This window comes from Oryx dammah, unplaced genomic scaffold (assembly GCF_014754425.2).
Source record: "Oryx dammah isolate SB20612 unplaced genomic scaffold, SCBI_Odam_1.1 HiC_scaffold_2, whole genome shotgun sequence".
Taxonomy (NCBI): Eukaryota; Metazoa; Chordata; class Mammalia; order Artiodactyla; family Bovidae; genus Oryx; species Oryx dammah.
In genome coordinates, this window is record NW_024070186.1 from 134,125,621 (window position 1) to 134,413,978 (window position 288,358).

Sequence of the window (288,358 nt, forward strand, 5' to 3'; positions counted from 1 at the left end):
GAAAATTTCTAGTCATAGTAACTGGTGATGCTGATAATGATGTCATCAATATAAATGTCTGCTGGATTACAAAAAAAGTTTTCTTGCTTGAAACAATGAGTGAGAAACTATAGTATTGTACAACAAATGTTCTCATCTTTAAAAATACATTTTGTTAAGATTCAAAAAAAATGAAGATTGAATTGTATTCACATTGTCTACCTTTAGAAATTTCAACCAATAAGTTCTGTGCTATAGTTCCATAATTCAAGCAACTTGAACTCCAAATGAATTATCAGGAAAATTTATAAGACCTAGGTTAAGTCCTAAGACATGTGTGCTCTAAATACCTAAACATGTAGGAAAGTTGAAAGCCTAACAGAATCACAAAGTGGGGATCGGAGGTTAAACTTTGAACCTGTTAAGTGTCTGCCCACAAACAGGTAGCACTGATGGATCTTGTCCCTGTGGTATAATGTGTGATGGTGGTCCTCCACATTAAGCAAGCTCCCTGATGAAATCCAGGGGCTGCAGCACCCACAGGAGGCTGAAAAATGAAAGGAGGAGACTGAAAAAATCTCCTTCCCAAAGCTGCTGAGGCTTTTGCTTCTTGGAAGTTATAGGCCAGAAAAGTAAAATTCAATGCAGCCAGCAAACTGGGATCAGAGACAAGCTGCCAGCTGATTCAGTGACTGGAGCAGTAATGAACCCGTACCCCCTGGGATGAGATACCTGGACCAGCAACGTAAACCTTGTTTCTAAACTGGGGTCTCGGAAAGACTGGAGAATTTTGCCTCACAGCTAGCTGGAGAAAGGTAAAGAGGCCAAGAAGGAGAGAAAAGAGAGCAAGGAGGATGGAGGTGAGAGGGAGAGGAGAGGGAAAGACAGAGACTGAGACACTCGGAGAGACTGAGAGAGAGATGAGGTTATGCTTCAACACCAGCCAAAGCACATGAAGGGAACAAAAGCTGAGAAAAAGTCAACTGAATTGACAATCTAAAGATAGAGCCATTTCCGCTTCCATTGCATGAATGTAAAATCATAAAACAGGTGAAAAATAATTTAAAGAGAACAATTATCATCTTCACATGAGCTAAATAAAAAAGGAATTTTACAATTAAACTAATTAACCTATGATGATACCAAAAGAGGCAGAAACAAAAAATTAAACAATTACGAAGTCTTGAAAATAATATAACCACAGACATTTGTATTAAGTAATCAAAAATTGGGATGAACTCTAGACCTCTCAAAAGAATTAGAAAATGCTGATGAGTTCACCCAGAGTGCATAAAAGAATAAACAGAAAACCCATGAATCATTCGGGTAAATATGTGGAGGACATATTGAGGCATTACAACATCAGATTATCAGGAATTCTAGCAAAATAAAGTGATAGATTTTTCTTGCCAATTAAGAAAACTAGGGACCAATTTTACTTATAGTTTTAAGAACTCCTAAATGTAATGTTAGCAAAATTAAATTTAATAATGTATTTAAAAATACACCATGGTCAATTACAGGAATACAAGGATATTTCAACATTTAAACATACTGTAACATGCTTAAAAAATTTTATCACTTCAATAAATATTTTAAGGCTTTAAACAATTTATTATTCATCCTTGATAAAATCTCAGCAAATTGGGAAAAGACAGGACTTCTTCAACCTCATGAGGGTTATTTATCAAAAAACTCAAGAAGACTCAATTAGAAGTAATTACATGAATGTTAGAAGCAAGACTAGGATGCCTGCCATATAGTATTTTTATTTGTCAATGTTATAGGAGAGAGAGAGAGAGAAGCAGAGAATGGTATAATTGCTACAGAAGAGGAAAATTTACAGATTATCTACATAAAAAGTACCAGAAAAAAACATAGATTATTAGAAGCAAGAAGACCAGGGTTCAATTCCTGGGTCGGGAAGATCCTCTGGAGAAGTAAATCGCAATCCATTCCAGTATTCTTGCCTGGAGAATCCATGGACAGAGGAGCTTGGCAGACTATAGTCCATTGGATTGCAAGAGTCAGACATGACTTAGCAACTAAACCACCACCACTTCCTTGCAATATCAAAATTTGAAAATCAATAACACATCTATAAATCAGCAAAAAAAAATTAGGGAAAAAATCAAAATAGCAACCAAAATTCTTTAGACCACTAGCAATAAAGTTAGCAAAGATGTACAAGAACTTTTTAGAGAAAATTATAAAACATCTTTAAAGGCCATGAAAGATTAGAATAAGAGGAGAGTTATACATGTTTGTGGATGGGAGAACTCAACCTCAGAATGAAGTCAATTTCCTCTAAAGGTGTAAAATTTAAATTTATTTTAATCAAAATCCCATAAAAAACTTTCACATAACTTGATAAGATGATTCTGTATATTTATAGAAGCAAAGAGATTTTGAAAGTCCACAGTTTGAAGATGAACAAGAAGAGGACATTCTTTGGAATAAGATATCTGCTGGGCATTAGAATTACCTTAATAGGTATGTAGAACAGTCAAAAAGAAAAGGATGGAGATATACTAATGGGATAAAATATATAAACCAAATAAAGATAGGGGCAGCATTTCAAATCACTGAAGAAATGGTGCAGGGGAAATTGATTTGTAACCTTACTGGATTACAAAGTCAAGCTAAACTCAATAACTCTATGATGAGCTCAACAAAAAAAATCATCCTGCTTCTAATGAGCAGATTTTCTAAAAGCCTTATCACCATGTAAAACTCTAAGAAAATTTCTGGATTCAGAGTGGCCCACATAAAAGGATATTCCTGCCTCCCTTTTGAAAAATAGACCCCATTTGGAGTTTATAGATCCAAAATAATAGCAATCACCTTTAATGGATTATTTATAGTATCCTTGGTTAAAAATGGATAGTTCATTAAGTTTGGCTTTATATTTCTCTTAAAAACTCCATTTACTAAAAGATTTACAATTTCCCCCTACACTTAAGAGAATGTTTAACTCATTCATTGACTTTCCTAATGCTAATCTTTATGTGATGCTTATTATTTAGTATCACCTATTTCTTAAAGATTTAAAGGTCAATATGTTTATTTACACTTCCATTTTTTAATTCTGCAATCTCTCCACTAGATCAGTAGTTTTTAATCTCTTCTTTAAAATGCTGTGCCACATGTGTTCACATTCCTATAGGCACAGATAAAATGTGTTTTGAATTACACACCAATTCCTGGCAAAAACTATGACCCCACCCCTTTTTCACAGCTCATAACAGCATGGTAGGGTGTCACAACACCCTGATTGGGAGCCCATATGCTAAATAATTTTATTTATTTATTCCCCAAGAAGGAATAAAAATATCTAAAATAGTTTTGATTTTTTTTTTTTAACCAAGTACCTTGTGGACATTTTCTTATTATAGCAATTACTTTTAACCACATATAAACTTCGGAATGCTTACCCACAATAAGTCAGTGTTAATGATGGTTCAACCTAAGCTAATACGTTTCTGAACAAGGCTAGCTTAAGGAGACGGAAAAGAGATGGCAGTCAAACTGAGTACATGAGGCATGGCTTTGAAGCAATACTTTTTGAGGGCGTGCCACCTTCCCTATATTACAGAGAAAGACAATCACACTCATTATATGGTTTTATGTCTTTACTAGCAGGATTACAAAGCATATGCCATGCTATGCTGAGCTCTGCTATGTTATAGAAACATTAGCATACGCTTATAGCACCATTCAGCGTGATTTCAGAACACGGTCGGCTCTGCCGCTACACTGCCTATTTCCATGGGAAGTATATTCCTGTAAACCACATATAGCTCTTTTAGAGCAACTAGAAGCAAATGCATAATACCACTTAAATCACCTGAAATGGGATTTCTCCAGTCAGATTTATATGGCACAAAGCAAAGTTGAACACTGGCGGTTATTTTGTAAATTAGGAGTATATAGGCAAGCTGAACTCGATGATTCAGCCTGCCACAACTCACAATTGCATTTTATTTTTCAAGATGCTCTAAGATTAAATCCCTTATCTTGGCTTAAAATGCCTCCTGTTTAGGTATTACAACTATGTCAGCACCATCTCTAGCACTTATGTTAATCTTATTTGCAATTTGGAAAGAAAACAAACATCAAAGTAAACCATTTTATTTCCTCAAATGACAGGGATCTCCCATCGACATCTTGAAAAACCAATGAATAGGCATAATACCCTGCTGTAAACACAGATAGAAATGAATAAAATTATTTTTGAAATCCATTTTTAGCATTGGCAGATGGTCACAACTGCAGGTTAGGGTTATAAAATATTTCCAGATCTATGACTACCTGCTAACTTCCACTGATCCACTTCAGGCTAAAAGGAAAAAAAAAGCAATAATGTAAAAAAGAATTTGAGAGGTGCCTACTCCCTTGAATGAGCGCATCTGCAGGACTGGATTAATCTATTGTACCTTGCATTTACAGGGCTGTGTAACTCAGAAAGCTGCCTCCATGGTGGTTTAACCAAACCAATATTGAACTGAATCCATTACTCAAACAATAAAGGAGGAATTTTGATTACTCAGAATGTCCCAAAGCAAAACCAGTAACCCCAATGCAGCATATTTTGCAAAATAAAAACTCTTGTGCTCAATAATGAAAAGAATAATATAGTTCCTCAAAAAGACTATCTACATCTCACACTTAGAAATTCAATATCAAATTGTTAAGTAATTAATCACTGTTACAGATAAATATATGCTATTTTTGTAAATTACTTGCCTCTGCACACAGTTGGCTTAAGTTCTTTAATGAAAATGTTTCCTTATTTTTCTGACGTAGACTTTCTTATGAAATCCTAGAATGTATCCTAAAATATCACCACTTAGGGGGTTTAGGGTAGACCCTAGTTCCAGACAATAAGATAAAAATGAGGATATAAATGGTACATGTATTAAAAATCTTACCAGCGAAAAGCAGAAAAGATTCATTTTGGTCAGTTTCCACTCCTTGTTGCAGTGCCCTCTCTTGGCTTCACAGCTGTTTGGACAGTGCTCCCAGGAGATTACTCCAGAGTAAAATCCTTGCCATAATCCCAGGGATTCACAGACCATTATCAAATGAAATAGGTCTTTGCTGAACAAACAATTTTCTAAATTAATGAGGAACCCTAACTAATAAAAGGAGAGAATGAGACTAACCATGATCTTTGTAAACAGATTTCAATGGTGACAATAATATTCCTAAAATCTGGAAGAAAAATGCAGTGGGAACAACCATAGGCCTGTTTGAGTTAAAAATATGAAGCACGCCTTGGAGAAAATGGCATTCTCCGACATGAAATAAGCCCCTTCCTTTGGCTGGTTCAAAGCTCAGTACCAGGTGCGTCCCATCACCCATGTCTCCATCCTCTTCCACTGATTAAAATAATGTTGGATACCTTATTCTTTTTATGATGGTAAATTATGCATCATTTAAAATTTCCCATTTTAACCATTTTTAAATGTACAGTTTTGTGGCATTGGGTATACTCTTGTTATTGTGCAAACATCATAGCCATCCATCTCCAGAACGTTTCCATCTTATAAAACTGAAATTCTGTACCCATTAAACACTAACTCTCCTCCATTCCTCCCTCCCCCCAGCCCCTGGTAACAACCATTCTACTTTCTGTTTCTGTGAATTTCACTATTATAGGTACCTCATTTCAGAGAAGGCAATGGCACCCCACTCCAGTCCTCTTGCCCAGAAAATCCCATGGGCGGGGGAGCCTGGTGGGCTGCAGTCCATGGGGTCTCTAGGAGTTGGACACGACTGAGCGACTTCCCTTTCACTTTTCACTTTCATGCATTGGAGAAGGAAATGACAACCCACTCCAATGTTCTTGCCTGGAGAATCCCAGGGACAGGGGAGCCTGGTGGGCTGCCATCTACGGGGTCACACAGAGTCAGACATGACTGAATTGACTTAGCAGCAGCAGCAGCAGCAGCAGCAGGTACTTCATTTAAGTGGAATCATGCACTATTTGCCTTTTGTAATTAGCTTCTTTCACCTAGCATAATGTCAAGGCTCACTCATGTTGTAGCATGTAAATAATATTGAGTTGAGTGTAAATAATATTCATTGCATGGATGTACCACATTTTTTCAACAGAAATGGGGATGGTTCATTCATTTATTCATTCATTCATTCATTTGTGTTTATCAGAGTATAGCTGGTTTACAAGGGCTTCCCTGGTAGCTCAGTTAGTAAAGAATCTGCCTGCAGTGCAGGAGACCCGGGTGCAATCCCTGGGGTGGGAAGATCCCCTGGAGAAGGAAATGGCAAACCACTCCAGTATTCTTGCCTGGAAAATCCCATGGAAAGAGGAGCCTGGTGTGCTACCGTTCATGGGTTGCAAAGAGCTGGGCACAACTGAGCAACTAACATTGCTGTCTTAGTTTCAGGCATGCAGAAGAGTGAATCAGTTATACATATACATATATCCACTTTTTTAGATTCTTTTCCCAGATAGGCCATTACGGAGTATTAAGTAGAGTTCCCTGTGGTATATAGTAGGTCTTTATTAGTTATCTATTTTATGTATGTGTGTATATGTCAATCCCATCTCCCAATTTATCCTCCCCCGCCCCGTCCCAGATGTATGTATCACAATTTGTTTATTCATTTATGTTGATGGACACTTTGGTTACTTTTACCTTATATCTATTGTAAACAATGCTGCTTTGAATATGAGCATACACGAATCTGTATGCACCCCTGATGTCAATTCTTTTGACTATTTACCCAAAAGTAGAATTCCTGCAAAGTTAAATTTAGATCTTGCAAATGTGCTTTTACTTCAGCTGGCCTTGGACTTATTTTTCCTTTAAATTATATTTATTTCTGGTTCCCCACTGGAAATGACATCCTTTAATTAGGAATACCTGGAGAGTTGCATGATAAACTTCTACTTTGTAGTGTTATTGTCTAAGAATACTTTGAGTTCCATGTAACAGACTACAGGACAGACTGCTTACTCATGACTAAGAAATATTCTTCTCATATAAGTGTTGGTCTCTTGATTCACAATTGTTGGCATTGATGCAGAGCATTGCCTTTGACTGTGTGGATCACCAGAAACTGTGGGAAATTCTTCAAGAGATGGGAACACCACCCACCTGATCTGACTTTTGAGAAACCTGTGTGCAAGTCAGGAAGCAACCGTTAGAACTGGTCATGGAACAACAGACTGGTTCCAAATAGGAAAAAGAGTATGTCACGGCTGTATATTGTCACCCTGCTTATTTAACTTATATGCAGAGTACACCATGAGAAATGCTGGGCTGGAAGAAGCACAAGCTGGAATCAAGATTGCCAGGAGAAATATCAATAACCTCAGATATGCAGAGGACACCACCCTTATGGCAGAAAGTGAAGAAGAACTAAAGAGCCTCTTGATGAAAGTGAAAGAGGAGAGTGAAAAAGTTGACTTAAAGCTCAACATTCAGAAAATGAAGATCATGGCATCCCATCACTTCATGGGAAATAGATGGGAAACAGTGGAAATAGTGGCTGACTTTATTTTTCTGCGCCCCAAAATCACTGCAGATGGTGATTGAAGCCATGAAATTAAAAGACAATTACTCCTTGGAAGGAAAGTTATGACCAACCTAGACAGCATATTAAAAAGCAGAGACATTACTTTGTCAACAAAGGTCTGTCTAGTCAAGGTTATGATTTTTCCAGTAGGCATATATGGATGTGAGAGTCGGACTATAAAGAAAGCTGAGCACTGAAGAATTGATGCTTTTGAACTGTGGTGTTGGAGAAGACTCTTGAGAGTCCCTTGGACTGCAAGGAGATCCAATCAGTCCATCCTAAAGGAGATCAGTCCTGGGTGTTCATTGGAAGGACTGATACTGAAGCTGAAATTCCCAATAATTTGGCCATTTGATGTGAAGAGCTGACTCATTAGAAAAGACCCTGATGCTGGGAAAGATTGAGGGCAGAAGGAGAAGGGGTCAACAGAGGATGAGATGGTTGGATGGCATCACCGACTCAGTGGACATGGGTTTGGGTAAACTCTGGGAGTTAGTGATGGACAGGGAGGCCTGGTGTGCTGCAGTTCATGGGGTCACAAAGAGTCGGACACGACTGAGCGACTGAAGTGAGCTGAACTGAACTGATGCAGAGAATCAGTGAGGTCAGAGTCATGGCCACAGGCCACAGTTCCCTTGCCCTTCCCTTCAAGGTCTGAATCTGGATGCAGAAGCTCAAAGCCTGAAGCTCTCACACTTTTAGATGAAGGCATCAGATGCCATAGGCGTGAGTGTCAAGTAGCCCTCTGTGTCTGGCTGCTTTTTTATGATCCTCCCTAGAGCCTTGGCATCCCTGTAAGTTATACTATTTCTGCATGCTTTCTCAAAAGTTAGTATTTTGGAGAAGTATTATTTAAGATATATTTTGAGAAAATGTAATATTAAAATCTAATCAAAACCAGATGAAACTAGAACTTTGAGTCTCTTCCTTAAGTTCTCTTTTGGAAGCTGTAACACTAATTCGTGTCAATATTTTCAAAATTTGATTATGAAATTTTCACACATCCTCAAAAGTAGAGTTCAATAATCCCTTCATATTTCCATCATCTATGTGCAAAACCCATCAAGATACCCTGTTTTATCCTTCTCATTTTTCTTTCCTGCCAAAGTATTTTAAACCCCAGACACAATGTCATTTCACTCCTACATACCTTCACTTTGTTTCTCTAAACGTTTTTTGACATTTTCTTAGATAATCTAAGGGCTATTGCTATACCTAAGAATTATTCCATGATAACTTCAGATACCTCCTTGTGTTACACCTGCCTTGGGAAGAGAGAGTCTCTTCTCCAATCTCTTGACTATGAGCTGAGGCTGGAACTTGATACATAGAACATGGCCGCGGCATCATTGCGCTAGATCTAAGCCTTGCCTTTAAGAGGCTGCCCACTCCCCCTTCCTTATTATTTGAACCCTGCTGCTTTATTGTGAGGCAGCTCAAGTAGCACATGAGAGACCTGCCTGAAGCACCACCGAAGGCTCCTGTGAAAGCCCCAACTGCTCTTCAAGCTAGCAGGCAGCACCGATATGCTCGCCCCGTGACCAAGGCTGTCTGGGGAGTAAGGCCCGAGTCCCTGGAGAGCCACTTTAACTATGCCAGATGGAGCAGAGAGCTGTCCCTCAAGAGAGCTGACCGAGTTACAAAATTGTAAGGAAATAAATTATTGGGTTTTTTTAAGCCACGAAGTTCCAGGGTAGTCTGTCATGTGACAAGATAGCCAAAGCACTTTCCATAATTAAACTCCCCAATAATCTTTAAAAAAAATAACAATAATTTTCATTTGCTACACTTGAGTCAAGATACAAACAAGGACCACATGTTACATTTGGGTGTCATGTCTGGCAAGTTTCTTTAATCTCCCTACTAATTCCTCTGACTCTCTCTGTCTCTTATCTTTTCCTATTTCTCTTTTTCTTCCTTGCCTTAACTTTTGCAAAAATTAGGTGCTGTAAAATATATCACATGCATATTTTCTCTTTGCTTTAAAATTTTTCTTTCTGTACTTTTTCCCTCAACTTGAAGTTCTCCTAACCTATATCTTCTAGAAGCAATCAAAACAATAAAATATCCTAATTTTTTTTTCTGAAAAAGTTCTCTGAGGTGTTTTATGTTACATGAAGACACTACCCAAAAGACATGGCTAATTCAAAGAACAGAATAGGTCCTGATGGGGACAGCAAATCCTTCTATTGCCTCCCCTCACATTCTTCTTTTCTCAGATGCCTAAAATAAACTGTCTTTTATCTATTTCCTCTGAAGATAGAATTTCTATACTCTGTAAGTTGATAATTACTTTTCATTCCAACAGGTAGTTATCACGATACTATGCAAAGGACATAAGTTTTAGAACCAGACAGACCTGAATTTGAATTCAGTATCTTATTATGAAAACTTTGACAAGTCAGTTAACTTCTCTGAATGTCAATTTGCACTTCTATTTTTAAAAAGTGGTGAAAGGATCTTTCTTAAAGTCTGTCTATTTAAACTGATGCATGTGTGATAAGTCACTTCAGTCGCGTCTGATTCTTTGCAACCCTGTGGACTGTAGTCCATCAGTCTTCTCCATCCACGGGATTCTCCAGGCAAGAATACTGGAGTGGGTTGTTATGCCCTCCTCCAAAGGGTCTTCCCAACCCAGAACTCAAACCCACATCTTCTATAGCTTCTGCATTGCAGGCAAATTCTTCACTGCTGTGCCTCCAGGGAAGCACACATCAATTGATACCAATGTATGTAAAGTGAATTGCACGAAGAATTCAGCAGATGCTATTGTGTATTAGTTCGGTCACCTGTTCCAATTGCAGTGTGTACCAAGAGCAGCCACTAAATTTCACCGTCTCACTAAAAGAGAAGGAAGGAGGGTTGTGTCATGGTCAAAACACATCACAGCAGAAGCCGCAAGATCTGGATTTTATACCTAGCTTTAGAAATAAGGAGCTCCCTGACGAAGTCTCTCAAACTTAAATGATTTTTTAGCTTCTTAATCTACAAACAAAACCCATAGACTAAGTCTTTCTCAACATTTTTCACATTAAAGAACACACACCGAAAAATGGATGTTTCCTTAAGTTTCCATTGATCACTTCAAGTTCCAAGGAGGTGTTATATTAACACATATGTAATCATTCTGAATGTATTAGCAGCTCACTACACAACAATTGGGAAACTCTGGTCTGAAAGATATCTAACACTCCTCTAGCTCATGACGCTCATGGTAGATATTTCAGAGCAGTAAAAATGGTAAACATAGAGTTAGGGAGAGGAAAAACCTTTCAAATTACATAGAGGTAAATCTAATACTTATATTCAAATTTACTGCATAAAACTATAGTACAGACAATTCTGAGACCCAACCTTATCCCCCAGGTGGTACTTCCCTAAGTTAAACTGAAATAATTATAAATTACCCACTCTTTTCATTGAAAAGGAATGTCTTCACTCAATAAATAATCATTTATTGTTTCAAGTCCATTTCTAAAATTTCATAAACAAAGGACAGGAATAAAGTCATGGATTTTGAAGAAGCATAATTAGAGTAGTAGAGCATAAAGTACATATCATTTTGGAAATTATCTGTAGACAGGATTACCATCATATCTATTAATTTATTCACCCAGATAACATTGTTCTCCCATTTTTAAGCCATCAAAGAAAAAGGGAGGAAAAGAGAAAGGGAAAGGAAGAGGGAAAAAGAGGGAAAGGGGGGTAGGGACTCTTACAGTATGTACATTCTTATGACAGACAATAAGTATCTTAACGTTCATGGACTGATTTTGAAGGACAGCTATAGTGTTCTTGCTCAAACATGTCTTTCTCTTTGCGACCTCATGGACTGTAGCCTGCCAGGTTCCTCTATCCATGGGATTCTCCAGGCAATAATACTGGAGTGGGTTGCCATTTCCTCCTCCAGGGGATCTTCCTAACACAGGGATTGAACCCAGGTCTCTGGCATTAAAGGCAATTTCTTTACCTTCTGAGCTACCGGGGAGCCCAACCTTGGGGTCTAAGTAAAAGTATACAGTAATGGTATGGATCAAAACTCCCTCGAAAGCTTATGATCTGACAAATGAAGTTCAGTTCAGTTGCTCAGTCTTGTCCGACTCTTTGCGACCCCATGAATCGCAGCACGCCAAGCCTCCCTGTCCATCACCAACTCTCGGAGTTCACTCAAACTCACGTCTATCAAGCGGTGATGCCATCCAGCCATCTCATCTTCTGTCGTCCCCTTCTCCTCCTGCCCCCAATCCCTCCCAGCATCAGAGTCTTTTCCAATGAGTCAACTCTTAGCATGAGGTGGCCAAAGTATTGGAGTTTCAGCTTCAGAATCATTCCCTCCAAAGAACACCCAGGACTAATCTCCCTTAGGAGGGACTGGTTGGATCTCCTTGCAGTCCAAGGAACTCTCAAGAGTCTTCTCCAACACCACAGTTCAAGAACATCAATTCTTCAGCGCTCAGCTTTCTTCACAGTCCAACTCTCACATCCATACATGACCACAGGAAAAACCATAGCCTTGACTAGACAGAACTTTGTTGGCAAAGTAATGTCTCTGCTTTTCATATGCTATCTAGGTTGGTCATAACTTTCCTTCCAAGGAGTAAGCATCTTTTAATTTCATGGATGCAATCACCACCTGTAATGATTTTGAAGCCCAAAAAAAAAAATCTGACACTGTTTCCACTGTTTCCACATCTATTTCCCATGAAGTGATGGGACCGGATGCCATGATCTTAGTTTTCTGAATGTTAACTTTAAGCCAACTTTTTCACTCTCCTCTTTCACTTTCATCAAGAGGCTCTTTAGTTCCTCTTCACTTTCTGCCATAAGGGTGGTGTCATCTGCATATCTGAGGTTATTGATATTTCTCCTGGAAATCTTGATTCCAGCTTGTGCTTCTTCCAGCCCAGCATTTCTCATGATGTACTCTGCATATAAGGTAAAGAAGCAGGGTGACAATATACAGCCGTGACATACTCTTTTTTCCTATTTGGAACCAGTCTGTTGTTCCATGTCCAGTTCCAACTGTTGCTTCCTGACCTGCATACAGATTTCTCAAGAGACAGGTCAGGTGGTCTGGTATTGCCATCTCTTTCAGAATTTTCCACAGTTTCTGGTGATCCACACCAGAAGGCAGATGTCAAAAGGCTTTGACATAGTCAAGAAAGTAGAAATAGATGTTTTTCTGGAACTCTCTTGCTTTTTCTATGATCCAGCAGTTGTTGGCAATTTGATCTCTGGTTCCTCTGCCTTTCCTGAAACCAGCTTGAACATCTGGAAGTTCACGGTTCAAGTATTGCTGAAGCCTGGTTTGGAGAATTTTGAGCATTACTTTACTAGCATGTGAGATGAGTGCAGTTGTGCGGTAGTTTGAGCATTCATTGTCATTGCCTTTCTTTGGGATTGGAATGAAAATTGACCTTTTCCAGTCCTGTGGCCACTGCTGAGTTGTCCAAATTTGCTGGCATATTGAGTGCAGCACTTTCACAGCATCATCTTTGAGGATTTGAAACAGCTCAACTGGAATTCCATCACCTCCACTAGCTTTGTTCATAGTGATGTTTCCTAAGACGCATTTGACTTCACATTCCAGGGATAGAAGAATCCGTAAATGATATCTCTGTCCTTCAATTTCATCAGTAGAGCATATGGCATAGAATTGAATAATCTCAAGTTTCTTGCATCTTTTTCCAAGCTCTTGTAGAAAACTACAATGAATGAAAGATAACTTTAAACTTTGTGAGCAAACTGGAATCGATTAGAGTTTTAAAATATCCAATAACACTATAATGAATGGGGAAAATGTATTTCTTTTAAAAGGATGCTCTTTGAATACAAATAAAATTGTCAGTTTTTTCCATTGATAATTCTTTTAAACACTTTAATAGCAAAGTTATAGTTTGGTAATAGCAAATATAACTAGTATCTTCTACCCAAGAGATTTCAAGAGAAGGTCTTGGTCACTAGCCCCAAAGAGCTCTCCGTGTGAACTGCATGATGCTGATGACTCTGGAATATGACCTTTCCCCCAACTAAACTGAAACTCTTTTCCTTCATAAGACTTCATGACTCTAGGAAGTATACTGTTACTTACTGTTAATCTCTTTGCTTTTGGAATGGTACAAATTTAGTATCAAGGAAAACATGTGCCACAAAAGCGCTGTCAGTGTGCTTGCTGAATTCCTCTTTTTGCTTATGTAGGCTTTATGTCCCATTATCCAGACAACCTCAGACTATATCTCCGTTTATGCCAATGCTTTGTTTAATGATTCAAAAACAGCATGTATTTTCATAGAGTTGACCAAACCAAAAATACTGATATGCCTCCCGGCCACCAGGCAGGGCCTCAAGGGACTTGCGATCCCAGACCTGTCCCCTCCAGCTATGTAGAGTGTCAGGAGTCATAAATATCAGCATTATCTGTGTGTGCCATAATGACACAAGGGTTGGGAGCTATGGTGGTGAGATGACAAGAGCAGATGCTTGAAGTACTTTATTAGCCTACGAGAAACGAGGCATATTTTTCTACATGATTTCTTAATGATAAATTATTTGTTTCAGGAAATAACATCATGTACAATTTTTAAAAATTGAGCTATAATTTAGCTTCTTAATTTTAGCTGTTCCGGAATATGTGTTTTAAATGTGGTTTTAATGACGTTGAACTCCTTTTCATGTTTCTTAGCCTTTCAACACTGAGAAATGTTTATTCAAATCTTACCATTCTTAACTGAGAATGGTAATTCAAATACTAATGTGTAATTCAAATACAAAAAAAAAAAAAAAAGTAGGTCTTCCTAGGTGGCCAGGTGGCTGGCCTTCCTAGGTCAGCTGGTGGTAAAGAATCCAGCTGTCAAATAGGAGACATGGGTTCGATACCTGTGTCAGGAAGATCCTCTGGAGAAGGAAATGGCAACCCACTCCAGTATTCTTACCTGGGAAATCCCATGGACAGAGAAGCCGGGCCATCTACAGTCCATGAGATTGGAAAGGAGTCGGACACAACTTAGCAACTAAACAACAACATATCAAGGGGTGTTTCCAAGTGGATATGTTTCTGGAATCCCATCTTATTCCATTGGTTGATCTTTGGGCCAATTTTGTGCTTTTTAAATTACTATAGCTTTAGAGCAAGTCTTGCTATCTGGTAGTAGATGCACTCCAGCTTTACTCTTGGTCTCTGATGTCATCTTGGCTATCTTAAGCCCTTCCATCTATTTTTAAGAGCATGAGATTGAAAACTGGAAAGAAGTTTGTTTCACCTTGGGCACTGTCTAGCTATGACCTTGTGAAAGACATTTAACCTCTCTCTCTATGTTCCTTATTTGTAAAATAGGCAGGTCCTGAATTTGACAAACCCAAAACCTCTTCTTGCATTTGTGATTTTCTAGCCCAATTCACACAGAAAAGGAAGGCAATTGATGTTCATAAATAAAACACAGGAAACATTCCTTGGAAGGATCATTGCTTAAATGCAGCCAGTTTGTTCCTCCACAAATATTATTTCATGTTTAAAATAATGCATCTGAAAGTGGATTTAGAGATCATGTTTAATACATTATCAAAGGATTTACAAATTCATTAAGTTTCTAATCTGATATTTTAACAACAACACAAGAAGCATGGGGGTTTTGGGGAAATAAAATTTGGACAATGTTGGAAAGATTGGATCACATATATTTCTCTGTTACTAGGGCAAGAATTGAAGCCTACAGTAACTGGCACCACAGTCTTACCCTGCAAGCCATTGTCTCCATTTCATCATGTCAGTGGCCCAATGTCACACTTTGTTTTGCTCTTAGGCATTTTCCTATGTAATTCTTCATAACTAAAACATTCTTTTGCCTTATTTTCATCGATTCATATCTCTTAATTTCTTACAAGTCACTACCTGCTTGTCTTCCTTGTGTAACCTTACTTCATACTTTGCACCTTTTCACTTTGTTCTCTACCTGCACTGCCTCCCATACTTTATCTATATACAGAAATTGTATGAAACATGTCATTCTCTACTCCTTCCATGTCTCTATGCCTCCTGCATTGGGGGGTGGGTTCTCTACCACTAGCACCACCTGGGAAGCCAAGTGAAAGTGTTAGTCTCTTAGTTGTGTGAATCTTTGTGACCCTGTGGTCTGTAGCCTGCCAGGCTCCTCTGTCCATGGACTTCTCCAGGTAGGAACACTGGAGTGCGTAGCCATGCCCTTCTCCAGGAGATCTTCCCAACCCAGGGACTGAACCCAGGTTTCCTGCACTGCAGGCAGATTCATTACCTTCTGAGCCAACAGAGGAGCCCAATTAGAGTCTAAGATACTTTTATTTTAAATTGTCAGCAGGATGGGGAGCATTGCATTTAGATTTGTACAGTTATATCCAGGTCTTTGGGAAGAACTCTTAGGTTGCACGTGCTTCTTCTGCACCAGCCATGTGTGTATCTCATTTCACAAGTTCTGGTGAGGCAGTTTGCAGCCAGTATCCTCTTATTTTATAAGTAAGGAAAGATTTATTACAATTAGGTAACATGCTCAGTGTGAGTGTCGGATTCTCTTCTTCCAAAAGGGGAGATGAGGATGGGAACAAATTGAATTAATGGTTATTTGACAAATAACCTGCCTATTTTTACAAATAAGGACAGAGAGAGGGAGGTTAAATTTCTTTCATAAGGTCCTAGCTAGATAGTGTCCAAGATGAAGCTTAAACTTCTTTCCAGGTTCTCAATCTCATGCTCTTAAAAATAGACTGAAGGACCTAAGATGGGAACAAACCGAATTAGCTGACTATTGGGGTTGAGCGGTGGTCCTAAAGCATGCAAACTAGAAACAGGATATTCTTCTTGCCAGAGACAAGAGACCCTGGGACTGGTGAAAGGATTAAGAAAAATCAATCAAATCTGGTCAAGGTCTAGGCTGAGAGATCCAAGAAGAATGCCATATCCTGAGGAGCAGAGTTTGAAATAGAGAGGTTATATGAAACAAGAACTGGTTTGAAACATAGGGATGGGGCTGAAAGAAGGAAGGCGTGCAGCAACACAAAGAGAGTGAGTGATTAGTAAGTATCTTCTGGGTGCATTAACTCATACGTAAGTGAATGCACTATAAGGTATAAATGAGAGAGAGGCATCAAAAACTTATTTTGAGATTTAAACCTGGACAATTGGCTAAATCTTAGTCTTTGTTGGACAGAAATAGAAGTCTAGAGAAAATGAAAACTTCAGTAGACAACCTGGAAATAGAGATTTTAGTTGTGGGACATCCAACCTAGAATGTCCAGTATGCAATGGAAAATGCATAGAGTTCAGAAGAGAAGTAGAGATTAGAGTTTGCAGTTTAAGAAATGCTTTACATGCTTCACCTTATCCTCAAAAAACAAATGAACAAAAACCTCTAAGTACACTGGAAATTTAAAATAAAGAAATTTATTAAGAGAAGTTAAGTGATTTGTTCTAAGTGACACATCTAATAGGTGGGTGGTCTAGAATCTGAACTCACATTTCTAATCATAAAATTCAACAGTAATTCTATTATGTCATACTTCCCCTTTCTCCCCCACTCCCCCATAAGAATGAGTGTGTTTGTGCATGCTAAGTCGCTTCAGTTGTGTTAGACTCTTTGTGACCCTATGGGCTGTAGCCCGCCAGGTTCTTCTGTCCATGGGATTCTCCAGGCAATTCTGCCATTCCCTCCTCCAGGGGATCTTCCTGACCCAGGGATCAAACCTGTGTCTCTTATGTCTCCTGCACTGGCTGGCAGTTCTTTACCACTGAGCCACCTGGGAAGCCCAAGAATGAGTACATCATCCAAAATAGATAGAGGCTTTCAGATAACATGATTCTATTCGGGCCTCAAACATGATAAAGTTTTATGCTAATACACATGGCTCCAGGTAACAAAGAACTGAAATTTATCAAACACAGAAAATTGACCTCCCCCTTGGTTAAAGTTTTTTTTTTTTTTTCAATTCATACTAAGACAGACTGGGAGCTGACTGTGGCTCAGATCATGAACTCCTTATTGCCAAATTCAGACTTAAATTGAAGAAAGTAGGGAAAACCGCTAGACCATTCAGGTATGACCTAAATCAAATCCCTTATGATTATACAGTGGAAGTGAGAAATAGATTTAAGGGCCTAGATCTGATAGATAGAGTGCCTGATGAACTATGGAATGAGGTTCATGACATTGTACAGGAGACAGGGATCAAGACCATCCCCATGGAAAAGGAATGCAAAAAGGCAAAATGGCTGTCTGGGGAGGTCTTACAAATAGCTGTGAAAAGAAGAGAAGTGAAAAGCAAAGGAGAAAAGGAAAGATATAAGCATCTGAATGCAGAGTTCCAAAGAATAGCAAGGAGAGATAAGAAAGCCTTCTTCAGCAGTCAATGCAAAAATAGAGGAAAACAACAGAATGGGAAAGACTAGATATTTCTTCAAGAAAATTAGAGATAGCAAGGGAACATTTCATGCAAAGATGGGCTTGATAAAGGACAGAAATGGTATGGACCTAAAAGAAGCAGAAGATATTAAGAAGAGGTAGCAAGAATACACAGAAGAACTGTACAAAAAAGATCTTCACGAGCAACATAATCACAATGGTGTGATCACTCACCTAGAGCCAGACATCCTGGAATGTGAAGTTTAGAAAGCATCACTACGAACAAAGCTAGTGGAGATGATAGAATTCCAGTTGAGCTATTTCAAATCCTGAAAGATGATGCTGTGAAAGTGCTGCACTCAATATGCCAGCAAATTTGGAAAACTCAGCAGTGGCCACAGGACTGGAAAAGTTCAGTTTTCATTCCAATCCCAAAGAAAGGCAATGCCAAAGAATGTTCAAACTACCACAAATTTGCACTCATCTCACATGCTAGTAAAGTAATGCTCAAAATTCTCCAAGCCAGGCTTCAGCAATATGTGTTCAAGCTGGTTTTAGGAAAGGCAGAGGAACCAGAGATCAAATTGCCAACAACTGCTGGATCATCGATAAAGCAAGAGTTCCAGAAAAACATCTATTTCTGCTTTATTGACTATGCCAAAACCTTTGACTGTGTGGATCACCAGAAACTGTGGAAAATTCTGAAAGAGATGGGAATACCAGACCACCTGACCTGCATCTTGAGAAACCTATATGCAAGTCAGGAAGCAACAGTTGGAACTGGACATAGAAGAACAGACTGGTTCCAAATAGGAAAAAGAGTATGTCACGGCTGTATATTGTCACCCTCCTTATTGACCTTATATGCCGAGTACATCATGAGAAATGCTGGGCTGGAAGAAGCACAAGCTGGACTCAAGTTTGCCAGGAGAAATATCAATCACCTCAGATATGCAGATGACACCACCCTTATGGCAGAAAGTGAAGAGGAGCTAAAAAGCCTCTTGATGAAAGTGAAAGAGGAGAGTGAAAAAGTTGGCTTAAAGCTCAACATTCAGAAAATGAAGATCATGGCATCTGGTCCCATCACTTCATGGGAAATAGATGTGGAAACAGTGGAAACAGCATCAGACTTTATTTTGGGGGGCTCCAAAATCACTGCAGATGGTGATTGTAGCCATGAAATTAAAAGATGCTTACTCCTTGGAAGAAAAGTTATGACCAACCTAGATAGCATATTCCAAAGCAGAGACATTACTTTGCCAAGAAAGGTCCGTCTAGTCAAGGCTATGGTTTTCCCAGTGGTCATGTATGGATGTGAGATTTGGACTGTGAAGAAGGCTGAGCACTGAAAAATTGGTGCTTTTGAACTGTGGTGTTGGAGAAGACTCTTGAGAGTCCCTTGGACTGCAAGGAATTCCGACCAGTCCATTCTGAAGGAGATCAGTCCTGGGTGTTCTTTGGAAGGAATGATGCTAAAGCTGAAACTCCAGTACTTTGGCCACCTCATGTGAAGAGTTGACTCATTGGGAAAGACTCTGATGCTGGGAAGAATTGGAAGCAGGAGGAGAAGGGGACGACCCAGCATGAGATGGCTGGATGGCATCACAGACTCGATGGACGTGAGTCTGAGTGAACTCTGGGAGTTGGTGAGGGACAGGGAGGCCTGGCGTGCTGCGATTCATGGGGTTGCAAAGAGTCAGACACGACTGAGTGACTGAACTGATCTGAAGAGTTACTCACTTGCTGCAATTTGCCTGCTACTATGGACATAGCTGACCGCATCAGCTGTCTGCCAAAAATAAATGTGCTGGAAGCTGTAAGTGGATTAAAACTTTGTGCCACAGCATAATGCCCAATAGAACCATCAAAAATTCCACCTTACCCAAAGATGTTCCTAAAAACTGAAAATCAGAGGAGAACACATTTAGAAAGCTTCATGAGACAGAAGATCTAAAAGAAATGGCATAATGTACAAGCAAAGAAATCAAATATTTGAAAAATTTTGAAGTACCTGGAAGTTTAAGTTGAGAAAAATATCTGACTACTGCTGATTTTCTAGAATACTTTGGGTATTTTTTTAAAGTAAAATAAAACAAACTATGTATTAGTTATCTATTGCAGCAGAATGGGCATCTTTATTTCTCCTGCTTTCCCTCAGCCAAAGGAAGTTACAATGCAAGCACAGATTCAATGTGTGGGCAAGTAGATGCCTCCTTTTAATAGAAGCAGCTGAGAAGTCACACGGCAATGGATGTGAATGCCAAGTGGCAAGAACAGTTACAACCATGTTGCAATTGGTCTGTGGTAACAAGCTGTTTGAGTTTAGTTAGTTCCCTTTGCCTCTCTTGGCCTCAGATTTCCTATCTCTAAGAGTCAGGACCAGAAGTTCCCTGGGATTTCTTACAGTTCTCTATTTCTAATGCAATGACTTTCAAAACTGCCTTCATGGCAAATCAGATGAGTTTTAGTTAACTTGAAGAAAAGTAATTTAAAAGCAAAGTGGCCTGTATGTGTTTGGTGAAAGTCATTTACTAAAGTGCAAAAGTACTATGTAGAATATAAAAGCAAACGAGAATGTCATAATTAAACACCGTTACAGAAGTGCAAGCTGGACATGACTGAAAATTACCAGCTTAGCCACTGGACAACACTAATATAAGTCATCCAGAGGGGTTCCAAATGCTTTTTGTTAGAAATTGAACTGTCTACTTTGTGTTCTAAATGACTCATCTCAGCACTGTTTCATCATCAATATGCTGCTTTATAGATTTGTCTCCATCAGTAGTTCAGCAGGTGAAAGTGTTGGATGTTAGAATTACTTAGATTGACTGTTAACGTGGTTTAGATTAAGTGTTTAATTTTTTAGTCTTCTATCTTACTTGGACCATTGGGATTTAACCAAGTTTAGGAAACCCAAACTTTAGCCAAGCAGATACTAAGAGAAAGAAGTCAGTCAGTCAAGGGCACTCTGGTTTTAGTTTGCGGGAAAGTAGCAATGGCAACCCACTCCAGTGTTCTTGCCTGGAAAATCCCATGGACGGAGGAGCCTGGCAGGTTGCAGTCCATGGGGTCGCGAAGAGTCGGACATGGCTGAGTGACTTAGCAGCAGCAGCAGCAGCTAAAAACCCTAACTTTAAGAGGAGACAAAATCCTTTCTTTTTTCACACTGATGAGGAAACAATGGCTAAAATAGAAAGTATTACTGCCTAGAAATAAAAACAAATCTTCTTTGAATGCTAACAAAAAGATTTTAATATTTTCCATTGCTTTAATATGCAAAATATCTGTACACTTTGTTTTCCTACAGAATACACAGTTAAAATGTCAAATGACTGGAATCTGGAGATGACTTTAATTAGATCTGGCCTGTTTTAAATTAAAGCAGGCTAAAGAAGTTAACCTTAACCACCCCCATCAGCAAGAAAGGATATGTCTGAATTTAGCGCTAATTGCAATTTATGAAACTCTACCATCAGGCAAGAATGAGGACATGCTCAGAGCTGAATAGAGCTGTTGCTGTAAGAAAACCATTTCCTGGATATCTGCGTGTTCATTGTCTTGGCTCTCAGGCCCCCAGACAGCTGTCTTGGACTTTAGGAAATTAGGCACCCAAAAATAAGATCTGAAAAACTAAAACCCACTAAGTCTGTACATGGCAGACAGAGGTCACGCAGAGCTATATTTAGGATATATATTGAGAGCTCTTTTCTTTTCTTTTTTTTTTGGTGGGAAGGAGTGGATGTTAAAAGTGCTCACATACACACTTAGAATTTAGAGAACTTAGTAAGTTGACGTAAAGTAGCAAGCTACACTATTAAAACTTAGAACATTCATTTACTTGTTTACTGCGAGGGTGACGAGTAATACTAAACCACACAACGGTGCAGTCTTTATACTTCCAAAATACAGAAATTTAGATGATGTTAGCAAGGAAAAATAAAAAAAATGCAATTTAGAAAAAATAAACTCATTTTCTTTTCATTCTTCTCTCCATTGCTTCCGAAAATGTTTGAAAATCACTAGCACCATAAACTTTACAGTTCCATTTGCCAAATTGACTCCTTTCTTCCCTCACTCTCAATCCTTGGTTATATTCACCTTCTGTTTCTGTAGCACACAGATGAAGACACAGGGTTGCATTGGCAACAAGAACTCTGACTTTCTTCATGAGCACGAGTTTTCAGGAATCCGTCAAAACAGTTAAAAGAGGAGATTTCACAATTGACATCCGTCTTAGACCAGCTTCCTGACTTCCTTCATTCCCTGAGGTATCTGGCATGTAAACAGTTTCTCTTTAACTTGGCAATGTGAGGTTAATCTCCTTCTATGTTCTTGATTTCATTCTCTCCCCATCATCTCTTCCAGAGCAAAGACCTTATATTGCTAACTGATATACTTTCAGCCCTTTCACCTGTGTTTGTTCTATCATTGCAGTTCATACATCAGGGTAAGCCGCCCAACCTTTAAAAACAGAGGGATGAATAAAGAAGATCTGCTATATATACCATGGAATATTACTCAGCCATAAGAAGGAATGAAAGTGTGCCATTTGCAGAGACAAGGATGGACCTTGAGATGGTCAGACAGAGTGAAGTCAGAAAGAGAAAAGCAAATATCAAATATTAAAGCATATGTGTGGAATCTAGAAAAACGGTACAGATGAACCAATTTGCAAAGAAGAAATAGAGACACAGACATAGAGAACAAACACCAAGGGAAGAAAAGTTTGTGAAGTCGCTCAGTCGTGTCCGACTCTTTGCGACCGCATGGACTGTAGCCTACCAGGCTCCTCCATCCATGGGATTTTCCAGGCAAGAGTACCAGAGTGGGTTGCCATTTCCTTCTCCAGGGTATCTTCCCGACCCAGGGATCGAACCTAGGTCTTCCGCATTCCAGGCAGATGCTTTAACCTCTGAAAGGGGGGGGGCGGGATAAATTGGGAGACTGGGATTGGCATATACACGCTGCTGCTGCTGCTGCTAGGTCCCTTCAGTCATGTCCAACTCTGTGCGACCCCATAGATGGCAGCCCACCAGGCTCCCCCGTCCCTGGGATTCTCCTGGCAAGAATACTGGAGTGGGTTGCCATTTCTTCTCCAATGCATGAAAGTGAAAAGTGAAAGTGAAGTCGCTCAGTCGTGTCCTACTCTTCGAGACCCCATGAACTGCAGCCCTTACTATGTATAAAACAGGTAACTAATGAGAAGCTACTCATTAGTAGGAGCATTGAGAACCTACTCATTAGTGGAGCACAGAGAACTCCACGTAATGCTATGTGGTGGCTTAAATAGGAAAGAAATCCAAAAAAGAGGGCATATATGTATATCTACAGCTGATTCCAAAGAATAGCAAGAAGAGATAAGAAACCCTTCTTCAGTGATCAATGCAAAGAAATAGAGGAAAAGAACAGAATGGGAAAGACTAGAGATCTCTTCAAGAAAATTAGAGATACCAAGCGAACATCTTATGCAAAGATGGGCTCGATAAAGGATAGAAATGGTATGGACCTAACAGAAGTAGAAGATATTAAGAAGAGGTGGCAAGAATACACGGAAGAACTGTACAAAAAAGATCTTCACGATCCAGATAATCATGATGATGTGATCACTCATCTAGAGCCAGACATCCTGGAATGTGAAGTCAAGTGGGCCTTAGAAAGCATCACTACAAACAAAGCTAGTGGAGGTGATAGAATTCCAGTTGAGCTGTTTCAAATCCTCAAAGATGATGCTGTGAAAGTGCTGCACTCAATATGCCAGCAAATTTGGAAAACTCAGCAGTGGCCACAGGACTAGAAAAGGTCAGTTTTCATTCCAATTCCAAAGAAAGGCAATGCCAAAGAATGTTCAAACTACTGCACAATTGCACTCATCTCACATGCTAGTAAAGTAATGCTCAAAATTCTCCAAGCCAGGCTTCAGCAATACATGAACCGTGAACTCCCTGATGTTCAGTCTGGTTTTAGAAAAGGCAGAGGAACCAGAGATCAAATTGCCAACATCCGCTGGATCATGGAAAAAGCAAGAGTGTTTCAGAAAAACATCTATTTCTGCTTTATTGACTATGCCAAAGCCTTTGACTGTGTGGATCACAATAAACTGTGGAAAATTCTGAAAGAGATGGGAATACCAGACCATCTAACCTGCCTCTTGATAAAATCTGTATGCAGGTCAGGAAGCAACAGTTAGAACTGGACATGGAACAACAGACTGGTTCCAAATAGGAAAAGGAGTACGTCAGGGCTGTATATTGTCACCCTGCTTATTTAACTTCTATGCAGAGTACATCATGAGAAATGCTGGACTGGAAGAAAACAAGCTGGAATCAAGATTGCCGGGAGAAATATCAATAACCTCAGATATGCAGAGGACACCACCCTTATGGCAGAAAGTGAAGAGGAACTAAAAAGCCTCTTGATGAAAGTGAAAGTGGAGAGTGAAAAAGTTGAATTAAAGCTCAGCATTCAGAAAATGAAGATCATGGCATCTGGTCCCATCACTTCATGGGAAATAGATGGGGAAACAGTGGAAACAGTGTCAGACTTTATGTTTGGGGGCTCCAAAATCACTGCAGATGGTGACTGCAGCCATGAAATTAAAAGACGCTTACTCCTTGGAAGAAAAGTTATGACCAACCTAGATAGTATATTCAAAAGCAGAGACATTACTTTGCCGACTAGGGTCCATCTAGTCAAGGCTATGGTTTTTCCTGTGGTCATGTATGGATGTGAGAGTTGGACTGTGAAGAAGGCTGAGCGCCGAAGAATTGATGCTTTTGAACTGTGGTGTTGGAGAAGACTCTTGAGAGTCCCGTGGACTGCAAAGAGATCCAACCAGTCCATTCTGAAGGAGATCAACCCTGGTGTTCTTTGGAAAGAATGATGCTAAAGCTGAAGCTCCAGTACTTTGTCTACCTCATATGAAGAGTTGACTCATTGGAAAAGACTCTGATGCTGGGAGGGATTGGGCGCAGGAGGAGAAGGGGACGACAGAGGATGAGATGGCTGGATGGCATTACAGACTCGATGGACGTGAGTCTGAGTGAACTCCGGGAGATGGTGTTGGACAGGGACGCCTGGCGTGCTGTGATCCATGGGGTCACGAACAGTCGGACACGACTGAGTGACTGAACTGAACTGAACTGAACAGTTGATTCACTTTGTTGTATAGCAAAAACTAGCACAACATTATAAAGCAACTATACCCCAATAAAAAATTTAAAAACACTCTCTCTGACCTTAAACCTCTTTTCATTAACCACCACTCTCTTTTTCCTTATTTTTATAGCCAAATTCTTCTAATGATTGGTTTATAATCACTTGGTCAGCTCCACTGTTCTTTAATCTGCTACAAACAGAATTCTGTCCTCATCATCCTATGAAAAGGGATTTGTGGAAGATCATTAATGATGCAAATTCCCAATCCAGTGGAACCACCTCAGTACCATCTCTCCATAGCTCCTGGCACAATTGGTTGCTTCTTCCCTCCTAGAATGGATAACCCTTTCTGCTAGCCTTCTGCTATTCCTCTGACCAATCTCTATCAGTCTCCACCAAGGCCTTGATTCTACTCTCTCCCCATCTACTGCCATAAGACCTGCCCAGTGCCTCCACATTGGTCTCCACCCTCCAACCCCTGGGTGCCCTAATTCTGTCTTTACAATCTTTCCTTAGACTCTAGCAATCTTTTCATCAAGAGTCTTGTTGCCTCTACTTTCTTCCAATTCTACCTCCTGTGACCGCTGGCTGTGAGTGTGATATCTCAACCATTCAGTTCAGTCGGTCAGTCATGTCTGACTCTTTGCGACCCCATGAATTGCAGCACGCCAGGCCTCCCTGTCCATCACCAACTCTCAGAATTCACTCAAACTCACGTCCATCGAGTCTGTGATGCCATCCAGCCATCTCATCCTCGGTTGTCCCCTTCTCCTCCTGCCCCCAATCCCTCCCAGCATCAGAGTCTTTTCCAATGAGTCAACTCTTCTCATGAGGTGGCCAAAGTACTGGAGTTTCAGCTTTAGCATCATTCCTTCCAAAGAACACCCAGGGTTGATCTCCTTCAGAATGGACTGGTTGGATCTCCTTGCAATCCAAGGGACTCTCAAGAGTCTTCTCCAACACCACAGTTCAAAAGCATCAATTCTTCAGTGCTCAGCCTTCTTCACAGTCCAACTCTCACATCCATACATGACCACAGGAAAAACCATAGCCTTGACTAGACGGAATTTTATTGGCAAAGTAATGTCTCTGCTTTTGAATATACTATCTAGGTTGGTCATAAGGTCATAACTTTTCTTCCAAGGAGTAAGCGTCTTTTAATTTCATGGCTGCAGTCACCATCTGCAGTGATTCTGGAGCCCCAAAAAATAAAGTCTGACATAGGAACCTGGAATGTTAGGTCCATGAATCAAGGCAAATTGGAAGTGGTCAAACAGGAAATGGCAAGAGGGAACGTCGACATTCTAGGAATCAGGGAACTAAAATGGACTGGAATGGGTGAATTTAACTCAGATGACCATTATATCTACTGCTGCAGGCAGGAATCCCTTAGAAGAAATGGAGTAGCCATCATGGTCAACAAAATGCAGTACTTGGATGCAGTCTCAAAAATGAGAGAATGATCTCTGTTCGTTTCCAAGGCAAACCATTCAATATCACACTAATCCAAGTCTATGCCCCAACCAGTAACGCTGAAGAAGCTGAAGTTGAACAGTTCTATGAAGACCTACAAGACCTTTTAGAACTAACACCCCCAAAAGATGTCCTTTTCATTATAGGGGATAGGGGACTGGAATGCAAAAGTAGGAAGTCAAGAAACACCTGGAGTAACAGGCAAATTTGGCCTTGGAATATGGAATGAAGCAGGGCAAAGGCTAATAGAGTTTTGCCAAGAGAATGCACTGGTCATAGCAAACACCCTCTTCCAATAACACAAGAGAAGACTCTACACATGGACATCACCAGATGGTCAACACCAAAATCAGATTGATTATATTCTTTGCAGCCAAAGATGAAGAAGCTCTATACAGTCAAAAACAAGACCCAGAGCTGACTGTGGCTCAGATCATGAACTCCTTATTGCCAAATTCAGACTTAAATTGAAGAAAGTAGGGAAAACCGCTAGACCATTCAGGTATGACCTAAATCAAATCCCTTATGACTATACAGTGGAAGTGAGAAATAGAAGGGACTAGATCTGAAAGACAGAGTGCCTGATGAACTATGGAATGAAGTTTGTGACATTGTACAGGAGACAGGGATCAAGACCATCTCAACATTGAAGTGAAGTGAAGTGAAGTCGCTCAGTCGTGTTCGACTCTTTGCGACCCCATGGACTATAGCCTACCAGGCTCCTCCATCCCTGGGATTTTCCAGCTAAGAGTACTGGATTGGGTTGCCATTTCCTTCTCCAGGGGATCTTCCCAACCCAGGGATCAAACCCAGGTCTCCCTCATTGTAGGCAGACGCTTTACCGTCTGAGCCACCAGGGAAGCCCAACATTACTTTTATCTAAAGCCACTGGACTCCTTTCCAGCACTTCTTATCATCATGTGCCTTGGCTGGAAATTCCCCAGCAGCAGAGCCTGACATAAGGGTTCACATGATGATAGCTGACTTGGGAATACAAGGAATACCAGTAAGAGAGTGGGGAACTCATGCAGGGACAGGAAGGCAGGGTGACTGGAGCTTAATCCTGTTGGAATACATGGGGCAATGCAGCAAAACTCATGTCTCAGAGTGATCCCACTGGAGGTGAGGTTTGTGGGGGTGGATGCACGTCACCACTAGTCAATCTGCTCCTTGAAGAGGGCCTTACTTTCCTTGGCACTTCTAGTCTGCTAGAGTGAGCAGAATGACCCTCTACAGAGGCAAACAGGCCTCAGTAACAGCTCAAAATCTGCACTAGAGCACAGTGAACCGATTGAGGTATAAAGGATGTGGGTGAGGCTCTGACAGCACCTGCCACAAGTGACTTGCAGATGCCTTTAGCTTCCTTCATAGCACATCTTCTTCCCTTATTGCCTGTGGCACCCTGCCTCACCTTCTTCTTGCACAAAGTGCTTGCACTCTCAGGGAGTGCAAAACTGAGAGAGAGAGAGAGAGAGACCAGACCACCTGAACTGCCTCTTGAGAAATCTGTATGCAAGTCAGGAAGCAACAGTTAGAACTGGACATGGAACAACAGACTGGTTCCAAATAGAGAAAGGAGTACGTCAAGGCTGTATATTGTCACCCTGCTTATTTAACTTATATGCAGAGTACATCATGAGAAACGCCGGGCTGGCTGAAACACAAGCTGGAATCAAGATTGCCAGGAGAAATATCAATCACCTCAGATATGCAGATGACACCACCCTTATGGCAGAAAGCGAAGAAGAACTAAAGAGCCTCTTGATGAAAGTGAAAGAGGAGAGTGAAAAAGTTGGCTTAAAGCTCAACATTCAGAAAACGAAGATCATGGCATCCGGTCCCATCACTTCCTGGCAAATAGATGGGGAAACAGTGACAGACTTTATTTTTGGGGCTCCAAAATCACTGCAGATGGTGATTGCAGCCATGAAATTAAAAGACACTTACTTCTTGTAAGAAAAGTTATGACCAACCTAGACAGCATATTAAGAAGCAGAGACGTCACCTTTCCAACAAAGATCATCTAGTCAGGGCTATGAAATTTCCAGTGGTCATGTATGGATGTGAGTTGGACTAAGAAGAAAGCTGAGCGGTGAAGAATTGATGCTTTTGAACTGTGGTGTTGCAGACGATTCTTGAGAGTCCCTTGGATGGCAAGGAGATCCAAGAAGTCCATCCTAAAGGAAATCAGTCCTTAATATTCACTGGAAGGACTGATGCTGAAGCTTAAACTCCAATATTTTGGCCCCCTGATGTGAAGAGCTGACTCACTGGAAAAGACCCTGATGCTGGGAGGGATTGGGGGCAGGAGGAGAAGGGGCCGACCGAGGATGAGATGGCTGGATGGCATCACTGACTCAATGGAAGTGAGTCTGAGTGAACTCCGGGAATTGGTGGTGGACAGGGAGGCCTGGCGTGCTGCGATTCATGGGGTCGCAGAGTCAGAAATGACTGAGTGACTGAACTGACTGACAGAGAGAGAGAGAGAGAGAGAGAGAGAGATAGAGGAAGGATTAGAGGGAGGGAGGGAGGGAAAGGAGGAGGGAAGGCAGAAAAGGTTTTCTTAATAAAATATTATTCTCAAGCTTTAGAACCAGATATGGTAATTTGTTTTTGTTCTCATAGTTGGGCACTGAGCTATAAATTAGTGGCAAAAATTTGGTTATTTTCTCATACTACTTGCACTTACTTATTATATAATCCAGCTCCTGGTTATCAACATTTTAAAAAACAAAACTATATGTTTTAAGTTGGAATAAAGAAATGATTGATTTTGTTGCCTTAGGAAACCAAGAACTACTAAGTCCATCACCACCTGTATCTCAGAGCATTCTTTGAGTCAATTTTATAATATACCTTTGGGATATTTTGTTGCTAGAAAATGAACCATCAGTGGTTTCTGTGTAGTGAGGCGTTGTAATGAATGTCTTCAGAATAAAGCCAAGAACCTTAGTATAGAGGGAAAGGCCCCTCATGACCCATTCCTGATGTCCTCTGCTCTCCCACTGTCCCCAGCTCTCCTGCACACTTCATGCCCTGCCACACCAACTTCTTTTGGGTTTCCTTAATGCACCAACTCTCTTGTCTTTGCATGTGCTGCTTTTCCTTTCAAGGTACCCTGCTCTTTCATCACTCATAATCTAATTTCATCTTCCTTTTGAAAACTTGATGTACATGTCACTTTTTCTCTGATGTCTTCTCTGTCTCACTTTGCTAGTATATGATTGTTATCTTCCTTGTAGGTTGCCATGGTACCTAGGCAAATCTCTATCATAGCGTTGATCAAATAAAATCATAGGTGTCTGTTTACACATCTGTCTCTTTGTAAAGGGTGAGCTTCCAGAGAACAGAGGTTGTCTTTTATTAATATTTGTGCTGGTAACCTCTATGCCCAACAGTGTGTGGTGTGAGTAGGTGTTCAGTCAAAGTTCCGTGAGTGAAAGAACATAAAGTCAGCTGAGTAAGAAGATGGAGAATTCAGGGAAGTAGAAAGCTTCCTGGTCCTGTTTCAATCAAGGGGAACAGTCCCTCAGGCAAGAAGTAATTAAGAGCCGGCATTTGGCAGAGCTTGACGCTGAGTGAACCCCTTTAGAAACATGAGGGACAGAACTTCTACTTAAAGTACACTCTGAACAATTATATAAGCAAAGGCAGAGAATTGTCTACTTGTAGCAAAAGGAACTTGAAGTATGGAAGAAACCTCCCAGGGCAAAATCTCCTGTTACCTAAGAATTTTGGCAGAATTTGAGCAATAGAAAAATGTAACCACTGAAATCAACCCTGAGCAGAATTCTTTTCTTACTTCTAATTAACTAAATAAATCTACTCACAAGGCAAGATTGGAAATTAATATTATACATACCTATTATTCAGTTTATTGCAAAAATTATGCTGAATTTTATTATATGTTAAGTTTTAGGTACAGTAGTTCCCAGTCCATTGGTATTCTTAATGAATCATTTCATTGTTTTATAAAATATCCTGTTTAAAGAAAACCTAAATTCATAGTCAAGATTGGAGGCACCAGAGTGAAATAAACCAGGTAAGAAGGAAATGATTATTAATGATTATTATTATGTAGTGATTATTTCTGTAATGAAATTTATCCCCACAACATGTTAAACTTTTACTCTTAGCCCATGTAAAAGGGATTTTCATTTTTTTTAATTTATTTATTCTTTATTTTTTGGAGGCTAATTACTTTATAATATTGTATTGGTTTTGCCATGCATTGACATGAGTCCACCACGGGAAAAGAGGCCAAGTGCAATGATTTAAAAATAAATAGAACAGCCAGCATCCTGAAGTTGCCAGTGGAACATGGTTCTGCTGAGCTGGGGAGAGTTTTGATAGTTCTAAATAGATCAGGGAAAATGTTCCTCGTGAGTTACTATTCCTATGAGACGTGTGATAAGAAGACGTGGGAAAGAGGATGTTTAAGAAATGTTGCAACTCTTATGGCAAGATTCAGCATGTCCTTGCCCACTGGTGTGCCTGTGAGGGAATGATGTGAAGATTTTAAAGGCTTTGTAAACATTCCCAATGCCAGAATAAAGGCTCTTCAAAAGAACGCCCCAGCAGTTGGATGTTTTTTAGGTTAACACATCATTTTAGATGTTCTGCTGTGCTATGATAATATCTGTTTGCTACACCAAATTTTGGGCTATCCTGGTGGTTCAGATGGTAAAGAATCCACCTGCAATGCAGGAGATCTGGGTTCAATCCCTGGGTTGGGAATATCCCCTGGAGGAGGGAATGGCTACCGATTCTAGTATTCTTGCCTGGAGGGAATGGCTACCGATTCTAGTATTCTTGCCTGGAGAATCCCGTGAATAGAGGAGCCTGGAGGGCTACAGTCCATGGGCTGTAAGAGTCAGACACAGTTGACAGGGGTGAGTCAGACATGCCTGAGAGACTAAGCACACACACCAAATTTATGCTGTCTTTACAAACGATATTGTTTGTTCCCACCCGCCCCCCTCATGTCTTATTCTCTGACCTTCCATGCAGGCTCTCAGAAAAAAGATTGAGAGCACAGGCTGTGCACCCAGACTGCCGCCTGGCTTGCTATCTGGGTGACCATGAGAGACAGGTTCTGTAACTTCGATTCCTTATGTGTATAATAGGATGGTAATAGTTCCTTGCAGGCTTATTATAAGGATTAAGAGTTACTATGAAAGTGAAGCTCTCCAATCAGTTCCTGGAACATCATGAGCCCTGAACGTGCTTGTTCGAGAAGGTAAAGTAAGGCAGTGAATAAGCCACATCTTCGTAGTCATAAAGAAACCTTATGGAATACCCACCCTGTGACTTAAACACGTCTGCTAATCCCCTGGGTAATAATGATACAGTGAGATCAGTTATCATAACTATTTCCACCCCTAAAATGAAGAAAATCAATCACAGAGAAGCCAGAAGATGTGTTACCGCCTCACACACCAAGACACAGTTAGAGCTGGGTACCCTCAAACAGATGCTCTGACTCCTCACAGGCTCTAAGGGGCCCCGCTGAGATCCCTGCTCCAACATCCATGAGCGACTCACACAAGACTCCTCCTTCTGTGGCTTCCCTTTCTGCCAAACGAAGACTTCAGTTCCCTTCTTGAAATGTGATGCATGGAGAACTTGATGAATCATAGAAGAGGGCCAGGCAGACTATTAGAGCTCTTAAAACTCTACCATTTATTTTTAAGATAAAGAAACTTAAAGAGTTAAGGAACTTGCTTTGCCCCCTGGATCTGCCAAAACATCCTAGAGTGGCTTAGACCAGTAACTTTTCCAAATGTTCTGATTGTAACAGCTGAAACATTTTAAGAACCTCTTACATATATGATTTAGATTATTTCAATTGATAAGAAAATTTGTTTCTGTTTAAAGTAGCTATAAGTAAGCTACTTAAATAGTCCTTAAATTTTGGGTAAACTCTATAGGAGCATATAACTGTCTTCACTTTCTTTGGAGTCATAATTTGCTTTCAGAAATTCTTGAAGTGATTTGGTTTATTGATTTTTTTATTTTAATATCTAATACAGCACATAGCACTCGATGACTATTTTTCTTTACTAAGATCCCCTGGAGAAGGGAAAGACTACCCAGTTCATTATTCTGGCCTGGAGAATAGACCATGGACTGTGTAGTTCATGGGCTCACAAAGAGTCAGACACGGCTGAGCAACTTTCACTTCACTTTTATGTATATATGGCCCTTAAACTTTCCTGAGCATGAGAATCATTTAGGATGTCTTGTTAAGAAGGTGGATTCCCTGAGTATCGTCCCCAGAGGAGGCTGCCCTACAGGCCTGTGGGCCATTTTTAATAGGCTCCTCCTGAGTCTGAGGGAAGCAGCTTTACATAATGTTCAAATTAGAAATACAAATAATAGCCTGGATCAATTTGCCATTTTTCTTCATTATTTTATCCAAACTTTCCATCCCCAGGAATACTTTCCAAGGCTCTCCTACAAGCAGTCTCACTCACATGACACAGAGATCTCAATAGTACTGTATAGCTTTCTTTTCCTGGCCAGAAAAGCAATAAAACTTCAGAGCAGTATTCTCATCATGCCTCCTTAACTCTCTCAACTATTCATTATTTTTTCATTTTTTATTTTGCTATTGAGACTTTTGATTGGAGAGAGTTGTTTAGAAAAGTGTTGAAGGGAAACATTTGACATCTTCAGCACAATGGAAAACGTGGGTCCTCCTGAAACCAGGATGTAGTCAATATGTCCTCAATTCTGTCTTTTTGCCAGTTTCCAAGTATTTTAAATTAGTACAATGATCTCAGAGTCAGTCTCACACCCTGAGAGCCTGAGTGATAGAAGAGCAATTAAATGACTAATACAAGTCCTGGAGGGCAGGCATCCACAAGAAATGTTGTTTGGGGTCAGTTTGAGACATCCTGAAAAGAAATGAATATTGCACATAAACACAAGCACATGTTTGGATCAAAATTCTTCATTTAAAGGTTTATGTGAACTTCACGCACTGTTCTCAGAGCTCTTTTACTACGTGGTCTGGCTCTCACAGCAAGTAACAAGGTCATGGCTGGGACTTAAGTGAGGCTTATGTAGAAGATGACATCTATGTGATGCATTTTCTCTCTTTATTTTTGGTTTGGAGATGTTTGTTAAAAATGTGTTTTTGGTTTAATTGTCATCAATAAGTAACCAAGAGACTGGGAACATAATACCATATTATAAATTAGACAATGTAATGTAATAGAAAAGTGATATTTCTGGAAACTTGCACTGTAAATATAATAATAGACACACCTGCTGCTGATGAGTATGTGAATAAGTAAGACTCTAATATTTTGGGCAAAAATGCAGAGTCAGGCAGCTGTTGGGTAAATGGGAGATGAGAGAATTGTGAATTTGCCTCTTATCTTACATTTTCTGTTTTCCAAGCATGCCCTGGTTACCTGAATCCATCCACAGTATGCTTTTGTTAAGACCTGAAACATGTTAAAACTTGAGATGGAAACCTGAAGAAATAGCAAATGTAAAACATTAATCTGAGTTCAAAGCGATATAGTCTGCCCAAGCTTGAGGGGACAGCCAAGGAGCACGGTAGGTGTAAATGGGACTGGTAGTCAATGACACTGATAAGTCCTGCACTATGATAATTAAAAAAAAAGAAAGAATATTGTGTTTCTATCCTTAAGGAAGTTACAAACTATTGGTGGAGAAGAGCACGACATAAATGTGAATTTTTTTAAAGTATCAGAAACATATATACACACAAGAGAAGACAGAATAAAGTTTTAAAAATTAAATTTGGACAGAAATAGGTGACCTGGTTTCATGGAAAGGGGTGGGGGTGATGTTTTGGGTGAGGACAATGGTAGATCTTCAAGAAATAAAATAATAAAGGAAGCAGGGTGGAAAATAGTTTATGTTCAGCTGCAGAGAAGAGGGGAGAGCAGTGTACAAAGCCAAATCAGAACAGTGAAGCACAGGATGGATGAAGAAAGCCAGACAGAACATTGTATTTTGATGCAAATGAAAACTAGGCATTCTTTTAAGTGACATAACCTAAAGGATGATTGCAGAAGATGGTTCCTACTACTTATAATTGGAGGAAGGAAAAAAAATTATTGAGGTCTGATGACTTTTAAAATTCATTCATTTGAAAGCCTCCATGGAGGAAAAATGTAGATTAAAAACTTGAAAAAACTTCACAACCTTCATCTCAGAGTTTTTGGCAGGAAAAGTGAGGACACCTCTGTACTAGACCATAACACCAGATTAAAACACACACACACACACACACACACACACACACACCCTTCTTCCATGGGAACAAATAATGTGTTCCACTTCTGCCAAGGTCATTCTGCTTATACAGATGGCTTAGGTGGCTCAGGGTAGCTAAGTCTTTTGGCAGAGGGAGACAGATTTCCATCAAATCCTTCCCCTGCTTGCCGATATCTGGCCCCCAGCCTCGCCTGATCTTGACACTTCAGGCAAACTGTGTTGCGTTGTCTGTTGCTGTTCTTATTTTTTGTTTTTTTCTAGCCACGATATCTACTGTTGCAATTATTAGTGATAACATAAAGGGGAAGCCAACTCAATATTAACCTCAGAGAGGGAAGCCATCTATCTCTGTCTCTACCGCCAAAGTGGTGTGGTTGGGGAGAGTCTGTTAACACAGCTCTCCTTGGCTAGGATTCACTTCAGTGTTCATAATTTCTCTGAAGACCCATTGAGCAACCTGGCCTGAGTTTGAATTTGTGCAAAAAAGCCTCTAACCAGGTGAGTCGCACATTGCTTCCGGCTCATTAGAGAGGTTTTGGACAACTTCTTTAATGAGGTTTGACATCTTACTACCACCGCATATGTGACTTTCTTCACCATGTCACCCTCCCCCCACTCTTCCTCTGCTTTGCCTCATTTTTTGTGAGTGAATCATCTGATCCTGTCCCTTCTATGACCATGCACTGGTTTGATTAATCTCCCTCATCAACCCTCCTTCCTGAATCCTCTGATTAAATCTGGTTTTCTCCCTTCCCCCCAACTCTAATGCATGAGACCTTTTAGCAGCGATTCATTATTTAAAAGAGCGGCTTCTTTGCTTTCATGCCAGTCATAGTTTTCTGTCCACCATGCAGCCTCTGTTGAAAATTATTAAACCTTATTAAGAAAAACTTTCCAACACCAAGTTCTAAAAGCTAGAAAAATACTCTTTTTTCTTTTACATTCACAAACTTGCTAAGCTGGAGGAGGAAATAGACACAATATGAGAAGAAAATCCATTTCTTCATCCAGTCCTAAATGGCATACGGTACTCACCAACAGATTGAGCAAATGTGATTTAAATCAAACTATCAGCAGGTGAGTGTTAAAGCCCTAGAGGTCATTCCCAAGGAGCTTTACTGTGGGTATTTCTGATCCTAGCAGCCAAAATTCTAGGAGCATTCCACCTATATTAGACCTTTAGACAATATTATTTTATTAAAAATTCAGCACACTTATTGAAAAATGACACAATAAATTAATCAGTTGCTTTGCTTCATTCAAAAAAGCTACACAATTGACTGGACTGATTTTTCACCCACTTGGCTAAATCAGTTGAATATTGGTCACAGTATAAAATCTGCCTGTCAGTGCAGGAGAGAGATGCAGTTTCAATCCCTGGTTTGGGAAGATCCCCTGGAGTAGGAAATGGCACCCCACTTCAGTGTTTTTGCCTGGGAAATCCCATGACCAGAGGAGCCTGGCAGACCACGGTCCATGCGTCCACAGAGTCAGACACGACTGAGCAACTAAGCAGCAGGTATAGATATGGTCTTTGGTGAATCTGTTCTCAAATTCATTTTCTGATGGCTATAAATTAGCCAAAACCAGTTATGATAAGACATGACTTTTATAAGCTGAAATAGCCTGTGGGTCTATAGGATAAAGTAATAGAGCACAGCTCATGTCAATTAGGTAAGGAAAAAGAAAATATCCAGAGAGAGCTGAGCTGACTGGTCTAAGTAAGAAAGGCATTTGAATTCAGAGATGACCCCACTGGAAACTTGGCATAATAACACAACACCATAAGTAAAAAAAAGCATCATTCTTAGCTGTATTACTAGGCAAATAGCTTGTCAGGAAGCATGCAGAAATCTTCATGAACAGTCACCATGCAGAGCTAATATTCAGCTACTAAGCACCAGAATGACATACAGTACAGGCAAGGGCAACCCATGTCAATTTGTCAAAGCCTTTCAGTGTTAATATTTAAGATTTTATAATACAGTGTTTATGAAGAAAGTTAGCATTGTAAGAGGATATTCTTCTGACAGTAATTAAAGGGAAATAATGATCACTTTAAAATTTATTAAAGACATGGATGTCAGTTTTGTCTCTATCCTCAATGAGAACCAAGTCCAAGTTATCCCTGTAGATCTTTATTCTAATACAGAGAGTCAGGCTAAATAATACTAATGGTCACTTCCAACCCTAAAATTCTGAGTCTGGGGAAACTTGTTTTAGGATTTCTCAAACTAAATAATTTTAGAATATGAGATAAAGTGTATGCCATTCATATAAGACTTACATCTGAAAAACTCCTGTGTTTTATATATTTAGTAATATTTAAGTTTTTACATTACTGCTGTGTGTACGTGGATGATCTGTATGCTTCTCCCTAACAATAAAAATGTAAATAGATAAAATAAAACCTTACTGTCACTCAGTAGCACACTGTTTGGGGGCACTAATGTGAACATATAATTTTACCTTTCTTTCTATTTTGAGTCAATATTTGTTTCTGTTTCATTGAAGAGATTGTGTGCTTGGGGGTGGGGAGGTCTGGATATACTGGTTTGGATGAAGAAAAGTCACCTGCAGTCAAACTTACAGAAAAAAGAATTCTCCTTATCCTTCCTACTGCTCAAATGATCATTCTATATAATCATTTAACCACATTTCATAAACCATAATATAGAAGAAGCATAATAATAGAACTGATACCAAATACAGATTTGGCCAGAAATTTTCCTGCAAATGCCAAGCTGCACGTTATTGTTAGTGTAGTTGAAAGCATAGAAAACATCTTTTAGGAGAAAAGGAAGCCGCTTCAGGGTGCCCCTCTAGTGTAGCTCATCTGTAGAAGTGAAAAGCCTCCTGGGTCTGAAACTTTCTTTCTTTTTTTTCTATTTTCAGTCACCATGCTTGGGGATCTTAGTTCCCTGACCAGCAACTGAACACCCACACAAGACAGAGAGAGTATGCAGTCCTTATCATTGAACTACCAGGGAATTCCCCTTCTTGGGCCTTTCAACATCCTAGTTAAGTACTTTCTCAAGCATTGTCCAAGTATTGCCTCAGAGGTGTACCAATTAAACAAGGCTTATTAGGCTGCTTTTTAAATACACATATACTTAGTTATAAGAAATGGAGAGAGGATCAATATAAAGGAAAATAGTTTTTATGGTAAACATTTAGCAAGCAAAGTGGATTTCCACACATACACACACTCATGTGTACGCACACACATGCATACACACACACACACACAATATGATGAGAAATATCAAATAGGAAGAAACAACATTAATTCTGGCTAGTAAAATTCAAATTTATTTGAGAGTCTTTTCTTCTTCAGAAGAGGTGAATGAGAGAGGGATAAGACATTTTCTCCTTAAGAACTAAGAATTACTGAACATGGAGGATTTATTTAATGCAAAAAAGTCACATTATTGAGATTAGACATCTCTTTTTCAAGGTGCTCCTGGGAGATAGTGGCTCCCATACCTATAATTCAGTGGAGGCATCAGTTTTGCCTGGTAAGAGAAAAATGGACCTGAGGACTAAAGTTAACACCTTCATCTCTGCATAGCACAATTTTAAGAATAACTCTAGAACATATTTGCTGTCTTACATCACTCTCATTTCTAAAATTTTCTTTTAAGGAGTAGACTCTGTGAGTATTTTTGCTAAAGATATGGCCAATTTTAAGACAAACAAAAAATAGAAAATATCTCACATTTTCTCTAATCCATGAAAGAATAACTTGTAACACTGTTGTATTAATAAGTACAATTAAGGTAGGAAAAAAATGAACCTTCAACATGAAATGGGCAAAAGAGTTGGAAAATAATTCTTCATTTATAAAATAGGTATGATGTAAAACCTTATTTTAAAACAAAAAAAATAAGAAGGCAAGTGATTTTATCATTTTTTTGATCACCCTAAACATGCTTACTCCAGGAAGAATGAGTACAAAGAAATGTCGATTCTCGGGAAGTATTGGGTTGGCTGAAAAGTTGGCTCACACTTTTCCATGTCCTGTACAAAGACACGAGCCAACTCTTTGACCAACTCAGTACGTGGTGTGCAAGCTCACCTCATCTACGAATAAGCTACGGTCTCATCAGCAAAGTTCCCAGCCTCTGCCTCCACCCTGTTCGTTTCCTCTAACAACTGAGTCCATTACAATCTTCTTTTTTATTTTCATTACACTATGGTTATAACCTAATTATAACTTCCTCAGTCTTATCTCTTCATGGTGAAGGACAGGACTCATTCTGCCCTTGACCCCAGCCTGGAAGCCTAATTGAGCCTGGAATCCTAATACAGTGTGGTTAAGTCACCTGTCCCAGGCACCCTGGCCCACCTTGCACAGTCCAATCTTAAGACTGTGAGTAGGTTTGGTCAACATCTACCCCTGTTTCAAGACTTAATTCTAATTCCATTTAACTCCAACATGATTCCCCAGGTTTCTCCAATCCAGAATGGCTGCCTCCCCTGAATTAACAGTGCTTAGATGCTGTGCATGTGGAAAATTACCCTACCTTTTGATACCTACCAGGTGATATTTTAAAGTGTTACTTGTGTTTGACATGTGAACTTTGCAATAAGACCAGTGATTGTCACAGTTGCCATTTTTGAGTCAATTATGTGAAAATTCTAGGGACAGAGGAACCTTGACAGCTACAGTCCATGGGGTTAGAAGAGTCAGACACAACTTAGTGACTAAACCACCATCAAGTGTTAAGGGTCATTTATTGAGCTTCCTTGGTGGTTCAGCTGGTAGAGAATCCACCTGCAATGCAGGAGACCTCCTGCAACACAGGAGACCTGGGTTCAATCCCTGGGCCTGCAAGTTCCCCTGGAGAAGAAAATGGCATGCCACTCCAGCGTCCTTGCCTGGAAAATTCCATGCACAAAGGAGCCTGCAGGGCTATAGTCCATGGGGTTACAAAGAGTCGGACACAACTTAGCAACTAAACCACATCAATGTATTTGAAAGTTTACATCAGACCTGCACAGTAGTTATTATCCTCATTTTACATAGGAGTAAATGAGACACAAGGGTTAACTCACTTGCGTGGGACTACATAAGTATTGTGTTCACACTTGGATTGGAATCTTACATATTTAGAAGACAGAGATAATTGTCAAAATTTTGGTAGATCTCCTTGGCCATTTTCATAGTGCTTTACCTATAGTAGCTACTAAAATATCATTTTCTGATTGATTAGTTTTAAGCACAGACTTAAAACTGTCCAGGCTATCACAACTAATGTTCTACAGTATCAGCCAAAATTAATATTTAATGCTCTCTAACCGGGCATGCAGTGGACTGGCACTAGACCAAAGCAATCAGTGATGATAAGAAAAATAATTCCTGAGGCGGAAGATAAATATTTGTATGGATGCATGATCAGGTATATGTACTTTAGAAATAAGCAATGATTTTGGCCAAGACAGTGTCTTTCTTTGAAATGCCAATGAGCTGGGGAGAAGAGACATTAAGAAAAGAAACATGCAAGAATATAAGAGAATTCTCTTCAGATATCAAGAGCCAGATCCAAGCACATATGAAGTATAGGAGTTAGACAAAATAGTTATGAGCATGGATAATGTGAAAATATTTTAAAAGGAGGAGAACATGGGCATGCACCAATCAGTACCGACAAAAGAAGCTTTAAAATGGAAAATAATGATTTACAACAACCACGGACAACTGGGCCAGCCATCCATATGCATGTTGCCTGAGCATCGGTCCTGGTTATGTGGTATGAACTGGCTAAAATGCTTTTTCAATACATGCCTTTCTCATCCTCAGAATGGTTCAACTCTAGTCTCCTGAGATTTTCAGATTTCTGGAATTATCATACTCTGCCACCAGGCTATGTAGACCATGGTGATTCATTCAGTAGACATTTATTGATCACCTACTCTGTGATGTGCATTGTACTGGGCACTAAATAGGGATAGACAAATTAGACATCGTCTTGCCAAGGAACGAACATTCTCACTGACTCTTTACCAAAAGCTGTCTCTGGTGAAATTCAAGAAACTGTTTTCCCATGAAAGGATGAAGATAACATGCTTTCCTATGAAGTCTGTGTCTCCTTTGGCTTCTCTCCAGGAGCAGATCCAAAGGTGAGGATTATGTACAAACTTGGCTTGCTTGATTCACAGGTACCTCTGTTGCTCAGTTGGTAAAGAATCTGTCTGCAATGCAGGAGACCTGGGTTCGATCCCTGGGTCGGGAAGATCCCCTGGAGAAGGAAATGGCAGCCCACTCCAGTATTCTTACCTGGAAAATCCCATGGACAGAGGAGCCTGGCGGGCTACAGTCAGTGGGGTCACGAAGAGTCGGACACGACTTAGCAACTAAACCACCACCCCCACTGGTTGGCAATGTGAGGAGTCAAAACTAGTGACCTATCAGACATGTTTGAGGAACATCATTTTTGTTCATAACTTTTCTCATACAGGGTTTCCCAGCTGGCACCAGTGGTAAAGACCCTGCCTGCCAATGCAGGAGACATAAGAAACACAGGTTTGATCCCTGGGTTGGGAAGATCCTCTGGAGGAGGAAATGGCAACCCACACTAATATTCTTGCCTGGAGAATCCCATGGACAGAGTAGCCTGGAAGGCTATGATCCATGGGGTCACAGAGTCAAACATGACTGAAATGACTTAGCATGCATCATGCACACATTCTTCATACAAGAGGGGGATGGAGAAGAGATAAAGGGAAGGCAGACAATGAAAGTGCATGATTAAGCCAGTAACCATATTGGATGACTAAAATTCAACACCCTGACAAACTTGGAATCACCCTGGCCAGGGATCCCTCCACGTTCATTAGTTATTAGTTAAGAGCTTCCTCTGCAACAAATTCCCAAGGGCAGACCTGCACCAAGATGCTAATCACGTTACTTAGGAATCATAGGCTGTCTTCCATTGAAATGTAAAGAGGATTCAAATAGGTGATACTAAAACAACATCTACTGCAGGATTTTATCTAAAAGTTATGGACCTCATGAAATTAGCACGATGACCAGTGTCAAAAAATAAATATCAGAGATTCATTTTTATTAAGACAACATGCTAGTAACTGAGAGACAAGAGATGGTGCAAAGTAGTAATTCTATTTCCTTATACTCTACTTTATTTAATGTTAGCCCTCAATATGACTTTTTTGTCCTCCAGAAATTTATTTCATGAGCATTTATTATATTGCATTATACAGTTTGTAATTTTTAATTTCAGGGAACAGAAATTAATTGCATTCTATTATATCCAGAAAGTAATAAAGGATTTATTGATTGTTTAGTAGTGTTAAATTTTGGCTTCCCAAAAGATCACCAGAAAAATGTGTTGATCAAGCAAAGCTAAGTTTATTAGACTACTGCACTAGAGAAGGTCAATATTTACAGGCTTTTTAAAAATTAACTTAATTTTAATTAACTTATCAAGATTCACTTCAAGACACTGCCCTTTTAAGTCCACCAAAGTTAAACTTTTATGTCATAAATGTTAGCAGAGACCAAACAGTTCCCCACCATGTATCACCTACCCTAAGACCCAGACTCCAAACCCTATAAATATCCTGTCCTAATATTTGGCTTCTTAAGACACTTCAAAGACCCAATAAGGTATTGTTCTCCCTTCGTCTGTGCTCTGCTTAGTCGCTCAGTCATGTCTGACTCTTTGTGTTCCCATGGACTATAGCCTGCCAGCCTCCTCTGTCCATTGGGATTCTCCAGGCAAAAATACTGGAGTGGGTTACCATGCCCTCTTCCAGGAGATCTTCCCAACCCAGGGATCAAATGCTGGTCTCCCACATTGCAGAAGGATTCTTTACTATCTGAGCCACCAGGGAAGACTTTAGTCTAGTAGGTTAATAAACTTAGCCTCATTTGTCAACATATTTGGTGGGGCTTTTTTGGTTTGTTTGTTTTAGAATTTATTACTTGATAATTGATTTAAGGACTACCACAAAACAACAGGGACACATTCATGAAACTGAGAACCCTTGGTTGAGAGCTGAGTTGTGACTTTCTCGTTCTTCAAAGACATATAATTTCAACAGATACTTTTTAAAGCAACATGACATTTTTGCACTTCTACAACACAAGAAAAAGAAGACCATCAGCCTTAATTACTGTGACTATCAAGCACACAAGTCCAGCTGATTCAAGAATCCAATCAGGCAGGGGTTTTCAGACCATGATGTATATAAGAATATCAGAGGGGCTTGTTTAAATGCTGATAAAAGCTCAATTCCCATGGCTTATTCAAAGGTCTTATTCAAAGGCTTATTCAGCTGGGATCAGACATCTCCATATCAACTGAGCTGGCAAGTGATTCGAAGTCAAGAAGATTTTTATCTAATTCTTAGGATCCACAGTAGTATCCAAAATCCAGTCACCTAAAATCATTGCTATCACTGGTCAGTTCCCTCAATGGATATTTCTTGTAAAATTCAACTTTCTTTTGGCTATTTTTGTATTTATCTGGTTTTCTTTTTGTTTCTCATCTTTTTAATACATTAAGGATTTCAAATACAGTGGAGGAAGGAAGGGCGGGAAAGACAGACAGAAACAAAAAGAGAGAACTAGAGGTGGAGAATGAATTCAGTCATTCAGTCGTGTCTGACTCTTTGCGACCCCATGGGCGCCAGGCTTTTCTGTCCATCACCAACTCCTGGAGCCTGCTCAAACTCATGTCCATTGAGTCGGTGATGGACTCCAACCATCTCATCCTCTATCGTCCCCTTCTCCTCCTGCCTTCAATCTTTCCCAGCATCAGGGTCTTTTCTAATGAGTCAGTTCTTTGCATCAGGTGGGGAAAGAATTGGAGCTTCAGGTTTAGCATCAGTCCTTCCAACAAATATTCCAGGTTGGTTTCCTTTAGGGTTCACTGGTTTGACCTCCTTGCAGTCCAAGGGACTCTCAAGAGTCTTCTCCAACACCATAGTTCAAAAGCATCAATTCTCGGCGGTCAGCTTTCTTTGTGGTCCAACTCTCACATCCATACATGACTACTGGAAAAACCATAGCTTTAACTATACGGACTTTTGTTGTCAAAGTAATGTCTCTGCTTTTTAATATGCTGTGTAGGTTTGTCACAGATTTCCTTCCAAGGAGCAAGTGTCTTAATTTCATGGCTGAAGTCACCATCTGCAGGGATTTTGGAGTCCAAGAAATTAAAGTCTGCCACTCTTTCCATTGTTTCCCCATCTATTTGCCATGAAGTGATGGGGCCAGATGCCATGATCTTCATTTTTTAAATGCTGAGTTTTAAGCCAGCTTTTTCATTCTTCTCTTTCACTTTCATCAAGAGACTCTTCAGTTTCTCTTTGTTTTCTGCCATTAAGATGGTATCATCTGCATGTCTGAGATTACTGATATTTCTCCCAGCAATCTTGATCCCAGCTTGTGCTTCATCCCCAGGCTAGCATTTTGCATGATGTAGTCTGGATATAAGTTAAATAAACAGGGTGACAATATACAGCCTTGACCTACTCCTTTCCCAACTTGGAACCAGTCCATTGCTCCTTGTCCAATTCTAACTGTTGTTTCTTGACCTGCATACAGATTTCTCAGGAGGCAGATCAGGTGGTCTGATATTCCTATCTCTTGAAGAATTTTTCACAGCTTGTTGTGATCCACACAGTCAAAGGCTTTGGCACAGTCAATAAAGCAGAAGTGATGTTTTTCTGGAACTCTCTTGCTTTTTTGGTGATCCAATGGATGTTGGCAATTTGATCTCTAGTTCCTCTGCCTTTTCTAAAACCAGCTTGAACATCTGGAGGTTAACGGTACACATACTCTTGAAGCTTTGCTTGAACAATTTTGAACATTAATTTGCTAGCATGTGAAATGAGTGCAGTTGTGTGGTAGTTTGAACATTCTTTGTTATTGCCTTTCTTTGGGATTGGAATGAAAGCTGGCTTTTTCCAGTCCTGTGACCAGTATTGAGTTTTCCATATTTGCTGGCACATTGAGTGCAGCACTTTAACAGCATTATCTTTTAGGACTTGAAATAGCTCAATTGGAATTCCATCACCTCCATTAGCTCTGTTCATAATGAGGCTTCCTAAGGCTCACTTGACTTCACATTCCAGGATGTCTGGCTCTAGGTGAATGATCACACCATCGTGGTTATCTGTGTCATGAATATCTTTTTGTATAGTTCTTCTGTGCATTTTTACCACCTTTTCTTAATATCTTCTGCTTCTGTTAGATCCACACTGTTTCTGTCCTTTATTGTGCCCACCTTGGCATGAAAATTTCCCTTGGTATCTCTAATTTTCTTGAAGAGGTCTCTAGTCTTTCCTATTCTATTGTTTTCCTCTATTTCTTTGCATCAATCACTGAGATTCATCTTACCTAATTTTATTTTTCTGTTATCACATGTTCTGTATTTTACAAATTATAGTCACTTATTTTCATCTTGTATATTGAACTTTTGTGTTTGTATTGAAAACATTTAAACCAGGCTTTGAAAAACACTTCCTTAAAATTACAGTTTTTTTAGCCATATAAATTACTAGCAATATAAAATTACTAATATTGTTCTTGAAAATAGTTGATGCTATGTTACGTATAACATTTCTAATAAAAGTTGTGTTATAAGCTGTAAAAATAAATAAATAAATAAATTTACTAGTAATACATAAAAAATGAATTATAATCAATTGTCCAGAAATGATAATCAATTATATTTGAAAAATGTAGTAAATTTATTAGGTATTTATTTGGTTTTAGGAAATGTATTCTATTAACTAGCTTATTATAAGGATGTCAGCAATCATTTCTCCTTTCACATCACAAAACTTCCGATTTTGTATAAGAAATAAAGAAAAATAGATTCCCTATCCTAGACATACACTGAGGGCTAAAAAGACAGTACAGAGGAGGGAAAACATGGAGAAGCACTGTAAGCTATTGAACAGGAATCCTTCCTTCTTGAATCTGCCTGAGGCCAACTCTGAAAGCCCTGTTTGAACTTGACTTTTCAAAGCAGTTCTTCTGGACAAACGATAAGAAATGGTGAAATAACGCCAGGAACATTGTAATCAATGTTTTATTTATATCTATATGACTAAAGCATCTGTTAACAACTTTTTTCTTGCAAAAGCCAATGCCTTATGTAGTTCATCCAGTGCAAAGAAGAAAAATGAAAATATTTACACATCAAAGATAGCACCTTTCTTGCAAAGCAATATGCTTCCCCACATTTTTTAACCCCTTTGGATGAGATTTTATTGTTAAATTTATTGGACACCGCTTTTCTGGGAGCATGCTCTATTTTATTCATTTAGCAGGAACTGTACTAAACTTGCAATGAAACTTTTTGCATTATGGTTGTATTAGGTGATTGGTTTAAAATATATATACTTTCTAGCTTTTATAATATGTAAGCCAGATAAACTGTTAATGCTTTAGAACTGTCTACGCTGTATAAATGATGGAGATTTCTGTGTTATCCCTGATAAAATTGAGGATACAAAAAACAGTTTTAATCCTTTTTATACCATGACTGACTGTCTGAAACAAGTTCAGAGAATGGCTATACAGCACGAACAGCCATGGGACTAATTTTCAAAGCCGGGTAATATTACTTGGTCACATACTTTGTATTCATTTAAAATGCAAAATAACTAAATAAGCTGATACAGATCAAGTGACTGTTGCACGACACAAAATCAAAAGGAGTATTTTTATAGGCTGAATTCAAGCCAGGTAAAATTTCCACTTGTTAGCGTTGTGGCTGTTCAAAGTGTCAACATTAAGGAAAATTCTAATCTTTCATTAAAAATAAACCAGTACTTTTTATGCTAGAAGTGACAATGATAAATATAGCCAGAGACAATCTTTTAATTGCACCTTTAAGTGTTCTGTCGCCTAGATCTAATGTCTTCACTTCAGCTTTATGCTTTGCATTATATTCACCAGATGCATTTCTTCTTCTAATTACAATCAGGATGTGTCTATATGAAGTGGAAAATGTGAGCAATTATTTAGACTGTCCAAAATATAAAAGCGAGTTCAGCTGAAGATATGCAGTAAGTGGTGTAGAATACTTGAGGTGAGGATTCTATTAAGTCACCCCCAGCTCTCTGTCTTACTTCCATAAATAGTTTCTCTCTATTTTTATTTTCTTCCAGTTTATGGATTTGTCAGTCTGGCTGCAGATCCTCTTTAAATCATCTTGAGGCATTTTTCTTATAAACTAATGATAGCAAGGTTATCTGTTTTCAGACCCTACCCTCAGAAAAGTGAAGACTTCTGTGAGTACTTGGTGGCAAGGATGCCCTGTATAACTTGTTAGCAATATTTATAGAAATAAAGCATCACTCAAAGGAACCAGCTTCTCTTTGCCATATGAAAATACTAGTCACTCGTCGTGTCTGACTCTGCAACCCCAAGGACTGTATATGGAATTCTCCAGGCAAGACTAGTGGAGTGGGTAGCCATTCCCTTCTCCAGGGATCTTCCCAACCCAGGGACCGAATCCAAGTCTCCCGCATTGCAGGAAGATTCTTTATGTCCGAACCACCAGAGAATATAAATGAGTGGTATTCAGAGATATTCTTTATGAGAAGACAGTATGAAGGCAAATAACTCTACCCACATCACCCTCACCACATTCCAGATTACACACCCTGGGTCTCATTCCTTCAGGGTTCTGGGAGGTAACTGATTTGTTAACTTCCAGTCATCTTTACTCCTCACTTCCTGGCGCATTGTTTTAAGCCAGTGTTTGCAACATGACATCACTGGGAGCTCTCAGAAAACACATCTCTTGTTGAGATAGATCCCATCTCAAACTTACTGAATCAGAGTCTGCATTTTAATAAGATTCTCAGATCTTTGAAAGGACACTAATATTTGAGAAAATCTGAGTTAGAGCTCATTAAGCCATAGTCTAACTCAGTTCACTTCAGTCACTCAGTCGTGTCCAACTCTTTGTGACCCCATGAACCGCAGCACGCCAGGCCTCCCTGTCCATCACCAACTCCTGGAGCCTACGCAAACCCATGTCTCTCGAGTCGGTGATGCCATCCAACCATCTCATTCTCTGTCATCCCCTTCTCCTCCTGCCCTCAATCTTTCCTAGCATCAGGGTCTTTTCAAATGAGTCAGCTCTTCGCATTAGGTGGCCAGCGTATTGGAGTCTCAGCTTTAACATGAGTCCTTCCAATGAACACTCAGGACTGATCTCCTTTAGAAGATGGACTGGTTGGAGCTCCTTGCAGTCCAAGGGACTCTCAAGCGTCTTCTCCAACACCACAGTTCAAAAGCATCAATTCTTCTGTGCTCAGCTTTCTTTATAGTCCAACTCTCACATCCATACATGACCACTGGAAAAACCATGGCCTTGACTAGACAGACCTTTGTTGGCAAAGTAATGTCTCTGCTTTTGAATATGCTGTCTAGGTTGGTCATAACTTTCCTTCCAAGGAGTAATTGTCTTTTAATTTCATGGCTTCAATCACCATCTGTAGTGATTTTGGAGCCCCCAAAAATAAAGTCAGTCACTGTTTCCAATGTTAACCCATCTATTTGCCATGAAGTGATGGGACCGGATGCCATGATCTTAGTTTTCTGAATGTTGAGCTTTAAGCCACTTTTTCACTCTCCTCTTTCACTTTCATCAAGAGGCTCTTTACTTCCTCTTCACTTTCTGCCGTATGGGTGGTGTCATCTGCATATCTGAGGTTATTGGTATTTCTCCTGGCAATCTTGATTCTAGCTTGTGCTTCCTCCAACCCAGCGTATCTCATGATGTACTCTACATATAAGTTAAATCAGCAGGATGACAATATACAGCCTTGACATTCTCCTTATCAGGTGGCCAAAATATTGGAGTGTCAGCTTCAACATCAGTCCTTCCAATGAACATCCAGGACTGATCTCCTTTAGGATGGGCTGGTTGGAGCTCCTTGCAGTCCAAGGGACTCTCAAGCATCTTCTCCAACACCACAGTTCAAAAGCATCAATTCTTCTGTGCTCAGCTTTCTTTATAGTCCAACTCTCACATCCATACATGACCACTGGAAAAACCATGGCCTTGACTAGACAGACCTTTTTTGGCAAAGTAATGTCTCTGCTTTTTAATATGCTGTCTAGGTTGGTCATAATTTTCCTTCCAATGAGTAAGCGTCTTTTAATTTCATGGCTGTAATCACCATCTGCAGTGATTTTGGAGCCCCAAAATATAAAGTCAGCCACTGTTTCCCCATCTATTTGCCATGAAGTGATGGGACTGGATGACATTTTCTTAGTTTTCTGAATGTTGAGCTTTAAGCCAACTTTTCCACTCTCCTCTTTCACTTTCATCAAGAGGCTCCTTAGTTCTTCTTCATTTTCTGCCATAAGTATGGTGTCATCTGCATATCTGAGGTTATTGATATTTCTCCTGGCAATCTTGATTTCAGCTTGTGTTTCATCCAGCCCAGCGTTTCTCATGATGTACTCTACTGTCCTCTATTTAAACCACAGTGTAACTGGAAATACAGAGAAAGGACCTCTGGTACTCAGGTACATTTCTGTAAATCCACATGAAATTTGTGTTCACGTTTCCTGATCCTATACTGTGTCTCAAGAGCATGGGAATATTTTAAGTGTTTTCTCCTGACATGGACAACTTCTAAGTCCAAATACCTGATTCTTCTACAATAATGAGAACTTGGGATGCAAGTAAGGAAACAGGCAGGCAAGTCTTTTGAAGTTGTTCCTTAAATCACATCATATAAGCAATAATGGAACCTACCCACATTTGAGGAAAATCTTGTTCATATTTGCATTTTTTGCAAAGGAAGTAAATCAATCATAACAGCCAATGTTCTACTATTGTGGACTGGTCTTGACAGTGTATGCCAAGATAATGTCTCTGCATAGATTTTCATAAAAAATACCCTCAGTTTAGTTAGTTCAGTCACTCAGTCCTGTCTGACTCTTTGCAACCCCATGAATTGCAGCACGCCAGGCCTCCCTGTCCATCTCCAACTCCCGGAGTTCACTCAGACTCATCTCCCTCGATTTGGTGATGTCATCCAGCCATCTCATTCTCTGTCATCCCCTTCTCCTTCTGCCCCCAATCCCTCCCAGCATCAGGGTCTTTTCCAATGAGTCAACTCTATGTCTCCCTATTTTTTGTTGATTCTTAAATTCTTGATATTATCCTTTGAGTTCCTAGACCACACATAGATTTGATCCTCAGAAGACCATTAGTTCTTTTTACTTTATGAAAATGATGAGGAATTACTCATTCCAGCATTGAAAATAATTCTGCCAAGAGCAATTCACTTTGACTTTGCCAAAGCTGAATAAATACAGGCAACTCTATAGTCCTCCTCACCATTATGCTGCCTGAGAGAAGTTCTTTTCCTTACCTCTCTCTCTTTTCATTGTCACAGTCCATGTTCATCTTTTTTAAAGTAGACTATTGCTATTTTCTCCTAATATGTTTCTGTAACTCTGATTGCAAGCCATCCCCTTCACTTCCCACACTTTCTAAAATATACATCTGATCATGTCACATTCTGTTCCAAAACTTTTCAGTGGCTCTCACATTGTCTGCTCAGTTATAATCAGACCTGATGGTAAGTCATGCAAGGGTTTGCTTGTCCAGGCCGTTGTCTTTCTGTGCAATCTTTTGTCCCTTCTCACCCTTTCTGCATAAACACCAGAAGTTTATCTTATAATTCTCTTACACCCGATCCTTTGTCTAGAAAGCTCTCAAACTTTTTAAAGTACTTACTCATCTGTCAAGTATCAATTCAAATACTGTTTCTGCAAAGCCATTCTTGGTATGTTCCAGAAATATTAGATTATCTTCCTATTACACTTTATGTATCTTTATACGACAGCATATTTCTGTAACTGCCCACAAACTAGACTATAAACACCTTGGAAGCAAGGAAAATCTATTTTCATTATTTAGTTCCAGTTTCTGGCAAAGGGAATAGTTGTAGAGCTTAATAAATATTACAGATTGACTGCATGGAGGCATTTATATGTAGTTAATAGCATATTCTGTGTATAGAGATAGCTCTATATTTGATGTTGTGCAGGCCACATAAACTTATTAAACATAAATTTATTTAGTGTATGTCATCATTGGTCTGGGCATTTAGGAAACAAATATAATCTGAGATACATATAATAATTTCTGGAGAGATACAATCCTTATCCTAAATTGCCTGCATTGTTTTGAAAATAAACTTTATTAAACCATATTCTGATTAATGTGCCCCAATTAATCTGAACCCAAATTAAGAACATATAGCACAGGGAATTTTACTCAATACTCTGTAATAATCTAAGATTCTGAAAATGAATATATTACTATGTGTATTTATGTATAGTTGAATCACTTTCTATACACTTGAAACTAATACAAACCTAGATGTCCATCAGCAGATGAATGGATAAGAAAGCTGTGGTACATATACACAATGGAGTATTACTCAGCCATTAAAAAGAATGCATTTGAATCAGTTCTAATGAGGTGGATGAAACTGGAGCCTATTATACAGAGTGAAGTAAGCCAGAAAGAAAAACACCAATACAGTATACTAACACATATATATGGAATTTAGGAAGATGGTAATGATAACTCTCTATGCGAGACAGTAAAAGAGACACAGATGTATAGAACAGACTTTTGGACTCTGTGGGAGAGGGAGAGGGTGGGATGATTTGGGAGAATGGCATTGAAACATGTATACTATCATGTAAGAAACTAATCGCCAGTCTATGTTCAATACAGGATACAGGATGCTTGGGGCTGGTGCATGGGGATGATCCAGAGAGATGATATGGGGTGGGAGGTGGGAGAGGGATTCAGGATTGGGAACTCATGTACATCCGTGGCTGATTCATGTCAATGTATGGCAAAACCAATACAGCATTGTAAAGCAAAATAAAGTAAAAATAAAAATTAAAAAAATAAATAAAAACTCAAAAGAAAATTAAATTAAAGAAGAATATAAAATAGAGTTCTTTCAATTCCTTTATCTTTTGGTAGTTTATCTGTGCTCACACCTCAAGTTGTATGAAGATTCTGATTAATTACATCTCAGTGCAACCTTAGATAGTGCTTTTGTAAGAGGCTTTCAAGTGATGCCCATACTACTGGTCTATGGACCACATTTTTAAAGTAAGGATTTAAGCTTTAAAGACAATCCTGAACCCTCTTAGGAAGAACCCTCCTCATATTACCAAAGCTCCAGAGTATTCTCATTGTGTTCTTCAGATCCATGGATCAGAATGCAGTAAAGACGGAACAAAGCTGACTGAGTGAGGTGCTGTGCTAAGGAGATGTAGAGACAGTGTTTTCAAAGAAGTTCTTTGGTCCATCCACCCCTGAGCAGGTGCAAGGAGGCAAAGAAGAAAGGGCAGCTGGATGATAATGAAAGTTGCTTCAGAAAGCTTCAGGAGCAGCATTTTAGAAATTAAAGCTGGTTCCAACTTAGTCTAAGCAACAGACAAAACAAGTACTTCTGGATAGCAATAAACTTATTTTAAATAGACATGCAATTGCCCACCTTCTGCAGGACAATATTTTACATATATTTTTCTGCATTCCTCTCAGCACTAAAGATAGTGTCCTCCCTAAAATAGAGGTTAAATATATTTTGGCCACCTGATGTGAAGAGCTGACTCTTTAGAAAAGACCCTGATGTTGGAAAAGATTCAGGTCAGGAAGAAAAGAGGGCAACAAAGGGTGAGATGGTTAGATAGCATCACAGACTCAAAGGACCTGAGTTTGAGCAAACTCTGGGAGACTGTGAAGGACAGGGAAGCCGGCCGTGCTGCAGTCCATGGGTTCGCAAAGAGTCGGACATGACTTAGCAAGTGAACAACAACAACAAATACGTGAAATGAATGAATGAATGAATTTTCTTTATTTTATAAGACAATTGGAAGCTTTCAGGGTTGAAGTGTTTTGATTGACTTATTAGCTGTGGAAGACAGTCTAGACATTATTCAAATGCTATTGATAAGCACTGTGTTATGCTGGCTTATAAGAAAATTCAAGAAAAGTACACATCATATAAACTGCCTTTTAACTGAGTGGGATGGCTGACATTTAAGCACTGTGGTTTTTATGTTCTGTTCGGCTTGTCTGCCACAGTCAAACTGAAGTTTAACACTTAATAATGTATGTGAATTGGGATAGAATTTGCATTTATATTTCATATGGTTTGTTACCCAAATAGAACTGAGTGGCTACATTTTTCCATTTTTGTTGTTGTTGCCTTATTTTGTTAATCATTCCAAACACATTTGTTCCATTCCATAAAAGTGAGCAGCTTACCTTCCACTTTTGTGAAATCACTGTTAATCATTCTGTAATGTCTGCATTATCCCATTTAAACTGTTCCCCTGTGGTTTTACAATTCCTTCTGCTCGCTAATCCAGCAGGAGGAAAGATGTGCAAACAAGCAAATATAGAAAAACAAATGGGTCTTCCTTGTGAATCATCATTATAAGCCTCGTCAGCAAGATTAGAGTTTCTTAAATCATTTTTTAAGAGTCAAATTATTGATACGCATCTGAGCCAATGGACTTGAAATTTGTCCAAGGGGTGATATAAACCTGATAGAAGATAGAAGATCATTTTATACTCATGATTCATACCCACTTCCTGCACCCAGCCATAATCTTGACTAATAAGATATTAATGTTAAAACTTGATCATGGTTAAAGAATAATTGCAAACATATCAGACATATAATGGAAAAAGAAAATGCATATAATTTTCTAAGGCCTATGTCCCTCTAACTACCCAAACTCATCTCAGATGACAAAGGATTGCACACATTTGTGTAACTGCTTCTTGAGCAAATACATCAATAAATATTGCCAAATATCTGCATGGAGTATAGAAACACATAATCAGTTAGCTGGATATTTCTGAAATGATGCATCTGGATGTTTGGCATCACATAAGCAAAATATATGGTTATTTAACTAGAATTTATGATTCCATATGAATGTTTCATATTTTGTTCACAAAAATCTGAATATGTATTTTAGATTGATCTGGTTTTTGGAATCATATAGCTGTAACATTATGTATCATGCCACTTTTATTTTATGAATAAATGTGACAATTTACTCAATTGGTAAATTAAAGATAAGAGCATTCAGGTCTACCCTAACATACAGATGCTAATCCAGTAATTCAGTTCAGTTCAGTTCAGTCACTCAGTCATGTCCGAATCTTTGCAACCCCATGGACCACAGCATGCCAGGCCTCCCTGTCCATTACCAACTCCTGGAGTTTACTCAAACTCATGTCCACTGAGTCAGTAATGCCATCCAACCATCTCATCCTCTGTTGTCCCCTTCTCTCGCCTTTAATCTTTCCCAGCATCAGGGTCTTTTCCAGTGAGTCAACTCTTCGCATGAGGTGGCCAAAGTATTGGAGTTGCAGCTTCAGCATCAGTCCTTCCAATGAACATTCAGGACTGATTTCCTTTAGGATGGACTGGTTGGATCTCCTTGAAGTCCAAGGGACTCTCAAGAATCTTCTCCAACACCAAAGTTCAAAAGCATCAATTCTTCGGTGTTCAGCTTTCTTTATAGTCCAACTCACATCCATACATGACCACTGGAAAAACCATAGCCTTGACTAGACCAGTAATATCTATAACAAGTCCCTGGGGCTAGGGAAGAAGGAAGAACAAGCACCCTAAATAGGGATATATCCCATTTGTTCAGTTTCTTTCTAATAATTATCTGATATATAAATATTAAAAAAAAGTATTCAAGGATAGTAATACCATAAGAAGCTGACTAAATGCCAAGAGTATCAATACTACACTTAAATTGTGAAATGAAATCCTTCTCCATCAGTTAAGGCAACTTTTTCATCTAAATAAAGCTTACTTTCTTTTTGCCTCAATTTCAAACTCTCCTTTTCTCTTTTATGTGACTATGGTCCTTACAGCGATGTCATGCTATAATTATCCTCAAGTGTGGGTGAGTATGAAGGGGAAATATTCCCCTACCTTTTTCTTCATGCTTTGTGGGAAGTCACAGGAGGATGTCAAAGATTATCATGTATATTATGCCATGCCTCTGTCATTGACAATCATAGGAGATATTGATCCAAATATGAAATATACCACTGTTAATTTTCACTGTCACTGTATATTGAATATGGAGATAGGATACACACGTAAACTGAAGTTCTCTCAATCTCTGATGGTATTCTGAATTCTCACATTCCTTTTCAGCCTACAGCACCACTGGCATACTCATACACCTGTTCTTATATCTGTTGAAGTCTTTTATAGACAACCCTTTTCTAGGATTTACACCTCATTATAAAAATCAAATTTCTTGACTGTCAGAAAGAAATGGAGTGTGGCAAGCTGGGAACTAGTTCTCTGACATAGTGAGATGGCAGATCAGCCTGGAGGTGGAACTCCCAAAACAGAAATTTGGAATTATAGATACCACCTACATTCATTCATAAATAGAAGAAATAATGACAGTACAGAACAGTGATTTTTCAAATCATGGTGCAAACGATCCTAAGTAGTATTTTAATTTTAAAAAATGATGTGTGATTAAAGATATCAAAATTCACTAGGATTCATTTCCCTCTTGAACCATAAATTAATTTCACATTTACCTTACTGGAAAAAAAAGAAATATTAATGATTTAATAAAATGAGATACATGGTTCAACTCTTCAGGAGAATCAGCCAAGTTTCTTTAAAGCTCTACTTCTAATTATGATAACCTCATTATTTTCATTATTTAAACTTTAATCTGCCCTTTTGGCTAGTTTGAAAAGATATGTAATGTAGGCATAGCTTATAACTGTGATTTTTAACTAACTATGAATTAAAGTTTCTACGTAAATTGGGATCAGTGAAAAGAACTACGCATTTGACTTACACCTTCATAAATCATGTCCTCTGCATTCATTATTTATTAAGGTGCTCATTTTTTAAAAGAATCAACGAATTCTATTGTTTTTCATCTCCTTCCACTCTTCGTTCTCTCATCATCAGCATTTAACATGCTGCTTTCTCATGAACAGTAAATGTATATAATGAATTTATGTGTCGATTAGAGTATGTGTGTGTGTTTCTTTCTCACTAATGAGAAAAGGTATGGAGTGTCCATTCCTGGAAAGCTTCAAGAAGAGAAAAAAATATATATATATATATGTTGTCTATGATGCATTATACCCCCAAGGATCCTGGGCCAGATGATCTCTTAAAGTCAGGTTTTGATCTATAACTAAATGATCAGTGAGCCAGCTTCAGGTCGCCCTATACTATTTAGTACATAAAGCCACTGCTCAAGAGTACTAAATGGTGTCCCTGGGCTCTGAACAAAAATTAATGTACAACTCTTAGGGTCCAAATTACTGCCAGGGAGTGATTTAGGTATGGGAAATAAATTCCATTAATATCTAGTTAGGTGGTTAATCAGTAAAATAATAATAATAAAAAGGAGTTAAATCTGTTTTCTCATTTTGTCCTCCATGAACATAAAATAATAACTGTTAGTTGTGCTCCTCATAAAAATCTTTAATAAATTTTAAAGTAGTGCTCAAGACTTCCCTTGAGTTCTTCATCTCTAAACTAAATATGCCCTATTCCTTTAATATTTACACATAAGATCTGTTTTCACATCTTTAATCACCTTTATTTCCCTTTTCAATTTCATTTTCAGTTTAACCACATGTTTACCAATGTGATTACCCATAATATTAATCCAATGAAGGATTAGAAGATGCTGTAAAAAGTGCTTGTTTTTGCTTATATCTTTAAATGTTACATTAATCTCAGGGCAAACACCAATGTTATAAAGGCAGATCTGTAGTTTTTGCAAAGATCTATTGCAATCATGAGTAGACCTTCCAACCAGTTATGATAGTACCTAAAATATCTCTGGTTTATGTGTCAAGCTTATGAACTAGCACTGTTTAAGATAATAGTTTTGGCAACAAAACATTTCACTAACCACAGGAAGGTAAGAAGATGTATGCAGTCATATTAGATGACCTACTGTAGTATGAATACATATAACACACATACACTCTTCCAAACCAATAGCAACTCTTGATGCCCAGATAAGCTCAAAGTCTTATGTCCCTATCTTACTATGTTCAGTCTTTTTCCAAATGAGAGAGTTAAAGTTGAATGTATCACTTGATACAGCTATTTTGAAAGATTGTTCACCAAAATATGGACTCTAGGAACTTTGTCATTGGTAAGAAGAGAGGGAAGGAAGAACAGTCAGTGAAGAACAAAAGCAGATGGCCCTGTCCTTCTTCCTAGTTCATGTCTCTTTACTACTGTGGTACATTGTCACCTATTCCTCAATGTAATTGTATCCTATTGAGACATCATACTTCCAATCACTTCAATAGTTCCTTTAGGTTTTGAAGTTACCATCATCCTCCAAGTAAGAAAGGATTTGAAGAAAGGTGGTCAGTGAGGAGAAAACATCAAATTATCAGGCCTACTTCCATAATTCTGTGCATGACACCAACAGCTTTATGCACCTGAGGACAGTTGATTCTTCTGAGCATACTAGTAGAGAACACTTTGGACTTCCATGATGGCTCAGTTGGTAAAGAATCTGCCTGCAATGCAGGAGATCCGGGTTCAATCCTTGGGTCAGGAAGATCTCCTGGAGAAGGAAATGGCAACCCACTTCAGTATTCTTGCCTGGGAAATCCCATGGACAGAAGAGCCTGGTATGTTACTGTCCATGGGGTCGCAAGAGTTGGACATGACTTAGCGACTAAATCACCATCAGAGAACACTTTGGAGAACATCTTATGTAAAAAAAGAGCAGATAAAATCAGTCTTAACCCCATGAAGAGGGTAACTCAGGTGATAGGTGAAAAAATCAGAGGGATTGACCTTCTTTCAGGGGCAAGAGTTGTGGTCAGTCCATTGTGGTTAGACGTCATTGAGGAAAGATTCAAATGTGCGTATGTAATTAGGTCAAATAGAATACAAGGTTAATATTTGAGAGACTTATTAAAGGAATTGGGACTATTGGTAACAGGCTTAATTTCCACAGTAAAATCAGTAAAGTCAACACAAGTATCATTGACAATATTAGACATACACACCAAGATATAGAATAATCAAATTGTTGAAAACCAAAGAGATTTTTGAAGCAACAAGAAATAAATCAATGTGTATAAGAGATCTTCATTAAATTACCAGCTAACTTCTTGTCAGAAGCCATTAAGGCCAGAAAGCCATGAATTGACATATTCAAAGTGCAAAAGAAAAATACTATCAACCAAGAATTCTATATTCAACAAAACTACCCTTTAAAAATAAGACATTACCACTTTCTGTATGATGCAGGGAGCTCAACCCAGTGCTCTGTAACAACCTGGAGGTGTGGGATGGAGTGAGGGGTGGGAGGGAGGCTCAAAAGAGAGGTGACATATGTATACCTATGACTGATCCATATTGATGTATGTATGGCATGTAAAGCAATCATCCTCCAGTTAGAAATAATTTCAAAAATAAAACATTCCCAGATAAGTAAAAACTGAGATAGTTTACTACTGCCAGAAGAAATACCACAGGGAATACTTCAGACTGAAATGAAAGCATACTAGACAGTAACTTTGATCCATGTAAAACAATAAAGAAAAAAAGCTCATAAAAGCTCATTTTTAAAACTCGTAAAAAGGGATAGGAAGGCTGTGGATTGAAGATCTTTATATATTCCTTTTTGTTAATAACCATAAAGAAATTAAACTGGATTAAAATGGCAAAATGTTCTTAGAACAATTCCCACAAATGCCAATTTTGATTCTCATGGCTTGTTACAATGCATAACAGGTTTCCCTGGTAGCTCAGCTGATACAAAAAATCTGCCTGCAATGCAGGAGACCACAGTTCAACTCCTGGGTTGGGAAGAGCCCCTGGAGAATGGATAGGCTGCCCACTCCAATATTCTTGAACTTCCCTGGTGGCTCAGACAGTAGAGAATCCACTTGCAATGCAGGAGACCTGGGTTCAATCCTTGGGTTGGGAAGATTCCCCAGAGGAGGGCAGTATTCTTGCCCGGAGAATCCTCATGGACAGAGGAGCCTGGTGGGCCACAGTCCATGGGGTTGCAAAGAGTCAGACACGACTGAGCAGCTAAGCATGCAGGCACAATGCACAACAACACAGCTGTCTACAAGAGACATACTTTAGGTTCAAAGACAAAAATAGATCAAAGTGAAAGGATGGAAACAGACGTATAAGGTGAACAGCAAGTAAAAGAAAGTCAGAGTAGCTATACTAATATTAGACAAGATAGATTTTATTTTGAGACCATTCAAAGTAAAGGAGAAGAAGCATGAGATATGTTTCCTAAGTCATTGATTGTCTCACCCCAGGTAGTGGCTAAGAGAGTGAAGAGCATCTGTCACCAGTTTCTACCTCTTCATTATTGTCCCCTCTGTTTCTGTGGCTTTGGGAAGCAAGAATTTCATAAAAAACTAAAATTGATTGCAAATCCTACCTAACATATAAGTGTTTTATTTGGTTTTATCTTTACTAAAATTCTATTATATGTGAAAATATAGTCATACTTTTATCAAATAACATATACGAAAAAGAACACAATATTTAAATGTAAGCCGAATTGATTTTCACAAATGTAAGTACCCTTATATAACCAGAATCTGAATCAATAAAGGGAACATTAATAACATTTCAGAGCAACCACTTTTGTTTCCTCTCCTAGGTACTTTCTCCTGCAAAGGATCACTATCCAGACTTCTGACACTATAGACAAGTTTGATCTGTTTGCAAACATTACCGAATGTAACCAGAGAGTGTATATATTTTTGTGTATGGTTTCTTACACTTAATGCCATATTTATGCAGGACATCCATACTGTGGTTATAATTGTAGTTTACTCATTCTTTCTGTAGTATTGGATTCCACTATCTGATTAACTATAGTGTATTTATTAATTCTATAATTGATAGATATTTGGTTAGTTTCCAGTTTGAGGTTATTTGTGTAGAGCTGTAATAAAATTTTTTATATATCTTGCAGTGAATATACGTAAATTTTTTTCTTAAATATATAAATGAGATTAAAACTGTTGGGATAGGATATATCGATGTTCAACTTTAATAAGAATAGTCAAATATTTTCCAAACGTTGTATGAATGGACACTCCCTCCAGCAATATACGAGAGTTTATTAACTCTATATTCGCACCAATATTTGATACTGTGTGTTTTTTACTTTAGCTATTCTGGTGAGTGTGAAGTTGTATTAATTGTGATTTTAATTTGCATTTTTCTAAAAACTAAAAAAGCTTAATATTTTACCATACATTTATTGGTCATTTTGACATCCTCTTTCTGGATACCTGCTTATTTTTTTTGTTTGGGTTTTCTGTATTTTTCTTATTGATTCACAAGCATTTTCTCTCAATCTACAGATTGATATTCTCTAAATGGTATTGTTTGATGGACATTCTTAAGAGTTTAATAACTTTTCTTTTATGGTTATTGATTCTGAAGCCATATTTAGGAAATATTTCCTTATTTTAGGAAAATGAAGATGTTTTTCTATGCTTCTTCCAAAAGATTTATCATTTTCCCTTTTACATGCAGATCTGTAGTTCACCTAGAGTTGACTTTTATGTGTAGTGAGAGAAATGAGTTGAGATATATGCATTTTCCTATGGAAGGATAATCAATTGACCCAGCACCATTTATTAAAATAACCACCCTTTCCCATTGCTTTCTAGGACTTCTTTCATTGTGATTTTAGAGGTCTATTATCTTTTTGAACTGTTAATGAGAATTCTGATGATGTTATCCAGTACGTATTGATGCACAGGAAGCCATGAATCCAGTTCTTAGAAATAAAAAATATTGATACTATTATTTCTACTATTCTCTAGTGATTTATAGTCTAGCCATGCTCAATATATGTCTTTTTCTCATGCTTCTTTTTTCTTCTTTTGTCAATAACAGTTTCTTAATAAATAACATCATTCATAGATTTAGGAAAGTAGAAAATACAAAAAATAATAGAGAAGAAACTAAGAATGACCCATAATCCTATCAACAAAAAATCACTACACATTCTTGATGTTTTCTTCTTATTTTTTTCTAATAAATTTATTCTTCATGTTTAAAAAAGTTACTAAGTACATAAAGAGCCCTAGGTTCAAATGGTAAAGAATCTGCCTGCAGTGTGGGAGACCTGGGTTTGGTCCCTGGATCAGGAGTATCCCCCGGAGAAAAATTTGGCAACCCACTCCAGTGTTCTTGCCAGGAGAAATCCATGGATAGAGGAACTTGGTGGGCCCTAGTCCATGGGGTTTCAAAGAGTTGGACACGACTGAACAACACTCACACAAAAGTATATCAAAGCCCAGGGATTTATAATGACAACATAGAAGATTACATCTTACTTATCAAAATACATTTTCAAAAAACATTGTTTGTTGTTGTTGTCCCTAAGTCATGTCTGACTCTTGCAACCCCATGGACTGTAGCCCACTAGACTCCTATGTCTGTGGGATTTCTCAGGCAAGAATACTGGAGTGGGTTACCATTTCTTCCTCCAGGGAATCTTCCCAACCTGGGGATCAAGCCTGTGTCTCCTGCATTTTCTTGCATCTTCTTTACTGTTGAGCCCCCAGGGAAGTCCTGAAAATATATATTCACTTAAAAATGCAAAAGGGAAACAAGATGATGTAAGACATCATTTTCTTCCTCCCTTACTAAATATAGGTTAAAACTCTGAAAATAATCCAACAGGGAACCCTGAAAGGTAAAAAGAAGATAGACTAGCTAGAGACCCCAGAATGAATAGACAACACAGAGGCCTAGGATCTTCTCACATCCTCCTGCCTCTTACTGTTCCAGCAGAAGGTAAACTAGATCTAGCTTCTGCTGATCCCTAACCTAAGAGATGAATATGGTTCAGGTAAGTTGATTCCTTCTCCAGACTGAAAAAGTGTACCACCAAAAACAATTCACCTGGAGAATTGTTCTCTGCCCCTATGGCTAAGACTCTCCCCTACCCCCAAGCTCAAAGTCACAAGGCAGTCTTTTCAAGCAAGGAATGAGTGGGATTCCTGCCAACAATAGGAGACACATAGAACTTTCTCAATCCCATGAGCAAGAGTCTCCCTTCTCTCTCCTAAAGACTCTGGGTGGTTGATACAGTAGCTGGTATCAAAAAGAATCATGAAGATACCAAATGGCACTAAGCAAACCAAAGAGATTAAATAAACTAAAAACACTCAGAAAACTAAATTGGCAGTGCAACTATAGCCCACAAAATGTAGGTCTTGAGTTACATGATAAACCTGAGAATAAGATACAAGATAAAGAAAACCACAGACGACAGCAGACATGATAAGGATGACTGATAAAGCAGAAAACTTCATTAGGACCCAGAATATCCTAAAATAATAATGAAAATTTCCAGGGTACATTTGAAAATCATTTGCCATAACAAAAAACAGAAAAATCACAACTTGAGTGAGAAAAGACATCAGATGACAGCACTAAGATAAATAAGAGACTGGAATTATCTGACAAGGATTTTACCATAGTCATCATAAAAATGCTTCTATAAGCAATTGTGAATACCCTCGAAATAGCAGGAAAAAAGTAAAATTTCATCAAAAATTAAAAAGACCAAATGGAAACTGAGGAAATGAAAAATACAATAACAAATTAAAAATTCAGTGGAGGGGCTCAATAGCAGAATGAGTATGACAAAAGAAAAATTCAGTAAACTTGAAGATAGAATAAGCTAATCTGAACAACAGAGAAAACAGACCACACATACACACACATATAAATCCTCATAAATTTGTGGGACAATAATAAAAGATCAAATATTTATGTCATCAGAGTCCCAGAAGAAGAGGAGAAAGAGAATGGATCTGAAGAAATATTTAAAGAAATAATGGTTAAAATCTTCCTAAATTTGGTGGAAGAAATAGATTCAAGAAGCTGGGCAAATTTCAAATATTAAGAGAAGAAACTCAAAAAGCTCTATACCAAGATACATTAAAATTAAAGTTTTATTTATTTTTGATAAAACTTTGAAAGCAAGCACAGAAAAAGTAGCCAAACAACATATTATTTATGGGGAGACTACAGATATTTTTCTCATCTGAACCCATAGAGGCTAGGAAGAAGTTAAACGACATTTTGCAATCACTTAAAGAAAAGAACTGTTAACCTCAACTATGTCCTTTCAGTATGAAGAGAAAACAAAGTCATTTTCAGACAGAGGAGTTTTAAGAGAATTTATTAATTAGCAGAAGTACCTTTAAAGAATGGGTAAAGAGATTTCTAAATAGAATGAAAATGACAAGATGAGATTAGGAATTCCAGAAGAGAAAGATAAACAAAGCAAAGGGCAAAAATATGGTAAGACTATTTTCCTCAGCATAATTTTTAAAGATGTTTGATCACTGAAGCAAAGACCCTATATTCAATATACAGAGAGAAAATACTCAAGATACTTGTATTTTCAAAGTTGGAGGATTAAGAGACTGAAATGAAAACAATATTTCTATACCTCACTGGAAGTAGTAAAACATGAAGACTAGTACACTGTTGATAGCTTATATATGTATATTATAACATCTAGAACAACCACTAAGGAAACTATATAAAGACATATATTCAAAGTCATTAAAAATCAAAGTGGCATCTTAAAAAAATGGTCAAGTAAGTCACAGAAGGCAAAAAAAGAGAGAGAGATGGAAAACAGAGAGAAACAAAAACAGCAAACAAGTAATATGGAAGACTTAAGCCCTATCATATCAAAAATTACCTGTAATATAATTGATCTAAGTACAGCAATTAGAAGAAAGAGTTGGCGGAACAGAGAGAAAAGCATGACCCAAATATATCTTGTCTATAAGAAATTCACTTCTGAAACAACCTAGGCAGGTTGAAAGTAAAAGGATGGGAAGAGATATTCCAACAGACATGAGTTTAAAATAAAGATTTAGAGAGAGTTCTTTACGTGTTTATTAACATACTCAACAGTGCTCAAATAGTCTAATATATCGCGGGGCTCAGACTTTGTGTAACTGATTGATGATTACAGATTTGCAGTTTTTTAGTTCTTCCTGAACCAAATTACTCAAGTATTAAGTCCAGATCTTACCGATATTAAACAGAAGAGTAATAACTCTTAGTAGAAAGTCATCTAGATGAACATACTGATAAGAAATTGCTGGCAGGATGTTGCTGGTCCAAAGAGCAGCCAAAGCTAAAGGAAACACGTATGCAAGATCAGTTAGATAAATAAGAGCTCAGCTTCATATTTTGCATTTGAAAGAGAGCTTTGATGCGTTACAAAAATAGCAAGAGAGGAGAGACAAGCAGGAAGATAATTTTCATCCTCAGTTCTGCGGTGTGGCTTGTGGTTCTACTCTTTTCAATATCTGTTTGTTTCCATCAATATATGCCTGCATCAAAATTCAGGAAATTATCATTTGAAAGGCTATAAAATTGTCCACACAATGAAATTCACCTTCCCACTTGTAGTTTGACAGCTAGGTTGATAAGTTATATCCAAATAAAATTAGCCTTCTGTAAGATGCTTTCAGGCTTCCCAGGTGGCGCTAGTGGAAAAGAATCCGCCTGTCAATGCAGGAGACCTAAGAGACATGGGTTGGATCCCTGGGTTGGGAAGGCTCCCCTGGAGGAGGGCATGGCAACCCACTTCAGTGTTCTTGCCTGGAGAGGCCCATGGACAGAGGAGTCTGGCAGGGTACAGTCCATAGGTTGGCAAAGAGTTGGACAGGACTGAAGCAACTTAGCACCACACACACACATGCAAGGTGCTTTCACATTACTGTAATAAACTTCCTGGCACATAGGATGGGCTTCTCTGGGGGCTCAGACAGCAAACCATCTGCCTGCAGTGTGGGAGACCTGGGTTTGATCCCTGAGTCGGGAAGATCCCCTGGAGAAGGAAATGGTGACCCCACTCCACTACTCTTGCCTGGAAAATTCCACAGACAGAGGAGCCTGGCAGGCTATAGTTCATGGGGTTGCAAAGAGCTGGACATGACTGAGCAATTTCATTTCACATAAGATATCCTTTGAAGGACAAGAAGCTTCACCCAAATGGACCTGCAAAAACTGTTGGCTGAACTTTGCAGCATACAATCCACTGAAGTGCTGGAAATCTTGAAGAGAAAAATAAATGTGTCCCTTGCCTTCTTTTCTCCCCTAGACCATTGTAGAAAAATGAAGCTTTTCTCTAAGCATAAGTGGAAATAGTCTAGACTTTCTGTTTTAGTCCACTCTAGGATGCCCTATGGGATCTAGAACTGATGACAGATACATTGAACCTACAGAGAAGTCCAGGGATTGCCCCCAACTCATCAACTCCTATATGAAAACTGCCATAGATCTATAAAGGGATCAGGACTAAGCCTTCCGTAATTTTATAAGAGGAGGCACAAGAAAGCTTGACCCGACATTAAAGTGGAGGTATGACCCTCCCACAACCCTCCTATAATCTTTCATGACCAATCATCAATCTCATTAGAAACAACTAATTTAGACGTTTAGTCTGAGAGCAATCTTTTTTCTCTCAATTATATTCTCTCCCTAACCAGATGCAGTAAACAGACATGCGCTATGAACAGTATGATAAGCTAAACTGATTTTATATCTCTAACTCTGGATTATGCTATGAGCTTGTGGGGGGATGGGAGAGAGAGGATGATGGAGTTGGATCATCTTTCCCAGTACTTAAAATTTTCTTCTTTCAATTCAGTAAAGTTCAATTCAATTTTATAAACATTAATTGGGCATTTGACATGACAGATTCAGAGTCAATAAACCAGAAGAAGACAGAAGTAGGGGTCAGTCTCAAAGGAGGACATTGAAAACAACAGTATTGCAAGATATGTCCCTCTTTCCTCTTCCTTCCTTGTTTTCTTTTTTCTTCCTTTCCTTCATTCCTTCCTTCTTTCTTTTTTTCTGCACACCCCAGCTTTACTGAGATATGATTGACATATAACATTGTGTAAGTTTAAGGTATACTGTGTGATTTGATACTGGTAGCTCAGATGGTAAAGAATCTCCCTTCAATGCACAAGACCTGGGTTTGATCCCTTGGTCAGGAAGATCCCTTGGAGAAGGGATAGGCTACCCACTCCAGTATTCTTGCCTGGAGAATTACATGGACAGAGGAGCCTGGAGGGCTACAGTCTATGGGATCCCAAAGAGTCAGACACGACTGAGCGACTTAACACACACCCACACACACATGTATGTAAAAGAATTACCCCAATAGGGTTGGTAAATACATACACTATCTCTCAAAACTACCATTATGTGTGTGTAAGTTTGGTGAGAACATTTCTTCCTGGGGCATGGTCTTCTCAAAGACACATTAGCAAATTCAAGTAAATATTGATTTCCACCAATATAATTTCTCTAGCATCTTCTCTAGCCATCACCAACCGACACCAATGCCCTCTTACAACAGGCATCATAAAAGCAGTCACTCCCTTTGCAGAGATCTGGAGAGCACTGAGGACTTTTCTCAAGGTCACCTTGTACTTTACTGATGCACACAAAGCAAACACTAGCACCTCTGTTCTTGGGTAAAGGCATCTCTCATACTGCAGTTTTCTGTCACCAACTATAATGCACTACTGGTGATTTTCATCTACTTCTATATGAAAACATGATAGAATGCCCCTCTTCCCTGGGTTATTTTCATAGCTACTGTATTTATTATATTAATGTTTATCACTTGGATGTCATTTAATGAATGTCGGCAGAGGGGAGGGAGGAGATAGAATGTTCACTGAAAGAAACTGTGCCATTAATTCAAACGGATGGTAAAGACAAGCACACACATTCACGTGGCCATATGGGGGCTGTTTTAGAGCACTGAAGCAGTTAATTTTGCTTTAAAGACACAAGCTTAGATAAAATAGATCTTTTTGACTTTGTTGAGAATTGAAATTATAAAGCATGCAAGGCTTCAGATCAAAATGCTGTATTATTCTCCCTCCCCACTTTATCTGAGGAGTGTAATGCCCTTACAATGGGCCACTTCTTGAACTCTTTCCAATTTCAGATATTTCCTATCTCTTTTAATACCTCATTGCTTTTGCATCAATTACAGCCTGACCTAAAGCTGCACTGGAAGTGGAAGTGATATATAGTGGAATCCATTTAAATGAATTTCTGATGAAAGAATAAAACTGTTAAAAGAATAAATTTACTGCACACAAATTTATACAAATCCCATATATGCTGTGAAATCCTCTTAAATGAAAAACTGATGAAAGATTAAAACGTTAAATGAATTAAAATCCACCATACTGGTGAAATATAATGATGATTTGACCTACTAAATGAATGGTTGAAATGAAGATATAAATTTGAAGTGCTCCAATGTATGTCAATTTTAAATGTGTAGCAAGCCAGCATAAGACAAAAATATGGCTCTCACTATTAAAGGAACACAATCTTTGTTAAACTAAACATCATTTAGAAACACCTGTGTTGGTTCTTTGCATGATTATAAAAACAGGGTAAATATCCTATTTCTTGCAGAAGGTAACATTATATATTAAACTCCCTCTCTCTTTCCTAATATTTTATCACTTTATCTCAAGTTATATTTCAGCTTACATAAAGTATGTGGGGTCAATAAGAATTGGACCCTCCCATGGCCATTTCTACCATTCAGTATGGGCCCTTATAAAAACAGAACTTATATCTCACTCATAGAATAAACATTAGCCAAAAGCTAATAATAGGGTATAAATTTTCAGTGAGACACGGAGTTAGCCAAGCAGTTCCTACTAAGAATTACTACTCTACCCATCTAATTCCAAATTTAATATTAAAAAACTTTGTTGTAAAGTTCTTAGCAGTTAAAATAAGTTTGCAAACTCGTTTCTTACCTGGAAGAATTATAGGTCCCAACTCAGTTTAGGTCACAGGTGATATGTGTTTTGTTAGTAATAATCTTAAAGCTTACTCAAACCTTGATCACTCAAAAATCATATTCTCTAGTTAGGTACAATTGGAAAGTTTTGATCATTGCCAGGAAAAGAAATGAAAACTTCACCCAGAAATCTTTTGACCTAAGTTCAGATTATGTTACAGACACTTGCAATTAGAATCCATGGCCAGGAAGGGATCATTATCGCAACATAGTGCCCAAATTTCTGAGCATATAGCCAAATACATGTGACCATTATTTCAAAAGCAGCTCCTGACCATCAAATGATATATAACCTGTCTTAAAGGCTTAATGATGCTAAAGCTGAAACTCCAGTACTTTGGCCACCTCATGCGAAGAGTTGACTCATTGGAAAAGACTCTGATGCTGGGAGGGATTGGGGGCAGGAGGAGAAGGGGATGACAGAGGATGAGATGGCTGGATGGCATCACTGACTCGATGGACGCGAGTCTGAGTGAACTCCGGGAGTTGGTGATGGACAGGGAGGCCTGGCGTGCTGCGGTTCATGGGGTCGCAGAGTCGGACACGACTGAGCTACTGAACTGAACTGAACTGAAAGGCTTAAAAGGAATAGTGCTTGTATATCAATTAGGTCTGGCCAAACCTGAACCTGCATCTAGGGAGAATAGAAAGTTGCTTGTAGAAAAGTTCCGAATTTTTTCACCAACTCTAGATATTCCTGAGTAGGGAATTATCCCAGGCTTTGTGGTGGAATCCCTAAGGAGGAGAGAATTCTGGGTATGGTTGCAAATGATCTGGGATAGTCTGTGGTGACAGTTCAAATAGCCTTGAAGTAACTGTTGTGGCCACTGCGGCATCATTTAATTTACTGCACCTAAGAGGCCAGGTATTTTCCCTTAGTAGATAATCTTGATGTAATTTTCTGCTACATTAGTCACTACACCAGCTTGTAAAATACCTCAAGAGAGGGAGCAAGCCTTAGTTATCTTTGCAATTCTATGGAAACCCAAAACTCTCAATAAATGTTTTAAATAAATACATTTACTTAAATGGAGACAATACAGAGCAATTTTACTCTGGTTGAAGTCATAAGTAAACAAGACTCGGGGATTTAGCACCCCCTGGGGGATGCCATGGTTGACTCCCCTTTATATTTTCTCATTATTTCCTGAATATTTACGGACAGTCTCTTATGAGGTTGTCAATACTGTACTGGAAATGGAATACCTGTCCTCAGGGAGCTTTCTGTCAGAAATGCTGAAAGGCCCTGACTTACTGTTGTCCAAGGACTATTTATACAGCAGCAGTTACTACCACGGCCTGTAGGAGGCACATAGATAGAGCAGTCAGTTCAGTTCAGTCGTTCAGTTGTGTCTGCCACCCCATTGACTGCAGCACTCCAGGCTTCCCTGCCCATCACCAACTCCCGGAGTTTGCTCAAACTCATGCCCACCGAGATCCTCCCAACCCCAGGGATCAAAACTGTCTCCTGAATCTCCTGCACTGGTAGGGAGATTCTTTACCACTGAGCCACTTAGGAAGCACCTATAATGGGGTGTTTAAAATGAGTGACCTAATCTACCAACTTACTTTATTTTGTGGTTTCATATGTTCTAATATTTAGATTTTTTAGTTCATTAACAATCATTTTCATTTTTTCAGATAAATAATAATATTTAGCTTTACCAAGTGTTTGATACCTTTTGAAAGGCTGACACCTTTTGAATAGCTGAAGAATATCCATAACTTTGGGCTTCCCTGGAGGGCAGTGTAGAGAAGTGTTCTCCAGAAGTGAACCAGATATTTGTAACTGCTATCACTTCATTTCGTACCAAGTACAGAGTCCACCTGCCAAGCAGGAGGTGCAGGTTTGATCCCTGGGTCAGGAAGATCCCCTGGAGAAGGAAATGGCAACCCATTCCAACATTCTTGCCTGGGAAAATCCCATGGGCAGAGGACCCTGGAGTGCTACAGTCCCCAGAATTGTAAAAGTATCGGACACAAGTTAGTAACTAAACAATAACAATGCATAGCTTATGCTTGTGATTTCTTTTTGTCCATGTATCTACCAGATAGGTCAAGTGTTTCATACAAAAATTCAATACTTATTGATATTATTATTATCATAGTGTCATCTGAGGACTTAAAGACTTCAAGTACTTATTAGATTCAAAGTGAAAAAAAGTATTGACTTAACTAAGCTAAGTAAAGCATAGTGGAAGTGTATTAAATTACTAAAGGTAAAAAAATCTATATTATTCACACTATAAGTAAATATTTTTTAAAAACTATTGTTTTTTAGGTTTTCATTGAAATGAGTATTTTCACTCAATTTTAATTGAAAATCTAGAAGTGAATTAGAATTATAGACTTATAAAATAACATAAGTAATAGACATGAAAATCAACATGAAAGACAACTAGGAAAGTCATTTTTTATTATTTCAGAGACTTCCTTTTCTCAAGTCATTCTTTCTTTACTTCTAGTAAATATATTGGGAATTGGAAAATGATGCAAATCTTAATTCCACTTTACAGATCGCACTGTCAGACTTCCATTTGTGTACGCACTTCATCCTTTCTACACTGAGATTGGTATAAAGTGAAATGATAGAAGTTCCAAATATCTGGTTCACCTGATGGTGACTCAGATGTCTCCGTTTGTGTGAGCTATCTGCTGATCCATCTTGGAACCATCAACTGCGGAGTACCTAAAAGACAGAGTTTTCTAAGGAGTAAATCTTTGACCACTTTTGTCAGAATCACCTGGAGGGCTTCAGTTCAGTTCAGTTCAGTTGCTCAGTTGTGTCCAACTCTCTGCGACCCCGTGGACTGCAGCACGCCAGGCTTCCCTGTTCATCACTAACTCCCTGAGCCTGTTCGAACTCATGACCATCATGTCAGTGATGCCATCCAACCATCTCATCCTCTGTCATCCCCTTCTCCTCCTGCCTCCAATCTTTCCCAGCATCAGGGTCTTTTCCAATGAGTCCGTTCTTCACATCAGGTGGCCAAAGTATTAGAGTTTCAGCTTCAAAATCAGTCCTTCCAATGAATATTCAGGACTGATTTCCTTTAGGATGGACTGGTTGGATCTCCCAGCAGTCCAATGGACTCTCAAGAGTCTTCTCCAACACCACAGCTCAGGAGCATCGATTCTTCCACACTTAGCTTTCTTTATAGTCCAACTCTCACATCCATACATGACTACTTGGAAAATCCATAGCTTTGACTAGATGGACCTTTGCTGGTAAAGTAATGCCTCTGCTTTTTAATATGCTGTCTAGTTTGGTCATAGCTTTTCTTCCAAGGACCAAGCATCTTTTAATTTCATAGCAGCAGTCACCATCTGCAGTGATTTTGGAGCCCCCAAAAATAAAGTCTCTCACTGTTTCCATTGTTTCTCTATTTGCCATGAAATGATGGGACCAAATGTCATGATCTTACTTTTCTGAATGTTGAGTTTTAAGCCAACTTTTTCACTCTCCTCTTTCACTTTCATCAAGAAGCTCTTTAGTTCTTTTTCACTTTCTGCCATAAGGGTGGTGTCATCTGCATATCTGAGGTTATTGATATTTCTTCCAGCAGTCTTGATTCCAGCTTGTGCTTCTTCCAGCCCAGTGTTTCTCATGATGTACTCTGTATATAAGTTAAATAAACAGGGTGACAATATACAGCCTTGACCAACTTCTTTCCCGATTTGGAACAGGTCTGTTGTTTCATGTCCAGTTCTAACCATTGCTTCTTGACCTGCATACAGATTTCTCAGGAGGCAGGTCAGGTGGTCTGGTATTCCCATTTCTTTAAGAATTTTCCATAGTTTGTTGTGGTCCACAGTCAAAGACTTTGGCATAGTCAATATAGCAAAGGTGATGTTTTTCTGGAATTCTCTTGCTTTCTTGATGACCCAACCGATGTTGGCAATTTGATCTCTGGTTCCTCTGCCTTTTCTGAAACCAGCTTGAACATCTGGAAATTCACTGTTCACAAACTGTTGAAGCCTGGCTTGGAGAATTTTGAGCATTACTTTGCTAGTGTGTGAGATGAGTGCAATTGTGCGGTAGTTTGAGCATTCTTTGGCATTGCCTTTCTTTGGGATTGGAATGAAAAGTGACCTTTTCCAGTCCGTGGCCACTGCTGAGTTGTCCAAATTTGCTGGCATATTGAGTGCAGGCAGCACTTTCACAGCATCATCTTTGAGGATCTGAAATAGCTCAACTGGAATGCCATCACCTCCACTAGCTTTGTTCATAGTGATGCTTCCTAAGGCCCACTTGACTTCACATTTCAGGGTGTCTGGCTCTAGGTGAGTGATCACACCATCATGGTAGCTTTACAAAATGTGTCATCCTTGTCCCATGCCAGGTCTATTGGATCAGCATTGGGGAAATGCCTGGAAAACTGAGTCTTAACGGCAACAACAAAAATGTTACTTTTGTGTACACTTCAATTTTTAATGGTGAAACTTGATAGAAGGTAAATCTCCAAATCACAGAGCCTTGAAGAAGAGTCCAGAAATTCAATTCCCTGTTGGCCAGGAATGTGAGTGAGAATAATTGAAAAATTGAAAAGAAAAAAAATATAATATATATATAATTTATATAATTATAAATATATACAATATATAATATATTATTATATATTATATATAAATATAAACATATATATGATTAATTATATATATACATATACATATCCTTGGTAGCAAAGAAGCCTAGTGTGCTGCAGTCCTTGGGGTTGCAAAGAGTCAGGCATGACTTAGCAACTGAACCATGAAAACGACAATCCCTGGCAGCATCTAGAGAGATTGGAAGGGATTGTAATGGTGATCAGAAAGAAGAGAGATTCTTTCCCAACTAAGATGCAGCTGCATGCAGGAAGAATTACAGTTCTTTAAAATACAAGGCAGAGTCAACATTCTGTGAGAAATCATTAGCAGAAAATAGAAAAGGGACTGGAGTTCTGAAATTACACATTCCCTGGGTCAGACACAGTGTAGGAAGTGGAAGTGTTAACCTCTCAGTCATGTCTGACTCTTTGTGACCCCATGGACTGGAGCCTGTCAGGCTCCTCTGTCCATGGAATTCTCCAGGCAAGAATACTGGAATGGGTTGCCGTTTCCTTCTCCAGGGGATCTTCCCAACCCAGGGATCAAACCTAGGTCTCCCACATTGCAAGCAGATTCTTTACAGTCTGAAAAACCTAGGGGAAGCCCATGCAATGTAGGGTACAATGTAGGTCCTCAACAAATTTTTGTTGGATGGATGGATGGAAATTCTGTCTCCTTTTTAGTGTGTACTGGGAATGACAACTATAGAGATTCCAGGAAAATGGGACTTGATGTGCTTCCATCACAAAGATATCCTGTAAGTTGAATTGAAAATTCCTATTAGATTACAGTTATCAATATGACAACCACACTGACTCATAAGATGTTTTCCTAGATACCTATAGTAAACAGATAAAGTAATATGGGTGCTCTGTGCCGGGACCAATCTAAAGCAAGTTTTCCCAGTATAAATAGATAATTGTGATTAATTCCTGCTTTATTTGACAGTAAATATTGACAGAATTGATCAGATAGGCATCCTTTCACCTATGGCTTCATCCTGAACTTGATAAATAGGTCAAGAGTTTGGGGATTTAAAACAAGCAGCAGATAATTTCCCTGGCAAAGTGTTAAAGTGAAAAGCTCTTGGCCTATGATTCAGAGGACAAGATTATAGTACTAATTCTGCTATTAATTCACTGTGAGAACTTGAACAGATTATTGTATGCTGATTTGCAAAAAAAGAAAATTAGACTATTATTCCAAAGGCTTATGCCAGTCATAATTGGTAATACGGTGAAAAGTAGTTAACAACTGGATTTCTATGGGGGAAAAGGTCCTTATATTAGCATTTTCAAATTTATACGGAGTGAATACTCCCATTGTAACTGGTTTCAGGCTATCAATATGATGCCACAAAATGCAGAGTTGGAAATAGATGCGTGCACACAGTATTACAAGCTGAAAGGAGGCAATATTCTATGGAAACATCATAATGTTTTATGCAGTTATCCTTCAATCTGGACATTTACCTTTTTAAGCTTTTTTGCCCTTCTTCAAAAACTCCCAGAAGTGAAGTTTCAAAGGACTTGTGTGAACACTTTAAGGCTCTTGATTGCTGTTCAGTCCCTAAGTCATGTATCACTCTTTGCAACCCCATGGACTGCAGCACACCAGGCTTCCGTGTCCTTCACTATCTCCCAGAGTTTGTTCAACTCATGGGTTTGGTCCTGGAGTTTTCTCAAATTCATGACAATAATTATTAAGACTCTTGATAAATATTGCTGAATATATTTAGAAATATTGTTAACAATTTATATACCCACAAACAGTGAAGAATGAATATTTTGCCATATGACTGCCAACTTGTTTAGTCTCAAAGTCATGTCCAACTCTTTTTTGATCCCAAGGACCATAGCCCACTAGGCTCCTTTGTCCATGGCGTTTTTCAGGTGAGAGTACTGGAGTGGGTTGCCATTTCTCCAGGGGAATCTTCCTGACCAGGGATCAAATCTGCATCTTCTGCATTGGCAAGATAATTACTTTACCACTGAGCTACCTGAAAGTGAAAATGAAAGTGAAGTTGCTCAGTCGTGTCTGACTCTTTGAGACCCCAGGGACTGTAGCCCACCAGGCTCCTCCATCCATGGGATTCTCCAGGCAAGAAAACTGGAGTGGGTTGCCATTCCCTTCTCCAGGGGATCTTCTGGATCCAGGGATTGAACCCAGGTTGACCGCATTACATGCAGACTCTTTACCATCTGAGCCACCTGGGAAATCCCATATTACACATATTTGCTGTATTTCAATTGCTCAGTCATGTCTGACTCTTTGCAACTCCACGAACTACAGCACGCCAAGCTTCCCTATCCTTCACCATCTCCCAGAGCTTGTTCAAACTCATGTCCATTGAGTCGGTGATGCCATACAACCATCTCATCCTCTATATATTAATATATAGGTAGATATATCTGCCCTCTAAGTTGTGTCCAACTCTTTACAACCCCTACAGCACAGCAGGCCTCCCCATCCTTCACTGTCTCCTACAGTGTGCTCAAAATCATGTATATTGAGTCAGTGATGCTATATATATAAACTCCAATACTTTGGACACCTGATGCAAAGAGCCAGCTCATCAGAAAAGACCCTCATGCTGGGCCAGACTGAAGGCAAAAGTAGAAGTGGGTGGCAGAGGATGAGATGGTTAGATAGAATCACCAACTCAATGGACATGAATTTGGGTAGACTCCAGGAGATAGACAGAGGAGCCTGGCAAGCTGAAGTCCATGGGGTCACAAAGACTCAGACATGACTTAGTGGCTGAACAACAAACATACATACTACATCTTCTTTATCCATTGATCCATCAGTGGATACTTAGGTTATTTATATATCTTGGCTGTTATAAATAGTACTGCAGGCAGCACGGGGGTACGTATATCTTTTGACTTAATGTTTTTGTTTTCTTCAGATCAATAACCAGAGATATAATTGCTGGATCATATAGTAGTTCTTTAAAAAAAAAAAAATTGAGGAAACTACACAGTGTTTTCCATAATGGCTGCATCAATTTAAATTCTCACCAATAGTGTACAAGATTTGCCTTTTCCCCATGTCCTGGCTAAAATGTGTCATTTCTTGTTTTTTGATAAAACTGTAATTTGTATTATACTTTAAAAAATTTAATCTATGGACAATTTTCCCTTGTATTTGCCAACTTTTCTGGGTTTTATCTTACATTTAATTACTTAAACCACTTGAATTTACTTTGATACATAGTATATGAAAATGTACCCTCAAATTTTGCCAATTTCTACCTATCTCTTTTGAAATATCTCTCTCCTCCCAAACTAATTTATGATATCATCTTCAGCAAATGTTAAATTTTAATATATTTAAGCATCTATTTTTGTCCATATAAGCTTTTCTATTAAACTGTCTACTCTCACATCAGTACTTTCCTATTGTAATACATGCCATATTATAATCTATTTCAATATCTGTCAGGTAAGTTCTAGAGTTAAAAAGTCCATAGTTAAAAGGAGATTTCAAAGAACTAAACTTTTTAAGGAGTAATTGATCCTGAAATGTATTTACAAAACTCGTTTATTCCATTGGGGATGTGGTGGTACTGGTGTGGTAGTGGTGGTGATGGTGATGATGGTAGGGAATCAATTTTATTTTCTTTAGACAAATGTCTATATTCAACAGTCTTCTGCTTGGTAGCAGTTATCTGCAATTTACTGAGTTGTTAAAACACAATGAAACTCAATGAAACCTGAAAAAATGCTATAGAATCAGGTGACCTGAAAGAATGTGTTTAGGCAACACTTAGGTTTTAGCCCATTTCAGTCTTTCATACTTTTTCCTATAGTCTCTATGGTAGGCAGAGTAATGGCCCTTACTCCCCAGAGCTAATGAATATGTTACTTTGCATGGTAATAGAGATTATGCAGATATGACTATGATGTGGATCTTGAGATTGGGAGATAGTTCTGGATTATACTGATAGGTTCAATGCAAACACAAGGATCTTTATAATAAAAGAGAGAGGTAGGAGAATCTGAAACAGAGAAGGAGCTGTGATGATGGAAGCAGAGGTCCAATCGATGCAGCCGTTGGCTATAAAAATGATAGAAGGAGGCCACGAGCTAACAAATGAAAAAGGCCTCTGGTTGTTGTTTGGTTGCTTAGTCAAGCCTGACTTTTTGTGATCCCATGACCCCAAGGGAATCAGGCAAGAATACTGGAGTGTGTTGCCACTTCTTTCTCCAGGGGATCTTCCAGACCCAGGGATTTAACTCATGTCTCCTACATTACAGGCGGATACTTTACCTCTGAGCTACCAGGGAAAGTAGCTCTAGAGGCCCAAAGAAGGCCTCTAGAAGCTGGAAAAGGGAAAGAAACAGATTCTCCCCAGGACATCCAGTAGAAAGGCAGTCTGCTGATATCTTGCTTTTAGCCTTGTGAGACCCATTTCTGACTTTCAATCTTAGAACTATAGCTATAGGATAATAAATTTGTGTTGTTTTAAGCCACTAAATTTATAATAATATTTTTATAGAAGCAATAAGACATTAATACACGCTCCAATCATCTTCCACTTTAAGATCATAATAATCTCAAAGGATTATTCTTGATCACAAAAAAGACTGGTCCCACTATTTTTAACATGCTGATTTACGTAGGTCCTGCAAGAATGTTAATGAACCTCTGAGATTATTTTACAAATCTACAGCTGCACAGTATTAAACAACAGTACCTTATAAAGTTGAGTGAATTCTTCTATTCTGAGGGTCTCCAAATTTTTAAGACACCTGTATTGTAAGGAAGAGACCATCATATCACCTATAAGACCAGAATTTTGTAAGCCAATATTCCTGGGAGAGTTTTGTAGTCATGGGTTCTGTAGTAATATCAACTTCTGAAAACTGACCTGTCATACTTGATTAAACTACATTATTTTTTTAAATGACATTTCAGGCAAGGTATTTGTTACAAAGTTGGTTTATCTAATTGTAATCTGGTAAAATAAAGGGCTAAGTCTTATTGAACTTAGACATATAACTATATCACCATCAAAAGTGAAGATACTTCAGAGCTTTGGGATTCTAGAAAGTCAGTGAGAATCAACTATCATTTAAAAATTTGAGTTTCTAAAAAAAGCATTTACTAAATTGTTGTGGGTTACAAATAGCTTTAAAAAAAGAATGGACTTCTTCATCTACCCAGAAAATAGAAAAATAAAACAACAATATTCTAAAAAAAATTACTACAATAAAAATTCCATATTGGTTCACCTTGATATATTTAATTAATTCTGGATATACTGGATCTTGGGCTACCAGTTTCATGAAGCCATCTACTTTTCAACTAAAAATAGTCGTGAAAATCCACAGCAATCCTCTGGTAGATTCTGAGAGCAAACTTTTTCTGTAAGATCTCAGATAGTAAATATTTTAAGATTTTCAAGCCAGATGTTCTCTGTTGCAACTGTTCAGCTCCACAGTTATAGCATGAAATTGGCCAGAGGGAACACGTAAATAACTGGGCATGACTATGTTTCAATAAAATTTTATTTACAAAAGCAAGCAGTGGGTATTTCTGGTGAAAAGGTCATAGATCACTGAATCTTGCTATAAAAAATGTAAGATCATCCTTGATATGTGAACACTTTGAAGTACAGGCATTTTCCTTGAGGCTCTGAAACTCTCTTTTGTTGAAGACACAAGCTCTTCCTTGTTTTTTTTTATAGCAAAGCCCCCATGCATGCACCAGAATAAAATAAATACTACCTAAAGATGACAGAGAATTGATGGCTTTGGTTAATTTATTACTAATAATTTTCAAATGTGAAAATTTGATGAGGTTTCTGATATGAATAATGCAATTGAGAGGAGTAGATGATTGTTTCTGTGACATGAAAAATAAAGATAATAAAGCCATTCCAAAAAATACTTCCTGAGTAATGATTAAGTCTATTTTCAAAGATGTCTTTGAATGTTGTATCTGCTTTGTAAAAATGGAAGAGCAATTTTAAGAGAAGAAATCTTGAGATACAGTATGCAATAATTCTAAGAGATAATATACATGATATACCAAGAATATGGGCTTCCCTAGGGGCTCAGACAGTAAACAATCTGCCTGCCAATGCAGGAGACCCAGGATCGATCCCTGAGTCAGGAAGATCCCCTGGAGAAGGGAATGGCTACCCACTCCACTATTCTTGCCTGGAGAATTCCATGGACAGAGGAGCCTGGTGGGCTACAGTCCATGGAGTTGAAAAGAGTTGGATATGACTGAGTGACAAACACTTTCACTTTTCACCAAGAATATAGCAATACAAAGTAAAGGGATTCAGCAAGTCTGGAATAGGGCCTCAACATGTGCGATACCCCTTGGCCATGTCTTCTGTTCATCTACAGTTGAGAACAGCTGGCCTAGAAGATGCTAACTTTTGTTGGGTGTGGGATTTGATTTACAAGCTGCTGAGATATGCTGTAAATGCTTTAATGGATTCTGGCAGAAGACATGAGACTCCTTGGTCAGAGACACAGGACTTTATTACTCATGTCACAGAAAACATCATGAGCATAAAAAGTCACGTGAGTTTCCTTTGTCCCAGTGTCCAACAGAGGTGACAGAAAGAGCCCAGAGGGATGCTGTGCACGCAGAGGATTTGTGTCACAGCCAGAAGAACACTGGATTTGGGGAAATCCATTTGCTTCATAGCCAGTAGTAAGCAGGTGAATCTTGTCTCAGAGAAGAGGACCTCATTCCTCAACATTACTCATGAGCGCACAGCCCCAAGGAGGACCCAGGTGATGGAGCAGTCAAGGCCTTGAAATCTTTATGTTTACAGCAGCCCACATAAGAGCACAAGCAACCTATGTCTCTTTCAACAGATTCAAATGAAAAAAGGAAGGCTGTGGAGCAATAGCTGAAATTGTGACAGATGATGCTGTATTGTGGCTTAACATGATCACATAAAACCCTCTAAGACTCATAAATATATAACAGATCATTCCATAAGAATTTTGATCAGTGTTTCACCAGAGGTAAAAATATATTATGGTAATCTGACAAAACTCTACGGCTTTGATATAAAGCACACAATGTCTATAATATTTATATAAGCAACATTTACCTTTACAAAGTTAACCTAGTGTCTCTTCTAATCTGAAAACTTTCCCCATGCAACTCATAATAATAGCATATCAAACAAAACTAATTAGTTCTAGCATCTTTTTTTATAAGCTGAAGAACAAATCCGTGTGATTTTTCAGGAACCTGGGAAATTCCAAAGATGGTTTTAGAGCAAAAGAAATGCTGAAAATTTCATTTTGTTTTTTCCTATATTTAAGACCTGAATTTGGGAAGGTTAAAATCAAAACATTTTAAGAGGAGACTTGGGGCATGATTAAAATAAGATCATGAATGCCTGAGAAATAATACTTAGTTACCTATTTAAGTAAAGCAACAATAAAATATTTAAAAGTATGTGTGGAAAATAACATGACTGTAGAAACCTTAATTCTTTCATAGATGAGGAATCTTTGTTCTTTTTTTGTTTTGCATATAAGGAAATTGAGTCAACAAAAAGCAAATTATTCTGATAAAATATAGAATTTTTTCTATCAAGTGGATTACTGAGAGGAAGATCAATTGTATTTCCACTGGGAAAAATTCATTTGTATATCTGTGGACAAGAATCATTTACATTGCTATTAGTTATCTGTAACGAAAAGAATTGTAAATAGCTCAAAGACAACAAAAGGACAGAGAATTGGTGGAATCATAGAATAAGATAACCCAGGAGGATATGCTTATATACAATCTTCTTAGCCCATTGTAAAGTCTTTCATGATTTCTTCCTATATCCATAAGAGGAAGTTTTAAAATGATTATTCTAATTTTGTTGCATTTTAAAGGCCAAGATGATATGCTGCTAAGTCACTTCAGTCGTGTCCGACTCTGTGCGACCCCATAGACAGCAGCCCACCAGGCTCCCCTGTCCCTGGGATTCTCCAGGCAAGGACACCGGAGTGGGTTGCCATTTCCTTCTCCAATGCATGAAAGTGAAAAGTGAGAGTGAAGTCACTAGAAACTATAAAAAAATATTTACAAAAGAGTATCTGAATAAGAAACTATGACATTTCTGAGAAACAGAAATCAAAACTCTCAGTGAGTGACAAGGTCCCATTTGTGTAAATGAAATTCATCTTGTACTCTTCTTAAAATGCATTATACTTATGATTTGTTTCAATTTAGCTATAGGAAGAATAATTAAAGTTATATTACCTAAAGAAATCTAAAACTGTAGATCACACAAATAATCTAAATATATGAGTTTGAATGAAACATATTTGACTGTTATATCATGATAGAAATGCTAGCTGCTCTAATAAACACTCATATCTCAGTGTTAGTAAGTTTTATTTCCTGCTCAAAAAAATTTCTGTGCATTGGACAACTTTCCTGACAGTCTTCTTCAACTGATTACCCAGGCATCTGAGTGCCTTCCACTGTGTGATTCTGTCATTTGAGGTCTTTCACTTTCAGACACACACAGCAAGCAAATGAAGAATCTCACGGGGAATTTTAGGCACTAAACCTGGGGTTGACTCTGAACACTTTCACTCATATTGTCTGTGTCTGAACTAGGCACACAGCCCTAACTCAATGGCAGAGAATGCAGAAAAATGGATTCATACTGTGTGCATAGAAAAAGAAACAGGTTTCTGAGTAGCTATCAGTCACTTCCTCAGTCCCTATGACTGATTTAATTAATTTTCAGCTAAAAACAATTCCTTACAAACTACGGCAGTCCATTTGTCATTTTTGAATTCTTTTAATTTTTTATCTCTATTATTTTAGAGTCAATGGAAAATTGCCCAACTCCCTGACCCCCCTGTTACTCTGAAGACCCCATCTAGAAGACTATTAACAGAGCCAAAGTTACATGGCATTCAGAAGAGGACACTCAGGTGAAAATAAACAAGCAATGGAGCCTATAGGGGTATCAATGTGTTTTTCAGTGCTTCATGCATCATCAGCTATTTATGTCAATATTTTGTATGTCATCAGCACTTTGTCTGACAGCTCCATTTGTTCACTTTTCATACTTCTTTGGGGGTAAACAACACATGTAATAGTTCTGTTTTAGAACAGCACATTAATCTTCCCTTGTTAAGGGAAGAGTTGTCCTCGCACTTATCATCACACCTCTCCTGTGATGTGACATCATCTCCTCATTTGCTGAGATAAATTCCAAACAGCAAAAAAATCACACAGGCCTTTGAATTTCTACATTGGTCTACTTGATTTGCAGCACAACTTGGCAGTAGAGAGGGAGGGAAACTACTCATCGATTTTTTTCTTGGGACTTTTACATTTTCTACAGAGTCTGTACTCAATGTTGAGAGATGCTGAGAGACCTAAGCTAGTTTTGTGGATCACCCAAAAGGTTAAATCAAGCTGTGCAAGGAAAGCGAAACATGCACCTATCTACAACACGGTAGACTGATGGTAAGTTTTACTTTCCCATCAGCATCCATAGGGAGTCTGTCCTCTGGAGCACTGAGTAATAACAGCCATAAGCTGATGACTGCATTCAAAGCAAGTCTGGGAGTTTTCTTTACAGAAAACAAGTCATAAAAGTTGTGATTCATTTGTAAAATAACATGAGAAAAGTCTTGTCCAAAAGATAACGCAGAGAGACTGCACATTAATAGTGTTTGTGGTTCAGAAGGGGCATTCAGCAGCCATGTTTCTCTCTAAGTTAAGCACTATCATTAAGTTCCTACCAGATTCTATTTGGACCTTTAATTTGCTATGGTGACTCTGAAAATTTCAGCTCTATTCCACCTCTTACCCTTCCTGTTTGTGAGCTCAGCTTGGAATCTGACTACTCTAAAATGTAGGGGGAATTTGCTAGGTTTGGCATTGTAATGTATTACGATGAAAGATACTGCAACTGAAAAATATATAGTGAATTAAATGAAGTGATCTGGTTTCCAAATAAGATGGCAATATAATTGTGACATAAGATAGAATAAAAATCATCTATGTATTTACTGATTACCTTTTACCCATAAAACATTATGAAGTATAAAGATTTAGAAGAATAGAAAGTTTAAAAAAAAAACCTAAATGTCCATAAATAAATAAATTGCACTGTGCTCAAACTGTGAAATATTATATAATACAGAAAAGGAGTAAACTATAACCTATCAACATGAAGGATTCTCATAAATATAAATGTTGAGAGAAAAGACAAGTGAACAAAGAACACATTGGTATGAGATTATTTACATAAATTTGAAAAAGGTACAAAAGAGAATGTATATTGCCTAGGAGTACGTGTGGTAGACTTGAGAGTTTCTTGGACAGCAAAGAGATTAAACAAGTTAATCTAAAGGAAATCAATCCTGAATATTCATTGGAAGGACTGATGCTGAAACTGAAGCTCCAGTACTTTGGCCACCTGATGTGAAGAACAGAATCAATGGAAAAGACCCTGATGCTGGGAAAGATAGAAGGCCAAAAGGAGAAGGGGACAACAGAGCATGAGATGGTTGGATGGCATCACTAACTCAATGGACAGGAGTCTGAGCAAACTCCAGGAGATAGTGAAGGGCAGGGAAGCTTGGAGTGCTGCAGTCCATGGGGTTGCAAAGAGTTGGACACAACTTAGGGACTGAACAATATATGTTGGAAGCACACTGAAAGATAAACACCAGTGGTTCCCTCTAGAGTCAGGGAAGAAGTGAAACATGATCAGAGAAGAGGTCACGAGGACTGCCGATGCACAGGCAGCGTTGCATTTGTTAAGCTATGTGACCGGCAAATGTGCTGGTTTTATTTTCCTTTATACTTTTCTGTGTAGTAAAATTTGCAAAATAAAATTTAATAAAAAACATGTGAAGTGATCTTTCTCCTTAAAAATCTAGTGTGATAATAAGAAATATATGTTAGTCCCCAAGTTCTTGACACAGATTTTCTAAAACGCTTGGAATTTCCAGAGTGATAGAGATAATATGATCATATTTTGTTATTCACAAAGGCGTTTTTCAAGCATATGTGAGTTTGTGCTAATAAGGTGACTCTTGGATGGGGGCTAGTTGCCAGAGGGACCAACTATGGGATTAGAGGAATGGAATTTTCAATCCCATCACACCCTTCTCATCCATACAGGACATAAAGAGATTGGATTCAATCACCTATGGCCAGTGATTTAGTCTATCATGCCTAGATAATGGGACTTCCATAAGACTCTTAAATGATGGGTGTCAAAGAAACTTCAAGTGAGGTCCTAGGAGTGGGGCACACTCAGAGAGGTTATAGAGGTTCTGTTCCCCTCTTCTTGTCCTACACATCTCTCCCATTTGTTTCTTCCTGAGTTGTATCCTTTATAACAAACTGTTAATAGTAACTAGCTATTTTCCTGAGTTCTGTGAGGCTGCCAAATAAATTATTGAACTTGAGGAGGGAGTTGTGGGAACTCCCTGATCTTATAGCTGATTGATTGGTTGGTCAGAATTATAGATGGAAATCTCAGACTTAGTGGGACAGTCATGAGGGACTGAGCCCTTAACCAATGGGACCTGTGCTAACTCTGTGTAGTTAGTGTTAGAACTGAGCTGAATCCTGAGACACTCAGTTGTATTCAGGGAATTGGAGAATTGTTTTGGGGCTAAAAGAAAAACCCCCTCATATTTGGTGTCAGAAGTTTTGTGAGTAGAAATGGCATTACATCTAATATGCAGAATAAATTTGCACATAAAAAAGCAGATGATGATACAATATTACAAATGGTTCAAAATAGGAAAAGGCTGTATATTGTCACCCTGCTTATTTAACATATATGCACAGTACATCATGAAAAATGCTGGGCTGGATGAAACACAAGCTGGAATCAAGATTGCCGGGAGAAATACCAATAACCTCAGATATGCAGATATGCACCACCCTTATGGCAGAAAGTGAAGAGGAACTAAAAAGCCTCTTGATGAAAGTGAAAAAGGAGAGTGAAAAAGTTGGCTTAAAGCTCAACATTCAGAAAACGAAGATCATGGCATCTGGTCCCATCACTTCATGGGAAATAGATGGGGAAACAGTGGAAACAGTGCCAGACTCTATTTTGGGGATCCAACCAGTCCATGCTAAAGATCAGTCCTGGGTATTCATTGGAAGGACTGATGCTGAAGCTGAAACTCCAATTCTTTGGCCACCTCATGCGAACAGTTGACTCATTGGAAAAGACCCTGTTGCTGGGAGGGATTGGGGGCAGGAGGAGAAAGGGATGACAGAGGATGAGATGGCTGGATGGCATCACCGACTCGATGGACATGGGTTTGGGTAGGCTCCGGGAGTTGGTGATGGACAGGGAGGCCTGGCTTGCTGCGATTCATGGGGTTGCAAAGAGTCGGACATGACTGAGCAACTGAACTGATCTAATCCAAGTGAATCTTGGCTATAGTATTTCTGGATTCTTCAGGGAAATTTTCATGAAGAGGGTAGAAAGTCTTATTATCAAAGAGAAAGAATAAAGTCAGAAGAGGACTAAGAAGAATGTATATCCCCCAACTAGGATGCCATCCCCACGAGCATAGGGCCGTCTCTTGTATGAGGTGCTGAATGCCCAGTCCCAAATATACCCTATGTCATCTCCATATAGAATGGCTTTTATGGAAGGATGACTGGCCTTTCCTAACACACAGGACACTAGACAGACAGAACACACACACATATTGACCAGTTAGTTATGCACTTTATACAGTGGTCATCAACCCCTAGAACTCTTTCCTCCAGAGAAGTCATACAGTAGATATTTTGGGGTATAACATGTATAGCTGATTTATCAACAGTGCATTAGAAAAGACACTTAAGTATATATCTAAGAAAGCAAATATTTTCATCATTTAAAATCCCTGTATGTGAGACAGCAAAAGAGATACAGATGTATAGAACGGACTTTTGGACTCTGAGGGAGAGGGAGAGGGAGAGGGTGGGATGATTTGGGAGAATGGCATTGAAACGTGTACTATCATGTAAGAAACGAATCGCCAGTCTATGTTTGATGCAGGATATAGGATGCTTGGGGCTGGTGCACGGGGATGATCCAGAGAGATGATATGGAGTGGGAGGTGGGAGGGGGTTCATGTTTGGGAACTCATGTACACCCGTGGTGGATTCATGTCAATGTATGGCAAAACCAATACAGTATTGTAAAGTAAAATGAAGTAAAAATAAAAATTTAAAAAATAAATAAATAAAATAAAATAAAATAAAATGAACTTTGAGGGACTTCCTTGGCCTATTGGTAAAGAATCCACCTTTCCATGCGGGTTCGATCCCTGGTTGAGGAACTGAGATTTCATATGCTGAGGAACAACAAAGCCCGCATGTCACAACTAGAGAAACATGTGCACAGCAACCAAGAGCCTGCACACCACAACAAAGACCTAGAATAGCCAAAAGAAAAAAAAAAGAACTTTGACTGTAGGACACTCAACTGTGTCCAGGGAATCATAGAACTGGTTTTGGGGTAAAAGAAGAAACCACACATTTGGAGTCAAATTTTGCGAGTAGATACACTATCACATCTAGCTATAGAGAAAATACATTTAAACATAAAAAAAGTAGGTGACAATATAATATTATAAGTGTTTATGTTCCAAATGAGTCTCCTATAGGAAACAAAAATTAAATATTCAGAATAACAAAATAGACATAGCAAAATCTAGACCACTTCAACCATTAATGTCAAAAGTACTGAACTGAGAATTAGTGAGCCTAAAATAAGTATTTCTTTATAGTTTACATTTACTTTTTAATTTAAAATTTTTTATTTTATCTTTAAATAAATTCATTTTATTTTAAATAAATGACTGATTGTAAATTAAAATTATTTTTAATTTAAACTATTAAATGATTTAAATAAAATTTATTTTATTTTAAAATATTTATTTTACTTCCAGTATTATATTAGTTTCAGGTATACTGTTTACACATGTTCCTAGGGAAGAGTGGAGAGAGAACAGAAACAGAAAATATTGATATATTTTAAATATTTCTATGTAATGTAAAGAGAAACAAGCAAGCCTCAGAGTCATTTGAAGGCTCTACATCACAAAATGAAATAAAAGATAAAATGTCTAAAGTGATCTGGTCAAGATATATATAGGAGGCCTAAGAAACAAGAAGGTTTGGGTCATTAAATCAAAAACTGCAAATTCAATGAAACTTATTTGTGGACTGCCTTTTCCATCTCATCTAGCTATTACTCTGGCAATAAACAGACTTGAAACTACACACACATGAGAATTAAATGTATTAGAGTATCAAAGCACCTAGAACAGTCTACCATATACTAAGTTCTTAATAAATACCGATGACTGATAAAATAGTAAGTATACTAATACTTTCGGTTTTAGATATCTAAACGTTTTTATTGTATTCATGAAAGCTCCCTCAGTGTTATCACCTGTTCTAACCATGACTTCATATCCCCTATCATGAAATCCTACCACTTACCCAGTATCCCAGGAAAAGTTTCTTGTACCAGAATGCACTAATACCAAAGAATCTGAAGCCTGCACAATGAAGGCCATTTCTACAGTGATGAGTGAACAGTATTTATGCAATTTGGCCAACGCTCAGCTCGCCAGGGTATATTCTTTGGCCTCTGTTGGTCCACTATCTGCTGCTCTACTCCTGCTTAGATCATCTCCATCAAATGATAGATCGAGCAAGAGAGTTGGAGTTGGGATGGAGGATGGTGAAGGAAGAAACACAAATGTATGAAACCTTCAGCCTACCACTACGGCTTCACATTACCAGTCCGAGTAGTAGACTTGTGCTGTGTGCTTAGTTGCTTCAGTCATTGTATAGAAATACTCATAAAAGTATCAGGAGATCTAAGGCATAGTTCAAATTCTGCCACTTTCTGAATGACCTTAGGACTAGCTACTTAACTTCTGTGACTGCAATATGTTCTAAACAGAAAATCTTTCATATCTCTTCCAGTTCTAAATTCTCTGATTAATCCCATATTTCCCAAGGTACTCAAGAATAAGCTATAAATAGGAAGGGGCAGGTCTCCCCACCACCACTATCCCATTGCTATTTCCAACATGCACTATTGCCTTGAATTTTTTTTAATGAAATCTTCCTACAAAACCAGTGATTCCTCCATCTTCATGTCCCTACCCTCTAGAAATATTTGAATAAGCATATGGTATAACAACAAGAATTTGGTGCTGGAGAAGACTCTTGAGAGTCCCTTGGACTGCAAGGAGATCAAATCAGTCAGTCCTAAAGGAAATCAACCTTAAATGTACTTTGGCCAGCTGATACAAAAGGCTGACTCATTGGAAAATGAGTCTTACCCTGATGCTGGGAAAGACTGAGGACACTAGGAGAAGGGGCAGCAGAGGATGAAATGGTTAGATGGCATCACTGACTCAGTGGACATGAATTTGAGCCAACTCTAGGAGATGGTGAGGGACAGAGAAGCCTGGCATGCTGCAGTCCATAGGGTTGCAAAGAGTTGGACATGACTTAACAACCAAACAGCAGCATAACAACAAGTTTTCCTGGACCAGAAAGATCTGCATCCAACCTCTGATTTTACCACTTATTACCAGTTTTATTCTAAAAATAATAGCAGTTAAAGGATTGCAGTTATATTGGAGACTTTTGTCTTTGATTTCACAACTTTAGAGAACAAACACATCCTGAGAGATTAATGATGGGAATCTTGTGGATTTTTTTTTTTCAATACTTCAAAACCAATGGTTAAGAAAAAAATTTTAGTACCAAAAGATATTCTTTAAATAAAAGCCAACATGCAACTTCAATATATGATCAGATCACAATGACACCAGAACCTCAAGTATTACACTAGACCTCTCCATACCTTCCATCCTAGCCTCAAGGCTTACCAACTCAGTCTTAGAACTTGCAAAGACCCTCCTTAAAGTGGCCATCAGCATCCCTTGGGATCAGAGTCGAAGAGCAGAATCTCAGATCCCACCCCAGACTCACTGAATAGAGTCTACCACGTGATGTGTGTGGTATGTATGCATAACAATGTGATAAATACTGATCTAGAATAAAATTTAAAAAGCACTGAATTACCCCATGGTATCCCCCTAACTACAGTCTCTGGCTTAGCTTTCTTATTGCCTACCTCCTTGTTGAGACCCTGAGTGTGAACTCATTTTGAGAGTACACAGTTTGGAAACAGAAGGTACTCTCATTAGTTCAAATTCCTAGAAGTTTCTGCTACCTCCCTGTTTGTGTTCTAGCTAAAATCTCCTCAAAATTCCCATTGAAAAGAATAAGTTTACATGATAAACCTATACCCATACCTTAATTGATATTCCACAAGGAAAAAACCTTATTTGATTGAATTATAGAAGTGAAGTGAAAGTCGCTCAGTCGTGTCTAACTCTTTGCGACCCCATAGACTATAAGGCCTATGGAATTCTCTAGGCCAGAATACTGGAGTGCGTAGCCTTTCCTTTCTCCAGGGGATCTTCCCAACCCAAGAATGAAACCCAGGTGTCCCACATTGCAGGCAGATTCTTTATCAGCTGAGCCACAAGGGAAGCCCCAAAATACTGGAGTGGGTAGCCTATCCCTTCTGCAGCGGATCTTCCTGGCCCAGGAATTGAACCGGGGTCTCCATCTTCTGCTGACCTAAGCCACATTCATTGCTTGAAATATTTTGTTGCATACTGTTTTCACTGTATACCAGGTGGGCTGAATTTGATAAGTTAACAAGTACACTATCTAGTTAACGTACCTTAATTCCCTTTTCAATTAGTACGTCCTACCTCAAATATTTAAAGTCATGAAGTAAAACTATTTTTAAAAACTCAATATAGCTAAACAAAGGTCTTCCTTTGTGGCTCAGCTGGTAAAGAATCACCTGCAATGTGGGAGACCTGGGTTCGATCCCTGGGTTGTGAAGATCCCCTGGAGAAGGGAGAGGCTACCCACTCCAGTATTCTGGCCTAGAGAATTCCATGGACTGTATAAGTCCAAGGAGTCGCAAAAAGTTGGACACAATTGAGCGACTTTCTCTTCACTTCACTTTGGGCTTCCCTTGTGGCTCAGCTGGTAAAGAATCCACCTGAAATGTGGGAGACCTGGGTTTGATCCCTGGGTTGGGAAGATCTCCTGGAGAGAGGAAAGGCTACCCACTCCAGTATTCTGGCCTAGAGAAATCCATGGACTGTATAGTCCTTGGGGTCGCAAAGAGTCGGACACAACTGAGCGACTTTCACTTCACTTCACTTCACTTCATAGCTAAACAAAATATAGAAAAAGAGGTGGTTAATAACTGAGGAACACAAATAAATACATTGAACTATTGAATATAAAACTAAAGAAACAGACTGCAAATAGGTTGACCATATCCATTTCCTAATATCACTCTCTTATCCTCTTGTATTTAAATACTTGTTTTTATCTGTAAATTCACTTCAAAAAGACTACTCCTTAATGTTAGATTTTTCCAGCTGATAATGTGACATGCAGCAATATAGTTATTTTGATGTTTCCAAAAAGCTCAAAATCATGCAGTTAACTTGGTTTGCCACAAGGAGATTTGAGCCATTATGCTATTCTTGAATGTGTTTTCCCTAGTCAATGAATTTAAGGAGAGAACCCACTTATATAACTGAGCTATGAAACGGTTGAATGATCTTATGATTCCCGTTTCATTTTCTGATTTTTTTTTTAACTTTATGTAAGCGTCATCATTAGGATACTTAAAAACAAAGAGTATTAGAAGGTGGATGGCTTTCTGTCTCTTTTGCCTTCTCTCCCTCTTTTACTTTCTCTCTCAATAAAACTCTCCAGATATAAGCACCTACTGGGAGGAAAAGGAAGAGAGGCTTACATGATTTCCAATCAGTTACAGAACTAGATTATTACACTTACACATCCCATAGTCACACCCTGTTTTCTCTCAAACCTATTTTCATTTCCTTCCTCTTTTTTATATTATTATTATTATTAGTGAGCAGTTCAGCCTTTATTAAGGTTGGGCCCCCAGGTCACTTGGAGCTGGTGTACTTGGTCACAGCCTTGGTACCCTCGGACATTGCGTGCTTGGCCAGCTCCCCAGGCAGCCGCAGATGCACGGCCGTCTGGACCTCCCGGGATGTCACTGTGGTTCGGCCGAGAACTGGGCCAGCCAGGCACCCTCGCCTGCCAGCCGCTCAAACACATCGTTCACGAATGAGTTCATGACGCTCATGGCCTTGGAGGAGATGCTGATTTGGGGTGCACCTGCTTCAGCACCTTGTAGATGTACATCAAGTAGGTTTTTTTGCGCCAGCTGTGCCTTCTGGACTTCTTGTCCCCAGGACTCCTGCCCCGCGGGCCCCCTGCTACAGCTGTCCATACTCGGCGCTCACCCTCCTGCTCCTCCTGGTGGCCTATATTAGTAGCAGTAGTAGTATTGGCTTAAGGTTTATTCCTCTCTTTTTTACAGTACTCTAGAATTAAAAAAAGAAAAAAAACTACAGTAAAGTAGCATTAGTGTTTGTGAATTTGAAATGCTGGAGATGAGCAGAGACAAAGGTAAGTTTGTTCGAGCAATATTGTGTAGAATTAACTTTTAAAACCTTGTACTTATACATACACACTGTACAGAAGAAGCAAGGAATGAAATACTCACTTTTATATTGTCCTTAGAGAGCATTTTAAACAAAACTGTACAAAACTTGTTTCCTATGATTAAGAACCATGAAAAGAGAGTTTATTCTTAAACTCTTAAGTGCAATATATATTTTCTTCTTCCATAGATACTTTATCCAAATAATTAACCCAAATACCCAAATTTAATCCAAAATATCCAAGTAAGAGATATTTAGTCTACTATGTTAAATGGCTAACATCATCAGACTCAGAGGGAATAAGACCAAAAAGTAAATAAATAAAAGAAAACAGGCCTTCACAGGCATCCGTAATTTAAGTTCCTCTTGGCCTCTGGGTATCAGAATACTCTTCCAAGGAGATAACACTGGGTAACTCTGCTACCTATAGTCAGCACAGCTTGAAGAAGAAAATAATGCTGAAGTGCTCCATTCGCTTGAGTTTTAAAAATAGTTTTCATTGGAGATATTAAGGATCTATCTATCCTCCAGAACTTGAGAACATAGAGCAACTTGAGGCTGTTTGAAAGTAAACTAAGTGGTCTAATTGGACGAAAGCAAAATCAGCTCAAGGAAGCTCCTGAATTTGTCGTTAATAGTTTCCTAATCATATAAAGTACTCCTTCTCCTATTTGGAGCCAGTCTGTTGTTCCATGTCTAGTTCTGACTGTTGCTTCCTCACCTGCGTATAGGTTTCTCAAGAGGCAGGTCAGATTGTCTGGTATTCACATCTCTTTCAGAATTTTCCACAGTTTATTGTGATCCCCACAGTCAAAGGCTTTGGCATAGTCAATAAAGCAGAAATAGATGTTTTTCTGGAACTCTCTTGCTTTTTCCATGATCCAGCGGATGTTGACAATTGGACCTCTGGTTCCTCTGCCTTTTCTAAAACCAGCTTGAACATCTGGAAGTTCACAGTTCACGTATTGCCGAAGCCTGGTTTGGAGAAATTTGAGCATTACTTTACTAGTGTGTGAGATGAATGCAATTATGGCAGAAAGTGAAGAGGAACTAAAAAGCCTCTTGATGAAAGTGAAAGAGGAGAGTGAAAAAGTTGGCTTAAAGCTCAATATTCAGAAAACGAAGATCATGGCATCTGGCCCCATCACTTCATGGCAAATAGATGGGGAAACAGTGGAAACAGTGTCAGACTTTATTTTTCTGGGCCCCAAAATCACTGCAGATGGTGATTGCAGCCATGAAATTAAAAGACGCTTACTCCTTGGAAGGAAAGTTATGATCAACCTAGATAACATATACAAAAGCAGAGACATTTACTTTGCCAACAAAGGTCCGTCTAGTCAAGGCTATGGTTTTTCCAGTGGTCACGTATGGATGTGAGAGTTGGACTGTGAAGAAAGCTGAGTGCTGAAAAATTGATGCTTTTGAACTGTGGTTGGAAAAGACTCTTGAGAGTCCCTTGGACTGCAAGGAGATCCAACCAGTCCATCCTAAAAGAGATCAGTCCTGAGTGTTCATTGGAAGGACTGATGCTGAAATTCCAATAGTTTGGACACCTCATGTGAAGAGTTGACTTATTCGAAAAGACTATGATGCTGGGAGGGATTGGGGGCAGGAGGAGAAGGGGACAACAGAATATGAGAAGGCTGGATGGCATCACCGACTCGATGGACATGAGTCTAAGTAAACTCCGGCAGATGGTGATGGACAGGGAGGCCTGGCATGCTGCGATTCATGGGGTTGCAAAGAGTTGGACACGACTGAGTGACTGAACTGAACTGAACTGACTGAATATATAACTTGAAATTTTGAGCAAAAAAAATAGACATGTTACCTATGTTCAATGAGAAGTACAAAATGTTTATAAAGAAAAAAAATAAAAATCATCTATAATCCACCACCAGAGATAACCATATATTAATATGTTGGTATATTTCCATCATTCTTTTTACTATGCATCTATGTATGGATATATAGGTACATGTACATACTTATATGCATGGTATATGTGTGTTAGAATTAATATGCATAGGTACTAATGTAAGTACCTAATTTAAGAAAGTTGGGATGGTTCTATGCAAAATTGAAAACATCTCTCATATCATAAAATAGTCTCTAAAATTGGTCTTAATAGTTATATTATATCACTCTCTATATTTTTTTAATGGCTTAGGCAATTAAATATTTTTTTCCAAACTTTTTGATTACCTTTTAAGGATTTAATTTTAAATGTAAGATCAAATATTATATACATTCTTAGTTTAGAAGGGCATGGCTATCTTTTTAAAAACTTCATAAATCATCCAAAATTGATTTCTAAGAAGCATTAAATAATTATTGAAGAGAAAATATTCATGAAGTTAAGCAACTAAGTATATTAACAAATAGTCATTATATACATTCTTTAATTGAACTAGGAGTCAAGGCAAATTCATAAATCAGTGTAATAGTTGAGAATGGGCTTGAAGCCATCTTCGATGGGTTTAATTTCTCTCTGCTACTTGTAGTTGGACATTATATTAGATTGCATACCTGCTGTAACAGAATACCACAGGATATTCTGGGTGTTTTAAGCAACAGAAATTTATTTTCTCACAATTCTAGTGGCTGGAAGACCAGGATCATGCTGCCAGCAGGGCTGGTTTCTGGTGAGCTCTCTCTCCGTGGCTTGCTGATGGGCAGCTGCTTGCCGTGCTCTCAGATGATCTTTTTTCTGTGTGCATACATCCTCCGGGCTCTCTTCCTCATCTTATAAGGACATCAGTCCTATTGGATGAGGCACCCACCCTTGTGACCTCATCTAGCCTTATTCATCTCCTTAATGAAACTATCTCCAAACACAGTCATGTTGAGGTTAAGGCACCAACATGCGAATTTAGGGGGAACACAGTTCAGTCCATGACAGGTATGTGTGGCCAATTTACCTGGTGGTTGCATATATGGATTACCTCATTTGTAAAATAAAGATAATAACACTTTATTGCCTATAATCAAATTAAAAGAGTTATTAGAGATAAAACTAAGATCATGGCATCCAGTCCAATCCCCAAATAAATGGGGAAATAATGGAAACAGTGAGAGACTTTATTTTCCTGGGCTCCAAAATAACTGCAGATGGTGACTGCAGCCATGAAATTAAAAGACACTTGCTCCTTGAAAGAAAAGCTATGACCAACTTAGACAACATATTAAAAAACAGAGACATTACTTGGCTGACAAAGGTTCCTATAGTCAAAGCTATGGTTTTTCCAGTAGTCATATATGGATGCAAGAGCTGGACCATAAAGAAAGTTAAAAGCCAAAGAATTATGATTTTGAACTGTGGTGTTGGAGAAGACTCTTGAGAGTCCCTTGGATAGCAAGGGGATCCAACCAGTCCATCCTAAAGGAAATCAGTCCTGAATATTCATTGGAAGGACTGATGCTGAAGCTGAAGCTCCAGTGCTTTGGCCATCTGATGAGAAGTACTGACTTGTTAGAAAAGACCCTGATGCTGTGAAAGATTGAAGGCAGGAGGAGAAGGGGACGACAGAGGATGAGATGGTTGGATAGCATCACTGACTCAATGGATATGAGTTTGAGAAAGCTCCAGGAGTTGGTGATAAGCAGGGAAGCCTGGCATGCTGCAGTCCATGGGGTCGCAATTAGTCAGATATGACTGAGTGGCTGAACTGAACTGATAGATAAAAAATTCAAGGACAGTGCTTTGAAAACAATATTTAATAAATAAATAGTATCACATTAAAAATTGAGGGTTTACATACTCACTGTATACATTAATTAGTTCAGTCCCTTAGTCATGTCCGACTCTTTGCGACCCCATGAATCGCAGCACGCCAGGCCTCCCTGTCCATCACCAACTCCCAGAGTTCACTCAGACTCATGTCCATAGAGTCCATGATGCCATCCAGCCATCTCATCCTCTGTCGTCCCCTTCTCCTCCTGCCCCCAATCCCTCCCAGCATCAAAATCTTTTCCAATGAGTCAATACTTCGCATGAGGTGGCCAAAGTACTGGAGTTTCAGCTTTGGCATCATTCCTTCCAAAGAAATCCCAGGGCTGATCTCTCTTAGAATGGACTGGTTGGATCTCCTTTCAGTCCAAGGGACTCTCAAGAGTCTTCTCCAACACCACAGTTCAAAAACATCAATTCTTCGGTGCTCAGCCTCCTTCACAGTCCAACTCTCACATCCATACAGGACTACTGGAAAAACCATAGCCTTGACTAGACGGACCTTAGCCGGCAAAGTAATGTCTCTGCTTTTCAATATGTTATCTAAGTTGGTCATAACTTTTCTTCCAAGGAGTAAGCGTCTTTTAATTTCATGGCTGCAGTCACCATCTGCAGTGATTTTGGAGCCTCCCCCCAAAAAGTCTGGCACTGTTTCCACTGTTTCCCCATCTATTTCCCATGAAGTGATGGGACCAGATGCCATGATCTTAGTTTTCTGAATGTTGAGCTTTAAGCCAACTTTTTCACTCTCCTCTTTCACTTTCATCAAGAGGCTTTTTAGTTCCTCTTTACTTTCTGCCATAAATGTGGTGTCATCTGCATATCTGAGGTTATTGATATTTCTCCTGGCAATCTTGATTTTAGCTTGTGTTTCTTCCAGCCCAGTGTTTCTCATGATGTACTCTGCATATAAGGTAAATAAGCAGGGTGACAATATACAGACTTGACATACTCCTTTTTCTACTTGGAACCAGTTTGTTGTTCCATGTCCAGTTCTCACTGTTGCTTCCTGACCTGCATACAGATTTCTCAAGAGGCAGGTCAGGTGGTCTGGTATTCCCATCTCTCTCAGAATTTTCCACAGTTTATTGTGATCCACACAGTCAAAGGCTTTGGCATAGTCAATAACACAGAAATAGATGTTTTTCTGGAACTCTCTTGCTTTTTCCATGATCCAGCAGATGTTGGCAATTTGATCTCTGGTTCTTCTGCCTTTTCTAAAACCAGCTTGAACATCAGGAAGTTCACGGTTCACGTATTGCTGAAGCCTGGCTTGGAGAATTTTGAGCATTACTCTACTAGCTTGTGAGATGAGTGCAATTGTGCAGTAGTTTGAGCATTCTTTGGCATTGCCTTTCTTTGGGATTGGAATGAAAACTGACCTTTTCCAGTCCTGTGGACACTGCTGAGTTTTCCAAATTTGCTGGCATATTGAGTGCAGCACTTTCATAGCATCATCTATATACTATTAAAAATAGCTTCTATTACATAATTTCTAAGTTGGATGTCCTATTAGCCTTAATAATTATTAGGAGGAATTAGTAGTTAATAGAAAAGAAATACAAACATTAAGAAAGTTATCCAATATCAGGATTATGCAATGAATTGGTAGCATGATTAATAATAAAAATAAGTATTTCAAGAAAAGGCATATCCTGTTAATTCCTTTGAAATTAAGATAATTTTCAAAAAGAAGATTGTCATCTTTTTTATGAATATTTATTAACTATAGTTGGTGAAAACATAAACTTAGAAAAGAAACAAAATTTATATCATTTGAAAGATTTGATTTTATTCAAAATTTCTGAAACTGTCTTCCATAACAAAATAAATCTCCCAATACAACCATTCCCAAAATATTTAGTAAGCTGCTAAACTTACTAAATTTAGTAAAGAATTTAGAAAATTCTAAATTTTCTAAAGAATGGGGAAGAATTTTCTAAAGAATTAATAAAGAATGGGAAAAACTAATGCCACAAGAGTAACAGCATTCATCTTGCCTCTTTAAAGAGCTTACTTGAAAATTGAGCAACACGTTAAGTATTTACTGAGTCATGTTTCGTGATTAGTGGTAAGCCAGGTACCACTGAGAATTCAAAATAAATCATGACACATAAATAGAAAACTAAGACAATACAGATATGCACACAGTACCTTGGAGTCGAGCTGAAGGACATCTAGCTCAGCATGGCAGGAGGAGGCTGAACAGGAATGCCAGTGTTATAGTGATTATGCTAGAAGAAATGACATTAAACTGAAGATGAATAGCAGGTGGCTGTCCATGAAGGCAGATAAAAGGGGGAAGCCAGCCAGGGAAGGGAAGGGAAGTCTCCAGGTAAATAGACCACAGGACCAAAGACACAAACATGAGGAAAAAGTTATAGAAAATCACAAGTAATTTGGTTTTGCTGAACCAGAATTCCAGGAAGTGATTGTAAGCAATGAAGCTGGATAGGTAAGATCATGAATAGCTTGTATGTATTATCAAAGGAGTTTGAATTTTAGTCTGTAGATCATGAACAACAGCCTTATTTAGTGTTATTGACATCTTAAATAGAGTTTTGCATCAGTTCTTTAGAGGATGGGCTTGAAGGTGAAAAATTAGAAGCAGGAAAACGAGTAAGAAGATCATTTCAATCCTTGGGTTGGGAAGATCCTCTGGAGGAGGAAATGGCCATCGACTCCAGTATTCTTGCCTGGAGAATCCCATGGATAGAGGAGCCTGGCAGGCTACAGTCCATGGGATCACAAAGAGTCAGACATCACTGAGCAATTAACACTTACTGCTTTCTTTCCACTTTGATGGTCTAGTCAGAATTGAGGTAGTGGAGACAAAAGGAAGGAGCAGAAAATGGCAAGAAGTACTTAGGCATTAAAATGATCAGAACCTATCACTGTGTAGATACAGAACTGTGGAAGAGGATGTTAATTAAACAGGAAGTATAGAAAAAGGAGAAATTTTGAGAGAAGCTGACACATTCAGTTTCTGAAACAGTAGCATCAAGAAGCTGATGAGTGGTTGACAGAAAACTGGATATATGAATCTAGAGCATGAGGATTAAGGCTGGGGTGTATGGGTTGAAATAAGAGAGAGGACAAGATTTCCCACTAGGCATTTGAAATGGCAAATGATTCAGGGATAGAATCCTGAGAAACACTGACTTTAAAGGATGAGTCATATGGAAGAAGTCTATGGAAGAAGCAGGGAAGAGAGGAGAACCAGCAAAACACTGGGTTAGAGAAGACAAGTATCCAAAAAATCAGAACAGACTGGGACCCCTGATGAACGCCCATTGAATATGCCAAATAGAAAGTTATTTGTGATCTTAGAAAAGCTAGTGTATGTATTGTGCATGCATGGGTGTGTGCTAAGTTGCTTCAGTCATGTGAGACTCTTTGTGACCCTACGGACTGTAGCCCACCAGGATCCTCTGTCTATGGGATTCTCCAGGCCAGAATACCGGAGTGGGTTACCATGCCCTTCTCCAGGGGATCTTTCCAACCCAGGAATCGAACCTGTGTGTCTTATGTCTCCTGCATTGGCAAGTGAGTACTTTACCAATAGCGCCATCTGGAGGGACTGGAAAACCAGCTGATTGTAGTGAGTTCCTTTGAGTAAGTGACAGATCACAGAAAAGATGTTGGAATCTCTCTTGGGTTACACAGGCAGGAATTACTGTCCCAACACCTGAATGATATCCTCTGGGATGAAGTGAACACAAGACAGAAGTGTCTGAAGTAAGGAATGTGCAGAGAAGTCTGACCCAGATGTGAAATTATGGTTCAAGGGTAGGATTCTAATGTAGTGTCCTTATCAGAGAGAAAAAAGGATTTCAAGTCCAGAACCAGTGACTGGAAGAAGCATTATCATTACAGCTTGAAAACAAAGGAATCACAAGCAGAACCAGCAGTAGATAGCATCCATCTATCTCTATTATACAACAAGATTGTATAAGTAAGATTGACATTGAACATTGTGTCCTTCCCTGATGACTCAATTGGTAGAGACTGCCTGCAATGTGGGAGACTCAAGTTCAGTCCCTGGGTCAAGATGGCAGAGATATGCAAGAACATCATAACTAAATTGCAAGAATACATAAGTCAAGAAAGTAAATTATCCAGAAAAGTAAGAAATGGACAAACTAAGAAATATTAGCACTTCAGAAGTCAAAGAGAGGTGAGAACTTTCATCTCTAGCACACACAAATTACCCCATAAAGATCTGCTGAATTAAGAACTAAATGGATAAGCAAAACAAGGAGAAAAATTATTTTTTTTACTGTGGATATTGGCAGCAGTTTTATTTTGTTCTACTTTAAAATAAGATGGCTACATAATATCTATTTTTCATCTAAAATTTCCACTTTTTAAACTATACATGTATTATGCCACATTTCTCTAGACAAGAGTTATTTTATAAAAGTAATCACTTTTCCCTGGAAAAATTAAATAGAATCAGTGGATGCCATTGATCTAGAGCACTTGTAAGCACTAAAAATTAGTGTTTCTCTATGACTGCCCCATTTCTCAGTGTTCTCTGTTAGCAGGAAGAGTATTAATCTGTTCAGTTTTATCCTAGAACCATATTTTTACATTTAATTAAAGATACAACAGATGCACAAAACATACCCTCAATAAAGGGCATACCTTAATAGAAACAGTATAACATGCTTCTATAATTAGGCAAGGTCAAGAAAAATAAATTAAAGGGTAACTGAGTAACTGCTAGAAGAGTTAAGAGAGGAAAGAAGATCTTGTCTGGAGGACAAGACAATAGAAAAATAAGTATAAAATGATGAGGTCACAAGGTGATAATACAGAGAACTGGACTTTGAGTCAGGAATAAAAAGTTATAGTTCTGTGATTCACTTTGTAGTTTAGGATAAAGCATTTCAGTGTTCCCAGTTCTTGCTTCCTTTCTTTGCCCTTATCATTTGGTATGCAGCAGCCATAAGGATCTTCTTAAGATGCAAGTCAAACCATATCACTTTCCTGCCTAAAACTTTCCAATAGTTTCCTGTTACAGTTGAAATAAAACCTAACCCATTCCCCACTACCGTCATCAGCATATGTGAACGGAACTCTGCCTACCTCTCTGAGCTCATGTCCTTCTACTTTTCCCTCAGTAACTGTTCCTGGATTGTTTTATGTTCCTTACACCCCACAAAAGCTCACAGATGCTGTTTGTATAGAATACCGAGCCCCCGGTCCCACTGTGGTTGGGTGGTTTTTATCATTTAGACGTCAATTCAAATATCTCCTTAGAGCTATCTTATTTGACTTTCTGTAGGAAAATAATTATTCCAGTGTCATCCATCTATCTCTATTATACAACAACTTTTCTCTATAAAACTTACTACTATTAAAAACCAGATCTTTCATTATGGATGTGCTTTTATATGTGTGTCCCATCTATAAAACATTTCCTTGACTATCGTATTCATCATAGAAATTTCTGGGTCACAGTTGATGTTCAGTAAATGTTTGTAAATGAAGGAGAATAAGGAAGGAATAATGAAAGGAAGGAGGCAGAGAAACAATTGACAGCAAAATGAGGCAAAATTGTGGAAAAGAATATTGGAAATAACCACCCAGATATTATTTAGATATCATTCTATGCTTGAATATATTTAAATACCATACACTTGCTATGATTTAAAGGAATTCCATATACTATTGTTTTCATTCTCTTGACATTTCAGAGAGACCTAAACAATGCAAATATTTTTATACATATGTATGGGAGTGGGTATGGATATGTATACTAATTTTCATGCTTTATTTGGGTGAAACTAAGATATACAGAAACATAAGAGACACCCTCAGAACACACTCAAGATGTCATCATTCACAGATCCATGTGCTACCCCTCTAAATTACACTTCTCCAGCTGGTATGGTTAATTTCGCAGTGGATAAGCTAACAGTGCCATATCACACCCAAGTAGTACAAAACTGTGTAAAAACAAAATAAAACAGTGATAAACAATGGATTATTTCAATGGCATATGGCAGATACACCATCGGACCAGCCTCAAATACAACTCTTGGATTCTGTTTAAAAATCAGTGCTTGAATTATAGATTTAGCGTTCAAGGCACTCTTTGTAAGCAGCGAGCAATTATTCCAAAAAGAAGAAAGAGAGGGTCAGATAAAGGAGAAAAGGAAAACACACTGGTCATTGGAGAAGAAAGATAAACTAGAATTAGTGGGTAGTACATGCTTGACAATCTATAGGGAGTAACATAAAATGCATGAAGCATTCAATAGGAAGAGATGGCAACAAATAGACTGCAGTGGGTTGCCATGCCCTCTTCTAGGGGACCTTCCCAACTCAGAGATCGAACCCAGGTCTTCCACATTGCAGGTGGATTCTTTACCAGCTGAGCCACAGTATTATTGGGAAGCCCAATAATACTGGAGAGGGTAGCCTATCCCTTCTCCATTGGATCTTTCCAACCCAGGAATCAAACCGGGTGCTCCTGCATTGCAGGCGAATTCTTTACCGAAGAGTCACTTATATGACCATCTAAATTAGTCAAACTCATAGAAACAGAAGGAAGAATGGTGGTTGCCATGGGCTGGTGGCAGGGGAAAATGGGAATTGCTGTTCAATGGATTTAAAGACCCACTATATAATATCATGGGCTTCCCTGATAGCTCAGTTGGTAAGGAATCCACCCGCAATGCAGGAGTACCCGGTTCGATTCCTGGGTTGGAAAGATCTGATGGAGAAGAGATAGGCCACCCACTCCAGTAGGATTCCCTGTGGCTCAGCTGGTAAAGAATCTGCCTGCAATGCTGGAGACCTGTCTGCCTGCAATTCTGGAGACCTGGGTTCAATCCCTGGGTTTGGGAAAATCCCTGGAGAAGGGAAAGGCTACCCACTCCAGTATTCTGGCCTGGAGAATTCCATGGACGGTATGTCCATGAGGTCGCAAAGAGTCAGACACAACTGAGTGATTTTCACTTTCATATAATATCATGCTTATAGTTAAAATCTTGTATTATACACTTAAAAGTCTGTAAAAAGAATAGATCTCAAGTTCTGTGTTTTTATCACAATTTAAAAAAATAATTTGTAACATTTGCCAGAAAAGAATTTACTTACTTCATTTATAAATATGAAAGGACCTTTTAGTCTATGGCTTATTTTTATTTGTACACATAATTCAGTGACAAAAAGTAAATATTGTAAAATTAAATTATCTTGGCAAATATGGCTTCTTACAGTAGGAAATATTAACCATCACATGGTGACTGAAAAATAGAGATTCCCTCATCTCAACTCACTGCTCTATAATAATAAAATTATAAATTAAAACTTTCAGCTCCTATCTGAAGCATGAAATTCCAGAGCCACTTTATATCAAGGGGAAAAATAAGTGCTTAAAGCTAAGATTCATATATTATCTTCCTGAGGGAGCTTCTGCCCTTAAAAAGAGAACCCACCACAATATAAATCATAACAAAATGATAATGAAAGGGATTTCCACAGATAATGACCTTTATTGCATTACCTCTGAATTGCCCCAGCCTAATGGAGAGTAGCCCCAAAGTTTATGTATACTGCAGACCATTGTATTTAAAAAGTCAAATGTGAGGATTCCTTGGTGGTCCAGTGGTCAAGACTCCATGTTTCCATTACAGAAAGTATGGTTTGATCCCTGGTCCTGCAAGCCACACAGCATGGTCCAAAAAAAAGTCACACATATGATCATGAAAAAATGAGATAACACACAATTAACTGGTGAGCCCAATTCAGCAGGGACCCTTAACAAAATTATGAAGAGGGAGGAGTCTGTGATTCATGGAAAAAATTTGGGATGAGCTCATGGTAAAGCTAAAGAACATATTCATTTATTCATCTCTATGAAGTCAGGAAAAGTATGCCATCCTGGTCTTCACTATGTTCCCCATACTCTAAAAGTGTCCAATAAAAGTTCCTTGGAGGAATGAGGGAAGGCATGTCCAAGGTTATATCTGGAAAAGGATGATTAAGCAAAAGTAGATACCTTGACAGTATATTTAAAAACCAAGCAAACAGCTTGTATTGCCGTACAAGTCTTCTTTATGTTCAACATTATGAAATCTACATATTCAGAGTCTTTCAGTCTATAAAATCTACTCAAGTATTCACATACAATTTATTCACTTATGTTTTCTTCATAAAAATGCATTATTTAAGACTTGTTAGCTGATCCAGTGTTCTTGCCTGGAGAATCCCAGGGATGGGGGAGTCTGATGGGCTGCCACCCATGGGGTCACACAAAGTCGGTCATGACTGAAGCGACTTAGCAGCAGCAGCAGCAGCAACTGAATCAAAGAATTAAGGATAGGTTTTTTCCCCCATAATTTTATACAAATGATGAAGTACATTTTAAAAATACACAGTAGTGCTGTGTGTCAATAAAACGGGAAGGGAAAAAGGGTTCATGGAGAAAGACAGTTGTAATATCTGAAACTTTATAATTGCATAATTTTAGAGCAGATAGCCAATTTTGCCCTAAATAATCTGAGAACATATTCATATGCAGGTTTTAAGTTTAAATCTTAATCTTATTCAAATTGAATGTATCCAGTGGTTTATGTTTTGCAAATTTTTCTTTAAAATTCAAATGAATAAATTTATTCATTTATTGTTGTTGTTCAGTCATTAATTCGTGTCTGACTCTTTGTGACCCAAGGATTGCAGCACACTCTGTCCTCCACTATCTCCCAGAATTTGCTCAAATTGATGTCCACAGTGTTGATGATACTATCTAACCATCTCATCTTCTGCTGCCCCCTTCTCCTTTTTTTTCAATCTTTCCCAGCATCAGGATCTTTTCCAATGAGTTGGCTCTCATTAATCTCAAATGAATGAACTTATTCTCACAATTTGTGCATTGTTAGAATTATCCAGTAATCTCATCTTAAGCAAATAACTGTATTCATTTATACAGTAACTGTTACAAACCTTTTTCATTCTTCCTGAAATCACTTAGCTGGACTTGCCCACTCATTTTAAACAGATGGCCTAGCCTCCTACCTTACAGAGAAAATAGCTACCATCAGTCACACACTCTACCCCCTATATTATCTGCATGTTCTTCATCTTTCCCCTTTCTGATTCCATCCCAGAGGATGCCTTGACTAATTTCTTCCAAAGATAACACCGCTATCTGTATCCTTGATTTCATCTTTCCCTCCCTTCCCTTTTCCTCTCATCATGGGTTCCTTCAATAAATGTTTATTGAGTGTTTTCCAGTGCCAGAATATTCAAAGCCTGGGGTTATAGTGTTAACCAAACAGACGAAGCCCCTCTCCTCTTGGATTTTCCATTCTATTGTGTCCTCCAAGCCCTTTTTAACATTCACTTCCTTTTTTATCTTCAATATATCCTCCCTCAGTGGCTCTTCTCATTCACAAGCTTGTTTAACGCACCCTCTCACTGAAAATGCATCTGCTCATTCTGCTGACCTTGAAGGCATATGTCTCCTTCCTGTGCTGCTTCAATTCTAGAATAAGCTGCAGTTTCTGTTTCTACTTGCCCTACCTTTTATTTTACTCCTCACTGCACAGCATTTTTACTTTTGTTCTCTTACTCTAGTGAAACATTATTTATCTGCAGGCTTTGACACAGTCTTCCTTCTTTGAATTCTCATGAATTCTAGGACAGAGTGTACTTGATTCTCTTTTTGCTGCCACTTGTTCCTCTGCCTGCACGCTTACTGCTGGACTCTGCAAGATTCCTACTTTGGCTCTCTTTTCTCATTCTATCCATTTTTTCCTGAAGCATCCTACTCTGGTTTCAGCTTCTACCTATGTGCTAATGTCTCCAAAATCCTATATGTTCAGTTCAGTTCAGTTCACTCAGTCGTGTCCGACTCTGCGACCCCATGAATCGCAGCACGCCAGGCCTCCCTGTCCATCACCAACTCCCGGAGTTCACTCAAACTCATGCCCATCGAGTCGGTAATGCCATCCAACCATCTCATCCTCTGTCGTCCCCTTCTCCTCCTGCCCCCAACCCCTCCCAGCATCAGGGTCTTTTCCAATGAGTCAACTCTTTGCATGAGGTGGCCAAAGTACTAGAGTTTCAGCTTCAGCATCAGTCCTTCCAATGAAAACCCAGGATTGATCTCCTTTAGAATGGACTGGTTGGATCTCCTTGCAGTCCAAGGGACTCTCAAGAGTCTCCACCACAGTTCAAAAGCATCGATTCTTTGGTGCTCAGCTTTCTTCACAGTCAGACCCTCCTAAATTCCGTATCTACAATTTCATGTACCCAAAAGACATTGTCTCTTAAATGTCCACCAGCATCACATAATAAAGAGATGGTACTTACTATTACAAACTACCATAAAGAAGCCTGGAGTGCTGCAGTCCACAGAGTCTCAAACAGTTGGACATGACTTGGCCACTGGACAGCAACAACAAAGCATAAAGAAAGGGGGCTTCCCTGGTGGCTCAGAGGTAGAGAATCCACCTGCAATGTAGGAGAGGTGGGTTCAATCCCTGGGTCAAGAAGATCCCCTGGAGAAGGAAATGGCAACCCACTCCTGTATTCTTGCCTGGGAAATCCTATGGACAGAGGAGCCTGTCAGGCTACAGTTTATGAGATCGCAAAAGAGTCAGACACAACTTAGTGACTACACAACAGCAATGACAACAAGCATAAAGAAAAGTATTACCAACTATAGCAACCAAAAAGCTACAAAATATCAGTGATTTAGTGATTTAAAAGTATTTTTTCTTGCTTATGTAGTTGGTAGTGGTGATGGCAGGATGGTGTGGGGGTCAAGCTGGTCCCCGGACCTAAGTTCCTTGAGATTCTTTTTTAGTATGTGACTTCCAAGCTCATTCAGTAGGACTTTATCTGGCCAGCAGTTGGGGAAAGAGTTCATTGGATGGTGTGGAAAGTTTTTCTGCACCAGTTCTCGACATGGTATAGTTCACATTTACCTGTGTTCCATGGAACAGAATTCACTAACATGGTCCCATGTAGATGTAAAGGGCCTGGGAATGAGAGTCCAGAGCCAAGCAGCCACTTCTCAGCTGTACCAGCGGCATCAGTTTCAAGTAGATAGCCAGCATTCTCTGCCACAGAAGTCACGGGTGACCTTTACAGAGACAGACTTTTGTTTCCAGTCAGTTGAATAAGGACTGAGAAGTACAGAAATGGAGACTCTCTGGGTACTTTCTTTCTGAAGGCACAACGGTGATGTCAATGTGTTAATTTAATGCTTACAGAACTAAAACTTGGTTATTAAGGTAAGGAAGGGCTTGGAAAGCACTTGGCCTCTCTGCCTTTTACCTTTATTCCTTTCATCCAAACTGCACCATAATTCCCAAAATATCAGAGGCTTCTTTCCTAAGTTTTTCCTCTTTAAATTTATAGAATTAGATTTCTGATAATAATTTCTGGTAAATAATTAGAAATAATTAGAAATCTGGTAATAATTTCTGGTAAAAAATTATAACAGATTAATGTGTATAAACTCAGTTAATCTTTTCACTCTGTGTTAAAACATTTAACAATTCTCCCAATGATTCTAAGATAAAGTACGAATACATACTGTGTCATGAAAGCCTTACAAAAGGACACCAATCTCACCTGTCTCACTGAACTGACTTGTCTCCCATCAACTCAGCGCCATTCTGACCCTAAGGTCAGAAGAAACCAAGAACAAAGAGGATGCTGGGAATATCCTTCCCGTGATGTTCAGTTCTGAATTAGAATCAGCCATTGAGAGGCATCACACAAGATTTGGAAGGTAAAGAGAAAACAGGGTATTATTCCTCTTTGCAATATTTTCTTACATTGCAAGCAGGTGCTTTGAGTGGTTTTGAAATTTGAAGCACCTTCTGAGCAGGTTCTTGAGAATCATTCCTTAGAAATTCCACATCATGATAGCCCGTCTCCCCAAGGACTTCCAATGAGTGTAAGCTTCCTAATGCCCTGAATTAAACATTTCAGCCCTGCAATATAGAAAGTGCTGGTATTTTCCTGAACAAACATTGATAGATATACTCACCCAAGAGGAGCACACATATATACACAAACACACACCCTACGTACCGGCCAAATTAAAATTCCTGCCATTACTAAAATTCAATTTATTGTTTTCATATTTGCTGCCCTTTTGCACAGTATGAACATTCCCTGACTTTCTTCCTGAAAAATTCCCACTCATCTTTCAAATTCACACATCATCTTCTAATGGAAACATTCTCTGTTTCTCCCAATTATTGACTCTTTTTCCGTGGAAAGCCCATAACAGCTTGTTCATACCTCTCATAGTGTAGTTAAAACATTGTTTACATTTCCTCAACTTGTAGAGAGGAATCATGTTTTGTTATATCAATACTTAGTGGCCTCAGTTGCTAATGTAGACTGTCATAGAGTAGGCATTCAATAGCATGGGTTATAGATGCTATTAAAAAAAGATTCGATTTTGAAATAAGATGTCATTGATATAAACGAGGGCTTCTCAGGTGGCGCAGTGGTAAAGAATCCGCCTGCCAGTGCAGGAGATGCAGGTTTGATCCCTGGGTCAGGAAGATCCCCTGGAGTAGGAAAAGGCAACCCACTCCAGTATGCTTGCCTGGAGAATCCCATCGACCGACTGGTGGGCATGGGATGGCAAAGACTCAGATATGACTGAGAAACTGAGCGTGCACACACAATATAAATGAGAATTTTCTGCACAGCATACTCTCAACACTGAGAGAGTAAACCTGTATGTGAGGAATGAATCTAAGGCTCACGGGAACATCCCAGGAGTGGGTAAATGTGAACAGACAGATAAGCAAGTTAGCCTGCCCTGCTTGCCTGTCTCCTTTCAAATTATCACTCACAGATGTAGTTACTCCATCTACTGACATCCTAGAAAGCAAGCTTTATCCCAGTTCCTGACTCTGAGACCCTCATACATTTCACTTCCCCAAGACCTGTGGTGGAGGAAAGAGCTCCTCCATGTTGTTGCCTGAATGACACTGTGAGGCTGACCCTCCCACGGGATATGCCCTGGTTGCCCAGACAAGCGGCACCACCTGCTGTCTCAGCGGCAGCCCGGGTGCAGGGGACCATGCTCCAGACACACATGCAAGGCAGCAGGACAGCCAAGAGAGGAGCCCCAGCTGCAGTGTCGGTTTTCCCTCATTAACACTGGGTCAACATGACTGCTATTTCAAATGGCCCCTCTTTAATTAAATTGATGCCAGCTTCTGCGTCTTGCTCCATTCTAGGAATTTTCAGTCTGCTACCAAAGGCAAAGAAAGAGAGAAAAAATTAATCTGATGAACCCTTTTGCTTGGTTTTAACTTCCAAGGGAAGCTTTATTCAGATGAAACACTTCTAAACATTTTAAACAAAAGTTAAAATCATGCATTCAATTGATTCAGCAAATATGGAATTTATTGGGCCTTGGCCTGACCAAGGTTGTCTTAGGGGCTGGAGGAGACTAATAAAACAAGATGAACATGTTCCTTGTCCTCTTGGAGTTTATAGTCTGGGGTTTTATTGGGGGGTGGGGAAATAAATAAAAAATAAATGTGCAATATAAGAGTAAGCACTAGGGAGTCCAGCCTGGCACTCTGGGATGACCTAGAGGAATGCGATGGGGGGAGGGGAGGGAAGCTCAAGAAGAAAGGGATATATTAATGCATATAATTATGGCGGATTGGCATTGTCGTACAGCAGAAACTAGGGCTTCCCTGGTGGATTAGCGGTAAAGAAACCACGTGCCAATGCAGGAAACTTGGCTTTGATCCCTGGGTTGGGAGATCCTCTGGAGAAGGGAATAGCAACCCACTCCAGTATTCTTGCCTGGAGAATTTCATGGACAGAGGAGCCTGGCAGACTACAGTCCATGGGGTCCCAAAGTATTGGACACTACTAAGAGATTAGGCACGGCACAGCACGGCAGAAACTAACATAACATTCTAAAGCAATTAAAAGTAAACTTAGACACCAAAAGCTTATACTGGGGTTTATCTGATTAACAATGTTGTGATAGTTCCAGGTAAACAGTGAAGGGACTCAACTTTAAAAATGAAAGATGAATAAAATTTTTAAAAAGAATTTAAACTTGGGGAATTTAGTCTCAAAAAATAAATTTAGAAAAAAAAGACTAAGTGCTATGAAGAAAACTAGAGCAGAGGAAAAGCATAGAGAGAGCCCGTAGGGGTAGATGGAAGACGCTCTTTAAGCCAGCGTGGTCCAACTCCATTGTGATGAAAAGCCCTTTGTGTGAAGATCAAATAAAGCAAGGGAGTAAGCCAGGAAAGTATCTGTGAGCATTCCAGGCAATGAGAAGAGAAAGGCCTGCGGAAGTAGAGCCTGGAGTGTTCAAGGAACAGTGAGAGGGCCAATGTGGCTTCATCTGAGACGGAGGAGATGAACTGGAGAGGCGGGCAGGGGCCAGGTCATTTAGAGATTTGCAGCTGGAGTCAAGGCTTTATTTAGCGAGGGTCTAAATTACTATGACACTTGTGACAGGGCTTTAATTAGGGCCATGCTCAACATTCCTCACTTCTCTTGAGGCAAGAAAATAAATTAGCCAATCTAGAAGGAATAAAACCAAGAAAGTTATTCCTGGTGCCAATTGTTCTGTTATTTGTTATGCTATCTGTTTTTTAAAAGTAATTACCTTGTTAAAACAGCTCATTTATTTACACCCAAAGGACTTTGAATAAACTGAAGTTAAATGGGTGTGAGTGTTTTTACAAAGCTTGGGGGAAATTTCTTAGCCTGTGGTAGAAGAGATTTTGCCAATGCCCTTGTGAAATCCTTTTAATTTCCAGGGAATGCAGTCATGTTTTTAGATTTTTTGATTAAACCTTAGAAGATGATCTATTGTTTTACATGTGAGAACACTGTGACTTTTGCAAAAGTCATTCAGGTCATAGTGGCTGTTCCAATCAGATTTTGGCAACACTTCAGTACGTGTAATGGACCTGGGAGCCAGATATACCCAGACTGACAATCCAGTCATATTCCTTCTGCCACTCTGAGTCTCAGTTTCCCCAAATTGGTTGATACTAGAATCAAATGTCTAGTGCCTGGCATTCTGCATGCACTTTAATCTAGTATCTGCATTTCTTTAGTACCAATCATTCTACCTCATGAAGTTGGGCAAAGAAAACATGGCTGTACTTCTTGTCTGCAGAATATCCCCCAAGGCCACAGCACATTTTGTTTTTTCCATTAATTTTTTTGCTTTCTGGCACCATCCCTCTTAGAAGCCAAGTCAGTGTAGGAAAACCTCGCCTTTCTCCCTGAATATAACAACCTTCACACTGAATTAGGCCATTGATGTTACCAGGACCTCTACCACACCATGTATACAACAAACAAGTGGATCCCAAACCTATTTGGCAAGATTTTAACTTAAAATCTTGGGTCCTCCTATTCCATCCCACAAGGCAGCATGCTGCTACCTTTTGATTTGAAAGATGTTTGTACACATGTAAATTCACTCCTAGTGGATCAGCCACTTAATCTCAAACTATGTCGCATGAGTGCTCTCTGGTTCCAGGATCCATAGAAGCAATTTATAACTCGAAGAAAGAAAACAGTACCACCTAGCAGATATTTGTCTCTGGCTTTTTATGTGACAAAATCCTCTGGGATTTTTATTGTTGCTTCAAGTTTCTAAGCTCCCAAGGAAGCATCTTTGAACAGCCACAAACTTGCTGATGTAAGGAAGTATTCTTGAGGTTGTTCTTCCAGATTTCACGAATCATTAAAGATCTGAGATAAACCCAACAGACATTGTTATTCACTTGCTTCCAATTCATTGTTGCTATTATGTAAAAATGGCCCATCTTACAAAGGATTCAGAGCGATCTGCCTCTTTGGTCATGAGCTTCTCCAGACAACTAGAGCCTCAGCCCTGACCTGGGCTATAATATTACATTTTGGCAGCGCTCCTAGGTCTATTCTTGTCACAACTCATAAATCATTTTTAGTTTATTAAAATGCAAAACACTTATATAAAGAATTGAGTATAAAAATTTCATGAAGACACTAGAAATTTCTTAACAATGTCATTGTGTAAAACCCATCTGCTCTGTGGTGATTCCAAAGGATGGGATGGATGGGGTGGGAAGGAGGACCAAGAGGGAGGAGGTATATGTCTACATAATTTCTGATGCCTGGTGGCTCAGTGGTAAAGAATCTGCCTGCCAATGCAAGAGACATGAGTCTGATCCCTGGGTCATGAAGATCCCTTGGAGAAATTAATGGCCACCAACCCCAGCATTCTTGCCTAGGAAATCCCGTGAACAAGGGAGTGTGGCAGGTTACAGTCCATGGGGTCCCAAAAGAGTAGGACGTGACTTAGTGTTTAAACAACAGCAACAATGACTGATTCACTTTGTTGTGCCCCAGAAACCAGCACAACATTGTAAAGCATCTATGCCTCAATTTTTTAAAAATGTGACAAGTACAAAAACAAAAAAACAAAAAAGACCATTTGCTATCTCCCATGGCCTTTGGTGCTTTATTTCTAAGCAAGGTTGCTCAGAGGGAATTTCTTCAGAATCAGATTTTCTGGACTTCAAAAGACTCCATGTAGAATATCAGAGGTATTGAGGAATATATTTTCCTGCCTTCCCCAATAGGGTTCTAAGAAACTAGTAGACTGGCTACAGCTGTACTGAAGAAAACAGGTCAGAAAAAAGAGTTAGAAATTCACTGTGACATCGTCGAGAAAAAGGAAAGTAACCATTTTCATGACCATCTTTTTCCCTCTTCTTTGATTAGAATTCTTTTCATCCCTTCTGAAACTTCCACTTGCTTCTATGCTTTCAAAACTCATGTCTACTGTATCTTACATGTAACTTCACCACATTTCTCACTTTTACAGAACTGAACAGAGAATGTTTTTTCAATGTCTTCATTTACAGATTCAAGCTTTAACCTTTCTCTTTTATAGCAATCAGTTCGGTTCAGTTCAGTCACTCAGTCGTGTCCACCTCTTTGCGACCCCATGAATTGCAGCACGCCAGGCCTCCCTGTCCATCACCAACTCCCAGAGTTCACTCAAACTCACGTCCATCAAATCAGTGATGCCATCCAGCCATCTCATCCTCTGTCATCCCCTTCTCCTCCTGCCCCCAATCCCTCCCAGCATCAGAGTCTTTTCCAGTGACTCAACTCTTTGCATGAAGTGGCCAAAGTACTGGAGTTTCAGCTTTAGCATCATTCCTTCCAAAGAAATCCCAGGGCTGATCTCCTTTAGAATGGACTTGTTGGATCTCCTTGCAGTCCACGGGACTCTCAAGAGTCTTCTCCAACACCACAGTTCAAAAGCATCACTTCTTCGGCACTCAGCTTTGTTCACAGTCCAACTTTCACATCCATACATGACCACAGGAAAAACCATAGCCTTGACTAGACAGACCTTTGTTGGGAAAGTAATGTCTCTGCTTTTGAATATGCTATCTAGGTTGGTCATAACTTTCCTTCCAAGGAGTGTCTTTTAATTTCATGGCTGCAATCACCATCTGCAGTGATTTTGGAGCCCCCCAAAATAAAGTCTGACACTGTTTTCCACTGTTTCCCCATCTATTTCCCATGAAGTGATGGGATATCTGGTATTATAAACTAGATATTAATAGTAACCACTGTTATAATTCATCTATAAGAAACAATAGCCTACTTGGCTGAAAAATTTCCCACCTTCACAATGTAATATTTTATATTTCTCTTTCCCCATGAAAAGGAGATAGCAAATATTTTTGGATAGATATAGGCCTATTCAATGGGGACAATTACACCACTGACAAAAGTACTTGAATACATTTTGAGATAAAGTTTTAGCAAGTATTTCCTGTTTGGTTCAGTAGATTAAGCATGAGCATTTGGTACAGTAGATGAAGCATGAGATTTAAATCCGGATTAAAAAAAATTTCCCAAAACATTTTACTTGCAAAAGAAACATTTGAATATTAACAATTCACTTTCTTCTTTGGCTCTCCATTGTCACCAAACCCTCTTACTGTGTTATGCTTAATATTTATAGGGTCATATTTAGATAAAGCTAGAAAATAAGTGAGATTTAAAACAAACTTATCATTGCACAGTACACATAAGGAAATGTCCTAAATATCATTAATGACCAGTCTCCTTTCTTTCCATGCCACTTTTTTTCCCATCAGCTTTCTATTCCATGCTCATTATTTGATGGGGTAATTATAAAATAATTATAGTAATATGTATGTTACAGGTATCCCTAGAGACATGAAGCAGCAAATCTGTGATTTTTCATAAATGAAAAAAAATATATCTAAAGAACTGGTTTCCAAAGAACGGACCCTGAACTGGTAGTATTAACATTATTAGAAACTTATCAAAATGCAAACTATCAACCCTCCATTTCATAGAAACTAAATCAGAAACTCAAGAGTTGGCCCAGAAATTTATGTTTTATTGAGCTCTCCAGGTGATTCTGATGGAGCTGAAAATTTGAGAACCACTGACAAAGCTTATTTAACTTATACGCAGAGTACATCATGAGAAACACTGGGCTGGAAGAAGCACAAGCTGGAATCAAGATTGCCGGGAGAAATATCAATAACCTCAGATATGCAGATGACACCACCCTTATGGCAGAAAGTGAAGAAGAACTAAAAAGCCTCTTGATGAAAGTGAAAGAGGAGAGTGAAAAAGTTGGCTTAAAGCTCAACATTCAGAAAACGAAGATCATGGCATCTGGTCCCATCACTTCATGGCAAATAGATGGGGAAACAGTGGAAACAGTTTATTTTGGGGGGCTCCAAAATCACTGCAGATGGTGATTGCAGCCATGATATTAAAAGATGCTTACTCCTTGGAAGGAAAGTTATGACCAACCTAGATAGCATAGTAAAAAGCAGAGACATTACTTTGCCAACAAAGGTCCAACTAGTCAAGGCTATGGTTTTCCCAGTGGCCGTGTATGGATGTGAGAGTTGGACTGTGAAGAAAGCTGAGCACTGAAGAATTGATGCTTTTGAACTGTGGTGTTGGAGAAGACTCTTGAGAGTCCCTTGGACTGCAAGGAGGTCCAACCAGTCCATCCTAAAGGAAATCAGTCCTGGCTGTTCTTTGGAAGGACTGATGCTAAAGCTGAAACTCTAATACTTTGTCCACCTCATGTGAAGAGTTGACTCAATGGAAAAGTCAACTGATGCTGGGAGGGATTGGGGGCAGGAGGAGAAGGGGATGACAGAAGATGAGATGGCTGGATGGTATCACTGACTCGATCGACATGAGTCTGAATGAACTCCAGGAGTTGGTGATGGACAGGGAAGCCTGGTGTGCTGTGATTCATGGGGTCGCAAAGAGTTAGACACGACTGAGCAACTGAACTGAACTGAACTGAACTGAACAAAGCACTGTTTGTTTGTTTTTTCTTTCAATTAGAATTAGTGTATTTTTCCTTACCTTTATGCATACCTGAAAGTCTTTAAAAAGTCCTATTTCATGACTAAGACCAAAGTAATAGACTTGCTATGCAAGTGGTCCAAAGATAAGTATGGCAGTCGTCCATCAATATAAAATATTTCAGTTGAACCTGAGTTTGTAAGTCAGAGAGGAAAATGAAGATGTCATCATAAAAAAAAAGAAAAATGCAAAAACAAGTGAATTTGCAGAAGTCAAAATGCCATTATTTAGATACTACTTAAAAGACCAACCGGGCTTCCCCAGTGGTTCAGCAGTAAAGAATCTACCTGCCACTCAGGAGACACGGGTTCAGTCCCTGGGTCAGGAAGATCCCTGGAGGAGGAAACGACAACCCAGTCCAATATTTTTGCCAAGAAAATCCCGTGGACAGAGAAGCATGGTGGGCTATATAGTCCATCGGGTCACAAAGAGTCAGATAGGACTTAGCGGTTAAACAACAGCAACAAAGAGCCGGTTTGCTCAGTGGTTAGAGCTTGGAGGTACTAAATGCTACTTACATGTTCATAATTATTCCAAAATGAAACAAAAAATTCACTTAGGCAAATAAAGAGAATATCACTTAAAAGATGGGTGGTAAGCAGAATTCTGGCTCCTGTAATATTTGTTCATGACTCCTAGGCATAGATTAGATTATATAGTGAAAGGAACTTGGAAGAAGTAATTAAAATCATGAACCAGCTGACATGAAAATAGGGATATATCCAGGTGGATCTAACCTAATCATGCTGCTGCTGCTGCTAAGTCACTTCAGTTGTGTCTGACTCTGTGCAACCCCATAGACGGCAGCCCACCAGGCTCCACTGTCCCTGGGACTCTCCAGGCAAGAACACTGGAGCAGGTTGCCATTTCCTTCTCCAATGCATGAAAGTGAAAAGTGACAGTGAAGTCTCCCAGTCGTGTCTGACTCTTCACGACCCCATGGACTGTAGCCCACCAGGCTCCTCCGTCCATGGGATTTTCCAGGCAAGAGTACTGGAGTGGGGTCCCAATGTCTTCTCCAAACCTAATCATATGAGCCCTTAAAATTACAGATCTTTTTCCATCTGGTAGCGGAAGTCAGAGAGTCAACGCAGGAGAAAGATTTGACTTACTGCTGCTGCTGCTGCTAAGTTGCTTCAGTCGTGTCCGACTCTTCTCGATCCCATGGACTGCAGCCTACCAGGTTCCTCCATCCATGAGATTTTCCAGGCAAGAGTACTGGAGTGGGCTGCCATTGCCTTCTCCAGATCTGACCTACTACTGTTGGCTTAAAAACCAAGAGGGCTATAGAAATGTGCAGAATTGAGGGTAGGAGAAGAGGGTGTCAGAGGATGAGATGACTGAATAGATTGGATGGTATCACCGATGCAAATGGACATGAACTTGGGCAAACTTTGGGAGATAGCGAGTGACAGAAAGACCTGGTGTGCTGCAGTCCATGGGGTCATAAAGAGTCGGAAATGCCTGAGTTACTGAGAAACAATATAGAAACGGGGACCTCAGTCCTACAGCGGGATTCTGAAAACCACTGAGTGAACTTGGAAGCAGACCATTTCCCGCTAGAGCCTCCGGGTAAGAGCCTAGGCTGGCTGGCACTGTGATTTCAGCACTTAGAAGATACTGAGCTGAGAGAACCTAGCTAAGCCATGCTGCACCCAGATTCTGACTTCTTAGACTAGAAAATAATGAATGCATGTTGTTTTAAGCTGCTAAATTTGTGATAATTTGTTATGGCAGCAACAGCAAACAAATACTGCTGGTTAACTTAAAGTGCTGTTATAAGTCACCCACACTTTTCAGTGAACCTTCTTCCTCTTTTGTTGGCAAAAGAACCACTTGGCAATTTAGCATTCAGAACATGAGGTCTTCACTAGCGAGCTTTTGTGATATTCAGAATATCTGAACTATCCCTTTGGCTTCCTAAAGGCAGTCATACCTTCAGTACATTTGTCTTGAGGGCACACTGACTTCCCTTGTAGGCTAGACAGCAGCATCTAATATTCATACATCAATCTCTAGAAACTAGAAAGAGATGCCTCTCTTTTTTCTTTGCTCTCCTCCTTCAGAGGAATCTTTCTGTGTAAAGGAAACTTTGTTCATGGGTTCAGAGAACGGCTACAGCTAGCCCCATTGCCATTTCTTGATGGGCTTTAATCTGTGACATATTGTCAAGCCCTAGCATTTAAAGCAAAATAGAGGCTTTCAAATGTGTGTTCAGTTCAGGGTGACCCATGTAGCAAAGTCCCTAAGCCCTTGAAGAAGTCAGAGTAACAAGGAGAATTGGAACAAAAGTGACAAGTGGTGGATTGGTTGTTAGGACTGCTATATGGGACTTCCCAGGTGGCGCTAGTGGTAAAGAATCTGCCTGGCAATGCAGGAGACATAAGAGATGTAGGTTCAGTCCCCGGGTCGGGAAGATCCCCTGGAGGAAGGCACAACAACCCACTCCGGTGTTCTGACCTGGAGAATCCCATGGACAGAGGAGCCTGGCAGGCTTCAGTCCCTATGGTTGCACAGAGTCGGATATAGCTGAAGCGACTTGGCACACACACAGGCTGCTATAGCAAAGCACCACAGACTGCGTGGATTTAAGTATAGGAATTTATTTCCTCATGGTTCTGGATGCTAAAAGTCTAAATCAATTTTGCAGCAGGGTTAGTATTTTCTGAAGGTCTAGTAGGTGGCCATCTTTCCCCATATCTTCACGTGGTTTTCTTCTGTGTGCTAATCTCCTCTTCTTATAGAAACATCAGTCATGTAGGATTAGGGCTCACTCCAAAGATGTCATTTATTCTTCACTGTTTTCTTAAATACCCTGTCTCAAAATATAGTCACATTCCATGGTATTGGGAGCTAGGACTTCAATTCATGATTTGTGGGTAAGGTGGAGACGGGGACACAATTCATCCCGCAACAAGTGGCGGCATTCTGTTATCACTCCAGGAGTGTAGCCTCTTGTATTCATGGTTACCAATGATCCTTCCAGACACAGCATCAGAAACGTTCTCACTTTTGTTAAGGGGCTCCAGAAGAGGTTTGTCTTTTTTGTACAAAGAGGGTAATCGCCATATTTGCAAAAATTAGATAATAGGAAGTTATAGACCATGATAAACAAAGTCTACTACAAAGCCCAGTGACCTTTCTATTGTGTTGTATCATTAGTACTGTTTACCATGGAAGGCTTCTCAAGAAACCATTTGCACTCTGTTTATATCATAGTTGAGCTTCCCTGGTGGCTCAGACGGTAAAGCGTCTGCCTGCAATGCAGGAGACCCTGGTTTGATTCCTGGGTGGGGAAGATCCCCTGGAGAAGGAAATGGCAATCCACTCCAGCACTCTTGCCTGAAAAATCCCACGGACGGAGGAGCTACAGTCCATGCGGTTGCAAAGAATCGGACATGACTGAGCGACTTCACTTTATATCATAGTTGCTAAGACATTCATTAAATTAGAAAAACATTAGCATTTATCCATTTGACTGTTTCTCTCTCTTGTGTTCTGTTCTCTCCATGCTTCCTGAAGTATCCATACAATGGAGATGATCCAATTTTATTTACTTTCATGTATTTCACTGAACATAAAAGCTAATTAAATATTCCTTGACATCAATTGCTTTTGTGTGGCAGACATTGTAACTGAGTGGTTTGCATGAGTTATATCATTTAACTCACAGTAATCCTGTGAGCTAAATGCTATGGTTATCCCAGTGTCACAAATGAGTACTGAGGTTTAGTGATTCCAAATATTGCCAAAAGTCACACACCAGTATATAACAGAGCAGGTTCTATCAAGATATATCCAACTGCCTTTCTGATGGTTGGTTTCAAAATGCAACAGGCAAAACTTCTGTTATCACAGAACGAAGAAAAGTGGCATCATCATTCATAAGTTCCAATATATAATGAAAAAAATGCATGGGCAAGAGAGAACTCACAAATCGTATTGCTGTATAATATAAACTCTGGCCATCAACCTGTCCTTACAAAGTTTGAATGTTTCTGCATGTTAAACAGTTCATGGACTTTTAGAGCTCTTTCTATTTCATACCAAAGTATAAGACCCCCTAGAAATAAGGTATATATAACTATATAACTCATGTAACTCATATAGCTCATATAACTAAAATGAAATTAAGATTAGAACATAATTTTCAGACAAGTGTCAAACTACTCTGGTACTCAGGTCAACATCATTATTGTAATGGAATACCTACTTCTGTGTGCCCGTTCAACTCTTTGTGACCCCATGGACTGTAGGCCGCCAGGCTCCTCTGTCCACGGAATTCTCCAGGCAGGAATACTGGAGTGGGTTGCCATTTCCTCCTCCAGAGGATATTCCTGACCCAGGGACTGAACCCACATCTCCTGCGTTTCCTGCATTGCTGGCGGCTTCTTTACTGCTGAGCCAGTGGGGGAGCCCCTACCTACTTCTGAGAAAACATTAAAAAGGAACAGGTATTTTCAAGAAGAAAAACATGAACAAGCACTACCTTGAAGAAAACAAACAGACATACATTGAAGGCAAACCTAGACCAGTTCTTCCCCAGGAATGAAAGTTAATCTGTAACAGACACTTCCAAAGGAAAAACAAAAAATTCATATTTGAATGACCCTACAAATTTCTGTTGATCTATCCAAGTAAACTATTACCACTTCCTAGTAACATTTTTCATTTTCTAGCATACTGTTAAGAGCAGCTATTCTCTTTCTTGTCAAGCCTTGAATTGAAACAACCTCATCTACAACTTCCTGGTGGGCTGCCGTCTATGGGGTCCCAAAGAGTCGGACACGACTGAGGTGACTTAGCAGCAGTAGCAGCAGCATCTACAACTACAGTGCCATGAACAGGACTCCAGCTTCACTTCCGGACTGACTGTGGAGAGACACAGTGCCCTCTGCTGGTTAAAACCCAAAGTCACAGCATGAATACTCTGAAAAAAGTGAAATAGGGAATCCACTATCCTACATGCAGGGCAGCAAAGAGATGGAGGTAAAGAACAGATCTTTGGACTCAGTAGGAGAAGGAGAGGGTGGGATGATTTGAGAGAAAAGCATTGAAACATATACATTACTATATGCAAAATAGATAACAAGTGTGCATTTGATAGATGACACAAGGCACCCAAAGTCTGTGTACTGTAACAACCTGGAAGGCTAGGGTGGGGAGGGAGGTGAGAGGGGGGTTTAGGATGGAGGGGACACATGCATATCTCTAAGCCATTTATACTGATGTATAGCAAAAACTATCATAATACTGTAAAGTAATTAACCTGCAATTCAAATAGGTTAATTAACTTTTAAAAAAGAATCCAGATAAATATGTGCTTCACTAAAGGAATGTTAAAGGCAATTTTGAGAGCACAAAAAAATTACACCAGATTGAAACTTGACTCTATGAAAGAAGGAAGAACACTGAAAATGGTGAATGAGAATAAATATAAAAATGTCCTCATTTTAACTTGAAGACAGTCTTGAAGATAGATGACAGGCACATGAAAAGATGTTCAACATCAGTAGTCATCAGGGAAATGAAAATCAAAGCCACAATGAGACACCACCTCACACTCATCAGAATGGCTATGATCAAAAGAAGACAATGGAAACATCTACACTACCATATGTGAAATAGGTAGCCAGCAGGAACCTGCTGTATGGCCCAGGGAACTCAAACCAAGGCCCTGGAACCACCAGAAGCGGGACATGGAGTGGGAGCTGGGAGGGAGGTTCAAGAGGGAGGAGGCAAGTACACCTATGGCTGATTCATGTTGATGTATGGCAGAAACCAACACAATATTGTAAAGCAACTATGCTTCGATTAAAGATGAAGAAACAGCAACAACAAATTTTGGCAAAGATATGAAGAAAAGGGAACCCTCGTATACTGTTGGTAGGAATGTAAATTGGTGCAGCTACTGTGAAAAACAGTATGGAATTTTCTAAAAAAACTAAAAGTAGTAGAACTACCACAAAACATGGCAATTTCACTCCTGGGTATATATCCAAAGAGAGATGATATAGGGAGGGTGGTGGGAGGGGGGTTCAGGATTGGGAACTCATGTATACCCATGGTGGATTCATGTCAATGTACAGCAAAACCAATACAGTATTGTAAAGTAAAAAAATAAAATAAAATAAAAATTAAAAAAATAAAACAAAATAAAATGTAAAAAAAAACAAAACACTAATTTGAAAAGATACATGCATCCCAGTGTTCATAGCAGCATTATTTACAACTGTCATGGTATGGAAGCAATCTAAACGACCACTGACAGATAAATGGACAAAGATGTGGCATACACACACACACAAAATGGAATATGATCCAGTCATAAAAAGAATGAAATATAATGTAATAGGAGAAAAAGCACCTGAATAGGTGCAGAAACACTATTTGGCAAAATCCATCACACATGATAATAATAATAATAAACTCTTAGCAAACAAGGAATTTACTCAACCCAGTAAAAGGATTCTAAAAAGCTTATAGCAAACATCATATTAATGGAGAAAACTACGTGCTTTTCCCATGAGAACAGAAGGGAAGGATATTTTTAAAAGAACTTTATATTTTGTACCCTCTGACTACTTCAAAATTGTACTGTAAGTTCTAATAAGTACAAAAATGTAAGACATATAGCTGTCTATTTAAAAACAACATATTCATCTGTGCAGAAAGTCCCGAGGAGTCACCTAAAAACCTAATAAATAAATTTAATAAGGATTCAGGATAAAAGGACAATATATATAAACTGTATTTATGTAGCTAAAAATGAACAACTAGGAAAAAAAATTATACCAGTACACCATCCAAAAATATGAAATAATTAGGGGAAAATCTTCCAAAAGAAATATAAGACCTGCACACTGCAAACCATAAAACACTGCCAGAGAAATTAAAGGACACAGACATGAACTATAATCAAATGTTGATATATGTGGATATACTGACCGTTAAAAATAAAAACTTCTATTCAATAAAAGCTGTTAGGAAATGAAAAGAGATGCTACAAAATAAATACAAAGTTCTTAAAAATAGCAACACATCCACACAAAATTTACAATGTCCAAAAGGTTTGAAAAACACTTTACAAAAGAAGATAAATGGCCAATAAGCACACAAAAAAGATGTCTAATGTTGACTCACTTTACATAAACTGCTGCTGCTGCTGCTGCTAAGTCGATTCAGTCGTGTCTGACTCTGTGCGACCCCATAGATGGCAGCCCACCAGGCTCCTCTGTCCATTGACTTCTCCAGGCAAGAATACAGAAGGGGCTTGCCATTTCCTTCCCCAGGGGATCTCCCCAACCCAGGCATCGAACCTGGTTCTCCTGCATCGCAGACAGATTGTTTACTATCTGAGCCACCAGGGAAGCCCTAAAAGGCAATACCAAGTGATAAAGAAGATGAGAGCAACTGGAATTATGCACTGCTGGTAGGAACATAAAATGATACGAATAGTTTGGAAAACAGTTTGAGAATTTCTTAAAAAGTTAAAGATAGGCCTATTATGTGACCCAGAAATCCCACTCTGAGGTTTTTATCTAACAGAAATGAAAATATATGTCTGTAAGGACTTGTTCCTGAATGTTCATAAGCAGCTTTATTTTCAAAGTTTCCAAAAACTATAAATAACCAAGATTTCTAATCACAGGTAAATATACACACAGATGGTAGTATATCATGCAATAAAATATAAGTCTCTAGCAAAATAAAGAATCAGCTGTGAATGTAGCAAACATGTAGAAGAATTTCAAAAAATGCAGAGCAAAAGATAAGCACAAAAGATTATATATATTATAACTTCATTTATATGAATTCTAGAAAAGGCAAAGCCACTTTACGGCAAGAAATAAGTCATTGTTTGCCTGGGGCAAGGGATAAGAGAAATTGAATGAAAAGGATACATGGCTACTTTGAGAGGAGTGATGGAAGTATTCTTTGTCTTGATTTCAGTGGTGTATATGATTTATACATTTGTTCAAACTCATCGTACTGTACACTTAAAATGAGTGCATTTTATCATACGTAAACTACATTTCAATAAAATTTGAAGGGAGGAAATCAACAAACATGAAGGTCTTTCTCCAAACTTCCTTTCTCCAAACTCTGTGATCATCTCATACCCTTTACTCATCTCAATTCCCAGAAAACTCCTACTCTTATCTCATGTGTTCCTGGTATAATATTTGTCCTTAAACCTTATTCTCCTGAGAAGTCACTCCCGGTCTCTAACCTGGCATCTCCTTGTTACCATGACTCCTCTTGACCCTGGATCACTCTGGAAAGCAGGATATAGACTGCTCAACTTTGCCCTCTCGAAGTCTGAAATAGACTAAGGTACATTTTCTTATCTCGTTTTGACTAACCTTAACTCCAATTAAATGCTGGGTTCCAAAAAATAGCTATAAGAGACCAGAAGAACTTCTTCAATGAACAATGCTCAATAACAGAAGAAAACAAGAAAAGGGGGAAGACTGGAGATCACTTCAGGAGAACGAAACATCAAGGGAGCATTTTGCCCAAAGATGGGCACAATAAAGGATAAAGATGGTAGAGACCTAGTAGACACTGAAGAGATCAAGAGGAAATGGAAAGAATACATGGAAGAGCTGTATAAAAAAGACCTTAATGATCCGGATTACTATGAAGGTATGGTTAGTCACCCAGAGCCAGACATTCTGGAGCGTGAAATCAAGTGGGCCTTAAGAAGCACTGTTGTTAATAAAAGCTAGTGCATGTGATGAAATTCCAGCAGAAGTATTCAAATCCCTAAAGGATGATGCCACTGAGGTTTTCCATTCATTATGTCAGCAAATCTGAAAGGCCCAGAAGTGGCCACAGAACTAGAAAAGGTCAATCCTCATCCCAACCCCCAAGAACAGAAGGGTAGTACTAAAGAATGTGCTAATCATAGGACAGTTGAACCCACCTCCCATGCTAGTAAGGTCATACTTAAAATCTTGCATGCTGGGCTTCAACATTATGTGAACCAAGAACTTCCAGATGTCCAATCTGGGTTTATAAAAAGAAGAGGAACTAGAGATCGAATTGCCAACATTCACTGGATTATAGAGAAAGCAAGGGAATTTCAGAAAAACATCTATCTGAGTTTCATCAACTACACTAAAGCCTTTGACTGTGCAGATCACGACAAACTCTGGAAAGCTCTTAGAGAGATGGGAATGCCAGACCATCTTACCTCTCTTCTGAGAAACCTGTATGTGGGTCAAGAAGCACCAGTTAGAACCCGGTATGGAACAACTGATTGGTTCAAGACTGAGAAATGAGCTTGACAGGGCTGTCTGCTGTCACCCTGTTTGTTTAACCTATATGCTAAACACATGATAAGAAATGCTGGGCTGGGTGAGTTACAAGCTGGAAACAAGATAGGCAGGAAAAACACCAAAAACCTCAGATATGTGGATGATACCACTCTAATGGCAGAGAGTGAAGAGGAACTAAATAGCCTCTTGATGAGGGTGAAGCAGGAGAGTGAAAGAGCCAGCTTAAGACTAAATATTAAAAAAAAAAACTAAGATCATGGCATCTGGCCCCATTAATGTATGGCAAATAGAAGGGGAAAAGGTGGAAGTCATGACAATTTCCTCTTCTCGGGCTCCAAAATCACCGCAGAAGTTGACTGCAGCCCTGAAATCAGAAGACAATTGCTTCTTGGCGGGAAAGCGATGACAAACCTAGACAGTGTGTTGAAAAGCAGAATCATTGCTCTGCCAACAAAGGTCAAGGCTGTGGTCTTCCCAGTGGTCATGTACGGTTGTGAGAACTGTACCATAAAGAAGGCAGAACACCAAGGAATTGATGCCTTCGAACTGTGGTGCTGGAGAAGACTCCTGAAAGTCCTTTGGACAGCAAGGAGATCCAACCAGTCAATCTTAAGGGAGATCTACCCTGAATATTCACTGGAAGGACTGATGCTGAAGCTGCTGCTGCTGCTGCTGCTAAGTCGCTTCAGTCGTGTCCGACTCTGTGCGACCCCATAGATGGCAGCCCACCAGGCTCCCCCATCCCTGGGATTCTCCAGGCAAGAACACTGAAGTGGGTTACCATTTCCTTCTCCAATGCATGAAGGTGAAAAGAGAAAGTGAAGTCGCTCAGTCATGTCTGACTCTTAGTGACCCCATGGACTGCAGCCTACCAGGCTCCTCCGCCCATGGGATTTTCCAGGCAAGAGTACTGGAGTGGGGTGCCATTGCCTTCTCAGGATGCTGAAGCTAATGCTCCAGTATTCTGGTCATCTGATGCAAACAGACAACTCATTGGAAAAGTCTCTGATGCTGGGAAGATTGAGGGCAGAAGGAGAAGAGGGTGTCAGAGGATGAGATGGCCAGATGAATCACCAATGCAATGAACATGAACTTGGGCAAACTCCAGGAGATGATGAGGGACAGGGAGGGCTGGCATGCTGCAGTCCACAGGGCTGCAAAGAGTGGGACACAACTGGGTGACTGAATAGCAGCACATCTACAGGGCAAGAGAAAAGTAATGATAATAACCAAGAATGGAGAAAATTAGGTAGTTATCAAAATTTTCACATACTACTGGAATATCCATTCTGAGGTGATTCAAGTAAGCAGGATACTGCTTTTGAAATTAGCCTTTGATCTGCCTTTGAAATCAGCCTACAAAACTAAGAGTGCTCTAGATGTTAGAACTATTTAGATCAATATCCTGGAGTTTGCAGGATATCTGGCATGTTTTGCCAAGTATGGTAAACTCTTGTTCTCTCCAATATCAGGTAATAGTAAAGGCTGTAAATTACTATATAGTAAAGCATACCTGAAGTTAATGTCAGTTCTACCACTTATGTATATGACCTATAGGCAAGTAGCTTTGGATGTAAAATGACTGGGTTGCCTCCTTAAAAGACAGCAAGATTACCTTTTATGGCCACTAGAATTCAGATTCTCTCATGTTCTTCCTGTCACCTCCTACTCTTCTATTCATTGGAGACTTCCATGTCTTCACCCTGGAAGTCCTAACATAAATCTTGAAATCATGTTAGAGAAGCTGGCAGCTATGCAATAGATGTTGAATTGATGAACAGGAGGTAAGCAAAGACAGAGTTTCTAAACAGGTGAATGATGAAAGCAAAATTTGATAAGATTTCCTTGCCGGAAATCAGAACTCTCTGAGAAGCCCTCAATTTGATACAGTTCCTAAGTATTTCTTTTCACATTTTGTTATTTAGAAAGGGGGAAGATAGGAGAACAATAGATGAGTTTAATTTATTGCCACTATATCCATCTATCTATATGTATATCTGAGAAATAACAATAGTCATGGGACTTTGCTGGAGATACAGTGGTTAAGAATCTGTCTTCCACTGCAGGGGACACAGGTTTGATCCGTGTTGGAAACTAGGATCTTATATACCACAGGGGAACTGAGCCCGAGCACCGCTACAAGAGAAGCCTACCCATACTGCAACTAGAGAAAGCCTACACAGAGTAACTAAGACCTGTGTGCAGGCTAAGTCACTTCAGTCATGTCTGACTCTTTGCAGCTCTATGGATTGTAGCCTGAGGTCTCCTCTGTCCATGGGATTCTCCAGGAAAGAATACTGGGGTGAGTTGCCATGCCATCCTCCAGGGGATCTTCCTGACCAAGAAATCTAACCCGTGTCTCTCATGCCTCCTGCATTGGCAGGTGGATTTTTTTTTTATCACACCTTGGCACCTGGGAAGCCCCAACCAAGACCTAGTGCAGCCCAAAAAAAATAATAATAATAAAAGAAAAAAAGAAATAACAGTAGTCATATAATCCCTTATTTGAAAATCTCTGGTGCTTCTTCAGTTTTTAAAAATCAACGCCTGAATTCCATTGTCTAACATTCAAGATTTTCACACTCTCACCCGAGCCTGTTTTCCTTGATCTGCCTTATGCTCCATTAAAGTTAAAATGTCTCATAAATATCCCATGGTTTTCCATCTCTGACATCATAATATTTTAAGATGAATCTTACCTTCTTGAAACCTCATAAAGTAAACCCTTCCCTTCTTCCAGGCCCAATTCAAATGTCAGTTCCTCCATAAGTTTTCCCACCACCTCCTAAAACCAAAAGTCTCTACTTTTCTCTTAGGATCCCCACCTCCTTTTGCACATTTCTTGTTCTAGTCCAGGGATCTGTCTCTTCCTTGTCAATATCCTCTCAGTCCTTATGCAAATAATAATTGGTGGGTGAACAAATGAATAAAGATACCAGAGTTCTAAATAGCCATGGTACTGCAAACCTTCTGATGTCAAACTTTGATAACATGTACCACACTTCTCTTTTTTAACTTATGCTGCTCACCACCATCTAGCCTACCGGTCATCCATTATGTAAAGATGGTGGTGGTTTATTCACTAAGTTGTGTCTGACTCTTGCAACCCCATGGACTGTAGCCCACCAGGCTCCCCTGTCCATGAGATTCTCCAGGCAAGAATACTGGAGTGAGTTGTCATTTCCTTCTCCAAGGGATCTTCCCAACCTAGAAATCAAACCTAGGTCTCCTGCATTGCAGGAAGATTCTTTTCCAACAGAACTATAAGCGAAATCCTTATGTAGAGATAGAAAATGTAACTTATGGATATTCTTCATATTTGAAAGTCATTTTCCTCATTACTTTCATATGTGTAAAACGATGGATATCATCAGCCCTCTTTTAGTAGGGAGTTCAAGGGGACAGCCTGTCCTATCGTTGGGAGTCATGACATATTTTCTACATGACCATTTCACAGTTTATATGGTGTACTAATCAGCTTTAGTCGAAGAGCTGACCCACTGGAAAGCACCCTGAGTCCGGAAAAAATTGAGGGCAGGAGAAAGGGATGACAGAGAATGAGACAGTTGGATGGCATCACCGAATCAGTGGATATGAGTTTGAGCAGACCCCAGCAGATAGTGAAGGACAGGTACACCTGCTGCCGTCCATGGGGTGGCAAAGAGTCAGACATGACCTAGCGACTGAACAACAATCAGCTTTGGTTATAGGAAACAGCAACTCTAAATCTAAACAGTTTGCAGCAATAGACATACATTTCTCACCCACAGGTCTGAGTTACTACAACTCTGCTCAGCTCCCTTCCGTATATCTTATTCGAGGACTCAGATTGATGAAAGGCTATTTCTGCGAGTGTGCAAAGTCACGTGGTCAAGCTTAACAATGACGTGGGAAGTATATTCTGCCTAGCAGAAGGTACTGACAGTCACATGGCAAAAGGAATGGATGTATACCCTTTCAGGATGGAGCACAAGGTTGGAAACAGAAATAAAACCCACCCCATAGGATTAATTAAACTGAAAGAGTATGCCCACTCTTCAGACCAAGGCTACACTCTTTCCTGCTACTCTCCTCAAGCCATCCACAGCTTATGGCAGTGGACAAAGAAATCATCACTCCATTCATATATTTGTATAAACACTTAAGCTCAACTTCAAAATGCAGGCTCAAAAACATATGGAAAGAGAAAATAAGGCAATTCCTGGAAAGAGACCTTGGGGTTGTGACTTGCCTGCCATTCATCAGATGCCCAGAATCAACTATACAAAAAAAAAAAAATCTGATCAAAACAGGAGTAAAGCCTAAATACTCTTTTATTCATCCGTCTGATTGAAAAATATATGCAATTTAAATGAAACAAAATTCCTCCAGCCAAGGATGACTAGTTTAATAAACCACTAATTGAAGTGTTAAGCTTTCTATTTTCAGCAAATCTTCAAATGTTATTATACATGTCAGCTGGTCATGGAGATAATCCAACTGTCACCTTCCTTTAACAGTCTATTGGAAATGATCCCCGTTTTAGCCAATTCCTCTTTTATTCACAAAAGAGAGGTGAGGAATCCTAAACTGTGCAATAATCGTTTTCTATCCAGCCTTGGATGCAAATGAATAGCTATGTAAGCATGAACTCTAGAGGTGAGATGATATAAAATGAATTCTACTACCTTATATAAATTTCCTCAATGAGGCCTCCTTTCAACCCGCTTTGTAGAGAGATTCAGAACCTTGAAGGGCTCTCCAAGCAGACTAAAGGGCTCTGTGGAGAAAGCCATGGGAAAAAATAAGCAAATGTCTGCTACGACCAGAACCTTTGCTATTTTACCAAGTAATTAATAAGGTAAGGACTTACTGAATTTACAGGCTAGTCTCACAACATCATTCAGGGCAGGGCCCAAAAGCCTTAGGTAAAGGCTTAGCAACTCTCTCTGTCAGCAAGTAAGGGGGACAACTTTCCTTTGTTCTGCAGATTGGCTCCCCATGGTTCCTGCCTCCTGCTGCTCACAATCCTGTAACGGCTGCTCTCACTTCATACCAGGGTTGGTATGTATAAGCAATCGGATACAGTGAAAGTGATGGCTTGTCATTGGCAAGACTGAGTTCTAAAACCCTGTGGCCCCCCCCCCTCTTGCATTATTTACTATAGGGAAAGCCAGATTTTATGCTGTGAGCTGCCCCTTAGAGAAGCTAATATGGCAAGGAACTGAGGAGGCCACTGGCCAACAGCTAGATAAGAAGTGGTGCTCTCAGTGCAGCAGCCTGTGAGCCAGTGAGGCTCTCAGCAGCATGTGAACGATATCAGAAGCAGACTTTATGCCAGTCAAGCCTTCAGATGAGACTGCAGCCCTAGCCAACAGCTTCTCGTGCAAGTACACGAGAGACCTAAGCCAGAATCCCCCACTAAGTCACTCCCAAAATTTGTGAGATAATAAATGTGTGTTCTTTTAAGCTGCTAGGTTTTGGAGTCATTGTTATGTAGCAGTAGCTATTAACATTTAAAATGCCCTAACTTTTGAAGTATGTCTGTTGGATCTTTAAAGGACAAAGGAAAAAAAATGAACCTGTTGTTTTGTTTCTTACTTGTTTCTATTTTTCCTTACCATTAAATTAATATCAGTATATTATGATACATGCCTTCTAATTTCTAAAAGCACTGAAAATCTTAAATTATATATATACACACACACACACACACACACACAGACACATATATATATAAAAGTTAGCATCTATCAGTACAGAATTTCCCTTTGTACAGTGGGAGGTTAGAATTCTTTTTCCAGTTGTAATTCACTTTGCTGGCAGAGAGCAATACAATATGAAATGATAAGATTCTGTTCTCATTGCTTCTGTAAGATTAACACAACAGACACCAAGTTTTTCCAATCTTCTAATAATTGTAATAGAGAAAAATCTAGTGTAATATTTATATAATCACTATATGTTACTTATCAGCATTATTTCAACACTAATTATATTAACTTTTTAAAGTAAAGAGTTCTCATTAAATACATTTCATTGAGAGATCCGTATTCTTTAAAAAGACAACAAAACTGAAAGTAAAATGGAAAAGAAACAGAAAATAAAATATTTTTAGTTGTTACTAAGACAACTTATGCAAGTCAGGAAGCAACATTTAAAACTGGACATGGAACAACAGACTGGTTCCAAACAGGAAAAGGAGTACATCAAGGCTGTATATTGTCACCCTGCTTATTTAACTTATATGCAGAGTACATCATGAGAAATGCTGGGCTGGAAGAAGCACAAGCTGGAATCAAGATTGCCAGGAGAAATATCAATAACCTCAGATATGCAGATGACACCACCCTTATGGCAGAAAGTGAAGAGGAGCTAAAAAGCCTCTTGATGAAAGTGAAAGAGGAGAGTGAAAAAATTGGCTTAAAGCTCAACATTCAGAAAGCTAAGATCATGGCATCTGGTCCCATCACTTCATGGGAAATAGATAGGGAAAAAGTGGAAACAGTGTCAGACTTTATGTTTTGGGCTCCAAAATCACTGCAGATGGTGATTGCAGCCATGAAATTAAAAGACGCTTACTCCTTGGAAGAAAAGTTATGATCAACCTAGATAGCATATTCAAAAGCAGAGACATTACTTTGCCAACTAAGGTCCATCTAGTCAAGGCTATGGTTTTTCCAGCAATCATGTATTGATGTGAGAGTGGGACTGTGAAGAAGGCTGAGCACCGAAGAACTGATGCGTTTGAAGTGTGGTATTGGAGAAGACTCCTGAGAGTCCCTTGGACTGCAAGAAGATCCAACCAGTCCATTCTAGAGGAGATCAGTCCTGGGATTTCTTTGGAAGGAATGATGCTAGAGCTAAAACTCCAATACTTTGGCCACCTCATGCGAAGAGTTGACTCGTTGGAAAAGACTCTGATGCTGGGAGGGATTAGGGGCAGGAGAAGGGGACGACAGAGGATGAGATGGCTGGATGGCATCACGGACTCAATGGACATGAGTTTGAGTGAACTCCACTGGTGATGGACTGGGAGGCCTGGCGTGCTGCGATTCATGGGGTCGCAAAGAGTTGGACACAACTGAGCGACTGAACTGAACTGAACTGAAGACAACTTAAAATTTCATTTATAGCCTTCGCACAATCCAACCTTACTGTTACTAAAATTTTAGGATTAAACTTTATGTGTATAGTACAAGGTAGTTTGAATATATATTTTCTCTGACTATACTGACCTAACTAGCCACTTGCCAGATTTTATTAAGTTGTTTGAGTAATAGTAAAATAAAAGCTAAAATGCACTGCATACTAATAATACACCAATTTTGTGTACCTGACATACTTGGGCAAAGGTTTTATTATAATAAACTAAAAAAAAGCTGAAACTTTTAAAATTAAAACTAAATTTTCCATAATCTAATGTTAGTGAGTGGCAGAAAATTAACACCCAAACTGTCTTTCTCTAGAAGCCTAGTTTTACAAGGGTGTAGTGTGGTTTTCTACCACCTGACTAAGACTGCTTTCTTTATTCTTCATTATCATTCTTTCATTTAAACTACTATAACACTAAGTACAATCTTTGCCAGATAACAGAGAACCAGTGCTTCTGCTGATAGTTTCACATACTGAGTCCTTAATATGTTCCTAATAGTTAATATTTGCTCTACAAGTATTTCTTCAGTTAATCCTTACAATGACTATGATAAAATATATATGGCACAATAACAGTGCCCATTTTACAGAAGCATAAAATGAGACACAGACATCTTTTATTGTTTAATGTAAAAAGGAAAAAGAACCCTGTAATGAAGCCCTAAATCTGCCCCCCAAATCCTATAATTCTGTGAATAGCTAAAAATCACATAATTTCCTTGTTTATAAAGCAGTTAAATGAGAAACAAAAAAATTGTATTAGCCCATACAAATATGTCTTATCTACCTGTAAGAATCTTGAAGCCTAGAGCTATATTTGATTATCTGTTTTCTCATTAACTGCAAAAATAGAAGCAGCTCAACAAATGCTATAGAATGCCTATGAGCTTTCACTTAAAAGGAAATAAAAATGCTTGCCTCCATATCAGAAGCTTGCATCAATCACAAGCCCTCTTTTATGATGTTCTTGAACACATAGATGTCTCCTATGATATCCTGACTCCTGTGAACAATATTAGGAGACTTCCCCGGTGGCTCAGATGGTAAAGCATTTGCCTATAATGCAGGAGACCTGGGTACGATCCCTGGGTTAGGAAGATCCCCTGGAGAAGGAAATGGCAACCCATTCCAGTACTCTTGCCTGGAAAATCCCATGTACAGAGGAGCTTGGTAAGCTACACTCCATGGGGCCACAAAGAGTCAAACACGACTGACTGACCTCACTTTATGAACAATACTGAGTTAGACAAAGTTGTGATCCACGTGATCTGTCTGATTAGCTTTTATGATTGTGGTTTTCATTCTGTCTGCCCTCCGATGGATAAAGATAAGACGCTTCTGGAAGCTTCCTGATGGAAGAGACTGTGTGGGGGATTCTGGGTCTTGTTCTGATGGGCCAGGCCATGCTCAGTAAATCTTTAATCCAATTTTCTGTTGATAGATGGGGCTGTGTTCCTTCGCTGTTGTTTGGCTTGAGGCCAAACTATGATAGGGGTAATGGTAGTACCCCTTCAAAAGGACTTAGGCAAACACTGTTGTATTCAGTGCCCTTGACCCCACAGCAGGTCACTGTTGACCCATGCCTCCGCCAGAGACTCCTGTACACACAAAGGCAAGTCTGGATCAGTCTCTTGTGGAGATACTGCTCCTTTCTCCTGGCTCCTGGTGCACACAAGGTTTTGTCTCTGCCCTCCAAGAGTCTGTTTCCCCACTCCTGTGGATGTTCTGTAATCAAGACCATCCCTAAGAAAAAGAAATGCAAAAAGGCAAAATGGTTGTCAGAGGAGGCCTTACAAATAGCTGAGAAAAGAAGAGAAGCTAAAGGCAAAGGAGAAGAAGAAAGATATACCCATCCGAATGCAGAGTTTCAAAGAATAGCAAGGAGAGAAAAGAAAGCCTTCCTCAGTAATCAATGCAAAGAAATAGAGGAATAACGTAGAATGGGAAAGACTAGAGATCTCTTCAAGAAAATTAGAGATACCAAGGGAACATTTTATACAAAGATGGGCACAATAAATGGCTGGGACAGAAAAGACAGGACAGAAATGGTATGGACCTAACAGAAGAAAAAGATATTAAGAAGAGGTGGCAAGAGTACTCAGAAGAACTATATAAAAAAGATCCTCATGACCCAGATAACCATGATGGTGTGATCACTCACTTAGAGCCAGACATCCTAGAATGGGAAGTCAGGTCAGCCTTAGGAAGCATCACTATGAACAAAGCTAGTGGAGGTGGTGGAATTCCAGTTGAGCTATTGCAAATCCTGGAAGATGATCCTGTGAAAGTGTTGCACTCAATACGTCAGCAAATTTGGAAAATTCAGCAGTGGCCACAGGGCTGGAAAAGGTCAGTTTTCATTTCAATCCCAAAGAAAAGCAATGCCAAAATTGCACTCATCTCACACACTAGCAAAATAATGTTCAAAATTCTCCAAGTGAGGCTTCAACAGTACGTGAACTGAAAATATCAAATTGCCAACATCTGTTGGATCATCAAAAAAAGCAAGAGAGTTCCAGAAAAACATCTACTTCTGCTTTATTGACTACACTAAAGCCTTTGAATATGTGTACCACAACAAATTGTGAAAAATTCTTCAAGAGACGGGAATACCAGACCACCTTAACTGCCTCCTGAGAAATCTGTATGCAGGTCAAGAAACAACAATTAGAACTGGACATGGAGTAACAGATGAGTTCCAAATTGGGAAAGGAGTACATAAAGGCTGTATATTGTCACTCTGCTTATGTAACTTATATGCAGAGTATATTATGTGAAATGCTGGGCTGGAGGAGGCACAAGCTGGAATCAAGATTGCAGGGAGAAATATCAATAACCTCAGATATGCAGATGACACCACCCTTATGGAAGAAAGCTAAGAGGAGCTAAAGAGCCTCTTGATGAAAGTGAAAGAGGAGAGTGAAAAAGTTGGCTTAAAACTCAGCATTCGAAAAATGAAAATCATGGCATCTGGTCCCATCACTTCATGGCAAATAGATGGGGAAACAATGGAAACAGTGAGAGACTTTATATTTTGGGGCTCCAAAATCACTGCACATGATGACTGTAGCCATGAAATTAAAAGACGCTTGGTCCTTGAAAGAAAAGCTATAACCAACCCAGACAGCATATTAAAAAGGAGAGACATAAATTTGCCGAAAAAGGTTCGTCTAGTCAAAGCTATGGCTTTCCAGTAGTTGTGTATGGATGTGAGAGTTGAACCATAAAGAAAGCTAAGCACTGAAGAATTGCTGCTTTTGAACTGTGGTGTTGGAGAAGACTCTTAGAGTCCCTTGGACTGCAAGGAGATCCAACCAGTCCATCCTAAAGGAGATCAGTCCTGAATATTCATTGGCAGGACTGATGCTGAACCTGAAGCTCCAATACTTTGGCCACCTGATAGCTATCTGACTCATTGGAAAAGACCCTGGTGCAGGGAAAGACTGAAGGCAGGAGGAAAAGGGGATGACCAAGGGTGAGATGGTTGAATGGCATCACCGACCTGATGGACACGGGTTGGAGTAAGTTCTGTTAGTTGGTGATGGTCAGGGAAGCCTGACCTGCTGCAGGCCATGGGTTCACAGAGTTGGACATGACTGAGCAACTGAACTGAACTGTTGAACAATGTTTCTTTCAACATAGTAATGCATCTTCTTACTGATTTATTTCTATGTATAATTAAAATCCAAGAAATTTATGTAATTTTCTATTAAAAGTCAGCATGCTATTTAAATGGGTTTTTGGCTCCTTGGTGCTAAATATTTTCATTATTATTTATCTAATTTTGTGTCTAAATCTACTTTTTTTAACTTCAAAGCCAAATTCTGCAGAGCAATCTCTTACTATACAGGTTATTAGATTAAATTATTAAATGCTTTTCTAAACACTGAATAAACAACATTGTAAAATAAACTGCCAGTGTCAATCTGCCACATAATTTCTTCATAACAGTTAGGGTTAATTAGCAAGAATCCCATTCTTCTAAATCTAAATAGGTTTAACCTAATAAAGAATGGATCAATTACTTAGATGTAACACAAGAACATGAATCTAAATGATATATTTTAATGTTTGGCATGATGTCAAAAAATCAAGGTCACCAAACATGACAAAGACCAATTACAAGTTTCAAACGTAAAATATGTATAACTGAAGAGGTGAAGAAGTTCTCTTTGTATAATTGTTCAGATATTTGATCCAAACCTTTCAGAGCCAGTTCAAAGTATATTTCTCTATTATGACATATATTTCTGAATAATAACTAGGAATAAAAAATGAAATATTAAAATATGTATCTTTATAGAAGGCCCTCAATAAATGATGACTAATCTCAAAAATATAACAATAAATACTTAATAATCTCAATGACAAAAATAGCAACAGTAAGTATCTGTTAAAAGATAATGAGATATACATACTTAATATTTAAATTATATATAAGCTTTAGCATCTCTGTTTAAAAAGTGCTCCCAAAATCTGAAAAATAAACAATATTTTATTATATAACTCATGCCAAATTCCAAGCAATTTAATGCATTATTTCACTTTACATGTACAGTAACCATGTACAGTACAATTATTCTCATCAAATACATCTGACAACTTGATTTTTACTGATTCTCCAAAATTGTTTATATGCCTTAGCTCTGTCTGAAATGTCTTTACCTCCATCAGACCTCATGATGTAAATCCTTCACTATCCAATTCAAATGTCACTTTTTCCGTGAATCTGACTTCCCATCACGTCCTGAAACCAGAAGTCTCTACTCTTTCCTCAGAATTCTCAACATCCTTTGTACATTACCCACTCTAAAATCCAAGAATCTGCCTTTTCTATATTATTATCTTTTTCATTATCATGGGAAAATAATTGATGGGTGAATGAATGAGTGAAGATAAATGGTTCTTCTAAATAAGGCACCTGACTGTGAATGTCAGTGTCTAATGTCAGATCCTTATAATAGAGTATCATGTACCACACTTCTCTTCTTGAAATTAAGCTGAGCATATATTAAAATTAAGAAAAAACATACATGAGATTTAGCTAATAAAGCATTACAAAAAAAATCCCATCATAAAAATTTCCCAGTAAAGCTTAAAACCCTCAAAATGATCAATCACATGCTCTAGAAAATTAACTGTGTACTTGAACATAATTTATCATTTTATTAACAAAGATCATAAAATCTAGACACTCAAGAATGTTAGCTCAATAATGTCCATCATCTAACTAAAAATTACTAGATATTGTAAAGAAGATGAATCTGGAGAAGTAAATGGCAATCCACTCCAGAATTCTTGTCTAGAGACCCACAGAGAGAGGACTGCAGGCTACACTCCATAGGGTTGCATGAATTCAGACATGACTGAAGCAATTTAGCATGCACACAAAGAAGAAAAATAAGTAAATAGGCCCAGATGCCAAAAAGAAAAAAAGAAAGCTATAATTACCAGAGACTGTAAAGCAGTGATTCAAAATATATTGACATGTTTAAAGTAGAGCATACACAGAATAAGGAAATAGAGAATCTCACTAGAGAATAGAAAATATGCTATAGAATCTGTTTAGCAGACTAGACTCTTGGAGAGAAAAGATTGGTTAACTTAAAATCAGAACACTAGAAAATATCTAAATAAAAGAAGCAGAATTATTAGGTTGGTGCAATTATTCAGTTCAATTCAGTTCAGTCGCTCAGTTGTGTCCGACTCTTTGTGACCCCATGAACTGCAGCACACCAGGCCTCCCTGTCCATCACAAACTCCCAGAGTTTGCTCAAACTCACATTCATCGAGTCCATGATGCCATCCAGCCATCTCATCCTCTGCCGTCCCCTTCTCCTCCTGCCCCCAATCCCTCCCAGCATCAGAGTCTTTTCCAATGAGTCAACTCTTTGCATGAGGTGGCCAAAGTACTAGAGTTTCAGCTTCAGTATCTTTCCTTCCAATGAACACCCAAGATTGATCTCCTTCAGAATGGACTGGTTGAATCTCCTTGCAGTCCAAGGGACTCTCAAAAGTCTTCTCCAACACCAAGTTCAAAAGCATCAATTCTTCGGCGCTCAGCTTTCTTCACAGTCCAACTCTCACATACATACATGACCACAGGAAAAACCATAGCCTTGACTAGATGGACCATAGTCGGCAAAGTAATGTCTCTGCTTTTTAATATGCTATCTAAGTTGGCCATAACTTTCCTTTTAAGAAGTAAGTGTCTTCTAATTTCATGGCTGCAGTCACCATCTGCAGTGATTTGGGAGCCCCAAAAAATAAAATGTTTCCACTGTTTCCCCATCTATTTGCATGAAGTGATGGGACCAGATGCCATGATCTTCATTTTCTGAATGTTGAGCTTTAAGTCAACTTTTTCACTCTCCTCTTTCACTTTCATCAAGAGGCTTTTTAGTTCCTCTTCACTTTCTGCCATAAGGATGGTGTCATCTGCATATCTGAGGTTATTAGACAACACAATTGCAGTTTTGGACAGTGAATATTAAATCATTATAACTAGATTCAAAAACATCTTTATTAATCAAAATATAAACCATTAGAATCAACACATTTTTGCCAATGAGAAGTAAGTGGGTTTATTCCTGTAGCATAAAAAATTTATGCTTCAGGATTTGACAAACTCTTGGAAAGCATTTTCTGCCTCCTACTGGTTGTAGAAGCATTTTCTCTACAAAAAGTTGTTGAGATGCTGGAAGAAATGGTAGGTGGTTGGTGAGAGGTCAGGTGAATAAGGTGAACGAGACAAAACTTTGTAGCCCAGTTCATTCAACTAGTGAAGCATTTGTTGTGACATGCAATTGGGCGTTGTCATGGAGAATAATTGGGCCCTTTCTGTTGACCTGTGCAGGCTGCAGGCATTGACGTTTTCAGTGCATCTCATTGATTTATTGCCAAGCATACTTCTCAGATGTTAATGGTTTTGCTGGGATTCAGAAAGCTATAGTAGATCAGATGGGCAGCAGACCACCAAACAGAGACCATGACCTTTTTTTGGTGCAAGTTTGGCTTTGGGGAGTGCTTTGAAGTTTCTTCATGGTCTAACCATTGAGCTGGTCATCTCTGGTTGTTGTAGAAAATCTACTTTTCATTGCATGTCACAATCTTATCAAGAAGTGGATCACTGTTGTTGTGTAGAATAAGAGAAGACAATACTTCAAAATGATTACTTTTTTGATTTGTGGTCAGCTCATGAGGCACCTAGTTATCAAACTTTCTCATTTGCTTCAAATGCCGAATGACTGTAGAATGGTCAACGCTGAGTTCTTCAGCAACTTCTTGCATAGTTGTAAGAGGATCAGCTTTGATGATCCTCTCAGCTGGTCATTGTCAACTTCCAATGGCCAGTCTCTACACTCCTCACTTTCAAGGCTCTCATCTCCTTTGCAAAATTTCTTGAATCACCATTACACTGTATGTTCATTAGCAGTTTCCTGGGCCAAATGCATTGCTGAGTTGCAAGTTGCTTTCTGCTGCTTTACAACACATTTTGAAGAGAAATAAGAAAATTGCTCAAATTTGCTTTTTGTCTAACATCATTTCCCTAGTCTAAAATAAATATAAAATAAACAGCAAGTAATAAGTTACTGACTTCGCAGGTTGTGCTAGTGGTAAAGAACCTGTCTGCCAATGCAGGAGACATAAGAGACACAGGTTAGATCCCTGGGTCAGGAAGACCCCCCTGGAGGAGGGCATGGCAACCCACTCCAGTATTCTTGCCTGGAAGATCCCCATGGAAGATCCTGGTGGGCTATAGCCCACAGGGTCACAAAGACATTAGTGAGAAATGTACATTAAAATGATATATAACATAATCATATTTATTTAAGAATGTATTCCAATATCAAATGGCAAAATTCAACAATGCAAAATCACAGTTGCTTTTGTACCAACCTAATATTAGAACAATTGCACAAGGAATTCTTTTAAACTATGATTAATATGTTAGGGGATCTGGTGTAAAAGGCAGAAAACATTAACAAACAGATGGGAATTTCAGCATAAAAATAGAAATTAGAAAAGTTTAAAAGAATTCTAAAAATAAAAATCAATGATAGCAGTAAGAAAAAATGACTTTGACTTATCAGTAGACTTGACATAGTCAAGAAAAGAATCATTGGATCTACAGATGAGTGAATAGAAATTATACAGGTTAAAAAACAAAGATTTTTTTTTAAAAAAAAGAGGGAAAAATAAAAATAAAACAGAATAAAGTATCAAAAAACACAGTTTAAAACATCAAATAATCTAACATAAGCATAACTGGAATTCCAGAAAGAGAATACAGAGAAAAGGGGCCAAGGAAAAATAAATGCCCAAACATAGGCGTATCAAATTCAAATGGCTGAACATTAAAGACAAAGAGAAAATATTGAAGACAGCCAGAAAATAAAATACAAATTATATACAAAGAGAAGTAAGAAAGTAGAGCAGAAGATTTAATAGAAACTAGGCAAGCCAGACTAGAGTGACTGAAGGAAAAATAACTGTAATGCTAGAAAAAAGATTAATCAAAAGTTTTCATCAAATTTATTTTCAGGACAGCAATGGATAAACAGACATAGAAAACAGATCTAAGGAAATGGAGGGAGGGGAAGAGGGAGAGGGTGAGATGTATAGAGAGAGTAACAGGGAAATTTATAATACCATATGTAAAATAGTTAATGGGAATTCACTGTATGACTCAAGGAACTCAAACACGTGCTTTGTGACAACCTAGAAGGGTGGAATGGGAAGGGAGATGGAAGGGAGGTTCAGGAGGGTGGGGACATGAGTGTACCTATGGCTGATTTTTGATATATGACAGAAAACCACAAAATTCTGTAAAGCAAATATCCTTCAATTTAAAAAATTAAGTGGTAAAAAAATTCATCAAAAATATCCTTATTTCAAAAATAAGGATAAGTATCTTTTTCAAATTAAACAGAATTGAGAGAATTCATTACTAATAGACCTGAACTGAACTACAAGAAATGTTAAAAGAAGTTCTTTAGCAAGAAAAAAAAAAGTGACATAAAACAAAAATTTGGTTCTACAGAAAAAAAATAAAGATTGCTGGATATGTTGAAATAAAGTTAAATAGAAAAGATATTTTTATTGCACTAAAATATTAACTGATTATCTAAAGCAGGAATCATCAAACTTTGCTTTAAAGCATTAGATAGTAAATATTTAATATTTTCATCTTTGTGGGTCATAAGGTCTCTCTTGTAATTACTCAACTATATCCATGTAGCATAAAATTGCTATAAATTATACAAAAATGAATGAATGTGACTGTTTTGGCCTGAGGGCTGTATTTTTCCAATGCCTAAAAGATGTCTGGGGAATAATAGCAAAGGAAAGTGAGAGGGGTGATTTGGAAGTATACTGTTGGTTTCTGACATTATGCATGAAAAGTGTGAAAGTGTGAGTCACTTCTGACTCTTTGTGACCCCAGGGACTGTAGTCCATCAGGCTCCCCTGTCCATGGAATTCTCCAGGAAAGAATACTGGAGTTGGGTTGCCATTCCCTTCTCCAGGGGATTTTCCCAACCCAGGGATTGAACCCTGGTCTCCCACATTTCAAGAAGATTCTTTATTAAGATTAATCAAAGATGTATTTGTAAATCTTATGGAAACAGTGAAAATAATTTAGTAAGATGTATAAACAATGGTGGCTCAGCAGTGAAGAATCCACCTGCCAATGCAGGAGACGTGGGCTCAGTTCCTAGTTGGGGAAGATCCTCTGGAGAAGGAAATAGCAACTTACTCCAGTATTCTTGCTTGGGAAATCCCAAAGACAGAGGAGCCAGGCCGGCTACAATTCATGAGGTCACAAAGAGTTAGATACAACTTAGTGACTAAAACAAATAAACAATAAGCCAATAGTGAAGTTAAAATGGAGTCATAATGCCAATAATTCAAAACCAGGCAAAAAAGGAAAAGTAGGAATGAAAAACAAGTGGAACACACAGAAAACAACCAGCAAATTGAGTGGATTTTAATCAGATCACACATACAGTTACATATATAACTGTAAATGATCTAAACACATTAATTAATCTGTGGAGATGGTCAAATTGAATAATAAAGTAAGGTATATATATTTATGGTCTACAAGAAACTCACTTGCATATGAAGACATAGGTTAAAATGTAAAGGATAAGAAAAACTCATTGTGCATACAGAAATCAAAAGAAAACTGTGGTGGCTATATTAATAACAAAGTAAACTTCAGAAGATGTCACATTACCTGGGATGAAAGGGGAAATTTCATAATGATAAACAGTTAGATTCACGAAGAAGAAATTAAAATCCTAAATATGTATGAACTTAGCAACAGAACTTCAAAATACATAAAGCAAAACTGATAAAATTAAAAGGAAAAATATACAAATCCATAATTATTGATGGAGATTTCAACACAACTCTCTTAGAAACTGAGGTTCAAATTACTCTCAGAAACTTACTGAAGTAACAATATCCACTGATTTAAACTCACAACAGCACATTAAGCATTCTTTTATCTGTGCCAAAAAGCCAACCTCAACCAACTAAAAATGACTGGTACACACAAAGAGTCTTCTCTGATCATAAACTGGACATCAATACCAGGAAATTATTCATAAAGCCACCAAATACTTGGAGATTAAATAACATACATATCTCATGGGTCAATGAGCAAGTAGAAAGGAAAACTAGAATATATTTTAAATTGTAGGAAAAAAAAAATTGAATGTATCAAACTAAATGGTAAGGTGCTAAAGCAAAGCATGGAGGGAAAATGTATAGTGCAAAATGCTCATATTGCAGAAAAATGAACAGTTCTAAATCATCTAAGAACAATAACGCTGACACCTGTTCTCTTTTCCTTTCCATCAGAGTGGATTATCTTAGGAGGCTACAGGAGTCCACCAGATAGATTTTCCAAACCCATGCATGTGCGTTTTGAAGTCAGACATTATAATCAATTAAGATGAATTCCTAGAACATCTGGTAACCAGGTAGGCATCCAACTTAGGAAATACCACTTTAAGCCTTAAATGCAACTGCTTTCAATAATATGTTGCTCCCTTCTTCTTTTGAAAGCAAAAATGTCTGCTTCAAAACAATAGTTTTATAATTTGAATAAAAGGTTATTGTTTATTGCTTATTATTCTTTAAAGATAAAGATCAAAAAGGGGGAAAACATATGATAGGAAAATATAATTAGCATGTATATAATAAAGTGATAAAGATATGATTATAAATTATGTGTCTTGAACCTTGGGTGGCCAACCATGACTAACTGCTTGAGTTCAAAGTGATGCCATTAAGGTGCTGCACTCAATATGCCAGCAAATTAGAAAACTCAGCAGTGGTCACAGGACTGCAAAAGGTCAATTTTCATTCCAATTCCAAAGAAAGGCAATGCCAAAGAATGTTCAAACTACTGCACAATTGTACTCATTTCACATGCTAGCAAAATTATGCTCATAGTCCTTCAAACTAGGTTTCAACAGTACATGAACCAAGAACTTGCATATGTACAAGCTGGATTTAAAAAACGCAGAGGAACCAGAGATCAAGTTGCCAACATCCACTGAATCATGGAAAAAGCAAGGGAACTTCAAAAACCATGTACTTCTGCTTCCCTGACTACATTAAAGCCTTTGCGTGGATCACAGCAAACTGGAAAATTCTTAAAGATGGACTGTCAGGCTACCTCAACCACCTTTTGAGAAACCTGTATAAGGTAAAGAAGCAACAGTTACAGCTGTACACAGAAAAACAGACGGGTTCAAAATTGAGAAAGGAATATATCAAACTTTCTATTGTCATCCTGCTTATTTAACTTACTTGGAGAATCAGTTCGATTCAGATCAGTTGCTCAGTCGTGTCTGACTCTTTGCAACCCCCTGGACTGCAGTACACCAGGCCTCCCTGTCCATCACCAACTCGCAAAGACTGCTCAAACTCACGTCTGTTGAGTCAGTGATGCCATCCAACCATCTCATCCTCTGTCGTCCCCTTCTCCTCCTGCCTTCAATCTTTCCCAGCTCAGGGTCTTTTCAAATGAGTCAGTTCTTCGCATCAGGTGGCCAAAATACAGGAACTTTAGCTTCAACATCAGTCCTTCCAATGAATATTCAGGACTGATTTCCTTTAGGATGGACTGGTTGGATCTCCTTGAGCCCAAGGGACTCTTGAGAGTCTTCTCCAACACAGTTAAAAAGCATCAATTCTTCAGCACTCAGCTTTCTTCATAGTCCAACTCTCACATCTATACATGACTACCAGAAAAACCATAGCTTTGACTAGACAGGCTTTTGTTGGTAAAGTAGTGTCTCTGCTTTCTAATATGCTGTCTAGCTTGGTCATAGATTTTCTTCCAGAATACATCATACAAAATACATGTATGTGTATGTGCAGAATACATCATGTGAAATGCCATGCTGGATGAAGCACAAGCTGGAATCAAGATTGCAAGGAGAACTATCTACAAGCTCAGATATGCAAATTATACCACTCTAATGACAGAAGCATCACTATGAACAAAACTAGTGGAGGTGATGGAATTCCAGTGAGCTATTTCAAATCCTGAAAGATGATGCTGTGAAAGTGCTGCACTCAATATGCCAGCAAATTTGGACAACTCAGCAGTGGCCACAGGACTGGAAAAGGTCAGTTTTCATTCCAATCCCAAAGAAATGCAATGCCAAGGAATACTCAAACTACCACACAAGTGCACTCATCTCACACGCTAATACAGTAATGCTCAAAATTCTCCAAGCCGGGCCTTCAGCAATACGTGAACTGTGAACTTCCATATGTTCAAGCTGGTTTTAGAAAAGGCAGAGGAACGAGAGATCAAATTGCCAACATCTGCTGGATCATAGAAAAAGCAAGAGAGTTCCAGAAAAACACCTATTTCTGCCTTATTGATTATGCCATAGCCTTTGACTGTGTGGATCACAATAAACTGTGGAAAATTCTGAGAGAGATGGGAATACCAGACCACCTGACCTGCCTCTCGAGAAACCTGTATGCAAGTCAGGAAGCAACAGTTGGAACTGGACATAGAACAACAGACTGGTTCCAAATAGGAAAAAGAGTACCTTAAGGCTGTATATTGTCACCCTGTTTATTTAACTTATATGCAGAGTACATCATGAGAAATGCTGGGCTGAAAGAAGCACAAACTGGAATCAAGATTGCTGGGAGAAATATCAATAACCTCAGATATGCAGATGACACTACCCTTATGGCAGAAAATGAAGAAGAATTAAAGAGCCTCTTGATGAAAGTAAAAGAGGAGAGTGAAAAAAATTGGCTTAAAACTCAACATTCAGAAAATGAAGATCGTGGCATCCTGTCCCATCATTTCATGGGAAATAGATGGGGAAACAGTGGAGACAGTGGCTGACATTATTTTTTGGGTTCCAAAATCACTGCAGATTGTGATTGCAGCCATGAAATTAAAAGACGCTTACTCCTTGGAAGGAAAGTTATGACCAACATAGATAGCATATTGAAAAGCAGAGACATTACTTTGCCAACAAAGGTCCATCTCGTCAAGGCTATAGTTTTTCCAGTGGTCATGTATGGATGTGAGAGTTGGACTATAAAGAAAGCTGAGTGTTGAAGAATTGATGCTTTTGAACTGTGGTGTTGGAGACGACTCTTGACAGTTCCTCAGACTTCAAGGAGATCTAACCAGCCCATCCTAAACGAAATCAGTCCTGGGTGTTCATTGGAAGGACTGATGTTGAAGCTGAAACTCTAATACTTTGGCCACCTGATGTGAAGAGATGACTCATTGGAAAAGACCCTGATGCTGGGAAAGATCGAGGGCAGGAGGAGAAGGGGATGACAGAGGATGACTGGTTGGCTGGCATCACCGACTCAATGGACATGAGTTTGGGTAAACTCCAGGAGTTCATGGTGGACAGGGAGGCCTGGCATGCTGCAGTTCACTGGGTTGCAAAGAGGTGGATATGACTGAGCAACTGAATTGAATGACAGAAAGCAGAATGGAACTAAAGAGCCTCTTGAAGGTAAAAGAGGAGAGTGAAAAAGCTGATTTAAAACTCAACATTCAAAAAAGACTAATATCATGGCATCTGGTCCAATCACTTCATGGCAAATAGATGGGGGGAAAGTGGAAACAGCAGCAGACTTAATTTTCTTGGGCTCCAAAATCACTGTGGACAGTGACTGCAGCAAAGAAATTAAAAGACATTTGCTCCTTAGAAGAAAAGCTGTGACAAAACTAGACAGCATATTAAAAAACAGACATCACTTTGCCCACCAAGGTCTGTCTAGTCAAAGCTATGGTTTTTCCAGTAGTCATATATTGGATGTGAGAGTTGAACTGTAAAGAAGGCTGAGTGCTGAAGAACTGATGCTTTCAAACTGTGGTGCTGGAGAAGACTTTTGAGAGTCCCTTGGACTTCAAGCAGATCAAGACGGTCAATCCTGAAGGAAAACAACCCTGAATTTTAATTGGAAGAACTGAGCATGGAGCTGAAGTTCCAATACTTTGGCCCCGAATCAAAGAGCCAACTCATTGGAAAAGGCCTTGAAGCTAGGAAAGATTGAAGACAAAAGAAGGAGGCCAGAGAGGATGAGACGGTTAGATAGCATCGCTGACTCAATAGACATGAGTTTGAGCAAACTCTGGGAGCTAGAGGACAGGGAAGTCTGGCATGCTGCAGTTCATGGGGTTGCAAATGGTCAAAGACAATTTAGTGACTGAACAACAACAAAGGAATTCTGAAAATATGGAACTTGAAATGCTATTAATAAAACTGGGAAAGTCCTGGGGAAATCAATACAAGTTAAAGATCTTGTCTCATCTATACTCAGAACATGCTTATTTTTAAGACATTGAAAAGAATAATTGAATCAGGCATACATCTATAATGAACCATAGAGGTCTGTTTTAACAATCTAAAATACAAACTTATCAAATCTCTAAAAACAAAGTAATCCAATGCCTTAATATGTGTTAAATTAACTTTTTGCTTATTTTCAGGATATCTGTGGGAACAGTGGCTGACTTTATTTTTCTGGACTCCAAAATCACTGCAGATGGTGACTGCAGCCATGAAATTAAAAGACACTTCCTCCTTGGAAGGAAAGTTATGACCAAGCTCAGTCAGATCAGTACAGTTCAGTTCAGTCACTCAGTCATGTCTGATTCTTTGTGACCCCATGAACCACAGCACGCCAGGCTTCCCTGTCCATGACCAACTCCCAGGGTTTACCCAAACTCATGTCCATCAAGTTGGTGATGCCATCCAGCCATCTCATCCTCTGTCGTCCCCTTCTCCTCCTGCCCCCAATCCCTCCCAGCATCAGGGTCTTTTCCAGTGAGTCAACTCTTTGCATAAGGTGGCCAAAGTATTGGAGTTTCAGCTTCAGCATCAGTCCTGCCAATGAACACCTAGGACTGATCTCCTTGAGGATGGTTGAATCTCCTTGCAGTCCAAGGGACTCTCATGAGTCTTCTCCAACACCACAGTTCAAAAGCAGCAATTCTTCAGTGCTTAGCTTTCTTTATGGTTCAACTCTCACATCCATACACAAATACTGGAAAAACCATAGCTTTGACTAGACAAACCTTTATCCGCAAATTTATGTCTCTCCTTTTTAATATGCTGTCTAGGTTGGTCACTGCAGATGGTGATTGCAGCCATGAAATTAAGATGCTTACTCCTTAGAAGGAAAGTTATTACCAACCTAGATAGCATATTAAAAAGCAGAACAGTGTGGAGACTCCTTAAAAAATTGCAAATAGAACTGCGTTATGACCCAGCAATCCCACTGCTGGGCATACACACTGAGGAAACCAAAATTGAAAGAGACACATGTACCCCAATGTTCATCGCAGCACTGTTTATAATAGCCAGGACATGGAAACAACCTAGATGTCCATCAGCAGATGAATGGATAAGAAAGCAGTGGTACATATACACAATGGAGTATTACTCAGCCGTTAAAAAGAATACATTTGAATCAGTTCTAATGAGATGGATGAAACTGGAGCCGATTATACAGAGTGAAGTAAGCCAGAAAGAAAAACACCAATACAGTATACTAACACATATATATGGAATTTAGAAAGATGGTAAGGATAACCCTATATGCAAGACAGCAAAAGAGACACAGATGTATAGAACGGACTTTTGGATTCTGAGGGAGAGGGAGAGGGTGGGAGATTTGGGAGAATGGCATTGAAACATGTATACTATCATGTAAGAAATGAATCGCCAGTCTATGTTTGATACAGGATACAGGATGCTTGGGGCTGGTGCATGGGGATGATCCAGAGAGATGATATGGGGTGGGAGGTGGGAAGGGGCTTCAGGATTGGGAACTCATGTACATCCGTGGCTGATTCATGTCAATGTATGGCAAAACCAATACAGTATTGTAAAGTAAAATAAAGTAAAAATAAAAATTAAAAAAAATAAAAATAAAAAATAAAAAGCAGAGACATTACTTTGCCAACAAAGGTCAGTCTAGTCAAGGCTATGGTTTTTCTAGTGGTCGTGTATGGATGTGAGGGTTGGACTGTGAAGAAAGCTGAGGGCCAAAGAATTAATGCTTTTGAACTGTGGTGTTGGAGAAGACTCTTGAGAGTCCCCTGGACTGCAAGGAGATCCAGCCAGTCCATCCTAAAGATCAGTCCTGGGTGTTCATTGGAAGGACTGATGTTGAAGCTGAAACTCCAATACTTTGGCCACCTCATGCAAAGAGCTGACTCATTTGAAAAGACCCTGATGCTGGGAAAGATTGAGGGCAGGAGGAGAAGGGGACGACAGAGGATGAGATAGTTGGATGGCATCACCAACTCAATGGACATGGGTTTGGGTAAACTCTGGGAATTGGTGATAGACAGGGAAGCCTGGCGTGCTGTGGTTCATGGGGTCGCAAAGAGTCGGACACGACTGAGCGACTGAACTGAACTGAACTATATATTTGTTGATAAATCCACAGATTATGTCTCATAACCTCAGTCCTGGGCCCGTTGATCATTCCTAGACTGGCTTTCTGTATTTGCCACCTTTTCAGTTTGTTTTCCTTCTCTTTCTCTTTTTCATAGTTACCACTTTTATTTCTTGGAATTACTAGCCAAGATTCTTGGTCAAAATATAGCCAGAATTCCTAGTTTTGCTTGCCTCAGTTTCTCAAATGTATTATGGAATAACCAAAGATAGGCCGACTCCTGACAGTATTTCCTTTTTCTCCTTTTAGGTGGTATAGTCAGTGTAGTGATCGTCAATGGATCTGTGTTGTAGTGTGTAACCCTGTATGAGGGTGAGCTGTGGGGGCTACCACAACCAGCAAAGGATTTCTACAGATGAGCAGACTCCCACCCCAAAGGAATCTACTGATTCCTAGAGAACTGGGATTGGAAGTAGCAAAAAAATAATTTGAAAAACTATAATTGATTCTGATAGATCTAACTCCCCCAACTCCCCAAGCCCCACCAACATACATACATACACATGTGAGTGCGCACACACACATATACACACACCCATCATTGGAGTCCTGATGTAAGCTAATTATCATTAATATTTCATTCCTGATAGTAGGTTCTCCAAACTTCATTTTCATCCTAATTCCCTCACACCCATTGTCCACACACACACACACACACACACACACACACATGTACTATAAAGGTATTTCTCATTGAGCAGAAAAACAATAGTGAAATAGTAGGCAACTCACATGATGGTAGGTTGATCTTAGAAGAGTTCTACCATCCAGCTGCAGTCTAATAGCACTGAAGAAAGACTCTGCTATGTAAAATAAAGCCTATTATTAACTCACAATAATTCTAAGAGAGAATTACTCTTCTCAGCCTCACTTTATAGAAAGGAAAAGTGAGATACAGAGACAGAAAGTAGAATAGGGCTAAGGGGAGGGGAGAGTGAGAAGTTATTGCTTAATGGGTATAGAGTTTTAGATTGGGTGGTGGAATAATTCCATAAATGTATAAGTGGTAATGGCTGTACAGAAATGTGGATGTATTAATGCCACTGATCCGTACACTTAAAATGGTATCAAATAATAATACTGTTGAATACAGATTATTTAAAATCTTAGTTTGGCTCTCATATTTTCAAAGCAACATATATATACTTTATACTTTCTTTTTTTATTTCATTTTTTTGATTCGCTTAATTTTTTTCTATTAAAAATTTTTTTCCCCTACAGTATAGTTGATTTACAATTTTGTGTTAGTTTCAGGTGTACAGAAAAGTGGATCAGTTATATGTATATGTATCCAATCTTTGTTTTAGATTTATTTCCTACATAGGCCATTAGTGTTATTAGTTATTTATTTTATATATAGTAGACTGAGCAACTTCACTTTCACTTTTCACTTTCATGCATTGGAGAAGGAAATAGCAACCCACTCCAGTGTTCTTGCCTGGAGAATCCCAGGGACGGGGGAGCCTGGTGGGCTGCCGTCTATGGGGTCACACAGAGTCGGACACAACTGAAGCAACTTAGCAGCAGCAGCAGTGTGTCTATGTCAGTCCCAATCTCCCAATTTATCCTCTGCCTACTTATCACCTGGTAACCATAAGTTTGCTTTCTATATCCATGACTCTACTTCTGTTCTGTAAATAAGTTTATTTGTATCCTTTTCTAAAGATTCCACATATAAGCAGTACCATATGATACTTGTCTTTCTATATCTGACTTACTTCACTCAGTGTAACAATCTCTAAGTTCATTCATGTTCCTGGGCCTGTACCCAGAGAAAACCATAATTCAGAAAGATACATGCACCCTGGTGTTCACTGAAGCACTATTTAAAATAGCCAGGATTTAGAAGCAACCTAAATGTCCATCAACCGAGGAAAGGATAAAGAAGATTTGGTACATATTTACAATGAAATATTACTCAGCCATAAAAAGAAATAAAATAATGCCATTTGCAAAATATACACACTCTTAAAAATATCTACTCATTTAAAAACCATGATACAATTCAATCCTAGCCACTACAAGCATTTATTCCCAGGTAATCTGAAAAAAGTAGTATACGTAACTGACTCTGTAGTCAGACTACCCAGATTGACTCACTACTTTCCAGCTATGAGGTTGGACAAGCCTCCTATTTCTCAGTATTTCACTTTATCCTTCTATAACTAGAAGCTGAAAACAGTAATTACTTATTAGGTTTATTGTGAAGTAACATATACAAAACACTTTGAGCAGTTCCTGGCACATAGTAGGTATTCAATAAATCTTGGCCAGTATGTTTTGTAATGGTGTAACAGAAAAGTTAAACTTTTTTGTTTTACTGTGTAAAACATTTATATAGTGATATAGGATGAATTTTTAAAATAATATGCAAGAAAAACCTTTAATAAGAAGAAGACTATGCTAAAGAATTTGCAAAAAAAATAAATAAAGCTATTTTAGTTGTACATGTTTAAAGTTTCATAGATGATTTATTTTTCCATTGTATAATGATTCTACAACTCAGGAATGATGTTTATGTATGCATGCCCTGTGAGTAGTAGACATGTGCAGTAAGAAACAGCCTTCAATACTTTTCACTTGCAGACTATTAATGGGCAACAACTTTAATTGCTATTTATCTATGTTTAAAATTTAATGAAGGTGTGAATAAATTTAAATTTTTACTCTGTGTACAAAAGGAATATTAGATTTGCAATGTTATCTAGCCATTTATTTCCTAGAAGTATATAAAAATAATTTATCACAAAAACATTTAATAAAACATGAATGAACTTCAATATTAGGAGTGGCCACTACATATTAAAACCATCACTTATCACAAAAAAGGAAATACTATACTAGAATCCCTATTTCTGTTTTCACAAATCTTATTCAGGGGTCCAGCCTTCTGATGAACTGACATTAATTGTTTACTGTCTATATCAAAATTGTTTCAAACTGTTGACAAATCAATCACAAGGGTACACAGCAGGGGATGGGACCATTTCTTCTACTAGTAATTTAGGCAATTTCTCTTACATATCTTGGCAGGAAGCCTGTAACAGTTTGAGCAGAGTAGTGCACAATATGGGCAGTGCAGCCAAAACTCATTAAGTGCCTTTGTCTCATGCATCTTGTGAAATACAGTATTACACCCCTGATGAGCAATGCTTCCAAATGTTATGTTAACATTAAGATCACCAGAAACCATTAATTTACTAGTCAAATTACATCTCTCAGAAGCATTTAGACAATGTTCTAGGGAATGATCTGCCTATTACCAAATATAAATGAAAATTTAATGATTGTCTTCCAGGTGCTTTAGACACAGGTTAAGAAAGTGTTATAGAATATATTTAATGACATTTGCTATGGCATTAGACTTGATTTTAAACTTTAATTTAAATGAAATACCTTTTATATAACTTTTCCAGGACCAAACAGGGTCTTCACAGCACTCTGAATTCATTAAAAGACTACTTTTCTACTTTCCTCCAGAGAATTAAGGAAAGCCTTCAATTTTTAGTTCCACATTTTATTTTTTTTAATTCAAGTATAATTCGCTTACAATATTATATCGGTTTTAGGCATACAATATAGTGATTTGATATTTTTAAAAATTACAAAATGATCACCACAGTGTCTACTTACAATCTGTCATCATAAAAAAGCTATAATATTACTGTATATATTTCTATGCTTTACATAACATTCCCATGGCTTATTTATTTTATAACTTGAAGTATGTATCTCTTTATCCCCTTCTACTATTTCACCCACCTTACAATAACCTCTCCTCTGGAAACCACTATTTTGTTCTCTGTACCTATACATCTGTTCCTGTTTTGTTGTTTATTTGTTTGGTTTGTTTTTTAGATACCAAATGTAAGTGAAATCAGAAAGTATTTGTCTTTCCCTGTCTGACATTTCACTTAGCATCATACTCTCTATGTCCATCCACATTTGTCACAAATATTAAGATTCAATCTTTGTTAAAACTGAGTAATATGACACAATGGTGTGTGTCTGTATGTGCGTGTGTAAACTACATATTCTTTTTTTTTTTTTTTTTTACTTTAAAATACTGTATTGGTTTTGCAATACATCAACATGAATCTGCCACGGGTGTACATAAGTTCCCACTCCTGAACCCCGCTCCCACCTTCCTCCTATACCATCCCTCTGGGTTATCCCATTGCACCAGCCCCAAGCATCCTGTATCCTGCATCGAACCTAGACTGGTGATTCTTTTCTTATACGATAGTATGCATGTTTCAATGCCATTATCCCAAATCATCCCACCCTCTCCTTCTCCCACAGAGTCAAAAAGTCTGTTCTGTACATCTGGATCTCTTTTGCTGTCTCGCATACAGGGTTATCCTTACCATCTTTCTAAATTCCATATATATGTGTTAATATACTATATTGGTATACTTCACTCTGGCTTACTGTATTGGCTTACTTCACTCTGTATAATTGGCTCCAGTTTCATCCACCTCATTACAACTGATTCAAATGTATTCTTTTTGATGGCTGAGTAATACTCCACTGTGTATATGTACCACAGCTTTCTTATCCATTCATCTGCTGATGGACATCTAGGTTGCTTCCATGTCCTGGCTATTATAAACAGTGCTACTATGAACATTGAGGTACATGTGTCTCTTTCAATTCTAGTTTCTTTGGTGTGTATGCCCAGCAGTGGGATTGCTGGGTCATAAGGCAGTTCCATTTCCAGTGTTTTAAGGAACCTCCTCACTGTCCTCCATAGCGGCTGTACTAGTTTGCATTCCCACCAACAGTGTAAGAGGGTTCCCTTTTCTCCACAGCCTCTCCAGCATTTATGGCTTGTAGACTTTTGGATTGCAGCCATTCTGACCACAATATTGGAAATAAAAGCAAAAATAAACAAATGGGACCTAATTAAAATTAAAAGTTCTGTACATATTCTTTATTCATTGATCTATCAATAACCACTTCAGTGTCTATCTTGACTATTTACAACATTGCAGTAAATAATGCTGCAATGAACACTGATGTGTATATATATTTTCAAATTAATGTTTTCATTTTTTTGGGTAAATACCCAGAGTGGACTTATTTTATCAGATTGTATGGTAGTTTCATTTTTAACCTTTTAAAGAAACTTCACATTGTTTCCATAGTGGCTGAAAAATTTACATCCCACCAATACTGCACAAGGATTACCTTTTCTCCACATGCTTGCCAATATGTGTTATTCAGTTCAGCTCAGTTCAGTCACTCCGTCGTGTCTGACTCTTTTCAACCCCATGGATTGCAGCACGCCAGTCCTCCCTGTCCATCACCAACTCCCAGAGTTTACCTAAACCCATGTCCATTGAGTCTGTGATGCCATCCAACCATCTCATCCTCTGTTGGCCCCTTCTCTTCCTGCCTTCAATCTTTCCCAGCATCAGGGTCTTTTCCAGTGAGTCAGTACTTCTCATCAGGTGGCCAAAGTATTGGAGTTTCAGCTTCAACATCAGTCCTTCCAATGAATATTCAGGACTGATTTCCTTTAGGATGGACTGGTCGGATCTCCTTGCAGTCCAAGGGACTCTCAAGAGTCTTCTCCAACACTATAGTTCAAAAGCAGCAATTCCTTGGTGCTCAGTTTTCTTTATGGTTCAACTCTCACAGCCATACATGACCCCTGGAAAAAACAAAGCTTTGACTGCTGCTGCTGCTAAGTCACTTCAGTCATGTCCAACTCTGTACGACCCCATAAATGGCAGCCCACCAGGCTCTCACACCCCTGGGATTCTCCAGGCAAGAACACTGGAGTGAGCTGCCATTTCCTTCTCCAATGCATGAAAGTGAAAAATGAAAGTGAAGTTGTTCAGTTGTGTCTGACTCTTAGCGACCCCATGGACTGCAGCCTACCAAGCTCCTCCATCCAGGGGATTTTCCAGGCCAGAGTACTGGAGTGGGGTGCCATTGACTAGACGGGCCTTTGTTGGCAAAGTAATGCCTCTGCTTTTTAATATGCTGTCTACATTGGTCATAACTTCTTCCAAGCAGTAAGCATCTTTTAATTTCATGGCTTCAGTCACCATCTGCAGTGATTTTGGAGCCCAGGAAAATAAAGTCAGCCACTGTTTCCACTCTTTCCCCATCTATTTGCCATGAAGTAATGGGGCCGGATGCCATGATCTTAGTTTTCTGAATGTTGAGTTTTAAGCCAACTTTTTCACTCTCCTCTTTCACTTTCATCAAGACGCTCTTTAGTTCTTCTTTTTCTGTCAAAAGGCTAGTGTCATCTGCATATCTGAGGTTACTGATATTTCCCCCGCAATCTTGATTCCAGCTTGTGCTTCATCCAGTCCAGAGGTTCTCATTATGTACTCTGCATATAAGTGAAATAATTTGTGTTACTATCTATTTGATAATCATCATTCTGACAGATATGAGGTGATATAACATTTTGTTTTGATTCGTATTTCCCAGATGATTAGTATTGAGCATCTTTTTATGTGCCTGCTGGCTATATTGCATATCTTCCTTGGAAAAGCATCTATTCATGTTCTCTGCCCATTTTTAATTGAATTTTTGATGTTGAGTTGTATGAGTTTATGGAGTTTAGATATGAACTGTTAATCAAGCATAGCATTTGAAAATATCTTCTCCCATTCAGTAGGTTGATTTTTGTTCTGTTGATAGTTTCCTTCACTTTATATTTTATAACTGATTTAATGTCATCACATTTGTACATTTTTGTTTTTGTTTTCCTTTCCTAAGAAGATAGACCAAAAAAAAATTATTGGTAAGGTTGATGTCAAAAAGGGGACTACCTTTGTATCCTTCTAGAATTGGGATGGTTTCAAACCTTATATTTAAGACCTTAACATTTTGAGTTTATTTTGTATATGATGTGAGAAAGCAGTTCAGTTTTACCATTTTCCATCTAGCTGTCCAGGTTTTCCAACATCTTTTATTGAAAGGACTATTCTTTCCCGAATGTATATTCTTGCCTCCTCTGACATAGATTAATTGACCATGCATGTGTGGATTTATTTGGGGGCTTTCTGTTCTGTTCTTCTATGTGTCTGTTTTTATGCCAATAGCATGCTGTTTTGATTACTATAACTTTGTATTATAATTTGAAACCAGGGAGCTTGATATCTTCACCTTTGTTCTTTCTCAAAGCTTTTTGGAATATTCAGTGTGTAGTGTGGTTCAATTCAAATTTTAGGATTATTTGTTCTACTTCTATGGAAAATTCTGTCAGCATTTTGATAGAGATTGCATTGAATTGTATATTGCTTTGGGTAATTTGGACCCTTTAATAATAATAATTCTTACAGTCCATATCAGTTTTATCTTTTCATTTAACTGTGACATTTCAATTTATTTTATCAATAGCTTATAATTTTCAGAATATAGATCTCTCACTTCCTTGGTAAATTTATTCCTAAGTATTCTTTTTGATGCAATTAGAAATGAGAACTTCCTCATTTATTTTTCTGATAATCTAATACCAGTGTATAGAAATGCAACAAATTTCTGCATATTAATTTCATATCCTATAATTTACTGAATTCATTTATTAGTTCTAATAATTTTTTGGTACTGTCTCTAGGGTCCTCTATATAAGGATCATGTCATCTTCAAACAGTGATAGTTTTACTACTTTCTTTCCAATTTAGACGCATTTTATTTCTTTTCTTTATTTTATTGCTATAGCTAAGACTTCCAAAACTAAAAGTTAAGTAAAAGTGGTAAGAGTAAGTATCCTTTTTCTGTTCCTAATCTTGAAAAGCTTTTAACATTTTATTTTCGAGTATGATGTTAAAGAAGATGTTGGGGAGATCCCTTGGAGAAGGAAATGGCAACCCACTCCAGTACTCTTGCCTGGAGAATCCCATGGAGGGTGGAGCCTGGTAGGCTACAGTCCATGGGGTCGCAAAGAATCGGACATGACTCAGTGACTTCACACACACACACCATGATGTTAAAAGGTTAAAAGGTTAAAAATAGTAAAATCAACCATAGCTACAATTAGTAGATAAGGAATACAAAAAGCCAAAAGATGTATATATGATATAAAAAACATAAAATATGCTGGAGGAGTAAGAATGTAATGTTGTTAGGATGCATTTGAACTTAACTATTGGTTTAAAGTAAATTGCTCTCCTTATCAGTTGTTACATATGAACCTTGGGCTTCCCTGGTGGTTCAGATGGTAAAGAATTCACTTGCAATGCAGAAGACCGAGGTTCAATCCCTGAGGTGGAACGATCCCCTGGAGAAGGGAATGGCTACTCACTCCAGTATTCTTGACTGGAGAATACCATGGACAGAGGAGCATGGAAGGCTACAGTCCATCGGGTGGCCAAGAGTGGGGCACAACTGAGGAACTAACACTTTCACTTTTGTATAAACCTTATGGTAACTGCAAGCAAAAACTTATATAGATACACAAAAAATGGGGAAAGGAAACAACAAAACATAACCCTTCCCAAACCTTGAAGGAAGAGACAAAAGACAAGAATTCAAAGGAACTACAAAAGCAATCAGGAAACAGCTAAATGGCAATAAATGTATATTGACTAAAAACTACTTTAAATGTAAATGGATGAAATGTTCCAATCGAAAGATATATGGTGACTGAGTGGATGAAAAGACAGGGCCCATACATATACTTCCTACAAGAGACTCCCTTCAGTTATAAAGACACATTCAGACTGAAAGTGAAGTGAAAGAAAGATTTTTCCATGAAAGTGGACACGAGCAGGAAGTTGGTAGCATTACTCATATCAGACAAAATATACCTTAAAGCAAAGACTGTAAAAAAATAAGACAAAGAAGAGCAATGCATAATGATAAAAAGGTCAATTCAAGAAGAGGATATAATATTCATAAATATTTATGTGCCCAACATAGGATCACCTTAATATGTAAAGCAAATATTAACAGACATAAAGGAAGAAATTGATAGTAATACAATAATCATAGGGAACTTTCATAATCCCATTTATATCAAATGGATAGATCTTCCATACAAGAATCAATAAAGAAACACTGGCTTTAGACAATACATTATATCAGATGAACATAATAGATATATCCAGAGCATTCAATCCAAAATCTGCAGAATGTACATTTTTTTCAAGTGCATATGGAACATTTTCCAGATGAGATCACATATTAGGCCAGAAAACAATCTCAATACATTTAGGAAGAATGAAATATCAAGCATCTTTTCCAACCAGCATAGTATGAAATTAGAAATCAACTACAAGAAAATAAGTGAAAAAACACAAACATGCGATGGCTAAACAACACGCTACTAAACAGCCAAAGAGAAAATTTAAAAATACATTAAGACAAATGAAAATTAAATCACAAGCTTCCAAAGTCTATGGGATGCAGCAAAATCAGTTCTAAAAGAGAAGTTCATAGTGACACAGGCCTGCCTCAAGAAATCTCTCAATAGTCAGTCTAGCTTTATACCTAAAGGAGTTGGAATAAGAAGAACAAACAAGTTGAAAGTTAATAGAAGGAAGGAAATAATGCCAGACTGGAAAGAAATGAATAAGAGTTCCCCTTCTATTAATTTATGTCTATTGCCAGGTCCACATTTTACTGTGCCTCCTGTGATATTTCCATGTGTCTTCCCATGTTAAAATCTAGTCTTAGAATATATATATTATCCCAAATAAAGCCTCACTTCAGTTCAGTTCAGTTCAGTTCAGTCACTCAGTCCTGTCCGACTCTTTGTGACCCCATGAATTGCGGCACTCCAGGCCTCCCTGTCCATCACCAACTCCCAGAGTTCACTCAGACTCACGTCCATTGAGTCAGTGATGCCATCCAGCCATCTCATCCTCTGTCGTCCCCTTCTCCTCCTGCCCCCAATCCCTCCCAGCATCAGGGTCTTTTCCAATGAGTCAACCCTTTGCATGAAGTGGACAAAGTACTAGAGTTTAACCTCTGCATCATTCCTTCCAAAGAACATTCAGGACTGATCTCCTTTAGAATAGACTGGTTGGATCTCCTTGCAGTCCAAGGGACTCTCATGAGTCTTCTCCAACACCACAGTTCAAAAGCATCAATTCTTTGGCGCTCAGCTTTCTTCACAGTCCAACTCTCACACCCATACATGACCACAGGAAAAACCATAGCTTTTGTTGGCAAAGTAATGTCTCTGCTCTTCAATATGCTATCTAGCTTGGTCATAACTTTCCTTCCAAGGAGTAAGCATCTTTTAATTTCATGGCTGCAATCACCATCTGCAGTGATTTTGGAGCCCCAAAAATAAAGTCTGACACTGTTTCCACTGTTTCCTCATCTATTTGCCATGAAGTGATAGGCCAGATGCCATGATCTTCGTTTTCTGAATGTTGAGCTTTAAGCCAACTTTTTCACTCTCCTCTTTCACTTTCATCAGGAGGCTTTTTAGTTCCTCTTCACTTTCTGCCATAAGGTTGGTGTCATCTGCATATTTGAGGTTATTGATATTTCTCCTGGCAATCTTGATTCCAGCCTGTGCTTCTTCCAGCCCAGCATTTCTCATGATGTACTCTGCATAGAAGTTAAATAAGCAGGGTGACAATATACAGCCTTGACATACTCCTTTTCCTATTTGGAACCAGTCTGTTGTTCCATGTCCAGTTCTAACTGTTGCTTCCTGACCTGCCTATAGGTTTCTCAAGAGGCAGGTCAGGTGATCTGGTATTCCCATCTCTTTCAGAATTTTCCACAGTTTATTGTGATCCACACAGTGAAAGTCTTTGGCATAGTCAATAAAGCAGAAATAGATGTTTACTAATAGCTATTTCCCTCTCTTTCCAACTTCTATAAAAATATGCCCCATTGGTGAATTATCTCTGACTACAAAGAAGGCAAAGTGACCTCTCTAACCCCCTTTGTTAAATATTATCAACTGACTCTTGATACCACAAAATACGGTTATACTTTCTTGTTCCACATATATAAATATATTTATTATTTAAACTTACATTTTAAAATTATGTTGATTTTTTGGTCCTACATTATAAAGCTAAAGCTCTCGGGTTCTTTGCCTGACTTGGCTCTGGCACGGAATCTAGATCACCACCGTATACTAAGAGACATTTACCAAGCACAAATCTACAAAATTTTATAAATATAAGTAGCCAATCTGATTAAACAAAATATTAAAGTATTATGTTCTTCAATATCAATGAGTTCTTTAACTCAATGTTCTAACTTTCTTATTGTCTATCTGAGACATATCCCTGATTGATAGTTAAACAATCCTTTATCTTTCAGTGACAATATCAAACAAACTGCAAGACAACCTGAACAATAAGACAAAAATTGATCCTTAAAACTGCTCCAAAAAACCCAAATCAACAACAAATAGATCAATTTAGTCATTAACAGTGGACAAGGCCATAACACCCAGGTCAAAAATTCAACTGCATTTGATCTAATGATCAAAGGTCATTTTTTCCTTTTGCCTCTTGCTAAATTCTATCATTCAACCTCTCTTAACTCAAATTTTAAAAATATTTTAAGACAAAGTTAGCACAACACTTATTGATTTTGAAGAGTTCCAATTTATAAAATAGCTATAACACAAGCACATCTTATTCACTTTTTTTTAATAGACAGTGAGCGAAAATTCAAAAACACATTTTACAAGTATGAAGTCCTAATATTTGCACCATACACAAAAGAAAATTCTGCCTCCTTATTTATTGATAGACAATATTAAAGGAGAAGGCAAATAAAATGGTTTGAACAAGTATCTAAGCTCATCATTCAGGAGAATCCATAAGAAAGGTAAATCATGTGCCACAATGGTTATTTCTAGAAAGCTGAACATGGCAATAATATAAAATGAGCCTTATTCAGATTTTGTGACTGGTGATTCAGAAAAAGTTAGGCCAGAAACAAATGTAGGCTTGATACAACTTTTCAAAAGATAATGTGCTGAGAATTTTGTAGCAACTGTAATTTTTTATTGTTTAAAATTTCTTCAAGCGCCCATAAAAGTTTGAAAACAATATCCAAGTTGAATGTTTGGTGTCCAAAAAGCAAAATTAGACAAAACAATCTAATAGAAACTTACATCAAAGTACAACGCTGAAACATGACAATTAAAGGTTGATTCTGAAGCCAGACTGCTTGGGAGCAAATTCGAGTTCTAGCACCTGCTCTCTGAGTAGTTAGAAAAGTTTCTTAACCGATAGTGCCTCCTTTCTCTCAAGTGAAAAATAGGGATGATAATATTACTTACTTCAAAGGCTTCTGTGTTAATACAGGTACAGCTATTTGAACAGAGGTGGGTACATAGGAAGTGCTACATATAATGATGATGATAATGATGACAGCAATGATGACCTATACAATTTTCTGTCATTAGCACATTTTCTAAAAGCATCATTAGATTAGTTTCTGTTTCTCTCATTGAGTTTCTTTGCTCTTAAGCTAAAAGAGATAAGTAGCTGCTTGTTTTCTGACATTGCTTAGAAGATGAGACTTATCCAGTGAAGCATTTGTTTCAGAACAGGTGAAATTCCACAGCATGAGTCCACCAGGGGAAAATTATTGTCTTAAAATTTAAGTAGAAAAAGGCTTTTTGAGATATTAAAAGTACTAAGATGATGTCTAAAATTTAAAATGATTGCAAAAGATAAAGCCATTTCTAATATGGTAGTTATTGTCTGAAATGAGTGTCAGTGAAAGGTCGGAGAAACCTACAAAAGACTATGTGTATTCTATACATTACTAATTTGGTTACATGGGAATGACAATGTTTGTATGCATATTGTGCAAAGAAAACATACTGCAAATATATTTCTATAGCTATGTTACCCATTTTACTGCTGCATATCTAATGAACAAACGAATTCTACTCATTATTAGCCTGCAGGACTGGCATTTGCTTTACAAAGGAATTTCAATACAGGAAGGGGACATCTCAGAATTTATCCACTCTTCTAATCAGCTCTTTTACTACTGCCACATGGATTAAAAAAAATTACCCAGCATACAATCATAAGCCACGTGTGTGTTTAGTCACTCAGACATGTCTGACTCTTTGTGGCCCCATGAGCTGAAGCCCACCACACTTCTCTGTTCATGGGGTTCTCCAGGCAAGAATATTGGAGGGGGTTGCCATTGCTTTCTCCAGAGGATCTCCCCGATCCAGGGATCAAACCTGCATCTCTTACATCTCCTGCATTGGTGGGTGGGTTCTTTACCATCTGAGCCACCAGGGAACACTGCAGGCATGAGCTATAGGATGGTTGATTAAGTGTTCTGATAAACGTCTTTTGAACAAGAAAACATTTCAAAACCATTTTGCTGTGTCCTAATGTTTCAAGCTCTTTATCCAAATACTCTTGCTGTGTAAGTACTCTCCACTGGGATGGATTGGTTCAGGATATTTCAAAATATCATTTTAAGAAGCACAGTCTTGTTTTTCCCTTATCTTATAAGCTTTAATTTCAAAGATCTTTGATAACAGGTGCTAATAAAGTAGTTATTATCACAACTGACTTATATGTTTATATATATTTAAAATTAAGTATTAGAGAATATAGTGATGATGGAACATACTATCATCATTATTTATTTCCCATTATGTTCTGGAGTGTCTATTGCCTGTAGGAAACTTTACTTGGCAAAAAGCACAATACTCTCTCGCACCACTTTTGCTGTAGTTTTCTAGAAATGCCAAGTGCTGCAAGCCTCCTGGGGATGAAAATGGTTTTGCAAACATGGATGAGTGCTTCATTTAGTGGCTTTTCACTTAACAGTCCTCAACAGAGCCACTTCTGCACTGATTATTTCTGGTGCTCTTCTATTCTGAAATGATTTTGCTATGAAATTTATCATGGAAAAATCGCAAAGACAAGGAAAATGTCTGTACCCATAATGCATTATTTAATGGCATTTTCTCTGAGGGACGTGTCAATTATTTTTCCTTCAGGAATATTCCTCTCATCAGTTCAGTTCAGTTCAGTTCAGTTCAGTTGCTCAGTCATGTCCAACTCTTTGTGACCCCATGAATTGCAGCACGCCAGGCGTCCCGGTCCATCACCAACTCTTGGAGTTCACTCAGACTCACGTCCATTGAGTCAGTGATGCCATCCAGCCATCTCATCCTCTGTCGTCCCCTCTCCTCCTGCCCACAATCCCTCTCAGCATCAGAGTCTTTTCCAATGAGTCAACTCTTCGGATTGGGTAGCCAAAGTACTGGAGTTTCAGCTTTAGCATCATTCCTTCCAAAGAACATTCAGGACTGATCTCCTTTAGAATGGACTGGTTGGATCTCCTTGCAGTCCAAGGGACTCTCAAGAGTCTTCTCCAACACCACACTTCAAAAGCATCAATTCTTTGGCGCTCAGCTTTCTTCACGGTCCAACTCTCACATCCATACATGACCACAGGAAAAACCATAGCCTTGACTAGACGGACCTTAGTCGGCAAAGTAATGTCTCTGCTTTTGAATATGCTATCTAGGTTGGTCATAACTTTTCTTCCAAGGAGTAAGCGTTTTTTAATTTCATGGCTGCAGTCACCATCTGCAGTGATTTTAGAGCCCCCCAAAATAAAGTATGAGACTGTTTCCACTGTGTGCATGTGTGCTCAATTGCTCAGTCATGTCAGACTCTCTGTGACCCTATGGACTGTAGCCCACCAGGCTCCTCTGTCCATGGGTTTCTCCAGGCAAGAATACTGGAGTGGGCTATCAGTATCACCTTCACGGGATCTTCCAGACCCAGAGATCAGAACCTGCATCTCTTGCCTCTCCTGCATCACCAGATACTTTTGCCACTGAGCCACCTGGGAAGCACAGAGGCACCTTATACTCAATTCTGTAGATAACTAAAAATGATGTTTGGAGTTTCGTTCAATGAGAAAGCCCTCACCTCTCCTTCAGCTCTTTGACTGTATAGCCTTGACCTTACATATCACAGAAGAAATACAGACTTCAGATAAATGAAACAAAATTAACACATGAACATCTAGTGTTTCCAGTTCCAGTGATCTCTTGGGCAACTAGCTTTTACTTCATTTTACCTCTCTGTAGATAAGAAAAATAATTATCAGTGATATATTAATAAAATAGCTTTAAAATCATGTATCTGACAGTTTAAGGTAAAGTTTATGCTACGTGAGTTCAAATTTTACTGCCTTTTTAATAATTTGTAAATCATGTTGACACCTTTAAGAAAAATGTCCATATTATCTAAGTCTACATTTTATTGCTTTATTATTTCTCTTATGTATTTTGGAAATGGAAATCTTTTGACCTTAAATAACCAAGTAATAAAATAAAGTAGTAAAAGAAATTGAAAAGCCATGCGTCTGACTCTTTATTTCAAACCATTAAGATAAAAGTCTGAAAAAAAATTGATGACTTAATTCATAACCAATAGAACAATGGAAAAGATCCCTCTTTATACTGAAGTATATAGCTAGATCAGTATGAATAAAAATGAGTAACTTCTGGTTGGTCAAGATAATGGGTAGTTATTGTTGTGATGATATTTTTGATAGTTTAACCCAGCACTACCTTTCTTTGTCTGTTTTATGTGAGAAATTACTTGGCTATTTACTAAACTTATTTCCCCAAAGAATGCTTATTATTCTGGGAATGCTACTTTACAAACACTGTATCATAAAGAAAAATAGGGAAAAAATGTCTTCTGTCTTTGAAGTCTCAGTAATATTTTAATGTTTAAAATGATTTGCTTTTTCCTGTATCAGTGGTAACACAAATACAGGCATACTTCAGAGATATTGTGGGTTTGGGTCCAGATCACTGCAACCAAATGAATACTGTAGTAAAATGAGTCACACAAATTTTATGGTTTCCTGGTACATATAAAAATCATGTTTATATTATACTATAGTCCGTTAAGAGTGTAATAGCATTATGTATAAAAATATGCATACTTTAAAAGTACTTTATTAATAAAAAATGCTAACCATCATCTGAGCCTTTATAGAGTCTTAATATTTTTGCTGATGGAGGTGTTGCCTTGATGCTGATGGCTGCTGACTGATTAAGGTGGTGATTGTTGAAGGCTGAGATGGCCATGGCAATTTCTTAAAATAACATGACAGTGAAGTTTGCTACATCGACTGACTTCCTTTCATGAATGATTTCTCTGTAGTATGCAATGCTATTTGGTAGCATTTTACCCACAGTAGACCTTCTTTCAAAATTGGAGTCAACCCTCTTATGCCCTGCTGCTTTATCAGCTGGGTTTATGTAATATCCTATATCCTTTGTTATCTTTTCAGCTATCTTCACAGCATCAACACCAGCAGTAGATCCATATTAAGAAACAACTTTTTTTGTTGTTCATGCATAAGAAGCAACCCATCATCCATAATGTTTAATCATGAGATTGTAGCAATTCAGTCACACCTTCAGATTCCACTTCTCATTCCAGTTCTCTTATTTCTACCACAACTGCAGTCACTTCTTCCACTGAAGTCTTGAACCCCTCAAAGTCATCCATGAGAGTTGGAATCTTCTTCCAAATTCCTGTTAATGTTGATATTTGACCTCTTCCAATGAATCACAAATGCACTAAAAGGTATCTAGAATGGTGAATCCTTTCCAAAAGTTTATTCAACTTACTTTGCTCAGATTCATCAGAAGAATCAATGGCGTGTGTGTGTGTGTGTGTATATAGTGTGTGTGTGTGTGTGTGTTAAGTCACTTCAGTCATTCCAACTCTTTGTAACCCTATGGACCGTAGCTCTTCAGGGTCCTCTGTCCATGGGATTTCCAGACAAGAATATTGGAGTGGGTTGCAATTTCTTCCCCAGGGAATCTTCCCAATCCAGGGATCAAACCCTGGATCAAACCCCTCTCTTATATCTCCTGTGTTGGCAGGAAGGTGTTTTATTTATTTATTTATTTATTTATTTATTTACCACTAGTGCTATAGCTTTATAAAATTTACTTCTTAAATAATAAGATATAAAAGTCAAAATCACTTCTTGGTGCATGGCTGCAGAATGGATTTTGTGTTAGCAGATATGAAAACATTAATCTCATTGTACATTTCCATCTGAACTCTTGATGATCAGGCACATTGTCAATGGGCAGTCATGTTTTGAAAGGAATCCTTTTATTCTGAGCAGTAGGTTTCAACAGCAAGCATAAAATACTCAACAAGCCATGTTATAAATAAGTGTGCCACAATCCACAACTTGTTATTTCATTAACAGAGGATAAGCAGATAGATTCAGCAAAATTCTTAAAGGCCTTGGGAGTTTCAAAATGGTAAATGAGCTGTGACTTCAACTCAAAGTCTCAAGTTGCATTAGCCCCAGACAAGAGTCATTCTGTCTTTTGAAGAGTTGAAGTCAGGCATTGGTTTCCTTCTTTAGCTATGAAAGTCCTAGATGTGGCATCTGATTCCAATAGAAGTCTCTTTCATCTACATTGAAAACCTGTCGCTTAGTATAACCATTTTAATTAATTATCTTAGCTAGATCTTCTGGATAATCTGCTGCAGTTTCTCCATTAGCACTTGCTGCTTCACCTTTGACTCTTATGTTATGGACATGGCTTCTTTCAGAGAGATCACTTTCTCCCCTACAAATTCAACAAAAAATCATTTGAGTGTTGAGCATCTTCCACAAAACAACTTCTGAACATTGGCAGAGGACACCAGGCACCCAGAAAGGCAGTCCAGTCTCTTCAAAAGGAGGTAGGACAAAATATAAAAAACAAAAACAGAGACAAAGTGTTTGGGGATAGAGACCCACCCCAGGGAGGGTGTCATGAAGAAGGAGAAGTTTCTACACAATAGGAAACCCTCCAACAGGGGAGTCTGTGGGGGGCTTTGGAATCTCAGAAAGCAACATAACTGGGAAAAAGAAACAACACAGAACGCACCCAACGGCAACTACCAGAAGGTAAGCAGCTCAGACAGTTGCATCCACCAGCAGCAAGTGAGGGCTGGGCAAGGAGGCATGGGCTGCAGCATTCGTCCTTATGGTAGGGACTGGGCTTGAGTGCCCTAATGACAATCTGACGGTGCTAATGTGACATAGCAACCCAAACTGTGGGATTGCCAGAGAGACAAAAAAATAAATAGAAGGACCTCTCCCTCAAAAGGCTCTAACGCCAGTTGGTGACCCCTGGCGCATTCACGGGGCAAAGTCTTGTACCCTATCAAACACCAGAGGAGAAGAAGCTGGCTGCCATTTTGGTCCCTCCCTCCCCAGAGGCACAGAGGTAGGTGTGCAATAGCCAGAAGTGGAGGGCAAGGGGCTGCTTCAATCTCAGACCCAGAGACTGCATCTTCCACCAAACTGTGCAGTTGCTAACCACATCTTCCTGGGATCCTGGATGGTTCAGACTGGCCAGGAGTGCCACAGCCTGAGATCAGCTCCCAAGAAAAGACACATGGTACACCTGGGAAATGGTGGCTGGGACTAGGAAGGTGAATAAGGTGCACGGCCCACCTGGGACAGTGTGCTCACCAAGCACTCAGTCACCTGAGCACTTGGACCTGGGAAGGGCACAAAATGCACAGCCTTCCTGGGTCTGTGCTCTTGCAAAGCACCGGAGAACCTGAGCAGCTTAGGACTGGGAAGTGAACTAAACATTGGGTCCACTTGGGACAGTGCCCTTGCGGAGCACCCTGGAGCCTGAGGAGTGTGGACCCAGGAAGTACACGCCACCTTAGACCATGGCAGTGCTAGTATGGTCCCTCCACTGCAAGCACTACCCACACATGCCCACAGTGTTTGTTTGCAGTGTCCCTCCCTCTCCTCAGCACAACGGAGCAAGTGAGCCCAAATAAATGGCCACCTTCACCCCCTCATATCAGTGGCAGAAATTCGACAAAAAAGAGACTTTCAAAGAGAGGAAGTCAAAATAAACAAAGAAGGGGGAACCACCCCAGAAGTGACAGGTGCAACAGATTAAAGCCTTGCATTTAATACTGGAGACATTGGAGAGGCATCTATAAACCTTGAGAACAAGTTCAACCTGGAACAAGGGACTATCTGACACTGCTCTGACCACACACCGCCCACAAGAGCTCCAGAGAAATTCCAAGATATAGTTTTACTATTATCACTTTTTAATTTTTGTTTAATTTTAGTTCTTTATTACTCCTTCAACTTTCATTTTTATACCCTACTATTACCATTCTTAAAAAAAAAACCCTATTTTTTAAAAATAAATTCCATTTATTTTTTAATTTCTGTGACTGATTTTGTTTTACATTTTTATATCGTATTTTTGAAAGTCTAACCTCTATTCTAGGTTTTTAATCTGTGCTTTTTTATATTTGTTATCAATTTTGTACCTTTAAGAATCTAATCTTCAGTATCCACTTTCACTTTGACCACTGGCTTGATTTTTCTCTCCTCTTTTGACCCTCCTTTTTCTCTTCCTGGTCACTTCTATCTCCCTCTTCCCTCTCCTCTTCTCTATGTAACTCTGTGAATCTCTCTGGGTGTTCCTGGCTGTGTAGAGTTGTTTCACCATTAACCTAGGGGTTTTGTCTTCTGCGCTGTATGGGTGGAGAAGTCTTGAGGCTACTGTAAGATGAGGACTGAAACCCAGAGGCAGAAGGCTCAACTCCAGGACTTTAGAATATCAGAGAATTCCTGGCTCCAGGGAACATTAATAGATAACAGCCCACCCAAAAGTCTCCATACCTACACTGAAACCAAGTTCCACCAACTGAAGCTTGAAACTAACTGTCACCAACTGAAACCAAGCTCCAAGCCAAAAAGTTCCAGCACAAGATGCACCACACTAATTCTCCAGAAAAACAGGAACACAACCCTGAACATTAAAAGATGGGCTGCCAGAAGCCATACCAAACCCACAGACACCTCAAAATTCACTCCTGGACACTTCATTGCACTCCAGAGAGAAGAGCTCCAGCTCCACCCACCAGAACACAGACACAAGTTCCCCCAACCAGGAAACGTTAACAAGTCACTGATCCAACCCTACCCACAGGGAGCAGACTTCACAATTAAGAGAAATTATGATCTTCCAGCCTGCAGAAAGGGCACCCAAATACAGCAATCTAAACAAAATGAAAAGGCAGAGAAATATTAAGCAGGTGAAGGAACATGATAAAAACCCACCAAACCAAACAGAAAAGGAGGAGATAAGGAGTCTACCTAAAAAATAATTCAGAATAATGATAGAAAAGAAGATCCAAAATTTTGAAAACAAAACGGAGTTTTGTTAGATAAATAGACTAGAGACAAGGGTTGAGAAGTTGCAAGAAATGTTTAGCAAGGACCTAGAAGAAGTAAAGAAAAGTCAATCAATAATGAACAATGCAATAACTGAGATTAAAAACACTCCAGAGGGAACCAACAGCAGAATAACTGAGGCAGAAGAAAGGATAAGTGAGGTGGAAGATAGAGTGGTGGAAATAAATGAAGTAGAAAGGAAAAAAGAATTAAAAGAAATAAGTACAACCTCAGAGACCTCTGGGACAATGTTAAACGCCCCAATATTCAAATCATAGGTGTCTCAGAAGACAAAGATGAAAAGAAAGGGCATGAGAAAATACTTGAGGAGATAATAGTCAAAAACTTCCTTAAAATGGGGAAGGAAATAGCCACCCAAGTCCCAGAAACCCAGAGAGTCCCAAGCAGGATAAATCCAAGGTGAAACACCATAAGATATGTATTAATCAAACTAACAAAAATTAAACACAAGGAGCAAATATGAAAAGCAGGAAGGGAAAAGCAACAAATAACACACAATGAGATCCCCATAAGGATAACAGCTGATCTTTCAATAGAAACTCATCATGTCAGAAGGGAATGGCAGGACATTCTTAAAGTGATGAAAGAGAAAAACCTACCATCAAGATTACACTACCCAGCAAGGGTCTCATTCAGATATGAAGGAGAAATCAAAAGCTTTACAGACAAGCAAAAGCTGAGAATATTCAGTACCACCAAACCAGCTCTTCAAGAAATGCTAAAGGATCTTCTTTAGACAGGAAAAACAGAAAAGGTTTACAAAGTAAATGGTAATGGGATCATACTTATCAATAATTACCTTAAATTTAAATGGTTAAATGTTCCAACCAAAAGACAAAGACTGGCCAAATGGTTACAGAAACAAACCCCCTAGATATGCTGTCTGCAAGAGACCCACCTCAAAGCTAGGGACACATACAGACTGAAAGTAAAGGGATGGAAAAAGATATTTCATGGAAGTGGAGACCAAAAGAAAGCAAGAGTAGTAATACTTGTATCAGATAAAATAGACTTTGAAATAAAGACCATGATAATAGATAAAGAAGGACCCTACATAATGATCAAGGGATCAATCCAACAAGAAGATACACCAATTACAAATATATATGCACCCATCATAGGAGCACCTCAAAAATACATAAGGCAAATGCTGGCAAGTATGAAAGGGGAAATTAACAATAATAGTGGGGGACTTTAATACCCAACTCACACCTATGGTAGATCAACAAAACAGAAAATTAGCAAGGAAATACAAGCTGTAGTGATACAATGGGCCAGTTTAGACCTAAGTGATATCTACAGGACATTTCATCCCTAAACAATGGATTTCACCTTTTTCTCAAGTGCACACGGGCCATTCTCCAGGATAGATCACATCCTGGACCATAAATCTAGCCTTGGTAACTTTTTTAAAAATTGTAATCACTTCAAGCATCTTTTCTGATCACAGTGAGGTAAGATAAGAGATTAACTACAGGGAAAAAAAAAAAAACTATGAAAAACACAAACATATGGAGGCTAAAAATCACACTTCTCAATAGCCAACAGATCAAAAGAAATCAAAATATGCATGAAGACAAATGAAAACGCAACAACCCCAAACCTATGGGATTCAGTAAAAGCAGTGCTAAGAGGGAGGTTAATAGCAATACTAGCCTACCTCAAGAAACAAGAGAAGCACCACATAAACAACCTAACTTTACATCTGAAGTAACTAGAAAAAAGATCAGAAAAACCCTGACGTTAGCAGAAGAAACAAAAATCATAAAAATCAGAGCAGAAATAAGAGAAAAAGAAATGAAGGAGACTTTAGCAAATAGCAACAAACAAAAAGTTGGTTCTTTGAGAAGATAAATAAAATAGACAAACTATTAGCCAGACTCCTCAAGAAAAGAAAAAAAGGAGAAGAATCAAATAAGTAACTTAGAAATGGAAAAGGAAAAATCACAATAGAGAACACAGAAATACAAAAGGTCATAAGAGCATATGGGCAACTATATACCAATAAAATGGGCAACTTGGAAGAAATGGACAATTCTTAGAAAAGTATAACCTTTCAAAACTGAATCAGGAATAAATAGAAAATCTTAACAGACCAATCACAAGCACAGAAATCAAAACTGTAATAAAAAAATCTTCCAACCAACAAAAGCCCAGGGCCAGATGCTTTCACAGGTGAATTCTACCAAAAATTTAGAGAAGAGTTAACACCTATCCTACTCAAACTCTTTCAGAAAATTGCAGAGGAAGGAAAACTCCCAAACTCTTCCTATGAGGCCACCATCATGCTGATACCAAAACCAGGCAAAATGTCACCGAAAAAAAGGAAGCTACAGGCCAATATCGCTGATGAACATAAATGCAAAAATACTCAACAAAATTCTAGCAAACAGAATGCAATAATATATTAAAAAGATCATACATCATGACCAAGTGGGATTTATTCCAGGGATGCAAGGCTTCTTCAAAATTCACAAATCACTCAATGTGATACACTGTATTAACAAATTGAAAGATAAAACCATATGATTATCTCAAGAGATGCAGACAAAGCCTTTGACAAAATTCAACACCCATTTATTATAAAAACGCTCCAAAAAGCAGATATAGAAGGAACTTAACTCAGCATAATAAGAGCCATATATGGCAAACCCACAGCAGACATTCTTCTCAATGGCAAAAATCTGAAAGCATTTCCTCTAAAATTAGGAACAAGACAAGGGTGCCCACTCTCACCACTACTATTCAACATAGTTTTGGATGTCCTAGCCACAGCAATCAGAGAAGAATATGAAATAAAAGGAATCTAGATTGGAAAAGAAGAAAAACTCTCACTGTTTGCAGATGACATGATACTCTACATAGAAAATTCTAAAGATACCACCAGAAAATTACTAGAGCTGATCAATGAATATAGTAAAGTTGCAAGATATAAAATTAATACACAGAAATTCCTTGCATTCCTATACACTAACAATGAAACAGCAGAAAGAGAAATTAAGGAAACAATCCCATTCACCATTACAGTAAAAAGAATAAAATACTTAGGAATAAATGTACCTAAAGAAACAAAGGCCCTATATAAAGAAAACTATAAAACACTGATGAAAGAAATCAAAGATGACACAAATAGATGGAGAAATATACCATGTTCTTAGACTGAAAGAATCAATATAGTGAAAATGAGTATACTACCCAAAGCAATCTATAGACTCAATGCAATCCCTATCAAGCTACCAACGGTATCTTTCACAGAACTAGAACACATAATTTCACAATTTGTATGGAAACACAAAAAACCTTGAATAGCCAAAACAATCTTGAGAAAGAAGAATGGAACTGGAGGAATCAACCTGCCTGACTTCAGACTATACTACAAAGCTACAGTCATCAAAACAGTGTGATACTGGCACAAAGACAGAAATATAGATCAATGGAATAAAACAGGAAGCCCAGAGGTAAATCCATGCACCTATGGACACCTTATCTTTGACAAAGAAGGCAAAAATATACAGTGGAGAAAAGACAATCTCTTTAACAAGTAGTGCTGGGAAAACTGGTCAACCAGAAGTAAAAGAATGAAACTAGAACACTTTCTAACACCATCCACAAAAATAAACTCAAAATGGATTAAAGATCTAAATGTAAGACAAGAAACTATAAAACTCTTAGAGGAAAACATAGGCAGAACACTCTAACGTAAATCACAGCAAAATCCTCTATAACCCACTTCCCAGAATAATAGAAATAAAAAGAAAAATAAACAAATAAGAGTTACTTAAAAGCTTTTACACAACACAGGGAACTATAAACAAGGTGAAAAGACAGGCTTCAGAATGGGAGAAAATAATAACAAATGAAACAACTGACAAAGAATTAATCTCCAAAATATACAAGCAGCTCAATATCAGAAAAACAAACAACCCAATCAAAATTGAGCCAAAGGCCTAAACAGATATTTTTCCAAAGAAGACATATAGATGGCTAAAAAAAAAAACATGAAAAGATGTTCAGTATCACTCATTATTAGAGAAATGCAAATAAAAAACAATGAGGTATCATTTCACTCCAGTCAGAATAGCTGCCATCAAAAAGTCTACAAACAATAAATGCTGGAGAGGGTATAGAGAAAAGGGAACCCTCTTACACTGTTGGTGGGAGTGCAGACTGGTACAGTCACTATGGAGAACAGAGTGGAAATTCCTTAAAAATCTAGAAATAGAATTGCCATATGACCTAATAATCCCACTGCTGGGCATACATACCAAGGAAACCAGAACTGAAAGAGACACACGTACCACAATATTCACTGCAGCGCTGTTTACAATAGCTAGGATGTGGAAGCAACCTAGATGTCCATTGGCAGATGAATGGATAAGGAAGTTGTAGTACATGTACCCAATGGAATATTACTCAGCTATAAGAAGGAATGCATTTGAGTCAGTTCCAATGAGATGGATGAAACAGGAGTGTATAATATAATACAGAGTGAAGTAAGTCAGAAAGAGAAATACCAATACAGTATGCTAACACATATATATGAAATTTAGAAAGATGGTAATGACAATCCTATATGCAGGGCAGCAAAAGAGACATAAATGAAAAGGATTACATCCTTTACAAAAAAAAAAAAAACTCAGATTTTTGGACTATGTGGGATAAGGCAAGGGTGGGATATTTTGAGAGAATAACATTGAAACATGTATATTACCGTATGTAAATAGATGAACAGTGCAAGTTCAATACATGAATCAGGGTACTCAAAGTTGGTGCTTTGGGACAATCTAGAGGGATGGGGTGGGGAAGGGGGGGGCGGCCCCGGAAGCGGGGGGAGGTTCAGGATGGGGGACACATATGCACCTGTGGCTGGTTCATGTAGATGTGTGGCAAAAACCACCAGAGTAGTATAAAGTAATTATCCTCCAATCTAAATTAATTAATTAAATTTTTAAAAATCTCATGAACCAACCTATGCTAGCTCCAAACTTTTCTTCTGCACCTTTTGTCACTTCTATCAGCCTTCACAGAACTGAAAGTTAGGACCTTTCTCTGGATTAGGCTTTAGCTTATAGGAATGTTGTTGCTTGTTAGGTTTTCTATCCAGACCAATAAAACTTTTTCTTTATCAGCAATAAGCCTGTCTTGCTTTCTTACTATTAGTGTGTTCACTAGAGGAGCACTTTTAATTTCCTTCAAGAACTTTCTTTGCATTCATTACTTGGCTAACTGTTTGACACAAGAGATCAAGCTTTCAACATAACTCAGCTTTCAACATGCCTTCATCTCAAAGCTTAATCATCTCTAGCTTTGGGTTTAAAGTAAGAGACAGCAACATTTCCTTTCACCAGAGCGCTCAGAGGCCATTGTTGGATTATTCATTGGCTTAGATGCAAAGAACTGACTCATTGGAAAAGACCCTGATGCTGGGAAAGATGGAAGGTGGGAGGAGAAGGGGACAACAGAGGATGAGATGGTTGGATGGCATCACCAACTCAATGGACATGAGTTTGGGTAAGCTCTGAGAGTTGGTGATGGACAAGGAGGCCTGGCATGCTGCAGTCCATGGGGTCCCAGAGTCGGACATGACTGTGACTGAACTGAACTGAACTGAATATTATTGTGTCTCAGGAAATAAGAGGCCTGAAAAAAAGGAGAGAGACAGGGAACAGCCAGCTGGTGATGCAATCAAAACACACATAACTCATATCAATTGACTTTATCTTAAATAAGAGTGGTTGGTGATGCCCCTAAACAAATACAATAATAACATCAAGGATCACTGAAAACAGATCAGCATACATATATTATAATAATGAAAAAGTTTGCAATATTGTGAGGATAACCAAAATGCAACACAGAGACTTGAAGTGAGCAAATGCTGTTGGAAAAATGGTGCCAATACTTTCTCAACACAAGGTTGCCACAAACCTTCAGTCTGTAAAACTATGATTATCTGTGATGTGCAATAGAGTGCAAATAATTGTGAAGTAAGCCTGTACTGAAAAAATCCTATTTGACAGAAATCCAGCAAGAAGCTGAAGTAACAGGCAAGCATATGTCAAAAGCACTGTGGGGAAAAAAATGACATTAAAAAATGCAGGAACCCTTTATCCAATAAGTTCTTAGCATTTTAACAGAAGGCTTTGTTATTCACACTCACACATTATTTCAGCAATTACCATACTGTCTGCTAATCCTTGCTTACTAAAATTGGTAAAGATAAAAATGATGCCCATTCCTGTGAAAATATAGTTGACCCTTGAACAACATGGGTTTAAACCTCATGAGTTCACATATACCTGGGTTTTTTCCAATAAATACATACTACAAGCCAAGCATGGGTGAACACAAGGGTATAAAACCACAGATATGGAGGTTAGTGCCCTTAACCACCACGTTATTCAAGAGTCACTTGTAATCACTTAAGCTCAAAAGTCTGATACCTTTGTTAATATTACTTATTACATATTAAATCAAATAAAATGTAAAACTAATCCTGAGAAGTATCCCCTTAAAATATAAAAATACCTCATCCAAATCTGTTTCTGCTCTGTGCCCTTATTCCTCAAACTTGGCTCCATGTACAAATCTAATCTATGCTCACACTTATTAAAGCATATCAAACTTTTCAGAAATATGAAACTTATCCTGTTACTCAAGCTTTTCTTACTAACATACCTGGCTTCAAAAGTAAGCAGACCCCAAAGGATAGCCTTGTCAGAGAAAGATTCTTCAGGCCTACCTACCTCCTTCCAAATTCATCTCATTGGAGTAAACAAGCCACAAAAGAAATGTCCCATTCCTAAAATATTGCTAGTTTGGAGTCGGCCTATAGGGTATTAATGATATTCAGACAGAGTTGCAGTCAGATTTCCCCTGTGTTGGTTTCCACCACTAACTCTATTATATGCTATTCTTTTCAAGCTTGTTGCTGCTGCTGCTAAGTTGCTTCAGTCATGTCTGACTATGTGCGAACCCATAGACGGCAGCCCACCACGTGTTAATAGAGGATCACTTGAAATACTCAACCACTGAGCAGACAAAACTCCTAAGCTCAATATATTTTTATCTTCTATGTATTTATGGTCCAAGATTGTCCTTTAATTTAAAATTAAAAGAATCAAATGAGGCAAAGCATCAAAAACTGTATTGCAACTCAATTTAGGGTTTAGTTAGTCTAGAAGACCAAGGAGATTTTCACTTAAGAGAAAACTTTAGCCTCTCATAGCCTCTCAACAAATCAAAATTAATTTTCTCTGACTAGTTCCTTAACTGAAATGAAAAGAAAATTTGGATCATTTCTTGAACATACCCAAGCAACTAGCAAATTGAGTCAATCAGCCATAAGAGATATTGATAAAACAAGCATTAATGCAATGAATATTAATCATATCCACTGTAATTATGTAAATATAGGTTGGAATGCCATGTGTCATTTTAGTATGTTACCACTGCTTTTGAAAAACTTATGAATTTCTTAACACAAAGCCACTAAGAATGCCTGAAAATTGTTGACATTGTCATTGCTGTCTTCCAGTTGACTTCAGTATTAAAATTCTTGACTTAAAATGGATTACATCCTGATAAATCCATCAAAATTGAAAATATCCTAAGTCCAAAATGCACTTAATACACCTAACCTACCAAAGAATACCGCTTAGCTTAACCTACCTTAAATGTGTTAAGAACACTTTCATTAGCCTAAGTTGGGCAAAATCACCTAAGCAAGAGGCTTCCCAGGTGGTACTAGTGATAAAGAATCTGTCTGCCAATGTAGGAGACTTAAGAGACACAAGTTTGACCCCTAAAATCACCTAACACAAAGCCTATTTTATAATAAAGTGTTGAATATATCCTGAGACGTATTGAATACTGTATGGAAAATTATATAAAGAATGACTATATGGGAGTGAAGTAAGTCAGAAAGGAAAAAACAAATATCATATATATATATATATATATATATATATATATGCAATCTAGAATGATGGTATGGATGAACCTATTTGCAAGGAAGCAATGAAAACACATACATAGAGACCAGACTTAAGAACAAGGGTGGGGGTGGGGAAGAAGCACATAATATAAGTGGAAAGAGTAGCATAGAAGCACATACACTACCGTGTGTAAAATAGACAGCCAATAGAAATTTGCTGTCTGACTCAAGGAACTCAAACTGGAGCTCTTTAATAACCTAGAAAGGTGGTATAGGGTGGGAGGAGACAGGGAATTTCAAGAGGAAGAGGACATACGTGTACTTATGGCTAATTCATGTTGATGTATGGCAAAAATCAAACCAATATTGCAATGCAATTATCTTTCAGTAAAAAATAAGTAAATTAAAAAAAATAAAAGAATGACTATATGGGTACAGAATGGCTGAAGTGCAGTGATTGGTTACCTTTGTGACACAGCTGACTGGGAGGTGTGGCTTGCCACCACTGCCCAGGATCATGTGAAAATATCATTGTACATTATTAGCCTGGGAAAAGACCAAAATTCAAGCTCTGAAGTACAGTTTCTACTGAATATTTTATCAGTTTCACATTATTGTAAAGTAAAAAATTTGTAAACTGAACCACCATAGGTTGGGAACCATCTGAATAGGCAAAAACTACTCTTGCCCCATCTCACAAATAAAGCTGTGAGTGAGTCCATCCTAGCCTACTGGTGAAGCACAATTCGATGAACTTTTGTGCCTTTTATTACATTAACAACTGATGAATTGAGGTTCTTCATTTGGACACAAGGGCGTGAGAGGAAAGGAGGGACTGAATTGCCCTTCAGAATGTGTGGCCTTGAAATCTATTTTTGTAGATGAGCCCTTTGAGATGCCTTCTGAATAAGGGCTCAAGTGATTAAACCAAATGATTTCCTTGTCTATGGAAAGGAAAGAGTTTGACTATGTGTTTGAATGAGACAAAACAGAACCCCCTGGGTATTAAAAGAATACTTTAATATTACAACGGACTTCTCTTGTGGCTCAGACGGTAAGGAGTTTGCCTGCAATGCCAGAGATCTGGGTTCAATCCCTGGGTTGGGAAGACCTCCCCCCGACCCGGAAAAGGAAATGGCAACCCAGTCCAGTATTCTTCCCTGGAAAATCCCATGGATGGAGGAACCTGGCAGTTTACAATCCATGGTGTTGCAGAGTTGGACATGACTCAGTGACTTCACTTTAATATTAGGATAAAAAATATTTCTGTTTGTCACATTTTACAAAAATGTAACTACAGGAGTATCCATCTCAGTTTCAGGCTTTGCAATTTTAAGTTTCAGTCAAAAAACATCACTCAGTCGTATCTTTCTCTCTTCCTATTGCAGAGATACGTCTCATTTGATGTCACAAAATGAAGGCTATTAAGGCAGCTGCTCAAAATAAAAGGTCTCTAAAAAGCAATAGATTCAGCTCTATCAAATCTTCCCTGTGGAACCATATTCAAACACGTGCTGCTGCTGCTGCTAAGCGCTTCAGTCGTGTCCAACTCTGTGTGACCCCATAGACGGCAGCCCACCAGGCTCCCCCATCCCTGGGATTCTCCAGGCAAGAACACTGGAGTGGGTTGCCATTTCCTTTTCCAGTGCATGAAAGTGAAAAGTGAAAGTCAAGTCGCTCAGTCGTGTCCAACTCTTAGCAACCCCATGGACTGCAGCCTACCAGGCTCCTCCATCCATGGGATTTTCCAGGCAACAGTACTGGAGTATGGTGCCATTGCCTTCAAACACATGAGCCAAACTCATATCATGTATCTTATTTCTCTCATATAAATGAAAAGCAAAACACCGGGGGAATATGGGAAGGACAATACAATAAAATCAACACTAGGCCTATCAAGTCAGCTGAATTATTTCAACACAAATTATTGAGTCTCATGTAAGGGATTTACCCCAAATTATGTACTCCTATAAAACAATCATCTTTGATAACAGAGATTGTTATTTAACTTATGACTCATTTTCAATTAAGAATCTATGGGTATTTAATGTCACATGCTTTAGACAATAAGTGAACCCTACAATATGAATACAAAGCATCAAAAGTGCAACCTGCCTACTCTTCTAATCAGAGACAGCTCTATTGTGAAGAGATCTAGGAAGTCATCAAGGACTCCATAGATGAAGTTTCAAATTAATACAGTTGATTTTACTCCCACCTCACAGAATTAAGAATAAAGTTTAGTTCTCCCGATGTCTGATAAAATAAGTACTTTTTGTTCATTCTATTAGAATTTTAAATAACATGATAAACAAGTGTATCCCACACATACAAACAAGAATATTATGAACTCACAATATGGCTTTGGTTGAAAGTCTTGCTAACTCTAGGCCTATCTTTATTTCGAAAGAATGATATTTGAGAAAAATGATTACCCTACATGACTGGGCATGTACCACATACACAAATGATATATATCTGGCCATATTCATCAGAGCTATGGATTTCAGTTAAGAATTTTGTCATTTTATTTTACTCACCAAATTCTTTAGAACTGAACCAATTCACTTATATCATATGGATAAATGGTGATCAATGGCTTAGAAAAACTGAAAAGCTGAAGACACTTGTATTCCTCAACCCAATGACTCATGGAGAAATAACATAAAATTACATAAAAAATAAATAACATAAGAAATAGCAAAGTAAGTACATGCTCAATGAATGGAAGCACATACTCAATGCAGGAAAAAAATATTTTTGAATATTTAATTAAATTATTCTATATTCACTACATGACATATTATATAGTCGTTAGAATTATGGAAAGCTGCATATTTTGTATGTAATAAGCAAGAGATAATATTTGAAAGTGCTGTTTATATTTTCTTACTCTTAGTGCTACCTGGTCTTCTTCCTCATCTTTCTTGTGAACTTCTCACACCCTGGTTATGAATAATTTCCTAATTGTTAAATTCTGGGCCACCATCAACCTGTTTGACTGACAAGGGGCAGAAGGAACTCAGTCTTCCTCCATTCCCTCCCTACAACATAGACTTTGCTCCTCTTCCTATATGCTCTAGTGGGAAATTTGGGATTCATTCCCTTTTCCCCTGGAATTATCTCTTAAGCCTCTATTAGAATCCTGGGTTCCTCTCTATATCGTGTCCCAAGGTGCCTCTGTTCGGGTTCTCACGACCTCTTTCCTAAACTATTGCAATTGGCTCCCTACTCATCTCTCTGCACCCAGTGCCTCCCCTGTCTACTTCATTCTCTACATCCCTGCCAGGTGCTCTTTCCATAAATATATTTTTCACCATGTCACTTTCCCTTTAAAACCAATGATGTCTTCAAATTAAGATAAGCTTGAATAATTTGCAGGACATGCAAGGATTTGTATCTCTCCTTTTCTCAATGGCTTTATTTCACAGGGCTGCGTGCTGCCACTTACGCTGAACCACTTGCATCTCCCCTCGGTTCTGCACCCATTGGAATCCATGCCTGCAATGTCTTTTCTTACCTCATTCCTCCCACTGACTCACTCATATCTCCTTTTATTATTTCAGGGCACTCTCCACATACCTTTTTTCTAATTAATTTTTACTGGAGTATAGTCACTTTACAATGCTGTGTTAGTTTCTATTGTACAAAAAAAATGAGTCAGCCATACATATACACATATCCCTCCCTTTTGGACCTCTCTCCCATTCAGGTCAACACAGAGCATTAAGCAGAGTTCTCTGTGCTACAAAGCATGTTCTTATTAGTAGCGCATTAAGCAGAGTTCTCTGTGCTACAAAGCATGTTCTTATTAGTTATCTATTTTACACATAGTAACAGTAGCAGGTATGTATCAATCCCAGTCTTCTAATTCCTACCACACCCCCTTACCCCCTTGGTATCCATACATTGGTTCCCTACTCCTGTGTTTCTATTTCTGCTTTGCAAATAAGATCATATATACTTCCAATTTAACTGTTAACTTATGCATCACTTCCACTATATCTTGACTTCCCCTGGTTAGGCATTGCATCATATTCATTTTTTTATTCCCAACTATGTTATAGCCCCTGGTATTAGCATAGGCCTAAGAAATACTTATTGAATGGATGAATGAGTGAAATGGGTAATGAAAGGCCTACAACTAAGTAAAATATGCATGCATGTAGCAAAGATTAGAAATAAATGTGGAAAAATAAAATCTTTAATTTCTAATAACTGATTTGAAAGTATTTTTCTATTCTTAGTTATTTTATGAAAATATTACAATAATAAAGATCTTTCAATCCATAGTAAATGTCCACTACAGAAATTTTCATGATGAGTAAATGCAGATTAGCAATATGCTTATTGCTTATAGTACTGGTAACTTCATATGTACTAGTGCAATATAAGTAGAATTTTTTGACAAAACTTTCAGGCCATAGAATTCCTATATTTAAAAAATGATTGGTCTAAAGTCACAATATTCAAAGTCATTCAAGATATTAGAATCTTGGGAACTTATTCTTATTTAAAATGGACAGGCAATTTCTGAAAGGTTAGCTTAAGGTTCCCATCCTAAGCAGTAACCTTTGCAAGTTCATATATGCAGTTCTGTCCATATGCAGAATATGAAATTGCAAATGGGAATGCAATGCTCATCAATCAAACATCAAATACTAACAGAATTCCAGAAACACTTTGCATTTCCAATTATGCTATATCACTTTACATATCCCAAGCTCCCTAACAGATAAAACAGCTTCTTGTGAGAATAAAATATCATACTTGCTTAGAACATTTATATATATATATGCTTAAGTCACTTCAGACATATCTGAACCCTTGTGACCTCACGGACTATAGCCCACCAAGCTCCTCTGTCCATGGGGATTCTCCAGGCAAGAATACCGGAGTGGGTTGCCATAACCCCCTCTAGGGGATCTTCTGGACCCAGGGTTGGAACCTGTGGCCCCTGCATTGCAGGTGAATTCTTTACTGCTGAGCCACGAGGGAAGCCCCATTGAGATACACACACACACACACACACACACACACACAATAGCAAGAATGTGCAGAGATAATCTCTTTTTAATCTACCATGATTAGTCATGTATCTCAAGTGATACTGCTTTCTGTAAGAATCATTTACCCTTTATTCTTAGCTGAAGTTACAGTGAAAAAAATCTATGACTACTGATACATAAAACCGTGTAGAAGCACAATCCTAAATAGTTCCTATATGTTTTACTGCTTACTAGAAAAACCACATGATATTAACAAGTTCCTTCTATGCTAGTTGAAATTCTCCCATGGTAACGTAAGGAGTTTAGAACTATAAAATACTATAGAGATCAACTAGTGCTTCTAACTCTTGCACATCCTGCTACATAGAAAATGATAATATTTAAACTAAATACTTTGGGAGGGGATTACTATATGGTGGACCCCTACAGAACACTACTCAAATCTGAGGCATCAAAACTTCAGGAGTTCAACAAAGGAGCCATACAAATCTGGTTATGTAATTTCAACCATTGTAAAATTTTGAATGATTGTAAGAAAACAAAGTAAAATCAAAACAGATGCTCAAATATTTAAAGAAATTCTGCCCCAGAAATTGTATAATGTTAATAGCAAGCTCCAGCTCCAGAGCATTTTAAATATAACCTTTCATTTCAAAATCTGAGGATCTAAGTAGGTTGCAGCCTTGGTCTGGCCTGTGATTTCTGGGATTGGAGAATGTGTGTGGCTATTCCTTCAGATCAGCTAAAATCTATCTGAGCTTCACCTCTGTCACTTTCTGGCTCTCTTTCTCTCTGGCCACTGATCAAGGGGACAACCCAGAACCTGAATTATCCTTCCTCAGCCTCCTCTCCGGGTACCTCTGAACCCTGCAGGACTCTGTCACTTGCAGCAGCCATGCTGGCCTCCGGGTAGTTGGTTATTAGGGCTCTGTGCCCCCTCTAGCAGAGAAGACAATGGCACCCCACTCCAGTACTCTTGCCTGGAAAATCCCATGGACGGAGGAGCTTGGTGGGCTGCAGTCCATGGGGTCGCTAAAAGTCGGACGTGAATGAGCGACTTCACTTTAACTTTTCACTTTCATGCATTGGAGAAGGAAATGGCAACCCACCCCAGTGTTCTTGCCTGGAGAATCCCAGGGATGGGGGAGCCTGGTGGGCTGCCGTCTATGGGGTCGCACAGAGTTGGACACGACTGAAGTGACTTAGCAGCAGCAGCAGCCCTCTCTAAACTCTCTGACTTCACCTTGGTATGTTTATGAGAGCCTGAGCATCCTTCTTTTTTAAAATCTGGGCTCTGGTTGGCAGGGACAATGGCTTCTTCATCTGTCCGTACTCATCTTTACCTCCAACAGCAGTATTCACTATGATCTTCTTTGTTCTCTGGATTTTTTCTGTTCATGCCCTTCTGAGAGTGCCTCATCATCTGAGCTGTTGGATAAACTAGATGCGGGTGTCTGAGCCCCCACAGCCTTTCTCCCAGAGCTTTCTGGTGGCATCACCCACATCCTCTGGGGCCTGAGGGGGATGGTAGCTGGATACACGGTCAACTCAGATCATTTTTCCCTTTATCTTGATTCCATTAAAATTGTAAAGGGCCAAGATTGTACTCCTCTGGTCCTCATAGCAAATTAAGTGGAATATTTTAGATACCCCTGTCTTTTCTGCCCCACATGAGACTAATGCTAACAGTCTTTCGTGCTGGGAGAATTACACAGAGCATACCTCCTTTGATCAGCTCATAAGGAAGCTTTCCCAGAAAGATCTGGGAGCCATCTTTGTACTCAGAGTGCCATGATGCCTCAGCTACCACTGTTAGTAGCAGTCCCCTATTCTTTCACCTTGTTAACCACTTATACCCTGGTGACAAGTTCATCTCTTTGGCCTGGGGCACCACACAAGAGCATCCCTGTGCCTGGACAAAGCCCACTTCCAGTGAATGCTGGAGAATGTTACTTCTGCTATAGACCTTTAGAGCAGATGCCCCATCCTGCCCGGCTCTCCCCACAAGCCCTCAGCTGCCATTTAACTTTCTTTTTTATTGTACCTCATTCACCGTGAAGAAATGTGTCATTGCTCAACTAGTTTGAAAGCTCTAATCCAGTCCAGTATAAAATAGATGATTAGGTTGAAACAATGATATCTGCTCTGAAAAGATGCCTGATCATGGAAGTTGCCATCTCTTTCATTTTATTTCCTTATAATAAGTCCTTTTGAGAGCCTTCAATAAGCTAGTTCCACTTTGGGTAAATTATTAAAAGGAAATACAAAAAGCAAATACGTTACAAGAAAGAAACTTAGACTGAGCTTTACTTAGTGTATACTCATTGTATTAGGGTTCTCCAAAGAAATAGAACCATTAGCAGATAGGTAGGTAGATAGACAGTTAGATATATGTCTATGTATAAAAAGATTTATTATCAGAAATTAGGTCATGTGGTTACAGAAGCTAAGTCCAAAGATCTGTAGATGGTAAGCTGGAGGCCCAGAAGAGCTGATAGTATACTTGGTATTCAGTTCAGTTCAGTTCAGTCGCTCAGTTGTGTCCGACTCTTTGCGACCCCATGAATTGCAGCACGCCAGGCCTCCCTATCCATCACCATCTCCCGGAGTTCACTCAGATTCACGTCCATCGAGTCAGTGATGCCATCCAGCCATCTCATCCTCTGTCATCCCCTTCTCCTCCTGCCCCCAATCCCTCCCAGCATCAAAGACTTTTCCAATGAGTCAACTCTTTGCATGAGGTGGCCAAAGTATTGGAGCTTCAGCTTTAGCATCATTCCTTCCAAAGAAATCTCAGGGCTGATCTCCTTCCGAATGGACTGGTTGGATCTCCTTGCAGTCCAAGGGACTCTCAAGAGTCTTCTCCAACACCACAGTTCGAAAGCATCAATTCTTCCACGCTCAGCCTTCTTCACAGTCCAACTCTCACATCCATACATGACTACTGGAAAAACCATAGCCTTGACTAGACTGACCTTAGTCAGCAAAGTAATGTCTCTGCTTTTAATATGCTGTCTAAATTGGTCATAACTTTTCTTCCAAGGAGTAAGCGTCTTTTAATTTCATGGCTGCAATCACCATCTGCAGTGATTTTGGAGCCCCCCAAAAAATAAAGTCTGACACTGTTTCCACTGTTTCCCCACCTATTTCCCGTGAAGTAATGGGACCAGATGCCATGATCTTCGTTTTCTGAATATTGAGCTTTAAGCCAACTTTTTCACTGTCCTCTTTTACTTTCATCAAGAGGATTTTTAGTTCCTCTTCACTTTCTGCCATAAGGATGGTGTCATCTGCATATTTGAGTTTACTGATATTTCCCTGGGCAATCTTGATTCCAGCTTGTGTTTCTTCCAGTCCAGCATACATAAGTTAAATAAGCAGGGTGACAATATACAGCTTTGACGTACTCCTTTTCCTATTTGGAATCAGTCTGTTGTTCCATGTCCAGTTCTAACGTTTGCTTCCTGACCTGCATACAGATTTCTCAAGAGGCACGTTAGGTGGTCTGGTATTTCCATCTCTTTCAGAATTTTCCACAGTTTATTGCAATCCACAGTCAAAGGCTTTGGCATAGTCAATAAAGCAGAAATAGATGTTTTTCTGGAACTCTCTTGCTTTTTCCATGATCCAGCGGATGTTGGCAATTTAATCTCTGGTTCCTCTGCCTTTTCTAAAACCAGCTTGAACATCAGGAAGTTAAAGTTGAAAGTTTCAACACCTAAGAAAAGATGCTCTCAAAGATGGCAGCTCTCAAGGTGAATGCAATGCACGTTTGTGTGCATAGCCTAAAATGACAATGAATAACCAATACATAATAGCTTCCAATGGAGAAGGCAATGGCCCCCCACTCCAGTACTCTTGCCTGGGAAATCCCATGGAAGGAGGAGCCTGGTGGGCTACAGTCCATGGGGTCATGAGGAGTTGGACACAACTGAGTGACTTCACTTTCACTTTTCACTTTCATGCATTGGAGAAGGAAATGGCAACCCACTCCAGTATTCTTGCCTAGAGAATCCCAGGGACAGAGGAGCCTGGTGGGCTGCCCTCTATTGGGTCACACAGAGTCAGACACGACTGAAGCGACTTAGCAGCAGCAGCAATGTATGGCATGGTGCTGAAGCTGAAGCTCCAATCCTTTAGCCACCTGACTGACGCGACTTAGCAGCAGCAACAGCTTCCGAGGTGGCATGTGTAGTGGTAACGAATCCTCCTGCTGATGCAGGATATGCAAGGTGGATCCCTGGGTCAGGAAGATCCCCTAGAGTAGAAAATGGCAACCCACTTCAGTGTTCTTGACTGGAAAATTCCATGGACAGATGAGCCAGGAAGTCTACAGTCCTTGTGGTCACAAAGCATCAGACACAGCTGAGGCCATGCACAAACTAACATATGGAATGACTCCACTGAGCAACTTGTGGCATTCTACTGAGTCTTAGTTTGATTTGATTTCTCAAAATTGGCCACCCAATTTCTTTGACACTACTGCTACTTCAGTAACCCACATATCTGTAAGAACCGTGAATTGCCCCAAAGCTATGCTTCACTGGATATTTCAGTCATTTGATAGTAGCCCAGCTAGAAGCTCCATGAAATAGTCACTTAGGTGTAATAGTCATACTCAACCTCTGTCCAACCTATTAGATTTGCCCAACCTATTAGATTTGAAACTCAGGAGATAATCGCACACTTGTCTTTGTTATTTCATTTCTATCATCATTGCCAGTACAAATAAAAGAGTTCAAAAGCAGCATATAATAGAGAAGTCGAATAAGCCTTCAAAACCCCTTCAGGCATCTAACACAGAAAATACACCTCTACAGTTGTTCAATTTGACCCATAATTAAATGTCATCTAAAAGGCAAGATATATGTATTTTTAGTGAATCAATGGACTTTTTGATTTATTTTACTTATGAAGGATGGACTAATGACATATGCTTCAGTGAGATGTTATCATGGATATAGCTGATAAAATATAACCCTATGTCCTGGAGAAGAGATTTGAAAATACTTAGCTCTGTCCAGGAGCTTAAATAATTTACCCCAAGTCTTTTCTATCAGAGGCATCCTGGTTATTCTATACCCTTGAGACCATATGGGAATCAGGAGGTGGAAGTCAACAAGCGTCAGTTATAAATCTGAAAGGCATTAGATGGAGGAACACACAAGGAAAAAATACCCTCTCCAGCATTGATATTACTTGTATTAACAACAACACAAATTGTGTATCATTGGAAAAGTGATGAGAAAAGACTTTGAAAAAACTACCTAAATAGGAATGTGTAGCTATACATACATACCCTATCTTTGCCTAAAAAGTTCACTTCATGAAAAATAGTCACATTAGGCACAACAGGCACACTATAGGACGATAGTTTTTGAAGCCCATGAAAATATCTTAATTCTTTAAAATCAGGAGAAGTTAATTTCATGACAAAGAAATGTTTTAATGTATAATAAAATCTTTAAATCAATGTAATCCTAAAAACATAATTTTTAAAAAGATTTTTCATACTAGCATTTCATATTTTAATATTATTTATTTATTTATTTGGGCTTCTCTGGTGGCTCAGTGATAAAAGAGTCTGCCTGAGACTCAGGTTCAATCCTTGGCTCAGGAAGATCCCATGGAGAAGAAATGAACCAGCTCCAGCATTCTCACCTGGAAAATTCCCATGGACAGAGGAATTTGTTGGGCTACAGTCCATGGGTTTCAAGAGTCAGACATGACTTAGTGCCTAAACCACCACTACCATTTATTTATTTATCTGCATCGGGTCTTAGCTGCAGCATGCAGGGTCTTCATTGCATCTTGTGGGGTCTATAGTTTCAGCACAGGGACTCTGGTTGTGGCAGGAAGGCTCTCCAGGGCATAGGCTCCAGGATTTAGTTGGTCCACAGCATGCGGGATTTTAGTTCCCAAACCAGGGCTTGAGCCTATGTCCCCTGCTTTGCAAGATGGATTCTTAACCACTGGACCACCCAGGGAGTCCCAAACAGAAACTTTAATGGTTTTTCTTAAGGATGATGGGGCCCATGAAGACATATATGCTCAAGCCCCATAACAGTGGTAATGTGGTCCTGCTCCCCAAAGCCTTATTTACCTCTGTAGCCTTGCCTCTCTGGCTGTAGCGATTGAAATAGGGATAGACACCTGATTTACGTCATGCCTATCAGGTTTATGTCTCCTATGGGTTTGGAGTTGAGATTTAAGCTTAATATTAATAAGCATTTGTTAGTTTACGGGACGTGTACCCTTCATAGGCTTTCTCAAAGTTGCGTTCAAAAACGTGATTTGTCTGCAGGAAAGAAACAGAGATATGAGGTGATATGGTCTGTGAGGCAGAGGGAAAGAGAGGGGAAGATGCTGCCCAAGTCCCTGGGGCGCTCTAGTCTCTGTAGGTCAGCTCTTTGTTGTCCAACTTTCCTTGAATCTATGAAGGATCCCAGTCTCCTTCCTTAAATTCTAATTTTTGGCCAAGCTGTTTGAAATGTGTTTTTGCTCATTTTAATCTAAGAGGACTGTATTAGTTTGCTTGGGCTGCTACAACAAAACATCACAAACTGGGTAGCTTAAACAACAGACATGTATTGTCTCACAGTTCTGGGGTTGACAAGTCTGAGGTAATATATCATCAGCAAGGTTGATTTCTTCTGAGGGCTTTGAGGGAAAGCTATGTTCCATACACTCTCTCGGGCTTGGAAACTACCTTCTCTCTGTATCTCTCCATATTGACACACACATTCAGTGTGTGTCTATGTCCAGATTTCCTGTTCTTATAACAGTCGTATTGGACTAGGCCCACCTTCATAAGCTCACTGCAACTTGATTATTGTTGCAGATAGTATCTGCAACAGACAATAATCTGTTATTAGTGATTATCTTGATTATCTCTGTTAAGTCTCTAAATCTCTCTAATAGGTCACATTCTGATGTATTCAGGTTTAGGACTTCAAGATATAAATGTGTAGGGGACACAATTTAACCTATAACAAGTATTAAAACAAAGGATAAAGCAGATTAAATTGTAGAGCACCATGTATTATTGGTAACATTTTCAATATATTTCTTCTATTTTATTGAATTTTGATTTTTTATATATTTATTTAATTTATTTATTTGGCTGTATGGGGTCTTAGTGTGCAGTATGTGGTTATGTGAGGTCTTCATTTGGTTATGTGGGATCTTTCTTGTTGCTGCACACAGATTCTCTCATTGTGGTGCACAGGCTTAATTCTCCACGGCATAAGGGATCTTAGTTCCTCAACCAGAGATTGAACCTGCATTCCCTGCATTGCAAGGTGAGTTCTTAACCACTGGACCACCGGGGAAGTCCTTGAATCTGAATTTTAAAAGACACTTTTAAAATAAAGGAGATGTCTCTATAGACGCAGTCGAGGGGAAGGGATAGTAGCACAGGGCAGTGGTGACAAAGGCGAAGACAAAGCATCCAAAATGGTGTGGAGCAGTTGTTTAGGGATGAATCGCATTTTCATGTAAGAGCTGTCTGTGTAAAGTTTATTCCAGTATAAACCATGTTTGGATAAATAATCCTCATATATAGGCAGAACCTTCAGAGAAGGTAACAAATGTTCCTGAGTACAATGGTTAGAATTTCTAGACTATATTATATAGCACAATATATCGTGTAATGTGGGCTTCCCTGGTGGCTCAGATATAAGAATCTGCCTGCAATGTGGGCGGCTGGGGTTTGATCTCTGGTTCGGGAAGATGCCCTGGATAAGGAAATGGCAACCCACCCAAGTTTTCTTGCCTGGAGGATCCATGAATAGATGGCCTGTTGGGATACAAGTCCATGGGGTAGCAAACAGCTGGATGCAAGTGACCGACTAACACACACACACACACACCATGTAATGTATAACATGAAGCTGGGAATCTAAAGATAGCATGAAATGAATAAAGTGTTGTACAGAAAAGGGACATTCTCATTAAATTTCATTAAGTTTTGAAATAAGTTTTGGGGGTCTCAATTTTTTCACTTTATTTTTAAGAAAGATTAATTGTAATATGTTGCAATATTTATAATGTATCAGTTGCTTCAAAACTGTTTAGTAAAACTTCCCTGGTGGTTCAGTGGTAAAGAATCCACCTGCCAATACAGGAGACACTGGTTCAATCTCTGATCCGGGAGGATCGCATATGCTTCAGACCAACTAAGCCTGTGTGCCACAGTTACTGAGCCTGTGCCCTAGAGTCTGGGAGCTCCAACTACTGAGCCGAAGCGCCTCAACAGCTGAAGCCCCTGCACCCTAGAGCCCATGCTTCACAGCAAGAGAAATTAACCCAAAGAGTAGCCCACACACCGCAACTAGAGGGTAGACGTTGCTCATCACAACTAGAGGGTAGACGTTGCTCATCACAACTAGAGAGTAGACATTGCTCATCACAACTAGAGAGTAGACATTGCTCATCACAACTAGAGAGTAGACGTTGCTCATCACAACTAGAGAAAAAGCCCTCACAGCAATGAAGACCCAGCACATCCAAAACTAAATAAATAAATAAAATTATTTTTAAAACCATTTAATAAATTAGAGGAGAGGGAAATAAATAAATAAATAAGTGACACCTTATATGTTTCTTCCTCCTTTTCCTAAACTTGACTACCATAAACTGAATATTGTCCGTAATTTTCTAAAGGTTTTAAATTTCCAAAACATTATATGGTATCCTGTAATAGCAAAGGAAATGGAATCTAGAATTAAACCATGTGACTTCAAAACCTTTCTCTGCCTCTAAAGTTCAGTTATATGCAACCTATTTCATCTCTTTATGTCTCAGTTTCCACAACTACAAAGTAAAAATAAAAAGAGAGCCTTATTCTTAGGGATGTTAGCAGCTACAAAGATTCAGCACAGACAAAAATAAATATATGAATTAAATTACTAAAAAAAAAGAGATCATTTTGAAATTCTATGTTTGTATAATTGAAGAAGTCTAATACATAAAATTAAAAACATTTCCCATAATGGTGCTAATTACTGTACAGTATCCATAACCTTTAGAGCACTGAGCTTAATTTAAACAAAAATAACAGATGGTGTTTCAGGAAAACAAGCCTTTATATTGCTGTTTTTCCCTTTTCATATGCAACTGTAAGGAAAGCAGATTTGGAAGTTTGTTGAGACCTAATTCTATTTTGTTTTCTATTCTGCATTCTGTATATTTTATTCTAATAACAATGAAATCAAATTAACTTTAACTTAAGAAAGAATATTATAATGATTAAACATCATGTGGAAAACATATTTTATTTATCTTGGCAAAAGTTGCACTCATTTGATGAGATAAAAGAATAAGCTTTTCGAATGTATACTGTATTTCAGATCATGATTTATTATTTCATACTCTCTATTTGCTTTGGGAAGTGAATCGCTTTGGGAAAATTCAGATTAGAGCAAATGGAAATATTGGCTAGAGCTTGAAACAAGTGACATCTTGCTACATCAACGTGCCATTGTTTTTCAGTCACTAAAGTCATATCCAACTTTTTGTGACCCCATGGACTGCAGCAGACCAGGCTCCTTGGTCCTCCACTATCTCCTGGAGTTTGTTCAGATTCATGTCTATTGAGTCAGTGATGCTACCTAACCATCTCATCCTCAGCTGGCCCCTTCTCTTTTTGCCTTCAGTTTTCACCCAGCATTAGGATCTTTTCCAATGGGTCGGCTCTTTGCATCAGATGGCCAAAGGATTGCAGCTTCAGTTTCAGCACCAGTCCTTCCAATGAATATTCAGGGTTGATTTCCTCTAGGATTGACTGGTTTGGTCTCCTTACAGTCCAAGGGGCCCTCAAGAGTCTTCTCTACCACCACAATTCGAAAGCATCTGTTCTTCAGCACTCAACCTTTTTAATGGTCCAACACTCACATCCATGCATGACTACTGGAAAAACCATAGATTTGACTATACGGACCTTTGTAGGCAAACTGATGTCTCTGCTTTTTAATACACTGTCTAGGTTTGTCACAGCTTTTCTTCCAAGGACTGTCTTAATTTCATGGCTGTAGTCACTGTCCAAAGTGATTTTGGAGCCCAAGAAAATAAAATGTGTCACTGTTTCCACTTTACCCCATTTATTTGCCATGAAGTGATGGGACCAGATGCCATCATCTTAGTTTTGTTTATTGTGTTTTTTTTTAATTTGAGTGTCAAGCCAACTTTTCAAAGCCTGGGTAAATCTACAAAAATAATTGAAAAATTTGTAGGTAGAAACACACAGAGAAGCTCTCTCAAGGGGGTGACATCATGATTCATAACAACCTTGTTAAAATATATTCCTCCTGAGTGTGACAACTTTACCTACTAAGTTTTGAAAAACCTGTTGACTCAACTGTGGTTTTTAGTCCCTTCCCCTCAGATGATAGAGTAGACAACTTTCAACAGAAACCATATGAGTTTAGGTGACTGTTGTCACCTAAAACAATATGAAGCAGTCCCATTGCTGACCTAAATCTCAGCTCCACGACATTCACCATTATGCAGTTTTGCAAGTCTGTCTACATCTATTCTTCGGCTTCCATTTTTATTTCTCTACTTCTATGAATATTCACTTATTCTTACCAAAAGAACTGGAAATCAATTTATTAGTGCCTGAATTAAACAGCCCAACTCCTCAGTTCAGTTCAGTTCAGTTCAGTCACTCAGCCGTGTCCGACTCTTTGCGACCCCATGAATCACAGCACGCCAGGCCTCCCTGTCCATCACCACCTCCTGGAGTTCACCCAAACCCATGTTCATTGAGTCGGTGATGCCATCCAGCCATCTCATCCTCTGTCATCCCCTTCTCCTCCTGCCCACAATCCCTCCCAGCATCAGAGTCTTTTCCAATGAGTCAACTCTTCACATGAGGTGGCCAAAGTACTGGAGTTTCAGCTTTAGCATCATTCCTTCCAAAGAACACCCAGGGCTGATCTCCTTTAGGATGGACTGGTTGGATCTCCTGGCAGTCCAAGGGACTCTCCAGAGTCTTCTCCAACACCACAGTTCAAAAGCATCAATTCTTTGGCCCTCAGCTTTCTTCACAGTCCAACTCTCACATCCATACATGACCATTGGAAAAACCATAGCCTTGACTAAAGGACCTTTGTTGGCAAAGTAATGTCTCTGCTTTTCAATATGCTATCTAGGTTGGTCATAACTTTCCTTCCAAGGAGTAAGCATCTTTTAATTTCATGGCTGCAGTCACCATCTGTAGTGATTTGCTTTGAAAAAAGACTGAAGTTAATTTTTACTGTATAATATATGGAAACCAATATATAGCAGACCAATGTAGCATTATTTGTATCAGCTGCTACTGCTAAGCTAACCATCCAGAGAGATTCTCCATCCTCCCAATAAAGTAGCTGGATTCATTTGAATGATCCATACTCTCAGGTACAAACTGTGTGAACTATTTGCCCTGATTTTGCTATTATATAGCTAATATTAGAGGAGATATTCTAATTTGATTCACTTTAACATGGTCAATTAAAAAAAATTGATCAGTGTTAGTTGTTTTTTAAAGTCCAAACCCCAAAACTGATGCTATCTCTCTGAACTGACTTAGATTTAGTTTGGCTCGACCTGAGTAGATTCCCCCTTGCCTTGCTATTCCGAGTATCTGCTAGGACCAATTCATACCTTATAGTCTGACCATCAGGAGTGCATTATGAGTTAGTTGATATCTTTCTCAGTCATTTGGGCAGATTCTAAAGCAGTCTTGAATTAAATAGTCTTTATTCTGTTAAAGTCATGTTACATAGACGTTCCAGTCTATAGTATAAGACCTGCTACAAATACACCAAGATTTCACTTAAGCTGTGACTACCCTTCTTGATATTACTCTTAGAGTCTCACAAATAAGCACAGGAATTGGTTCATTCCTCATATCAGAATATATGGGGCCAGAAGTTGGCTCATGCTATTAGACTGAAGATAGAATTTTCACTAAATCATGGACTCTATTTGGCAGTGGAAATGACATTTTTTTAAAATGAATCCCATCATGAAATCCACTGGTCCACTCACTTCCACATCAGTTTAAATCCTTGCTGAGTCTAAAGATTTATGTTTTCAGTTTGGCCTTCTTTTCATTACTGGAGAGCTTTAATTTCTTTCCATTACTTAGGATTCTCTCATTTTCTCTCCTTATTTTCAATGCTCTGCATATATTAACATACCTGTATTTGTCTTTGCTAATGGAAAAAAAGACTCATCACTTTCAATGCTCACTCTACATATCTTCATTACCTTTGGAATATCTTCACCAAAATATATTAAAATGTCACTAGGGAAAAATTAATGCATATAAAATATATGAATATTACTGGACTAGATCTGTATCGCTATCTCATTAGTCAGCATGCAGCCTTCTGGCTGAATGCCTACATTTCAAGTCCAACAAAAAGCAAACATCAAATAGATTTAAGAACATCAAGCACAAATAGAAAGAGTCTTTTTACTGTGTAATGTTCTACTAGTTATTTACCAATTTATGTCTTTTCCTTAGTCATTTGTTTTTTGCATCAGAGTCAAGCAAATTCTTTTGTTCCTTTGCTCCACAAATATATATTGTGTACATTCTATGTGCCAGGAGTTGCTATCAGCACTGGGAACAAAGAATAAGCAAAACAAGCAAGGTCCTTGGTTTTACATAAAGTTTACATTACAGTAGAAGATGAGAGGCAGTAAATGAATAAATACACACATTGTCAAATAGGTCTTAAGGGCCAAGGGGGAAAAATACAAGACAGGAGGAAAGCTAGAATGTCCTCTGGAAACAGTAAGAATGCTATTTTATCTAGGGATATTTGTGTAGAGATTAAAGGAATATAAAGAAGCAAGTCACATGGGTGTCTGGGAGAAGGGTGGCCCTGGCAAATAATATAATGTGCAGTAAAATCTTTCATAATATGAGCTGCTCCCTACTGGTTCAGAGGTGTCAACTCCCAAGTAATGAAGCGTTCAGAAGTATCAATTCTTTAAAAATTGTATATTATTTGATTTTCTTAGAAATTTTGCAAAATTCTTGGGAAGATACTGTTCTCATAAACTTTACTCATAGTTTCAAGATTCTTACTAGCTTGTATTACAAAACTGATGCCTCTAAGCTTCATCTCTTTAAGGTTGTTTTACATCTTTGAATCAATGACAGGTGAGATTTTATTGTAGTTTTGTTGTTGTTGCTGACTCTTTGAGACCCCATGGACTGCAGCATGCCAGGCTTCTCTATCTTTCACTGTCTCCTGGAGTTTGTTCAAATTCACATCCATTGATTTGGTGATACTATCTAACCATCTCATCCTTTGCCGCCCCCTTCTCCTTTGGCCTTCGATCTTTCCCAGCATCAAGGTCTTTTCCAATGAGTTGGCTCTTTGCATCAGGTGGCCAAAGTATTGGAGCTTCGGCTTTAGCATCAGTCCCTCCAATAAATATTCAGGGTTGATTGCCTTTGGTACTGACTAGCTAGCTGTTTGGTTACTTGCTAAGATAATTTTTTGCAAGTTTCCAGACAGTAGGCATTAGGAGAGCACAAGGAGTATAACCAGATGTGCTCCTTCTGATTTAAGAACTTAGATTTCAAGTGACAGTAGTTTTCATATAGTAGTAGTGTTAGTCACTCAATCGTGTCTGACTCTTTGCAATACCATGGACTGTAGCCCAACAGGCTTCTCTGCCCATGGGATTCTCCAGACAAGAATACTGGAGTGGGTTGCCATTCTTTTCTCCAGGGGATCTTCTTGACACAGGGATTGAACCTGGATCTCCTGCATTGCAGGAAGATTCTTTAATGTCTGAGCTACGTAGACTGCTGCATTTCATAGTAGTATGAATGTTCTCCGTAACAAGATTCTGTGATCTTCGAAATTGAATGCAAATCCCTATCCTCACAGGCAGTCTCCAAAGGCAATCTGAAAAATGTTTCTAGATGTTTGAGTATAAACTGTGAAAGTAAGAGGAAAATAGTCCTTACCAAACTGAGAATACCAAATGAATGGAGTGCAAACAATTTTATTCTTTCAGAAGAACAAAATGTCTTCTTTTTGTTACTTGTCTTTAGTGTCTGTCCCTATCAAATGTTTTAATTAATATCTGGCATTTAGGCAGTAAACATTATACCCCTCTCTTCTTTGATCATAAGATCAACAGGAAGACAAGCAAACACATCTAGTGGTTCACAAATACTTGAATTCAAACAGATAGTGAGTGCAAATGAGAGATAATACTTTTTATCACTGGATTTAAGCTGCTTTTTAACCTGATAAAGTCTCAGATTCAACACTGAATTTTCTCTAAAATAAATAAGTTAACTGGAGGAAGAGCAAATGAATTTACATCCTGTAGGAATGATTTAGAAGGTTGATTCTCTAGGGTTTATTCTAAGACTAAGAAATGTTGACCAAGAGCAACAAGAACATTCCGATCCAAAATAATGTGAGGGATATAAACTTCATCTTTGTATTTTGTCTTTATTCTCAGTACTTCTATAATGAGCTTAGTAATCCTCTCTGTTATTTATCTTCTCAATATTTACGTGTATAACAGTGAAGAGAAAATAATTACTTTTAATGACTGAAACAAAGAGAGTTTAGATAAAATTTTAAGAACCTAAGTGGATTATTCAGAGAAGGTAATGGCACCCCACTCCAGTACTCTTGCCTGGCAAATCTCATGGATGGAGGAGCCTGGTAGGCTGCAGTCCATGGGGTCTTGAAGAGTTGGACAGAACTGAGTGACTTCACTTTCACTTTTCACTTTCATGCATTGGAGAAGGAAATGGCAGCCCACTCTAGTGTTCTTGCCTGGAGAATTGCAGGGACGGGGGAGCCTGGTGGGCTGCTGTCTCTGGGGTCACACAGAGTCGGACATGATTGAAGTGACTTAGCAGCAGCAGTAGCAAGTGAATTATTGAAGCAATTACACAGATAATCCCAGCAAAATTTCACAAATGTAGTTGAGGTAGACATTGTTTTGTTAGACTTTGTTCCTATATATTTCAAATAATCACCTTGATTTTCTCTTTACTCTTCATGAAGACACACAAGCTAAGTAATTTGTGTAACATATATTTTCTATATGCTGCTTTCACCGCCATCACTGTTTAATCAACATTTATGCTTAGTTGACTTTTCTTAATTAAAAAAGGAAGATTAACTTAGCCATTAATTTACTATCTAAAAGTATAAGCTTCTACCCTGCCAAATAAATAACTAGCACTTGCAGATGAGTGCATGATTCCACTTGACTGATTTTTAGTGACAACATGGCATAGTGACCTTAAGAGAGACAACACAGTACAAAATTAGTGTAAATATATATCAGATGATGTTAGGTAACAGGCTTCCTTGGTGACTCAGGTAGTAAAGGACTCACTTGTGGGGGCCGTGGGTGTGATCCCTGGTTTGGAAGATCCCCTGGAGAAGGCAAAGGCTACCTACTCCAGTATTCTGGCCTGTAAATTTCCATGGACTCTATAGTCCATGAGGTCACAAAGAGTCGGACAAGTCTGAACGACTATCATTTTCATTTTCAATGTTAGGTGAAAAAGTAAAATACACTATTAAATCTCTGCTACATTTAAAGTTGTTAAAAGTAAGACAAGAAATGAATGGAAACAGGGGAAAAGTATAATGGTTTAGTTCATGACATCATAAAGAGTTGGGTTCAACTAGTTTAGATTCAACTGAAATTTAATGAATCCCTGCTGTTGTTGTTGTTCAGGTGCTACCTCACCTCACGTGTACTCAGTCAGTTGGGTCTGACTCTTTGAGACCCCATGGACTGCAGCCCACCAGGCTCCTCTGCCCATAAAAGTTTTCAGGCAAGAATACTGGAGTGGGTTGCCATTTCCTACCGCCATTCCTTGCAGGCAAGATCTAGTGATAAAGAACCTACCTGGCAATGCAGGAGATGCAAGAGACTTGGGTTCAATCCCTGGGTGGGGAAGATCCCCCGGAGAAGAGCATGACAACTCACTCCAGTATTCTTGCCTGTAGAATCCATGAACAGAGGAACCTAGTGGACATGACTGAAGCAACCGAGCACGTTCATTTGCTAAGTTGTGTCCAGCTGGTTGCAACCCCATGGACTGCAGCACACCAGGCTTCCATGTACTTCACTATATTCCAGAATTTGCTTAAACTCATGTCATTGAGTCCATATGCTATCCAACCATCTCATCCTCTGTCACCCTCTTCTCCTCATACCCTCATTCTTTCTCAGCATCAGGGGCTTTTCCAGTGAGTCAGTTCTTAGCATCAGATGGCCAAAATATTGGAGCTTCATCCCTATTGTGTACCAAACACTATGCCAAGTTCTTTCATTCTCCTTTATCTCATTGTCTTTCATCAGTTTTATAGGAATAGTTTATCACTATGGCAGAAAGTGAAGAGGAACTAAAAAGCCTCTTGATGAAAGTGAAAGAGGAGAGTGAAAAAGTTGGCTTAAAGCCCAACATTCAGAAAACTAAGATCATGGCAACTGGTCCCATCACTTCATGGGAAATAAATGGGGAAAAAGTGGAAACAGTGTCAGACTTTATTTTGGGGGGCTCCAAAATCATTGCAGATGGTGACTGCAGCCATGAAATTAAAAGACGCTTACTCCTTGGAAGGAAAGTTATGACCAAACCAGATAGCATGTTCAAAAGCAGAGACATTACTTTGCCAACAAAGGTCCACCTAGTCAAGGCTATGGTTTTTCCAGTGGTCACATATGGATGCGAGAGTTGGACTGTGAAGAAAGCTGAGGGCCGAAGAATTGATGCTTTTGAACTGTGGTGTTGGAGAAGATTCTTGAGAGTCCCTTGGACTGCCAGGAGATCCAACCAGTCCATCCTAAAGGAGATAAGTCCTGGGTGTTCATTGGAAGGACTGATGCTGAAGCTGAAACTCCAGTACTTTGGCCACCTCATGTGAAGAGCTGACTCATTGGAAAAGACCCTGAAGCTGGGAGGGATTGTGAGCAGGAGGAGAAGGGGACGACAGAGGATGAGATGGCTGGATGGCATCACAGACTCGATGGACATGAGTTTGGGTAAATTCCAGGAGTTGGTGATGGACAGGGAGGTCTGGCGGGCTGCGAATCATGGGGTTGCAGAGTCAGACACGACTGAGTGACTGAACTGAACTGACTGATCTTCATTTTATGTAAGAAAAAAATAAATTCTGAAGAAAAGACTAGATTATACAACTTTGTGAGAAACCAGAGTAAGCCAGGGTTTCTGATGTATTTCATGTGTTTCTTACAGCACATAATGGTTTTAAAATTGTTGTTGTTCAGTTACTAAGTCATTTCCGACTCTTTGCTACCCCAGGGACTGCAGCACACCAGGCTTCCCTGTCCTTCACTATCTCCCAGAGTTTGCTTAAATTCAGGTCTGTTGGTTTAGCAATACATAAACATAAAATGAAAACTGAATCAGTTCAACTATCCAGTGGTTTAAAAAACATGTGCTATATATAATATAATTACAAGGTCTAAGTAATACAGTAGGCCTCACTGTCCCTGTTATTTGTTGTTTAGTCATTAAGTCACGTCCAACCCTTTTGTGATGTGTCCATCCCCCAAGGACTGTAGCCTGCCAGGCTCCTCTGTCCCCAGGATTTCCCAGGCAAGAATGCTGGAGTGGGTTGCCATTTCCTTCTCCAGGGGATCTTCCCAACCCAGCGATCAACCCCATGTCTCTTGCATTTCCTGCATTGGCAGATTCTTTACCATGTGCCACCAGGGAAGCCCACTGGCAGGTATGAGACTTTCAGGAATTGTGTCTTGCATTATGGAGTAGGACAGACATGGAAGTTCATGTGTATAAAGCTGAAATGGACTGTGGAAAGAGATCCAGAATATACCTCTGTGAAGAACCTTTATTCTGAACTTCTCTTATCTGCCTAAAGGCAGATCCTCCCAAAAGAATTAAACTATCATAAATCCCTCCTCCAGGAGATTTTTATGGCAGTGAAGAAGGTGGAAAAAGACTAGTCACATAAGCGTAAACAAACATCACAAACTTCCTTATCTCCTGGGTTTTTTCCTCTAAGAACCCATCTTTATTTTTTTTTAAAGAAACCCATCCATTTTTCCCAGAACCCGTTTCTCACCTCTTCCTTCTTTAAGTTAGATATATAAGCCCCTAATCTTAGCTGTTTAATGACCCACTTCATTTGTGTGCTCTCATGCATGTCCATACAAATAAGCTTTTTTTTTCCTCTTGCTAATTTTTTTTTTCTGTCAGTTAAATTTGCAGTGCCCTAGTCCCTTAATGGGACTTTCCTGATGGGCCCAGATGGTAAAGAATCTGTCTGCAATACAGAAGACCCAGGTTTGATCCCTGGGTCAGGAAGATCCCCTGGAGAAGAGAGTGGCAACCCACTCTAGTATTCTTGCCTGAAGAATTCCATGAATAGAGGAGCTTGGTGGGCTACAATCCATGGGGCCCCAAAGAGTGGGACACAACTGATCAATTAACATTTTCACTTTCAGTCCTGTAATGAAAATAGGTAGAGGAAAAAGCCTTCCTCCCCAACAGTTTGATGATAAAGATGCAATGGTTGGGACCCATTGATCACTCTGGAAATTGCAGTTAAGATTTTGGGACCTCTGATCAAGCAGAAAAAAAGTATCTTTCCTTACCAGTCAGACTCCTAGATTTCTGCTCAGGGACCAAGTGAGCAAAGGTAATAAGAGCCTCCCCTTGTCTTCTCTTTCCAAAATTTAGATTAGCTGGAGAAAAGACCTGGATGACTACTACTTTTGGTATTTTCCTCTTGATTTGAGTACTCTTATTATAGATCATTTTCCTTCCAGAGAGAGCTAATGTGTTCTCTTTGTCTCATTTTGAGTATTGAGAGCTTGGCTTGAATCTAGTGAGAGCATTATTTTTCTAGTTTTCCATTTGCTGGATTTGCACTAAGAAGTGGCCAACTATCCAACTAAGTTCAGTTCAGTTCAGTCACTCAATCAGTCTGACTCTTTGTGACCCCATGGACTGCAGCATGCCAGGCTTCCCTGTCCATCACCAACTCCCAGAATTTACTCAAATGCATGTCCATTAAGTCAGTGATGCCATCCAACCATCTCATCCTCTGTCATCCCCTTCTCCTCCTGCCTTCAATCTTTCCCAGCATCAGGGTCTTTTCTAATGAGTCAGCTCTTCACATCAGGTGGCCAAATTATTTGAGCTTCAGCTTCAGCATCAGTCCTTCCAATGAATATTCAGGGTTTATTTCCTTTAGGATTGGCTGGTTTCATCTCCTTACAATGCAAGGGACTCTCAAGAGTCCTCTCCAACACCACAATTTGAAAACAGAAATTCTTCAGCACTTAGCCTTCTTTATTGTCCAGTTCTCACATCCATGCATGATTACAAGAAAACCCATAGCTTTGGCAATACAGACCTTTGACAGCAAAATAATGTCATCCCATTTACAGCTGGTGTCCTATAGAACATTGCCAGCTCTTGAGTTTGTCTGTTTCTTTCTCTATGGCCATCTTTGGGAAGTAACTTTGGATATAGGGGCTGCGTCCTTTAAGGGGGGTACCTCTTGACCATAGTTAAGCCATAAGGCTTGTTGGATTTGAGTCAAACTTTGGGATAATTGACTCTTCTCTGGTGGCTCAGATGGTAAAGCGTCTGCCTACAATGTGGGAGGCCAGGGTTCAATCCCTGGATCAGGAAGATCTCCTGGAGAAGGAAACGGCAGCCCACTCCAGTATTCTTGTCTGGAGAATCCCATGGACAGAGGAACTTGCAGGCTACAGTGCAGAATGTTGCAAAGACTCGTGACAGGACTGAAGCAACTGAACATGCCTGAACATATAGGTCAGTCCTGGGTGTTCATTGGAAGGTTTGATGTTGAAGCTGAATCTCTAATACTTTGGCCACTTGATGCGAAGCACTAACTCATTTGAAAAGACCCTGATGCTGGGAAAGATTGAGGGCAGGAGGAGAAGGGGACGACAGAGGATGAGATGGCTGGATGGTATCACTGGCTCAATGGACATGGATTTGGGTGGACTCTAGGCATTTGTGATGGACAGGGAGGCCTGGCATGTTGCGGTTCATGGGGTACAAAGAGTTGGACACGACTAAGTGACTGAACTGAACTGAACTGAAAGTATACTCATAAACTTGTCAATCTGCTAAAAGATGCTGGTTTATAGCAGACAGTTCACATTGCCTACATGCTCTTTTTTTCTAGAAATTGAAGTTACTGCTGCTAAGTCGCTTCAGTTGTGTCCAACTCTGTGTGACCCCATAGACAGCAGCCCACCAGGCTCCCCCATCCCTGGGATTCTCTAGGCAAGAACACTGGAGTGGGTTGCCATTTCCTTCTCCAATGCATGAAACTGAAAAGTGAAAGTGAAGTCACTCAGTCGTGTCTGACTCCTAGCGACCCCATGGATTGCAGCCCACCAGGCTCCTCCATCCATGGGATTTTCTGTGTAGATAAAACTAAGACTAATAAGGTTGAAGGAAAAATCTCTATGCAAAATATTTAAAGAATGTAGATTGTTATTTAAAAAACAGAAAGAGAAATCATTCCATAAAATAATTTTTTAGAGGTTTTCATGAGGTTGATCCAGAACAACAAAGAGGAAAATGAAAGACAAATGCCTCAATGGAAATAGAAAGTTATAAAAAGTTGGGAGAAAAGAAATAGGAGAAATAAGAGAGCAAGACAGAATAGATTATTTGGTTGACCTGATCAAGATTAAATAGATTTATTATAATGAGATTTAATATCAATATTAATCCAGTGCAAAACTAAAGTTTAGTTTCCTTATCTGTTAAAATGACAAAGTTTTCTTGGATTATTGATCTGCTTCTAATAGATTATGAAAAGTTTTTCCTTACTTTTTGAGTCATTCACCTAAGAATAAATATACTGTGTCTTACCAGAATAATTTTTTGGGCTTTATGTTGTCTATATCATGTCCTGAAGTCAGTTTAGTTCAGTTCAGTCGCTCAGGCCTGTCCTACTCTTTGTGACCCCGTGAATCGCAGCACGCCAGGCCTCCTTATCCATCACCGACTCCCGGAGTTTACCCAAATTCATGTCCATCGAGTCGGTGATGCCATCCAGCCATCTCATCCTCTGTCATCCCCTTCTCCTCCTGCCCACAATCCCTCCCAGCATCAGGGTCTTTTCCAATGAGTCAACTTTTCACATGAGGTAGCCAAAGTATTGGAGTTTCAGGTTCAACATCAGTCCTTCCAATGAACACCTAGGACTGACCTCTTTTAGGATGGACTGGTTGGATCTCCTTGCAGTCCAAGGGACTCTCAAGAATCTTCTCCAACACCACAGTTCAAAAGCATCAATTCTTCAGCGCTCAGCTTTCTTCACAGTCCAACACTCACATCCATACATGATTACTGGAGAAATCATAGCCTTGATAAGACAAACCTTTGTTGGCAAAGTAATGTCTCTGCTTTTGAATAGGCTATCTAGGTTGGTCATAACTTTTCTTCCAAGGAGTAAGTGTCTTTTAATTTCATGGCTGCAATCACCATCTGCAGTGATTTTGGAGGCCCCCAAAATAAAGTCTGCCACTGTTTCCACTGTTTCCCCATCTATTTCCCATGAAGTGATGGGACCAGATGCCATGATCTTAGTTTTCTGAATGTTGAGCTTTAAGCCAACTTTTTCACTATCCACTTTCACTTTCATCAAGAGGCTTTTTAGTTCCTCTTCACTTTTTGCCATAAGGGTGGTGTCATCTGCATATCTGAGGTTATTGATATTTCTCCCAGCAATCTTGATTCCAGCTTGTGCTTCTTCCAGCCTAGCATTTCTCATGATGTACTCGGCATATAAGTTAAATAAGCAGGGTGACAATATACAGCCTTGACGTACTCCTTTTCCTATTTGGAACCAGTCTGTTGTTCCATGTCCAGTTCTAAATGTTGATTCCTGACCTGTATATAGCTTTCTCAAGAGGGAGGTCACGTGGTCTGTTATTCCCATCTCTTTCAGAATTTTTCACAGTTTATTGTGATCCACACAGTCAAAGACTTTGGCATAATCAATAAAGCAGAAGTAGATGTTTTTCTGGAACTCTCTTGCTTTTTCGATGATCCAGAGTATGTTGGCAATTTGATCTCTGGTTCCTCTGCCTTTTCTAAAACCAGCTTGAACATCAGGGAGTTCATGGTTCACGTATTGCTGAAGCCTGGCTTGGAGAATTTTGAGCATTTCTATCATGTGAGATGAGTGCAATTGTGCAGCAGTTTGAGCATTCTTTGGCATTGCCTTTCTTTGGGATTGGAATTAAAACTGACCTTTTCCAGTCCCGTGGTCACGGCTGAGTTTTCCAAATTTGCTGGCATATTTACTGTAGCACTTTCACAGCATCATCTTTGAGGATTTGAAACAGCTCAACTGGAATTCCATCACTTCCATTAGCTTTGTTTGCAGTGATGCTTCCTAGCCCACTTGACTTCACATTCCAGGATGTCTGGCTCTAGGTGAGTGATCATACCATCGTGATTATCTGGGTCATGAAGATCTTTTTTGTACAGTTCTTCTGTGTATTCTTGCCACCTCTTCTTAATATCTTCTGCTTCTGTTGGGTCCATCCCATTTCTGTCCTTTATCGAGCCCATCTTTGCATGAAATGTTCCCTTGGTATCTCTAATTTTCTTGAAGAGATCTCTAGTCTTTCCCACTCTGTTGTTTTCCTCTATTTCTTTGCACTGATCGCTGAGGAAGGCTTACTTATCTCTCCTTGCTATTCTTTGGAACTCTGCATTCAGATGCCTATATCTTTCCTTTTCTCCTTTGCTTTTTGCTTTGTTTCTTTTCACATGAGAACTAAATTTTCTAAGTTATCTAAAAGTTAAAAGAGCTAAATTGTTTGTTTGAATAATCATATTACCTCCTATGTTTTCTTTAAAATCTTTTATTATCACTTTAGCTGAATTGATAACTAAATATTATTTCATATTAACCTGTAATCCTGTTTACTCAAGTGTTTTAATCTTTTGACACTTTTGATAACTTCCCCAAATCAAATTTTAAATAAAGTTTTACTAATCTTAAATTGACCCTGAGGTTTCCCAGAAAGGCCATGGAAAATTTCAAAGGATTTTTTTTTTCCTTTGTAAAAACAGATGGTAAACTAATTAGTTTATTTGGAAAACTAAATCAGATGTGAAGCATTGTCAAATACGTAGAGATACTTAGCTTTCCTAGGTTATATCTGTATGTGTATATGTTATTGATGCAAGAATGTCTGAAATTATATAAAAAGATTTTTAGAAATTTTACAATCTCCTTAAATTTGACAATGTCCTTACTGTCTACAATATATCTTGATATAGTTTTATCAGTCATGATTCCAGTTATCATTTTAAATAGATGCATGTGTTATGTATATGTGAATCACTTTCCTGTACACCTGAAACTTTCACAACATTGTTAATCAATTATACTCTAATATGGGCAGGCTTCCCTGGTGGCTCAGAGGGTAAAGAGTCTGCCTGCAATGCTGGAGGCCTGTGTTTCAGTCAGGAAGATCCCATGGAGAAGGAAATGGCAACCCACTCCAGTATTCTTGCCTAGAAAATTCCATGGATGAAGGAGCCTGGTAGAAATACAGTCCATGGGATCGCAAAGAGTCACACCAACTTCACTTCATACTCCAATATGAATTTTAAAAGTTTTAAAAAGTTATATGTGAAAAATTATCTAAATTTCCTTTTCAATTATAATAAACTGTGATTAGATCTTTAACCACAGTCATTTTAAGCCTTTCGTGATTCACAGCTAGTTATTGTTTTACTCTGATTCTTTTCTGAAAGCTCTTATAACCAGCTCTTGGCTGAAGTGCTTTGTCTTCCTGAAAACAGACTGTCTCAGAGACTCAAGAAAAGGACTATGACAGGTACTCTGAGGTACAAGTATCTAATGGTATTGCTTAAATAACTTTAAGATCATACACTGGATTAAGTATGAATTTCCACAACTAATGGAAAAGCTAATGAGTTCATAAAACCACTAACCCAAGATCAAACAGAATAAGAATTAATTATGTGGAACTGAAAGAATTGATGAAGAAGGATTATGGTTTCTTTTATGACTTTTTCTCAGAATAATACTGGTTCTTTAATGTTCTGTTTTCTTGACATAAAGAACCTCTTTCTCTTTTCTCTTAAGCTATATTTAATAATTGAATAGATTATATCTTTGTAAGTAAAACTGAAGCAATTATCTTTTTCTTGTTGCCTGATCTCTCCATAATGCAGAAACTTTGGCAATATAGTTATGTGCATAAGTTCTATAAGAGTATTTTCTCTCTGTAACAGGAAATAATTGAAAGCATTAGTTATTTGCCAAGATTTTGAGAAGAATATCATATTTGAGAATAATGTGCATAACATCAGTTATAACAAGACAGTCTTAAGAAACTAGGTTGACTTTTAAAGCCAGTGTTTGCACTGCCCTCTTCAAAAAAAAAAAAAAAAATACAAGAAACTGGTGTTGTATCTGATTCATAGGATTTCAAGCCTTTCTAATGAATTAGGATGGTCACTTATTAACAGACTCTGAAAATGTAGACTACTTGGGGAACCTCATAAAGAGACAAATACACCCAAATCTGCAGATACTGCCAATGAAGTCTGATGGTGAGTTCTTGGCTTGACTTCCTAGAGTCAGGAGGTTTTTTGAAAGTTTCAGTAGTGCAAACTTTAAAAGGTCTCTGTAGTCAATTTCCATTCTTGCCACATTTATGCAAATGACCAAGCCAAATTTAATGAGTGAGTGAGTGAGTACTCAGTTATTGTCTGACTCTTTGCTTCCCCATGGACTATATAGCCTATCAGGCTCCTCTGTCCATGGAATTTTCCAGGCAAGAATACTGGAGTGGGATTGACATTCTCTACTCTAGGGAATCTTCCCAACCCAGAAATCAAACCCCTGTCTTTAACATCTCCTGAATTAGCAAGCAGCTTCTTGCTGAATTAGCAAGGGCCATCTGGGAATGAGATTAGTCTTATTTTGTAAACAAAGTGATTTTACTTTGACCAGATTTTTTTATCAAAATTGGGTGACTGTAGAGAAAAAAATGTATATTTCGGTGAAAATCTAGAATGCATGCTTGTGGGTTATTAAATTCCAGTGTTCTATTTATACTCTTTCAGCTGTTTTTGCCTCTTCATGTTTGGGAACGCATGTACACCCGTGGTGGATTCATGTCAATGTATGGCAAATCCAATACAGAATTGTAAAGTAAAATAAAAAATAAATAAATAAAATAATAATAAAGTGGATCCTTCAGTCTTGCATATTTTGTCAACAATTAATATTTCTAGTTTTACTCCTACCCTCCTGACTTGACATCACTGAGGACTAAAACCTCCCTTTTCCCAAAGCAGTGAAAGCTGAAGCTGAATGACTTACTACAAAAGATTCATCATCATAATAGTGAAGATCACTCATAAATTTCACTAGAACACCAGCATCTTCCATACTCTGCTCCAAGAAATAACCATGACTGCAACGCTGTCACTACATCCTCACTATACCATCTAAAGACACCTTGAATAGAAAATAAAAATGAAAGAAATCCTTGAGTTTATAGTTTATTCTAACCATTGATATTTATATTCCTTTTGTTTCCATAGCAATATCCCTCATTAAGTGCTAATGTTTGCACCATTTAAAGACCTAACTTCAGTGGGTTTCCCACCCCACTTGAACCACTGCCTTCCAAAATGAGATACAACTGTTTAACTGTACTGAGAGTCCTTTGTCCAGGATTGAAAGACTGGTTTAGTAGAATATGGGGCAATCAGACAGCTCAGTTTATTTATGAAACTTATAGGAAGTTTCAAACAGAGAATTAAGGGATCCAGAATATACCAACATGTAGAATCTTTTTCTGAACTTCCCTTCTCTGTCTAAAAAGATTTCTCCCCAAAGAATTCATTTATCATAAATCCCTCCTCTACAAGGGTGAGGGGAGAGTTTTATGGCTAGGAAGAAAATAGGAAAAAGACCACTCACACCTGAATAAACAAACATCACAAACTTCCTTATCTCCCATTTGTTTTCCTAAAAACCCATTTATCTTTCCTAAAGAAACCCAGTTGTTCTTCCCATAGGAATCTTTTCCTCTTCTCTTCCTTTTCTCTTTACTTTCCCCTTTTAAGTTAGACATATAAGTCTCCAAGTCTAGCCATTTATTAAGTGGATTACATACAGTGATTAAACACTTAATTCTGCAAAAATAATGGGCTCAGAAGTTTTAAAGATAGTAAATAAATGAGAATGCCTAATGAAAGGGGGAAAAGGGACAAAAGAACAGAGGAGAAATATAGAAAGGGCAAAAAGGTCAATAGAAGAAAAACACTCTTTCATTGAATTAAAACAAACCTAAAAAGTAACAATTACACAAATAAATATGGCAGTGTAAGGCTCAGTAAGCTAAAATAAATTCTTTATCTTAAATAAGTCGTTGAAAAGTAAACACTGAAATAAGAATATGTTAGCCCAAACACTATTTAGGAAATAGGATTCTTATCTATTAATTAATTTGTATTCAATTGAATGAGAAAGTTCATAAATGTTTCTCAATGTCCTAGCATGAACAAAATGAAATTTCAGGTGCAAACTAGAATTTTCTGATTTCAGGCTCAAACTAAATCTCACATGAAGATGACCACGACCTCTTGAAAAGAATTAAGAAACTTGAATAAGAAACTTTGGTCATCATCTTCACAGTATATGTCTATATTTTGTCTATGTTTTCTTAGGCTCTTTGCCATTATGAATGGCTTTCTAGAACCAGCCCAATGAAGTGAACTTGTTAGGCATCCAGACTCTAAAGAAAAGGCAATTACTGTGACCTAAAGGCCACAAAATATGGTCATGCCATGCAATCCTTCCCAACTACCACATCTACACATGCACATATCACTCTAGGTGTGTCATTTCTTAAAGTCAGAAGACAGGCCAACTTATCCAGAGACCAAGAAATACAGCTGGAAGGTGCAATTTGAAAAACTTCTGAGACATTTTCCTCTAAAAGTTTATGCCCACATCTGCATTACAGCCTCACTGTTAAACCTGTCTTTGGGATCAAAGATCTATCTTCGGGTTAAATAATGGAATAAATTCGAAAACACCTATCCTAGTGCTAGTCACATAGCACATCCTCAATAGATGTTTACTGGGAAAATGACCTCCAGATAAATGCCCTAAACAGTTACAGAGAGAGTTATCATTTTTATAACCACATCATAACGAATGTTACCTGTACAATTCTCTTTCCTTCTCCTTAGGCTTATGGAGAAGTTCAAGTTCTGTCAGAATTCTTTCTACTTATCCTGCTTCATTGCCTTATAACACTTGCTTCATCAATAATCCTGTATTTATCTTGTATTTTCAACCACTTGTTTTACAAAGGCTTTTTCTCTCAGGTCATAATTATGATCAAAATTCTTCCCTAGCAGCTCAGCAGTAAAGAAGCTGCCTGCCATGCAAGAGATGAGGGTTCCATCCCTAGGTCAGAAAGATCCCCTGGAGAAGGGAATGGCAACCCACTCCAGTATTCTTGCCTGGAGAATCCGAAGGACAGAGGAGCCTCACAGGCTGTAGTCCATAGGGTTGCCCAGAGTCAGACATAACTGAAGCAATGGAGCCGACACACACACATGCTCACACGTACTAAAAGGATCCATATTTGACCCTGTCTGATCTTTTACTGACTACCCTATCTTCATCCCTCAGTCAAAGTATTCTTTAAAGAGCAGTCTGTATGAAGAATCATCCTTCTCTGAATGTCTCTATCCAAGCATTTTAATCTGGCTTCTCTCTTATAACTACCAAAACTATGGCAGAAAAGACCACCACAAACTTAGTTGCTAATTTCAGGGGCTGCTCTTCAAAAAAGTCATATGATTTTCTTTATTTTATTTTGTTTAATGACACCCACTTTCTTGAAACTCAGTTTCAATGACACAAAATCTTCCCAGTGTTCTTTGCTTTCTGACCTTTTCCTTCCCAATCTGCTTTTCCGGCTTTGTTTTCTCCTTTTGCCCCTTAAATTTTGATGTTGCTCATGACCCTTTGCTTTACTACCTTCTCTTCTTAATTTGAGTACTTTCCTTGGTGACTGCAACCATCTTTACAGTTTAAATTTCACCTATGTTGCTAAACATTTCTCTCCAATGCTAGCCACTCTCCTGACTTCCTGTGAAATACTTACAACTGCTTCTTGACAGGAACTGCATAGAAACTTCCAACTCAGCATGTTCAGTATGAACCATTTATCAAAAAATTATCATCTGCCAGGAATTTAAATTATGTCCACTACCAAATAACTCCAAAGATTTGTCTATTCTAAATCATAAATATGTCTTGAATATGTCGCTTCCCCTCGATCTCCACCATTCCCCCTTAGCTCTTGTCTTGGGCAATTATGATACCTTAAAATTCATTTTTTGAAGCTATTCAATTCATTCTCCTTCCTGAGCATGCCTCTCCACTACCCATAGGAAAAAATACAAAGTACTTAGCTTAGCAAACTCGTTCATACTTCTTCTAGGCTCCTGCCATTGCCCAATCATTCATTTATTCATTCATTTGAGAAATATTTGTTCTAATTACTGAATATTTATTCTTTTAAATATAATGATGAATAAGGCATAGTCAATGAACTTGTAAAATTTACAACCTAGTAGAGAAGAAAGACAAACTAATTTAACAGTTTTTGGAAAAAGTGGTAGAAACTATGAGGTTGGGATATATATTGATACAGAAGGAGCATGGGAGAAAAAGTAGGTAGTTTTTCTGAATGACATATATTAGAAGATCCTTAGGCAAATGATGCTATGCATAAATCCTGAAAAAGCAAAATGGAGGAGAAGGAAGAGTTTTGGAAAGCCTTGTGCTTTAGAGAAACCAAATTAACTTGAAGTTTCCGGTATGTTCCCTGCTTTTTCATATTTGTCACTACACATACTGCTCCTATATCTTCCTTCTTGGACACCTAATTCCCTTTTCCTGAACCTTCTTAAATGCCACCTATCATGTGGACACTTTTATGACACCCCCCCAAAACTAAATCTCTTTCTTCTCCCTGATCCAGAGCTTGCTCATACCTCTAAGTGCTTTGTGGTTATTTGTTTCTCCTTAGTTATTTTTACCTAGGAGTTATGTGGTTTTCATCCTTGACTCTTGATTGCTGGTAGACAACAATCGCAGTTTCTATTATTATCTGTTGAATGCCCATAATTTATAAAGTTTTTGGTGCATATCATCTCTAAATTTCACAGAATCTTTAGGTGGTGTTGTTCTTGTTCAGTTGTTGTGTCCAAGATTGTGACCCCATGGACTTCAGCACACCAGGCTCCTCTGTCCTCCACTATCTCCTGGAATTTGCTCGGATCCATGTGCATTGAGGCAGTGATGCTATCTAACCATCTCATCCTCTGCCACCCCCTTTCCCCTATTGCTTTCTGTCTTCCCCAGTATCAGAGTCTTTTCCAATCAGTCAGTTCTCACATCAGGTGGCCAAAGTATTGGAGTTTCAGCTTCAGCATCAGTCCTTCCAATGAATATTCAGGGTTGATTTCCTTTAGGATTGGCTGGTTTGATCTCCTTGCAGTCCAAGGGATTCTTACGAGTCTTCTTCAGAACCATAACTTAAACGCATCAATTCTTTGGCACTCAGCTTTCTTTATGGTCCAACTCTCACATCCATATATGACTACCAGAAGAATCATAGCTTTGACTATATGAACCTTTGTCAGCAAAGTGCTGTCTCTGCTTTTTAATATGCTCTCTAGATTTGTCATAGTTTTTCTTCCAAGGAAGAAAGGTCTTTTAAATTTCATGCCTGTAGTCACTGTCTACAGTGGTTTTGGAGTGATTTTGTCCTCAGATGTAGACATTATTATTATACTTATAAGTCACAAAACTAAAGATCAGAGAGGGCATGTTTACCCAACTGGATACAGTTGGTAAGTAGTTAAACTGAGATTAAAACTTAGATGTCAATCTGTCATCAAAGCCTATATCTTTATAAATGAACTACACTATCATTCTAGTGGGTCTTGAAGGTATGTTAAAATAACAAATGGATGAATCAATTAATAAATGAATGGTTGAATTTATAATCTACTGGATTTGAAATAATGAAAAATTAGGGCAGGTCCCACACTCATTAGCTTCCTCTCTTACATGAAACAATAATATCTGAACCCACAAAACTTAATTTGCAGTCTTGCTACTTGTACCCTAATCATCTGACTTGATCTGCTCATATCTTGAATATAACTGCCTCATAAAAAAATTGTTTTTTCATGACTGCTTCCACATCACAATATTCCACCTGAAAGTAAATACATAATGTTAGCTAAGCATAAGATATTATTTATAGATTAAAAGGTCTTTGGGGCCACATAAGAAAACAACCCATTAAATAAAATGTGGTTGTTGATATAATTAAATACACTTTAGAAATACATTCTCACTCATTTCAGAAAATTTACATAACATCTGTTATAATTCCTTCAGATGCAGTTATACAGTAAGTAGTGTGTAATATGAAAATACCCAAATAGGAATAAAGCTTGTTTTGGTATTATTTGGTGTTTTCTTTGTCTGGCAAACCTAGAAACCAAAAACATGAGAATGATACATAATTATCAGTTTTGTGCATTTTGTGCCTATCTTTCATATGCGAGTTCTGTAATTTGTAACCTTACAAAGATAAAGGAATCTGAATCTACTAAACAACCAATTTAAGCATATTTATACCTCTGTAGCTAATGCGCAATGAAGTTCTGTTGTTAGTTTCCAGTGGCTTCTATTAATATATTACTCAGTATATACTTTTCAGTTCAGTTCAGTTGCTCAGTCGTGTCCAACTCTTTGTGATCCCATGGACTGCAGCACAACAGGCCTCCCTGTCCATCACCAACACCCAGAGTTTACTCAAACCCATGTGCATTGCATTGCAGATGCCATCCACCATCTCATCCTCTGTCGTCCCCTTCTACTCCAGCCTTCAGTCTTTCCCAGTATCAGGGTCTTTTCCAATGTCAATTCTTTGCATCAGGTAACCAAAGTATTGGACTTCCAGCTTCAGCATCAGTCCTTCCAATGAATATTCAGGACTGATTTCCTTTAGGATGGACTGGTTGGATCTCCTTGCAGTCCAAGGGACTCTCAAGAGTCTTCTCCAACACCACAGTTCAAAAGCATCAATTCTTTGGTACTCAACTATACACTATGGTATGCTATGATAACACATAAACCCCTAAATCCGAGGATATAGTAGGTAACATGTCTCCAATGATGTTTATATCCTAATCCTCAGAACCCATGAATGTTGCTTACATGCAAAAAAGATTTTGCTGATTAAGTTAAAATTTTTGAGATGCAGAAATTACACAAGATTATCTGGATAGGCCCAATGCATTCACAAGATCTTTACAATACAATGATATTAATATGACCTATTCTGAATTCTGGTGACAGAAAAACATAGCTCTTTAAATTTTAAGGTAGATCTCTTCATCCCCAAACTATTTACTTTACATATTTTTCCTTTAAATCCTTTGAACCTTGTCACAGGCATAAAACAATAACCTAGGCTTGTAGAGAGGAAGACTAGAGAAATAAAGTTATTTCAGAACATGAATATAGATTTATTGTCGCCAACAAATGACACTGGCAAAAAAGTAAACTAATGAACATTAGAGTGAATTAATTCCAGTGCTATATACTTTGAAAATCTGATCCTTAAAGCAACGCATCATTAGAAGAAAGAAAAATTCATTTAAAGGTTATTAATCTGCTCCTAGGGCTTTCCCAATGGCTCAGTGGGTAAAGTATCCACCTGCAATGTATTAGACACAGGAAACGTGGGTTTGATCTCTAGGTTGGGAAGACCCCCTGGAGGAGGAAAATGGCAACCCGCTTCAGCATTTTTGCCTGAAAAATCCCATGGACAGAGGAACCTAGTGGGCTACAGTCCAAAGGTCACAAAGATTCAGATATGACTAAACAATTAAGCATGCAGGCAATCATCAAAAAGACCAAAAAGAAAAAATAATTGACATAATTAATAACCTACTAGATAAAGATTAAAAAAGGACATATGCTTAACAAAAGGAAATCATGTTAAATATCAAGCTCTTAGTTTTCTGAATATACACTTCTCAATACGAATGCAATGCCATGGGAAAGGTGTAATTCAGTAAAAAGCCCTATATTTTAGATCCCAAAGCCTGACTTACAATTGCAAAGGACTTTTCTGACCCATATGGTGTTACACTTACATATATTCCACAGCAACATTTCTTCCAGTTCCAAAGTTAAAATTTTTTTCTTTTCAATATTTTTTGCAAGGTCAAGAATTAAAACAATGTTGTTATATACAAAAGACAATAATTTGAATTGCAACTTGAAATCAATTGGAAACTAGTCCAATCTCTAGAGGACAGCTGCAAGGCACTTCACAGGCCTATTCCCTCAAGTACCAAAAGCAGCCACTATTCAGCACACTAAATGAATCTTTTCCATTGCACAAGAGAATGAATTTGTGTGAATGAAAATTTCTGCAAGACTACAGCTTAGCCAAAACAAACTCTTTAAACTTAAAAATAATACTAATCAAAACAATTCCAAGCAGCATTATTTATTGTTCTTTTATCCAGAATTATCTAGTAAGCTTTAAATAGTTTGTCAATAATTAGATGTTTGAGCTTTTACATAAATGATCGCTAGATTATCAACTCTAAAATCTGGGGCTTCATAAAACTTTAAAATCTAGTATCACAGAGTCAGACACGATTGAAGCGACTTAGCAGCAGCAGTAGCAATAGCTTCATAAAGTTGGGTGAAATGTAAATCCCTAGTCTCAGTTATCTCATCTCTGAAATGGGAAGTCTGGAACAAATGATCCTTTATCAATCTGCTATTGCTGCATTACAAACCATCCCAAACTTAGTGGCTGAAGACAACAGCCACTTATTCCTTTCTTTCAACCAAAATGAGTTGGCTGATCTCAGCTAGGCTCACTCGTGCTTCGGTTGTCAATGAACTGATCAGTTGTGGTTAGTTTATTTTGATAGTATCCCTGAGAAAACTCTCCTTCATTGGACCTTCATTGAGCTTCTCATATACCTCTCCTGCAAGCGAGTCAGGGCACATTCTCATGGTAGAATCCAAAAAAGAAGCAGAAATGCAGAAACAGATAACTAATGAGAACTTACTGTATAGCACAGGGAATTCTACTCAGTGCTTTTTGGTGACCTGGATGGGAGGGAAATTTAAAGACAAGAAGGGAGATATATATATATATATATATATATATATATGTGTGTGTGTGTATGTTTCATTTTGCTGTACAGCAGAAAAGAACACAACATTGTAAAGCAACTATACACCAATAAAAATTTTTTTTAAAAAATAGTGCCTACAACTGACTGATCCACCTTTCATTCATTTTCCTCTTAACATTTTTTATCAAAACAATATAATAATCAGGCAAGAAAAATTCAAAGGATAACCCATTCAATGAATGCATGATTACATACATTAACTTTCATTTCTCATTTTTATTCACAGAAGAAAACAAAATTTTAAGAAGAGGAAACTGATAGAGTATTTTTTAAAACAAAAAATATTGGGAGTTTTATTTTTGCACATTTCTTTTAATGCTCATCAAGAGACTCAAAATAAAAAGCATCTTTTCCTTAGGGTGGTTGTATTGATAGATATTGACGAGTAATTTCCACTAAGTAAGTGGCACTGCACAGTCATTCTTAGAAACTGTTTTATAAACCACAACTAGATAAAAGAAGTCTTCCCTTACTGACCTCTTCTTTTAGGACCAGAGAGGAAATCTATTAAATTTCAGGTTCAAATTATGCCCATAGACAGTCTTAAAATCCAAGGTTATAAGTCATAATCTTGGCCACTGGTTAAATCATCCAGTAATAAAAATGCATTTCTTCCCTGTTTTGAAGGATAACCCCGAGAACTAAGGTATGGTAGAGGACAAAGCTATGCCAGCACATATAAATCACAGTTATGTTTTAGTCATAGTCCTGATATCTCTGCTCCCAGCCCCTCTGTCTTCTTTTCCTCTCAAGTAGATCCCAAGATTTGCAACAAAAACACTTATAGGACGGGGGAGCCTGGTGGGCTGCCATCTGTGGGGTCACACAGAGTCGGACACAACTGAAGTGACTTAGCAGCAGCAGCAGCAGTACTTATACTTTACCCATACAAATGATGTAAGGCAATATTCAACTTTATACTTTTAATTTTCTAAGAATTCTTTAATTGTTAAAAGCTGCGACCAATTTTACTGATGTATAAAAGTTTACTGAATCAACCACTATGCCAAAATGAAATATCTGCCTCCAGGGAGCAGAGCAGAGGATGATCAATCTATAGTGGTGCTTAGAAGAAATGGAGTAGCCATCATAGTCAACAAGAGAGTCCAAAATGCAGTACTTGGATGCAACCTCAAAAATACAGAATGATCTCTGTCCCTTTCCAAGGCAAACCATACAATATCACAGTAATCCAAGTCTATGCCCCACAAGTAATGCTGAAGAAGCTGAAGTCAAGCGGTTGGTTCTATGAGTGAGTGAAAGTCGCTCAGTCGTGTCCAACTCATTGCGACCCTATGGACTATTCAGTCCATGGAATTCTCCAGGCCAGAATACTAGAGTGGGTAGCCTTTTCCTTCTCCAGGGGATCTTCCCAACCCAGGGATCGAACCCAGTTCTCCCCCATTGCAGGCGGATTCTTTACCAGCTGAGCCACAAGGGAAGCCCAAGCGGTTCTATGAAGACCTGCAAAACCTTCTAGAACTAATACCCAAAAAAAGATGTCTTCTTCACTATAGGGGAATGGAATGGAAAAGTAGGAAGTCAAGAGCTACCTGAAGTAACAGGAAAATTTGGCCTTGAAGTACAAAACAAAGCAGGTCAAAGGCTAACAGAGTTTTGCCAAGAGAACACACTGGTCATAGCAAACACCTTCTTCCAACAACACAAGAGAAGACTCTACATATGGACATCACCAGATGGTCAATACCAAAATCAGACTGATGATATTCTTTGCAGCCAAAGAGGGAGAAGCTCTATACAGTCAGCAAAAACAAGACTGGGACCTGACTGTGGCTCAGATCATGAACTCCTTATTGCCAAATTCAGACTGAAATTAAAGTAGGGAAAGCCACTAGACCATTCAGGCATAACCTAAATCAAATCCCTTAGGATTATACAATGGACTTGCGAAATAGTTTCAAGGGATTAGATCTGATGGAGTGCCTGAAGAACTGTGAACGGAGGTTCACGACACTGTACAGGAGGCAGTGATCAAGACCATCCCCAAGAAAAAGAAATGTAAAAAGGCAAAATGGTTGTCTGACTAGGCCTTACAAACAGATGAGTAATCAGGGAAGTGAAAGACAAAGGAGAAAAGGCAATATATACCCATTTGAATGTAGAGTTTCAAAGAATAGCAAGGAGAGATAAGAAAGCCTTCCTCAGCGATCAGTGCAAAGAAATAGAGGAAAACAATAGACTGGGAAAGACTAGAGATCTGTTAAAGAAAATTAGAGATACCAAGGGAACATTTCATGCAAAGATAGGCACAATAAAGGACAGAAATGGGATGGACCTAACAGAAGCAGAAGATATTAAGAAGAGGTGGCAAGAATACACAGAACTATACAGAAAAGATCTTCATGACCCAGATAATCACGATAGTGTGATCGCTCACCTAGAGCCGTCTACATTCTGGAACGTGAAGTCAAGTGAGCTTTAAGCGTCACTACGAACAAAGCTAGTGGAGGTGATGGAATTCCAGCTGAGCTATTTCAAATCCTAAAAGATGATGCTATGAAAGTCCTGCACTCAATATGCCAGCAAATCTGAAAAATTCAGCAGTGTCCACAGGATTGGAAAAAGTCAGTTTTCATTCCAATCCCAAAGAAAGGCAATGCCAAAGAAAGTTCAGACTACCTCACAACTGTACTCATCTCACACGCTAGCAAAGTACTGATCAAAATTCACCAAGCCAGGCTTCAACAGTGCAAGAGCGTGAATGTCCAGATGTTCAAGCTGGATTTAGAAAAGGTAGAGGAACCAGAGACCAAATTGCCAACATCTGTTGGATCATCAAAAAAGCAAGAGTTCCAGAAAAAGCATCTACTTTTGCTTTATTGACTAAGCCAAAGCTTGTGACTATGTGGATCACAACAAACTGTGGAAAATTCTTCAAGAGATGGGAATACTAGACCACCTTACTTGCCTCCTGAGAAATCTGTATACAGGTTAAGAAGCAACAGTTAGAACTGGACATGGAACAACAGACTGGTTCCAAATTGGGAAAGGAGTATGTCAAGACTGTATATTGTCACTCTGCTTATTTAACTTATATGCAGAGTACATCATGCAAAATGCCAGGCTGGATGAAGCACAAGCTGGAATCAAGACTGCCAGGTGAAATACCAATAACCTCAGATATGAAAATGACACCACCCTATGGCAGAAGTGAAAAAGAACCAAAGAGCCTCTTGATTAAAATGAAAGAGGAGAGTGAAAAAGTTGGCTTCAAGGTCAACATTCAGAAAACGAAGATCATGGTATCTGGTCCCATCACTTCATGGCAAATAGATGGGAAAATAATGGAAACAGTGACAGACTTTATTTTGGGGGGCTGATGGTGACTGCAGCCATGAAATTAAAAGACACTTACTCCTTGGAAGAAAAGTTATGACCAACCTAGATAGCATGTTATAAATCAGAGACATTACTTGGCTGACAAAGGACTTTCTTGTCAAAGCTTTGGTTTATCCAGTGGTCATGTATGGATGTGAGAGTTGGACTATAAAGAAAAGTTAGCGCTGAAGAATTGATGCTTTTGAACTGTGGTGTTAGAGAAGACTCTTGAGAGTCCTTTGGACAGCAAGGAGATCCAACCAGTCAATCCTAAAGGAAATCAGTCCTTAATATTCATTGGAAGGACTGATGCTGAAGCTGAAATTCCAAAGCTTTTGCCACCTGATACGAAGAACTGACTCATTTGAAAAGACTCTGATGCTAGAAAGATTGAAGATGGGAAGAGAAGGGGAGCAGAGGATGAGCTGGTTGGATGGTATCACTGACATGATGGACATGAGTTTGAGAAGCTCCAGGAGTTGGTGATGGACAGGGAAGCCTGGCGTGCTGCAGTCCATGGGGTGGCAAAGAGTCGGACACGACTGAGTGCCTGAACTGAACTGACTGCAAGTTCAAAATTTCTTGAAGATTCATACTTTATCTTAGACAAATCATTTATCACACTACATATCATAGTATTGTTAGGTTAGAATAAAAGTGTCTGAAATCTTTTAACAGTTAAATTACTTATCTTCTTTTTTCCAAATCCCCATGTAATTCAGTACAACAGAAAGAAGCTGTAGGCTCATCCTGAGGTTTCAGAAACCCAAGTCCTAGTCTGGGAAACATGACACTAATGTTCTGTATTTCCTGTATTACCTTGACAATTGAAGTTTCATTTTCTCAGGGTTAAACAAAATCCTAACATAATTTTGTACAATGGGTATTGAACCTGAAATTACTGACTTCAAAGTCCTTATAGATATCTTGCTTGCCTCCTCTGTCAGGACCCAATGGTTATTTGAAAAATTATAAGAAGTCAGTTTTGATTTATCTTGAGATTTCACTTGGATAACACAAAAATTCCACAGTTTTCCCTCCAGTTCTCTGGTATATTGTTATATACTATCAGTGAAGTTATTGAGCCTACATTTATGAAATGGGCCTCCCAAAGAAGGTAAAAAACAAGTAAAACTTTATGCAAATCAAACAGGATGGGAAGATAGTTTGGAGCTATGTTCCTAAATGGATCAGAATCTGCTTATTAGTTCTGGAGGCCTTTCACACACTCTCAAATTCCTGAGAAAGCATAATACTCTTTTAAAATGTCACATTACATGGTCATTCATTAACTTTTATACTATTATTCAAGCCCATCATTTCAGAAAGTCCTTCCCAAATGGTTCAGGGTGAAACTAGTTTCTCTAACTATCATTTAAATCATCAATCCAGACTATACTCCTTTGCTCTTAATTTAATTTTAATTTATATCTGGTTGAAAGTCTATCATCCAAATCTCCCCAGCCTGCCAGGAAGTTTTCAAAAATAAAATTTTAATTGGGGATCGGGATAGATGCAGAGCCAGCTGTGGTCAATCTAAACATCATGAATCACATTTTACAGGTCTTAAGAAAGAATAGTGGCGAGAAGGGAAGTAAGAAAGGACAACAAAGAGAAGAAAAAAATGTTTTGTTTAGACTTTATTCCCTGTGTATAAAACTCAAGACTCAAACATATTTTCAGTTTAGTGCTTAAAGGACAAAACGAAAAGAAGCCCCCTGCTGGCCACTTTAATTTCTCCCCTATTGGCTCAAAAAAAAAAAAAAAAAAGAGAGAGACAGGGAGAAAGATCTCTTTCTTTACCTGTATTTAAGATATCATTTAATCTTCTATCACTATTTTTTATGTATCATATCTCTCTTTAATTGAAATAAATGCATTCATACCAACATATATTCTTAAAGACAACTTGGTATTTTGTCTTTCCTTGATCATAAGAAAAATAATGTCTTACATATTTTGTTTTAAAATTGCACTTAAGACTATATCACTAGCAGATTCCTTTTTGTTCTTCATACCGTATCAGGGCATAACATTTGGGCTAATTATCTCAAACTCACAGAGGTCTTTAAAAATAATATAGTAAATCAGAGTTTTATTAAAAATTACTTATTATAACTGTCTTTTGTCCTGTTCTAGAAAATTAAGGTACTATGCATGGCAAAAGTCTCCTGGTTGTTTGTGCTTCATGCTGTAACCTGAATCTATGAGGAAGTCATCCCATAGACTATTCTTTAGAAAATAGAACTTCTTGGGGCAGAATGACCCAAGTTGCCCAGGAATGTAAATTAAAATGATTGAGTATTTCTCTCTTTCCATAAAACAAATATTTACTACATTGTGTACTATAATAACCTTTCTCACATACAACATAGAAGTATTAACATCCATCATATATAATTAAATGCTCAAAGCCTATTTGTAAAGCAAAAGCTACAGTAGAATGATATCACTTACATTTAGTTATCGTTTCAAAAGAAAGTGTGATTAATAGAAACAGAAGTATTCTCCTAGAGAGCTTGTGCCCTGTAACAGTGACATTTATATCAGAACAAACGACATATATAACATTTGTCTTTATTTTGCTCCAGATCAACTTAGCTGAATGTTTGGGCACATGTGACAACTGTAGAAAGATGGACAGCTTCTTTGGTATTGACTTGGCTTTTGTAGAAGCTTTCTCTTCCTTGACCAACCCTTTTCTCATTTCTACTGTCTTAACTTTGGGGAAGTGCATACATAGCTGGGCCATTTGCCGTGCTCTCTGATAGACCAGGGACAAGCAGACTACTCATAGCCCAGTTCATGATTCAGTTTTAAGTACATTAGGATTCTACATAATACCCTTGACCTCGCAGAGTTGGTGATGTGAGCATAAAGGTTGCCAAGACACTGTAAACTTTTCCTGAGACAGAGTCCAATCAACAACTTTATGACAGTCCTTCTAGACTGTTTGACCTAATACCTACAAGCTGGTCATGAGACAGTCAGGGGATTGGAAATGTATCGCTTGACTGGGTTTTCAGATTGATAAAAAGAGAGTAAGCAACTGTGCTATCCAAAAGGTTCCAAAGTCTCAGGGTCATTTAGAGTCAAGTATAGCAGCTCCCTTTCCTAAGTCCGGGAGTTCTCCCACCAACCAGTGCCCAGGAGAGGGGAGTTTCCCTAATTTAAACAAGAAAGCCCACAGCCTGCTCAACTAAGAGCCAAATGAAAAGGCAAGGTTGCCCAAGAATCATGAGACAGTTGGAAAACCCCTGTGGCTGGCAACCGTTGTAACAGAATCTGCACATTAAATCAGCGAGGGTTTATTTGGGCCTCCAGTTTTGATAGAAAATAACGATTTCTCTCCTCCATTTGTTGTCTGTTGGTTTATGAAAATCAAAGTTCTTTCTCTGGCCTGATTGCACCCTGCTCTTTATTTATTTATTTATTTTGGTCCTGAAAATAAAGCTCATTTATTTTTAGTTTATAGCAACCATTTCCTCATTTAGAGATTACACTATTAGCTAATATAACCTATGAAAAATTTTTTATGGGAGTAGAGTTGATTTACACTGTTGTGTCAGCATCTGCTGTACAACAAAGAGAATCAGTTATACGTATACGTATATCCATTTTTTTTTAGATTCTTTTCCCATATAGGTCATTCCAGAGTATGAAATAGAGTTCCTGTGCTATACACAGTAAGTCCTTTTTTTAATATACAAAACAGATAACTCCTGCTCTTTTAACGGCTGGACAAGTCATTGCAACTTTCCATTACAGAGATGCTCCTGATGGGGGCAATATTGAACCTGGTCAGGGGATGATTTTCCTCTTCCTGGCTGCAGCTTCCCTGTGCATGACACCATGGTCTTCATAGACAGGACTTCACTGTCCTTAAAAGGAAAAAGGCCAGCACACTTGCAAGTTGGATTGAGTCAGTGAAGTAACCCCTGAGAAGCACTAGGTTCGTCTTTAATGGTTCCTGTTTACTTTGCTGAGGAGAGATTATGAGAAGGAAATAAGATCACATTTTGAAGTATTTTCATAATGCCAGTTATCACTGAAACCAAATACTCTTTCAAATCAAACAACCTTAAAATGATGTACAATTCTAATATCTATTTAATTAATCAAAATTTTTTTAAATAAATAATAAAATGTATTCTATTTGTGTTTTAGAGGGGACATATATTGCACATACTCTTAAATATTTAAGTACAGGGAACCTGCTTGGCAGAGAAAATTTTAAACTTTTCAGAAGTCTTCATTATACTGGAAGTTTTTGAAGGGAAATAGAATTTTAACAGCTTTTTACTTAATCATAGAAAAAATAAAATAAAATTATTTTCTAAACTCTGAAGGAAAAAGATATATTAGGTCATAGACTTCAAATGTTTGTCTCATTTCAGACCTCTTGTGACGTCTTATGACAACATTGCCTACCTTAGTAACTGTGGAGTATTAGGAATCTTGGGAAATAGTACAAAGCATGAAAAAAAAATTTATATTTTCATGTATACAAATATACGTATGTACGTGAGACTACACAGAGAAAATCTAACAAACCTGTATCAGTAGCCATGTTTTAATATTGATTGGAATAGCTTAGGATTTATATTAATCAAAACATATCCTGATTTTCTAAAGTTTTAATAATTACATATATACATTACTAAGGAGAATGCCATGTGACAATTGAATTATACAACTGCAAGCCAGGGAACACCAAAGTTGACCAGCAAACCATAAGAGGCTGGAAAGAGGCAAGGGTTTCCATACAGGTTGCAGAGTTCCATACAGGTTGCAAAGCTTCATTTATGGTTGCTATAATCTGCATGTTTCTAACCCCGAAAATTCATGTGTTGAAATCTTCATTCCCAAAGATGATAGTATTAGTAAGTGTGACCTTTGGGGCTTAGTTTTAGGTGAGAAGTTATAATGCTGCACAGATGTGATATAAAATATATATTTTTTATATATTAAATACAGTTCCAATAAACTTTCAAAAATTATTTTAATATGACAAACTGATTGTTTTAAAATTATACAGGTGAGAATTGCCAATAGTTCTGAGTAAGAAGAATCCTGAGAACAGGATATTTTTCATAGTAACAGTTACATTAAAAAAATATAGTAATGAGAACAGTATCCAGAATAGACAATTCAGTGGGACAGAAAAACATGCACAGCAAAGGGCTCAAATATTTATAAAATTGTAGTAAAGGATACATTGGAATTATAAATTATTGAGGAAACGTGTTGCTGTTCAATGAATTGTGCTAAGAAAATGGTTCGATGTTTTGGGATACAACGTATAGTAACATAAACTCCAGCAGAACTAAGTAGATGGATGTAGAAAAATGGCTACATGAGAAAACAGGAGAAAATATAGATAGCTATTGGGCTTCCCTGGTGGCTCAGATGGTAAAGACTCTGCCTGCCTGCAAAGCAGAAGACCTGAGTTCTATCCCTGGGTTGGAAAGATCCTCTGGAGAAGGGAATGGCTACCCACTCCAGTCTTCTTGCCTGAAGAATTCCATGGACAGAGAAGCTTGGTGGGCTACAGTCCATGGGTCGCAAAGAGTCGGACACAACTGAGTGACCTACACTTTCACACTGTCATTTATATGTGATATTATCATGAGAAGCCTTATCTAAGGATTAATGCAAAGTGAGAAATTGCAAGGCAGTATTTCACAGTGTGATTCATTAACTACTTCATTTAAAGTCAGCTGGGTTACTGCTGAAACGGTTGCCAGGGCCATACCAAAAGATTATTGAAAAATACTCCCTGATAGTAGAGCCCAGAAATCCGTGTTTTAATGAAAACACTAAGAGATCGTGATGCACATTAAATTTGAGAATCATTTCCAGGCAGGATAAGATCGATAGATTTTACAGTTGTGAAAATTTCTATAAAATAAATACACAAAATCAAGAGTCAAAAGAAAACCTGGCAGGGGACTTCCCTGGTGGTCCACTAGTTAAGAATCCACGTTGTAATGCAAGAGACACAGGTTCAATCCCTGGTCAAGGAACTAAGATCCCACCTACGTGCTGCAGGACAACTAAGTCTGCACGCAGCAACTACTGAACCCACTCACCACAGTTAGTGTCTGTGCATGGCAACAAAATAGCTTACATGACTCAACAAAGATCGGCATGCCACAACTAAGACCCGATACAGCCAAATATAAAGAAAACCTGGCAAAAATAAACTGCGGTGTCATATGACAAACAGTTGAATAATAATAAATCAACGGAAAAACAAATTACTAAGAAAACTTAGACTCCATGAAAAGAAAAACAGGCAAAAATGGGAATAGACAATTCCAAATGGAGAAAAAGTCTAATACACACACACACAGAGTCAATTCTCAGTTGCAAAATGAAACCAGATTCAGACTCCTTTACAAATTGAGAAAGATGTTTTTAAGTATAATGACTAGTGCTGGCAAATGAACTTGTTCCTCTCAAATATCATGTAAGAGTTTCATGTGATACAATATTGCTGGAGAACTATTCAGCAATATGAATCAAGTATCAAAAATTATTGACATCTTCTGACCTAGTAATTTTCCTCTTTGGGAATTATGCTGAGAAAATAATCAGACTTGCACCAAATATTTATGCACAATGATGAGTAAATGAAAACAAGAATAAACCCATGGTCTCATGTAAAACAATGAAAAATGAAAACAACAGTAATTCCCCAAATTATTTTTCTGAAAATTTTTCACGATAAAACTTTAAGTACAAAAAAACATGATGCAATATTTCTCATAATATGATTCCAAGCTTGAGAAATATATATAAATATGTGTTATATATATTTAGAAGTAAATGTATATATTTTATGTATATTTAGAAAAGGTACTGTCAAAATTCCCTGGTGGCATAGAGGGTAAAGAGTATCCCTGCAATGCGGGAGACCTGAGGTCGATCCCTGAGTTGGGAAGATCTCCTGGAGAAGAAAATGGCAACCCACTCCAGTATTCTTGCCTGGAAAATCCCATGGACAGAGGAGCCTGGTGGGCTACAGTATTCTTGCCTGGAAAATCCCATGGACAGAGAAGGAGCCTGGTGGGCTACAATAGAGTCAGACAAAACTGAACGATTTCACATTCACTTTCACTTTCTTTCACTTTCAAAAACACTTCTCAGAGAGTTTTGATAATATACTATAATTTCAATTTTCTTCATTTTTTCTCCACTTTTCAAGTTTCCTGCAAAAGAAATATCTTACCTTATTGATTTAAAGTTAAAAGGGAAGTGGTTAGAGTATCTTCTCAAACAACACTGGCATATCATAACAGATTTTCGCTTTGTCATAAACGAACATATACATGGAACTGGCCTTGTTTTTTTAATGACTAGTGCCTTTTGGAGGGTCAAAAATTCAGATAGTGCTGTGGACTAAACTGTATCATTCAAAAATTGACATGTTGTAATCATTTTCCCCAAACTGGCTATGTTTGGAGATAGTCTTCAGGAGGACTTCAGTTCAGGTCAGTTCAGTCGCTCAGTCATGCACACCAGGCTTCCCTATCCATCACCAACTGCCAGAGTTTACTCAAACTCATGTCCATTGAGTTGGTGATGCCATCCTACCATCTCATCCTCTTCAGGAGGAAATTAAGCTCAAGTGTTAGGTGGGACCCTAATCTGATAGGATTAGTAGCTTTATAAGAAGAGGAAGAAATCTCTCTCTCTCTCTTTTTCTCTTCAAGCTTACACACCAAAAGGCCAAGTGAGCACACAATCAGGAGACAGACCCCTACAACCTAAAGAAGAGGCCTCAGAAAGAAACCTACCTTGACGCCACCTCGATCTTGAGCCTTCTAGCCTCCAGATTTGTGGGAAATAAATTTCTGTTGAATAAACCACTCAATCTATGACATTTTATTATGGCAGCCTAAGCAGATTAATACAGGCAGTTTTATCAATCTTATCATCCTGTTTGGTTTTAAACAAGTTTGTCAGTTTCAAATCTACTTACCCAGAAGCATGACATAAAACTTCCGTGGATAGTAATAAAAGTATGCTTAAAAAAAAAAAGCATGAAAGAATCATCTTGCAAAGAGAGGGATTAATTAGAAGCAAACAACATTCCTTTGGGCATGTAACTGCATGCTTGCTAAGTCACATCTAACTCTTAGTGACCCTATGGAACATAACCCATCAAGCTCCTCTGTCCAAGGGCTTCTCCAGGAAAGAATACTGGGGTGGGTTGCCGTGCCTTTCTCCAAGGGATTTTCTCAACCCAGGGGTCAAAGCCATGTCTCTTATATCTCCATCTCCTGCGTTGGCAGGCAGGTTCTTTACCACTAGCGCCACCTGGGAAGCCCCCTTTTACCAACAGTGTATTGAATCTTGGAATATTGAATATTGGATTTAGACCTCATTACAAATGAATTTAACAATTCTATATTTATGTTTTAGCTTGCATTGGAGCAGGAGAAGGAAGAAAAAAGATTTCAAACAGATAAGTTTTAGATCTAAACTCTCTTGTAAAATCACTATCACCATTGTCTTGGTGTCTAAATTTTCCATTTTTGATATATGTTTTTGTTTTATTTTACAAAAAGGAAATAGTCTGTTATTTCTACTTTATTATATACTTCATGTGAGAATAAATAAAATTCTCATCAAGCTTCTATCTACTCCTTAGGAGAAACATGAATAACATTTTAAAAGCTGGATGACTACCCTTTCATCCTGCCTTCCTAAACAATCACCTTTTTCTCAGTGATTTACTAAAAATGAAGACTAGATCCATGGAGAAACATATGTACTTAAATACATGCTCTTTATATTTATTAATATAAATCCATGTATATTTGTGTATATATAATATGTTATACATATATATAATTTTTATCTGCTTGGTTTAGGGGCCAAGATTCTATTCACTTTTCAGAAAACTCTAAGAAGTATTTAATTTTAGAAAGGCATATAGAACAGCACAGCTCAGAATGGGCTGGTTGCTTCCAAGTGCCAAACAGCCACTATGGATAGAGGATACCCTATTTGTATCTTTTCTGGTAGCTTAGTGGTAAAGAACCTGCCTGGCAATGCAGGGGACGTTGCAGGAGACGCAGTTCAACCCCTGGGTCAGGAAGATCCCCTGGAGGAGGGCATGGCAACCCACTCCGGTGGGATTCTTGCCTGGAGAATCCCGTGGACAGAGGAGCCTGGCAGGTTACAGTCCATGGTGTTGTAAAAAGAATTGGAAATGACTGAGTGATTAAACACCACCACCAACATTAAGGGCACATGCATGTACTTGCAATTTTCTGTACATTTTCAATTTTTCAAAATAAAAAGTTGGAGCGAAAAGACATGTAGAAATATTCCAATCACATTCATTCGGTTTCAAAGAGTTTACTCTTTTTAATCTCTGCAGTGTGTTAGCCACTCAGTCATGTCTGACTCTTTGCGACCCCATAGACTGTAGCCCACTGGGCTCCTCTGCCCATGCAGAGGACATGTTTAATGCACTAGCATTTTTGCTTTTTGAGCAGTGGTATCCCCTTGGATCATATTATGGTCTTTCTATTCTTTGCATAGTTTCGTGGCTTTTAAAAAATGATGTCACACGTAATAAGCAAACTAACCACTGGTGACACTAAAATGAGAAAGGGGTTCTTGGCATGGCTCAAGAAGTCCTGTATATAATTTTTAAATCAAAGCTGCAATTTGTGGTCCAGTGAGCACGATGGCATCTTGCTTGATTGCTCTGCTGATAAGAACTCGTCATTCTTGTCATGAACCAGAATCACCGTTTCTGCACTTTGGTTCTGGGAGGTAGACATCTTCTCTGACCTCGTCCATGTCCTCTGACAAGGAGACAAATTTCAGCTTGTCCAAGAAAAGATACCCTCTGCTGCTCGTTGCTTGGAAGGGAAAACACAGTCTCCTTCCCGCTGCTGCTGCCAAGTCGCTTCAGTCATGTCCGACTCTGTGCGACCCCAGAGACGGCAGCCCAACAGGCTCCCCCGTCCCTGGGATTCTCCAGGCAAGAACACTGGAGTGGGTTGCCATTTTCTTCTCCAATGCATGAAAGTGAAAAGTGAAAATGAAGTCGCTCAGTTGTGCCCGACTCCCAGCGACCCCATGGACTGCAGCCCACCAGGGTCCTCCATCCATGGGATTTTCCAGGCAAGAGTACTGGAGTGGGGTGCCACTGCCTTCTCCAGTCTCCTTCCTAGGAGACAATGAAATAAGAATTGAGTCCAAAAGAGTATATAAAGAGTCTTCATTTTCAACTGGTTAGCCTTTCATTTTTAGCCTGAATGCAACCTTGCCCTGAGAGATGGGGGGTGACAAGTGGCTGAATTTCCCCTTCTTGCTCAAGTAGTCATTTATTCTGACAACAGCATATTTTCAGTAATAAGAAATCAGTTCTAATTTCCCCAGTTTACTTAACAAAAATATGGACTACTTGTTGATAGTACTGCTACATTTCTTGTGTGCATGTGTGATCTAAAATGCTAAGTTTGGGGGATGGGGAAAAACACAGAGGAACAGCTTTTACTGGGGGAGAAAATATTTGTAGCAGTAAAGCAGCTACCCTAATTTGCATGGAACAAAGCCATCTTGAACTTCTTGTTCTTTTCAAGTACCTTTCCAGCATACCTGAGTTCTCACAGTCCTAGAGAATCATTAGAAACAAGAAAACTTTGTGATTATTTTAAAACCTCAAAACCTCAAAACTCCTGCCAGGATTGGCTCTAAATATCAGAGAGGTCCTTGTGGAAGAAGATGTAAAGATATCTTGTAAAACCTGCTATGAGCTGCATAGCCAGAGCTTTAAGGTAAAAGTTAAGGACAAAAACTTAGTTTAGCTTCTCAAATGAAGGAAGGAAGAAAGAGGAAGAAGGAAGAATCAAGTTGTTCTTGATTCAGAAAAAATGTTATTTAAGTGTAATGAAATTTTTGAGCAGATAACACTCTATTAGTGAATCTTTATAAATTTTATTGCTATTCTCAATTAAGAATATGTAAAATACTGGTGTTGCTTCATCGTGTCCGACTCTGCAATGCCATAGACTGCAGCTCACCAGGCTCCTCTAGGTCAATGTGTAAGTGTATTTAGTTCCCAACTTGAAGTTTAAAGATAATCTCTGCATACTCTCTATTTATATCTTTTAAAATTGAATATAATATTTATTCAGGTTATTTTTTTCTGATTCAATCTTCAGTGAGGAAAAATATAATTTTCTTCCTGGGGAATCAGAGATTTCACACTAGCTCTAATAAAATCAATTTCATCACTAGATATAGAGTATTTCCCTAAGGGTCACAAAAAGCTGACGTTGATTCATCTTCGTCAAAACAGAGAAGTTGTTAAAGGAAAGAACTGATATGAGAGTTCTTCCCAATAACTGAATGAACACAGAGGAATGAATAAGATGAACTTTACATATAAACACACATAGAGTCCTTTTCTCCTCGTCTGTCTCTTGCACTGCTCTCTCAGAACCGTCGGCAATAGCAGACATACTGAGAAGTCAACTCAGCTGAGTGATAGTGAAACTCAAAGGAAAAAGAAACTTGAAATGTGTAAATATATTATTGTTCAATAGCTTTGCAGATGATTTTATTACCTTAAGACATTACAGTTTCTGTCTCCTCTTTCTGTGTTATTTCTCTGTCATTGTCTTTCACACATACACCCACCCAGAGGGGCACACATATTGATACCTGGTGGGGAATTTCTCAGAGAAGACAATGGCACCCCACTCCAGTACTCTTGCCTGGAAAATCCCATGGACAGAGGAGCCTGGTAGGCTGTAGTCCATGGGGTCGCTGGGAGTCGGACACGACTGAGCAACTTCCCTTTCACTTTTCACTTTCATGCACTGGAGAAGGAAATGGCAACCCACTCCAGTGTTCTTGCCTGGAGAATCCCAGGGATGGCGGAACCTGTTGGGCTGCCATCTCTGGCGTCGCACAGAGTCGGACATAACTGAAGCGACTTAGCAGCAGCAGCAGCAGCAAGGGAATTTCTTAAAGTTATTTCTTCTCCAAACTGAGAAAAGTCAACGACCCAGATCCATTAAATGAATGATCACTTCTTAATATTTAAAGTGAACAATCTGGGAGAGCAATTTAAATGAATATGAGGATTCTACCAAAGCAATACATTTGACCCTTGAACAACACAGGTTTGAGCTGTGCAGGTCCACTTATGAGTGGATCTTTTTTTAAAAAAATAAATACATACTACAGTGCTAAGGTAGTTCAGTTGGTAAAGAATCTGCCTGCAATGCAGGAGACCCAGGTTTGATCCCTGTGTTGGGAAGATCCTTGGAGAAGGAAATGGCAACCTTTTCCAGTATTCTTGCCTAGGAAATCCTTAGTACAGAGAAGCCTGGTGGGCTACAGTCCATGGGGTTCACAAGAAATAGGACATGACTCAGCAACTACCCCACTACCACAGTGCTACTTGATCCATGCTGGTTGAGTTTGTGGATGTAGAGCCCTGAGTATGGAAGGCCAGCTGTGAAGTTATATTCAGATTTTCAATGGAAAGGGCTTAGACCCCGCCCCCAACTCTATACAGTTTAAGAGGACACATAAGAAGCTTTCTTTATCACTTCCCCTTGCCAAAAACAGACATGGGAAGCATGGCACCCATGAACAAAATTTTAACACAATAGTTCTAGTTTCAACTTTGTCCCAGTAAATGTAGACATAACAACTTTAATCTAGTTCTTCATTCTGTATACCAAATTCAAACATTCTACCAAAAATCTTCAAGCATTTTCTGGCTAAAAACATCTTTTTCTCCCTTAAGGCTAAATAAGCCCTATGGGCAAGTAGGAAAGTTGTAAAACTGGTTCTACTAGCAAACTATAAAACTTTCATGCCCTATTTACCACATTAGAAAAGAGCAACCTTCTCCTTTTTAGACTGAACACATGGCTTTTTCTGAAGCTCTGCCAGGTTCAGGTCAGATACTATTAGGGCAGTGATGACTGTGGGTCACGGCACATACTCCCGCCATGGTTTCACCTGTGAGAGCCCTTTAAAGTCTCTATCTGGCCCTGTTCTCATGTGAATGCGTTTGTGTGAGCAATCTCTGGACAATATTAAGTAGTTGTATCAACAATAAGTGTTGGTGATGCTTATCTCTATTTCTCTGGATTCTAGCATGCGAGACTTTTGAGATGACCTACTAAGATAAAATCTAAGTGACACGTGATACAGAAAAAAGGCACAATTTGACTGGAAAAGACTTAAGAAGCAAACGTGGAGGTTACTTTGCAGCACTAGCAGTCCGGTGAGACTGCTCTCGTGGTGCTTATTTTAGAACCCTGGCTAAATTCTTGGTGTTTGACTCACTGGAACAAAGAGTGAATCAAACACAAGGAATTTAGAATTTATTAGCTGGTAACATCCCATGAGTTTAGAATACTCGATGAAGACTATATGTATTTTTTAAAAAACGGGAGGGGGGATGTTTCTGTTCAATTAAATTTTTTAATTGAACTATAGCTGATTTATAATGCTTTATTAATTTCTATCATACAGCAAAGTGACTCATATATATATTCTTTTCCATTATGGTTTATCATGGGATATTGAATATAGTTGCCTATATAGAAGGACCTTGTTGTTTATCCATTCTATAAACTTACATCTGCTAATCCCAATCTCCAGCTCCATACTTCCCCCAGCTGCCTCCCTCTTTGGTTCAAATTTTAAACGTTTTTAGTCCACTCATTTCTGAGGAAGTGAAAACATCTCGGTAGTTCAACTCTTGCCCTACACTGCCTCCCTCACCTTTGACCTACCTATCTTTCATCCTTCTCTCCCGTGCTCCTAACCTTTTTCCTCCCCATCAAATATATGATGGAGAGAGGGTGAAAAGTCAGGACTTGATCATTTTCAGTCTCATCATCAGCCCTGACCTAAATGCTCTTGAAGGTTTTCCTAGCCAGATCAAGTAGCTGTCCATATTATTTAAACTACTAAACAAATATCCCTGAAAATGTAGTGGTTGAAATAAAATACAAGTAAATTGATCTTTTAACTAACAATCTGAGAGGGAAAGGAGATAGTGGGGAGACCCTGCTCCACTCAGTCATGCAGGAACCCCACCCAGAATGAGGCTAATCCTTCCATCTTCAACATGTGGTTCTTAAGGTCCATCCTGTCATGATTATGTCAGCCCATGGGAAAGAAAAATAAAAGCTGTAGAAGCGAGCATGCAAGTTTTCAAGACAAGTCTTGAGTGGCGTCTATCACTTTTGCTCACACTTCACTGGACAGAGCTTAGGGTTAGGGTCACAACTAGCTGCAGAGGGAACAGGAAAACACAGTCATTGGCTGGAAAGCTTCATCCCAGTTATGACATTGTCTTACTTCAGAAGCAGTAGGGCACAGATTTGGGTGGACAACTTGTAATCTCTACCACACCTTTCTAGGTGGCACTAGTGATAAAGAACCCACCTGCCAATGCAAGAGATGTAAGAGACGCAGGTTCAGTCCCTGGATCGGGAAGATCCCTGAAGAGGGAAAGGCACCGCTTCAGTAGTCTTGCTTGGGAAATCCCATGGACAGAGGAGCCCGGTGGGCTTCGAACACAACAGAGAGTGTGACACGGCACAGGGTAAGATGCAGGTTCAACAATCAATTGTTTTGGGCCCTTTGCAGAGCAAACTATTCCTATATATTATTCATCTGTAATGAGAATGTATTTTCTTGATCTCATAAATTAGTGTATACTCTTATTTCCTAGATGAGTTATGAGAGTAAAATAAGAAAATATATCTGAAAGCTATTTGGAAAAGATAAAAATATTTATATTTTTAGTGTCTAATACTAACACTATTTTAGTCTATATTTAGTCTAACACTGTATTTTAGTGTTAGAAATTAAATTAAATTATTCTTTCATTGGAATATTACTCAGTTATAAAAAATTTTCAGCATATGGATGAACCTAGAGATTATCATACTAAGTAAAGTCAGACAAAGACAAATACCACATGATATCATTTACATGTGGAATCTAAAATATGATACAAATGAACTTATTTATGAAACAGAAACAGATGCACAAAAACAGAGAACTCACCTGTGGTTTTCAAATGGCAGGGGTGGGAGAGAGGGATGGATTTGTAGTTTGGGATTAACAGATATGCACTACTGTATATAAAATAAATAAGCTACAAGGACCTACTATACATCATAGGGAACTGTTTTCAATATCTTGTAGTAACCTATAATGGAAAAGGATGTGAAAAAGAGTATATATGCATATATATACACACAGCCACACACACACACATATATATGTACACACAAATGAATCAGTTTTCTGTATACCAAAACATTGTAAATCAACTATACTTCAATATAAAAAATATCATTCCTTCATTGTTCAAATCTAAGAATGAGTTTGAACTTATGAAGCCAGTGCCCAAAATTTCCACATTCAAATAAAATACAACTAACAGGTAGACTGAAAAAAAACAATTAATCTTCAAACAGAGTCCAAACAGAAAGTATATAAGTAAGGGTCGAATATATATCACAGTTAAGCTATGACACTTTTGTTGAAAATGGGTCTGAAATGTAAAGGCAGGTTTATCAATATAGATAGCAGATTTTATTCGAGTCAGTATCACAGCTCAATGAACATCAAAACTGACTTCACTTCTTGTAGCATCACTGAAGTTTGGAGGATCAATTAAGTTTGAAGGCAAAACATAAAATAAAAGCCTACAGAATGTTAAGAAAGACCCCCAGTGAATGGACATTGGATAGAGTGTCAGAATAAGACTCAAGTTTTGTCCAGGGAGTACAGGCAAAGTAGAAGGATAAATAAGAGACAGAGCACATCCCTTCAGTGGGATCACATAAAAATGCAAATCATGGCAGGATATAATATATTAGTTAGACTCTGTTTTTTAAGAAGTTTAAAATAAAGATAGAGAACTCCACGCCCAACCTCACATAATAACCCAGATCAATACTCTGATATGTCATGGAAAGAAAGACCAGCCAAAGGTTAGGTAATGGAGGTGCCCTGACCCACTGACCTTAGACAGTCAACATTTTGCCATTAAATGTCAGATCAATTCCCAATGATTTAAACATTACCCAAAAGCCTCTAATTTCCTGGAATCTTTAATTAAAAAAAAAAAAGCAAACTTCAAACACTACCATTTTCAAGAGTCTAAGGAATTACTATTTACTATATTAGCTTAATCCATCTTGCTTGCTTGATTTTTAAAATTCTTGTTTCAATTGCTTTCTAATATTTATAAAGCAGTGCCTGCATTTTAAAATAATCTACATTATTATATTTAATATATGTTTATATCTATCTTTTATATTCAGCAAATAACTTTTCTTTCTGGGATCTTATAAACAACTTACCATAGACCTTCCATTTTCTCATACCACTCTTACCAGAATTATCCTTATATTGCAATTACATGTGAAAAGGGTTTTCTTCCTTTAGGTCAAGGATGGCCCATGTTCAATTAATCTTTTATCCCTATGATGCCTTGAATCTGTAGGTGGTGCTAGTGCTAAAGAACTCACTTGCCAGTGCAGGAGGTGTAAAAGGCATGGGTTCGATCTCTGTGCAAGGAATATCCCTTTGAGGAGGGCATGGCAACCCGCTCCAGTATTCTTGCCTGGGAGACCCCATGGACGGAGGAGCCTGGAGGGCTACAGTCCACGGGTCACAAAGAGTCAGACACTTAGCATGCACGCAGTACATAAATTAGCACAACTTTAGCCCAACTCCATTTCCTCAAGGCAGTGGGAGGGAGATGAGAAGAAGATCCATCTATATGGCTACTATAAATTTGTAGGGGGATCTCCTAATTTTCCTCTTGGGGGTATAATGAACCAGTTTCTTTGATCCTTCACAAGGAACATCAAATCTAGTTTTCAATACTCTATCAAAGGTAAAGATTGGAAAATATCTAGGGCATGCCCTCTGCCTAGAAGTCCTTAATAAACAGGCATTTAGCAGTGATAATCCCAAGCTTACTCTTTTATGTCTCAGGGATCACCCAACGATCCCTGTGTCCAAAGACTGACAGCTCTTTTTGATGGGCATGATCCATGTTATTTGGATGACCAATCCAATGAATCAATGAGCCAACTGCCATCTCTAAACACCAACAAATTTCCAGCTGGAATCTGGCAGCCTGAAGGTGTCACTTGCACTGGGTGTGACAAGTTGTAATCTAAAATAACACCTATTTTAGATCCTAGTCCACTTTTTTCAGAGCTGCTGGGGGAAAGAAGGGAGAAGATTACAGCTCTTTGCACTCCCAACATCCCCCATCCATTGTACTTGCTGTACAATTACTGCTGCCATGCTTGCCAAAGTGCCATTAAGGTTTCTGAAGCTCCTGGCAATTGGGTAGATATTCTACTTAATCACCAAAGATGACTTCTGCTTGCCAGCTTTGGGTGCTTACAACCAAAGGAAAAATATCAGACAAATAAATGCAGATCCTTTTTTTTTTCCTAAATGTATGAGAAGACAGAGAACAAGGACTTTTTTGGGAGACCTCTTGTGTGCTGTGTGAACTTTACCCTTGTTCATTTTTGCTCTTTTTTTTAAGAGTAAAAAGTTCAGTAAGAACTTAAAAAAAAAAAATGTTATCATCAATTCAAAAAATCATGCCAAAAGAGGTCATATTGCCAGAGACAATAGGCAGCTATAGAGAATCCATCCGGCTTCCACTGCTTCTGGGAGCAAGGTCTTCATTTGTCAGCTGAGTTAGGATTGTTGGGAGAGGCAGCAAAGGTATTTAGTGCCCATTGCCCTCCCACTGACCTTGAGTGTGGCTGCAGCAGCTCAGAAATGGGGTGTGGGGCTTCGCTGCACGTCACAGCACTCAGACTCTCCTACCTGCAGGGGGATCTTTGGGCTTGTCTTGAGGTGAGTCCTCACTGCAGATAATTTACATACTGACTCATTTGGCACTGGATCTCTGGGTTGTGCTTGACTCTCTGTTCTTCTTCTGTTGCCTTAAGGTACAGATACTTTTAAAAAAGAAAAATAAGTTAATTTTAACAAACATTATCATCATCACCCTGAATTGAGCCATCAGTAATTTGCTTTAGCCCATCACTGAGAATAGTGGCATAAACTTTTTTTTTTTTAATTTCACAAGTACAACATTTCTTCTTTGCATTGTGATGTTTTCCATTGTAGGCAGAAGTAGGTGGCAGACAAAACCCAGCCCTTATTTCTTTCCTTTCTAGATGTTGATCAAAATGTCAGTGAGGCAATATGACTTGTTTCATGATGACAGTCCCTGCTCTGCTTGGTGACCTGTGACCTCCCTCCTCAGGGGATCTTGAGGTTAACATGAAGGCACACCGGACATCTACACAGGAATGTGGCAAGAATTAAGTGAATGTATGGGCCTTACCGAGCAGGGAAAACAACTGGGTAATTTTGCCCATCAAAAGCCCCAGTGCAGAGTTATTTGCAGCCCACTGGTCTGTGACGTCAATCACCTGACCAGAGATATTCATATTAGTGCCATCTCTTGCTCAAATAGTAATCACCTGCCTTGTCCGGCCCTCGGAGGAGGGAGAAGAACAGAGGAAGTCGTGAAGCAGAAGTAGGTTAGTGCTAGCGGGAGAGCTGGGTGGGTAAACGTCTGTGACGTGATCGGAGTCAATTACAGCTGTTGACACTTTATCCAGGCAGTGACCCCAGGCCCTCTATAACCAGGCTGAACAAACAGGCCTCTGGCCAGCCAACCATGGAGCTCTCATTCCCTTCTCCCCTCTAGAGCTATCTCAGCAGGAGGGCCTCAGGAAGGATCTTGCAGTCACACCCCCTTGCTTCTTGGAACCAGGAAATGAGAAAATCATTGCTCACCCCACTCCAAACTTGCCTCATCTCAAAGCTCTGCATCAGCTCTGAGCTTTGCAGTCACACCAGGAGGATCTCTTCTGTAGAAGCAGAAAGACAGAATGTTGGAAGGGAGCTCTCCTTGACAGATGGGAATAAGAGCAGTGTGAGTAACTAACTGGAGGCAATAAAGGTGTTAGCAAATAGCAGGATAGAAGAGCGGCCCCCGGGATGACTGGCTCTGCTACATGCGGTGTGTTGTACGGGCACCAGCAAGAGGTGCCTGTCTCAGCTTTGGTGTGAAGAGCATGTGGCTCACAGATTCGCAACATCCTTGTGGGCTTCCTCGGAAGCACAAGCCTTGGCTGAGCCCCTATCCAACTGAGGGGGCTTCCATGTCTTTGTTGCCCTCCTTTCTAATGCCTTTTCTCCAGGTCTTCCCTCCTTTCTTTGTCCTGGTTCCTTTGTTCTTTTCCCTGGCCCTTATGTCTCATTACATGATATTCCCACTTTTCCTTTGAGATTTTTGTCTTTTCTTAAAGCAAGGAGAGCCTCATCTTCAGTGCCAAACCCGGCATCATGTAACCAATCACCCAAAAATCACAACCATGTAGGCCCTGCCCTCTGTGTTAAGAAAACCCAGCTGTTGCTCACAATTGTGTATCTATACCGTGTTTACACATGAACGTAGCAGGAATTCTTAAGGCTAAGATGCCATTGAACCAAAAAATGTCATAACACAAAGGAGTCTTGCGGACTTATTACCTCCTCCCAACTACATTCCATCTGACAACCAAGCAAATCATGACTTGGGAAAGTTAAATAAGTTTTCAAGCTTACACAAAACAATAGTGAAGAACCCCGGCCTCTGGACTGTCTAACTAGTGTGTGTGTATGTATGTATGTTTTTTTCTTCCACTTTATGATTTTTATCTATCTTTTTAAACTTTTTTATTTTGTATTTCTGCTGCTGCTAAGTCACTTCAGTCGTGTCCGACTCTGTGCGACCCCATAGACGGCAGCCCACCAGGCTCCCCTGTCCCTGGGATTCTCACTGGGGTAGAGCCAGTTAGCTATGTTTTGATAGTTTCAGGTGAACAGCAAAGGGACTCGCCATACATATACATGCATCCATTCTCCCAAACCCCCTCCCATCCAGGCTGCCACATAACACTGAGCACAATTCCCTGTGCTATACAGTAGGTCCTTATTGGTTATGCATTTTAAATATATCAGTGTGTACATGACCATCCCAAACTCCCTAACTATCCTTTCCCCCTTATCCTTCCCTCCCCCTGAGCAGGCAACCATATCACTTATGAAATTTAACATAAAAATAAAAGCCACAGATTCTCTAGACCCCTATGCTACCTAGGGAAATATTTCTTACCCCCAATCATGCTTGAATCCCTCTGCAGCAGAAGCAAACACAACTACTGAACCAGGGAAGCTCTTTTGTTCTCCTGTGAAGTACCTGACTGTAAGGAACTCGCTGGTCTCCCTGGTCCTCTATTCTCTTCACAGCTGAGGAGCCCGGATAGACCATTTAGGGTGGCTTCTAGTTCCAAAATTCAATGACCCTTTGAGTTTCACTTCTTTCAGGAGGATACCTGTCATTTCTAGGTAAGTGGTGTTCTCAGTCTTTCTGCTAAAGGAGGTTAAGTAAATAAAAAGGAAAGATTGGGTTCTGCTTTTGGCCTAAATTATAACTTCATGACCAGGGATGAAAGAAGTTAGTAGCAATAAGAAAGCTTCCAGGGTCTACCATTTACAATTTAAATCCTTTACTTGGGAGGTTAAAAGTTCAAAGTTGAGTCACAGTCTGAGGCGGCTCTGCTCTTTCTTTTTAATTATCTGAGGTCAGGAAGTTAATAATACCAGAAATCCCCAGTGGAGACCTCTTGTGCACTGTGTGAACTTTAAACTTGCTCATTTTTTTTAAGGGTAAAAAGTTCAGTAAAAACACAGTGGACTTTTCCTCTTAGCCTCCACCCATTCATCCCCCAAGGTCAAAAGTTGAACTGTAAAACAGAAACCCTTGTTCTCTGATCCACATTTAAACAGATCACTTATTAAAAGGTAAACATTCCAAATGCAAGCCAAGATCCAAAGTGAATCTGTTCAATAAAAATAAAAATATTGTAATAAAATGAGTCTTTGATCTTTATCACTTGTCTTGGAATTGAACATCAGAATTTATTTTAGTTTTTGAATCTCAGAGAAAGAGCAGTCACAAAAGCTCTTTCCTAACCTATCTCTGCCCTGAGATTGGCATATCTGGAAAAGATAAACCTAAGACATTTAAAAATAATTCTGTTTACAGTCTTATCTTAAGGCAATTTCTACAACTAATTCTACACCATTTTTTGTTTGCTTGTTTTTCTCAAACAGGAGTGCGAGTGTGGTTTAAATCAGAAAGATTTAAAGGACTGAGGAATTAAGAGGTGTTTGCTAAAAATGGTGGCGGATGTGTAAAAAATAAAGAAATGGTTGAATCAACCCAATGAACCTCATGGGAACCATGGGTAGACTATATATGAAATCTTCAGAATGTCAAAGCTCAAACATGAAGCCAAAAGGACAGCTGTACAGGCTTAAATATGTACAGCCAACCCTCCATATCCATGGGTTCCACATCTTTAGATTCAACCAACTGCAGATCAAAAATATTCAGAAAAAAAAATTCCAGAAAATCTTGCACATGTCAAAATCTTGCAATTCCAGAAAAAAATTCCAGAAAATCTTGCACATGACTAGATTTATTTAATAAGTATAAGACTAGCTTTCTTAAAGTAACAGTGGCAAATTTAGGAAGTAAGTCAGAGAAAGAGAAATATCATTTTATATAACATATGTGGGGAATCTAAAAAAAAGTGAATAAAAATGAACTTATTTACAAAGCAGAAACAGACTTACAGACTTAAAGAAGGAACTTTATGGTTATGGGGTGGGGTGAAGCGGGGTGGAGAGATAGATGGGGAGTTTGGGATTGACATGTAAACACTATCATATTTGAGATGGACTGTTAAAGGTTGTTTTTATTGCTTCAAGTATTATTTTGACAACTATAAATGCCAAAGATTTTGAGAAAAAATAGTATGGAAAAGTCAGCTAAATATTAACCCAATCCAATCAGCTAGCTTAGAAAAGCTTCCTGACCCCCCATTATATTAGGTTGTTATTGCATGCAACCCCTAAGTGTTTTTTTCTAATAAAGCAAATGATATATGTGTCCTTTTTTTTTTTTTTTCAATGCAAACCTTTTTGGAATGCTTTTATTAAAAAAAAAAAAAAAGCAGAATCTGGGAAAGAACATCTGTTCCAAAATCTTTTAAGAAAACACTTTTGTCACAATTTAACAAAATGAAGATAATACCACTTGCTTGTCTACCTGAATAATTTTTGTACCCGTCTAATGAGAGAACTACAGAAAATAGTGAGACCCTTGAAATTATATGCAATGAATACATTCATAGTAAATACTTTTCACTGATGCCAGTTTCAACAAATGCCCGTTAAGTTCTCTTGGACTTTCTGATGTGAACTTTCTAATTTTAATGTGAATTCAAACTAGAAGGTACTGCTCCAAAGAAGTGGTGACCTAGACCATTTACACTGTATGTAATTTTCACAACATCCTCTGGGACTCCTGGATGCAGCTGGATGACCCAGACCCAGGAGTGACACTCCAGGAAGGAAGTGTGGAGAGCATGTGGGGCTACTTCCTCTTGTGAGGACTCCCCTCTCAACAGCTGTAAGGAAGGGTGGAAATTCCTTATGAGTCACAGGGTGACTTCAAAGTAAAGGATGAAATTTGAGAGACATGATCAGATTGATTAGGATGTTGACCAAGAGGAAATCACTGCATTTAGAAAAGTGTCCAGGGAAAAATCAGGTATTAAATCAGAAGCTGAAGGGCGTGTGGATATTGCTCACTTAGGCAGGTGTTACACTCATGAGAATAACTTCTGGTTTCAATTTATCTTGTGAATATATTTCCATGAATATTTATGTTTCTTCTTTTTTAGGTCATGACACTTTATTTGAACTAGTTGTTTTCAACCTTCTGTCTGACTGAATTCCATGTTTGTTTGTTTGTTTGTTTTCTTTTCCTACAAACCACTTCATTTTATGAGGCTATTATATGGTAAGACCATGTTGTGTTCTGGACATACTTATCCTAAATGTTCTCATAGGAGAAATAGGACTAGATCCATGTGAAATCAACCCTACACAACACTGTGAGGCATATACTACACGTGGTATGAACGAGGTGCCGTGAGAACCCTGGGTCTCTGCCATACTTTTTCATGCCTTCTTGCCTTGCACTCTCTGATCAGTCCTCCTAGAAGACCTCATTTGTCCTTGATTCCTGGGACTCTGTACTCTGCCTCAATACTGTTCTTCCTTCACACCTCACCTCCTTCTACCTCTCTGAATGCAAGTGTCCCTTCCACAGCAATATGTGGAGGCAGTGACATCAGAGTAACTATCTCAGTATACCGTAATGTGCAATTAATTTTGCTGCCTCCAACAATAAATTACAATCAAACTGAGAGAGAGAATTCCCATGTAATTTCTTGGGAAATTCTTCTTTAAAAATATAGAATGAAACCTGACAGGATTTAGTGTATACCTTAACAGATAGCAAAGGTGAGCTGAGACTCAACAGGGTCTAGGACAGACTGAATTTACAGAGTCCTGCTGGCTTTGCAGGACACCATTAGCATAACAGTTTCAACTTTGGCTGTGCTTTGATATCACCTGAGAACTTTAAAATATTCTTGATGTCTGCGTCCCGGGCCTAGATATTTTGAATTAATTGAACTGAGGTAGGGCAGGGTCATTAGAGTATTAAAATGCTCCTGGGGAAATCTGTGATGATAAGAACAGAAGAATATGGGCCACTGTACAGGAAGATGCTGTTAAATGCATCCAGGAATCGTCAATGACATTGACATCCAGAAGTCACAAATGGACTTTTAAGGACTATTTAAGGATAATTTATTTTCATAATTCTCTTGAAGAATAAGTCATTTACCCATCTGAACTGATTTAACAGTTCTCTGTTATCCTCAGGATAAAGTCTTGGCCAGTCAACATATTACATCAGACTCAACACAAAATGGTCCCATCTTTTTCTTCTTCCTTATTAATAACGTGTGTGCTCGACTCATGCAAAACTGCTTGCTATTCCCTGAGTGTGCCATGCAAACCCTTCCCATGGCTTCCTATGGGTCTGTTTTTAGGACTACCTCTGCTCTTATTCCTCCAGGTAATTCATATTTGTACTTTAAGATCCAGCTCAGGCTAGTCTTTCCCTGAATGCCTTTACTAGTCCCCTTGGTTTTATAAAGTGCTTCTGCTCCGTGATGCACACAACTTAATTCACTGTTCAATTGTAGCAGTTAGCACATTGGCTTAAACTAGCTCTTTGCCTGCCACTGACTTTGGATTCTTAGACTCCCAAGGGCAGAAAATATGTCATTTTTCTGGATCCCCTTTCTCCAGTATCCAGCAGAGTGTTTAATACATAGTAAATCCTATGTGAATGCTTGTTGAATGAATGAATAAAAGGATAGACAGATGGACAATAAAAATATGATCATGTAAATAACTCCATTATTTATTTAACTTCTAGAAAGACTCTCATGATATTCATCACTGAGGAGAGAGAATAACAACTTCCTGTTAGGTTTATTTCATATTCATCTTCCAGTGGTTGGAGACCCAGGAGCCTGAGCCAATTATAGAAGTAAGAGACACCAGGCCAGAGCAAGTGGCCCCAGGAAAAAGGATTACAATCATGACTTCCTTGGTTATGTTAGGATTTTCTAGTTAAAGAAATGGAAACAAACATTGACTCACAGTGTTTCAAAATTGTGACCTTTCTAGATGGTTGCTTAGTCCTGAGCCACTTCACTTTCAGTTTGTTCTTTCCTGCCCTCACGTTGGCATTGGGGTCCTCTTCATAGAATCATGTTCAGTATAAATGCACTTGCTCATCCCCTCCCATGCTGGGTTGAAATTAAATTATATGTTCATAGCTTCTTAAAGCTAAAATAAATTTTAGGGAGACTTCTTGGCAGTCCAGTGGCTAAGACTCCATGTTCCCAATGCAGGGGGCCCAAGTTCAATCTGTGGTTAGGGAACTAGATCCCACATTTGTATCTAAGAGTTTGTAAAGCTCAACTAAAGATCCCCATATGGCAAGAAGATGGAAGATTTTGAGTGCCGCAACTAAGACACAGTGCAGCTGAATAAATGAATATTAAAAAGTAAAATCAAATAAATACACTTAAGATTTTTTAAAAATATCCCTTCTCCAGGGCAATCTTCCTGACCCAAGAATCAAACCCAGGTCTCCTGCATTGCAGGCAGATTCTTTATCATCTTTACTAGGGAAGCCCTTATACACAGTTTAAAAAAATAAATAAGAGGATTATCTCATGCAGCCCCTCCATTTGGACACCTAGAAAGCTTGGGGGAGGTTCAAGGAATGCACCATCTGGGCAATTACTAGTGAAGCTGGGTGGTTCTGAACGCCAACAGCATACGAGGGCCAAAAAGGTCACATCAACTGTAACATTCAAATCACTTAGGAACTTGCTGCTGCTGCTGCTAAGTCGCTTCAGTCGTGTCTGACTCTGTGTGACCCCATAGACGACAGCCCACCAGGCTCCCCCGTCCCTGGGATTCTCCAGGCAAGAACACTGGAGTGGGGTGCCGTTCCCTCTTAAGATCTTCTGTAACTATTTCCACAAAGCCCCAGGGGAGTCCATGTATGTTCGGAAACAAGCCAGTTGATGGTCATCTTCCCTGGCTGCCTCCCTAAGGCCGCTTGCTCTCTAGGTCCCTGCCCTGGGTCTCAGATCTCTCTGTGCATAGCCTTCCCTGTACACTATTGTCTTCTGTAGAAATGCTCCCAGGCTGCCACTTAGGATTCTTGGAGGGGAAGCATGTGTGTGGGGGGAGCTGGGGGTGGTTTGAGGGAGTGACAGGAAGGGTGGGTGTGAGGGAAAGAAAAATGTTGAAAAACATAGGAAAAAACTCTCCCCCAGCTTTGGACGTGCCTGTGTTATCCATGGGCCAGAGCGCTAGAATCCGGCATTCTAGAATTTGGCTCTAAAATCATATCTGGATTCCAAGCTTGTCCCTGCCACTTGCTATCTCTTTGATCTTCAGCAAGATATGAAACCTTTCTGAACCGAAATTTCTATTATTTCCTTCTTTAATATGGTGGGAATGAGAATTCCTTCTTCATAAGATTGTTGGAAGGATTAAATGTGCCCTGGCAGTGAGCACAGCAAGAAGATGGGAAGGATCTGAGGCCCTTGGTAACTTTGTGCTTATCCACCCAGTTACTCTGATATTTCTGGACTGTTTGAGCCATGGTATTTAGACATCTCTGCTTTCCTTAGAGCCTGACATATCAAGTAGTGCAGTTTCTAAACATTGTAAGAACATCTACTCCCGTAATGTTTAGCCACCAATGCAAACCCTAAAATACAGTGTTTAATTACAATATTAATACTGGTTATATTTCCATAAAGGGGTTGTGGAAGCAACATCTTCCCATTCCTAATATAGAAGCTTTCAAAACTGGCATTGCAAAAGACTTCAAGATCTCTGACCCAGCCAAGCATTAAACTCTCATGGTAACCCACTCGTCATTAACTGAAGAAAGAGACACAAATTAAAGCAGGGAAACTATGTGCTTTATAATAAATAAGTTGTAAAAGCAATCATTCAATTGCAAATAGATATGGGCTAATTCACACTTCAAGCAAATTAGGGGTCCTTTAGATCAAACAAACAAGCCTTATATTGAAATAATTGGAGAGATTGCCCCAAAAGTTATTAGCCTCATATTCCCAATCACAAAGAAAAGATTTCATTAGCTCAGCCTTGGAATAAGACTGGGCAGCCCAGCTTAGCTCAGACATCTAAACCAATTGTGGGATTAACCGAGACTGCACCCAGACTGACACCCTTGGTTTATATCCTTTTTATTGAATATTCTTGTATTAGGTATACTTCATTATTGGAGATGGAAATGGCAACCCACTGCAGTATTCTTGCTTGGAGGAACCCATGTACAGAGGAACCTGGAGGACTACAGTCCACAGAGTTGCAAAAGAGTCAGACACAACTGAGTGACTAAGCAACAAATAACAAATATTTGGTTATATATATTTGACTAAATATAGATACGCATAAATAATTTATGAATCAGAGTCCATGGATTATCCTCATAACAACTGGCCCATCAGAGAACAAGTTGTACAACTTAAATGAATCCACTTGAGGCAAGTACAGATGTTCAAAGTCCTCATCCCTCACTCTCTCCACGTAAGGATGACATCAGCCTTCAAAACTACAGATACCAGCTATATCTAATAAGGAGTGAATATCCAAATGTATAACTCAATAGCAAAAACCAAACAATCAGATTTAAAACGTGAGTAGAGAACCCGAATAGACATTTCTTCAAAGAAGAGAGCTGGTGTGTGAAAAGACACTCAATATCACTAATCATCAGGGAAATACAAATACAAGTCAAATACAAATACAAAACTTGAAATACAAATCAAAGCCACAATGAGATCTTACCTTACCTCTGTCAGAATGGCTGTTATCAAAAAGACCACAAATAGCAAGTGTTGGGGAGGATGTGGAGAAAAGGGTACCCTTGTACACTGTTGGTGGAAGTGTAAATTGCTGCAGCCTCTATGGATAACAGTATGGAGATTCCTCAAAACATTTAAAATTAGAACTACCATTCAATCCTGCAATTTCACTACCGGATATTTTTCCAAAGAAAACAAAAACACTAATCGAAAAAGATGTATACACCCCTTTGTTCATTGCAACATTATTTATAATAACCAAGATATGGAAGCAACCTAAATGCTGTCCTTTCGTAGATAAGTGGATAAAGAGGTCTCTCTCTCTCTCTCTCTTCTCACACACACACACACACACACACACACACACCCCACACTGGAATATTACTTAGACATAAAAAGAACACAATTATGTCATTTTCAACATCCAGGGGGATATTGTGCTAAATGAAACAGGTCAGAGAGAGAAAGATAAATAGTGAACTGTCATGCTTACATGTGGAATCTAAAAAGCAAAACAACCAGATAAACAAGATAAGACAGAAACAGACTTAGAGGCATAGAAAGAAATTCAGTGATTGCCAGAGGGAAAAGGGGTGAGAGGCTGGATGAAACTGGTGGAGGAAATCAAAAGACACAAGCTTTCAATTAAAAATAAATAAGTTGCAAGGGTATAACATGAGGCTTTCCTCATGGCTCAGCAGTAAAGAATCTACCTGCCAAGCAGGAGACACAGGTTTGAGGGTTCAATACCTGGGTTGGGAAGATCCCTTGGAGGAGGGCATGACAACCCACTCAAGTATTCTTGCTGGGGAAATCCCATGGACAGAGAAGCCTGAAGGTCTACAGTCCTTGGGGTTGTAAAGAATCAGATATGGCTTAGCTACTAAACAAAAACAACAAAGGATGTAACTTACAGTATAAGGAACATAGTCAGCAATACTGTAATAATTGTGTATAATGACAGATGGTTACTGTCACTGGATGGTTACTAGACGGGACATGGTGATTATTTTATAATGCATTTGAATGTTGGGTCACTATGCTATACACCTGAAACTAACATAATAATGTACCTTAATTATATTTCAATTAAAATAAAATAAAATACTGAAGATACTAGGCTCCATGTGACCAGAGATCCCATGCCAGGAGAGAGTGGTTAAAAATAGACTCAGGTGACTATGACTTAGTGACTAAACAACAACAGCAACAACAACAGAAATGATGCATGACTCCTTTTGTGAGCTTCCAGGTCTCCAACGGGCAAAATTCTTTCCTTGAGGCCAAAATGTTGCATTTATTTATCTTATCAGAAAGAACTGCTAAGTAGAACGATTTTCCCAGAAGAATATATGGTCACCATGGAGTGGAGAAGAAATGTCCTCATCATCCAAATAATTATTTAAGCCTATATCTTTTCACTCAGGATATTAATGACGAGATTATTAGAAAAACTTACTACCACTCAGTACCATAAATAATGGCTTTTCCATACATTATTTTTGTCTTCATTTTTTTAAGCATAAATGTTTCTCCCCAATAATATTGTGAGATATATCTGATTTCCTATTCATAGTTATATTACGTGTTTTTTCTTTCTCATCATGACACTACACTATCCTTTATCTAGACTCAGTTCTGTGACAGGTGGTGTTTGATATTGTGACTAATCTGACATCCATTGAGTCAAGGATAATAACACAGTCCTAACAGTTGTTACATGCTTAATAATGTGTCAGGCACCTTCTAGGCATATTATGTTATTAACTCATAATGTCCAAGGAATATTAATTATCATAACTACTTTGAGGCTTAGATAATTTTACTATTCCCATTCTACAAATAAGAAAACTGAAGTTAATGCAGCCAACAACTTGCCACTGAGAAGAAACAAGGCCCAAATCCAAAACCAAATGATTTAGCCTTGCAAAACAAAAACTACCAGTGGTGCTATTTGCATTTTAATCAAGATAATTTGGAAAGAAGTAGTAAAAGTATGTGGGTGACTTCCCTGGTGTCCCGTATGCAGTGCAGGAGACCAAAATTCAATCCCAAACTGGGATTCCAGAATTCTACATGCCGCACAGTGGCTGAGCCTGACCACTGTAATGCTATGCCATGAAGGATCCCACTTGATGCAGCGGAGATCCCGGGTACTGCAACTAAGACCCTGTGCAGCCAACCTAATTAATTACTTTTTCAAGGATGTGGGTGAAAAAGTTCCAGAATCATGGACTCAGATGGCCAAAGGGAGCTCAGTCATTCATTAGTTCCTCTTGCCCAAAACATCAGTCCAAGAATTTAACTGTCTGTTCATTAAAAACAGACAACCAGCAGAAAAGACCTGAATATATCAAAGAGTACAGCCCCCCAAAATGACTGAACAGAACCACTTCCACAAGAAGAAGGTGAAGGCATTGGTGAATAAAAGGCAGACGTATGAATGAGAAATTCAGCTTGAACAGATGTTAGACTCACTAGCATATAAACCACGAGATGTGATATTGTATATTGTAGTCGGTCAGGAAGGCATGATAATGTTAGAGGAACACAAATGCAAAGAGGGTATTTGTTTGCTTCTTTGGCAGTATGGAACTCTAGGAAATGATGGGGAAACTCAAATTTCTGAGAATGCTTTTTCACAAGAGAGACAGAGATTAGAGTTTCCAATGAAGAAGGCATGCTGCAATCGAAGAAAGCAGAGTGCAACAAAGCACTCGGGCCAGATGGCATTTATCTGAATGTTCTGAAGGAAATAAGGTGTGAAACAGCAGAGATGGATGAGGACACATACTATGTTTGTAAAAATAGCAACTGTTCTTGAAGTTTGTCCAGTTTCTAACACAGTGTCTATATTTTTTAAAAAAGGAACCAAAAGAGATTCCAGGAATTCAGTCAAGTGAACTTTGTCTTCATGTTAGGATACTGCTTGAGTTAAAAAAAAAAAAATCTGAGGGCAGTACCAAACAAATTCTGGGCACTAAAATCAGACCAGCTCTCATCACCTCTTCAAGAATGAGGATTTCCACTGATCCAGCCTTTAAACTGATGATGACTAGTTAGAGCAACATCATGTACTTGCCTTTGGAAAGGTTTGAGAATGAAGAAACAGAGGCTTGCTTACATCTAAAATTAGCTAAAGAAATTAGAATCATTTATGGTGTGTGCTGGAGAAGGCAATGGCACCCCACTCCAGTCTTCTTGCCTGGAAAATCCCATGGACGGAGGAGCCTGGTGGGCTGCAGTCCATGGGGTCGCTAAGAGTCGGACACGACTGAGCGACTTCACTTTCACTTTTCACTTTCATGCAGTGGAGAAGGAAATGGCACCCCACTCCAGTGTTCTTGCCTGGAGAATCCCAAGGATGGGGGAACCTGGTGGTGTGCCATCTCTGGGGTCGCCCAGAGTCGAACACGACTGAAGAGACTTAGCAGCAGCAACAGCAGCAGCATGGTGTATGCTTAGGTCAAAAAAAAAAGAGAGATGAGTGTGTCTGGAATCCAATGTTAGGATGAAATGACAATTTCATGTTCTTTTTTTTTCAAAATAATTAAGAGGTCTGTGTGAGGCACAAGCATTTGACTCTCATGTGATGGATACTGCAGGGCAAGCAGTACAAAAAGAAATAGCAACCACATGACTGAACGGTCTAAATTACTGCCATTTGCTGAGTACTCACCACCTAGCAGGGTTTCCCTGGTGTCTCGGGGTAAAGAATCTGCCTACCATTGCAGGAAACATGGGTTTGATCCCTGGTCCAGGAAGATCCCCTGGAGAAGGAAATGGCAGCCCACTCCAGTATTCTTGCCTGGAAAATCCCATGGACAAAGGAGCCTGATAGGCTAAAGTCCATGGGGTTGCAAAAAGCTGGACGTGACTTAGCAACTGAACAACATCACCAGCACCACATGGCAGGCACATTGTTGTTGTTTTGGTTTGCTTTTTGTTTGGGGCGACACCCAGTGACATGTGGGATTTTGGTTCCCAGACCAAGGATGGAACCTGTGCCCCCTGCACTGGGAGTGTGGAGTCTTAACTACAAGGAAATCCCACTGCTTGGTGTTTTGAGATTCATTATCTCAGTTAGCCTGTGAGTGACAGCATAACCTACTTCAGAAACATCTGCTAGTTCAGAAAGAAAAATGTCTTCAGGGGTCTGACAGGGTACCAGCCACAGAGTTCAGACAAGTTACAAACAAATTCATCTAAAATGCTCTGACCAAGCATAGTCTCCGTTTAGAACTGAGTGATGCTGAGAGGGTCATAAAGGAAGCTGAGGATAGAACCTGTCCTCTGCCCCTCAATCCCCAGACCAGGGGGAGTTCTTATCTTCTAAATCTCCAGTTAGTCAGGCTGACATGGATTTCGGATGCTACCCGAACCACCATCCCCGAGACTGGAAAGTCCTTACTCTTTTTGCATTTCCTGGTCCTTAAACCCACTTCCTTACCTAACATCTGTCCCTTGCTAATTATAACTGCTCTGTGTTTGTTTCCTGAGTCTCTGGCTCAGTCGCTTCCTGTGGCCTTCATCTCTGTGGCCCACCTGGGATTTCAGCCCCACGTGGGCCGAAAAGCCTTGTCTCAGGCTTGTCTGAAACTTTCCCAGGCCTTGGCCCGCAAACTTCTTCCACCCATCCCAGGGCTGACAGACAGCAGAATCTGGAGCCCATAAAGATTAGAAATGTTGTATTAGCCAGTGACCCTTCCCAATTAAAATACTTAGTTCAGGGTTCTTCACACAATGCTCAAAGTACTTTCTGTTCAATAAAGGCTTGTTGACTGAATTTACAGCCTGTGCTGTGACATAAGCTGCAGACCGAAGTCCAAATTACAACACATGACCTCTATGGCAAGAGAGTGAAAAAATAAAGCACCCTTGGACACACGCCCGACGACGGCCGGAACCATGAGAAACTCCAGAGAGAGAAAAACGCACGAGGCGGAAACAGCAGGGCAGGCACCACATCCTTGCTCTCTGCTCCTTTGTGAACTGTGATCGCTCCCCTTCGCAAAATTAGAAGCCTCTCGAGAGCAGGGTACGTGCCCACCTTTCCTGTCACTCCAGGCATCAGGGAACTTGGCAGGAATCGAACTTACATGTTAACCTTCCTCTGTGGTCAAGCGCCGACAGTAGCCTTGAGTACCAAAAAGCCACAGCGAGCAAAGTATGAAGCTTTGTCAAATTCACATCGTACTTGGGCAGTGATTTGGGAAAGAATCCTCCTGCCTTTTGTATCTTACAGATTGCTGTTGTTGTTGTTGTTACTTAGTCACTAACTCGTGTCCCACTCACTAACTCGAATCCACCTACCAGTGCAGGAGACTTGGCTTCAGTTCCTGAGGTGGGAAGATCCCATGGAGAAGGAAATAGCAACCCACTCCAGTATTCTTGCCTCGGAAATCTCATGGACAGAGGAAGATGGTGGGCTACAGTCCATGGGGTTGCAAAGTGTCAGATACAATTTAGCAAGTAACCAACAACAAAACCACAAAAGCCAGTTACTGAAATAAATCTCTTTAGAAGTAAAACAATATATGTATACAAAATCTTTCTATATATGTTTCTTTTTAAGACAAAGTCTTTGGTTTTATTTTATTATTATTTTTAAAAATATTGATTTATTTATTTTGGCTGCACTAAGTCTTAGCTGTGGCCCATGGGATCTTTAACCAAGGCATGTGTGATCTAGGTCCCTGGTTAGGGATTGAACCTGGGCCCTCTGCATTGGGAGATCAGAGTCTTAGCCACTGGACTGCCAAGGAAGTCCCATATGTATTATATATATTTCTATATATACATATATAAGCATTTCCCAGGCGGTACTAGTAGTAAAGAATCTACCTCCCAAGGCAGGAGACATAAAAGATACTGGTTCGATCCCTGGGTTGGGAAGATCTCTCAGAGAAGGGCATGGCAACCCACTCCAGTATTCTTGCCTGGAGAATCCTATGGACAGAGGAGCCTGGTGGGCTACAGTCCATGGGGTCTCAAATAGTTAGACACGACTGAAGTGGCTTAGCACCACACACATACATATGTTAAGTTCCCTCACTTGTAACTGTTGGGGTTCCAGCCACAAAAATAAGTTACCCTCAGTAGTTCAGATGAGTAGACTTTAATGAAGGAAACTTGGAATAGAAGTATGAGCAGAAGAAAGAAAACGAAAAAGAAAAGGTTACACACCAGAGACTCGAGACGGACAGAAGCTGTCACCTGTAACCCCTCTTTGTCCCCTCCCCACTCAGGGCTGAAGGGGCAAGGGGAGGAAGGAGCTTTGTCACAGGTCAGTGAAAGCCAGAGCTTTGAGAGGAGCCTCCTCCCTGTCCCCCTGCATCTGGGAAGGATGCCTCATGAAGGGAGCAGGGAAGAAAGCTCTGACCCCTCTCTCTCCTCTTGCTCCCTAAGCTATCCAGTGGGTCAGTCTGCAGGTGGTAGAACCCACACAGAAGCCAGCCAGGAAAGCAGCCTGAGAGCAGCTGCTAGCAGGAAGCAGACACTCAGGGCACAGACTGAGCAAAGAGGGAAGGATGTGTCCTGGGTGGGGAGGGGGCCAAGCAAAAAATATCCATCATAGCCTGGTTTCCCTCAGACCCAAACTACAAGTTCATACCACTTTCCAGCATTCATAAAAGACTCGTTAACTTCTAACCGACCAATCTATCTTATTGAATTAATCCCAATTTTTTTTCTTATTCAATTCTATCATTTTCTCTTGTCCCCAGTCTTGCTTCTTAATTATTCAGTTACATTTGCAATTTCCCAGAATTTAATTGCTATCACTACAATATTTGGGGCTTTCCAGGTTGTGCTAGTGGTAAAGAATCTGCCTGCCAATGCAGGAGACACAAGAGACACAGGTTCGATCCCTGGGTAGGGAAGACCTGGTGTAGGAAACAACACCCCACTCCAGTATTCTTGTCCAGAAAATTCCATGGAAGGAAGAGCCTAGTGGGCCACAGTCCATGGGGTGCAAAGAGTGAGACACAACTGAACGCACACACGTGCTGAGACACGACTGAGTGCACACACGTGCCTTCTGAACCCCTTGATTTTAATATATTATTAAAGATCCACACATTCAGGAGACTTCCTTGGTGGTCCAGCAGTTAAGAAATCTGCCTTGCAATGAAAGAGAGGAGGGTTCTTTCTCCGGTTAGGGAACTAGGATTCCACATGCCCTGGGACAACTAAGTTCACACCCTGCAACTACTGAGCCTGAGTGCCACAATGAAGATTCCACATGCCACAGTGAAGATCCTGCATGCAGCAATGGAGACCCAACACAGCCAAATAAATATATAAATAATTCTAAAAAAAAAAATACATCCACTTACAGGGAAAGTATGTGCTGTGCCTAATTGTTCAGTCACATCCAACTCTTTGTGACTTCATGGACTGTAGCCCACCAGGCTCCTCTGTCCATGGGTATTCTCCAGGCAAGAATACTAGAGTAGGCTGCCATGTCCTCCTCTAGGGGATATTCCCAACCCAGGGATCAAACCCAAGTCTCCCACATTGCAGGCAGATTCTTTACCATCTGAGCCACCAGGGAAGCCCAAGAATACTAGAGCAGGTAGCTTAGCCCTTCTCCAGGGGATCTTCCCGATGCAGGAATCGAACTGGGGTCTCCTGCATTGTGGGGAGGATTCTTTACCAGGTGAGCTACCAGGGAAGCCCTGGTATAGATGACGGTATTTTATGAAAGAATCTGCATACGTCCAGTAGACTTGGGGCTGAATATTATACCCATTAGGTTATAATCCACCACAATCTGGAGCATATAAAGTATGTATTCCAAAATATGTGTTTAATGGGATGATTTTCTTTTCTTTATGAGTGTTCATCTCCATTTGGCACAAAAAATTAGACTTCTGATATCTCAATTACTATGGCCAAAGAGAGAAAAGGCTCTATTATTATGTATAGGCAAAGAGTTAACTATAATCGATACATATGTGTGATCTGTCCAGCTTTCTCATTTGGGAACTGCCTGTCTTCCTCACTGCAGTTATAACGTTATCATAGACTGTTCTAGAGCAACAGTGGACTGGCCCAGTAGTAAACACTAGACTCAAGATGACATCATCGTAATTCCTACCCCAGGCTTCATCTTCTTGGCCAAACTTATAAAGCTGAGTGCCTGATACAGAAGAGAAATTGTAATACATCCTTGGGAATAGTTCAACTAGAGTTGGCAGTCATTCTTTAGGGACATAAAACTATGATGTATGAAACTAAGAGGCTAACTATCAGTAACCACACGCTAGTCATATAGAAGAGAAAAGCGGAAACAATAAGAGAGAGAGCCAGAAATAAAGCATAACCCAGAACATCACAGAGGCAACAGCCACACAGTCCTAAGGCTGTCAGGTCTCTATTTCCAGTTCTGCCTCAAATGTAGCTCACTCACTGCCTCAAATTGTCTCACTCTTTGCACCCCATGGACTGTGGCCCACTAGGCTCTTCCTTCCATGGAATTTTCTGGACAAGAATACTGGAGTGGGGTGTTGTTTCCTACACCAGGTCTTCCCTACCCAGGGATCGAACCTGTGTCTCTTGTGTCTCCTGCATTGGCAGGCAGATTCTTTACCACTAGCACAACCTGGAAAGCCCCAAATATTGTAGTGATAGCAATTAAATTCTGGGAAATTGCAAATGTAACTGAATAATTAAGAAGCAAGACTGGGGACCTGAGTCTTCTAAAGCCCCCACTTTGTTTAAAGTAGTTTTCATTGGATTCTGTCACATGTAAGGCAAAGAGTGCTGATTAAAAATAAGTATTCCCACCATTTAAAGTCATCAAATGGAAGCCTGAACTTCAAAGAGATCAACGGACTTGTCAGGAACATGTAGAAAAACTGATGAAGGAAAAATTCAGACCACACTTCACATGTACCAATTTCTTGCCAGTGAATCTGGATGGACTAACTTGTTTATTTCTATGATGCTGTCTTCAGGGGCAGGAATATTTAAACCCATCTTTCCCACTGGTCTTTACACTAAGAACAACAATGACCCTTAAATGATTCTAAAGCATGGAATCCTGGTTAGAACAAGAGCACAATTATACAGAATCTTCATTTTAAAAGCTAAGTGAGTTACATTTCTCTCACAGCCCTTTGAAATGGAGTGAACACAGTGGTTTCTTAGTCGCAAAGTCATGGCTGACTCTTCGCAACCCCCTGCACTGTAGCCCACCAGGCTCCTCTGTCCATAGGATTTCTCAGGCAAGAATCCTGGAGTGAGTTGCCATTTCTTTCTCCAGGGGATCTTCCTGACCCAGGGATTGAACATGCATCTCCCATTTAGCAAGCACATTTAACACAGTACGAAATCCAAAAGAAAGTCAGTTACTGAAGCACAGTGTGATCAGCCCTGGGACTTCCCTGGTGGTTCAGTGGTTAAGACTCTGCCTTCCAAAGCAGGGAATGTGGGTTCGAGTGGGGAAGTAAGAGATCCCACATGCCATGGGCCAGGTAAGCCTATGCATTGGAGTTACAGAGCCTGCATGCTCTGGAGCCTGTATGCCACAGCTAAGACCTGATGCACCCAAATAAATAATAAATAAATAAATGTTTTTTAAAAAAATATGATCAGCCTTCCATGCTCCCAATGCATGGGGCTCAGGTTTGATCCCAGTCCAGAAAATGGGCCCTACTTGCTGAAACTAAGAGTTTGCATGTTGCAACTAAAGATCCAGAATGTTGCAACTTAAAAAAAAAAAAAAAAAAAAAACTCGCATGTCTCAAGAAGAAAAAAGATTAGATAAATATAGTCTCCGATCTCCTTCAGCACCTGAAAATCTCCTACTAAGTTATTGGAGTGACAAGAGTTGGTGGAAGCTTTGACTCGAGGAAGTGTCATTTGCTGGGTAATTTTTAAAAGGACGTCTCTCTCTTAGAAGAAGAGCCTGAGGACAGAAACCGTTGTTTTGGTCACTGAAATACCTCCAGGACTTTGCCTTTCATCTGAAAAGATGCTCAAAAGACAGTTGTTAAATAAACTAAATGAGTTATGGAAAAAAAAAATACGATCAGCCTTATCACAAAATAATGAGTATGAGTGTGTCCGACGCTCAGGGCCAACGTGGGGACCAATCTTAGCTTCTATTTCTCACCTGAGTTTTCTACAATTTCTAAAATGTCATTATCTGTTCTGTTTAGACAAAACATAAATCTAGTGAATAAGAAAATACATGAGCTAAGAAAAGGTCTAACTTCTCTGTGCCATTTCTAGCGCCTGGGGAAAGTCCAAAGGACAAGGTATGCTTGTCCAATGGCCATAGATGAGTCAAGTTTACAAGTACATTACCTGCATGTGTGCTCAGTTGTATCCGCGTCTTTGCAACCCCTTGGACTATAGCCCACTAAGCTCCTCTGTCTGTGGGATTCCCTAGGCAAGAATATTGGAATGGGTTGCCATTTGCTACTCCAGGGGATCTTCCTGACTCAGGGGTCAAACCCGAGACCCCGACATCTCCTGCACTGGCAGGCAGATTCTTTCCCACTGAACCATCTGGAAAGCCCAAACACATTATAGGCAGTACAAAATAACTAAGATTTCAAAGACAGGATACTTTCTAAGAAACCAGTACTAGGAGCTTCTTCTCGTATAGAGTACTGTAGCCTGTGTTTAGGAAGCTGAGTTATGGAGCCAGCTGCTATTTCCAATCTCCAATCTGCCGTTTAGGACTTTGTGATCTTGGGCAAGTCACTTATCTCTGTGCCTCAGTTTCTTGACCTATAAAATAGGAATAAAGACAGGGATCCTGCAAGCTGTAGTTGAGAAAAGTAAATGAGCAGGTGGATTTTATGCACTTGGAACAAAACCTGCATCAGTAGATGTTAGCTCTTATTATTAAGAGGTCATAAATCACTTAGGTTTGTAGCCTCAAATGAAACTCATGCACGTGCACACACATACACATACATCTTTTGTTTTAACAAAAAAGTAAATATAAATCAACAGAGTAAATTTTCATTAAAGAAGCTAATGGCATAGTATAGATCAGCTGGGAGAATGGCTTTACTTCAGTTATTATTTCTGATACTGTTCCTTGTAAAATAGTAGGTCCTCATTAGATACATACATTTAAAAGGAACATTAAACATATATAATGTATAACCACGCAGTTTGCTTGGCATTCTTTTTTTTTAATTATTATTATTCAAAGTGATTTTTAGTCTATGGGGACTGTGTGAATGATATTCTTCAGGAAATCAATAACCCTTTTTGTGCAGTCCCTTGGAACCGCTGGGTCATAGCAACTACCAGTATTCAGATGTTTGAGAACTGTTCAGGGAAAAGACAGCAGCTTTGAAGTACCCTCAAGTATGAGAAGGGCATGTAGAAACAATTAATCATAAACAAGTCATTAAAATTAAAAGTGTATTCTTAAATAGTTTCTTGATTAAGAACAAATGCCTCATTAATCTGGAACATACTGACTTGAGAACACAAGGTAAGTCAAAGAGAGTAATGACTGACATGACATGGAACACAGCATGCTGTGTGTTCCCATCTCAAAAGCTTTAGAAGAGCAGACTCCCCAAAAGGGCGCTAGACACAGCAAATTGAACAGGAATCCAGCGTCACCCAAAGATGCAAAGGTAAGCTTTCAAAAATCGATGTAACAGAGGACGTTGTGTTCCTGCACCACTGAAACGTTTCCATCTATAGATTCTGAGTGCACCACATTTATTTCAGAATGAAAAAACCCCAAGATCTAAAAAGATTAACATAATACATATATGCATATAAAAAATAATGACATCTAATTTTTAAGAAACTTGGTGTCTGTTTACCCTACTCCATCTCCCAAGTTTTACTTAAATTTGTGAATAGAAATTTAAAGGCAACACGAATAGCTTTGAAGATAACTCTAACAACATAATTGGATGTGGCTTCTCTTTGAACCAGACTAAAGTTGCATTTCTTAAAGGAACATATAGTACTAAGAAAATAATAGATGCCCATCAATATGATTACCTTAAAAGTTACATACATAATTTCAAATGACAGATCAGACATTTGAGGGTGACTATGAAATTTTTTAAAGACTAAATCTTGTTTGGAAATAGCCATTAAAATATACCATACATTCTTCTGAAAAACTTCAGAATTTCTAATCCATAAAGAAAGGGACTTTTTTCTGTCTCAATCATTACTAAATCCCCAGAACCATGCTTAGGACATAATCAGTACTTCCTAGGTATTTGATGAATAAAGAACTTCAGCCATGGCTGAAACTATAACTTGGCTGTACATGTTATGAAGGACAGGGAAGCCTGGAGCGCTATAGCCCACGGGGTTGCAAAGAGTCGGTAATGACTTAGCAACTGAACAAAAACAAAATGTATGTTATGATCTACAATCTTTAGTCAGCCTCAGGACCTTACACTCTGCAGCTGGCTCACACCTTTCCTGTATCCAGCCTGATTTCCATGGATATATCTCCTCACACTGAAGAGAAAGAAAACACCATGAAGGGTGGTAGTAGTTTTAGTTGACTGTCCCGTGGAAAAGATTTTCCAAATGTCACTTTCTATAGTATGGTACAAAAAGTTACGATAATTTTTCCAAGGCCAGAATACATTCGTCTGAAAATTAAAATCTGACATGATCTTCAGGGTCAAATTCCAGGTAGAATGTCAAACTATCTTTAAATTGTATACTTCATTTTAGACTTCAAAACAAGGAAATGGAAATGACACCTTTCTTCTTTCTAGAAAGATGAAACAGTGACATGAAGAAAAAGAAGAGACATCACTCTGAGCAACTATAATCAGACTTTATTTTTAGAAATCTTTGAAACCTACCCTCCCCAAGATTTTAACCTTAAAAGCAGGATGGGTAAAGAGGCAGCACAGGGACATTTCCTATTTGTTGAATGTATACCCATCTTGTGCTAGAATACAAATTATGATAGCCCATGTTCACGAGAAATAAACAATCTAGTTACGGGGACATATCTAGTAAGCAGGAAACATAATCATATACTCCCTTATATTCTTTTAAGTATTAAATTGTGTAGAACAAATTTCAAAGGCTTGGAGGTGAGAGATAATTCCAGCATTATAGCACAGTATCCAGAAAATATTGTTTTGTTTCATTATTTACTTGCTAAGTGGTATCCAACTCTTTGCGACCCCATGAACTGTAGTCCACCAGGCTCGTCTGTCCATGGGATTTCCCAGGCAAGAATACTGGAGTGGATTGCCATTTTCTTCTCCAGGGAATCTTCCCGACCCAGGGATTGAACCCACACCTCCTGCATTGGCAGGCAGATTCTTTACCACTGAGCCACCTGGGAAGCCCCTAGCAAATATTAGACATGCAATACATACTTAATAGGTCACTGAAAGCTTGAAAGAATGAGTAAATGAATAATGCTTTTAGGAGTGAATCCTGCTTAGAATCCTGGAGAATGATGTCCAGGACTTGGTTGATGTTTCCACAAATAACATTTCAATTTTTCCTACCTCTCCATCTTCATGCATATGACAGAAATTGTATCAGCCTTGTATAGAAAAGACAGAAAGGTAGGAAATCCGATTGATCTCTTCATAGTATTGGTGGTCTTGGAGGCTCATATTGCAATGACTCATTTACTCTGAAAGACTCAGGATTGTAGTCAATGAACTGTTTGCACTGCAGCCTGAAGCCATGCAAGATCAAGGCCAGGGCTGCCATCTGAGGCCCTGTGGAAAAATAAGCAGAATAAGTGAGTAGAGATGAGAGAAAAATAGAATAAAGCTGATTAAAAAGCAAAGTCCAGAAAAACATGGTCCTTGAAAGAGAGACAACTTGAGAGAAGAGGACTCTCTTTTGAGGGAAGGGCAGACTCAGTTCTGTTTTCAGTTCAGTATTCTGTTTTCCCTGGATTCCAGGAAGACCTCTTCATTTGAATGAAATGACTTTGGGTCAGTTTTTATTCTTTATGACTAAAGGAGCCAATTTAAACACAACTTTCAGCAATGTATTCTTTTTTCCCATTGGAATTTGCTAATACTGTCTTTACCTAGCTTTAGATAATATAAACATTGGCTTAGAATTTCTTAAAGTCTTCTTAACTATTTGGTTACCCTCAGAGAATTCACATACTTTTGTAGGATTTCACAGCAATTTCAAGAGAAAAGAAGAATTTATTATTCCTGTGAATTTCTTTTCTGTTCAAAATGTTTAATTCAAAACATTTCAATTGTCATAAACCAAACTAAGCATAAAAATTTACTGTCTACAACTTTGAAGATAATGCTTTGGGCTAGCAACAGAAACATTTAATAAAACAAAATATTTCATCAGTCCTACAGAGCTTTTGTGTGAATTTAACAAATTTAGTATTTAAACAAAGTCCAAGTACCACCGGAAATGTTTTAAAAGGAATTTGTGATCCAGTTGTTCATGTCCAAAAGGCAAGGACAAGGTTGAACAGAATTTTTTTCTCTACATATTTGACCAAAGTGGCCAGTTTTTGTTTTTTGTTTTTTTTAATCCTCTTTGTTAAAACAACTTAGGGGTATCAGTGTTTGAAAGTTAACCTCTGGTATATGTTTGGCTGTTGGGTTTTGTTTGTTTGTTTGTTTGTTGTTTATTTTCTTCTTTAATTTGTACATCTTGGTCATCTGAATGATCTAGGTAATCTGAAGCTGTTTGCTTGAACAGCCAAACCTTCATCCCCAAAGGACCTGAAGCTAGACAGGTCAGAATAAGGCAGATGTGGAAGGAGACGTGGGTGGCTGCCAGTGGCTTATTGTACTTTGCTCCCGGAAGCTTCATGAAGAAAAGGTGCCAGGTTACATGCTCAGTGAGGAGATAGATCCTTGAGTCCTTGCAGAACAAAAGACCTCTGAGAGTGTGACCTACAACCAGTGATGCTTAAGAGAAGCACATGCTAAAAGCAAGTGAAATTGTGAACAGTCTTTTGGTGACCTCATCGCCTCCAGGAGAGAGAAGGCTAATATTCTTGTTCTTGGAATACTTATTCTATTAAGATTTCACAAAACAGCTTGACAAGTAGGTTATTAGGTTTCCTGTTGGGACTCAAGCCATAGACTGCAAATAAACCCCTCATGGGAAGGACACCTTAAAGTGTTTATGCTATAATCAAAAGGAATGCCTTACTTAATACTTATATACACGTGCTGGGCTGCGCTCAGTTGCTTCCGTCATGTCTGGCTCTTTGTGACCCCATGGACTGTAGCCCACCAGGCTTCTCAGTCCATGGGGTTCTCCAGGGAAGAATACTGAAAGGTGTTGCCTTGCCCTCCTGCAAGGGATCTTCCCTCCCCAGGGCTCCAACCCACGTCTCCTGCGTCTCCTGCACTGCAGGCAGATTATTTACCACTGAGTCACCAGGGAAGCCCATTTATAGGCACAGACAGAGCCCAAATCACATCTAAACTTTTCCATCTAGCAATCAGATTTGGACTTGAAAGAAACAAATGCATAAAGGTTATAAAAGAAAAACTGAAAAAAAAAATTGAACTATGAAACAAGTATTGTATCTAGAAATTCAAATCTAATTCCAAATTGAGACTAATGGATCTATCGTATGTTTCTGGTTTCAAACCATATGTCCCTGGAAGTGAAGAAAGGAGATTTTCTAAAGCATCTTCCCTTTTCTTAATTGTTTACATTTTCAGTTCAGTTCAGTTCAGTCACTCAGTCGTGTCCGACTCTTTGCAACCCCATGAATAACAGTACGCCAGGCCTCCCTGTCCATCACCATCTCCCGGAGTTCACTCAGACTCACGTCCATCGAGTCAGTGACGCCATCCAGCCATCTCATCCTCTGTCGTCCCCTTCTCCTCCTGCCCCCAATCCCTCCCAGCATCAGAGTCTTTTCCAATGAGTCAACCCTTTGCATGAGGTGGCCAAAGTACTGGAGTTTCAGCTTTTAGCATCATTCCCTCCAAAGAAATCCCAGGGCTGATCTCCTTCAGAATGGACTGGTTGGATCTCCTTGCAGTCCAAGGGACTCTCAAGAATTTTCTCCAACACCACAGTTCAAAAGCATCAGTTCTTCGGTGCTCAGCTTTCTTCACAGTCCAACTCTCACACCCATACATGACCACTGGAAAAACCATAGCCTTGACTAGATGGACCTTTGTTGGCAAAGTAATGTCTCTGCTTTTGAATATGCCATCTAGGTTGGTCATAACTTTTCTTCCAAGGAGTAAGCGTCTTTTAGCAGATATCAAATTCTTTTTTTCCCCATGTAATAAACACAGCATTCCTTCTCTCTTTATCAAACCTCAATATCCTCAGACCTCAGTCTGCAAGTGGAATAAAGTGCCACAATATCTGCATAAAAAGTACAGGTTTCTTTCTGCTGTGCTGTGCTTAGTCACTCAGTTGTGTCCAACTCTATGGACTGTAACCCACCAGGCTCCTCTGTCCATGGGATTCTCCAGGAAAGAATACTGGAGTGGGTTGCCATGCCCTCTCTTCCAGGGGGTCTTTCCAACCCAGGGATCAAACCCAGGTCTCCTGAATTGCAGGCGCTTCTTTACTGTCTGAACTACCAGGGAACCACAAGAAAACTGGAGTGGGTAGCCTATCCCTTCTCCGTTCTCTCTGCTACTGGATTATAAAGAAGAAAGCATCTTAGGCCCAGAGTTTTCCTACCACCCAAGAAATTCTGTCATTTTCCAGGGTCTTGAGTATGGAAAAGTTAATTGTTTATGCAGGTTCAGATACTCCTGGCTTTTTGCCAGGTCCATGGGGCATCAGGGTGCCTGCCTATCTGAAGCCACTGACCCTTAAGGAGAATATTAGTTTATCCAGCACAGCTGCTGGTGTTCCCAGTAGTACACTGCACTGGGGTGACATCCTGGTACTATCTTTCCTTCTGAGAAAATATGCCTAGTTTCTGAATTTACAGAGCTATCCATGTCCACATTCTATCCAGGAAAGAGACACTACATTATCCTCCATATTTTCTTCATTCTCATCTAGAAAAGTCCTTTTGGGTCTTCAGACACAAAACTTCCTCTTCTCTCCTCCTTTCTCCAAATGCAAATCAATGCAAATATATGCCCGGGAGAATTGCTGAATCCAAAAAGCTGTTCTCAGTTTAGCCTTAGAGAAGACCACAGTCTGCACTCACATTTGCTCTTTTGGAATACCAGACTGAAACAGTTAATAAAGATGAGATGCAGCCTACATCTTTTGTATTTTCAGTAAGATGAGCACCATGGTTCCTTCGAGCTTGCCAAAAATATTGAATGGAAATGTGCTGAACTAGGGGCAAAACTTTATGCTGGCTAGGTAAAATGACATGTGCTACTGTTCACAGGAAATAATGGCAAACAGATCTTATGTCTTGTCACATAGATAAAAAAAGAGAGAAAAAACTGTAGAATAAACACCAGTTGTGAACTCCACTGAGAGAATTAATAGGTGTTATACATTAAAGAGATGACCTAAAGTGGATTATAACTGCAACAAGATGTAATCTGTTTTAAGCAGTGTAATTCTATGTCATGTGGAATTACACATGTGATATATAGTACTAGGAACTTGGAAGTGGAAAAAACGAGTTTTCAACAGAAGTGTTGAGTTGGCCCACTGATTCTAGATTTGCTACCAAATAGTGAGAAGAATCAGGACAGATCCAGGACAAAGGGGCACCCAACTGAAGACTTGCAGGGTGAAAGTATTAGTCACTTGGTCATGTCCGACCCTGCAACCCCATGGACTGTAGCCCACCAGGCTCCTCTGTCCATGGAATTCTCCCAGCAAGAATACTGCAGTGGGAATCAAAAAATGGGCCAAAAAAAACTAAACAGACATTTCTCCAAAGAAGACATACAGATGGCTAACAAACACATGAAAAGATGCTCAACATCACTCATTATCCGAGAAATGCAAATCAAAACCACAATGAGGTACCACAGTGAGAACCACATTCTCACACCGGTCAGCATGGCTGCTATCAAAAAGTCTACAAACAATAAATGCTGGAGAGGGTGTGGAGACAAGGGAACCCTCTTACGCTGTTGGTGGGAATGCAAACTGGTACAGCCACTATGAAGAACAGTGTAGAGATTCCTTTAAAAACTGGAAATAGAGCTGCCATATGACCCAGCAATCCCACTGCTGGGCAAACACACCGAGGAAACCAGAATTGAAAGAGACACGTGTACTCTAGTGTTCATCACAGCACCATTACAATAGCCAGGACATGGAAGCAACCTAGATGTCAATTGGCAGACAAATGGATAAGAAAGCTGTGGTACATATACACAATAGAATGTTACTCAGCTATTAAAAAAGAACACATTTGAATCAGTTCTAATGAGGTAGATGAAACTGGAGCCTATTATACAGAACGAAGTAAGTCAGAAAGAAAAATACCAATATAGTATATTAATGTATATATATGGAATTTTGAAAGATGGTAACAATGACCCTATATGCAAGACACAGATAATAAAAACAGACTTTTGGACGCTGTGGGAGAAGGCGAGGGTGGGATTATTTGAGTATAGCATTAAAACATGTATATTACCATATGTGAAACAGATCACCAGTCCAGGTTGAATGCATGAAACAAGGCACTCAAAGCCAGTGCACTGGGACAAACCTGAGGAATGGCATATGGAGGGAGGTGGGAGTGGGGTTCAGGATGGGGGACACATGTACACCCATGGCTGATCTGTGTCAATGTATGGCAAAAACCATCACAATATTGTAAAGTAGCTAGCTTTCAATTAAAATTAAAAAAAAAAAAAAAAAAAGAATACTGGAGTGGGTAGCCGTTGTCTTCTCCAGGGGATCTTCCTGACCCAGAAATCAAACCCAGGTCTTCCACATTTTAGGCAGATTCTTTACCATCTGTCATCAGGAATGCCAAGACTTGCAAAATAAGACCTAAAACAGAGGGGGGAAAAGGAGTAGATTTTTTAATAAAGGAAGGTTACAATAGCCTAAAAGGAAAAAATAAGAAAGAAGGAGCATATACTGGAAAATGATGACTCCCTAATTAAGAAAAACTAAATTTAGAACATAGTATGTATGCTTTATAAATCCTCAGTTATCACAGCAAAGAGGGAAGTAGTTTTTAAATAAACTTTGTAGAAAATATTTAGATTCTTATTTTCAAAATAGAGACAAATCTGTCTTCTAAATGTGAAACATCTGAGTCCATTCTGTTTTTCATCATGCTGGGGATGTGAGACTTACTTATGATTTTCAAAGTTCTCCTTTGTTATGCTCAAGTGAATAGAGATATGATTGACATCTTAGACACAAACTAGATCATCAGGCCCCATTGCTCTCATGGAGTGTGGATCAGTGCCACCCCCCTTTTTGCAGTCAATACCTATGGATGCTTCACAATATTTTGTTGACCTAGTTACAGAGAAAATGTCATCTCTAAATTCTGTGTGCATGTGTGTATTTATGTGTATACATGTAAGCATGCTGGCTAGTGGGGTAACAAGCAGCCTTTGGTCTATAAAACTCCCAAGAAAGAAATGCACTAGTAGGAAATTATAAGACATAAACTAGCATGACATAAAAGACCATCAGAATTTGCACATCCCAGTGTATGTGTTGCTTTTAAAGGATCCATTTGGGAGGCTGGACACTTATTCTATTAAAACCGCCATTGCCCCAAACATTTTTTAGAGTTCCTTTTCGAATAAGGCTTTCATTTTCTGTGCCATGTGTTTTTGAATGGTCCAATGATAATGTACTTTCATCTTCTGAGTATAAATTTGATTTAGAAATAACCAAAAGTAAGTCAGAAGTAAATCAGGGAAGGCAATTAAATTGGCCAATATCATAAACAGCTAAGGTGAACTGGAAAAGTTCTGTGTGGATGTATGCTTTGGGATATATTTAACCTTTGTGAGCTATTAATTCCATTACAGCTCATACTTTCAATTTTTTTTTTTTTTGGTTTTAGATGACTTTGTTGTTCTCATTTTGAAAATTAGGAACATCCTGAATTTTGCTCCTGACAAACATGCATACATGTGTGTATGTTTCTTTCATTACAGAATGAAGCAAAGTATTTATAGAAGTCAATCATTAACATTTAGCAAGAAAAAATATTACTCTAAATGCAGTTTAATCCACCATTAATAACTAAGCAAAATACTGCAACTAACTCAAACATGCACTTTTTAAAAGATACATCAAAATATGAGACTTCTTTCAGCTAATTCTTTCCATCTATGTAAAGATACACTCTGCAAGATGTTTTGACAGCAATTTTACTAATATTTATGGTATCATTATTTTATTAAGGGTTTTTCTTCTTTTAAAAATGTTATTTTTATAACCACTCCCATGCTCTTCAGTTGTAATTATTAGTATTTGTGCATTTTTATCCTGTGATCTGTATGGGAATTTTTGATATGAAATGCAACAAAATAAATTTTAGAACTTGAATTTGATATAAAGTCATTTTATTTACCTATAAATTTTATTAACTCAGCCAAACCTCTTTATGCAAAATGTTTTCCCCTTCCTCTGTGCTCACTGGCAATGACTGCTGACTTGGTTGTTTTGTAGCTTCCCAAATCACTATTCAATGTGATATTAGATTGTAGAACTTGGACCACAAATCTTGAAACCTAGAGAGGCCCTAGGAGGTACATTCCACTTTCATTCAATTCTACCATGCTCAAGCTTGAGTCTTATGTCTCTCTCAGCTATTTAACTTGCCTTCTAAAATATAGAATATTTATTTCAAAAGTCAAACCACACCAATGTCAAAAGTGGTGGGAGTACTGCAATTAAAATATAGTGAAAATGTACAATCCAGTGAGGGACCAAAGGCTAACACAGAAATAGACATCGATGTAATAAAGTGGTAGACTTACGGGCTAAGTTTTCCTTTTTTCATAATTGTATTTAATTTGCTTATTTTGCCAAAAGTCTTAATTTCTCTGAGAAACAGTCTGTAGAGCAAGATTGTTTTTCTTCAGCGTTATTGGTGTTTAGAGCCAGATAATTCATTGCTGGGGTGAATGGTACTGTGTTTAGCAATGCCCTGGTCTTTACACACTAGATGCCATTAACATCCTTACCCCCAGCTGTGACAGTCAAAAATGATTCCAGAGATGGGTAAGTGCCCTCTGGGGGACAAAGTCTTCCTTCCCCATCATTTCTCCTTCTCCTGAGTTAAGAACCATTGCTTCTGAGTGACCTTTTGGATATTTAGAATAGGTTTCTGACAATAAGTTTCAGAAGAGTGTTCACACCATGCCACTAATCATTCACGTTAGTTTAGTGTTTTACTCCAAGTAGTTTAAGTCCTAGGTAATATATCATAATCCATTTGATACTAATGCTTATCAACTACATTCTGACATTTTTATGTTCTTTTTAAACAGTGAACCTATGCTCCCATAGTTGCTTAACATGTTCAAAAGTATAGAAAAAAATTAACATGTCCAAATACAGGATTACTAACATTAGATAGAGGATAACATCTCAAATATCTGTAGCATGTTATGGCCACAAGAGTTGAATAGGGTAAATGGGTCAGAATTACTGTTGGTGAAGTCATAGCCCATATCGCTTTGGATTATTATAGGCCAGGCCAAAGCAAACAGAGCTCATTAGATTTGAGAGCACTTCATAGAGGTGGCTGAAATATCACCAGTCAGTTGGCATTTGCAAGAAACATAGGTCTGATATAACCAAAAGAGCACTTACTAAGACTTCAAATACTCTGAGAACAAGCCTGATTCTGTATATCACACTGGTAGAAGTTTTGAATCTATTTTTGCCCAGCCTTAGCATTTTAGTAGGCAAGCAACAACCAAAAAAAAGAACTTCAAATTTCCCTCTGAGAATTATCAAGTTTTATGGAACATAAAACTAATTCAGGAGCAAAGCAAACTCTGAAGAACAAACAAACTCTGATGGAAAGTGAATAAAGGGGCCCAGAGTCACTTTCTGATTTCCTTGGCAACAAGATAAGCAAGCAGAATGCCTCTATGAGTTAGGAAGCTCCCATACATACACACTTGATGCTCACAAATTTAAATTGAATAATAAAGATGATAATCAGACTGAGTGACAAAGTACAGATAAACTCACTCTGATCCTGCAAGTACGAAACCAGTTATTCTACTCGATGTTTTAATACGTACAACTTTCCCCAGATCATCAAGACCACAGTGTATTATTCGAAAGTTCACAGAGCCTGGGGAGGGGGAAACTGGCTTAACATCAGCAGGGTCATCTAAATTTGTGACCCCTGACAAATTCCACATTCCTGAGCTGATGGCAAGTGGAGAATACTGCTTCACCAAAGATTAGAATTATAGGGATAGAATATGTGAATGTGAAGGCAACAGCCACACTTGGGATGTTGTGATCTCCATACCCCACATTGCTTGTTTCACTCTGTGCCATCGGAGGCTCCGTCACTTCTCATTCACCAATTCCTTAATACTTCTTTTCCAAACAATATTTACTTTCCTGTGGCATTTCTCTTCTTAACTGATGATTCTTGCATGGGCATGCTCAGTTGCTAAGTCATATCTGACTCTTTTGTGACCATGTGGACTGTAGCCCACTAGTCTCCTCTGTCCACAGGATTTTCCAGGCAAGAATACTGGAGTGGGTTGCCATTTCTTTCTCCATGGGACTCTCCCTGACCCAGGGATCGAACCTGCATCTCCTGCGTTGGCAGGCTGATTCTATACCGCTGCATCACCTGGGGAGCCCTACAAATTATTCTTGGCTGCAGCCTATTTTGTAACCACCTAAGAACACACTTCCTGGTGGCTCAGACGGTAAAGAATCTGCTCACAGTGCAGGAGACCTGGGTTCGATTTCTGGGTTGGGAAGATCCCCTGGAGAAGGAAATGACAACCCACTCCAGTATTCTTTCCTGGAGAATTCCATGGGCAGCCAGGCTACAGTCCACGGAGTCGCAAAGAGTCAGACATGACTGAGTGACTAACACACACACACACAAGAACGTTGGACACAACTGAGTGAGTAACACACACGCAAGAACACACTGATGCAAAACTGAACATATGGTTATCATTATACACATCAGAAAGGAGAAAATTAGATCGGGCTGAAGCAAAAAGTAGGAAAGAAAGAGAGAGTAACAGAGTGGATAAAACAATGAAATAAATGAGGAAGAGATGTAATTTCTATGTATGAGGTAGGAGAGAGAAGCTATTTCCTAAGGTTTTGGGGGAGGTAGATTTTTCACCCAAAAGATGGCAGTAGATTGAAAAATTCATATGGATTGCTTTTCACTCCGCAGAGATTCTAAAACTGTAGGCAGCAAATGCAATGTTAAAGCTACATGTGGGTTCTTTTCCTCATAAGTAAATTCTATTGTAAATTTCATTGTCTTAGTACTATGGTGTGTAGCTTTGAACTGTGGTGTTGGAGAAGACTCTTGAGAGTCCCTTGGACTGCAAGGAGTTCAAACCAATCAATCCTAAAGGAAATTAGTCCTGAATATTCATTGGAAGGACTGATACTGAAGCTGAAACTCCAATACTTTGGCCACCTGATGCGAAGAACTGACTCCTTGGAAAAGACCCTGATGCTGGGAAACATTGAAAGCAGGAGGAGAAGGGGAAGATCGAGGATGAAATGGTTGGATGGCATCACCAACTCGGTGGACATGAGCTTGAGTAAGCTCTGGGATTTGGTGATGGACAGGGAAGCCTGCCGTGCTGCAATCCATGGGGTCGCAAAGAGTTGGACACAACTGAGTGACTGAACTGAACTGAACTGAACTGAACTGAACTGAGATTAGCTCCACAAATAAGAGCAATTTGAAAAAAAAATAATAATGTAGCCAACAGAATTATGTTTTTTCAGGTTTATACTTAGAAGTAAATTCTAAAACTTGCCCAACGCCCCAGAACCATTCTGCAAATATACTTCTCCTTCTGTCCATCCTTAACAATATCACCCTTCACATGCATAACTTTTCACCCTCTTCCTCTAGGCACTTCAAATATCTCCAGGATAAGACATTATAAACAGATGCCTGTGGCCAAAAGCACAGAGTTTTGCCGACAAGTTCTTCTGAAGTCCCGCAAATGAAATCCAAGGAAGGCAGAAAGGCACTTTTCATATTTAGCAGCTATAGCCTGAAATCTCAGAGTCTACATAAATTATTTTGTGATTAAATCTTAATCTGGTCATTTTACAGAATCAAAGACCCAGCTCAGTAACCCATTCACAAACTCACCTTAAAAATGTAATTTCCTTATTTGAGTGTCTTCTTTGAATACTAATTTATTTTTTTCTGAAAATTCTGCCCCATATTGCTATTTCTCTGATATTAATCTACTTTCTTGAGAATTTCTATCATGTGTAATTGATATCTTTAAACAATCTGTACAGAAGTTCTTAATTGGTTTCACAACTATCCTTAAAAAGCATGGATATTCATTTTTAAGACACAGTTTGAAACTTTTGATGATAATTTGATAAGTAACGGCTATTGGACAACTGAAAAGAATAAATGTTCACATATATGTCTTTTTTGTGTTAGATTGAAAAATTGACATTTTATTCATGGTGCTTCCTGTATTAAATTTCTCGGGGTCACTGGACCTCAGATGCTAAAAGGGCAGAGGAAAGAGATAGATGAGAACAGCTCTGAAATGACAGTGCAAACATATGGTGTCCATCTTGCAAGCATGAGGCTCACGGGTATTACTGCCACTCTCCCTGTGTTCTGAAAAGCTGGAATAAGCCAGCAGGCAGCCTGGTGTCTAGTTAGAAGAGTGCCAGAAACAGGTGGTGCTGACCTAACCTTTTCTTTCCACCACAGATACTCTGAGCAAGTCCTGCACACGTCATCGTATTGCTTTAAACATATTTATTAAAGGAAAGCCACGTGTTTAGAAAGACAGTTTATAAGAACTCATGATGCTTAAAATTGTTTTTTCTTTAACTTTGTGAAAAATCATGTAAGTTACAAATTGAGAGAGTAGTAATGACATATATACACTACCTTGTGTAGAATATATACCTAGTGGGAAGCTGCTCTATAACACGAGGAGCCCAGCCTGGCCCTCTTGGGATGACCTAGAGGAGCGGAATGAGTGGAAGACTCAAGAGGGAGGGAAAAAAAAAAAAAAAATATATATATATATATATATATACACTTATGGCAGAAGCCAACACAACACTGTAAAGCAAGTATCTTCCAGTTAAACATTTTAAAAAATAGTAAAGATAGATTTTAAAAATTTAAGTATTAAAAAGTACATTTTAAGCTTTCACGTGTGTGTTTTGACAAGTGGTTTATAGTCCAGTGGAACACCACCCAAAGCCAGAAATAAAACATTTCAACCACTCCAAACATTTCCCTCCTGCTCCTTTCCAGTCAAACCCCACTGGACTGAATTCTATTGCCATTCATTATTTTGAAGCAACTTAGCATATATATTTTTTATTTGGCTTTTTTTGCTCAATATTATGTTTTTGAGATTCATTCACGTTGTTGGATATATTGCTAACTCACTCTTTACTGCTGACTAATTACTTCACTGTATGAATAGAATGGAATTTGTTCATCCATTTTTCTGAGTAGAGAAGCATAGATTGCTTCCAGGTTTTCTCTGATCATTCTTTTACTAGCCTTTGTGTGGATATATGTTTTCATATCACTTGCATAAATATCTAGGAGTAGAACTCCTATTACATGGAATGTTTAACTTTTAAGAAACTGGGAAAAAATTCTCCAAAATAGTTGTGACATTTTGCACCACCACCAACAATCTGTGAGTATTTCAGTTGCTCCTCAGTCTCACCACTGTTTGGTAGTGTCAGTTTTTAGCCGTTCCAGTGGGTGTAAAATGCTATCTCGTTATACTGAAATCGTGTCTCCCTGAGGACTGGTGATACTGAGTATCATATACTCATCTCACCCATTCCTATGTGGGATGGCTCATTTCTACATTTCCTTTGGCCAAATGTCTGTTCAAGTTTTTTTTTTTTCTTTTCCTATTTTTTTAATTGGGCTATTTAACTTTTTATTGCTAACTTGTGAAAGTTCTTTATATGTTCTGGATATGAGTTACTCATGAATAAAAATGATAAGATTATTTTCCCAGTCCGTTGCTTGTCAAGGCCCTCTTCTCATGAGCAGAAGTTTTTAATTTTGATGAAATTTCAACATTGTTTTTAGTGGTATTTTTAAAGTTTTATCAAATAAATCTTTACATAACCCAGGGTGACAAAGGTATCCTTACTTATTTTCCTCTAGATTTTTATTATAATTTTTATATTTAAGTTCATGTAGGAGAGGTAAAACTTTCTTCCTCTTAGAATTCCTGGCTACTTTTGAAAGTTAAGTTGACATAAGTCAAATTAACAGGAGAAAAACATACAGATTCATGTTTATATGTACTTGCTGCTGCTTCTGCTAAGTCACTTCAGTTCAGTCAGTTCAGTCACTCAGTCATGTCCGACTCTTTGCGACCCCATGAATCACAGCACGCCAGGCCTCCCTGTCCATCACCAACTCCCGGAGTTCACTCAGACTCACATCCATCGAGTCAGTGATGCCATCCAGCCATCTCATCCTCTGTCGTCCCCTTCTCCTCCTGCCCCCAATCCCTCCCAGCATCAGAGTCTTCTCCAATGGGTCAACTCTTCGCATGAGGTGGCCAAAGTACTGCAGCTTCAGCTTTAGCATCATTCCTTCCAAAGAAATCCCAGGGCTGATCTCCTTCAGAATGGACTAGTTGGATCTCCTTGCAGTCCAAGGGACACTCAAGAGTCTTCTCCAACACCACAGTTCAAAAGCATCAATTCTTCGGCGCTCAGCCTTCTTCACAGTCCAACTCTCACATCCATACATGGCCACAGGAAAAACCATAGCCTTGACTAGACAGACCTTAGTCAGCAAAGTAATGTCTCTGCTTTTGAATATACTATCTAGGTTGGTCATAACTTTTCTTCCAAGGAGTAAGCGTCCTTTAATTTCATGGCTGCAGTCACCATCTGCAGTGATTTTGGAGCCCAAAAAAATAAAGTCTGACACTGTTTCCACTGTTTCCCCATCTATTACCCATGAAGTGATGGGACCGGATGCCATGATCTTTGTTTTCTGAATGTTGAGCTTTAATCCAACTTTTTCGCTCTCCTCTTTCGCTTTCATCAAGAGGCTTTTTAGTTCCTCTTCACTTTCTGCCATAAGGGTGGTGTCATCTGCATATCTGAGGTTATTGATATTTCTCCTGGCAATCTTGATTCCAGCTTGTGCTTCTTCCAGCCTAGCATTTCTCATGATGTACTCTGCATAGAAGTTAAATAAGCAGGGTGACAATATACAGCCTTGACGTACTCCTTTTCCTATTTGGAACCAGTCTGTTGTTCCACGTCCAGTTCTAACTGTTGCTTCTTGATCTGCATACAGATTTCTCAAGAGGCAGGTCAGGTGGTCTGGTATTCCCATCTCTTTCAGAATTTTCCACAGTTTATTTTGATCCACACAGTCAAAGGCTTTGGCATAGTCAAGAAAGCAGAAATAGATGTTTTTCTGGAACTCTCTTGCTTTTTCCATGATCCAGCAGATGTTGGCAATTTGATCTCTGGTTCCTCTGCCTTTTCTAAAACCAGCTTGAACATCAGGGAGTTCACGGTTCACGTATTGCTGAAGCCTGGCTTGGAGAATTTTGAGCATTACTTTACTAGCATGTGAGATGATTGCGATTGTGCGGTAGTTTGAGCATTCTTTGGCATTGCCTTTCTTTGGAATTGGAATGAAAACTGACCTTTTCCAGTCCTGTAGCCACTGCTGAGTTTTCCAAATTTGCTGGCATATTGAGTGCGGCACTTTCACAGCATCATCTTTCAGGATTTGAAAGAGCTCCACTGGAATTCCATCACATCCACTAGCTTTGTTTGTAGTGATGCTTTCTAAGGCCCACTTGACTTCACATTCCAGGATGTCTGGCTCTAGGTGAGTGATCACACCATCGTGATTTTCTGGGTCATGAAGATCTTTTTTGTATAGTTCTTCTGTGTATTCTTGCCACCTCTTCTTAATATCTTCTGCTTCTGTTAGGTCCATACCATTTCTGTCCTTTATCGAGCCCATCTTTGCATGAAATGTTCCCTTGGTATCTCTAATTTTCTTGAAGAGATCTCTACTCATGTCCAACTCTTTGTGGCCCTATGGACTGTAGCGCACCAGGCTCCTCTGTACCTGGGATCCTCATACGAAAAATGAAGACTCAAAAAAGTGGCTAGACCTAAATGTTTATGCACTAGGTTGAACAAAGAGAGACAATTGTAGAAAAGTAAATGTATAGAGAGACTAAAGGTAGATAAGAGCTATTTTAACGAGGTCTGTTTGCACAAATTTCTTTCAGCCTTGACTCCCCATCTCTGGTAATGAAAATAGTTCTTTCTTCCTGGTATAGGAAGGATATCTTTCACATGGAAATTTTATCTCTTGCTTTCAGGAAGAAAAGAGAGGTCAGAGTGTTCTTCTCATACCAGCTGTTTTTTCAAGTGTCGTTAGCTCAAAATAATCCTTTTGCCAATATGGCATTTTTGGCAGGAGAAAGGAGATTTTGCCACTTTCATTCATGCTCCACCTCCAAATAGTATTTTGTGTATTGAGTGAGGTAAGGTCTAAGTTTTTTTTTTTTTTTTTTGAGCAGCCAGTCGCTGCATCATGCTAGAAAGAATTTTATCTTCCTCATTAATTTGATTTGCCATTTTGGTCAGATATCAATATATTTGTATTTGTATATGTATATATTATACATTTATATATGTGTGTATATAACTTGTATATGTCTATATATCATATAATGTATGTATCATAACATTTATATATGTGCCTATTTCTTAATTTTTAAAAATCTGTACCATCAGTTCCCTAGTGGGTCAGATGGTAAAATCACCTGTTTGCAATGCAGGAGACCCAGGTTCGATTTCTGGGTCAGGAAGATCCCCTGGAGAAGGAAATGGCAACCCACTCCAGTATTCTTGCCTGGAAAATTCTCTGGATGGAGGAACCTCGTAGGCTACAGTCCATGGGGTTGCAAAGAGTCGGACACAACTGAGTGACTTCACTTTCTTTCCCCATCAATTTGTCTATTATTATGCCGACATCACACTGACCATTACTGCAACATTGTACCAAGTCCTTGAATCATGTAGTATGAATCCATCAACTTTGTTCTTCTTTATCAATACTACTTTGGGCTATTCTAGGTCCTTTGCATTTTTGGACTAACATGTAATTTCTTTTTTAAAAAATCTGCTAATATTTTTGTTGAAATTGTATCAAATCTATAAGTAATTTTGGGGAAGAGGACATTTTAACAATCTTGAGTTTTCCTGTTCATGAATATGGTATTTATTCAGGTACATTATAATTTCTTTCAGTAATATTTTATAATTTGCTGATCTTTCATTAGGTTTTTTTCTAGATGATTAAGGGTTTGGGGGATATTTAAATGGTATTTTAAAATTTATTTTTACTTTGTTAATAATCAGAAAATGTAGTTGCTTTTTGAATATTGGACCTATATCTGAGAATTTGCTAAATTCACCTGTTAGTTCTAGTAGCTGTTATTTTGTATATGTGGGTTCCATGGAGTTTTATACACACATAATTATGCCAGCTATGATTAATGACAGATTCATTCCTTCTTTTTGAATTGTTTTGAATTGTTGTGCTTCATGTATTTTTCTGGCCTTATTGTAGTAAATAAAATTTCTGGTTAGCGTGAAATGGTTACATCATACAAATATTTATTTACATGTTTTCTCTTTCTGCTAGTCTTTCTTTTCAGTCCAAAAACCTTTTTAAGTATTTATTATGGCGCAGATATACTTCAGATAAACGACACCTTTTTCTCACTCTGAAACTGCTTTATTTCATCTTTATTTTTTAAGTCTATCTTTACAGGCTATGTGGGCTTCCCCAGTAGCTTAACAGTAAGGAATCTGTCTGCAATCCAGGAGATGCAAGAGACGTGGGTGTGATCCCAAGATTCAATCCCTGGGATGGGAAGATCCCTGGAGGAGGAAATGGCAACCAGTATTCTTGCCAGGAAAATCCCATGGACAGAGGAGCCTGGCTAGCTAGAGTCCATGGGGTCGCAAAGAGTCAGACACGGCTGAGCACGCACGCACCTACACCTGCGAGATATTACAGGACATGAAACATAGGCTGATAATTTTTTCTTTTAGCATCTTAAATAAAGAAGTTGTTCTATTTTCCGCTAGCCTTTATTGTTTGTAAAAGGGTTCTTATCATCATTTCCCTGTTTGTGGTTGTCTTCTTTATCAGTTTTTAATATAGTCTTTTACTTTTAACTTATGGTACTTGGTCTATGAGGTACTAAGAAGGAAATTTCTTTGTATGTACTCCACTTAAGGCTTGTTGTGCTTCTTCAATGTCTTCCATTAATTCTGGAAAATTTCTGTTCATCATCTTTTCAAATATTTCTTCTGCCGCATTCTTTCTCTCCTTTCCTTGCACACCAATTACACATATTTTTATCATTTGATTTTGTCCCATCAATCTCAAGATACTCTACTCCATTATTTTCCCTGTTGTTTTTTTTTCTGTATGTTTCATTTTGGATAATTTCTACTGCACTGTTTTTAAGTTCACTAATTCTTTTCTGTGTTCAATCAAGTTATCAATAAACCCATTGAACGAATTAATGTCTTGGAACATATATTTCATGTCTTGCATTTCCATTTGATTTTATAAAAATGTCCAAATCTGCAATAAAATTCCTCATCTATTCACACATGTAATTCATCCTTTCCACACATTGATCATAACCATTTTTAAATGCCTTTTTGATAATTTCAATACCTGGAACTTAAATTAAATGTGCATTAATTTTTTTTAACAAAAACCCTGTAAAGAAGGGGGACAAAAAGAAGCAAATGTAGACAAATATGAGAAACCTATTGAAAATGTGTTCATTTCCCCAGTATCCCTCGACTCCTCCATCCTGCAACACAAAATTATTTCAATTGATATTTGCTTCTATTGACTCTTTTCTCTGTTTAATATGGATTAGGTTTTCTTCTTTGATCACTTGCCTTCTAATATTTTTGTATTTTGGACACAATCTGTAAAAGAACAGTAATGAAAAAGAAAGGCAATGCTCAAACTACCATACAATTGTAGTCACCTCACACGCTAGTAAAGTAATGCTCAAAATTCTCCAAGCCAGGCTTCAACAGTACATGAACCGTGAACTTCCAGATGTTCAAGTTGGGTTTAGAAAAAGCAGAGGAACCAGAGATCAAATTGCCAACATCTGTTGGATCATCAAAAAAGCCAACGGGTTCCAGAAACATCTATTTTTGCTTTAGTGACAATGCCAAAGCCTTTGACTGTGTGGATCACAATTAACTGTGGACAATTCTGAAAGAGATGGGAATACCAGACCACCTGATCTCTCTCCTGAGAAATCTATATGCAAGTCAGGAAGCAACAGTTAGAACTGGACATGGAACAACAGACTGGTTTCAAATCGGGAAAGGAATATGTCAAGGTTGTATATTGTCACCCTGCTTATTTAACTTACATGCAGAGTACATCATGAGAAATGCTGGGCTGGATGAAGCACAAGCTGGAATCAAGATTGCCAGGAGAAATATCAATAACCTCAGATATGCAGATGACACCACCCTTATGGCAGAAAGCAAAGAAGAACTAAAGAGCCTCCTGATGAAAGTGAAAGAGGAGAGTGAAAAAGCTGGCCTTAAAACTCAACATTAAGAAAACTAAGATCATGGCATCTGGTCCCATCACTTCATGGCAAATAGATGGGGAAACAGTGGAAACAGTGGCTGACTTTATTTTTGGGGGCCCCCAAATCACTGCAGATTGTGATTGCAGCCATGAAATTAAAAGATGCTTACTCCTTAGAAGAAAAGTCATGACCAACCTAGACAGTGTATTAAAAAGCAGAGACATTAATTTGCCAACGAAGGTCTATCTAGTCAAAGCTATGGTTTTTCTAGTAGTCATGTTCGGATGTGAGAGTTGGGCTATAAAGAAAGCTGAGAGCTGAAGAATTGATACTTTTGAACTGTGGTGTTAGAGAAGACTCTTGAGAGTCCCTTGGACAGAAAGAGAACCAACCAGTCCATCCTAAAGGAAATCAGTCCTGAACATTCAGTGGAAGGACTGCTGCTGAAGCTGAAACTCCAATCCTTTGGCCACCTGATTCGAAGAGCTGACTCATTTGGAAAGACCCTGTTGCTGGGAAAGATTGAAGGCGGGAGGAGAAGGGGACGACAGAGAATGAGACGGTTGGATGGTGTGACTGACTCAATGGACATGGGCTTGAATAAGCTCCGGGAGTTGGTGATGGACAGGGAGGCCTGGCATGCTGCCGTCTACAGGCTGCAAAGATTGGACATGACTGAGTGACTGAACTGAACCGAATGACTAAAGTAACACATTATTTTCCCACAGAAAAATCATGTCTTTTCTTCATGAGCTGGGTCAATCTATCCACTATCAGGCTGTGTTTGGACATTTTTGCAGGTTTAGTTACATTCAGTTCACAACTAACTTCACATTATTTGATAATGGGATCAGAAATTTCCATTCAACTGTACTTGGGAATCTTAGCACCAGTGATACTCTGGAGATTTCTTTGTAATTTTCATCCAGCCTCCAGCTTTCTGAACCAGGGGCCATCTCTTTTATGATTTATAGCCTTGTGACTAGATTCTTAGTCACTGGGGAGTTATCCTTGCATTTCTTCCAGAATTCCCGAATTTTAACCTTGGACCTATCAATGATTGATTGTCTGACTTGGGTGAACTTACTAAACTTTTTCATCTCATCGCTAAAATAGAATAAGGAGTACCACGCCTATGTTTCTTAAGGAGAGACTTAACATTAGAGACCCAACATGCATTTAGGAAATGCACACTGTGTTCTGGTTGAGCTGAATGTGAAAATCAAAGTTAGATTTGTTGTAGAAATCAAATGCCCTTTTTGGATTGATCTGTCTCCATCAATAATACTTTGAACCCAACAGTGTTGTATCAGTTGCTTAATTAATTTCCCTTTTATAGGGATATCCCCTTATAAATAAGAAAGCATTAAGTCAGTATGAGCTATTAAAAGAAATATTGGGAGCATCAACTCAAAAACTATATGGACTCAAGAAATGATTTTATTATTTCTAATTTTCTAATGACCTCCAAAACCTTAGAAGATATGATACTTTCAGGGAAAAATGTGAAAGACACACAGCATGGATATTTACAGCCTGCTGCCAAGGAAGGGGTAGATAGGAAGGGAAGGAAGGAGATAACTATGGAGTTAATATTCAGCATACTTTATCAACTAGCTGTAATGGCCTCTCATTTATGATTCTGGGATATTAGCCACATAGAGTCACACAGAGAGTTTCTGTGCTCTCTGTCTGTAACTGTGGTTTAAAAAAAGAAGTTTGCATTGTTGAAATTAGCCCATATCCAGTGCCAAAAGTACATGATCCAGTGGCTAACATGTAATGATGCTATTTCTGAAAACTGTGTTGTAATTAAATGTCAGGGTCTTGCATATATTTCAGACAACTCAGCATTGAAGTCAAGTCAGGTCACCGATAGAAAGTTATTGGTCAATGATCCCATTAAGCAAGTTAAGGGATGCTCTATATTCAAAATGACTTCATCTTCTCAAAGGATAAAACCACCACATAATCCCAAAGGATATCTCCTTGTCCTCATGAGAACTCCATTAAAAATTAATATCTCAACCAATTACAATAAACTGTAGAGAGATTTCACATTTATTGTGGGGAAATTCTATTATAATGAGAACATTGCTAGGAAAAATATCCCCAAATAGCAGGTTATAAGGTCAAAAAAAGAATTGAAAGAACCTTCTCTTCACCTTATTATCTTCACCTCATGATAAGACCTAAGAAAATATTTGCAGTGCAAGATAGCTTATGATATACAATTCACCATGCTCATATTTGTAAACCCCTGTGCTGAAGGCCAAATAAATTCTGGAAATGTTTTCACTGAACTTGGGGGGAAATAAATTCACTTTTGTAAACTCTTCTTGTAAAGATGATTTCTGATATAGGACAGACTGAGCACATATTTATATTCTGCTTCTCATTCCAAACCATGCAAAATAATAACAACCCAAAAAAGAAGTATTTTTTAAAGTATAGAAAGTACTTTTGAAAGTATAAAAAGTCAAATAACTGAACCACAAAGTTTTGGAATTTCTGAGGTATGGGATCATATACAATCAGATCCTTAGCAAAACAAAACTGGAGGAAACTATTGGTTAAAACATATGTAGGAGGTAAGAGGTTATAACCTATGCCATGGAGGTAACAGGTTTGAGGATCTCTAAGCCTCGTGTCAGTAATGCCAAGAATTTGGAGAAAACTCTGGAGCATTTAGAAAGAATTTTAATTGGAGATCTGAATTCGGTCTAGTCAAAGTGCAGCGGGCTAGTCTATTTCTTCCTTTCTCAGTGTTTTATGCTATGTGGGCTTGAACAACTGGTTCGAGAAGAGTGTAGGGCTGGAGAGGTCTTGTAGTGTCAGATGGCTACTGATTTCTGGGTATGATGTGTCCTCTCACATTTGGAAGAAAAGCATCCATTCCAAAGACCTCCTCCATACATTAGAGTCAGATCATAAAAATACAAAAGCCACAGGAATAGTGGCTCTCAAAACAAAGCTGAAGACAGCCAAGAAGCATTACTCATTTTAGGAAAGTCAATAACATAGCAGTCAAGCAATAACAAAAAGAATGACCCCCCCCCCAAGAAAAGAGTTAATTAACAAAAAAGTATAGAATAAGTATATAGTTAGATTTGAAAGAATATTGCATGTATATGAAAACATATTTCCTAGAGTTCTTAGAAGAAAAATGGAACAGAAATGAAAAATTCAGTCAGTAGGCAATAATTGCAGTAAAATATACTATAGAGTGAATGAATGGGTTGAAAAATAGAGCTGAGATATTCTCACATGAAGGAGAACATATGTACCAAAGGAGGAAAAATATGTGTAGAGTTAACTGATATAAAGAATATATCCAGAAATTCCAAAGTCCAGATTATAGAAATTATAGAATGCGAGGAAAGAAAATGCAGAAAAATATATTATCAAATAAATACCAACCAAAATTTCTCAGGCCTGAAGAAAGCATAAATCTTCAATTAAAAGTGCTAAGCTAGACTTTAAGTGAGCTCAAGCCCTCTGAAAAATCAGCCTGCCATCAGCATAATTTCTCAGGAGCATAATTCAATACTAGAAGATAGATATTACTATTTTCCAAATTAAAGAAGGAGAATTATTTCATGGCCTTCCCAGGTGGTGCTAGGATAAAGAACCCTCCTGCCAATGCAGGAGACATAAGAGATGCGGGTTTGATCCCTGGGTCAAGAAGATCCCCTGGAGGAGGGCATGACAACCCACTCCAGTATTCTTTCTTGGAGAATCTCATGGACAGGAGCCTGGTGGGCAATATAGTTGGACATGACTGTAGTGACTTAGCATGCAACTATTTCAAACCTATAATTCACTCAATTAAGTGAATTAATATTTTTATTATTTTATTAAAATAAAAGATAATATAAACAAATATTCAGAAAATCAAAGCCTGGCAGTGTTTACCAAGTTAAGCAATACCTGAAAGAATTAGTTGGGAATACACATCAACAAATAAGGGCATGATGTAGTTCCAAATATACAAAAAGTAGTAGCAGATTCATAGTCATGTCTAAATAATTGTTGATGGGCAGAGGAAAATCAAAAGCATAATAAACTTCAGTTAAACTCAACATGAAAGGTGGTAACATTAATGAAAAAGAAGAAAATTAAACAGATAAGATTTTGCCCTTTAGGTAGAGCAGATACAGATATTTTCAATATAAATAGAAATATTGATCAGAAACATTGATGTTGGGAAACATTGAAGACAAATGGAGAAAAGGGCAGCAGAGGGTGTGATGGTTAGATAGCATCAGTGACTCAATGGACATGAATCTGAGCAAACTCTGGGAGATAGTGAAGGACAGGGAAGCCTGGCATGCTGTAGTCCATGGGGTCTCAAAGAGTCGGACATGACTCAGCAACTGAACAACAACAACAACAATCAATAGAAACATAAATTTTTTAAAGTGTGTTTAAATTTTAAAAGTACATTTTAGAAGAATAGTATATACAGCTTCTCAATCACAATGTAAGAATAAATGGATGTTAAAAAAAATACCAATTTGAAATCATCATGCTATCACTCTTCCTCTTGTACCTTTGAGGCTGATGCCAAATGCAATCATTTTCTGCCAACGACGCACTATCTTTGCTGAAATGTTTTCTAGCTATTTGTCTATTAGTAAATTATTTTACAATATATGCTACATCATGTCACAGTGCCAAGAATTTTTTGACAATTTAGAACTTTCTGAAGCTAAAGGAGATTATTAGATGTATGCAGTACAGGATGCCATGTGTAGTCAACTTTCTTCAGGCTGACTAGGTTTAATCAGGGGCTCCTCTGCAATGCACTTGAAAAATCTCTGAAAAAGAACTCCCAAGCCAGCTATTACTGGAGTATTGGGTTCTAGCAGAGTCATCTGGATTTTGCAAATGTCTGATTCATGCATTCTGATATAAATTCCAATCTGAAAAAAACATTCCTTGCTCTTTTAGATGAGGAATATACCTGATATACAGAAATTTGCCTTTCCTTAAATCCATTTAGACATAATAAAAACGAATTCAGAAAAGGACAATCGTAATTTTATTAGCATCCTCTCATATTGATAAAATGTAACCATTTACAAAACTAACTTGTCTCTCTATAGTTGGTCCAATGAAGGCTCCTGTGGAGGGTGGGGCAAGGGTGGACTTGGAAGAAAAACTAGATGCCTGGGGTAACCAGATGTATTATTCATTTAAACACATTGTAGATGGAGTCTTTTTGACTATGACACACAATGGTAATTCTTTTTGTTTTGGGAGATAGTTGCTCTTTCACAGATGTGTGCTTTTATATTTAATCAGACGATGATACGCTAGTTAATTTAACTTAGTTAGCTGAATATGCGCAGATGTCATTCATATGGGCAAAGTGAAAAGCAAAACTATTTGTTCCCATTTCTCTATAGCCTGTATTATTTTTTATGACATTCATGTGGAATAAAAAACAACGACTCCTCAGTGGATTTAATCTAATACATCTGTTAAATCAATCGTGACTTGGTAATGCATTGATAAAATCTACCTAACATTCAGTTCTAGCTATTCTTCTCATATAAAGGCTTGGAATTATTTAAATAAAATGGAGAACACAGAGTTGGTGAGAAGGAACAAATACTCAGCTTTTTCAAACAGCACATAGAAAGTGCCGGTAGCAGATTCTTTATATACTGAATACAAACCTTGGACAAGAAGAGGGACATTAGAAATAGAATTATTGATATACACAGCAAGATCCTACCCCAACCATATGTGCAGAGATTTATTCTACCAACAGTAGCAAATGATTTCATCAGAAAACAAGAATGTATAGTGTCAGTGCCTAACTGAATGGAGTGACATGGGTTCTGTGAGCACTGTGGGGACTGGACAATCTAGCATTAATATCTTATACAACATCAAACTTTGAGACCTCTTGTGTGCAGAGAAAGACAACAGAAACTCTAGATCTAATAGAACCACATAAAATGCTTGAAAGACCTTGGTACTTTGATTTTTAGGATATATGTGCTTGTTTTGGGTTTTGATTTTATGTACATATATATATTTATATATACATATATAAAGCAGAAAAGTTACGTAAGGTCAACTAACTTGTGAACTAGGTCAGTAGACATGTGCTTCTTAAGAGCTCTCTCTCTGGTGGAAAGGTGAAAAGTTTAAATTGAGAGAAAACAAAAAATATTACTTTGGGAGTCACTACTTTGGAGGACTTTTCGATCTGAAACCCTGGTTCTGTCAGGCATGCAGAGACACACTCACATTCACACACACACACATTCACACACACACAACACAGTATTGCCTGGAAGCTAGCTATTTTTAGCCCAAATCCAGACTACACAAATGCCAGTGTTTATTTTTAAAATATCTATTATTTAGATCTTACTATGTTACAGATACCATTCTAAGTGATTTATGTACATTAATCATCAAAACAGCTATGATCCCTATTTTTACACATTTTTACTCAAATGAAGGCACAGAGTGGTTAAGTCATTCTTCAAGTTTCACACAACTAAGCAGTTGGAAAACCAAGCCTTGAATTCAGAGGGCAACTTGCAGCTTCCACAATTTTTCCACTACATGCAGGAGACACAGGAGACGCTAGTTAGATCCCTGGGTCAGGAAGATCCCCAGGAGAAGAAAATGGCAACCTACTCTAGTATTCTTGCCTGGGAAATTCCATGGACAGAGGAGCCGGGCAGGCTATCGGCTATGGAATCACAAAGAGTTGGCCAGGACTGAGCAACTAAGCATGACCCGTACTATCTATCACTTGCTAAATTACTTCTCAGCAAGATTGGGAAAGGACAAAATATGCATCCCATCACTGTGTCCTCTGAGTAGTGGACAAGAATGTAGACTGGGCTTTTCCCGTAATGGGAACCATTTCCACGCCACGATAGCAGCCTTAATGGAGACTTTTACCTTGCTTCCTAGAGAAGGTACAGACAGAGGAGCAGCTCGGCAAGACCAGGACATGTCTGGACAGGATTCACATTATCTGTGCTAGACTGCATCACTAAAACAGGTTCTCAAGATAAAGTGGGTCTGTTCCAAGATACATTTATGTTCTTATATATTCATTTGACTTAATCTTTAAAATTTTATCTGTCCTGCTGGAAATTTACCTAATTAACTTAAGAACTCCCCCATTCTGTTCCCTCATCTTCTGCTCTCAACCAACTGCAACTGTATGGTTAAGCGTGGAACACAGATGTTTGCAACACCTGGATGCTCCCCCTGACTCTGCTACTGCATAACCTAGGTCAAGTCATTTAATTGCCTTGGTTTCATCATCTGTAAATTAGAAGGATAGCTTCCAGATTTAAAACTCTGATATTCTAGCTCACTGCATCCTGTGTGGACATTTCCATAAATTCCATGAATATTTGAATTTAAAAAAAAGAAAAAACTTCATGAGAAGACAGATTATGTTCACCTTAACAATTAATGTGGAGGCAGAACTTAGTACTTAGTAGGTAGTCTTTAATTTTTGTTGAATATTATTTGGAAATGTAAAAATATTCCACATATGTAATAAGTAAAAACAAAGGTAAAAATTAAGTATTTCAGAAAGAAACCCTACATTTGGGCCAGTAAATGTGGAATGGCCAGAAGTATTTAATTTACACTTTGACATATTTTCTGAGAAAGCTCTGAAGAGATTCAGGACATGTTATTCCATCATATGGTACCATGGCATATTGAATATTTTAAGCTGAAGGAGGTTAAGAAAATGGCAGAAGCAGAGAAGTCAACTCTGGCCTGCTCCTCCCTTACTCTTCTTCCCTGAAACAGGTCGTAAAACTTCCAGGTGGAAGGTAACCTCCCTGAACCAAGAGGAAGGAAGACATTCAAATAACCAGAAACAGGGAACTGGGGGCAGAGAAATCTGCAAACCAACCTTGTTAAACTAACTCTTATCTTCCTAGTTACTTCTTTATCATTCACAACTCCTAGCCCAAACTCCTCTGTCTTGTCAGTTCTTCACAAACTTATTCTTTCTATGTCTAAACTGTATAAAAGTTCTTGCTCTAGTCACTTCTTTGGGCCTTCACTGTCTTGTAGACTCATAAACATTCAATAAAATGTGTATGCTTTCTTCTCTTAATCTGTCCTTAATTTTTAGACAGTTTAGTTTTCAGACCTAGTCAGAGACCTAGAGAGGGTTAAGGAAAACTTCCTCCCCTACAGATCTAATAACACACGTTTTTTTCTCAGAGATTTAACTTTTAAAAACTTGAACATAACTTTGCTTTGCCTGTAGTGTTTATTTAATTTTTTATAGCCTGGGGGTTGCCAGTAAATATGTCTCATGCACAAAAGAAAAGTGCTATTACATTACTATCTTTACTCTTATAGCCCAAGTTCATAAAATATAATGGAAAACTAAAATGTTGTTTAGATTTATGCATTGTTTTTTCAACAATCACCCTTGGCTTACAAGCACCTATACTTTTTAGCACCTCACCTAGCTTGATTTGCTAAGGTTAAACCTGGGGACACACAATACACATATATACTTAACAGAATCATTATCTTGGGAACCGCAAATGACCAATGATAGAATGCTATGAAATCTTCTAAGTTGTTCTGTAGAGTCTCTAGGTCAGACCTAAACAACTATTACTGACTTTTTGGTAGATATATTGAACCTGAAATTATTAACTTGTATTCTCCCTCTTTTCTACATATTTTGTCCCCCCAAATGCTATTATCACTAAAACTTTCATTTAGGTTCAAGTCAAATTAGTTTTAGAGAAATAGCAAGAGGGAACCATGTGTTCATTATATATGGTTCTAAGGATTTATGAATTGCTCCTAAATAAATGAACTCTTCTGCATGGAAAATTCTCCCACTTACTCTTGAGGTAACCTATAGGATTAAAAAGGAATAATAGGATAATTAAAAAAAATAAACATTTGTTTGAATTGCCTGCTTTGCTTTCATTCCATGTTAGATGAAATACTTTTCAGCAACAGAAAAGTATTTAAATTTAAATTTGCATGTAATTGACTTAGATTGGAAACTAGAATTTTATATTTAGCTACATTTATTTTGCTGTTAAAGAGTATATATTATCCTAAATTGATAGGGTTTGATATCTTATGTCCATTAGAAAATCTAGTCTCTGGCTTTAAAATATATTCAGAAGAAGCTCCTAATTGCACTTCTGTTGCTACCATCCTAATATAAGCAAGAATGCAAAAATCATTTTTCCACTGGATTACAGTGTGTGTGTGTGTGTGTGTGTGTGTGTGTGTGTGTGTGCTCAGTCATATCTGACTCTTTCTGACCCCATGAACTGTAGCCCACCAGGCTCCTCTGTCCATAGAAGTTTCCAGGCAAGAATATTGGAATGGGTTGCAGTTTCCTTCTCCAGGGGACCTTCCTGACCCAGGGATTGAACCCAAGTCTCTTGCATCTCCTTCATGGGCACGTGCCATAAGGGCCTCCTAATCCTTCTCTCTGTTTCCATCCTTGCTTTCCTCTACATCTGCTTTTAACAAAGGAGGTCAGGGAATCTTGTTAAACGAAGATCAGGCCATATTATAATTCTTCACAAAATCTACCAATGCTTACTTCTTTCACCTAGGAAAAAAACAAAAACAAAAAAATGAAGTCCTTACAGTGACCACAAGGTTCTTCTGCATGATCTACCAGTCACATGCACACACTGTCACTTCACGCAAGCCACACATGGTCTCCCTGTGGTTCTTGGGGGTAGACTGGGCTTGCTCTTGCCTTAGAATAGTTATGCTGGTCAGACCCAGTGTCTGAACTGCTCTTCCCCAAGTTAACCACAAGACTGATCTCTCCATCCTTCAAGAGTCACTTTCTCAAACTCCTGTCGTCCTGTTTGCAACCACATCTGACCGTAAATCTGTACTTCTATTGCTGAACCAAACTTGAGCCCACTTGCCCAAGTGCAATAAAGCCATCTACTGACACCGCGTTTTGGTGAAGTAATGGAATTCCCTGGTGGCTCAGATCGTAAAGCATCTCCCTACAATACGGGCAACCCGGGTTCAATCTCTGGGTCGGAAAGATCTCCTGGAGAAGGAAATGGCAACCCACTCCAGTAATCTTGCCTGGAAAATCCCACGGATGGAGGATCCTGGTAGGCTACAGTCCATGGGGTCCCAAAGAGTCAGACAGGACTGAGCAGCTTCACTTTCACTTTGGTGAAGTAAAGTATAGTGTTTATTGTAAAACACTGCCATACAAGTAGTAGTGCTGAAAAAAGCCTCAAACTCCATGATAGGTTTCAAGAAAGCCTTTTGAAAGGTCAGGGAAGGGGTGAGAGCCCCAGGTTATGCACGATCTGATTGGTTGGTGATGAGATAACAAGGTGCTGTCACAGGGGTTATCACTATCAATCCTTAGGCTCCAGCAGGCCTGAGGGCTATGTGCTCACGGCCATCGAGTAGTTATCATCTTCCATCTCTAAAACTATTCAGGAAATGTGCATCAGATACTATTACCTGGAAGATATATTTCAGAGAAGAGCTAAAGCTGGGTTTAGGAAAGGCAAAGGAAACAGAGATCAAATTGCCAACATCCCTTGGATCATAGAGAATGCAAGGGAACTCCAGAAAAACATCTACTTCTGCTTCATCGACTATGCTAAAGTCTTTGTCTGTGTGGATCACAAGAAACTATGAAAAATTCTTTAAGAGGTGGGAATACCAAACTGCCTTACCTGTCTCCTGAGAAACCTGTATGCAGTTCAAGAAGCAAGAGTTAGAACCAGACACGGAAAAATGGACTGGTTCAAAACTGGGAAAGGAGTATGTCAAGGCTTCTTATTGTCACCCTGCTTGTTTAATTTATATGTAGAGTATATCATATGAAATGCTGGACTACATAAATCACCAGCTGGAATCAAGAGTGCTGGAAGAAATATCAGCCTCAGATACACATATGTTACCACTCTAATGGCCAAAAATAAAGAGGATCTCAAGAGTCTCTTGATGAGGGTGAAAGAGGAGAGTGAAAAAGTTGGCTTAAAACTCAGTGTTCCAAAAAGTAAGATCATGGCATCTGGTCCCATCACTTCATGGCAAATAAATGGTGAAAAAGTGGAAGCAGTGACAGATTTTATTTTCTTGGGCTCCAAAATCACTGCAAATGGTGACTGCAGCTGTGAAATTAAAAGACACTTGCTCCTTGGAAGAAAAATCATGACAAACCTAGACAGTGTATTAAAAAGCAGAAACATCACTTTGTTGACAAAGGTCTGTATAGTCAAAGCTATGATTTTTCAAGTAGTCCTGTATGGATGTGACAATTTCACCATAAAAAAAGGCTGAGAACTGAAGAATTGATGCTTTCGAACTATGGTGTTGGAGAAGACACTTGAGTCCCTTGAACAAAAAGGAGACCAAACCAGTCAACTCTAAAGGAAATCAACCCTGAATATTCATTAGAAGGACTGATGCTGAAGCTACGGTACTTGGATAGCTGATACGAAGACCTGAATCATAGAAAAAGACTCTGATGCTGGGAAAGATTGAGGGCAAGAGAGAAGTGGGAGACAAAGGATCAAATGGTGGGATGGCATCATCAACTCAGTGGACATGAGTTTGAGCAAACTCTGGGAGACGGTGAAGAACAGGCAAGCCTGGGGTGCTGCAGTCCACGAGATCGCAGAGTCAGACAAGACTTAGTGACAGAACAACCACAATTTGGGGGGGGGGCAGGGTGGGTTTCCTGCGAATGCTCCCTAGGGATTTCACACATACTGCTCTTTCTTTCCTCCATAACACTTAGCATTTTCTAATACTGTATATAATTTCCTTAAATATTGTGGATATTACTGATTTTCTCTTTCCCCCTACTATAAT

General features: G+C 38.8%; 1 pseudogene; it reads right to left on the reverse strand.

The window, feature by feature from the left end:
* Positions 1–90,353: 90,353 nt before the first annotated feature.
* Positions 90,354–237,712, reverse strand: LOC120882110 (annotated as a pseudogene).
* Between the last annotated feature and the right edge of the window lie 50,646 nt (positions 237,713–288,358).